This window comes from Dromiciops gliroides, chromosome 5 (assembly GCF_019393635.1).
Source record: "Dromiciops gliroides isolate mDroGli1 chromosome 5, mDroGli1.pri, whole genome shotgun sequence".
Taxonomy (NCBI): domain Eukaryota; kingdom Metazoa; phylum Chordata; class Mammalia; order Microbiotheria; family Microbiotheriidae; genus Dromiciops; species Dromiciops gliroides.
In genome coordinates this window covers 216,618,478-216,906,835 of record NC_057865.1, presented here as the reverse complement: position 1 = coordinate 216,906,835, position 288,358 = coordinate 216,618,478, and the positions used below count along the sequence as shown (strand labels likewise).

The 288,358-nt window shown below is 38.9% G+C and overlaps 2 protein-coding genes across 6 annotated transcripts; both read left to right on the top strand.

The window, feature by feature from the left end:
• The first annotated feature begins 119,688 nt into the window (after positions 1–119,688).
• LIMA1 (LIM domain and actin binding 1) lies at positions 119,689–253,036 on the top strand. Of its 2 annotated transcripts, XM_043966037.1 has the most exons (11): positions 119,689–119,817; positions 165,254–165,397; positions 182,854–182,899; positions 192,208–192,669; positions 224,740–224,824; positions 225,835–225,983; positions 230,474–230,581; positions 235,906–235,963; positions 237,968–238,077; positions 248,823–248,956; positions 250,760–253,036. In XM_043966037.1, exons 2-11 carry the CDS (start codon positions 165,279–165,281, stop codon positions 251,793–251,795), a joined length of 2,307 nt encoding a protein of 768 aa, XP_043821972.1. In that variant the 5' UTR covers positions 119,689–119,817; positions 165,254–165,278; the 3' UTR covers positions 251,796–253,036. The 2 variants fall into 2 exon arrangements, with proteins under 2 accessions (XP_043821972.1, XP_043821973.1); XM_043966038.1 differs by lacking the exon at positions 230,474–230,581.
• Positions 253,037–257,909: 4,873 nt separating this feature from the next.
• CERS5 (ceramide synthase 5) lies at positions 257,910–286,490 on the top strand. Of its 4 annotated transcripts, XR_006353354.1 has the most exons (12): positions 257,910–258,145; positions 278,061–278,166; positions 278,581–278,711; positions 279,306–279,363; positions 280,120–280,170; positions 280,917–281,009; positions 282,345–282,473; positions 282,581–282,687; positions 283,053–283,209; positions 284,350–284,458; positions 284,553–284,702; positions 285,615–285,743. XR_006353354.1 is itself a non-coding variant. In XM_043968788.1 (10 exons), the coding sequence occupies exons 1-10, from the start codon at positions 257,949–257,951 to the stop codon at positions 285,765–285,767; spliced, it is 1,182 nt and encodes a 393-aa protein (XP_043824723.1). In that variant the 5' UTR covers positions 257,910–257,948; the 3' UTR covers positions 285,768–286,490. The 4 variants fall into 4 exon arrangements, 2 of the variants coding, with proteins under 2 accessions (XP_043824723.1, XP_043824724.1); XR_006353353.1 differs by lacking the exon at positions 284,553–284,702 and having other exon boundaries at positions 285,615–285,754; XM_043968788.1 differs by lacking the exons at positions 284,350–284,458; positions 284,553–284,702 and having other exon boundaries at positions 285,615–286,490.
• Positions 286,491–288,358: the final 1,868 nt, after the last annotated feature.

Below are 288,358 nucleotides of genomic sequence, written 5' to 3'. Positions count from 1 at the left end.
TCATTGAAGATATCTGGCAACATCATGGAAAACATCATGCTAAAAAGTGTGGGAGCAAGCACACAGCCCTGCTTCACTCCATTGGTGAATGGGAAAGCATGAGACCATCATCCTTCACTAGAACTCATGAGAACATGCCATCATGAAACTGGCATACAGTACTGATAACTTCTCTGCACAATCAAAATTTTCCATGATCTTCCTCAAGCCTTCACAACCCACAGTATCAAAGGTCTTGATCTGGTCCACAAACATTTTTCTGCTCCTGGCATTTCTCCTGGAGTTGTTGGGCAGCAAACACCATGTCAACTGTTCCTCTGCCTTTTCTTTTTTTTTTTTAGTGAGGCAATTGGGGTTAAGTGACTTGCCCAGGGTCACACAGCTAGTAAGTGTTAAGTGTCTGGGGTCGGATTTGAACTCAGGTACTCCTGACTCCAGGGCTGATGCTCTATCTACTGCGCCACCTAGCTGCCCCTCCTCTGCCTTTTCTTTTTTTTTTAAATTAATAAAGTATTTTATTTTTTTTCCGTTACATGTAAAGATAGTTCTCAACCTCTGTTTATACAAGCTTTACAATTTCAGATTTTTCTCCCTCCCTCCCCTTCCTCCCCACTCCCTCCTCTGCCTTTTCTAAAGCCACACTGGCTCTAGGGCAGATGACCATCTTCCAGGTGAAGGATCAGCTGATTAAGGAGGATTCTGGCAAGGATCTTGCCAGCAATGACTAAGAGAGAGGTGCCCCTGTGATCGTCTAGGGACAGCCTGTTTTCTTTTCCCTTATAGAGAAGGACAATGGAGCCATCCATTGTTGATCTCTTTGGGGAATAGGAGATCCTTGATTTCCTGGGGAATAACTTCCTCTTGCCATATAACCCAGAAAATTTCAGTTAGCTTTTGTATGAACAGTGGACACTCCCACCCCCACCCCCACCTTGCAGATCTCTGCTGGGATGGAATCAGTATGAGGTGCTTTGCCACTTGAGAGGGGTCTGATGGTATTCAGTACCTCTTATTGGAAGTTTGGCTAGAGAGGACAGCTTGAGGCATATGCTCAATGAACGACTTCAGCATTGGTTGATGATAGGCTGTTGAAAACACTATGTAAGTGTTGAGCCTGTACCTCCAGGGTCATGTCCTTCTCACTGATCAGTGTGGCTCCATTTGCACCGAAGACTTGAGATGCACCAGAGGTCTTTGATCCATAAATAGTCTTCAGGGAATCATAGAAGCTCTTTGAATTGTTGCTATCAGCATAAAATTGAGTCTCATCTGCCTTCTTACTGAGCAAAGAATCCTGTGTCTAAGCTTTGCTTGCACTGCACTTTATTTTTTTTTGCGGTGCAATGGGGATTAAGTGACTTGTCCAGGGTCACACAGTTAGCAACCGTCAAGTGTCTGAGGCCGGGTTTGAATTTAGGTCCTCCTGAATCCAGGGCCGGTGCTCTATCCACTGTGCCACCTAGCTGTCCCTCTTGCACTTTACTTTTGATGTAGTTGAATGCTGCCTTCTTGGAAACAGAGGAGCCCTCCTGCTTGACGTTCTCATTTCTAATTTATCAGCTTCTGCACTTCCCCATCTTTTTTTGGGGGGGGGCAGGGCAATGAAGGTTAAGTGACTTGCCCAAGGTCACACAGCTAGTAAATATCAAGTGTCTGAGACCTGCTTTGAACTCAGATCCTCCTGAATCCAGGGTCCGTGCTTTGCACCACCTAGCCGCCCCCCCTCCCCCCGCCCCCATCATTTTCATCAAACCAATCCTGATGCTTGTGAGTGCTCTGGCCCAGATGAGCATATGCAGTGCTGCATACCAAATCTTTGAAAGCTGCCCTTTCCTTTTCTGCTCCACTGTTGCTCCACTGTTGCGTGCAGACTCAGCTTTCCCTCCAGGTCAGCAATGAATTGTCAGCTAGAATGGATAAGCGCTCTAATCTGTTGACATTGAATTTCCTGACAGTCTTCTTGCCTTGGGGCCACCACTTTTGTTCAATGAGACAACACAAAATCCAGTAGACCTGAGAGAGGAATAGCCCTTGTTGCAACTCAGCAGGTACCACATCCAAATAACAGTGCTGAGTGAGACAAGACTAGCAAATGAAGGCCAGCTTACTGAAGTCAGAGCTGAATACACATTTTTCTGGAGTGGCAGCAGTGATGAGGAGTCCTATGAAGCTGAGAGCTTTCACAAGCAGATCTAATCTACTCAGCAAGTTTTTATGGCTCCCAAAAGGGGTGAATGACAAGCTCATGACAATACAATTGCCACTTGCAAGAAAATGCCACTCCACCATCATTGGTGCATATGCTCCCAACATGATGAACCCTGATTAGATGAAAGAAAAATTCTCTAAAGACACATCAATGTGTTAAAAGAGGACAAGCTTGTCATTAACACCAGAGTAGGTACAGACTATCAGACATGGCAGAGAGTCCTTGGGAGGAATAGAGTTAGAAAAAGCAGCAGCAATGGCCACTTACTACTGAAGACTTCTGTGTCTTCATGATCTTCTCATCATCAACACTGTGTTCCACTTACCTAACCGCAAGGAAACATCATGGATGTATCCTCGAAGCAAGCACTGACATATAACAGACTACATCATTGTAAGGAAAAAAGACAGAATGTGAGGGTGATGAAGGTGATGTGTGGCACAGAGTGCTGGACTGATCATAGATTCATCCACTGCAAGGTACACATACAGTCAGTAGACTCTACCAAAAGGGATTGCCTACCATTTACACAAAGACTGTTGGAACCTGTGGAAGGTAAAGGATATATTTTGTCCTATGACCTGACCACCTTGACTCAAAGGGGAAGCCTGGTTAAAGAAGAGTGAGTGGGAAAGTTATCTGTCCTTTGAAGGTCTATTGAGCAAGAGTAGCTTTTCTCTGACTCAATGGCCAATAATTTTGATGTATCCTCCTCCCCCTCTTGAAGCTGTCAAAAGGACCAAGGAACTTCAGTGGCATCCCAAAGCACTATGTTCTTCAGCCCTGAGCCCTACAGAAGTCTCAGGTCTTGTAAATTGGAGAGAAGGGAGTCCTAGTATAACGAGAATCCTCTGATGCCCCCGGGTTTTAGATTGCCTGCCCTTTCCTACCAAAGAGCCTCATTAACTCTGGGCTCATGGTTGTGGATCTAGGCTCAGTCATAAGATAGCCTGATCCTTGAAGAGTCAGATCTGATCTTTTCTTGCCTATCTGGCTCTTTGTATTCCCACCCCCAAAAACCTGAGGAAAATCACCTAAAGCTTGAATTTAGCTCATGCCTGGGTCCTCTGCAAAAAGAAATGAGAGTACTCAGTGTCCAATGTAAATCAAGTATAAAATAGCTATTTATTTCCTCTACTAAAAAAAAAATTGTGGTTGAAAAACACAAAAAAACTAAAAAAGTATGCATTGACAAAGACTTAAACATGACAGTAACCCATAATTTCTATTATATTATAGCAGGAGGTAAATATTTAAAACATTAAAATGTGGGGTACTTAGTGGGACCCTGAAAAAGCATTTCACCTTCACCTCTTCTATGTATTTTCTAAACAACTCCCTCAACATTCATGTCTTCTGACCACCCAGGACAAGGCTTGGATTTACCATCTCTTTATGGTCATCTTTTGTGAGAAGGATACAGTTTCAGAAAGTATTTCCCACAGTGCAGCCAGTACTGACTGAGGGATCTAGGAACCCCCAACCATTTGAATTCATAAATCTTCCTCCCAGGATAGAAACATTCACCTCTATTTGAATTTGTTCAACTATGCTTAGGGGAAAAAATCCAAAGCAAAAGGGGCATCCAGGGGTCTAAGGCCCAGGTTCAGACTTGCCTCAATTCAATCATGTATGCCAGCTGCTGTGTGCAAGCAGTTGCTATTGCTATTATTTTCAAGGAGAGGGAGTAGGGAAAGGAGCCCCTCCCCCACCCTTAGAGGAGGTTTCAAAGAGAGTTCTATGCTACAAATGCTGGAGAGACTGAAAAGGGTGAGAGCTGAAGATGTTTCTCTTTTTAAAGTATACCAATTGGGGCAGCCAGGTGGTGCAGTGGATAGAGCACTGACCCTGGATTCAGGAGGACCTAAGTTCAAATCCGGCCTCAGACCCTTGACACTTAGTAGCTGTGTGACCCTGGGCAAGTCACTTAATTCCAATTGCCTCACCAAAAAAAAAAAAAATAATAATAATAATGATGTATACCAATTGGGAGCTCTCTTGGTTCAGTGGCCATTTCCCTTGATGTAGCTCTCTCCCCCTATTACCATTACTAGAACCAAGCAATTAATGTACCATCTCAAAGCACCAAATCCTTTAGCATTGTATCTCATGTATAGCCCCCTAGAAGTGGCTTGGGGTCCCACAGATTATGGGACTTGGGGAGGGGCACAGTGTCAGTTGATTACCCTCATTACATGAGAATGATGAAATTTCTCTAAACTCAGGTAAGAGTGATAGGTCTGGACCATTAAGTGATACAGGAAAGTCAGAAGGTCTTCACATACTTGCTGAGTGGATCCAAAGCCTGATTAAAATTAAAAGGTTAAAAATGTCTTGCTTGATCTAACAGTTTCTTGGCCCTGGCTCTCTTTGTAAGAATGATCATGTTTTCTTGAGGAATGGAAAATGACAAGAATTGAAGTGGCAGGAGCAGTATAATAGAGGAATGGAGGCTTCAAGCTTCAAAGAAAGTGAGATAAGGGCACTATGAGACCATAAATTGAAGAGAGAACAGACTTGGAGGTAGCCACAAAGCAAGAGAAAAGAAAGAGTGATGGGCAAGGCAATTCCAAACTTAAGTATAAAAGAATAGGCAGTAAAAATCCACAAATACACTATGCAAGGGGGTGCACTCAGACCTGCTGTTCCTTGGTACTGTGAGTCTAATCCTAAATTCCTTCCTAGCCTAGGCAGCACTCAACCCCAAGATGACACTGCATCTCTGAAGGAACTCTTTTTTTTTAAAGTATTTTATTATTTTCCATAAGGATAGTTTTCAACATTTGTTTTCACAGGATTTTTAGTTCTAAATTTTTTCTCCCGCCCTCCCTTCCCTCCCTTCTTCCCAAGACAGAAAGCAGTCTGATATAGGTTGTATATGTACAATCACATTAAACATATTTCTACATTAGTCATGCTGTGAAAGAATCAGGACACAAGGGAAAAACCTCAAAAAAGAAGGGAAAAAACAGTACAAAAGTAGAAACAGTATGGTTCAATCTGCATAATTCACAATTCTTTTTTCTGGATGTTGAGAACATTTTCTATCACGAGTTCTTTAAAACTGTTTTGGATCATTGCACTGCTGAGAAGAGCCAAGTCTATCACCATTGTTCATCATACAATATTGCTGTTACTGTGTACAATGTTCTCCTTGTTCTGCTCCTCTCAGTCAGCATCAGTTCATGTAAGTCCTTCCAGGTTTCTCTGAACTCCTTCGGGAGGAACTCTTTTTTAAAAAAAATTTTTGGTGAGGCAATTGGGGTTAAGTGACTTGCCCAGGGTCACACAGCTAGTGTTAAGTGTCTGAGGCCGAATTTGAATTCAGGTCCTCCTGAATCCAGGGCCAGTGCTCTATCCACTGCGCCACCTAGCTGCCCCTAGAGGAACTCTTACAGGTTCTTGGAGGAGGTAGAACCCACTAGAAAGGAAAATTTTCTTGATTGTTATAGTTCCTTATCAGTGAGGATAGAAAAGGCAGTTTTTTTTCTTAGCAGGAAGGAGGGACTGAAGGGTGATGGGAGACAGCAGCTATGCTAGAAGGGCTGAAGCACAGTAATTTTGGAGCTCCCTGGAGAGAGGAGAGTAGACAGGGCATGCAGGTACACACCAGTGCCAGCAGTCAGCCAATTACAAGTTAAGGGCATAGCATCTATAATCTGAATATAATCATGATCAGTTGGACTCATGTCTGACCCACTGATAACATAAGGAGTGATCTGCTGAAGCAGAATTTTGTTTTTTCACTGCTACTAGAACCTGCTGAATTTATCTTCTGTTTACACTACCCTTGTCCTGCCTCATCTGCCTCAGTAAACTGGTATTTCTTAACCTTAAATCTTGCTAATATTTTCATGATGTGTTTTGACTCCAGATAAAAATAAGCTGATTTTATAGCATTCTGAATGGGTTTACTATGAATGAGTGGACCATGCGCTGGGGAAGGAGAAAAGAAAATTCCCTCTGGGAAACTAGATTGAACCATGACTCTATATTGCCCCCACCTAAGGCATGAAGAGGGGCTTCGCTCCCTGTGGAATTGGGTATAAATATTCCATGCCTTGCTAGGTTGATGCTTACCCAGGAATTGATAATACCTAGATGATACTTAGAAGTACACCCAGTTGGATAGGGGAAAACATGAGCCACAGAGATTATTATTTATTGAGAAGCTGCCAAGATTGAACGTGGTCCATTTGAGCTCATAGCTTTAGTCATGTACCACAGGTTAGATTAAAAACAATGCCGAACTGGCCTATCCTCTTGATATTGACACTCTTTCTTCTCTTCCATGACTCTTCACTCTCATGGTTCTCTTCTTGCTCAACTACCTGCCCTTTTTCTTTCTTCTTCATTCCTTTTTCTGTTTTGTTTTGTTTTAATCTGGTTCTTCTTCCTCCTGACCTGATAAATGTAGGTGTATGAGGAACAAGTACTTTTTTTTTTTCCTGCGGTGGCAGGAATGCTGATCAGCAAGTCATCCCCATCTCCAGTCTTACTAAGGGCTTCCTTAAGGCTTATGAAAACTTCAAGACATTTGCCTTGCTTGAGGACAAGCTACTGAGGACATGACAAGAGTTGAAAGGGTGAAGGAAAAGCAGAACATGTATTTCTGCCCTCGCCCCTCCCCCCAAACCTCAGAAAGACTCACCAGGCATTTCAGACACATGCTGAAGTAGAGGAGAAGTAAAAGGAACTTACTCATCCTGACCCTATCCACATGTTAAAGAAGGGATGAAAATAATTTACTCATCATTGCTGCACCTAGGAGTGAGGACTTTGGCCTTTCTGTAATGGGTAGTAATTGGTACAAAAGTCTTTAACAGTCACCCAAGTAACCCTTTTTTGTGTTGGTAAAGTGTGGAAGAATTGAAAATGTGTTGATTTGTGCACAAGGCTTTGTTGGCTCAGGGTAGTCTCACAAAAGAGTAAATATTAAAAAAGGAGTCACAGTACTACATGACAGTTCCAGAAGATGATAACCTCAGAAGCAGAGCATGTCAAAGGGGAACCATGGGTAGAATACAACAGCTGCAAGGAACAGCCAGTTGCCAGGAGATAGAGCCATGCAAGGAGTTCTAGCCATGACACAAACCTTCCTTTTCTAGGAGCATGAGTTGACCATGAAGTGTTCCTTTCCCTACAAACATGGGAGTCTGTAAGACATTATATCTCTGTAACAGTAATACCCTGGCCCCCATTGGAGGCAGGGTTCTAAAGTCAGGACCCATTTGGTTCAGGTTCAATGTTGGGACAAAATGAGGCACTTCTAAGTCATTTGACATTTAATAAATGAGGTTTAATTTGTCCTTACACAGCAAGAATATGCAACAAGGATACAGTGGCCCTTGGCTTCTTCTGCACACTCCCTCCCCACCTTCATCTGGAAATGCATATGATCAATAGATCATGAGAGTATGGAGGCCTGCATAGTCTTAGGCACCCACCAAATCTGAAAGGACCAGAATCCATCTGGCTGGGACTTTTTTTTTTTAAATTTTTCTCCCTCCCTCCCTCCCTTTCCTCCCCACTCCACAAAATTGCAATCAGGTTATATATGTACAATCCACAAGTGTTCTTTTTATCAATTCTTTCTATAGCAGTGCATAGTATGCTTCCTCATTAGTTCCTTGGGATTGTCCTGGATCATTGTACTGCTGAGAGTAGCTAAGTCATTCACAACTGCTCATTGAACAATACTGCTGTCACTACGCACAATGTCCTCTCAGCTCTGCTCACTTCACCATACCTCGATGTCTTTCAAGGTTTTTCTGGGATCATCCTGTTTGTCATTTCCTGTAGCACAAGTCCATTCCACTACAATCATATAACACAGCTTTTTCCATCATTCCTCAGTTGATGGACATTCCCTTGATTCTCAATTCTTAGCCTCCACCAAGAGTTGCTATAAACATTTTTTGTACAATTTTTCCCCCTTTTCTCTTTTTCATGATTACTATTGCTGTTTCCCTTCCATCCTATTCCCTTCCCCATGATATTTATTCTATTATCCACCTTCTTTCATCCTATCACTCTTCAAAAGGGATTTGCTTCTATCCGTCCCCTCCCCCACTCTGCCCTTCCTTCTTTTGCCCCTCTCTCTTTATCCCCTTCCCCTCCTATTTTCCTGCAGGGTTAGAGAGATGACTCTACCCAATTGAGTGTGTACATTAGTCCCTCCTTGAGTCAATTCTAATGAGATTGAGGTCTTTGAGCCAATTCTGATGAGTGTTAGGCTCATTTACTGCCCAGTTTATATAGATTACTCCACCCAGTTGGGTGTGTCTATTAGTCCCTCCTTGAGACAGCTCTGATGAGTTTAAGATCTTTGAGCCTTTTCTGATGAGTGTAAAATTCATTTATTGCCCTTCTCCCTCCCCCAATGAATTCCCTTCACCCCTCAATTTAACTCTAAAGATGTTATCATCTAGCTAAGTGACACAGTGGACAAATCATCACCCTTGGACCCAGGGGGATCCCAGCCAAAACCTGGCCTCAGACACAAGATAGTTGCCTACTGTATGACCCCAGGTATGTCCCCCAGCTCCAAATTTTTTTTTTTTATGGTTCTCTAGGGTCTTGTATTTGAAAGTCAAATTTGCCATTCAGTTCAGGTCTTTTCATCACAAATATCTGAAAGTCTTCTTTTTCATTAAAGTCCCATTTTTTCCTTTGAAAGAGTTTTGCTGTATAGGTGATTCTTGGTTGTAATCCTATTTCCTTTGCCCTTTGGAATATCATATTCCATGCCCTCTGGTCCTTTAATGTAGAAGCTGCTAGATCTTGTGCTATCCTGACTGGGGCTCCACAGTACTTGAATTCTTTCTTTTTGGCAGCTTGCAATATTTTCTCCTTGACCTGAGAGTTCTGGAATTTGGCTATAATATTCCTAGGAGTTTTCTTTTTGGGATCTCTTTCTGGAGGTGATCAGTGGATTCTTTCAATTTCTATTTTAGCTTCTGCTTCTAGAATTTCAGGGCAATTTTCCCTGAGAATATCTTGGAAGATGGTGTCTAAGCTCTTTCCTTGATCATGGTTTTCAGGTGGACCAATAATTTTCAAATTATCTCTCCTGGACCTATTTTCCAGGTCAGCAGTTTTTCCCAGAAGATATTTCACATTGCCCTCTATTTTTTATTCATTTGGATTTGCTTTATAGTGTCTTGGTTTCTCATAAAGTCACTGGCTTTCATATGTTCAATCCTAATTCTTAGGCAATTATTTTCATCAGAGAGCTTTTGTACCTCCTTTTCCATTTGACTTTTCAAGCTGTTGACTTTTTTCTCATGTCTTTCCTGCATCACCATCATTTCTCTTTCCATTTTTTCCTCTACCTCTCTAACTTTATCTTCAAAGTCCTTTTTGAGCACCTCTATGGCCTGAGACCAATTTGTCCTTTTCTTGGAAGCTTTGGATATAGGGGCTCTGATGTTGACATCTTCCTCTGAGGGTGCCCCTTGGTCTTCCTTGTTACTGAAGAAACTTTCTATAGTCTTCACCTTTCTCTGTTGGCTCATCTTGCCTTTCTTTTACTTGCCTTTTAGCTCCTTAAAGTGGGACACTGTTTCCAGGCTGCATTATCCCAAGCTTAAGATGTCCCAGGTGTTATGATTTAAGAAGAATCAGGTTCTTCCCTTGCCCGGCCTGTTTCCTGGTCCTAGATGACCCCAGACCAACTTGCTAATCAACCAGCTTTGTGTGTTGTGGTTGTTAGCACTGACGAGCCTGTGCCCCTTCCCCACCTGGACCACTTCTACTCAAGCCTACCACCTGGTTCTCAGTAGGGGTGTAAAATCCGAGTTCTGCCTTAGCACCAGCATAGACCCCTGTAGTCTCTCCCCTGACCAGGGCTCAGCCCTCTCATCAGACTGTGAGCTTAGTTCTAGATGACACTGGTGCTTCAGCTGATTCAGAGGCTCTGGGGGTCTCCTTCTCTGGTGAGGACTTCCTGAGACTGGATCTGTGTCAGGGTGACTGTGGGATTGGGCCCGACTCCTGTATCAGCACAGCAGCTCCCTCCTTCTGACCTTCCAAGCCGTTCTTGTTTAGAAGATGATTTCAGCACATTCTTCTGTGAGTTTTGCTGCCTGGCTGGGACTTTTTGTGCCTGTAGATGAAGAATAAGCTACAACAGGGAAGGCAGGGCCAATCAGGTCCCAGGGGTAACTTTGTCCTGGGCCTAAACCATGTTGGCTGGAGGTGGGGAGCCACTGAGAAGTTAGCTATGTTAGGGAAGCTGAGGCTAATCAGGCCCTTGGGGGTGACTTTGTCTTTTAGGTAAATCCTTCCCCAAGTTGGAGGTGGGAGGGAAGATGTTGCAACAGGTAAATGCTGGTCCTCCATTGCCTAAAGGACAGGTCTACACCCTTCTCCCTGGGTCCTCTGGGAGCTTTAGGGGGATTGAGAGTGTCTAGTCTCTCTGTCGTTGGTTCCAGCCCCCACCAATTATGTTCCCCCAATTTTGGGGGTCCCCTGCATCTCAGTTCCATTTAACCACTTGACAGAATATCTACTTCAAAGGTATAGCAAGAGCAAACATAAAAACATTTCACCTACCCCCTAACATCAGAGAAATAAGGGATGATCACCCCTTACATCACTTATTGAGGAGGAGGGAGAAGGGGAAATAGGTTCACAACTTAATTAAGTTACTACATAGCAATAGTCTCTACAAATTCCAAGTCCACAGTCCCCTTGGGTTTGAGTACCAGAATCCTGGCTTCATAGGGCTTTCCTGTTAGGCTTGAAGCAACATCTGGCTTGGATTCCTGCTTCTAAGGTCATAGTGGCCTTAATCCCCCTGTGGTTACAACAGAAAAGGACAAATGAGAACAGACCTAAACCCCAAATTCTCCCATCTTCCTCTCACCCAGTTTAGTTTATGAATGTGAGGAAAGGAGTAATGGTCTCCTCTCAGTAGGACACAAATTCCACATCAGTACTATCTGAATTCTACTCCTCTGGACCTGTTTGAGGACTTAGGTCTTGGTCCCCCTCTCCTTTGGCAGACAGATCATGTGGTTCAAGTAGCCCTGAGCTGGTCTCAACTAGGTCCTCTCCCAGGCTGTGTCTATATAAGGGAGGATTGAACAAATGTCCCTGTGTCACCTCCCTATTAGCTAAGAACTCAGAGAATAATTATGGAAATTAGGGTTAAGAATACTGCGTTCTGGGGGCAGCTAGGTGGCAGAGTAGATAAAGCACTGGCCCTGGATTCAGAAGGACCTGAGTTCAAATTTGGCCTCAGACACTTGACACTTACTAGCAGTGTGACCCTGGGCAAGTCACTTAACCCTCATTGCCCCCCCCCAAAAGAAAACCCCACAAAACCAAAAAAGAACCCTGTATTCCAATTAGTTAGCTTTCTGCACTTAGATTGTAACCTTTAAGTAATCAGCCAATGATGAACAAGAGGAGGGTCCATTTTGTGTTAGGGATTAGGGATGAAAGGGGTCTGTGAGCCCCTATGCTTTGCACTTTCTGGCTATAGCACTTATTTTCAAGTGCCCATTCTCATGAGAATGAAAATAAAAGAGCCTTTGACACTTCTCTGCTGAGTTCCAGAGGATTATTGAGCAGGGGTCATTTTCCTCTCAATGAAGTCAATGCTATGGGTGAACAGGAACTTCAGACCTGCTTTGTTGTCAGAGACTGTATTGGATGGTGGCTTGATTATATTTGCATAATGTTGAATACCCCTAAATACTTCACAGAATCTGGAGGAAGATGTAGGGGATTCTGGAATTAAATTGGGTCCATACTACATGGGAATTCCCTAGGTTCTATATTAATCTCATCTATTACCATCTTTTCATCTATGATATGGATGATTCTCAAATCTATATCTCCAACTATGTCCTCTCTCCTGAGCTATTGGCCCTCATTGAAAACTGCTTGCTAGCCGCCTCTCAGAAATTGGTATCTTCTGGGGCAGCTATGTGGTGCAGTGGATAAAGCACCAGCCCTGGATTCAGGAGGACCTGAGCTTGAATCCGGCCTCAGACACTTGACACTTACTAGCTGTGTGACCCTGGGCAAATCACTTAACCCTCATTGCCCTGCAAAAAAAAAATAAATGATAATTTGGTATCTTCCTCAAATTCAAAATGCATAAAACTTCAAATTCAATATGTATAAAAATGAACTTAATATCTTTACCCCCAAAATTGCTCTTTCTGCTTGCTTTCATATTTCTTTAGATGACTCTCTTATTTTCCCAAATATCTAGACTTAAAACCTAGGAATCACCTTTGACTCTTGTCTCCTTGTCCCCCCAAAACAACCAGGGGCAAAGAAGGGTGAGAATACTAAGTGGAAGGGGGAGAATTAGGAAAGTCTTTGAATAAGTGATGGCACTTTCAACTGAACTTTCATTTTTTTTAACAAACATTTTTATTTAAAGTTTTGAGTTCCAAATTCTGCCCCTCCCTTCCCTCACCTCTCCCTGAGGTAGTAAACAATCAGATATAGGTTATACATGTGTCATTTTGTATAAGAAACTGGAATAAAAGAAAAAAATGAAAGAAAGTAAAAAATATCATGCTTCAATCTGTCTTCAATCAATATCTGAAGGCAGATAGTATGCTTCATCATTAATCCTTTGGGATTATCTTGGATCATTGTATTGCTGAGGATAGCTAAGTCATTCACAATTCTTCACTGAACAATATTGCTGTTAGTGTGCACAATGTTCCCTTGGTTCTGCTCACTTCACTATACATCAGTTCACATAAGTCTTTCCAGGTTTTTCTGAAATCATCCTGCTTGTCATTTCTTATAGCACAATGATATTCTATTACATTTACATACTACAGCTTGTTTTGCCATTCCCCAATTGATGGGCATCCTTTTGATTTCCAATTCTTAACCACCACAAAAAGAGCTACTTTAAATATTTTTGTACAAATGGGTCCGTTTTGGATATAAACCTTCAGCTGAACTTTCAAAGAAGACAGATATCTTTAGAAGTAAAGGCAAAAGAGCACCCATTCCTAATAGAAACACTAGAGAGCTTAGGAATAGGTGGAGCTTTCCTTAAAATAATAAGCAGTATCTACCTAAAACCATCAGCAAACATTACATGTAATGGAGATAAGTTAGAGGCCTTCCCAAAAAGATCAGGGGTGAAACAGGGATGTCCACTATCACCTCTATTATTTAATATTGTACTAGAAATGTTAGCTTTAGCAATCAGAGAAGAAAAAGGAATTAAAGGAATTAGAATAGGCAAGGAGGAAACAAAACTATCACTCTTTGCAGATGATATGATGGTATACTTAAAGAATCCTAGAGAATCAACTCAAAAATTACTTGAAACAATTAACAACTTTAGCAAAGTAGTAGGATATAAAATAAATCCACATAAATCACCAGCATTTCTATACAAAGAGAAATTCCATTTAAAGTAATGTTAGATAATATAAAATATTTGGGAGTCTACTTGCCAAGACAAACCCAGGAACTCTATGAACACAATTACCAAACACTTTTCACACAAATCAAATCAGATCTAAAAAATTGGAAAGATATCAATTGCTCATGGATAGGCAGAGCTAATATAATAAAAATGACAATTTTACCTAAATTAATTTACTTATTCAGTGCCATACCAATCAGACTACCTAAAAATTATTTTATAGAGCTAGAAAAAATAATAACAAAATTCATCTGGAAAAACAAAAAGTCAAGAATATCAAGGGAAATAATGAAAAAAAATGCACAGGAAGGTGGGTTAGCTGTACCAAATCTGGAGCTCTACTATAAAGCGGCAGTCATCAAAACTATCTGGTACTGGCTAAGAAATAGAGTGGAGGATCAATGGAATAGGCTAGGCACAGGAGACGCAGTAGTAAATGACATTAGTAATGTACTGTTTGAACAACCCAAAGACTCCAGCTTCTGGGATAGGAACTCAGTATTTGACAAAAACTGCTGGGAAAACTGGAAGATAGTATGGCAGAAATTAGGCATAGACCAACATCTTACACCTTATACTAAAATAAGGTCAAAATGGGTACATGATTTAGACATAAGAGGTGATACCATAGGTAAATTAGGAGAGGAAGGAAGAGTCTACCTTTCAGATCTTTGGAAAGGAGAACAGTTTATGACCAAACAGGACATAGAGAATATTATGAAATGCAAAATGGATGATTTTGATTACATTAAATTAAAAAGGTTTTGTACAAACAGAAGCAATGCATCCAAAATTAGAAGGGATGCAGAAAGTTGGGAAACAATTTTTATGGCCAGTACTTCTGATAAAGGTCTCATCTCTAAAATATATAGGGAACTAAATCAAATTTATAAGAATTCAAGTCATTCTCCAACTGAGAAATGGTCAAAGGATAGGAACAGGCAGTTTTCTGATGAAGAAACCAAAGCTATCTATTCCCATATGGAAAAATGCTCTAAATCACTATTGATTAGAGAGATGCAAATTAAAACAACTCTGAGGTACCACCTGACACCTATCAGATTGGCTAAAATTACAAAAAAGGAAAATAATAAATGTTGGAGAAGCTGTGGGAAAATTGGAACAGTAATGCATTGTTGGTGGAGCTGTGAACCGATCCAAACATTCTGGAGAGCAATCTGGAATTATGCCCAAAGGGCTATAAAGCTGTGCATACCCTTTGACCCAGCAATACCACTTTTGGGTCTTTATCCCAAAGAGATCATGGAAAAGGGGAAAGGACCACATGTATATGGCTGCTCTTTTTGTGGTGGCAAGGAATTGGAAATTGAGGGGTTGCCCATCAATTGGGGAATGGCTGAACAAGTTGTGGTATATGGATGTAATGGAATCTATTGTGCTGTAAGAAACGATGAGTAGGAGGAATTCAGAGAAACCTGGAAGGACTTGCATGAACTGATGATGAGTGAGATGAGCAGAACCAGAACAACATTGTACACAGTATCATCAACATTGTGTGTTGTTCGACTGTGATGGACTAGATTCTTCTCACCAATGCAATGGTACAGGAGAGTTCCAGGGCACTCATGATGGAAGGGGATGTCCAAATCCAGAAGAAAAAAAAAAGAACTGTGGAGTATGGATGCTGGTTGAACAATACTATTTCTTTTGTTTTGGGGGCTGTTGTTTTTCTATTTTGAGGTTTTTCCTTATTGCTCTGATTTTTCTCTTATAACATGACTAATGCAGAAATATGTTTAATGTTATTATATATATATATATATAAATATAAATATAACCTATATCTGATTACCTGCTGTCTAGGGGAGGGGGGAGGGAGGGAGAAAAATTTGAAATTGGAAATCTTATATAAATAAATGCTGAAAACTATCTTTACATGTAACTGGAAAAAATTAAAATACTTTTATCAGAAAAAAAAGAAATAAAGGCAAAGAGGGAATGCATTTACTGGCAAGGGACAAAGACACAGTGAAGGGAAGCAGCTCACTGGGTAGTTTTGCTGAAAGAGCACATAAAGAGTAGTAACATGAAATAAAACTGTAAAGGTAAATAGCCCTTTTCTACCTTTTTGATCCTCTTTTTTTTTTTTTTTTGGTGGGGCAATGGGGGTTAAATGACTTGCCCAGGGTCACACAGCTAGTAAGTGTCAAGTGTCTGAGGTCGTTTTTTTTTTTAAATTAATAAAGTATTTTATTTCTTTCCCGTTACATATAAAGATAGTTCTCAACTTTTGTTTATACAAGCTTTACAATTTCAGATTTTTCTCGATCCCTCCCCTCCTTTCCCCCTCCCCTAGACAGCAGGTAATCTGATATAGGTTATATATATACATAATAACATTAATCTTATTTCTGCATTAGTCATATTATAAGAGAAAAAATCAGAGCAATGATGAAAAATCTCAAAATAGAAAAAAACAACAGCACCAAAAACAAAAGAAATAGTATGGTTCATTCAGCATCTATACTCCACAGTTCTTTTTTTTTTTTCTTGAATTTGGAGATCCTCTTCTATCATGAGTTCCCTGGAACTCTTCTGTACCATTGCATTGGTGAGAAGAATATAGTCCATCACAGTAGATCAACACTCAATGTTGATGATACTGACTACAATGTTCTTTTGGTTCTGCTCATCTCACTCATCATCAGCCCACGCAAGACCCTCCAGGTTTCTCTGAACTCCTCCTCCTCATCATTTCTTACAGCACAATAGTATTCCATTGTATTCATATACCACAACTTGTCCAGCCATTCCCCAATTGATGGGTATCCCCTCAACTTCCAATTCCTTGCCACCACATAGAGAGGAGGTGTAAATATTTTTGTACATGTGGGTCCCTTTCCCCTTTCCATGATTTCTTTGGGAAAAAGACCCAAAAGTCAAAGGGTCAAAGGATATGTACAGCTTTATCACCCTTTGGGCATAGTTCCAAATTGCTCTCCAGAATGGTTGGATCAGTTCACAGCTCCACCAACAATGCATTAGTGTTCCAATTTTCCCACAGCTTCTCCAACATTTATTATTTTCCTTTTTTGTCATTTTAGCCAATCTGATAGGTGTCAGGTGGTACCTCAGAGTTGTTTTAATTTGCATCTCTCTAATCATTAGAGATTTAGAGCATTTTTTCATATGGCAATAGATAGCTTTGGTTTCTTCATCAGAAAACTGCCTGTTCATATCCTTTGACCATTTCTCAATTGGGGAATGACTTGAATTCTTATAAATTTGATTTAGTTCCCTATATATTTTAGAGATGAGGCCTTTATCAAAAGTACTGGCCATAAAAATTGTTTCCCAGCTTTCTGCCTCCCTTCTAATTTTGGATGCATTGCTTCTGTTTGTACAAAACCTTTTTAATTTAATGTAATCAAAATCATCCATTTTGCATTTTATAATATACTCTATCTCTTGTTTGGTCATAAACTGTTTTCCTTTCCAAAGATCTGATAGGTAGACTATTCCTTTCTCTCCTAATTTACCTATGGTATCACCTCTTATGTCTAAATCATGTATCCATTTTTACCTTATTTTAGTATAAGGTGTAAGATGTTGGTCTATGCCTAATTTCTGCCATATTATCTTCCAGTTTTCCCAGCAGTTTTTGTCAAATACTGAATACCTATCCAAGAAGCTGGAGTCTTTGGGTTTATCAAACACTACATTACTAGTGTCATTTACTACTGCATTTCCTGAGCCTAGCCTATTCCATTCTATTCCACTCTATTTTTTAGCCAGTATCAGATAGTTTTGATGACTGCTGCTTTATAGTAAAGCTCCAGGTTTGGTACCGCTAACCCACCTTCCTGTGAATTTTTTTTCATTATTTCCCTGGATATTCTTGATTTTTTGTTTTTCCAGATGAATTTTGTTATTATTTTTTCTAGCTCTATAAAATAATTTTTAGGTATTCTGATTGCTATGGCACTGAATAAGTAAATTAATTTAGGCAGTATTGTCATTTTTACTATATTAGCTCTGCCTATCCATGAGCAATTGATATCTTTCCAATTATTTAGATCTTATTTGATTTGTGTGAAGAGTGTTTGGTAGTTGTGTTCATAGAGTTCCTGGGTTTGTCTTGGCAAGTAGACTTCCAAGTATTTTATATTATCTAACATTACTTTAAATGGAATTTCTCTTTCTATTTCTTGCTGCTGGACTTTGTTGGTCATGTATAGAAATGCTGATGATTTGTGTGGATTTATTTTATATCCTGCTATTTTGCTAAAGTTGTTAATTGTTTCAAGTAATTTTTGAGTTGATTCTCTAGGATTCTTTAAGTATATCATCATATCATCTGCAAAGAGTGATAGTTTTGTTTTCTCCTTGCCTATTCTAATTCCCTTAATTCCTTTCTCTTCTCTGATTGCTAAAGCTAACATTTCTAGGACAATATTAAATAATAGGGGTGATAATGGACATCCCTGTTTCACCCCTGATCTTATTGGGAAGGCCTCTAATTTATCTCCATTGCATATAATGCTTGCTGATGGCTTTAGGTAGATACTGTTTATTATTCTAAGGAAAGCTCCACCTATTCCTAAACTCTCTAGTGTTTTTATTAGGAATGGGTGTTGTACTTTGTCAAAAGCTTTCTCTGCATCTATGGAGATAATCATATGATTTTGGTTGGTTTTCTTATTGATGTGGTTGATTATGTTAATAGTTTTCCTAATGTTGAACCAGCCCTGCATTCCTGGTATAAATCCCCCCTGGTCATAGTGTATTATCCTGGTGATCACTTGCTGTACTCTCCCTGCTAATATCTTATTTAAGATTTTAGCATCAATATTCATTAGGGAAATTGGTCTATAATTTTCTTTCTCTGTTTTTGCTTTGCCTGGTTTTGGTATCACCACCATATTTGTGTCATAAAACGAATTTGGTAGAACTCCTTCTTCACCTATTTTTCCAAATAATTTGTATAATATTGGAATTAATTGTTCTTTAAATGTTTGGTAAAATTCACCTGTAAACCCATCTGGCCCTGGGGATTTTTTCTTAGGGAGTTCATTAATGGCTTGTTCAATTTCTTTTTCTAATATGGGTTTATTTAAGGATTTTATTTCCTCTTCAGTTAACCTGGGCAGTTTGTATTTTTGTAAATATTCATCCATTTCATTTAGATTGTCAAATTTATTGGCATACAGTTGGGCAAAATAATTCCTAATTATTGATTTAATTTCTACTTCATTGGTGGTAACATCACCCTTTTCATTTTTGATACTGGTAATTTGGTTTTCTTCTTTCTTTTTTTAATCAAATTAACCAATATTTTATCTATTTTATTGGTTTTTTCATAAAACCAGCTCTTAGTTTTATTGATGAATTCTATAGTTTTTTTGCTTTCAATCTTATTAATTTCTCCTTTAATTTTCAGGATCTCTAGTTTAGTATCTAATTGGGGATTTCTAATTTGTTCTCGTTCTAGCTTTTTAAGTTGCATGCCCAATTCATTAATCTCCTCTTTCTCTTTTTTATTCATGTAAGCATTTAGAGCTATAAATTTTCCCCTAAGTACTGCTTTGGCTGTATCCCATAGATTTTGGTATGTTGTCTCATTATTGTCATTCTCTTGGATATAGTTATTGATTGTTTCTATGATTTGTTGTTTGGCCCATTCATTCTTTTTTTTTTTCTTTTTTTCCCCCATTCATTCTTTAGAATGAAATTATTTAATTTCCAATTGATTTTCATTCTACTTTTCCCTGGCTCTTTCTTACATGTAATTTTTATTGCATCATGATCTGAGAAGGATGCATTTACTATTTCTGCCTTTTTTCATTTGACTATGATGTTTTTGTGCCCTAATACATGGTCAATTTTTGAAAATGTGCCATGTACTGTTGAGAAAAAGGTATATTCCTTTCTATTCCCATTCAATTTTCACCAGACATCTATCATGTCTAACTTTTCTACTAATCTATTCACCTCTTTCACTTCTTTCTTATTTATTTTTCTGCTAGATTTATCTAATTCTGAGAGGGGGAGATTCAGATCCCCCACTAGTATAGTATTACTGTCTAATTCCTCTTGTAACTAATTTAACTTCTCCTCTATGAATTTGGATGGTATACCACTTGGCGCATACATATTTAATATTGATATTACTTCATTATCTATAGTACCTTTTAGCAAGATGTAATTTCCTTCCTTATCTCTTTTAATGAGATCTATTTTTGCCTGTACTTTGTCTGAGATAAGGATTGCTACTCCTGCTTTTTTTACTTTAGCTGAAGCTTAATATATTCTGCTCCAGCCTTTTACCTTTACTCTGTGTGTATCTCTCTGCTTCAAATGTGTTTCTTGTAAACAGCATATTGTAGGATTCTGTTTTAATCCACTCTGCAATTCGCTTCCATTTTATAGCAGAGTTCATCCCATTCACATTCACAGTTATTATTGCTGACTGTCTATTCCCCTCCATTCTATTTAGCCCCTTTGTACTTTCTCCCCTTCTTTCACCCTATTCCTCCTCACTGATGTTTTACTTCTTACCCCTGCCTCCCCCAATCTGCCATCCCTTTTTATCACCCCCTCTCTTTTCTTTACCCTTTTCTCCCTTGCTTTTGTCCTCCCTTCTATCAGTCCCCCCCTTTCCCTTCCCCTTTTGCTTCTCTAAAGAATGAGCTAAGTTTCTTTATTCCAATGAACGTATATGTTATTCCCTCTTTGAACCAAATCTAATGAGAGTAGGGTTGAAACAATGTTCACTCCTTTCTTTCCCTCTATTGTAATAGGTTTTTTTTTTAACTCTTCATATTCCACCTCCCCTTTCCTCTCCTCCCCATAGACTCCCTTTTTAACCCCTTAGCTTTCTTCGTATCATCACATCAGAGACAATTTATATTTATACCCTCTGTGTAAAGTCCTTCTCTCTGCCCAAATACATTTACAGTTCTTAAGAGTTATGAGTATCATCTTCCCGTGTAGGGATATAAACAATTTAACCTAATTGAGTAACCTTTTTTTTTTTCCCCCTCTGTTTACCTTTTTAAACTTCTCTTGAGTCTTGTATGTTAAGATCAAATTTTCTATTCAGTTCTGGTCTTTTCACCAGGAAAGATTGAAAGTCCCCAATGTCATTAAATGTCCATCTTTTCCCCTGAAAGAGAATGAACACTTTTGCTGTGTAATAGATTCTTGGCTGCAATCCCAGCTCCTTTGCCTTCCGGAATATCATATTCCAAGCCTTGCAGTCCTTTAATGTTGAAGCTGCCAGGTCCTGAGCAATCCTGGCTGTGGCTCCAGGATATTTAAATTGCTTCTTTCTGGCTGCTTGGAATATTTTCTCTTTCACCTGATAATTCTGGAATTTGGCTACAATATTCCTTGGAGTTTTCCTTTTGGGGTCTCTTTCAGGAGGTGATCGGTGGATTCTTTCAATGATGATTTTATCCTCTGGTTCTATGGTATCAGGGCAGTTCTTGGTTTTTTGTTGTTTTTTTGTTTTTGCAGGGCAATGAGGGTTAAATGACTTGCCCAGGGTCATACAACTAGTTAAGTGTCAAGTGTCTGGCTGGATTTGAACTCAGGTCCTCCTGAATCCAAGGCCAGTGCTTTATCCACTGTGCCATCTAGCTGCCCCTCAAGGGCAGTTCTTAATAATTTCCTGGAATATGGTGTCTAGATTCTTTTTCTGGTCATGGCTTTCAGGCAGTCCAGTGATTCTCTTTTTTTTTTTTTTGGTCTTTTTGCAGGCCAATGAGGGTTAAGTGACTTGCCCAGGGTCACACTGCTAGCAATTGTCAAGTGTCTGAGGTCAGATTTGAACTCAGGTCCTCCTGAATCCAAGGCTGGTGCTTTATCCGCTGCGCCACCTAGCTGCCCCCCCAGTGATTCTCAAATTGTCTCTCCTGGATCTATTTTCCAGATCAATTGTATTTCCAATGAGGTATTTCACATTTTCTTCTATTTTTTCACTCCTTTGATTCTGTTTGACTGATTCCTGTTGTCTCATGGATTCCTTATCTTCCAACTATCCAATTTTAATTTTTAAGGCATTGTTTTCTTCAGTGAGATTATGCACCTTTTTTTCTATTTGGCCAAATTAATTTTTTAAGGCATTATTTTCTTCAATGAGATTATGCACCTTTTTTTCCATTTGGCCAAATGAATTTTTTAAGGAATTGTTTTCTGCAGTCAATCTTTGTGCTTCCTTTTCCAAGCTGCTGATTCTTTTTTCATAGTTTTCTTGTTTTGCTTCCATTTCTCTCCCCATTTTTTCTTCTACCTCTCTCAATTGATTTTTTTTTTTGCGGGGCAATGGAGGTTAAGTGACTTGCCCAGGGTCACATAGCTAGTAAGTGTCAAGTGTCCGAGGCTGGATTTGAACTCAGGTACTCCTGAATCCAAGGCCAGTGCTTTATCCACTGTGCTATCTAGCCACCCCTCTCAATTGATTTTTGAAATCCTTTTTGAGCTCTTCCAGGAAGGCTTTTGTTCTTGAGACCAATTCACCTTCCCTTGGGAGGCTTCACATGTGGGCAATTTGAGGGTATTGTCCTCATCTGAGTTTGTGTTGGCTTCTTCCCTATTGATACAGAAGCTCTCAATGGAGAGGGCTCTTTTTTGCTTCTTACTCATTATTGCAGCTTATTTATTTATTTTTTAAGTTGAGTTGAAGTCTGCTCTGGGGGCACCAGGCTCCCTGTTTTGGGCTTCTTGTGCAGGGGTATAGGTGCTGTGTGACCGGCTTTTTACTCTGAGGCCTTTATAGTGTGTGCAGTTCGCCCCCCTGCACTTCCTGTCTAAGCGCACTGCTTCTGTGTGCCTGGTCATGCCTATCCTGTTTGTGGCCCTACCGCTGGCGACTTGCCCTCTTGGCTGGTGCAGGTAGGTTTTTCCACTGTCCTTCTTGGCCACCAGATTTTTTGAGCCAGGTTCCAGGGGCCTCAGTTGTTTGGCTGTGGCCTGCAGCTCCTGCTGACTTGCCCCGACCCCCTCGGCGCTTGGCTGCTGTCCTGTGCTTGGCCTCCCTTTTGCCCGAGTCAGACCTACCTTTTCCTGAAGTCTTCTAAATTATCTCTGGTTGGAAGACTGTGTCTCTCTGTCTCTCAGAATCCATCCAGAGGCTTGATTTAATGTTCTTTTTGAGGGAACAGAAGGAGAGCTCAGGCAGCTCCGCCCCTCCCTGAGGGTGGTTTTGAACTCAGGTCCTTCTAAATCCAGGGCCGGTGCTCTATCCACTATGCCACCTAGCTGCCCCTCCAGTCCTTTTTCATTTTATCCATCTCCCCCAACTCTGTAATCCAGTGACACAGACCCTGTTTCTCCCATTTCCGGTCTGGGCATTTTCACTGGCTGTCTTGGTTGCCTGGAATTTTCTCTGTTCTCATCTCATCCTCCTAGCTTCCTTTGTTTCTTAGCTAAAGTCCATCTTCTATACTAAGTCTTTCCCATTTCTCCTTAATCTTAGTGCCTTCCCCCTGAGGTTATCTCCAATTTATCCTGCCTAGATCTTACTTGCATGGGGTTGTTTTCTCCCTGATTAGAGTGTGAGCTCTCTGAATGTCTTTGTTTCTCCAGTACTTAGCACAGTGCCTGCCATATAGATGCTTAGCAAATGTTTGTTGACTTGTCTTGGAGCCAGATTGTGGAGGACTTTAAATATCTGTTTGAGTAGTTTGAACTTTATTCTAGTGAAAATAGGAAGCCCCTGAAGATTTCTTCACTCTTCCTCTTACCAGCCCTGCCTATCACCAGGCTGGACTTTGGGAAGGGGAAGGATTTGTTTAAGTTTCCCCTCTTATTCAAATAGGAAAGGAAAGGAGAGGCAAATATCTCAGCATGCACATAACTCAGCTTTAAAGGTTCTTCCTTATCTAGTTAACCTAATTTATATCCCGATTTAACCACCCTATCTAGCCTTATCTCCCACTGCTGCAAGTATCTCTATTCCAGACAAAATGGAAGAAAAAGTTGTTCCTGAAGGCTTTCCTGCATTTGGATGCCTTTGCTCATATAGTTTTCTCTGCCAGAACTGTCCTTTCCTTATAATTCTACCTGTTGAAAGTAGAGTCCTTCAAGGCTCAAATCAAAAGCTATCTTCATGAATCTCCTAGAAAAAAAAAAAGACACCTTCCTTTTCCAGCACTGATTGCACTTTCACTCATTCTCCTGACTCATTGAATGACTCACTCATGGAGATGGGGGCATTGATATACATCTTGTTCTCCATTGCCACTTTCAGCCTCTCCCTCTATCACCATTGTTCAGTAGTCTCTCCTTCTCTGAGGGTCACTCAGTCCCTGTCTATTCTGGCAGCTGTTGTCTTTCAATCTGCGGGACACTCCCCTTCCTTCTTCAATGAGCTCAGTGTCTGGCACTTCACAGTCTCTCTCCTCCACAAATTGTACCCTCATGCCAAGGGATTTCACCCTACGTATTGATGATTCCTCAAATACCATAACCTCACAGTTCCTCAACTTACTTATTTCTCAGCTCCCAGAGGTGCACTAGAGTCAGTTCAAATAGACTCTGTGTGGACATTTATGTACACCAGAAATATGCAAATGCTACAAAATTAGAGTTTGATTTATTTTGTTTATTGTCTAGACTTAAAATGATGGAGAAAATATTAATAAGGCAAATTAGACTTAAAAGTATGTCAAAGGCACACTTTTCCCCCTGGATACTGGTTGTTAAATATTTACCAGCACACTGCTGTCTCCATCAGCTACACAGAAATGGTCATACCTTGGAGACTGCTAAAATTCCCTTGTCATTCCACCTCTCCCTCAGCCTTGAAACCTCACAACCTGCTCTTTTACTACCAAAGATAGTCTGGAACCAACAGAAGCCAGATGAAGAACTAGCGAAGGAGAGTCAGGAAGAATCAGACAGGAAGGACAATTAGGATAGCACATGTCCTGATTAAAGATAAAAGCAAGGTTTTTATTTGGCACAAGGGGATATGGCCAGGAGAAAAGTCTAGAACTTTAACATCCCTGAACCAGACAAAGGACAATGTTTTCAGAGAGGGTAGTTGGGACGACCACCTGAAAATGGAAAGTTCCTTTTTGGGGTGGGGTGGGGAAAGTTTGCATGCTTGTCATATTCCTGAGAGTTGAGGGGGATTTTTTTTTTTAAATGATGGTCCTGACCTTTGGGGTTATCTCTGTCTCCTAGTTCTGGTAGTAGACACTGCTGATTGACGTTCTTGCTGTAGAATTTTATCTCCCCTTACTTCTTTGGCATGACATCTAGTTGATCAATCTAAATTTTGATAATCCCTTGATTCCTCCACATGCCTATCCCATTATCTGGTCCTCTTTTGGTTTTGCTTCTCACAGGAGAAACTTTTGATTTATACTAAGCCCTATGTCAGTGCTTCTCTCACAAAATCAGGACCTGGACCTTTAAATTTTTCCTCAATTTCTTCCAAATTTCTCCTTCATAGACTCAATCTCTGGTTTTCTTCACAAGTCCAACCTCCTTCAAATTGTCTTCACAATTCCTTCTTCCTTATTCAGGCTCTAATCTTTTTTTCTTTCTCTCCTACTTTCTTCTATAAGGGAAAAATCTACAGATTTCCTTCTCCTCACTAGAGCTTTTCAGGCAAAAGCTGAATAGCCAATTGAAGGGGATCTTGTAAGGAGAGATTCTTATTCAGGTAGAAGTATTATTAGAAAAAAAAAGAAATATTATTAGATAGAGCTTCTCAGGTCCATTCCAATTTGGGGATTCTAAGATTTAGTGAAAATTTTCCTTAGTTAAAGGTTGAGAAAAATAGAATTAGGACAAAGGGCTGGAAGTTATAGACATTTCAACTCAACAATAGAATTTTTTTTTAAAGTCACTATCTCTCTTTTTTTTTTTAATTAAATTTTTTTTTTTTGCGGGGCAATGGGGGTTAAGTGACTTGCCCAGGGTCACACTGCTAGTAAGTGTCAAGTGTCTGAGGTCAGATTTGAACTCAGGAACTCCTGAATCCAGGGCCAGTGCTTTATCCACTGCACCACTTAGCTGCCCACACTATCTCTTAGTGGATATGTATGGTTTTTGTAGTTGCATAATATAAAGTGAAAGCCAGGAGAGCAGGAGAACTAATTATACTTTCTTGGATGGCCTCCACCCTCACATAGGCAGTGACCTATGCTTCCCACTCCTTTCTTTCTTGGTATGTCACTGAGGTCAGCTCCACCCCTCAAGGGAAGGAGTTTCCTTAAACTGGATTGGAGGGGCAGCTAGGTGATGCAGTGAATAGAGCACTGTCCCTGAATTCAGGAGGAGCTGAGTTCAAATCCGCCCTCAGACACTTAACACTTACTGTCTGTGTGACCCTGGGCAAGTCACTTGACCCCAATTGCCCCACCAAAAAAACCCGGGGGGGGGGGGAACCAAACAAGCAAAAAACCTAATTGGAAAGAACAAAGAACCTCGAATTGCCTGAAGCAATTGGCTTCCAGTCTACTATGGGCTCAGGCATTTCTAGCTTTCTTTTGGTCCAGATTTACCTGGTCTTTCTTTGCTTTTAGGAAGTTATAAAGTGGAAGTCAGTATACTAATCCACTGTTGGTGGAGTTGTGAAAAGATCCAACCATTCTGGAGAGCAATTTGTAACTATGCCCAAAGGGTTACAGAAATGTACATACCCTTTGATACAGAAATGCTATTTGCTAGGTTTATATCCCAAAGACATCCCAAAATAGAGAAAAAGACCTATGTGAGGGAAAATCAGTCCTCTTCTCAATAATTCTCAGGAACTCAACAGGGATGTGACAAAGGTTCTTTATTTCCTTCTCATGAGAAGGAGGCACCCCAGTGTGCAGCTAGTGGGTGCAAAGAAAAGGGGCTTGTAGGCTATGTTTTATACCCTAGTCCCTAATGCAAATGGACCCTCCCCTTTTTCATCACTGGTCCAGTTACTCAAGGGTTACAATCTACACACAAAAATTAGCTAATCAGAAAGCAGTATTCCCACCCCTCTTCCTCGTATGGGCATAACTCAGGAGTGGACCTTATACTTCCTTATATGGACACAACTCTGGAGCGGACCTTATTGAGACCAGGGCTCCTTGAACCTTGTGATTTTGTTAACCTGAGGGGGAGGAGGGGATCTGAGACCTCTGTCCTACAAATAGGTCAGGAGGAGTATGACTGACTGTTATATCCACATTGAGAGGAGACGACTACCCATTTTCTTACAACGTATTTGTACAAAAATATTTCTAGCAATTCTTTTTGTGGTGGCTAAGAATTGGAAATTAGGGGGCAGCTAGGTGGCACAGTGGATAAAGCGTCAGCCCTGGATTCAGGAGGACCTGAGTTCAAATCTGGTCTCAGACACTTGACCCTTGCTAGCTGTGTGACCCTGGGCAAGTCACTTGACCCTCATTGCCCCGCAAAAAAAAAAAAAAGATTTGGAAATCAAAGGAATGCCCATCAATTGGGGAATGGCTAACCAAACTGTGGTATATGTTGGTGATGGAATATTATTGTGCTATAAGAAATGACAAGCAGGATGACTTCAGAAAGGCCTGGAAAGACATGTATGAACTGATGTATAGTGAAGTGGCAGAACCAAGAGAACATTGTGCACAGAGACAGCAATATTGTTTGATGAACTGTGAATGACTTAACTATTCTTAACAATACAATGATCCAAGACAATCCCAAAGGACTATTGATAAAACATACTATCTACCTCCAAAGAAAGAACTGATATTGATTGAACATAGACTGAAGCATGATATTTTTCTCTTTCATTTTTTTCTTTTATTCAAGTTTTCTTGTACAAAATGACTAACATGGTAATGTTTTACATAATTGCATGTGTATAACCCATAATTGATTGCTTACCACCTCAGGGAAGGGGGAAGGAAGGGAGGGAAGGAGGGATAAAAAATGGAACTCAAAACTTTAAATAAAAATGTTTATTACAAATGTGTATATATATATACACACATATATGCATGTATATCATATGTGTATATGACATATATGTATTGTATATATAGATATATGCCAGTAATGTCTCTTTTTAATATCATTTAGAGCTTCCATGCTGGTAATGTCCCCAACAGTTATAAAGATCTTGTCCTTGGGTACATCACCACCATGACTCATTTGCCTTAGGGCCCTGTGTAGGATAATAAATTCAGAGCTAGAAGATTCCTCAGAGGTCATTCAGTCTAATGCCCTCATTTTACATAGAAGGAAAACCCTGAGAGTTTAAGGAACTTGCCTGAGGTCTGTGTGACCTGGTAAGTGAGAGACAGTAAGTGTGCAGAACCAAATTTAAATTCTACTACAAATCTTGTTTGTTTGTCCTTCATTCTCATAGAGGACCTTGACATCAGGGTGGTGTCATAACTTGCAGTGAATTAGACTTAAGTGAAGGAGGGCTGTGCAAGGGCACCAACGTCACTCACTCCTCCAGAGTCATCGGGGTCCAGTGACAAGATATACATCAGGATGACTGAAGATGACCCCAGATGTTTAAGGCAACTGGGGTTAAGTGATTTGCCCAGGATCAGACAGCTAGTAACTGTCTAAAGTGAGATTTGAACTCAGGTCCTCCCAACTTGAGAGCCAGTGCTCTATTCACTGTGTAACCTAGCTGCTCTTTTGCATGACGGTGTGCACTTAGCACTGTACCTGGCACAAAAGTAGGTGTTTAATAAATGCTTTATCTATCTTTATCTATCTTTCTATCTATTTCTGTATACATCTTTGACAACCTCATCCAAACCACGAGTTAAGCAAAACTAGATCACACAGTGACTATAGATGACTGCATTTTACCCCCAATAAGACAAACACAAATCAATACAGTAAAAACAGCCATAAGGTATTAGAAAAATGTTTATATATATATATATATACACATTTAAAATTATATGTGGTCACCTTATTTCTGTCCCGAGTTTAGGGAAAATTAGCTGGGGTTTCTAATATATTGCTACTTATAAATTAGAAGCTTTTGTTAAGGGTTAAAATTCTAGCTAAACTGTCTAAAATATTTAATGAGTGGTCGCCAATCAATTACAAGCTTTAGCAAGAGTTAGACTTTTAAGCATTTATTAAGGAGAATAAGAATTTGGTAAAGAGAGAGAGAAAGGCCTAGATTCCTATCTATTAAAGGGAGAGCACATTTCTAGCTCCCTTCTCCGCCAGCGTCCTCAGGAAAGAAGCCCGAGACTCCGCGCCAGTCTCTTCCTTCCTCCTCCCACTAGTCCGCGTCACTTCCTGATACCAAAGACAAGACTCCTGGTCTTGCCCTCAAAGACCTTCGCTTCATGGGCAGAACTCTTCTACAGTTAGTATCCAGCAGGTGGCGTTATTCCAATCGTTACAGTCCCCCCTGTTGTTCCTCAAGAAACAAAATGTTTCCTTGACGGAACAGTAAAAAGAATATAATAACTATTGATAACTAATAATATGTGAACAACAATATAGAAAAGGAAGAGAGGAAAGTTTTGTCCAGAGGGGCGATTTTTTTTTGTCCTCATGAACTGACGCTTTGACATTAGTCTTGCAAAGGGAGGGCCTCTGCAGAGAATACATATTACAGATGGTGTATATTATAACAGAAAGAAAAAAAAAACAAAAACAACAAATCAAAACTGTTCATTTAAAGTCTCTGAAAGTCTTTTCTTAGATGTCCTCTAGGTGTAGTCGTGGAATGGAAGTCTTTTCAGGGGTTGATGTGTGGATACTGGTAATCAGCCAGGAAATTTCCTACAAAATTGAGCTTAACACAACTTTAAAATAGCTTTGTCAATAATCAAATCAAACAATGAAAGTTCTCAAAAACATGTCTAAGGGAATTCAGAATCTTAGTTGTTACACATGAAACATATAATAAAACAAAAATTGAAACATTCTTTAAAATTATAATATTACTATAGTCCCCCCCTTATGGAGGGTAATTGAGAAGACAATTGCTGCGATATTAATTATTAAAAATAATTTTTTATCTTTGTTTCATCACTTTTTGCATCATCTGCCTAATTATCCTCATGCCATTATGAGAAATTAAAAAATCTAATATAATTGGTAACAGGTGTCAAGGCCAAATTCAACACTGTATTTATCGTGACACCTGAGATAATTATGGGGGTTACCATAAAAGAACAGAGAAATGATGGGATATGAGCATTCCCACACTTGAGCAGTATGTACTGCCCATACAGTATGCCAGGCTTAAAAGAGGTGGATGGAATATATGTCCATGCCACCGAACATATTGGAAGAAACTGAGTCAGACTTAATCAGATGCATGGGATTGAGATGTCCATGGCATCAGGCATATAGGAGGGAGCATAGAAGCCAGGTGTAGAAGTGAGATGGGTGGGATCAATACTTCCAGCCATCTGTACAATATTGTGGGGAAAAATAAAATAAAATATTAAACCAAGAGAATCCAACCTCAACATTTGTCAAAAGCCGTTCCCTTGGCCATACCTTGACTTCATGCATGTCTCCCCTCATGTGACAGTTCAGTGTCTGCTCTTGCGTGTATTCCTCTTGTGATTGGATGGCATCTTGGCCAACTGGCATCTGATAACTCAGAATAAAGGCAATTAATGTCTTAAATGATAAGTTCCCATAATCCAAGTCTCATATGTATTTAAAAATTGAGGATAATAAATGATTGCAAAAAATGTGAATACATCTTGACTCAGAACACAATATATAATTATGCAACAATTTCAAATAATACCCCTTTTTTAAAAACTTAGTATACAATTACTTTTGTGAAAAATCTGAATATATTTAAATACAAGTTAAAGCATAACAGAATCTCAAAGAACTTTTTTTTTTGAAAAAAGAAAACTTTTACAAATGTTCCCCTCTTTTTTTTTTTTTGAATATGCTTATCAAAAATAATACTTCTAGAATCAATTTACACTTGCCATGGCAAACAATTTGCCAGGGAAATGCTTTAAAGAGTTTGATCAAATAATCAGTTGAGAAAAAAAGCAAAAACAAATAACTCAGAATATGGGAGCACAATACTCCTAGAATTAACATTGTATAATAAAATCAAAACCATCTTGCAATGTTTCAAAATTATATAGACAAATGAATAGAAGAAAATACACATGGAACAATAAAATACAGTGAAATTCAAACTAAGGAAATCTAAATGAATATGAACTTAATATCAATAAGAGTATTATAAAATATAAACTTGATCACATGACTATAAAAAGCTTTTACAAATATTCTCCTTGTTTTAGAAACTAAGTATAAGACACAATCTCAAAAGCATGAAAATCTCTATGAAAAGAAACCCATACCATTAATTTCAAAATGTATATGTAATAGCATAGAAATCCTATGTAACCTCTGAACTGATACTATTAATAATCTGAGTGAATTTAGAACACTTTTGATTCCGATATCTAAAATCCCCAATACTCATATCAATACCTTGCTGCTTACTTCTACATTTCTGTAAAATATATATCCTTCCATGGCAAAAGAAGCAGAGTCTTGAACTATGTTGATGATTGTCATTCTTATTCAACTTAAGTTTTTCTTCTTTAACCCCTCTATATTGTCTGTCAGTCTTTTCACCATACAAATGCTTTATAAGATTACTAATTAAAGACAAAAGCAGGTTAGCAAAATTATGAACAAAACAAGCATATCTGGAATTTAAAGGGTTTTCTAAGGTTGTTTCAGAAGCACAGCCAGGCTGGGGAAGGGCTGAGCCTGAAGCTGCAAATGTAGTTAGAGAAAGTTGAGCATGCGCATCAGATCTCTGGACTTCCCAGGCAGGGGAAGCAATGGGCTTGGCCATAGGAGGAGTAGAGGGTGGGGTCTGGAGAGGAGGGGAGGGACCAGAGCAATTTGAATCAGACTTGATTTTGAACTCAGGCCTGGATTCCTCTTCCCCCACTTTGCCTCCAGGTGCTAGGGGATTAAAAGCTTCTAGAGGGTGGGTCATTGCCTCCAGGCATGCAAAATTAAAGCAACAATTACTGTTAGAACTGGGAAAAGCTGCGGGAATCTCTTCAGGTTTCTCTGAAAAAGCATGGTTGGGAGAGGGAGAGATATTTCCTTGTGTGAGTAAGTTGCTGGCTCTTTTAACAAAAATAAAAAGAAAAATAGAAAATCCACAAAAACAAAGCATTAACATGATCTTATCTCCCATTTGTCTGGTTAAACAGACTAAAATCAAAAATAGGGTAATTAGGGAGTTTAAAAGGTCCATTCGAAAAAATTTAAAGGGAAAACACCTGGCAATTCAGCAGTACTTAAGATTTAGGTTAGGGTAGGGGAAATTTCTTACCCAACCAGAAGATCAGAAGACTGAGGTTTAGCTTTCCTCTTCGTGGTCAGCCATCTGTTAAGGGTTAAAATTCTAGCTAAACTGTCTAAAATATTTAATGAGTGGTCGCCAATCAATTACAAGCTTTAGCAAGAGTTAGACTTTTAAGCATTTATTAAGGAGAATAAGAATTTGGTAAAGAGAGAGAGAAAGGCCTAGATTCCTATCTATTAAAGGGAGAGCACATTTCTAGCTCCCTTCTCCGCCAGCGTCCTCAGGAAAGAAGCCCGAGACTCCGCGCCAGTCTCTTCCTTCCTCCTCCCACTAGTCCGCGTCACTTCCTGATACCAAAGACAAGACTCCTGGTCTTGCCCTCAAAGACCTTCGCTTCATGGGCAGAACTCTTCTACAGTTAGTATCCAGCAGGTGGCGTTATTCCAATCGTTACACTTTAGCACCATTTTTGGGCACTAAGCATTTATTAAAGCATACCAAATATTAGTAGTGAGAGAACACATGGCTCAGAAAGTTAAGAGGGCCTATCTAGCCTAGAGGAGAGATAGAGTTCATCCTGGCTTCCTTCTTTCTCCAAGTCCTTCACCACCATCGTGTCCAAGAGCCCTCCCTCCCTATCTCCCACTCTGAAGGAGAGCTACCTTCTCCTACAGCTCCAAGCTAATTGGCTAGCATCCTTCAAATCTATTGGTTTACTGGACTTGAGGGTGGTCCATGAGCAGAACTTGCTGAGGTAAAAGTTCAGAAAACACACCATCTGAGGGCCAGGCTTTCAGGTAGGTGTGGTTTTAATTAAGTTAACTTTAAGTGAGTTAATCAACAAAGTCAATGCAATCAATCTTAATATTATCCCCTCCATCTCGGCCCTCTGGGTGTCCCAAAACCCATTATTTTCTCATATAGAGATAGAGATAGATATATGTATGTATGTATGTGTATATGTATGTATATATCTTCAACAACACCAACCAAGCCATGAAGCCTAACAAAAATAGTTAAACAAAACTAAATCATATAACTGCTGACTGCACATGTAACATTTCATACCCAAACCTTTCCACCTCTCCCACAAAAGGTATAATAGTTCACATTGTGATGCAAAGGAGCACTAGATTTGGAGTAAAAAAAATTTTTTTTTTGGAGTCAGATTTTAATTTGGTTCTGTCACTGCCATTTACTAGGTCACATAGACCTTAGGTATGTCCCTTAACTTCTCCAGGTTTTCTTGTATGTAAAATGAGGGGGTTAGACTAGGTGGCCTCTGAGGAATCTTCTAGCTTTAAATCTATGATCCTAGACAGAGCCTTAAGGATTGGGAAATGGAATGTATATATATTTATACACACGTATATGTATATATACAACATAAATATACATATGTATGTACACATATATAAATGTGTATATATATATATGCATATATATATATGCATATATATATATATACACACACATATACATAAATAAATGAAATTTATTGCCCCTGCCTTTAGTCAGAGTCTGGGATGTTTTCAAAGTGAATCCTGGATTGCCTCAGTGAGACAACACCTAAAGTCCCCTCTCAATCTAACATTCTGTAGTTCTGTTATCCCTAAGTATTGTGGTAAAAAACAGAAGTTTTAGCTGAATCATTTGAGAGAGATTGTACATGCTACTGAAGCAACTTTTGTGACGACCTTCCGGGACGCCAGCTTAAAACTGAGAGAGGAACGGAAATTTGCTCTCTGGCTTTTCAATTTAGCCGTGGCGGTGCACGCGTTTGGTGTTCAGCTCTGATTCTCGGCCTGGCAGGCAGTTTGGGATTCGGTGAGTTTTATAAAGGAAAATAGACTAAGCTTAGATCTAAGATTATTCATTTGTATTTCTACTTTCCTATTTCCCTAATTGGTATCACCTTTTGTTGTCTAATTCCCAAGCAATAAAAACTAATCCCTTACTGATTAAAGCTCAGAGGCTTCTTTTTCTTAGTGGTCTGGGAGATATTTATGTATATGTATATATATATATATATATATATATATATATATATATATATATATATATATATATATATATATATGAGGTGTAACGATTGGAATAACTCCACCTGCTGGAGACTTACTGTAGAAGAGTTCTGCCCATGAAGTGAAGGTCTTTGAGGGCAAGACCAGGAGTCTTTTCTTTGGCGTCAGGAAGTGACGCGGGCTAGTGGGAGGAGGAAGGAAGAGACTGGCACTTGCTCTGACGCTCTTTCCTGAGGAATCTGGTGGAGAGCAGAGCTAGAAATGTGCTCTCCCTTTAATAGATAGGAATCTAGGCCTTTCTCTCTCTTTACCAAATTCTTATTCTCCTTAATAAATGCTTAAAAGTCTAACTCTTGCTAAAGCTTATAATTTATTGGCGACCACTCATTAGATATTTTAGACAGTTTAGCTAAAATTTTAGCCCTTAACAGAGGGAAAAGTTAAAAGGGGGAGTTTAATGCTCATATATCCAATTTTAAATCTCACAGTATCTAAGTATTCTCTGCCTTCTCTAAAATCCTATTTTGTACTTATTGTCTTGTACCTCTCCTATAGAATTCTCGCTCTTCAGGTATTTTGTTATTTCTGTTTGTCTTAACTTCACAATTACATTGTAAATTCTAAGAGAAGAAAATGTCCTTGGCCCTTTCCCTTGTTGATCTTATCAGCTACTAGGCTTCAGTCATCACCTCTATGAAAATGATTCCCAAATTTATGTGAGATTTTACTCACTTAGAATTCCCAGCTCCCTTCAAAGCTCAGCTCCAACCTCTGTGCCTCAATCACTAATCTTTCCTGATTTGCACCTAGATACTAATACCTGCTGTCCAAAGGCTCTATTATATAACTCTATTTGAAGAACAATTTCCCTGTAGTATCTGAGATGTAAGACAGTATCTGGCACATAGTAAGAACTTAATTAGTGCATATTGATGGAATTAAATATATCTTTGCCTTGAGTATCTCCCAAGACCAGGTGACCTACTGATTTTTTTTTTTTTTTAGTGAGGCAATTGGGGTTAAGTGACTTGCCCAGGGTCACACAGCTAGTAAGTATTAAGTGTCTGAAGTCGGATTTGAACTCAGGTACTCCTGACTCCAGGGCTGGTGCTCTATCCCCTGCGCCATCTAGCTGCCCCTAACCTACTGAATTTTGCACAAATCACACCTGGATACATTGATGGCACCTCAAACTCCACATGTCCAATACTGAAATACTAATTTTCCTCTTATTGTGAGAGGAGCTTGCCACCTGACTCTGGGGGTTAATTCACCCAAAGAATTGGAGGCTCACAGCAAATCTTGTGAAATAGAGAGATTTATTATTAGGAAACAGGAATACGTGGCCAGGAGATAGAGTCATGATGGAGACTGTCTCTCCAAACAGGAGAAGAGTTGATCTTATATACAGTTTATGGACAAGTGAGGAGATTGAAAAATAACTGGGGAGGGAGTGTTTGGGGGCTTGAGTGATGAGCTATCAGTCACACATCCTGCTGACATACAAGGAATCCATATTTCAAACATATGGAACTTGCGCATCATCTTTTTTTCCTTGCAGACTTTGATATGCTTTTCAGTGCTTATATCATAGATGGAACTGTCTCTAAATATCCCAGAGTCTGCATGCCCCTAGTCTATGTACCCTGGCAACATTACATTCCTGAGGTGGGAGACAGAGGTTGTTTTTCACTTCTGAAATCTTTGGTTTCAGTGTCTAAAGTTTAAGGATTTCTTAAGAGTTAGGGTCTTTATGTTTCTTGGGGTCCTGCCTCCCATTGCACCTACTACACTCTCAAAAATTTCCTTCTTCCCTTTCTCATATCTTCTCTATTTCTAGTTATCCTCCCAGCTATGATTCTCAAAATCATCTTGGGCTCTTCTTTCCATTTTATCCTTTATCCAAATCCTGTTGATTCTACCTTCCCAATAGACTTTTCACTCCTTTCTATTCCCACTACAACCAGTTTAATTCAGGCTAGAACCTGTCTTGGTATAGACTATGTCAATAGTCTGCTATGTACTTTTCCTTGCCACCAATCTATCCTCTCTCTAATTACCACTGCCTTAGCAATCTCCCTAATACAGTGCTCTGATCATCTCACTGGTGTGAGTCAGTCAGTCAGTAAACATGTACTAAACACCTTCTATGTGGCAGGCACTGTGCTAAGCTCTGGAGAGAGTCCCTGCTTTCAAGGAGTGTACACTTTATTTTTGGTTTTTTGGTTTTTTGGTGAGGCAATTGGGGTTAAGTGACTTGCCCAGGGTCACACAGCTATTAAGTGTCAAGTGTCTGAGACCGGATTTGAACTCAGGTCCTCCTGAATCCAAGGCTGGTGCTTTATCCACTGCGCCACCTAGCTGCCCCGAAGGAGTGTACACTTTAATAAGGGAGAAAACATGCAAACAACTATGTACAAACAAGCTATGTAGACAGGAAAGCACTGTACAAATGTGAGCTGCTGCTATTATTCAAAATTTCCAGCTGCTCCCCTTCGCCAGCTGAACATAGTATAAACTATTGATCTTGTCATTTAATGTGCTCCGTGATCTAAGGCTAACTTCCAGTTCCAACCTTTCTCAGTAGTTCTTCACCCAGTGCTCTAACCATGCTTGCCACTCCTCTAGTTTTTGTCCCGCCCTCTTCACTTAGTATATTTTTTACCTTGAATGGACTACCCTTCTCCTCATTTCTACCTTTTGAAGTCCCTTCCAGCTTTCAGTGGTGACATCTCTTTTCCTCTTGATGGAGGAAGCAAAAAGGGGTTAACAGATAAACTGAGGCTTGAGTCCTTATGAATAGTACCTAAAAGGTTAACAGAGAAACTTAGGTTTGTGTTCTTACAGTAACCAAGAGGGTTTGTCCCTATCAACCCTTACCATCAACAGAGACTATAACTAGGGACCATTAATAGCCATTAATATTCTTAGATGACAGGACACCTAGAAACCAGATCTTAAGTAAAGAGATATCATAAACACAGAGACCCTCTGGGCTTGACAAGTTTAAGCAAGTCTTTAGAAACATGTGCAGAAAGGACCAAATGTGTCCTTAGGTTTACCTTATGATGTGTAAACCCCAAAAACATACCTCCAAGGAAAAAGGTACCCACCTCGGAGGTTGTCTTAGGACCCTAGGAAGTCCAAATTAGGATAAGACCTCCCATGAACCTCCCACAATGAGGAGATTAAGATAATGAGGAGATAACCTACTTTTTCTCACTATAAATATAACTACTATTCCCCTTATTTGAGACACTTATCTCCTTGGTGCTCTCCCTGTGATCATCACATCCCTTTTTCCTCAAATTTATTTTTTTTATTTTGAATTTAAACACCAAAACTAGAGAACATTTCTTTGTATCAACACAAAAAGAAAACTGCATGTAAAGCTATCTATCTCAGTTTCAAACCACTTTATTTTTTAAATGCATATAATAAATTCCACATGTTCTCCAAACTGCCGTGCTTGTCTGTGCTTCCTTCTGGGTTTCTATTTTCTTCTTCATTTTTAAAAAACATGTTGCAAAAGTCTGTTTTTGGAAGCCATCTGTATTGTAATCTTCTCACTCTATCCCATGGAAAAACTGAAAGAAAGAAAAAAGCCCTTGTAACAAATAACCATAGTCAAGCAAAGTGAATCCATATAATGATCGTATACAAAACGCATGTTTCTTTCCCTACCTTGAGTCCACCAGTGCTTCATCATAGATCCTGTGCAGACATAGTTTGTCATTATATCAATTATAATTTTTTAAGTCTTTTAAGTTTTTCTATATAATGTTGCTTTCCCTATATAATTCTCCTGACTCTGGTCACTTCATACTATACTCTTCCTTCCCCACCCATTCCCCTTTTATCTATTTTTTTTTTTGACTAGGTAAAAGAGGCCTTTTTTTCCCCATTTCTTACCTAACCTTAATCACTGAATGGGTGTTGCCTCAGGCAAACAAAGGCCAACTTAAAAGGCCAAGGTCTCCCACTGCCGGGGTCATCTCCAGGCATCCTGAAGTATATTTTGCCACTGGATACAGATGGCTCTGGAGGATAGAGTGAAGCTGGTGATCTTGCACAGCCCTGCCTCACTTAAATCCAATTCACTGCAAGTCATGACATCACCCGATGTCAAAGTCATCTTCAAGAACAAAGGACAAACAACATAAGTTCATATTACAAGTATTCTCTGCACTCTTCTTCTTCTTCTTTTGACATTTCTTATGGCACAATAATATTCAATTACATTGATAAAAACACTTTTTTTCAGTCATTCTCCAATTATTTAAGAGACGATGTCTTTAAATCTTTAAGAGACAAGGCATCTCCCCCTCCCCAAATCCCCCAAATCCTAGTTCTTTCCTTTTCTTCCCCTTTTAATCCCCTTTCAGAATCAGGAAGTTTATTCTGCTTGAGACTATTCTCTCCCTGATATTATCCTCCCTCTTAATACTCCCTGCATTCCCCACTTATGTTCTTGTTCAGTTTGATGTATTTCTACACCAAACTCTATGTATATATATGCTCAATATGTCTTTAGTCCATTTCAGATAATAATGAAGTTCCTCTAATGCCCACTCTCCCTACCTCTTTTTCTATGATTGTATACGCCTCTTCTTACACACTCCAAGTTTGAGAAATACAAAGTTCCCTCCCTGTCTTCCTCTTTTCTACATTAAAGTATTGCTTTTACTCTCCCTTTTCTTTCTCTTCTCAAACTTTTAGAGCAGACCCAATACACTCCCAAGTTCTCTGTTTTACCTATTTAATTCCCTCAATACCCTTCGAATATGCAGAAGGTTCTATTAAGGCTAAGAAGGGAAACTTTTTTCTCTTTTCCCTGTTAGAATGTTGGCACTACACTTTTCTAATCACTCAAATAAATTTCCCTTTCTAGTGTTTTCTTGACTCTTGTGTTTGCATATCAGTTTCCATTCAATTCTGGTCATTTCATCAGAAATGCTTAAAAGTCCTGGTTCATTAAAAGTATATTTCTCCCCCATAGGATTATACTCAGCTTTTTAAGGTAAGGTATTCTTAGTTGTCAGTCCATAACTTTTGCCTTTTGTAATATTGTATTCTAAGTTCTCCTCTTATTTTAGGTAGAAACTTCCATGTCTTCAGTAATCCTGATTGTGGTTTCTTGGTATTTGAACTAATTTCTTTCTAGATTTTTACAGTATTTTTCCTTTGACCTGAAAACTCTGGATTTTTGTTATGATATTTTTGAATCCTTTGGGAATTTGGAGATCAGTGAATTCTTTTCATTTTCCCCTCTGGGTCTAATAAATCTGGGTAGTTTTCATTTATGGTTTCTTCAAATGTCCTGGCTTTAAAAAATAAATCATGGGCTTTAGGGAGCCTAATGATTCTTAAATTATCTCTTTTTGATTTGTTTTCTAAGCCAGTTTTTTTATTTTAGATGTTTTATATTTTCTTCTAGTTTTTCAATCTTTGGATTTTATTCTAATCCTTCTGTTTCATTGAATCATTGATTTCTGTTTTTCTATTCTAGCTTTCAGAAAGTTTTTTCCTTGGGTAAAGTTTACCATTTTCTCTTCTAATCTATTTATTCTCCTTCTAATTCTTTCCAGAACTTTTGTTTCATTTTGTAACTCTTGCTTCATTTCTTCTAAGTATTTTTGTAGTCCTTATGGAAAATCCATTTTTTTTCCTTGGGTCTCTGCTTATAATTATGACAGACTTACTCTTTCTTTCTAGGCTGGTTTTGGGGGCATTTCTAAATCTGCACTAGTGGTTTATACTGGTCAGGCTCTTGTTTGGTTTACTTATCTCTACCAACTTTAGTTTCTGAATTGAAGCTTTGTGTCAGCTAGGCTCTTCCCTAGGCTGTATTTTTGGATGGGATAGTTGGCCCTTCTTGGTCTCACCCTGGGTCCCCTCAGCTCTCACACTCACCTCCTCCTTCCCTGAATTCTGAATTTTCTCATGTGAGTATGCTTCTTAATATACAATGATAATCCTAATGAATGTGACTGGCTGAATAGTCATTAATTTCATTGTTACTTTTGCACTTTAAAAAACAACTACGTCATATATGTTTTTATTACCCCACCCTACTTCAGTTATCAGTTTCTAAATCTTTCCTTATATGCAGTTGAAAGCAGCTGTCATGTTGATCTGTGTATGCTAAATAGGGAAAGGTAGAGACAGCCAAATGATTTGTATGCCACAGCTCGGCCATGCTTAAAGGAATACATTCTGTAAAACAGTGTTCATGATTGTAGACCACATCCTTAACCTGGTTCAATCACATGGAAAATGCTTGCTCAGTATGATAGAGGGTATAAGAATATGAATAGATTGTCACCAGACACAGTACCACACCAGGGTCAGCAGCTCAATAACATGTCTTATTGATGGTGATCCCATTAATGTCATCTTTTTATACAAAACACATTTGTGATAAAAGCATGCAGGCCATTGAAAGAAAGAAAGAAAGAAAGAAAGAAAGAAAGAAAGAAAGAAAGAAAGAAAGAAAGAAAGAAAGAAAGAAAGAAAGAAAGAAAAAACCCACAGTTCTCTTTATCTATTTCTTGTAAATGAAATATGTTCAACTAAGAGTCATGGGTCTCATCCCACTAAATCTCAGTGATACTTTTAAGTGATACCTTCAAGTTTGCCTCCTATCCTTAGGATCTTTGGTTACTCTTGTTTGTTCCTTAAACTTTGGGCATTTGTGTATAGATGTTTGGGTCTCAGAGTTTTACTACTAATTTCTTTCATGGATTTTGTGCCCTGTGAACAATTGGATGTTTAAAGTATTCTTTTTTCTTCCTTCATTGTAGTTATTCTCTGTGGTATCAAGCTTGGGGAATATACATAGGCCTTCTGTCCTTCCTGAAGCCCTTTTGATTAGATTTACAAGTCATTGAGCAAATACAACCTTATCATTTGTTGTTGTTCAGTCATTTGGGTCCTGTCTGATTCTTTGTGATCCTATTTGGCATTTTCTTGGCAAAAATACTGTAGTGATTTGCCATTTCCTTTTCCAGCTCATTTTACAGATGAGGAAATTGAGGCAAACAGGATTAACTGACTTGCCCAGGGCCACACAGCTAGTAAGTGGATTTGAACTCAGGTCTTTTTGAATCCAGGCCTGGTGCTCTCTTCACTGTACCACCTCACTGCCCCATTAGCGTCTGTTAGGTATACTCTATTTTCTAGCCAGGCATCCATCATCCTTATATTTTAAGTCATGGTCCAGAAATACAAATCCATATTCAAATACCACCTTCTTGGCTAACTGTTCATTTCTTTCTTTTTCTTTTTTTTTTTGTGGGCAATGGGGTTTAAGTGACTTGCCCAGGGTCACACAGCTACTAAGTGTCAAGTGTCTGAGGCCAGATTTGAACTCAGGTACTCCTGAATCCAGGGTCAGTGCTTTATCCACTGCGCCACCTAGCTGCCCCCTAACTGTTCATTTCTCAAATTAATTTTTCTCTTCTGCATGCCTTGCCTTTAATGAAGAGCAGTGAAGAAAAAAACACAACCTGTGCCCATAGAGGCATAAGTTTCTTGCCAAGATTTTCAAAAACCAGTAATTCTTTTTAGGTTCCTTCTGGCAATACCATTTGTGCCTACATGAATCACCAGAAGTGCCTAATTGTCATTCATTTTGATAAGTCCTGAGAGATTTTCTCTCTTGAATACATTATCTAAGAAAATGCAGGACTTCTCTATTGTTCTTATAAAGCTGGTACATCTGGATAGCACCAACCAATGACTACATTGGTTTGTTTCTGTCAAAATTCCTCTGAGCAGACAGATATGATAGCTAGTTGGTAGGCTTTCTTCAACTTCTCTCTCAGCCAGGAGTGTGCTAATTTTGAGTACTTCCATGTTCTCCATCTATTGACATCAAAACATGTCAGTAGCTAGACTTAGAAGTAGTTCTTACCCAAATACCAACAAGCATGGTGGATAGCCTGTCATTATTCCTGGTGGAGTTGCATGTATGAACTAGAAATGCCACATTTTAGGAGCAGCTAGGTGGTATAGTGGATAAAGCACCAGCCTTGGATTCAGGAGGACCTGAGTTCAAATCTGGCCTCCGACATTTGACACTTACTAGTTGTGTGACCCTGGCCAAGTCACTTAACCCCCATAGCCCCACCAAAAAAGAATGCCACATTTTGACTCACCTAAGACTTTTGTTCATGTGTTGGGGCACCTAACATATTCACCAAAGTGCATTAAAATACTAAAGCTGTCCTTGAGGGTGGTAACGTGTTGTTCTTCATTTCTTGGTACCATCCAAAGCTAACATTTCCTCAGGCAACTTATTCTCTAAGTCTCTAACTTGGTCAGAGTAGATCCTGGAATTGAGAAATACTTTACCCACAAAACTTTAGCAACCATGGAAGCTTTATGGTTCCTGGTTGGGTATGTCTGGCATAATTGATGAAATGATCAGTCATCACTAAGGTATGACTTGTGTTTTTACTATTTTTTTTCTAGAGATAAAAAGCCAGTGCAGACAAGTTGCAAATGGTTGTTAGTGCTTGGAGTCTCCAGATGTGCAGCATGATTTAGTCCCATTTTTCTTTGAATATTTGAGCACATCTTACCCTTCTTAGCAGCTGTTTCTTTTATTTTTTAATTTTTTTTTTGTTTTGGGTGGGGCGGGCAATAGGGGTTAAGTGACTTGCCCAGGGTCACACAGCTAGTGTCAAGTGTCACAGGTCAGATTTGAACTCAGGTCCTCCTGAATCCAGGGCCAGTGCTTTATCCACTGTGCCACTTAGCTGCCCCTAGCAGCTGTTTCTTATTTGGTTCTTTCTTGACACCTATATCCAAAGTCATCATATAGTGCTTTCATAGTCAGAGAATGATATGTGCTGGGTAGTACCAATTACTTCCTAGAATCACATTGGGATCAATTAAAGTTCAGCACTCTGTGTTACAGCTTCTACCATTGTCTAAAAAGTAAAATACCTCCTAGATAATGGAATTCGAGACCTGTAATTTTATTTCCTTGTTTCTTGACTTGTATCAGTTGTCTCAATCCTTTGTTAGTCATTTTCTCTACAGACAACTGAGGCAAAGAGGATGGTTTAAGTTCACCTAACCTGCTGGCATGCTGTGTGTTGGAACTCTCAAACTCTCAGCTGCACTTCCTTTTGATGGTTAGACAGCTCCCAAGGTATCACATATAGCTTTCACTCCTTCCTCAGGTATTCCCATAATTTCTGTTTCATGTGGTTTTGAAGCCTCAGTAGCTGAGTCTACATTAGTTTTTTCTTGATGGTACTGCATACTGAATTTATTTTTTTCATTTAAAAAAAAAATTTTTAGTGAGGCAATTGGGGTTAAGTGACTTGCCCAGGGTCACACAACTAGTAAGTGTTAAGTGTCTGAGGCTGGATTTGAGCCCAGGTACTCCTGACTCCAGGGCTGGTGCTCTATCCACTGTGCCACCTAGCTGCCCCGATACTGAATTAATTAAAGGTCAGCTAGTACTGTTCTCCATCTCTGGAAAAAGCATCTTACTTGGCCCTAGTAAAGATATATCATTGGAAGGCTTGGTTAAAGATGGTGTCAATGTGGCAATGTGATGGGACCTATAGGGACTGAAATTTCCCACAACCACTCCTGTAAGATTCTTAAAAATTCACCAGAAATAACAATGTTAAATAAAACAAAAGAAAAGTGGTTATAAGCTTTGTATACAGTCCAGGACTACACAAGAGGAATGCCAGAAATCAATGGAAGCTCTAAGCAGACACAAGGCAGGGGAGAGAGGAGACAGACCTACTATAGGGCCCAGGATGGAGACAGGCCTACTTACTATAGAGCCCAGATGTATCACCCAGGTAGCCCAGGCTGGAGCCAAAGCAGGAGAGAGGTCCAGTCAGCACCTGGCATCTTGAAGGAAAGCTGCTACCAGCCAGTTGGGGTCTATCAGGGCCACAGCAAAGGAAGAAATGAACTCTTGGTTCAGGACTATGTATGAAGGACAAGAAAGGAATGAAGCCAAAGCCTAAGTCAGAACAAACAGGAGGCTGAGCCAGAAGCCAATTATTCCTACAGAGAGTAGGGCTCAATCACAGCTACCACATTCAGAAATCAGAAGCAGCGGCAGCATTCAGACCAAAGAGGACTAAGCCCTACCTCATCCACTAGTACAGGGGGCTCACAGAGTCTGACCCAAGTGCCTGTTTGCAAAAACCTTATAGAATATGTCCTGGGGCTGAAGCCTCCATCTATGTCCCTAGGGGCAGGGAGCATGGACCAGGAGCAAACTTGCAGCTATGTTACTCTGACTCTGATGTAGGGCCACAGATCCTTCTAGCACACAGACCAGGGCTAGGCCCTGCAGCTGTGAAGTGGTTCGGAAGCAGAACAAGGCTGAGCCTGCAGTTCCATCACTCTGAACTAGCAGAGACTTTTAGCACACTAACAGTGATGGAAGCCAATAGTCCTTTGCTAGAGCTTCAGCCAAGGCATGAGCCTGAAGTTGTGCCACTTAGACTAAACCACCATGGGGAGTCCTAAAACTTCAGATGAGGATGGCAGCAATCATATCTTACCCTAGATCAGACTGCTTAGGGCACTGAAGATTAGCTGGTCTGAGCCAGCTAAGGTCACTGAAGAACATAAAACTCAATAACTTAGAGCAAACAGTAGCAGGACCTTAGATAATACAGATAAGCACTAAACAAAGTCCCAACATACAGAAGTGTGCAGAAACCAACCCTAACACAATGTCCTACTGAAGCAAGAACTGCAAGAGGCATTCCAGTGTCCTTTCCCACACACAGAGGAAAATTATGTCATCTCCTCTTTCTAAGGAGCTGAGACAGAAGTACGCCTTCCATCCCATGCTCATATGAAAAGATAATGAAATCCAAGTGGTTTGAGGACACCACAAAGGACAGAAAATTGTCAAGGTAGTCCATGTTTACAGAAAGAAGCACATGATTTACATTGAGCATGTGCAGCAGGAGAAGGCTAATGGTACAACTGTCCATGTATGCATTCATCCCATCAAGGTGGTTATCACAAGGCTAAAACCAGACAAAATCACAAAAAGATCCTCAAATGAAAAGCCAAATATTTCCAACTAGGAAAGGAAACAGGCAAATATAAGGGAGAAACTATTGAGAAAATGCCAGAATAAAAATTACATTACTGTAATTAAATTGCTAGAATGAACAACAACAAAAGAAAAGAAAGCTTGAAAATGAGTAAAAAAAAGGAAAGCAATAAGAAAGAAATATTATGGATCCTCAAGACAAAGCCAAAAGAGATTAACTCTACAGCAAGTATAATTCCTGGAAGATATGAAGCAAGAGTTAAAAAATATTATTGTAAGTAAAATGAGCAATGCAGAAGAAAGAATTAGGGAAAAAAAGATGAGAGTGCTCAAGTAAATAATCAGAAGTAGAATAAGCAGCTTGGTACAGATGGTACAAAACAGACTTCCTGAAGATTATAAGCAACAAAGCAGAAACCAAAGACACATGAGTCAACAAGAAATATGAGAACAAAAATCAAAAGACTGAAAAATAGAAGAAAATATAAAAGATCTCTGATCAAAATCAACTGACCTGGAAAACAGGTCAGGAGAAAAAAAAATCTAAGAATCATCAAATTACCCGAAAAACAACAACCCTCCCCACAAAAGTTTGGAAACCATATTTCAAGAAATCATAAAATAAAATTGCTTGTACATTCAAGAATCAGAAAATAAAGTTAAAATAGAAATCATCTACTGGTCATCTCCTGAAAAAATAAAATGAAAATAATCAGGAGGATCAGAGTCAAAATCCAGACCTTCCAGATTAAAGAAATAATACAATGAGCAATTAGAAAGAAAGAGTTTAAGTGCCAAGGAGCCATTTAGGATCACATAAGACATAGCAGCTATCTCTACAAAGAAGAAAAGAGCTTAGGATGTTGTTTTCTAAAAGGCAAAAGATAAAGGTTTGCAGGGCAGCTAAGTGGCACAGTGGATAAAGCACTGGTCCCGGATTCAGGAGGACCTGAGTTCAAATCCAGCCTCAGACACTTGACACTTACTAGCTATGTGACTCTGGACAAGTCACTTAACCCCAACTGCCTCACCCCCCCCCCCAAATATAAAGGCTTGCAACAGAATAATTCACCCAGAAAAAAAATTGACTATAATCTTACAGTGAGGGAAATGAAATAGAGAATTTCCAAGCATTCTTAGTGAAAAGACCAGTGATTGGGATAAACTCTGAAAAAAAGTAAATACATTGGAAGGGACTATACAAGGATGAAATTTTTACATTCCAATAGAAAGAAAAGAAACAAATGTTCCCTACAAACCTTGATGTGATCAAGAATAATAGAGGGGAGTTAAATAAAACAGAGGAGCTTGGGTTGGTTTTGTTACATAATCTTAAGAAGAAAAAAGAAAAGGAAAGAGGAAAGGAATACACTAAAGAATAAAGAAAAAAGTAGGTGGAACTTACTATCTTACATAATCAGTGTTCATAAATAGACTGTACAAACACAAAGGGAAGAATGGTGGGACTGGGTATCACTTAAACTTCATTTTCATCTGAACCAAGAAAGGTGAGAGAGTGAGAGCAAGAGTTTGATGTAGAAATGTATTCAAGTGCATTTAAATGCAGTGAAATGGGAAGGGAATGGGATGAATAAGGGTGGTAGATTCTGGAAGGGATTGTCAACAGCAAGAGATTTGTCATGCTGTCCACCCCCTTTCTTCCTCTTTTTTCCTTAGTGTATTCCTTTTCCCCTTTTCTTTCTTTCTTTCTTTTTTTTTTTTTTTTTTGGTGAGGCAATGAGGATTAAGTGACTTGCCCAGGGTCACACAGCTAGTAAGTGTCAAGTGTCTGAGGCTGGATTTGAACTCAGGTCCTCCTGAATCCAGGGCCAGTGCTTTATCCACTGCACCACCTAGCTGCCCCTCTTTTTTCCTTTTAAGATCATATTTAGCTCCCTCTATTTCCCTTGATGATATTACCTTTCTTCTCTATTCTTTTAAATTTCCCTTCATGATCTCCCCCACTCCTTTCTCACCACAATCAAAGCAGAAGGAGTCAGAAAGTGAGTGATAGGGGATCATAAAGGGAAAAGACTGAAATTACTAAAGACTTGAAGAAGAAAAAACTCAGTTAACATTTTTGAGCACAAGCAGGATGTAAATGGATTGAATACAGCCACATATTGGAAGAGAATAGCAAAATGGATCAAAGAGCAGAAGCAGCATCTAATAATATGTTGTTTTACCCAACAGACTAGAAATACAAATTAGTTATATCGTTAAAATAAGAAGCTAGACTAAAAAAAAAAAGCAGGGTAACAATCATAATCTCAGACAAGGCAACAGTAAAAATAAATTGGATTAAAAGTGATAAATAGGGGCAGCTAGGTGGCACAGTAGATAAAACACTGGCCCTGGATTCAGGAGGACCTGAGTTCAAATCCAGCCTCAGACACTTGACACTTACTAGCTGTGTGACCCTGGGCAAGTCACTTAACCCTCACTGCCCCCCCCCCAAAAGAAGAAGAATAAAAGTGATAAATAGGGAAACCACATTAGAAGAACCATATACAATGAATTAATATTAATATGTAATATGCATATAGTATGTGTGTGTTTATGTCCGTGTTTACATATATATGACATAGCATCTAAATACTTAAAGGAAAAAATTCAATGATTTAAAGGGGAAAATAGTAAAACAATAACAGTGGAAGACCACAGTGTAACCTTTTCAGACTTAGACAAATCTAACAAAAAGGCAAAACAAGAAGTTAAGGACCTGAATAGAATTTTAGAAAATTTAGAGATGATTGATCTTTATTGATTACTGAAGAGGTATAGAAAAAAGCATATATATTTCTTAGCAGAACATGCCACCTTTACAAAAATTGGCTAAGTATTAGGGAATAAAACCTTACAAACAAATGCAGAGAAACAGAAATGTTAAACATATTTACTGACCACAACACAATCTACATTTTATTCAACAAGGGACATTTGAAGAAATCACTAATGTTAATTGGAGACTAAATAACTTAATATTAAAGAATTTGATGGGTTACAGAATGCAAAAAACAATAGATCTTTTGGTGGAGTTGGACAAGATTTGTGTGTGATCATAGTCAAGAATGGGTGGTACTCTGCATTTTTGGAGGAAATTCTCAGATCAATTAGATCACAGATTACTTTGAATATATCTTCTTTATTAGGTGAAATAAAGACTTATACATAATGCCCATATTGCATCCTCACTGTCTCATAGAAATTCAGGACCCTGTTACTAACATTTGGGGAAACATAGATATGAATATATTTGAAGATTTTCGCAGGGTACAAGTGAGAAGCATGAGCCAAAGAGAGAAATTTTATTTTGAGGTCAACCCTGAAGGATTAAACCTAGTCTTTGTGAGCCTAAGGGGGCCTTAGAGGGGATCTTGGGTCATAAGTGATCATTCTTAGTTTGGCATATAGGGCTCTCTATAATCTGGCTCCAGTGACTACTTTTCCAACATAGTGGAGTGACCTGCTTAAAGTCAGATCTTGGTTCAGATCCCACTTCTTAAACTTACTAACTAGGTGACCTTGGGTAAATCACTCTGACCCTCAGTTTCCTCATTTGTAAAATGAGGGGGTTGGATTAAGTGACCTATAAAAAAAGTCCCTTTTAGTTCTAGATCTGTGATCCTATGATCTAGCCTCATTTCACATTATTCATCACAGACTGTATTCATCTTGTTATCATCTATTTCTGAATTCTTGTGAGCTGTCTGACCCCTGGGGATACTGAGCTACCTTCATTTTTCAATTCAATTTCCATCTCCTACCTAAGAAGTTTTCTCTCATTATCCATATAGTTAGCGCTTCTCACCTTCACAACCCACTGAAATGATTTTGTAAAATTATTTCCTTTTAATTTTTTAAAATTAATATAGAATTAGATTTGAGAGACCTCACGTTTTGGTTCTAGCAAAGTGTGTGCATTTTTAGATTGTAATTGTGGCAATTATACCATTCCTAAAATCTTCAAAGGATATAAGAGCATTATTGATTAAGGATAAAGGATAACAAATTAGACCCAATAGCAACTGGAGTCAGATGTGCTGGTGTCAGCAAATGTCTCACTTGCCTCTCTCTTCTTACAGAGGTTCATTCTGGGTCCCAAGAATAACAAGACTGAGATTCAAAGAGCAACAATCTCCTCTATGCAATTGCTTCTATATTCAAAATGTTGAATGCCAAGTCAGTCTGTGGGCCATTTAGGCAATTCTTTTTTTTTTCTTCAAATTCTTCTCCCCCCCCCATTTATTTAGAATTTTATTTTTCCTCAGTTACATGTAAAAACAATTTTAATGTCCATTTTTAAAACTTTGTGCTCCAAATTATCTTCATCCCACCCAGCCCCACCCCCTTGAAGAACTCAAGCAATTCAATATAAGTTATACACATGTAGTCATGCAAAACATTTTCATAGTAGTCAGATTGTGAAAGAAAACAGATAAAAATAAACTCAAGAAAAATAAACAAAAAAATATATGTCTCAGTCTGCATTTAGACACCATCAGTTCTTTCCCTGGAGATGGATCACATTTTTCATCATAAGTCCTTCAGATTTGTCTTTGATCATTGTATTGCTGAGAATAGCTAAGCCATTCACAGCTGATCATCTTACAATATTACTGTTATTTTGTACACAGTACATTTCACTTTGCATTAGCTCACATAAGTCTTTCCAGGTTTTTCTGAGAGTACCCTGCTCTATATTTCCTGTAGCACTATAGTGTTCCATCATAATCCACAATTTGTTCAGCCATTCCCCAATTAATGGGCATCTCCTCAATTTTGAATTCTTTGCACCAGAAAAGGGCTGCCATACATGTTTTTTGTACATATAGTTTCTTTAAATTTTAGGGTTTTATCTCTTTTTGGATACTGACCTAGTAGTGGTATTACTAGGTCAAAGAGTATGCATGATTTTGTAGCCTTTTGGCCATAGTTCCAAATTGCTCTACAGAATGTTCAGATCAGTTTACAACTATAACCAATAATGCATTAATGTCTCATTTCCCCCATATCACCTACAACATTTGTCATTTTCCTCTGCTGTCCTATTATCCAATCCAATAGGTATAAGGTAGTACCCCAGAATTGTTTTGACTTGCATCTTTCTAATCAATAGGAAGTTAGAACATTTTTTTTCATGTGGCTACAAATAGCTTTGATTATTTCATCTGAAAACTGTTCATACCTTTAATCATTTATCAATTGGGGAATGGCTCATTTAAGCAATTCTTCTTTCTTTCTTTTTTTCTTTTTTTGTGGGGCAGTGAGGGTTAAGTGACTTGCCCAAGGTCACACAGCTAGTAAGTATCAAGTGTCTGAGTCAAGTGTTTGAACTTAGGGCCTTCTGAATCCAGGGCTGGCGCTTTATGCACTGTGCCACCTAGCTGCCCCTCATTTAAGCAATTCTTAAAATAGTTTATTGACTCACTCCTCTTACTTTTTACAATTTTGTTTTTCACATGGTTAATTTTTAACTGCGCTATTACTCTAGGGGCACTTCCTTGTCTTGCTTTTATGTAAAGAACTGGGATATGATGGGCATCTCAGCAGGACCAGGCAAAAACCCACTATACACTACACCCCTTGGTCTAAGCCACTGGTTGGCTTATTGTCAGACCACTACTATAATCTTGTCCCAATTATGGCATCACATCCCCACCTAAAATCATAGGAGATATATTCTTATCTTTAGGAATGCATTCATCTTCTGCAGAATGGATGCCATATTCACAAATATTGCTACCATATCCCCATATTGTCTACAGGATCTGACCATGGGACCACAAAGGTAATTACAATGATGACGATGAATCTATAATTTAGTTTAGATAGCTTATGACTCTTTCCTGAAGTTTGTCTCTCTGATACAAGCTATATCACCCAGATCTCTTGAGATCACCACCCCCTCCTCTGGGAGTCATCCTGGAGAGCAAATAAACTATGTCTAGCACTTTCCAAACCTTTGTTCCCCAGAAATTGATTCAGGCACCAGGTAGTTGGTGCAGTGAACTTAGAATGAAAAACACCTGAGTTTGAATCCTGTCTCAGATCCTTTTTCCCCCTTATTTTTATATTTTATTTTTTAATTACATGTAAAAATATTTTTTAACATTCATTTAAAAATTTTTTTTGAGTTCTAAATTCTCTCCCTTCCCTCACCCCTCAATGAGAAGGCAAGCAATTTGATATAAGTTATATATGCTCAGTCATGATAAACATTTCCATTTTAATCATGTCATAAAATAAAACACAGACCAAAAACAAAAACAAAACAACAATATGAAAAAAATAAAGAAACCAGAAAATTGTATGCTTTGATCTACATTCAGACTCCATCAGTTCTTTCTCTGGAGGTGGATAGCATTTTTCATCATAATTCCTTCAGACTTGTCTTGGATCTTTGTATTGCTGAGAATAGCTAAGTCATTCACATTTGATCATCATACATTACAGTTACTGTGTACAATGTTCTGGTTCTGTTCACTTCACTTTACATCAGCTCATGTAAATCTTTCCAGGTTTTTCTAAAAGCTTCCTGTTCATCATTTCTTATAACACAGTGACATTCATCACTATCATATACCACAATTTTCTCAGCCATCCTCTAATTGATAGGTATACCCCTGTCTTAGATTCACTGGCTCTGTGATGCTGATAAATCTCTTAATCATTTTGTGCCTTGTTTCTTGATCTATAAAATGGGGAAAATAATAGCACCTACTTCACAGGGTTGCTAGGACAATCAAATGATTTAACACACATAAAGCACTTTGCAAGCCTTAAGACATCATAGAAACTATTAATATTATTATATAACCCTTAACACCAAGGAACTTGGCAGAAAAATCAGCCATCTGGTCTATCCCTTGAATAAATAGACAAATAAAGCATTATTAAGCACTTACTATATACTAAGTGCTAAGTCTATGCTAAGTACCGGGAATGCTAAGAGAAAAGGTTGGAGAATTCCTCCTCTCAAGGAGCTCACACTCTAATAGGGGGAAACAACACATATGAGAAAGTTTAACTACAGAAGACTCAAAAGTCCTAAGAGTGAAGCAGAGGGATACATTATGAGACCTAGAGCTACTTAGGTTCCCTGATTCCCATTTACATCCCTTCACTCCCTGGTTATAAAGTAAGAGCTTGTCCCATTTAGTCTAACTATTGTTTTCTTTACCACAGCCATGCCTTGGCAAACCAGCTCTGACTGGGTCTGGATTTTCCCCAACCATTTTTGTGGAAATTAGATATTAGAATTGAGTGGTATTTCTTGTGTGACTTGTGGAGAAATGCTTCCACACTGAGGGTCTGTCCAGTCTGGTTTTCCTAAAAGTAAGACAGCCAGAATGATGAAAGGAGGATTGGTATCTATTGGCATTATCTCTCTAAGGAAAACCTCCATAACCACTTCTTCACTGGAAGTAGGGGAGGGGAGGGGGAGGAGGAAGAAAGAAGGGGAGTACTGTTTTTAATTGCCCAAGAATGCCACCTCCCTTGGACCCAGAACAAGGAAGGGCAAAACCTGGCTCTTGAATAGTCTTAATTGAGATCTGAAGATATAGACATTAGAGAAAGAAAGGAAGAGAGAGAGAGAGAGGAAGGAAGGAAGGAAGGAAGGAAGGAAGGAAGGAAGGAAGGAAGGAAGCAACCTCTTCCTATAAGACAGAGAAGTACTAGGGGTTTAAAGAATCCCAAGATAAAATGGGGCAGCTAGGTGGCATAGTGGATAGAGTGCCAGGCCTGGAGTCAGGAAGGCTCATCCTCATGGCTTCAAATCTGTCCTCCTACACTTACTTAGTTGTGTGATCCTGGGTAAGTTACTTAACCCTTTTTGCCTCAATTTCCTCATGTATAAAAGGAGCTGGAGAAGGAAATGACAAACCACTCCAGTATCTTTGCCAAGAAAACCCCAAATGGGGTCATGAAGAGTCAGACATGTCTGAACAATAACAAATTTGTTTATTGAATTGAATTAAATTTCCATATAGAGAATATGAACAAGTCCATTGGCATCTTGTTGAGGACCACGAATAGCTGATTGAGTTCAGGGACTGAGGTTGTCCCAATATGAATTCTGTGCTTTGGAGAAGCTATTCAGTGCCTCCAAAGGTTGAATTTCAACGATGGGTTCTGCTCCTAAAATAAATTGGCTATATCCTACTATCTTGGGATTGATTATTTTGGAAAAAGTCACTCATTTGCAATGACATAAAAGGGAATTACCTCAACTTCCTAGCTCTTTTCACTTTCTTCCTTTTTCCACCTTTCTTCTGGAGATAGGCTGAGGGGAAAGTGTAGCAGATTAAGGAAGAGAAGGCTCTCCTATTTCCCAGAAACATTGAACATCAACTTTGGAAAGGCTCATGGCAGAGGCAGACCATCCACATGGCCCTAAATGAGAGCTCCTGAACCATGGGCATTCTCAAATCCCAGTGTTCTGGGGGATTTCCTGACAGTTGCTCCTCTAGAAGCCCAAAGTTCAAAAATCTAGTCATTGAGTCTTCTAGCCAGAGAATGGGGAATTTTCCTGAAATTGTCTTTTGAGTTTCCCCAAATTCGAGAAGTTGGAAATCTGGTCTCCTCTCAAGAAAAGGGGAATTTCCTGAATGGTGTGCCTCTTGGAAAGAGAAGGTTGTGTGCTTCCTCTTACTCCACCCTCATGCTGTGCTGGAAGAAGCATCAATAAAGCTTTACTTAAGTGATGCTGGGATATTGAAGAACAGTGGACTCCACAATTATAGAGAATTATTCAGATAGTACAAGTTCAGTGGTTAGGGGGGTTGCCTATCTAGCAGTCCCAAGTGCATTTTCTGGGAAAACTAAGACTTCATGAAAAAAGTGCTCCCTGGAATGTCAAGGTGTTGTTTGTCTAGCAGCCCTAAATGTGCTTCCCTTCTGAGAAGGACTCCAAACACAGGGTGAAACTGAGGCTGGAGAGCTCTAGGATCCTGGAATAAAGAGGACAGAGAAAAATAGAGAAATAGAGACAAAGAGATGGAGAGGAAGAGGAGGAGGAAGAAGAAGGAAAAATAAGAGGAGGAGGAGGAGGAAGAAGAAGAAGAAGAAGAAGAAGAAGAAGAAGAAGAAGAAGAAGAAGAAGAAATAGGAGGAGGGGGAGAAATAAGAAAAAGGAAAAGTTGGAGGAGGAGGAGGAGGAGGAAGGAAGGAAGAGAAGAATCACCAGAAACAGCAGCTTTTGTAGCCTCCTGAGAATTGCATGTTATGGTGAATACTTGTCTAAGAACTGGTGAGTCTATTACCCACATCTGTTTAGACCTAGACAGACAAAATCTATATTCAGATATTTTCTTGGAATTACCTCTCAGTGGGGCCATAACTATTAGCTTGGGGGTCAGCTGCAGTGATCTGGTCAGTGTGGACTTGGACTTTGGGAGGCTCTGGAGGACAATGCACACTTGTTTGTGCAAATGTAGAATTCCCCACTGTAAATTCCCAGTATTGTGGCTGGGGGTTTTGTTTGTTTGTTTGCTTTTTTTTTTGTGGTGGTGGTGGTGGTGGTTGTTTTTATAAGGGGTTTTAAAAAAAAAATGTTTATTGATTTGAATTGCTATTGAGTGGTGTTCCTTATCAAGAAGATAAGACCAAGACAAAAAGGTTCTTTTGCAGACTTCAGTCTGAAACCTTTCCCTAGGGGACCATATCCAATAATAAAAACCACCTTGCCTCAAACACTGTTTACTCAGGATATGACTCAGGATAATTTTATAACCACTTTATTTCTCTGGCAGGAAACTCCACCTCTAAGGAGTGCCAAGGACATCATCATTCTAGTCTCAATACTAAAAAAGTCAAAGCCCAAGGTATAGAATTCAATGACTAACTGTGAAGCTAGAAGACAGAAAGGGCCTGAATTGGTGAGAAATTGAATCACTGCTGATTCAGCATTCAAGATTCTCTAAAGGAAGGGGAAAATCATATCATCATTAGTTGTTTCAAACTCTTTGTGACCCCATTTGGGGTTTTCTTGGTAATGATATCGGATGGTTTTACTATTTCCTTCTCCAGCTCATTTTACAGATGAGGAAACTAAGGCAAACAGGGCTAAGCAACTTACCCAGGATCACACAGTTTTTAAGTGAACTAGATTTGAACTTAAGTATTCCTGACTCCAGGCCCAGTACTGTTTCCCCATTTGCTATTGGGCAGCTAGGTGGCACAGTGGATACATTTTGTGAAAGCAATAGCCATCATAATCATGTGTGTACTTCTATTGACACTGGGGCTGACAGATGAAACTGGATTGAGTGAATTCCCAATTTTTAGTTAGCTTTCTGTCATTTAAGCATGAGATGTTGTACCATCCTCTCTTGGTGTATTTAGTTCTGTGTTTTTTAAAAATGGATTTTACAGGGCAGCTAGGTGGCGCAGTGGATAGAGCACCGGCCCTGGAGTCAGGAGTACCTGAGTTCAAATCCGGCCTCAGACACTTAACACTTACTAGCTATGTGACCCTGGGCAAGTCACTTAACCTCAATTGCCTCACTAAAAAAAAAAAAATGGATTTTACTTCAAGGAAATATTGTAGCTCTTAAAGACGCTTTTCAATGATTCTTGGTATTGTAGCAGCTGCTGGTTAGAGAGAACTCAAGTGTTTCCAAGATCATTCAAGCCCACAGTGAAATAGGATTAGTCCAATTGAAGAGCAAAGAAAGTATGGCTGAAAATAAATTTAAAAACAAAACAAAACAACCCACCAAGAACTGACAGACTATTGCTACAAAGCAGCCTGATTTACCCTCAAAAACAAACAAAAAACAGGCAAAGACCCACTGAGGGATCTGGCAACTGGAAGAGCTGTTTCTGATTTCTCGACCTTCATAACATTTCTCACATCCTCTGCCTTCTCTCCTCTGACACTGCCTCCACTGTGGGGTCATCCCTCATCCTTTCACACCTGCGCTTTTCTCAAGTCTCTCCCCACTTCAATCTATCTTCCACTCAGCAGCTAAAGTGATTTTCTTAAAGTGCAGGTCAATCTATGGTTATCCCCTGCCCCACTCAGTAAACTCTGTGACTCTTTATCATTTCCACGATCATATTTAAAATCCTCTGTTCAAAATTCAAATCCCTCTATTATCTGCCTCACCCCAACCTTTTCCAGTCTTCTCATACGTTATGCCTGCCACATACTCTGTGATCCATGGTCACTGGCCACCTGGCTTTTCCACAGAGAAGATACTCAGTCTCTTGTTTTGGGGCATTTTCACTGGCTGCATCCTATAACTGGAATGTACTCCCTTATTTCTGCCTACTCACATCCTTTAAATTCCAGTTAAAATCCTAACCTTCTAGTATAGGAAGCCTTTCCAGAGCACCCTTCCTTCTGTTGACTATTTCAAATATGTCCTGTATATAGCTTATTTATACAGTTATTTTGCATGTTGTATCCCCATGTGACTATGAGAAGTGACTATCTTTTGCCTTTCTATTCTTATCATAATGTCTAATACACAGTAGGAGTTTAATAAATGTTTATTAACTGACTGGCTGACTTTATCAGGCTCTTAAAGTTGGAAAAACATTGAGACCAGTAAAAAAACAAAACAAAAAACAAACAAACAAAAAACCACTAACCAGTTGTACAAATAAAACATACTAGTCATGGACAAGGTGATACAAAGTCTGGAATAATAAAGATTGGGGGGGAGTTAATTTTTACTTATGAAATTAATTTTTTTCCATTCAAAACAATACCAAAACAACTTCCAGAAGTCCAGGTAAGACTGTAAAATCTGGGCATTTTTATCATACTCTAAACCATTCCCTCCCAAACGTTTTGGGGATATTTTTAATTGCAGTGGTTCTCAACATCTTGCTCTCATTGAGAGAATCATGACTTCTGAGAAAGATATCTATAGATAGGTAGATAGATAGATAGATATAGATAGATAGATATACATAAGCAAATTATATATATATATACATAAGCAAATTAATATATACTGAAGCAAAATTGACCCAGAATTATAGAAATTTCCAAATGAATATGGGATACTAGGGGACAGCTAGGTGGCACAGTGGATAAAGCACCAGCCCTGGATCCAGGAGGACCTGAGTTCAAATCTGGCCTCAGGCACTTGACACTTACTAGCTGTGTGACCCTGGGCAAGTCACTTAACACTTATTGCCCTGCCAGAAAGAAAGAAAGAAAGAAAGAAAGAAAGAAAGAAAGAAAGAAAGAAAGAAAGAAAGAAAGAAAGAAAGAAAGAAAGAAAGAAAGAAAGAAAGAAAGAAAGAAAGAAAGAAAGAAAATCAACATGGGATACTACAATTTAACCTTTCACCATGTCGTACTTCACAAAAGGTTAAGAAATATGTCTAAAAGATGGGAAATAAACATGCTTCTGTGGCCTGGGAATTTACCGGATTTAAACTCCACAGAAAACTTATTCATTGGTATTACACTTAATAACCAATGTGATGTGTGATTTCATGATGATGAATGAACATGTCAAAGTCCTGTGAACTCAATGCTAAATCATATAAAAACAAGTGATTACAGCAAAAGGACAGCCCTGCCTGTGGAAAGTTTTTTTTTTTTTAAGATGTAAAAAAATGGTAAGGTTTATTGTAGGTCAGTAAGCTAATTTTTTCTTTATTCCAGTGAATTTGCTCACTGTTGTATGTAGGTTGGTAGTTGGCCTTTATCCAATTAATTAACTTGTAGTCTGCAACACCAATCTGTCCATTATCTCCCATCTCTAGGGCAGGCTGCTGAGTTCAAATCCTAATTTGGTTACTTACTAGGTGTATGACCCCAAGCAAATCACTTAACCTCTGTTTGCCTCAGTTTCTTCAACTGTAAAATGGAGAATTATATATATATAAATTCATTCATTCATTCATCTACTTGTTTGTTTATTTATTTTAAAGGCACTTAGCACAGTGTCTGGCACATACTAGTCACTATATAAATTCTTTTTCCCTTCCCTTCCCCACTCCCCTCCACAAATCTGTGCAAAAGCTATCTGTCCACAGAATTCCTATCTTCCTTCAAAGCTCAGTTTGAGTGATAACTCCTACAGAAAACCTATCCTGATCCCACCAGCTAGTTGCTAATGCCCTCTGCCCAGAAATGACTGTGTATCTATTTTTCTAGGCACATATCACTACTACTACTACTACTACTACTACTACTACTACTACTACTACTACTACTACTACTACTACTTCTTCTTCTTTTTGGTGAGGCAATCAGGGTTGCCCAGGGTCACACAGCTAGTGTCAAGTATCTGAGGCTGGATTTGAACTCAGGTCTTCCTGAATCCAGAGCCAGTATTCTATCCACTGCTCCACCTAGCTGCCCCATATCACATCTTCTTTATGCTACCACCACTGCCACTGGCATCATCCCTGGCATATTTAGCAGATCCTTAATGAATGCTTATTGAATTGAATCGAATCTGTCCAATCTTGTTCTTAACTGTACCTAGTGATATTGATTATACTGTACATTCATTGGTGCTCTCTTCCTTATTAGGTAAATTTTTTCAGATCAAGGACTGAATAAAATTCTTTGCCTCCAAGCGCTAAAAATCACCTGCTTCCTGATTCCAGTGTGAAGTTTGGGTCATCATATTCTACCTTCCCAAGAATAATTCCCAGTATTGTCATGATGTTATGACTTATCATCAACCTCTGCTTCTAATCATCTTGCTCCAAGCCATATCTGATTAGGAGAAACATTTTTCTCTCCCTCTTGGGGGAGGAGACACGTGACAACAGCTGATGGAATGGTAAGTGGGGAAGTACTTGTTTTCATGACATTGCAAAGAGTGAGAGGTCATGGAAAAACCAGGGCTGAGCTGCCTTGCAAACCAAGACTTGTCCCTGAACAGTTGTAACTTGCACTAACTCCACCTCCCTTTCTTGGCTTGCTCTGTTCCCTTTTCTTCAGAATTATTCTGTCTTCTAGCCTTTGAGGGCTGGCTATGCCCTTTAACTGTCTTATGCAATAATAGAAAAATTAAAGAGCCCAAACTTTGGAACTTTCCTCTTCTGTGCTTCTGCTAGAACCACAATATAGTATAATACTTAGTTATATGCTGGAAAATTTACTAATTCAGTCACTTTTTTTTTGTTTTTATGCCAATATATCCTTCAATATAGCAACGACACTACTATCAACTACATGAGAGTAAGAGCTTGGTCATTTTTAGGTTTTGTATCCTCAGTTATTAGTAGTATATTGCTATTAGTAGTACACAGTCCATCAGGACATTAGAGATCTATGGCTGTCATTTAGTAAGTACAGGGAAACCCTCCATAGATATCACCATCTGTGGCTTATAATCTAAAGAGTTTCCTGAGGCTCAGGTAGGAGTGATTTGCCCAGAGTCACACAGCTAATGAATGTCAGAGACTGGATGTGAATCCAGGTCTTCCTGATGTCAGTTGCAACACCCTGCCACTATTCAGAATATCTGTACTTTTGTTGTTTTTCAGTTCTTTCAGTCATGTTCAACTCTTTGTGATCCTATTTCAGGTTTTCTTGGCAAAGATACTGGAGTGGTTTGCCATTTCCTTCTCTAGGTCATTTTACATATGAGAAACTGAGGCAGAGTTAAGTGACTTCTCTAGGGTCACACAGCGAGTAAGTACCTGAGGCTAGATATGTATTCAGGAAGAGGAATCTTCTTGACTTCAGGCTTGTCACTCTATCCAGTATGCCACTGAGCTGCCCTTCTACATCTGTACCCATAGGTACTTAATAATTAAAGGTTTCTTAAGCTCAATTACAAAAAATTTCTCTCTCTCTCTCTCTTCCCCCCCCCCCAAGGAGCAATAATGTATAAGCCCAACCTAAAAAGGAACACTTGGTTAACAGGGTCAAAGTACTAGAACCAAGAGTCCAGGTTTCTCTTTCCATCATGACCTTTGATTCCTCATGTGACCTCAGAACACACTCATTTCAGTCCAATTCCTATCTTTTTCTGCATCCCTAGTAAACAAGATCATTAAATCATAGCATCTGAGAATTGGAAGCGACTGTAGGGATGTCTTAATCCAACTGCCCATCCCAATGAAGTAATCCTCTACACAATATCCCTGGACAGATGGTCACCCTGCCTCTAAACCTTTCCAAAGAAAGAAAACACCTCTCTTTCAAAATTTTTTGATCGTTTTAATAGCGATTTTATTATTCTGTCCCTCTATACCTTCACATGCACACATACACACACACTCTGAAGATTTTAAAAGATAGAAAACTTGATACAGAGTTACATCATTCAGCAAAATAAATTCCTTTATTAACTATATGTGAAAATACACATCTTTTTCTGCATTTCAAGCTCATCATTGTATCAAGAGTGGAGTGGTATATTTCATCTTTACTCTTTTGAACTTGTGGCTTGGCATTTCAGTGATCAGAATTCTAAAGTCTTTCAAGTTTTCTCTATATTGTTATCATTGTATAAGTTCTAGTTCAACTCACTTTGTTCTGCCTAAATTCCTAGAGGTTTTTCCATTTTCCTCTGAAACTGTGCATTTCATCATTTCTTATGGAATAATGCTATTCCATCACATTTAAATACCATAATTTTTTTAGCCATTTCCCAATAGGAAGACACCATTTTAAGTATCCGATTTTTGGCTACCATGAGAAAAAGCTGCTACAAATAGGTTTTTATACATATAGATCCTTTTCTTCTTTTATTTTTTTGAGGTATAAATATTTAGTGCTATATGTGGGTCAAAGGGCATGTACAGTTTAGTAACTTTCTGGGCTTAGTTCCAGATTGCTTTCCAGAGCTCATTCCTTTTTTAACAGCTCTGTTAAAAAGTTTTGAAAAATGACAAAATTAAGAAATATGTGCTGTATATAAGCCAAAGATGAGTAGATAACCTTCAATGTCTTATACTTAGAAACCAAAAGAAATAAGTTAAGCAGCTTTGTAAAGATAAGCCAAGCATTTTCTTAAGAAGAATTCTACCTTGGGGCAGCTAAGTGGTGCAGTGGATAGAGCACCGGCCCTGGATTCAGGAGTACCTGAGTTCAAATCCGGCCTCAGACACTTAACACTTACTAGCTGTGTGACCCTGGGCAAGTCATTTAACCCCAATCGCCTCACCAAAAAGAAGAAGAAGAAGAAGAAATCTACCTCCACCAAAAAACCCTATACCTAGAAAAAGGCAATCCAATGAACTTTTAGTTGCAAAGAAATGACCTTGGAGAAAGTCTGTAAATCAGAGTTTGGCACTGACTACACTGCCGAATCTTCAGAAACCCCCATGATATCTAAAATCTTGGAGTAAACAGTTGATTTTCCAGATGAAATCCTTTCTCACAGGGCTCTATAAGGGCCAGGGTGTGATCACGGGCCCTCTCTCACTTTTTTGGGCAAACTTCGTGCAAGTTCTCATTTCAACATGCTTCGGCATAACTCAAACAGCACATAAGCCATTTAACAATCCCGGTCCTAGTTTTTGGAGTGCATCCAACCATCCTGGTCCTAGTTTTTCTAGCGTGCCTCATAATTTAATGGCTGGAGAGTGTGAACAACATTTTTGACCATTACATCTTCAAGAACTTTCTGTTCCTTTGTACTTCATTTGTTCCAGAATCAATTCCCAACAATATAGAAAGATCTATCAAATGTTCTTTTTAGGTGACCAGTTGACAACAGGCTTAGGATGAAATTAAGGAGAGTCAAGTCCCAATTCCACCACTAACTAGTTATATGTAACTTTAAACTTCTCCAATCTCCAATTTCCCAGCCTGAAAAATGAAAATAATAACTACGATATCTTGCTGAATTGTTGAGAAGATAAAAGATGATGGATGTAACATCACTTTTTGGGGAAAGTACAAGATTTTCTTTTTAAATTGTATCATATTTCCTAGGAGTTAAAGCTGGAATGAATTTTAGAGATTGTGTAGTCCAAGGGTTCTTGACCTAGGGTCCACAAGGGGAGTGTATAGATTGATTTCCCATGAATTTAGATTTCTTAAATTTTGGTAGCTGTATTTCTTTCTCTCTTTCTTTCTCTCTTTCTTTCTTTCTTTCTTTCTTTCTTTCTTTCTTTCTTTCTTTCTTTCTTTCTTTCTTTTTCTTGGTGAGGCAATTGCGGTTAAGTGACTTGCCCAGGATCACACAGCTAGTAAGTGTCAAGTGTCTGAGGCCGGCTTTGAACTCAGGTCCTCCTGAATCCAGGGCCAGTGCTCTATCCATTGCGCCACCTAGCTGCCCCTTTGGTTTCATGTTGTTTTTTTAGTGAGGCGATTGGGCTTAAGTGACTTGCCTAGGGTCATACAGCTATAAGTGTCAAGTGTCTGAGTCCAGATTTGAACTCAGGTCCTCCTGAATCCAGGGCCAGTGCTCTATCCACTGCACCACATAGCTGCCCCTTTGGTTTCGGTTTTTTTTTGGGGGGGGGGGTTTGGTAGCTGTATTTCAATAGAGCTGGTTTCCTTTGCAATCCTACATATTTCATGCTATTTATAAACTTTATTCCGAGAAAGGAGCCATAGATTTCATCAGACAGCCAGAAGAGCCCATGACATGGAAAAGGTTTAGGAGCTGTGATCTAGTCTGCCCCTATCCTTTTATAGAGGAGTGGACAGAGGTCCAATGAGTTTCAGATACTTGCCATAGTCATATTTGGCATATTTGGTATGTTTTAGTTGCCACTTAGAAGTGGTATATCTAGGATCCGAGTCCATGTCCCCTCACCCTAAGTTTATTGTTGCCTGAATTGTGGTGATAATATTAACTGAATGATACAAGTCTTATTATAATAAGACCCATAGGACTTTCAAATTATCATGTTGTAATAGAATTTTGCCAAAGCGAATCTATTATTAGAAATCACATTCTCAACTGTGTACAAAGGAAACTGAGCTAATGCCTAGTATCTCTATTGCAGGGTTGAGTAACTTTTCTTTTCCTCATTGAGCCATTAAAAAAAAAGCGGGCTGAGGGCCACAGAAGTAAGAAGGTACTTAAAATGCTGGTGCAATTTCTTTTTTTTTTTAATTATAAAAGTATTTTATTATTTTCCAGTTACATGTAGAGATAGTTTTCAACATTTGTTTTTATAAGATTTCTAATTTCAAATTTTTCTCCCTCCATTCCCCCCTCCCCAAGACAGCAGGTAATCCAATATAGGTTATATATACACATATACAATAACATTAAACATATTTCGGCATTAGTCATGTTATAAGAGAAGAGTCAGAGCAAGAGCACCAAAAACAAAAGAAATAGGATGATCTAATCAGCATCCTTATTGCACAGTTCTTTTTTTTCTGGATCTGGAGAGCCTTTTCCATCATGAGTCCTTTGGAACTATCTTGGACCATTGTATTGCTGAGAAGAATCAAGTCTATCACCGTTGATCAACACATAATTTTTAAAAATTTTTTTGTTTTTGTTTTTTTGTGGGGCAGTGAGGGTTAAGTGACTTGCCCAGGGTCACACAGCTAGTAAGTGTCAAGTGTCTGAGGGCGGATTTGAACTCATGTCCTCCTGAATCCAGGGCCGGTGCTTTATCCACTGCACCACCTAGCTGCCCCCAATACATAATGTTGATGATATTGTGTACAATGTTCTTCTGGTTCTGCTCATCTCACTCATCATCAGTTCATGCAAGTCCTTCCAGGTTTCTCTGAACTCCTCCTGCTCATTGTTTCTTACAGCACAATAGAATTCCATTATATTCATATACCACAACTTGTTCAGCCATTCCCCAGTTGATGGGCAGCCCCTCAATTTCCAATTCCTTGCCACCACAAAAAGAGCAGCTATAAATATTTTTGTACATGTGGGTCCTTTTCCCTTTTTTATGATCTCTTTGGGAAAAAGACCCAAAAGTGGTATTGCTGGGTCAAATGGTATGCACAGCTTTATAGCCTTTTGGGCATAGTTCCAAATTGCTCTCCAGAATGGTTGGATCAGTTCACAGCTCCACCAACAATGCATTAGTGTTCCAATTTTCCCACAGCTTCTCCAACATTTATTATTTCCTTTTTTGCCATATTAGCCAATCTGATAGGTGTCAGTTGGTACCTCAGAGTTGTTTTAATTTGCATCTCTCTAATCAATAGTGATTTAGAGCATTTTTTCATATGGCAATAGATAGCTTTGATTTCTTCATCAGAAAACTGCCTGTTCATATCCTTTGACCATTTCTCAGTTGGAGAATGACTTGAATTCTTATAAATTTGATTTAGTTCCCTATATATTTTAGAAATGAGGCCTTTACCAGAAGTACTGGCCATAAAAATTGTTTCCCAGCTTTCTGCCTCCCTTCTAATTTTGGATGCATTGCTTCTGTTTATACAAAACCTTTTTAATTTAATGTAATCAAAATCATCCATTTTGCATTTCATAATATTCTCTATCTCTTATTTGGTCATAAACTGTTCTCCTTTCCAAAGATCTGAAAGGTAAACTATTCCTTTCTCTCCTAATTTACCTATGGTATCACCTTTTATATATAAATCATGCACCCATTTTGACCTTATTTTAGTATGTGTCAAGATAATGGAATGTGATAGATGAGATTTAGCAGATACTCAGGGGCCCTCCTGGAGATTAATTTAAACTGATTGGATTGCATAAGGACTGACTGCTGAATGGATTACTGGCTGACTTCTAGTTAAGCACATTTGGCTGGTACTTAAGGGTACTTAAGAAAGCATAGTTCTCAGAAGCTGAAAAAACTTTGAACTTTGAATTTGAATGACACTAGCCAATCAGCTTGAAGAACCTCCCATTTCTGGGAGGGGAACATGAAGCAGGAAGGAGATGCTGGCCAGGCTGTTTGCTCTCTTCTGGCTGTGAGACATCGGTGTGGTGGCAGGGAACTTCACAGGGGAGTTTAGGATGGCAAAGATCTCAGGCTATAAGGAATCTGTTCTCAATCTTTCTCTTTCTTTTACTATCTTTCAGTAAACCCTTAAAAAATCTAAACTCATTTATCAGTGATTTTAATCAGTTTCCCCCAAAAACTGGGGGGACAGATTAGAACCCACATTTAGAAATTTAAATTACACAAGTATAAGGTGTAAGATGTTGGTCTATGCCTAATTTCTGCCATACTATCTTCCAGTTTTCCCAGCAGTTTTTGTCAAATACTGAGTTCCTATCCCAGAAGCTGGAGTCTTTGGGTTTATCAAACACTACATTACTAGTGTCATTTACTACTATATCTTCTGTGCCTAACCTATTCCACTGATCCTCCACTCTATTTCTTATCCAGTACCAAATAGTTTTGATGACTGCCACTTTATAGTAGAGCTTCAGATTTGGTACAGCTAGCCCACCTTCCTGTGCATTTTTTTTTCATTATTTCCCTTGATATTCTTGGCTGGTGCAATTTCTAAGAATTTCCCCAATTTTAAGGCAAACAACAAACCAAAAACCCCATCAAACTGAAGTTGATCTCTAACAATCTACGTTCTGGAGACTTTTCTTCCATCTCTGAGGATGCTATCTCAATAGAAAATGTGATGTGCTTCTTATTGCAGTGATTACGTCAGGCATGTGTGCAAATATTTTGAGTGTTTCCAAAAATCTTAGCTTAAAACTGCCACAAGATTTTTGGAATACCCTATATTCATTTATCTTAATTGACTAAACAATGTGCTAGTAGATATAAATTTTAGAAAGCCATGATCTTTTCTGGGCATCAATTTCCTCATCTCTAAATTTCTATAATTCATACTGAAATCTTTAACAATTAGCTCTTTGGGGCTGGTCTGAGCTGATTCCAGCACAGCTCTGTAACTTTTCCATCTTTAAGACTCTATTATTAAGTGTTGGAGAAGCTGTGGAAAAATTGGAACACTAATGTATTGTTGGTGGAGCTGTGAACTGATGCAACCATTCTGGAGAGCAATTAGGAACTATTCCCAAAGGGCTATAAAACTGTGCATACTCTTTGACCCAGCAATATCACTATTAGGTCTTTATCCCAAAGAGATCATGGAAAAGGGAAAAGGATCCACATGTACATGGCTGCTCTTTTTGTGGTGGCAAGGAATTGGAAATTGAGGGGCTGCCCATCAATTGGGGAATGGCTGAACAAGTTGTGGTATATGAATGTAATGGAATACTATTGTGCTGTAAGAAACAATGAGCAGGTAGATTTCAGAGAAACCCGGAAGGACTTACACGAACTGAGGCTGAGTGAAGTGAGCAGAACCAGTAGAACATTGTACACAGTAGCAGCAACATTGTGTGATGACAGCTGCAATAGATTTGACTCTTCTCAGCAAGATAATTCCAAAGGACTCATGATGGAAAATGCTCTCCAAATCCAGAAAAAAGAGCTGTGGAATCTAGGTGCAGATTGAACCATACTGTTTCAACTTTTTTTGTTTTTCTTTTTTGAGGTTTTTCCCTTTTTTCTGATTCTTCTTTCACAGCATGACTAAAGAAGAAATATGTTTAATATGATTGTACATATATAACCTATATCAGATTGCTTGCTATCTTGTGGAGGTGGGAGGGAGAAGAGGAAGGGAGGAAAATTTGGAACTAGAAATCTTATAAAGACAAATGTTGAAAACTATCTCTACAGGTAACTAGAAAATAATACTTTTATAATTAAAAAACAAAAAAATTTAAAAGACTATTATTCTGTGAAATAGTTAATCATCAAATCAGAGGCTAGAGGCTCCTCATTTATGCTGCAGTGTATCAAGTGAACAAATTCACTTTTAACATAGTTTTGGAAGATAAAGAGTTTTTAAAATCTATTTATCCCAATTCCTGAATCATTTTTTTTGTTGTTTGTTTTTTTTTTTTTTGCGGGGCAGTGGGGGTTAAGTGACTTGCCCACGGTCACACAGCTAGTAAGTGTCAAGTGTCTGAGGCCGGATTTGAACTCAGGAACTCCTGAATCCAGGGCCGGTGCTTTATCCACTGCGCCACCTAGCCGCCCCCCTGAATCATTTTTAAGTTGTTTTGCTTTAGTGATAAATTGGAATTCTGAGGTGAGGAGACATGATGGGGAAAGATGGCACAAAAGAACAATAGAGAATTTAGCTATACCTCAGCTCTCGTCCTTTCCTTTCACTTCATGCTTGATATATTATATCAAAGGGCTAGGAACAGCGACTAAGTTCAATTGTAGATCTCAAGGAATAGAACTGTAGTCCCCATCTGATTGTTGAATGTTACATTCATTTAGACAGTTGCTGTCTTTTTTTTTTGCTTTACTGTTTTTCTTTGTTACTAGGAAGGCCTTGTTTGGTGTGTGAGATGGGAGTGGGACATGTGTGGAAGGGTTTTGAGGTGAGATTATCAGTATTTAACATTGATATAAAAATATCAATATAGATAAAATAGTTCAATATAGATATAAAGCATCAATAATACTTTTTTCAGATAGAAAGAAAAAAAAGCAGCAGTGGACCCCTTTAAATTTATTTAAAGGGTTTATGCAAAATAGACAAAGTGGCGGTAAACACATGCAAAACGAATACGCCAGTTAGTTACATGTGCCTTTCTGGGCACCAAATTTCTCTGCTGTCTGAATGATCTCTGAAAGACAAACATACATACTAATTTCAGGAATACCAGTCCTTCCTCAAAACATAGGCTAAATTCCGGTGGCCACCATGGTAAGGGTAACAATGTTTTATATTCAGGAGGTCAAAGGAAGCTGAAGCTTGTTCCAAGTGCAACACTCTAAGTCAAGCAAATCCTAGGCACCTTTTGGATGTAGCAGTCATGAGCAAGATAGTAAGGATACTTCGGAAGTCATTCCAGCACTTTCTGTTTTTCCATTCCCCTTCCTCCTCCTTCCATGATAAGAGTTCTTAACTTTGTGTGTGCATGTCATAAACTCCTTTGGCAGTCTGGTAAACCCTATGGTCTCCTTCTTGAAACAATGTTTTCAAATGCCATAAGATAAAATACATAGAATTACAAAGAAAACCAATTATTTTGGGGGCAGCTAGGTGGCACAGTGGATAAAACACCAGCCCTGGATCCAGGAGGACCTGAGTTCGAATCTGGCCTCAGAGACTTGACACACGCTAGCTGTGTGACCCTGGGTAAGTCACTTAACCCTCATTGCCCCACAAAAAAAAGAAAGAAAAAGAAAGAAAACCAATTATGTTGAAAGAGTTATAAAATATGTATTCAAATAAACAAACAAACTGGTTCACAGACTCCAGGTTAAAAACCTCTGATCTAGGAGAAGGGATCCAGTCTGGCTAGATGATATCAGGCAAAGAAATAGCTTGACTATGCATGATTATCCAAGTATTTTTCTTGGTTCCATTCCTAATACCATTCTAAATACCTCTAATTTTATTCCCCATCCCCTTATTTTGAGTGCCTGTCACAGTTCAGACCAGTGTCTCTCTCTTCTTTTTCTACCCACAGCTATTCATCCCCTGGCACCAACCTCTCCTATCTCTCTGTAAAACTTAAAAGGAAATGTCCTGTCAAGTTGGCTAAGTGAGGTATTGTGTATAAGTCCAGTTCTGTTGGATCACCTCAAATTAGCAACAAAAATGTCAAATAAAATAAAAGCATAATAACAAAATAAAGGAAAGGAAAGGAAACCCTCATGGGAAAAATGTCAAAAGGAAATGAACTGAAAGACAATAGAAATGAATTAGAATAAAAAGAGCCCCAATACAGTGGTTCAATTCAAAGAAAGTGAAAAGAAACTAACCAGATTAAAATGACAATTTTAATTTTAAAATGTCTCTACAAGACAATATAAGTATAATCGTTATTTCTGTTCTTCCATCTTGAAGAGGACTAACATGACATCACTCTGTTGGGGTCAAGGTACAGTGTGTCTTACTGGGGCTGATCAGACCAATATGAGCTCAGAAGGCTCTACCACAGTCAGATACAAACAGTCCACATGAACATTTGTTTTTTGTTTTGTTTTTTGTTTTTGTTTTTTGCGGGGCACTTGGGGTTAAGTGACTTGCCCAGGGTCACACAGCTAGTAAGTGTTAAGTGTCTGAGGCCGGATTTGAACTCAGGTACTCCTGAATCCAGAGCCAGTGCTCTATCCACTGCGCCACCTAGCTGCCCCTCCACATGAACATTTGAAGAAGAGATGTCTCTAAATTTGTTTCATTTCACATTTCTTTTAAGCTATTGCAGTTCTGCTTCACTCATAGAGCACAGTGCCTTCTTTGATGAGAGTGTATCATACTGGGTGGTCCTTTGCCAGTGTTTCACATGTAATGCAATTGATTCCAAAGTTCTTCAGAGAGACATTAAGAATGCCCTAGTATCATTTCCATCACCTCCATGTGAATGCTTGCCTTGTGTGAGTTCTCTGTAAAATAGGGTTGTGGTTGTTTTTGTTTTGTGGGACAATGAGGGTTAAGTGACTTGCCCAGGGTCACACAGCTAGTAAGTGTCAAGTGTCTGAGGTCAGATTTGAACTCAGGTCCTCCTGAATCCAGGGCCGGTGCTTTATCCACTGTGCCACCTAGCTGCTCCCTAAATAGGGGCTTTATTTTAGGTAAACATACATTTGACATTTGAACAATGTGGCTAGCCCATCAGAGTTGTATTGTCTGCAATAGAGTTCGAATGCTTGGCAGTTTAGTTTAAGAAAGGACCTCAGTGTCTAGGACCTTATCTTTCCAGGTGATCTTCAGAATCTTCCTAAGACAATTTAAATGGAAGTGATCCCATTTCCTGGCATGGCACTGCTATACCCTCCAGATTTCACAGCACACAACAATGAGGTCAACACAATGGCTTTATAGACTTTCAGTTTGGTAGGCATCAAATACCTATTCTTTCCCACACTTTCCTTTGGAGCTTCCCCAACACTGAGGTAGCTCTGGCAATGTGTGCATCAATCTCATCATCTATGCACATACCTGGAAAGTATACTGACTAAGTTAACTTATCCACAGCATTCAATATTTCTCCATTTGCTTTAACCAGTGATTCCATGTATGGAACGTGTGATGCTAACTGGTGGAGAACATGTGCTTTCTTGGTGCTAATTATTATGCCAATATAGAAATATATCTTATCCATAAGAAAGTAAAAAGGAATGGGAACAATAGAAGGGGGAGGAAGGACTGATCAAAGGGAGGTTACATTGGGGAAGGCAGTAATCAGAAGTTAAACACTTGTGAGGAGGGAAAGGACATGGAGTAAGAGAAAGTGGGAGATAAGCAAGCGAAAAATGGCATGAAGGGAAATACACAGTTATCATAACTATAAATGTGAATGAGATAAACACCCATAAAAAGGAAGCAGATAGCAGAATAAATTTAAAAATCCAGAATCCTACAACATATTGTTTATGACAAATACATTTGAAGCAGAGAGATACACATAGGGTAGTGGTAAGGGGCTGCAGCAGAATCTATTATGATTAAGCAGAAGTAAAGGAAGCAAGGGTAACAATCATAATCTCATACAAAGCAAAAGCAAAAATAGATCTAATTAAGAGAGATAAAGAAGGAAACCAAATCTTGCTGAAAGGTACCATAGATAATGGAGTCATATCAATACTAAACTTATATGCACCAAATAGTATAGTATCTAAATTTTTGAAGGAGAAGTTGAATGAGTTACAGGATGAAATAGATAATAAAACTATACTAGTGGGGGACCTCAACCTCCCCCTCACAGAACTAGATAAATCTGACAAAAAATAAACAAGAAAGAAGTTAAGAAGGTGAATAAAATTCTGGAAAAGAGAGATATGACAGATCTCTGGAGAGAATTGAATAGGAATAGAAAGAAATACACTTTTTTCACAGCAGTATATGGCACCTACACAAAAATTGATCATGTACTAGGACATAAAAACTTCACGACCAAATGCAAAAAAGCAGAAATAGTAAACACATCCCTTTCAGATCATAAGGCAATGGCCAATGAATAAAGAGATTTGAAATTAATTTAAAATTAAATAATCTAATCCTAAAAAACAAGTGGGTCAAAGAACAAATCATAGAAACAATCAATACTTTCATTAAAGAAAATGACAATGAGACAATGTACCAAAATTTATGGGATACAGCCAAGTGGTACTTAGGGGAAAATTTATATCTCTAATTGCTTATATCAATAAAATAGAGAAAAAGCAGATCAATGAATTGAGCATGGAATGAAAGAAAACTAGAGAAAGACAAAATTTAAAATCTCCAATTAAATACCAAATTGGAAATCCTGAATATCAATAAAATAATAAATAATAAAATAACATAATAAAAAATGAAAAATAAAATTGAAAATACGAAAACCATTACACTAATAAATAAAACTAGAATCTGGTTTTAGGAAAAAAAACAATAAAATAGATAAAACCATTGGTTAATTTGATTTCTAAAAAAGGAAAGAAGAAAACCAAATTATTAGTATCAAAAAATAAAAGAGGTGAATTTACCACCAATGAAGAGAAATTAAGAAAATTGTTGTGAGCTATTTTGCCTAATCATATGCCAATAAATTTGGCAATCTAAATGAAATAGATAAATACCTACAAAAACATAAATTATCCAGATTAACAGAAGAAGAAATAAAATACTTAAATAACTAAATCTTAGATAAAGAAATTGAACAAGTCATAAAAAAAAATCCCCAGGAACAGATGGATTCACAACTAAATTCTACCAGACATTTAAGGAACACTGAGGGGGCAGCTAGGTGGCACAGTGCATAAAGCACCAGCTCTGGATTCAGAGGGACCTGAGTTCAAATCCAGCCTCAGACACTTGACACTTATTAGCTTTGTGACCCTGGTCAAGTCGCTTAACTCTCATGGCCCCGCCAAAAAAAACCAAAACAAACAAACAATGAATCCCAATACTATATAAGCCATTAGGGAAAATAGGTGAAGGAATCCTACTAATTTCATTTTACCCAACCAGGAAGAACCAAAACAGAGAAAGAAAATTATAGGCCAATTTCCCTAATGAATATTGATGCAAAATATTTTAAATAAAATACTAGCAAAGATTACAGCAATAGATCACAAGGATCATACACTATGACAAGATGATATTTATACCAGGAATGCAGGGCTGGTTCAATATTAAGAAAACTATCAGCATAATTGATCTTATAACAGAAATCACATGATTATCTGAACAGATGCAAAAAGAAAAAAGCCTTTGACAAGAATAGGAACAAGCAGTTTTCAGATGAAGAAATCAAGGCTATCTATAGTCAGATGAAAAAATGCTCTAAATCACTATTGATCAAAGAAATGCAAATTAAAACAACTCTGAGGTACCACCTCACACCCATCAGAGTGACAAATATAACAAAAAATGAAAATGTTGAGTGTTGGAGGGTATGTAGGGAAACCGGGATGCTAATCTACTGTTGGTAGAGTTGCAAATAGAACCAACCTTTCTGAAGAACAATTTGGAACTATGCCCAAAGGGCTATAAACTTTGCATACCCTTTGATCCAGCAATACCACTCCTAGGTCTATATCCTAAAGATGCAAAAAAAAGGGGAAAGGACCTCTTTGTACCAAAATATTATTAGCAGCTCTTTTTGTGGTGGCTAAGAATCAGAAATCAAAGGAATGCCCATTAATTGGGGAATGGCTAAACAAGCTGTGGTATATGATTGTAATGGGATATTATTGTGCTATAAGAAATGACAAGCAGGATGATGTCAGAAAAACCTGGAAAGACTTACATGAACTGATACCGAGTGAAGTGAACAGAACCAGAACATTGTACATAGCAACAGCAATATTGTTCAATGAACTGTGAATGTTCTTCTGGTTCTGTTCATCTCACTCAGCATCAATTTGTGTAAGTCCTTCCAGGTTTCTCTGAACTCGTCCTGCTCAGTGTTTCTTACAGCACAATAGTATTCCATTACATCCATATACCACAACTTGTTTAGCCATTCCCCAATTGATGTGCATCCCCTCAATTTCCAATTCTTTGCCAGCACAAAAAGAGCAGCTATAATTATTTTGCACATGTGAGTCCTTTTCCCTTTTCATGATCTCTTTGGGATATAGACCTAGTAGTAGTATCACTTTCTTTCTTCCATTTTCCCCCTTTTATTCAAATCTTGTACAAAATGACTAACATGGAAATGTTTTACATAACTGTTACAAGTATAACCTATATCTGATTGTTTACCATTTAAGGGAGGAAAGAGGGAAGGATAGAATTTGGAACTCAAAACTATGAATAAAAATGTTTAAAAATTGGGGAAAAAATTTTAAAGTCTTTAAATTGAAAAAAAAAAGTTGTTATATGAAAATTATCACAAGCAGCAGAAAATTGATCCATACTTTTTTACATCCCAGTCTCAGCGACTACATTGACTGTATAAGCATAGGCGAACAAAAAATCATGCATCACTACCCCCTCCACTTTATTCTTGGCTTGTAGTCTTTTCAAGTTAAATAATTTACCTTTAGTGTAGTAGCTGACCTTGATGCTGTTTTTGTCCTCATTGAAGAACAAATCTGACAACATTGCTGAAAACACCATGGTAAAAAGTATAGGAGCAAGTACATACTCCATTGGTGACTGAGAAAGCAGAGTGTCATCTGTTATCCAGAACCCTAGAAAGTATGCTATCATAAAACTGATATACGATACTGATGAACTTCTCCAAACAACCAAATTTTACCATAATTTTCCACAAGCCTTCATGACTGACAGTATCAAAGGCCTTAGATGGAGAAACATTGTATACAGACCTCTGTTCTGTTCCTGGTATTTCATCACCCATTTCAAAAGACATTACAAATATCATACACATAATGTAAGAACCACTTGAATGATTTAGAATCAAAATGAGAGACCTAGAAGAAAACTTGGCAACTGTATGATTGGAAATTAAATAACGGGGGAAAAAAAATCAACAAGGCAAATATGAGAATTGGCAATGAAGAAAAGATGACAGAAAGTCCTAAGGAAATAATAGATTCCCTGAGAAGAATGGCTTAGATAGAATGAAAAAAAAATGCAATGATGGAAGAACAAAATTTTTAAATATCAGAAGTAGGAGACTTCAGATATCTACAAACTAAAGCAACAAAGTTAGATGGAGGAGCAAAGGAAGACAATATGAGACTTATTGCTTTTCTAGAAAAATAGGGAAAACCACAAAAAATATACCATATTCCAGAAAAACATAAGAGGAAATTGATCAAATATATTATATACAACAGAGTGTGAACTGACAGAATCCACAGGAGGCTAACAGAAAAGAAGCCTAATTTTGCTTACCCAGAAATTTAGTTGTTAAGTTCCAGAGCTTCAGTGTCAAAGACAGACTGGAGGAAGCAATTTATTTTTGAACAACATTGATTTAAATTGCACAAGGCTGCTAAATGAGGACAATAAATGGAGGAAGACCCTGGGATGCAATTTACCAAAAGGAAAGAAATTTGTTCTGCATACCTCAAATTACTTATTTTGTAAACATGAAAATATTCCAATATAATAAAATTTATTGCTACTATTAGGTCAGAAAATGTTGTTTTTTTTGGTTTTTGGGGTTTTTTTCCTTCAGAGAATTCCAGAAAGAATCAGGGGCTTTGTCATATAAATGGACAAAGCAACTAAAACTTAATAAAGTGACCTGGACCTAGAAGCAACTGAGGAATAAATGAATAAATTAATTTTTAAATGCAATAAAGAAGTAATAAACATACTATAGTAGATAAGTATATGAAATTACACCTAATATAAGGGCTGAAAGTACAAAACCTAAGAACTGTGGGGGACCAATTTTTAATTGGGGAGTGTTAGCTAAGCAGCTTGCCGCAATATTGGGGCAAGGAAGGAGACTGGCAGCCTCCCTCAAAACAGAACAGGATTTATTTTAACAAAAACGAGCTTAAAAAAAAAACACAAACAGGATCAGTAGGATCAAGGGAAAGGAAATAAAATGGGGAAAGGGAAATTATACAACCTGAAAAAATACCACCGACCAGGAATCAGCTGAGAATACACCGCACTGCTCTTGTCACCTTCCAGCTTCCAGCTAGAATGCCAGACAAAAAAAACTCCCTTCTCCTAGCACCCCCACACAGTCCCCAGCCAATTGGATGGCTGCTCTGACAGTCACATGACTGCCCTCACTAGGCTTCCAATCACTATAATTTTGCCAGGCCCATGTAGGCGTTGGCGAGTGGTAATGATGTGAGGTGCCAGCACCATGGCAATGGCTACAACCAGTGGGTGGAGCACTGTGCAGTTTGCAGAGCCCCAGGCCAGTGCTTGCTGAGGCATAAAAACCTCAAATAACAATTAATTCTTTACAGAACTTAAAAAAAAGAATCCCTTGAAAGGAAAACAATCAGAGGTACATCATCCAATTGGAGGTGTCTTAACCTTTTTTTTATGTCCTGGACCACTTTGGCAGTCTGGTGGAGCCTATGGGCCCCTTTAGAGAATAATATTTTTAATTAATAAAATAACACATGGGATTACAAAGGAAGCCAATTATATTAAAACAAGATTATCAAAATATTTTTTTTAAAAAACAAATTTATAGACTCCAGGTTAAGAGCCCCCCATCTAGAGGACTAAGGGGGAGGAGAAGGAGAGAAGTAAAATAATGTTTCTTGAAATGAGAGGCCACAAATGACAGTTAATATAACAAAGAGTTGGAGATAGGAGAAGGGAAGCCTTATATTTATCTGGGCAATATTGGTAAGGATTTTTAAAAATAACATTATATTGGTATGTTTAATGCGATTGTACATATATAACCTATATCATATTGCTTTTCTTCTTGAGAAAGAGGGAGGGAAGGGAAGGTGGGAGAAAAATTTGGAACTAAAAATCCTATGAAAACAAATGGTGAAAACTATCCTTACATGTAGCTGGAAAATAATAAAAATACTTTTATTTTTTTTAAAAAGATGATATTGGTAAAGGTAGAATTATATTATTTGTCTTTGGTGTGGGTAAGAGTGGAGTGGTATCAATCAATCAGTTAAAAAGTATTTGTTGGGGGCAGCTAGGTGGCGAAGTGGATAAAGCATGGGCCCTGGATTCAGGAAGGACCCGAGTTCAAAATCCTACCTCAGACACTTACTAGCTATGTGACCCTGGGCAAGTCACTTAACCTTCATTGCCCCACAAAAACAAACAAAAAACAAAACAAAACAAAAAAAGCATTTGTTCTAGGTTAATATCCCAAAGGCATCCAAAAAAGGAGAAAAAGACATATTTGTACAAAAATATTTATAGCAGCTTTTTTATTGGTGGCTAAGAATTGGAAATCAAAGGAATGCCCATCAATTGGGTCTGTGGTATATGATGGTGATGGAATATTATTGTGTTATAAGAAATGACAAGCAGGATGACTTCAGAAAGGCCTGGAAAGACTTATATGAACTGATGTATAATGAAGTGAGCAGAACAGGAGAAGGATGTACACAGTGACAGCAATATTGTTTGATGAAAAACTGTGAATGAACTTAACTATTGTCAGCAATGCAATGATCTAAGACAATCTACCTCCAAAGCAAGAACTGATATTGATTGAACACAGACTGAAGCATGCTATTTTTCAGTTTCTTTCTTTTTTTAAAATTTTGAGTTTTCTTATACAAAATGACTAATATGGGAATGTTTTACATAATTGCACATGCATAATTTAAATCTGATTGCTTACTGCCTTAGGGAGGGAGGGATAGAATTTGGAACTCAAAACTTTAAACAAAAATGTTTATTAAAATTTTTAATTAAATAAAATTTCAAAAGAAAGTAAACAAAAAGAAATTGTTAAGCACTTACTATGTGCCAGACACCTGCTAAACCTGGCAATACAGATACAAGCAAAAAGAAACAGAGTCCCTGCTCTCAAGGAGCTTACATTCTAAGACCACACATAAAAGAAAGCTGAAAAGTAGGGAGAGGAAAAGAGCACCCACATGGGGGAATGGTGGATAAAGTCAGGAGAGGCAGGAGTAGAACCCAAAGTTGAATGAAGACATGACTGGCCAGGTACTTCCTTAAAATGAAGATTTGGGGAGGAATCAACCAATCAAAGGAAAGGGATTGCAGGAGAAGAATAGACTTCCAGGTTGTGATTAACATTGGATTGCTACAATGTGAGATAAGCTTTGTCTGTAGTTGGTGTGGGGAGCACAGCTGGGTGGGAATGTAAGAAACAAGATCAGACTGTTAGAAGCAAAATAGTTAAGGACCTTAGGATGAAAGGTGGAGTGGGGATGGTGGGAGTGGCGGGGGGGGGGGGGGGGCACTGTTAACAATTTATACTGGGGCAAAACCAAACCAAATTTAACAATTTTAACAAGTGAATTTCAAATAGCTTGATTCACGAGTAAAAAGGGACAAAAATGTAGAAGCAGTCAATTGACAAGCATTACTACTATGTGCTAGGACTGTACTAGGCACCAGAGATACAAATACAAAGCCTAAAAACAACATTTTCAGACATAGCCAATGTGTGGATTTGTTTATTACAACTATATTTATTTGTTATAATGGAGGACTTTTATTGTTTTGGGGAGGGAAGAAGAAGAGTTAGGGGGAGGGAAGTGAGGGGGTAGTGATAGTGATATTAAAAAAGGAAGAAAAATAAATGTCAACGAATGTCATTTAAATGTCATTTTAAAATAAACAAGAGAGCTGAAGTAAATTCAGAAGGGAATAAAGACAAGCAGGGAATGAACTACCATATTAAATTCAAAATATAACTTTTTAAAACAAGCTATATGTAATAGAGATTCATGATTTTATATGCAGTCCTCATTTTCTGTCCTGGAAATGTTCATGTTTGTGGAGGGAAATGTTCATGTCAAGTTCATAATAAAAATGGTAAAGAAAAAAAGAAAGGAAAGAGGAAGGGAGGAAGGAAGGAAAGGAAAGGAAGGAAGAAAGGAAGAAGGGAGGGAGGAAGGAAGGAAAGGAAGTTAGGAAGAAAAGGAAGGAAGGAGGGAAGGGAGGAAGGAAGGAGGGAAGGAAGGAAGGAGGGAAGGAAGGAAGGAAGGAGGGAAGGAAGGAAGGAAGGAGGGAAGGAAGGAAGGAAGGAAGGAATCTATGTCTTTAGTCATCCTCCAAATGGTTTTCTCCTGCAAGAGGAAAAAGCACTTAGGATTGACGTGGAATTGGCTCCCAGCTCCATAACTAGGTAGTTAATTAATAATTTTCACAGTACCAAAGAGGTTTGAGGTTTGGGTTTGTTCCACTATATAATGACTCTAAACCCTTGCTCATCGCAACTCTTGTGCGTCATCCATAATTTCATCCAAGAAATCTTCTGAGTGGTTCTTTTCATGTGGCATTGCTTCTTCAATACACAGTGTACCTGAAGGAACTACATGCATATGTAGCCCACCCCAGCCCCTTGAAGGGGATTGAGTCCATTCCTCTGTGCACCCTTTCCATTCTCTTCATTTTTCTGTTGTATGCTCTCCAGTCTTTATGCCCCTTGAATTTGCCTGTAGGAGTAACTTTTAAAGTTTATACCCCAAGATTATAGCTCAGCTGTATGAGCTAGCTATGAATCAGTACTTGTCAAGCTTTGCCAATTTGGTGTCAAAGGGACCTTAAGGCATGAAAGTAATGGAATATTATTATATCACAAGAAATGATAAAAAACAGAATGGCCACCTTGGCACCAAAATATTCATAGTAACACTTTTTGTGGTAGCAAACAGCTGGAAAATATGTATCCGTTGATCAGGGAATGATGAGACAAACTGGGATCTATGAATATGATGGAATATTATTGTGCCACAAGAAATTCAAAGACACATAGAAAGATTTAATGGCTCTTATGAACTGATGCAAAGTGAAAAAGGACACGAGGACAGTATAGGTAAAGACTATAATAATGTAAATGAATTAGCACTAAAAGCCAAACTCAGTGATTATAATGCCCAAATCTTGGACCCAGAGATTGAGTAATAAAACACATCTCCCTCGTTTTGATAGCAAGGTACCAAATGCAGTAGTTGTCTTGGATTAACTTAATAGTTTTTCTTTTTCATGGGACAGTGGTTGTTGAAGGTAGGTTGTGGTTTGTGTGTGTGTGTGTGTGTGAGTGAGAGAGAGAGAGAGAAAGAGAGAGAGAGAGAGTCTGGGAATGACTATGAGGTAAACAAAAAAGACTAATTAAGCATAATAAACCTTATTGAAGCCCCTGTTGTGTAGTCATCATGGGAGCCTAATATAAGTTCATGTCTCAAGGGTGTTTTGTTTTGTTTGGTTTGTTTTGGTTTGTTTTGGTTTGTTTTTGGATGTTCCTTCAGTTGAATAATCCACTCCTTTATAACAAACTTAGAATGCAATACAAATCAACTTATCTAAGGACAAAGCCCATTATAAAAGTATAGACAGCAAATAAATGAGGTATAAATAGAGCAAAGTAGGGATGCTAGTTGGCCAGACAACGAGGAAGCAGGGGAGAAACAGTGGAGAGTGGAATCACTTCTTAAGGGAGCATTGAACTGGATAAGGTTCTTGCTCTTCATGATTGTATTCAGTTTGGGATAGCACCACCTTTCTTTGCCATTAGCCCCTCTCCTTTCTGCCGAGAGAAAAAGTTCCCCAGCTTCCCTTGTCCCACTAAGCTCCCACCTCTCCGATCCTTCAGTTCTGAATTCTAGCTGAGAGCACTACACTTCTTATCATATTCTGCCAATAAGGAGCTACATTTACCTTTAAAAAAAAAAAAAGGAGAGGGATGAATATGAAGAACTCAGAGAAACATGTGAAGCTATGTCTGAATTTATACAAATAGAATAAAGCAGAATCAGGAGTATAATATCATACAATGATTACAATAATGTAAAAGAAAACAACACTAAAATCAGTTAGTCAATAAATATTTATTGTTTCTACTATTAGCCAGGCACTATGCTAAGCAAAAAGAGGCAAAAGACAGTCCCTGCCTTCAAGAATCCCACAATACAGTTGGGGGGTAGGGGGGAGAATAATAAAATACAATTGAACTCAGAATGCATTGACCATTATTGCTTTTTGAATTCAGATGATAAAGCACATGTCCCTCCTTCTCAGTGGATGACCATGGCTGTTAAATGTTGCATACATTAATAGGAATAGTCCTTTTTGGCTTATTTTACTTTATTAGAAGAGAGGATTCTGTGGTGGAGGGATTGGAGTAAGGTGTTAAATTGGGAAATGACTGCTGTGTAAAAACAAAAGACATCAATAGAATTTAGTCTTTATAAATACATATTTAATTTAACACAGTAATTCCTGCCCTGCTTCTCTGTATTCTTTCTTTGCTTCTGTTCTATTTTGTGTCTTTTAAAAATGTTTCAGGGCAGCTAGGTGGTACAGTGGATAGAGCACCAGCCCTAGATGCAGGAGGACCTGAGTTCAAATCCGACCTCAGACACTTAACAATTATTAGCTGTGTGACCCTAGGCAAGTCACTCAACCCCAACTGCCTCACTAAAAAAAAAAAAGTTTCATTTTGAGGGGCAGGTAGGTGGCCCAGTGGATAAAGCACTGGCCTTGGATTCAAGAGGACCTGAGTTCAAATCCAGTCTCAGAAACTTGATGCTTAACTAGCTGTGTGACCCTGGGCAAGTCACTTAGCCCTCATTACCCTGCCAAAAAAAAAAGTTTCATTTCTACTCTTTTCTTTCTTGTTTGCTGTGTGTGTGTGTGTGTGTGTGTGTGTGTGTGTGTGTATGTGTGTGTGAAAGGACAGGTTCATTGCTCTTAGCATAGTGCCTAGCACTTAGTAAGGCATTTAATAAATATTGATGGGGGCAGCTAGGTGGTGCAATGGATAAAACATGTACCCTGGATTCAGGAGGACCTGAATTCAAATTTGACCTCAGACACTTGATACTTACTAGCTGTGTGACCTTGGGCAAGTCACTTAACTTTCAATGCCCAGCAAAAACAAACAAACAAACAAAAATATTGATTCATTCATTGATTTGCTAACACTACTCCCTCAAGTCCCAAAAATCTCCCCTCTTCCTACAACAATAAAATTAAATAGAAGACCTGGCTTATAATAAATAAATGTAGTCAAGCAAAATGAATTGACACATTGGTTGAGTCTGAGAATGTATGACTTATTCTAGTCTAGTCTATGATCTCTCTTCCAAGAGATAGGTAACATGATTCATCTTTATTCTTCTGGAGTCTTGATTGGTCTTTGCATCAATCAGCATTCTTAAGTCTTTCAAAGTTGTTTTCCTTTACAATATTGTAGCTATTGTATAAATTGTTCTCCAGGTTCTACTCACTTTTACTTTATCAGTTCATATAAGTCCTCCTGGGTATGTATGAATCTATCCCTTTTGTCATATTTTGTTCTTGCAGTATCATTTTTTCCCAACTCTTCATGACTCCATTTAGGGTTTTCTTGGCAGAGATACTAGAGTGGTTTGCCATTTCCTTCTCCAGCCCATTTTACAGATGAAGAAACCAAGGCAAATAGGGTTTTAAGTGTCTGAGGTGAGATTTGGACTCAGGAAGAGGAGGCTTCTTGACTCCAGGCTTGGCATTCTATCTACTGTGCCACTTAGCTTCCCTTTGTCATATGTTAGAGGGAAATAATGTTCCATTACCTTCAAATGCCATAATTTGTTTAGCCACTCCCCATATAAAAACAAGCTGGAGTGGGACTGTTACTATGAAATGGAGCAAAGTTGCAAGTGTGAACTGATAACAGTCCATTGACATAATCTCTCCAGTTCCAAGTTAGACAATGCTTGCCAAAAATTGGTAGCAGCAGTAGCCAACTATGAATTAAACATTAGATACCTGTCAGGGAAGACTGAAGTGAATGTAGAAACCCTGCTCTGAAGGCCACATAACACCAAAGCTATGGTGAGTGAGGAAGGAGTGAAAGCTATCAATGACACCCAGGGAACCTTGGCTGTAGAAAAAAAAGGTAGGACAGTGGAAAGTTTGTGACTTCCAGCTGACAACATGCCAGCTGGAACCTCATTTTAATGAACTGACTTTCTTTGTTTCAGTTGTCTGTAGATGACTGTCAATGAGATCAGATTCGATTCAATTTAATTCAATAAGCATCTAAGTGCCTACTAGGTGTCAGGTACTGTGCTAAACACTGGGGATATGAAAAGAGGCAAAAGGCAATCCCTGCCCTCATGGAGCTTATAATCTAATGGGGAAGACAACATGTAAGATAGATAGATAGATAGACAGACTGAGAGGCAGATAGATGATAGACACACACACAAAGCAATCTAGATATAGGAAATAAAGTGATATATAGGAAATAATTAAAAGAAGGAAAACACTGGGATTAAAGAGGCTTTGGGATGCAAAATGAATCATTTTGATCACATTAAATTAAAAAGGTTTTGTATAAATAGAAGCAACACAGCCAAGATTAGAATGAAAGCAGAAAATTGTGAAACAATTTTTATAGCCAGTGTTCCTGATAAAGGCCTCATTTCTAAAATATATAGAGAACTAAATCAAATTTATAAGAACACAAGTCATTTCCCAAATGAGAAATGGTCAAAGGTTATGAACAGGCAGTTTTCAGATGAAGAAATCAAGGCTATCTACTGCCATATGAAAATATGCTCTAAATCACTATTGACTAGAGAAATGCAAATTAAAACAACTCTGAGGTACCTGTCAGATTGACTAATATGACAAAAAAGGAAAATAATAAATGTTGGAGAAGATGTAGAAAAATTGGAACACTAATGCATTGTTGGTGGAGTTGTGAATTGATTCAACCATTCTGGAGAGCAATTTGGAACTATGCCCAAAGAGCTATGGAGCTTTGCATACCCTTTGACCCAGTAGTACCACTACTCTTTGGGATACACTACTAGGTCTGTATCCCAAAGAGATCATAAAAAAGGGAAAAGGACCCACATGTACAAAAATATTTATAGCAGTTCTCTTTGTAGTGGCAAAGAATTGGAAATCAAGGGAATGCCCATCAATTGGGGAATGGCTGAACAAATTGTGGTATATGAATGTAATGGAATACTATTGTGCTGTAAGAAATGATGAGCAGGCAGATTTCAGAGAAACCTAGAAGGACTTGCATGAATTGATGATGAGTGAGATGAGCAGAACCAGGAGAACATTGTACATAGTAACAGCAGCATTGTGTGATGATCAGCTGTGATAGACTTAGCTCTTCTTAGCAATACAATTATCCGAGACAATTCCAAAGAACTCATGATGGAAAATGCTCTCCACATCCAGAAAAAAGAACTGTGGAATTTGAATGCAGATTGAACCATACTATTTCTACTTTTTGTTTGTTTGTTTGTTTTTTGTTTTAGATTTTTTCCCCCTTTGTTCTGATTCTTCTTTCACAACATAACTAATATGGAAATATGTTTAATATGATTGATTGTACATATATAACCTCTATCATATTGCTTTCTATGTTGGAGAAGGAGGAGAGAAGGTAGGGAAGGAGAAAAATTTGAAACTCAAAATCTTATAAAAACAAATGTTATGGGGCAGTGGACAAAGTATGAGCCCTGGATTCAGGAGGACATGAGTTCAAATCCGACCTCAGACACTTGACACTTACTAGCTGTGTGACCCTGGGCAAGTCACTTAACCCTCATGGCCCCACTAAATACTATTAAGATTTTTTTAAAGGGAAAAAAGAGGTATTTGGGGAAGGCTTCTTATTAAAAGTAGGATTTTATTTATTTTTTTAATCACAAAAGTATTTTACTATTTTCCAGTTACATGTAAATAGAGTTTTCAACATTTGTTTTTATAAGATTTTGAGTTACAAATTTTTCTACCTCCCTCCCCCTTCCCCTAGACAGAAAGCAATCTGATATAGGTTATATATGTACAATCACATTAAATGTATTTCTGCATTAGTCATGTTATGAAAGAAGAATCAGAACAAAAGGGAAAAACCTCAAAAAAGAAAACCAAAAAACAGTAGAAACAGTATGGTTCAATCTGCATTCAGATTCCACAATTCTTTTTTTTTTGGAAGTGGAGAGCATTTTCCATCATAAGTCTAAAGGTAGGATTTTAGATGGAACTTAGAGGAAGCCTGGGAGGTCAGTAGTCAAAGTACAGGAGGGAGAGCCAGAGAAAATGACCAGAGCTGAGATGGAATGTCTTGTTTGAGGAACACATGGCTGATAAAGAACTTCTAGAAGTGATGCAAGCCAAGAAGCAAGCGAGTGATGTAAAGGATTCAAGTTCCAGTGCCTTGAAAGCATCTTATTGCTGAGAAAATAGAAAAAAATAAATAACTGTACAATGGAATATTGTACTTATCTGTCCTTAATTCAACATATGGTGCCAGGAAGAAGATTAATGCTACCCAAACCAAAATGCTCTATGGTCATAAAGACTTTACATGATGGCTTTGGACATTTGGGCTGACCCTGGAGCTATTAAAAAAAAACCCCAAAAACCCCAAAACCCTAAAGAAACAGATTTCAGGGGTAGCTAGGTGGTACAGTGGATAAAGCACCAGACCTGGATTCAGGAGGACCTGAGTTCAAATCCAACCTTAGACATGATACTTACTAGCTGTGTGCCCCTGGGCAAGTCATTTAACCCTCATTGCCCCAGAAAAAACAACAACAACAAAAACAAAAACAGATTTCACTGGCCTAAGGTGACTGCAGATGTAATTGAAGAATGTGAGACATGCAAAGAAAAGTACTACCAATTCATGCTGCATATTTGGAGAACATAAGCATTGGCAAACCTTTGAAATTTGCTGGGACTTTCTGTCTCTGGAAGGAGATAGTTAGAACAGAAGGCAAATCTTTGTGGTGATGAACCACTTCCCAAGGTATGCAAAGACATATCCAATCAGGAATCAGAAACTTTTGATGGTTGCTAAAATGTTGTGGGAGACATATTTCTCAGCGGATATAATCTTCCTTGTAGGATCAGTTCAGACAATAGGAAAAGACCTTGAACATATACTTCTCAAAGAGTTGTCAGCTTTGATATCAGGAAATATAGTCTGCCATTCTCAAGGGAACCCAAAACCTGCACTCATGCACTGCTGCAATATATTAGAGACATTGAAATCAAAACCAAAACTCCAAGGCAATCAGCACACGGCATCTCTAATACACACCAGAAATGAAGGTACAGACATCATGCCCTTACCTACTAGTGTTTGAGTGTCGGCCATGCTTACTTGTAGTTAGGCACCTCAGAAGAGGGTAAGATGGCAGATTTTCATAATAAATGTATCTTTTGGGGGCAGCTAGGTGGCACAGTGGATAAAGCACCAGCTCTGGATTCAGGAGGGCCTGAGTTCAAATCCAGCCTCAGACACTTGACATTTACCAGCCATGTGACCCTGGGCAAGTCACTTAACCCCCATTGCCCTGAAAATTAATTAATTAATTAATTTTTTTAAAAATGCATTTCTTAACTAAAAGAAGTTTACCTCCTGGCTACAATTTCAGCTCAGAAGAGCATCAACACTGACAAATGATGATTTGATGCCCATATCTGGTTTTTTGGCCTTCAACAAGAAGATATAATTTTGCTGAGAAGTCTCGGCATTTGTGGGATTACAGACATAAATTGTGGAGAGAGTGGGCAGCTAGTCTTGTTACAGAATATCCCCTGAGGCTAGTGGAGGTCCTGTAAAGGCAATTCACTGCAACCACTTTTTGCCAATAGGTAAATTAGAACAGGTAGAGGAACAGGTAGAGATAGATGGACAACTCCTTCAGTGAATCATAAGCAAAAGAGATTGCCTACTTAAAGTGCAAAGTCTCTCTGAACTAGAGAATGGCACAGAAAGACATTTCAAGTGAAAAAGACTGTTTCATACCCTTTGCTAGGTCTATATCCCAAAGAGATTAGTAAAGGGGAGGGAGGACCATTTGTACAAAAATATTTATAGTAACTCTTTTTGTAATGGCTAAGAATTGAAGATCAAGGAGAAGCCCATCAATTAGGGAATGGCTAAACAAGCTGTGTTTGTTTGGATGTTTTTGGTGGGGAAATGAGGGTTAAGTTACTTGCCCAAGGTCACACAGCTAGTAAGCGTCAAGAGTCTGAGGCTGGATTTGAACCCAGGACCTCCTGAATCCAGGTCAGTGCTTTATCCACTGTGCCACCTAGCTGCATCTGTGGTATATGATTTTGATGGAACATTATTGTGCTATAAGAATGACAAGCAGGATGATTTCAGAAATATTTGGACTTACATGAACTATTAAAAAATGAAGTGAGCAGAACCAGAAGAATGTTGTAAACAGTAACAGCAATATTGTATAATAAAGAACTGTGGATAACTTAGCTATTCTCATCAGTACAATGATCCAAGACAATCCCAAATTGAAAATGCTATCTGCCTCCAGAGAAAGAACTGACTTTTCTTCTTTCCTTCCTTCTTTCCTTCCTTCCTTTCTTCCTTCCTTCTTTCCTTGCTTTCTTTTTCTCTCCCTTCCTTTATTTCTTTCTTTCTCCTCCCTTCCTTCTTTCCTTCCTTTCTTCAAGTCTTCTTGTAAGAAATGACCAATACGGAAATGTTTTATGTGATTGCACATGTATAACCTATATCAGATTGCTGATTGTCTCTGGGAAAAGGGAGGGGAAGGAGGGAAGGAGAGATAAAATCTGGAACTCAAAACTTAAAAAAAAATGTGTTTAATTGTTTTAACATGTAATTACGGAAAGAATATAATTTTTTAATGACTTTTTTGTTTTTGTTTTTGTTTGTTTGTTTTCAGGGCAATGAGGGTTAAGTGACTTGCCCAAGGTCACACAGCTAGTAAGTGTCAAGTGTTTGAGGTTGGATTTGAACTCAGGTCCTCCTGAATCCAGGGCCAGTGCTGTATGCACTGCGCCAACTAGCTGCCCCCCTCATTTCTTTTTTAAAAGCATTCATTTTCTCTATTTGGCATACATTTTCAAAAGAAACTGTTTTCTCTAAAATATCTAATTTTTGTGTGTTTGTGTCTATCCTGGAAGGAACTGGGTGCAGCTGAATGAGGCTATGGTCAATCAAGGACACAGAGAGATGTTCTCTCAAAGAGCAGGGATCCAACAGCTGAGGTTTTCAGATGAACTAAAGAGATTTTATGGATACAGACTATTATGTCTCCCCAAAAGTAGGGGAAAATTCAATAAATCTGGATGATCTTGGGTTTCCTTAGGCACAAAATGAGCAAATAGTGTTCTGGTAGAAGAAGCTTGAAAAGTAGAAACAGGAGAAAGCCAATTTGAAAAAGTACCCTAGCCCAAATTCTCTTCTCCATCGCCTTTCAGCAGGTTTAAAAAGCTCTGTCCTCACCCTCATCTTCCACAAGGGGCCTCCAAGTTACCCAAAAAAAAAAAAGTTATAATTATGGAAAGCCAGAAGGGAGGAACTAGGAAAGAGGGGCTCTGCCCACACAAGGGTGGGGCCATCAAGTGCTTAGGGTTTCTCTGGAGGGAAACTTCTACCCCTAACTGATGTTAGAATTTCCTGAGAAAATGAAAGCAATTAGTCATGAGCTCCATCTCCTCCCTTTCTCTTCATCTCAAAACCCCTTGACATCACCCCTCAGTCTCTTCTCCTTTCCCTCAGTCTCTGATAATGACATGTTCCTATTTCCTGCCAAGACCAATTTCTCAATTTATCTAAGTGATTACCCCATTCAGTGATCTCTCCTCTCCCTAATCTTTAACCTCTCACTCTACTGGTTTCTTCCCTTGATATTTATCTAAGTTTCCCCCATCTTTAAAAAAAAAGTCTTCACTAGACCCTACCAATCCAAAACTATCATCCTATATTTCTCCTCCTTTCTTAGCCAGAATCATAGAGAAGCTGCCTACTCTTGTTACCTCCATTTCATCCCCTCTCACTCCTCATTCCTGTGCGATCTGGCTTCTGGCCTCATCACTCAATACACCTGCACTCTCTAAAGTTACCAATGGTCTCTTAATTATAAAGTCTGATGGTCTTTTCTCAGTCCTCATCCTTCCTCACCTAGCATTTTATACTGTTGACCATGCTCTCTTCCGGGATAGCCTCCCTTCTCTGATCCTAGGTCCTTTTCCCTTCTCTCTCCCTATACTTTCTCTTTTGTTGATCTCACCAACTCCCATTGGTTTCATTGTCACTTCTTTGCAGACCCATGTGTCCAGCCCCAGTCCTTCTCCTGAGTCAGTTCTTCATCACCAGCTGCCTAGTGTCCATTTCAAATTTGATGTCCCAGAGATATTTCAGACTGAACATGCATAGCAACACCCAGTCATTGAAGAAGCAGTCAATTAATAGGCATTTATCAGGTGCCTACTAGGTGCCAGGTACTGTTCCAAGCACTGGGGATACAAAAAAAAAAAAGGCAAAAGACAGTCCCTGCCCTCATGGAGCTTACAAACTAACGGGGAAGATAGCATGAAAATAACTATGGACCAACAAGATATATATAGGATAAATTGGAGATAATCAACAGAGGGAGGGCAGGGAAGACCTGCAAGTTAGATTTTATATGGGATTGTAGCTAGGAGAGGCCCAAGAGGCAGAGATGACGAAAGAAAGTAACGTCTTCCCCCAACAAAAACCCTTCACACTTTCAAACTTCCCCATTTCTGTTGACTTATTCTTCCCATCTCCCAGGTTCATAACTCTATGTTATCCTTAATTCTTCAGTTTCCCTTATACCACACATCCAATTAGTTGCCAAAGCTTGTCATTTCCATCTCTACAACATCTCTTGCATTCATAAACTTAACCTTCTTCATTTGTCTTCCTGCCTCAGATCTCTCATCATCCTTGGTGCAGCTGTCAAAGTAGTTTGACCATGCTACTCCTTTACTCAAAAAAACCCAAGCAGCTCCTTATTGCCTCTGGGGTAACAAATAAACTGCCCTGTTCAATTTTGAAGGTCCTTCCTTGCCTAGCCCCAACCTATGATTCTATCCTCATATGTTAATTTCTTCCTACTCTAAGATCCAGCCAAACTGGCTTTCTCTATCTCCTTCCTCAGGAGCCTTTGCACGGACTATTCCATTCCCTTATCATTACCTCCTAGTGTCACTCCCTTCCTTCAGGAAACAGCTAAAGCACCATCCCATCTTGTATTAATTCTCTTTATATTTATTCTTTATGTGCTTGTAATAGGGATGGAGCACACTCAGAGCACATTAGAACACACATTTCTCAAGAGTAGAGATTCTTTCATTCTTCAGAGCCCAGCACATGCTTGTTGATTGATTTAATATTGTAGTTTGACTAAAACTTTTAAGGTTCTTGGAGTAGAGTGTGAGAACATTTTTTTACAAGTTAGTCAAGGAAGAACTTTTCTTTTTAGCGTTTTAAAAGAAATGTTCTGGGGGCAGCTAGGTGGCACAGTGGATAAAGCACCGGCCCTGGATTCAGGAAGACCTGAGTTCAAATCAGGCCTCAGACACTTGATACTTACTAGCTGTGTGACCCTGGGCAAGTCACTTAACCCCTGTTGCCCCACAAAAAAAAAAAAAGAAAGAAAGAAATGGTCCGGGGCAGCTAGGTGGTGCAGTGATAGAGCACTGGCCCCGGATTCAGGAGGACCTGAGTTCAAATCCAGCCTCAGACACTTGACACTTACTAACTGTGTGACCCTGGGCAAATCACTTAACCCATATTGCCCCGCCAAATTAAAAAAAATGGTCTTGTTTTTAAATTTTCATTTAAATGGGGCAGTTTATTTTATATCAGTTGATTTGTATCAACGATATCATTCTTACATGAACAGATGACAGCTCCCCATCCCACACAGATGCTGTGCAAGAGTTCTGCCAAGAAAATTGATCTGCAAAGTCATTAGTGAGGTCATCCAAATTCTTTGCTTTATCCCTGACTCCCATGATCCATGAAAAGCCAAGTAAGCAGCAAGTAAATAGAGAAAAGAGATCTTGAGAACTGTGTCCTGGAAGGGACAGAAGCTCCTCACCTAACATAAGCCTTTGACTATCTAATGGTTTCCAAAGCCCGAGTTAAACTGACACAGTCCACCACTCCCCCCTTCTTTTCTTCCTGGATGTCCCCTCATTCCCAAAGCTCTTACTAAATTAACCAAGTCTCTCCCTATTTAAAACCCTATCTCATGATTGAGAACTAGCTCACACCTGGAGTCCTGCTCACCAGCTGCTCACCAGCATGGATAAAGGAGGCAGAAGCAGGTAGGTGGGGCAGGGACAAAGAGCAACAAGAAAAACTTTCCATAGTCCCAGGTCATTTTTTTTCTGCCTTTAAAGAGAATTCATGTATGAGTTTTTAAAAGAGAATTCAATTACTAGGTAGCTGGGCTCTAAGAACTAAGAAAAGATTAAAGAACCAAGGGATTTGGGGATTTTTGAGCTAGGAGGAAGTTTAGGTATTGTCCAATCCTATTGTTTCTGTCTAAAGCAATTCTTTGGAGGCCTTAATCCTGATCAAAAATCTTCAACGGTTCTGTAAAGAGAGGAGTGTCTTTTGCATTTTCCTTCTTTTAATTACTTCCTATTTATCCTGTATCTAGCTTGTTTGTACATATGTGTTTGCTTGTGGCCTTCCTGATTAGGTTGTGAGCTCTTTGAGAGCCAGGAGTCTTTTGCCTCTTTTTGTATCCCCAATGCTTAGCACAATATCTGGCACATAATTATCACTTAATAAATGTTTATTGATTGATTAATATAGGCTCAAGGTTAAGGCTCAGGCAATTAGTCCCAGTTTCCCTTTGAACCTTCCCTCCCTTGAACTGTCCATTCCCTTATCTTTATCTGGAGACAAAATTTAGAACAATGTCAAATTACAGTTCCAAGAGATTTTACCTCAAAAAGTGAAAAATCATTAATCCCAGTTTAGGGATAGGTTATTGTTATTTTTCTCATGTTTCAGTAACAGTTAACAATGAGAACAAAAGGACATTTTATTTATCCTTCATTTATAAGCTAAGTAAGTATAACCACATTCTGGAGTTTCACATATAACAGTGAATACATAACCCTTGACTCAAGACCCCAGAAAATTCTGACTACAATAAGTCTCCTGAGTAGTATATCTGAGTGTTTGTATATGTATATCTGTGTGTATGTCTATGTATGTGCTTGCATACACATACAGCACACAATGTGTGTGATTGTACATCTGTATATGTGTATGTATGTGTATTGTCCTAAGTCAAAAGGAAATCTTTGAATCTAAGGTCTATTGTTACTAAGTAGGTTCATTGATGTAACTTCAACACATGTTATTTATTAACAGATATAATTTAATACTTTTCATAAGTGCTAGTCAAAGAATCTCAAATGAAATTCATTCTTTACTATTAGCAAACTTTTAAGTTTTCCCCTTTAGCTGCAAGTGATCCTAGTTTCTTAAACTTCAATACTATGGAGTCTGAGTGCAGATTGAAGCACACTATTTTTATTTTTGTTGTGTTTTTTTCTCTCGTAGTTTTTCCCTTTTGTTCTGATTCTCCTTTCACAACATACCTAACGTGGAAATATGTTTAACATGATTGTGCATATATAACCTATGTTAGATTGCTTGCTGTGTTGGGGAGGGAATGAGGGGAGGGAGGGAGAAAACTTTGGAACTCAAAATCCTTAAAAAATTAATGTTGAGGGGCAGCTAGGTGGCGCAGTGGATAAAGCACTGGCCCTGGATTCAGGAGTTCCTGAGTTCAAATCCGGCCTCAGACACTTGACGCTTACTAGCTGTGTGACCTTGGCCAAGTCACTTAAGCCCCATTGCCCTGCAAAAAAAAAAAACAACAAAAAAACCCCAAACAAACAAAAAATGAATGTTGAAAACTATTTTTACATGTAATTAGAAAAAATAAAACACTACTAAGAAAAAAATGTCAGTGCTTTAGAATTTTAAAACAAGCTGTCAGTAGGGCTGATAAGATCTTATGACCATGCCCAAGTAGAAAGTCCCAAGGAACCTCACAGATAAGGATAACTTTAAGGGGTCTTTACTACCTTTTCTCACAGCAGTAAGTCATTATGATTATTCATTTTAGAACACAATATACCCAATTAAATTTTTAATGGTCTTCAAATATTTTGATCACATTTTTTAACAGCTCAGTTCATAATCTAACAGCATACAGATTAAAAGAGAAGTTACTTTTTTAAACAGCATTTCTGTCACAGTGGTATGTTAATAGTATCAGAATGGTATAAATAACAAATAAACAACTTTTAAAAAGAACAGGAAACTCCCAATGGTAGATGCCAGTTGGCCAGGCAGTGATGAGAAACAGCAGAGATGAAACATCTAAGCAAAAAATAAATTTGTGCAGGCAGATCACTCTTTAAGTGGGTCAGTGAGCCAGAAAAGGCTTCCATCTTTAATGATTATATTTAGTTGGTTGTAGCAATACCCTTCCTTGCCATCAGATCACTGCTGTTTGCTGTCTACCTTGCTCCCCATTTTCTCAGAGAGCAAATGTTCCTGGACTTCCCCTGTCTTTTATGGCTTCCACCTCCCATCATCATCCAGCTCCTCCTTCCATCCAGGAATAATTTCACTTCCCATCACCCCTTTGCTAATGAGGGAGTTTTTGCCTTTATTTGTATCCTCAGTGATTAACACAGTGCCTTACACACAGTAAGCACTTAATAATTACTTCTTAACTTCCTGATGAGGGGCTATGATTTAGAACTAACAGGGGGGGCGGCAGCTAGGTGGCACAGTGGATAAAGCACTGGCCCTGGAGTCAGGAGGACCTGAGTTCAAATCCGGCCTCAGACACTTAACACTAGCTGTGTGACCCTGGGCAAGTCACTTAACCCCCATTGCCTCATATATATTTATATATCTGTTACTGTGTATATTGTTTTCCTGATTCTGCTCACATCATTCTGTATCTGTTCATATACATCTTCCAGGCTTTTCTGAAACCATCCCTTTCTTCCATTTCTTATAGCACAGTAGTATCTATCCCATTCATATACCATAACTTGTTCAGCCATTCCCCAGTTGATGGGCATTCCCTCAGTTTCCAGTTCTTTGTCACCATAAAAAGAGCTGCTATAAAACATTTTGTGTGTATGGATCCTTCTCCTTTTTTTCTAAGCTCCTTAAGGGTATACAGACTTTAGAAAAGATGAACTTCATGTTCATCTAGGTGGCACAGTGGATAGAGTGTCAGGCCTGGAGTCAGGAAGTTCAAATCTGGCCTCAGACACTTGTGTGCCCCTGGGCAAATCACTTAATCTTGTTTGCCTCAGTTTCCTCATTTGTAGAAGGAAATTGCACATCACTCCAGTAGCTTTGCCAAGAAAACTCCAAATGGGGTCATGAAGAATCAGATGCAACTGAAAAATGACTGAACAACAACAAAATCCATTTCACCCCTAAAATCCTCTGACCTTGGATTAGTCAGTGAAGAATAGGGGGGGTCAGAGGGGGATTAAAAAAGATCCTCAGGTAGTGAGAGTGATATAAGTAAAGATCAGTGAGTCTTTATGACTCAGGGCTGGATCCCAGCATCCCTTATTTACTTACTAAAGTACTTACTAAAAATAAAATCCAAATTCTTTAGTCTAACATTCAAGGCTTTTCCTCTGGCTCCAACATACTTTTACAGTTTTAATTATGGACCTACCTCATCTAACACTGAAGTTAATTGGTTCCATAAAAAGGAAAAGATGACTTTATTCCCCCCTAACTTTGTTTCACCTAAAGTTCTCGGTAGGGAGGGGAGAGAGCAGGGGCTAAAGTGAGCTGAGGCAAAAAGGGCATGCATAGGAGGGGAGGAGCACCCGGGCAGGAGAGGATCTTGCAGGGAAGGAGAACGAAGGTAGGTAGGGAAACCTAGACAGGGTTAAATTGTTTGGAGCTTTGGGACTGCTCCTGAAATGGAGGGGGAGGGGTAGCACACTCCCTGTAGTGACAAAGCAGCAGGAGAAGAGGGCCCATCTGGTGTCAGGTGATCAGATTAAGCTGGGAGGGAGGGGGGTATTATTGTTGTGATGTATCAGTGATAGGATTGTGAAACATTACACTGTGTTGGAATTACAATTTGCCTGTTATTTCTCCACATATGAGTTCCTGTCAAACTGAAGACCACTCACTGACTCCCGTGGGCTGCCCAGTGTCTCATAGTAAGTGACAGAGCTAGAACTATTCCATTCAGTCCAGTTTAAAGAGCACTGATGAGAACTTGGGTCTTAGGAGAGCACCAGGAATACAGTCAGGAAGAGCTGAGTTCAAATCCAGCCTTGGACACTTACTAGCTGTGTGACCTTGGGCAAATTACTTAATCCGGTTTGCCTCCATTCTTCATCTGTGAAATGAGCTGGAGAAGGAAATGGCAAACTACTCCAGTATCTTTGCCAAGAAACCCCCAAATAGGATGACAAAGAGTCTGCCGCAAATGAAAACCAACAACAGGGAGAGTGATGCAGACCAAAAAAAAAAAGGCCAAGTAATCTTTAAAACCTGAACCACATTAGGTAAATAGATTCTTTTTTTTTAGGTAAATAGATTCTTAAAGAAGAAAACAAATGAACAAACAATAGTTGGATTACATAATAAATGGACCCGGATAAAGGCACTGGAATTAATGGGCCTTAGCCACTGGCCAATGTATTGGACTGTTTTGCTTGACTGTGCTATTTATTGCAAAGAAGAGCTCTATTTAGGAGGAGCTGGAGGGAGATAGGGAGGATCGTTGGGAAGTGACAATGATATAAATAAAGAAAAGAACATCAATCGACCATTTTAAAAGGGGGGAGGGAGAAGAAATAATCTGGCCACAGGAGCCTCCTGTCCTTCAACCCGATTCCATGAAGAGGTATTTACTATGACTTTTGGAGGTCGCCCAACCCGACAATACCTTTGGATCAGGGCTGGCCACATGATTCTTCAGCAGCTGTTCAAGTTTAGCCTTTACAACAATAGGAATGACATTAATATTTAACTTCATTTGATTAGCAAAGGGAAGGAAAGTCCAGTTGGCTCAGGCTGTTCCGCTGTATCTAGAAGAAAGAGGTGCAAGCCTTTTCCTAATCATAAAAAGCATGACCAACTGAAATCTCTTCCTGGGCTTTTGGATACTAGGCAGGCCAAAGGGCTGATGCAATAGATAAGATCCATTCGGACTTCATGCTTCCCTTTAATTAGAAACTGGAGTATGATAGGGTAGATTTTCCTGACTAAACCCCATGGAGGGATAAGGTTTCAAGTAAGAAAAAAGGACAAAAACAACCTCAAAACGAAAATGTACTTAGGGACTGGTTGAAAATTCAGTAACTTGCCTTTCTGTTTTAGGCTGGTCCTGGTAAACTCGTTAAGGCTTAAGACGGGTGTTGGAGGCCACAAAAAGTATCATCAATTTCAGTCCTGCCCTGACACTTGACTAGGTGTGGGATCAATCATTTAACCTCTTAAATCAGAAATTCCTGGCCTTTTTCTGAGTGTGTCATGGACTCCTTTGGCAGAGTGGCAAATTCTAAGGACTCATTCCCAGAATTATCTTTTCAAATGCATAAAATATAATAAAAAGGATTAAAGAGGAAATCAATTATATTGAAATACAATTTTATATATATATATATATATATATATATATATATATATATATATATATATATATATATATATATATATATATATATATATATTTTAGTTCAGGACTGCAGGTTAAGAACCTCTGTTTTTTTTTTTTTAAACAAAAGCTGTCTCCTCATTTGTGAATTACGGATAATATTATTCCCAGGATTACCTACCTCCCAGGTCATGGTGAGAATCAGATGAGATAATGTGTATTAAGTGTTTTGCAATCTTCAACGTGCACTGTGTACATGTCACCATTATTATTGTACTATTGTTCCAGAGAGTTCAAGGGAGCATAGCTTAACAAAGAGTCATTCACACTGCTTGTAAGCATCCCAGGCACCTCCACAGATATATCAACACATTGACTCACATGTACACCTTCACCCAACCTGAAATGAAAGCGATAGTCTCACAGATCCCTGATGTCCTTAGCAGGTACTCTACCACGGCCAAAATAAGGTGCCTTCTGGGAAAGCTCCATTGGTGAGAAAAAGTCCAAAGCTAGGGGTGTCCCAAGATACTCCCTTCTTTTGCCTCTGGCCACCACTATAGGGTGACCTCATTCTTTACCCTTTATCTGCCTTCATCCCCACCTTATGAATGAGTCATTTCACAAATAGTAATAACAATGTCTGGTACTTGTGTAGCACTCCGGTCTTTTTTTTTTAATTCACTTTTATTTTATTTTTAGTATCAAATTGTTTTCCTCCTTTCTCTCTCCGCCCCCCCCATTAAGAACACAAGGAAAACAAAACCTACCACAAATATATATTGTCGAGTAAACCAAATTCCCGATTTAGCTATGTCTAAGAAAGAAAAGGAAAGAAACTGCTTCAAGTTGCAGTTGAAATTCATCGCCTCTTTATCTGGAGGTGAAAGGCATGTTACAACCTTAGAACTGTGTCCTTTAGAGCTATGGTTGGTCATTTTATTGGTATGGAAATTTCATTTCTTCAGCCAATACAGATTCAACAACTCATTTGTAGTTTGTAGCCTTAGAGATTGCCCCTTCACCATATGTGTTTAGGGAAAGGACTTTCACCCAGATTCCTGACATTATATTCAATTTACCATGCTGCTTCTAGGCACATGCTAAATAACAAATGACTATCTATGCAATGATTGTCTTTGTAATTAAACGTTCACCCATTTTGTATCTCTTGCATTAATGTTGATCTAATTCAAACAGATGAGATAAGGCTTAAGAACAGGGATCTTTCCATGCTTGCACAGTTCTTTGAAAGTTAAGACAAGTCATTCTCTGGAAATGGGGGCTTGGAGTAAGAAGATCTCCACTTAAATCCCAACCCTGACACAAATCCCTTAACATCTGTGTTCCCTACAACTTACTATAATCTTCCAAATCAGAGGGCATCTACATGAAACTAAGGGAAAAGGAGTTCCCTACACTTAGAAAATCACATTCTCCTGAAGTATCAACTCAAAGGATAAAAGAACAGAGAGTAACGTTACATCATAAGCACCAAATTCACTATATATCAGGAGTATGGAGAGGAAGAGTGCTGAGTTCGGGGGTCAGAGGACCTGAATTCAAATCCGTTTACTGTTCCATTTTCTTTGAGTCTCAGTTTCCTCATCTATAAACTTGATGTAGGAGGCAAAAAGGGGTTAATAGAAAAACCTAAGACCCAAGCTCTAATACAGATATTAGCTCTAAAAAGGAGTCAGATGTTAATGGATAACTTATGTTAGGTTCTCATACCCATAGTGATCAACATCCATAACGGACCAGAGCAGGTCAGGTCAAAATAACAATAAAGGAAAAAGACAACCTACAGAAATTCTAATGAAAAATGATTATATTTTGAAACTAGCCATGGGAATCAGAAAGAGACATGCACAGAAAAGGCCAAATTTGTCCCCAGATTCACCTTATAACGTGTAAACACACCTCTACTGAAAAAGGTACCTGCCTCGGGGGTTGGCTTAGGACCCCAGGAACTACAAATTAGGATAAGCCCTCCCCTGAAACACCCCAAGGTGGAGATTATTATAATGAGACTGATAATCAATTTATCCATACTATAAATATAACTGTCTTTCCTTTCCTTATTTGAGAGATACCTTTCCAATATTCTGGTTCTCTCCCTGTGGTCACCCACAGCATTGCAATAAAACTTGGGAAACTCAGTCACTCAGTGACTCACAATCAATTTGACCCCAAATTCTAGCCTACATCAAACTGAGGGGATTGTTCCACATGGTCTAAGAACATGAAGAACTTTATAGCACTACCTTATAAATTGCTTAGGGGAAACTGAAGGAAAAATTTTAGTCTTTAATGATGAGCAGGCTGATTTCAAAGAAACCTGGAAGGACTTGCATGAACTGCTGATGAGTGGCATGAGTAGAACCAGGAGAACACTGTACACAGTATCAACATTATGTGTTGATCAACTGTGATAGACTTGATTCTTCTCAGCAACACAATGGTCCAAGATAGTTCCAAAGGACTCATTATGGAAAATGCTCTCCAAATCCAGAAGAAAAAAAAAAAGAACTGTGGAATCTAGATGCAGATCGAACCATACTATTTCTATTGATTTGTTGTTATTGTTGTTTTTCTTTTTTGAGGCTTTTCCTTTTTGCTCTGAATCTTTTTTCACAGCATGACTAATGCAGAAATATGTTTAATATGATTGTACATATATAACCTATATCAGATTACTTGCTGTCATGGGGAGGGAGAAAAATTTGAAACTGGAAATCTTATAAAAACAAATGTTGAAAACTATCTCTACATGTAACTGGAAAATAATAAAATATTTATATGAAAATTTTTGGTCTTTGTTTAGTTGGGCAGAATTACTGTCCCTGCAAGTAGAGGGGCAGGAGAGGGAGGAAGGAGGTGATAAAGGGTGCTATATCCACCCTCCCCACCCCCCTTCACCTTTCTGGTAATTCAAGATGACAGACACTGATAATAAAGTGTCTTTGAATGAAAAAGTCACTGCTAGTCAGTGAGTAGTTAAAATTACCTGAGCACAAAGAAGGATAGAGAGAGACTGAGGGGTGCTATCAGGTCAGCCTTCCGGCTACAGCAGGGTACTGTTCTTAATTACTTTCCCTAGAGAGCCTTTTACCATCAAGTGACATTTGCTGTAGAAACATCTGAGGTGGGATTGGACACTCTGACCACATGATCCTTAGCGGGCCTAGGGTGCCCACTTCCTGCTGAACTAGTTTCTTATCCTCAAGTGTGACCCTTGCCTCTGCTCCTGCTTGTACCTCAGATGCTCCCCTGAGCTCTGTGCCTCTCTAAGCTTCTCCCTGCTCCAGCACAGAAAAGAAGCACTGAGACATCTCCTAGAGAACTCTGTTGCCAGAAAGCTCACCTTTCACGGAGGATGATTGGATGTGGCACAAAAGGTTTCTAGGCATGGACACTATCTTTATGCCTCGATACTTCAGTATTCTTCCTTGGTTTTAATATATTTTTAAAACTTTCTTTTGTTTCCTGCTGACCAAAAAAAAAAAAGACTTTTCTATGAATTAATTTCATTGCACCAGTTAGAATCTAACCATAGCCCTGAAGGGTTTGGAGGACTGGAGCCTGCGTGTCCAACCAAGTAAGATCCTCAAAGGTCTCAGAAAAGAAATTCGGCCAGCTCTGACTCTAGGATCCCATGACTTATGCCAACAATAAGGAGGAGTACAGGGTGGGGAAGAAAAGCACTTCCTCCTTTTTTTTTAGAATCAGAAGTTGGAAATCTCCTTCCTTGATTTGTGGTATTTATCAGCCAGATTGTTTCTAAAGAACAATAGGATTTACTTTGGTTAGCTCTTAGGGACCTTTTAAAAATAAATTATTTAGCAGGATGGAATTTGGAACCCCCTAAAGACCTCTACATGACAGCACCAGGTTTTCCTTCCTCTCTCATATTTTGAGAGAAGGGAATAATAACCAGTGTGACCGATTCTTGATAAAGCCCCAAGTCCTTTATAATCCTTTAAAACCTACAAGTGTTATCTAAAAACAAACTAAGGACATATTCTTTTAATATGTGGGAAAGAACCTGTTACTTAGAATAGAAGTTCCCTCTTCTTTATTAGAAGTATCAGTAAGATTTTTTTTCTATGTGCGTGCAACTGTAGCTTTCAGAAGATTTTTACTACAGAAAAAGGAAATAATTTTGACTGAAAATTGCCAATATGGACAGTATTAAAAGTTTGAGGGCTACATATATATTTTTTCTTTTCCATGAAAAGAGCTTGGGATATTTTTCTCTTTTGGTTAAGTTTTTCTTCTGTGTAAAAGCCAAACAACAGGAAATATTTAGGTTAGAAAAAAGCAGACTAGTTTCAATAATTAAGCCAATAATTCACTTTATTTGAATCACGTGGAATTATCAGAATGCTTCCTACCTAAGGCCAACCTCTTTGGAAAGCCTTATGGAATTATGTAATTGAGAACCTCCTCATCTTTAACTCTCACCTAGATGCATTCTCTTAATTGGCTTCCCTGCTTCAAGTTTCTTACCACTCCAATCCATCTTACACACTGCTGTTTGTCCCTATTTGAATGTTGTCTCTCCCATTACATTTTCGGCTCCTCAAGGGCAGGGTCTATCTTTTGCCTTTCTTTGGATCCCCAGCACTTAGCACAGTGCCTAGCATACAGTAGGCATTTAATAAATGCTTTTTTACTGTCTTCAAAGCAATTTTCCTTAATTACATATCTGACCATGTGACTCCTCTCCTGAATCAATTCTAGTGATTACTTATTTTCTCTATCCTAAAATAGAAATTCCTTTGTTTAGCTTTTAAAGTCCCACAGGACCTGGTTCTAATCTTTGCACTGGTCCTCCTCCATTTCTGGGATTCACTCCTCTCTTACCTATGCCTCATAGGTTCCTTCTCTTCCTTTAAAAGACACCATCTTCAGGCAGCTAGGTGGCGAAGTGGAAAAAACACCTGCCCTGGAGGACCTGAGTTCAAATCCGACCTCAGACACTTAACACTTACTAGCTGTGTGACCCTGGGCAAGTTACTTAACCCCCATTGCCCCACAAAAAAAGACACCATCTTCTATAGGAACCCTTTTCTGATGATGCAACTGCTAGAGCCCTGCCCCCCCCCCCAAATACCTCAGGGTTAACTACTTTCTATTTATTCTAGCTACTTGTATTTATTCACTTTACATTTTATACTTGTTGTCTCCAACCTTAGAATGTAAGCTCTTCATATACAGGGATCATTTTATTCTTTGTACTTTTATTTTGTGGGTTACTATACAGTTCTGTCACACAGGAGGCACTTGTTTATTTGATTGAACTAACAACACACCATGTTCCCTAGGCAACTTTGTTAGAATGAAAACTACTCAAAAGAGGCTGATCTGCTTCATTTGGAGAGTTTTAGTGGTGGTGGTATTCTTTTTTGTTTTGTTTTGTTTTTGTTCTTTTTTGGGGAAGGATGGGATATAAACCATCCCACTTGGCTTTAGAGCCTTGCATAATGAAAATATTTTTGATTAAATTAAAAATCAGGAGCAAGTATGAAAGGGGTCTATATACTTCATTGAATCAATCAAAGCCACGGTGTGAGAGAATGGGTTATTCCTTAAGCAATTTGCATAAAAGGGAGAAGCTATCTCAGAATCTGGGAAGAGATTCTAAGAGTCTTGATTCAAGGAGTTGGAGCTAGCATGGGACAAAAGGAGGACTGAGCTGTGACAGAAGACATATAAGAGTCATTGGCTTAACAGGTATCACAGAGAAGAGGGATATGGTTGTGGGAAATCCCAAGAAAAGGTCAGCTCCTCTCCCTAACTTCCCCTCCTAATTCATATCTATTCACAGACACTGTAATATAATTCACTGTTTCCCATATGTTCCCATATGTCCCAATTATCTGTGTTTCCAGTAAACTGAATTTTATTTCAACCACAAAGAGGACAGAGGTTAACCAGAGATTAGTATAAATTTAAGATTAGGTGGAGAGCCCAGCCTCTGCTTGGGTGATTATCATTGAACTCAGAACTTTTAATTTAAAATGAACTCCCTAGATCAAAGAGTGGATCCTATGGGCCATTATATTATCCCTAGGCTTAAAACAGGTTAATTATTCTAGTGGGGTTTAGAAATAGGAGCTCTCCTAAAAATAATCAATTGCATTAAAAAATTTAATTTACTGATTCCTTTAATTGTCATCACATTTGTTTCTGAATATATCTTCCCCACCCATAACCCCACATCTAATAATAATGATTGCTAGCATTTATATAGTGCCTTCAGTGTGCCAGGCACTTTACAAACATAATCTCATTTGATCCTTACAACCACCATTATCTCCATTTTACAGTTCAGGAAATTTCAGGCAAACAGAGGTTGTGACACAGCTGGTCACACAGCTAGTGTCTGAGGCTGTATTTGAGTTCAAGTCTTCCTCAGTCTAGGCCAAGTGTTCTATCTACTATGCTAAATTGATGCCTAACATCAAACAAGTATCCCCTGATAACAAAAACAAAACAAAACAAAACAAAAAACTCTGAGTACAAGCATAAGGGTGGATTGAGCACATTGATTATTCCAGCCAGTTATCTTTGATGCCTTTATCAGTTGAGAATATATCTCACTGAAGCAGAGAGAGAGAGAGAGAGAGAGAGAGAGAGAGAGAGAGAGAGAGAGAGAGAGAGAGAGAGAGAACTAGATGTGAACAAGGCCAGACATTAATCAAAAAGCAATTCAACTAGGTGTGACATTAAGATTATACTGTTTGGTTGAAAAATTTAGAGATTTCAAGCTTCTAGTAAAATAGATGCCACCCAAGCTTCTAAGAAAGAATCATTTGGGAATGAAAAGAGCCCAATCCCAGCCTCAGTGACAGTCTGGGTCTCCTTCACAAACACACACACACACACACACACACACACACACACACACATACCACCATCACCCTCATCACCACCACCATCATGACTTCATTACCACCACCATCACCGCCACTACCACCAGAGGAGCCTCATAAACTTTGGGGGACCAGAGAATTTGGATTTTTTCATTGGCATTCCAACAATGTCTACAAGATAGCAACAGCTGACCAGCTGATAGCAATGTCTGCATTGAAAACTGAGGACAAATTGCACAAAATGAGGAAAGGCTGTCAAGACTCTACTAGTAATCCAGCAAAAAAGCCTACACCATAACTAAGGGATAATTTTGAGGACTTTAACACTAGGACTTCTAAGAGCCATGAGTTAACAACCACATTCTCTCTAAGATTGAACCCAAGTACTGGTAGGAATGTATGTCACAAACTTTTCTACTAACTGTTCTTACTATACCACCTTAGTAATAGATCTCACTAAAAACTAATTTAATCTGGCTGACTAATTAATATAAAGTGATTATCATGGGAGGAAAAACACTAGTAGAGACTCATGAAATGAAGCATTAGAAAGACACACCAACTCCTGAGGGATACTCCTACAGACCTGAGGGGAAGTCAGCAACTATTCCACTAGGGACCTAACTTGTCTGTGGAAGTTGGGAAAGTAGTTCCAGAGCATATGCTAGAGGATTTTTAGAAAAATTAACCATACTTTTTGCACCACACTTTTATTTACATTCCTGTGATGATCCAAAATTTGTTTTCCTGTATGTTAACTTGTAACCAATATACAGACATGTCTGGTAACATATACAATATTCCAAATGCATAGTCCTTTGTAATGAAGGATGGGAGAATATTTTCTTAACTCCTCTGAGACAAGCTTCTATATAATATGAGGTTTGGGGTTTCGTTCTTTTTTATTTACATTGTAGTTATTGGGTATAAGATTTTCCTGGTTCTTATTTCACTTTGCATCAGTTCATATAAATTTTTCCATGCTTCTCTGAAATCTTCATTATTGATAACATTCCATTATGTTTCTGTATCACAATTTTTTTTTTTTGGTGAGGCAATTGGGGTTAAGTGATTTGCCCAGGGTCACACAGCTAGTAAGTGTTAAGTGTCTGAGGCCAGATTTGAACTCAGGTCCTCCTGAATCCAGGGCCAGTGCTCTATCCACTGCTCCACCTAGCTGCCCCTTTGTATCACAATTTGTTTAAGCCATTCCCCAATCAATGGGCACCTACTTTCTTTCTTTCTTTCTTTCTTTCTTTCTTTCTTTCTTTCTTTCTTTCTTTCTTTCTTTCTTTCTTTCTTTCTTTCTTTCTTTCTTTCTTTCTTTCTTTTTTGCTACCACAGAAATTAATATAGCTACAAACATCTTAGTATGTCTAGGACCTTTCTTTTTGTCCTTAACTTTCTTAGAGTATATAATTAGCAATGGCATCTCTTGGTCAAAGGGTATGGACATTTTAGTCACTTTTTCCCCTACATAAATCCACATTGCGCTTTTTTTTTGGGGGTGAGGCACTTGGGGTTAAGTGACTTGCCCAGGGTCACACAGCTAGTAAGTACTAGGTGTCTAAGGCCAGATTTGAACTCAGGTACTCCTGACTCCAGGGCCAGTGCTCTATCCACTGTGCCACCTAGCTGCCCCACATTGCTTTTTAAGATAGTAGGTCCAATTTATATCTAGTGGAGGAAGTTTCTACACTGAAGTTCTCCATGGGAATAAAAATTGCAGGTCAGGACAAAGGAAAAGGAGGAGGAGGAAAATTCTAAGAAATATAGAAAGATATATATGAAACTGGACAAGAAAAAGAAAGCAGGACAATAACAATATTTCAATTACAACCATGTAATAAAGACAATTGTAACCACAACAAATTTGAATAGAATATAAACTCTTCTGTCAGAGAATCTTTTTTTTTGCCTCTACAGCACCTACAATGTCCTGCATATAGCAGATTTTTGATAAATGCTATTTGACTTTTGAATGCATATTATATATGTAACACCTCCTTTGAAATACTCCCTAAATTGCATTCCCAAATTTCGCCCCAAAAGGTAGCTGCTATCTTGGGTTCTAGAGGTAATCCTATGGGGCTACAGGCCTAACATTCATGAACCCCTACTAGTATACTTTGTATTTTACAATCAGCTAGGAGACACAATTAACTTTTTTTCCCCTTTTTTTGGGGGGGCAATGAGGGTTAAGTGACTTGCCCAGGGTCACACAGCTAATAAGTGTCAAGTGTCTGAGGCAGGATTTGAACTCAGGTCCTCCTGAATCCAGGACAGGTGCTTTATCCACTATGCCACCTAGCTGTCCCCACAATTACCTCTTTTTTGTTTGTTTGTTTTTGTTTTTTATGGGGCAATGGGGTTAAGTGACTTGCCCAGGGTCACACAGCTAGTAAGTGTCAAGTGTCTGAGGCCGGATTTGAACTCAGGAACTCCTGAATCCAGGGCCGGTGCTTTATCCACTGCGCTACCTAGCTGCCCCTCACAATTACCTCTTAATTAAGGCATTTACTAAGAAGACAAAGTAAAAATAGTAGCCAAAAAATACTTCAATCCCCCCAACTAAATCTGGAGCATGCTTCCTACAAATATGCACAATGCCATAGGCAGAATGAATTAAACTTCGAGTACAATAATAGTGAGGCACATGTATAGAATACATGTATGACAAAAGCAAGTCATAACTCTGAATACTGTGCTGCTCTCCACAGTTCAATTCTTCATCACCAGGGTTGGTTGTCTTTTTAGTCCATAGATGGAACTCTTCTCTTTTTTTCCAAGGATCTTGTCCCTTAAAGCTGTTTGGGGCAAACTGCCTCAGTTTACCCAAATAACTCGAGGAGACCGCCAAGTCAAGCAGAGACAGATTTATTACATTCTTTTGTTGTTGTTGTTGTTCAGATTTATTACATTCTTGCAGGAATGGGCAAACTCAATAACTGAGTTGCAATAACTAATACATCCCTTGAGCTTTTATAGTAATGTTGGTGGGGAGGAAGTCCCCACGCACACTAGGGCGAGCTCACAATCTAACATCCAATCCTGTCTCACCCAGGGTGAGTGTTTAGCTCGTGATCAATGTATGGAGACATGCATATGTGTTCCAGGAACAAGGGGGAAAAGGGGAGGGGGAACAAGGTCAAACCGAAGGAAGAGGGAACGGGGGAGTGACAGTGAGAGGAATCACAGTTCCCACTGACTCCCCCCCTCCTCTCTCCTGGCCCCTATCTCTAAAGATATAATTTTAGAAGGATGACAGGGTTAAAATTTATCTTCAACTATGTTGGGAAATCAAAGAAATAGAATAAAGAATAAAAGAATAATCCATTGTTGGGACCCTAGAGTCAAGGAGTTTCTGCTCTGAGAAAAAGAAACATGTCACTTAACATCTGGTCTCAACTTAATTGCTGCATCCTGTGCCAAGCCCTGTGATCGTCTGCCCTTTCTTCTTGAGTCCCGAGTATTGAATTGGTGGACAAACTCCCCGACCCACTCAACGTTATTATAAAAGCTCAAGGCATGTATTAGTTATTGCGACTCAGTTATTGAGTTTGACCATTCTTGCAAGAATGTAATAAATCTGTCTCTGCTTGACTTGGTGGTCTCCTCGAGTTATTTGGGTAAACTGAGGCAGATTGCCCCAAACAAAGCTATTTTCTTCCTTGAGTGACAGCATTTGTGTAACCACATCCATCTGAATTGTATGTGCTCTCTCAACTGTGACTCAAATTCTCTCAGGACAATACTGTCGGATAGCCGGATGGGTTGTATACTATTTTGCTTCTGGATTCCATGGTCAATGGAAGAAGGAAAAAGAGAGCATCCTCCTCTCCTGCAAAAGTTTTCTCCACAAATCTGCACTCCTTCAACAAAACAATTGAGCTATTTCAAATATTTTTGTTCATCCAGTGAGGCTTTTCCCTTTCAGTCTGTCAGAAAAAAAGTGTTCACATATCATAAAACAATCTGAACCTGGATTTTTTGTAACTACATAAAGGAAGGAAGAAAGGAACCTTCTTCCTTACTTACACACAATAAATAAATAAAGTTAAATAAGATAAGGAAAACAAGAATAATGTGTTGCAACATTAAATGAAATTAAAGTCAATATACCAATAAAGTTAGTGGTTGCCGAAGTTAAAGACACAACATACACTCATCTATAATCTCTTGCTCTTTGTTATTTGGTTGATTTTAGCTTGTCTGGTACTTTATTTTTACCTTTTCTATGCCCTTATTTATATACCTGAGTACTAATATCTTTTAATGGAAATCAAAATAGAATGTATGCCTTAAAACAGTGTTTTCTCTTGGGGCTACACAATAAGATGAATTTTTGTTGTGCAGTTGTTTCAAATTGTATCTGACTCTTTGTGACCCCATTTGAGATTTTCTTGGCAAAGATAATGGAGTGATAGGGGCAACTAGGTGGTGCAGTGGATAAACCACTGGTCTTAGATTCAGCCGTACCTGAGTTCAAGTCCAGCCTCAGACACTTGACACTTACTAGTTGTGTGACCCTGGGCAAGTCACTTAACTCTAACTGCCTCACAAAAAAAAACCAACAACAACAGATAGTGGAATGATTTGCCTTTTCCTTCTCTGATTCATTTTACAGATGAGGAAACTGAGGCGAACAGGGTTAAGTGACTTGCCCAGGGTCACAGTTAGTTTCTGAAGCCAGATTTAAACTCAGGAAAATGAGTCTTCCTGACTTCAGACCTAGCCACTGTGCCATGTAGCTGCCCTAAGATGAATTTATGAAGTCCAACATCATCATTATTTTTTAACCAATTGCATCTTAATGCACCACACTTTTACTCACATTCCTGTAATGATCCAAAATTTATGTTTTCCTGTACTTTAATTTGTATTTCAGTTCATCTCATCCAGTTTAGAGTCAGTTTTTAAGCTTGAAGGGTAAATCTGCAGTAGTCTTTGGATGAAATGGCATGTCCCAGGTCACACAACTATTTAGAAGTAGAATTGGGACAGAAGCCAAAGTCTCCTGATTCATAATCCAGGGTACTTTCTACTATGCCTTAATGTTTTCTCTCTCTACTCTTTGTGCTCATCACACTTTAAATCAGAATCAATATATTTGGTCAAGTTTCTACATGTCTAACATGGAGGTGTCCAAAAACAGGTATAGCAGCCTAGTAATTCTTTAGCTAACCAGTCAGCCTACATTATCTGTGGCCCTCTGTGTTGCCTGGGGGGATACACTCCTTAAGTCTCTGCCCTAATTAAGAGATTGGGAACCCATACCTGCAAGCCACCAAATGAATGTATTTGCAGAACAAACTAATAAAGTACAAACCAAGTACATAAGTACCAAGCATTTACAATACTATGAGATAGAATGGGTAGATTAAGAGAGAAGTTAATACTGTGGTGGGGGGAGCCAATGTGGAAAATTTTATATTAATTTTTTAAAAGGCATCAGAATATGAACTAGAAAGAAATGATTCCAGTGAAGAAACAAGATTCAAAGTTAGAATCAAAAAGGGAAAACAAGTTTCCAGAAAGAAAAGCAAAATTAAAATTAAAATTCAGTCCAAAACTCAGAAAAAAACAAGAAATTTTTTCACTTAGGTTGAGCCTCCCACAGTTAACATATTTCTTACTGAAGTGGATCTCACCTCTCTTCCCTACCCACAAAATAAATAAACATATCATTGATGAGAAACCCCATATATGACACTGATAGACTGAATATGCACTTGGTTAGAAACCCACATGCCATTTTAGCTCAGTAGTGTCAAGAAACCAAATTGGTTTGCATGCTGTCTCTTCTTTAATCCTCCAGAAAGGCAGAATACCCCTTTATTCATTTTCTAGGGAAATAGTACAATATTTGACTTGTCCATCAACTGATGTCTGCTAACATTGACTATTGACTGCCTAGAATAAGGAGACACAAAGGCCAAATATGCCAGGTATATATATTCACTTCAGGGTTTTAGAACAGAGGGTCATTTTGTATCTTTGAAAGGTAAGGCAGACACTGACTAGCTGTGTGACCCTGGACAAGTCACTTAATCCCAATTGCCTCTCCCCCCCCCCAAGAAAAACATTTTTTTTTAAAGTGAGGTAATGAAATATAGTACAATCAAGACAGGAAGGACCTCAGAGAGCCCTAATGAAAAGAATCATCTCTTCTATGAAGATAGCATATTCAAACTACACCTAAATTAGCTTATTCCTATCCCTCCAGCATCTACTTTAACACCAGACTTGGCCCTAAGCAACAGTTTTTAACAGCAACAGATTTCCAAATCATAATTATGGTTGATCTTTTATATAGCAACTATGCTGTGGTGTAGCATACTGGATTTGGGGTCAGAGGCCCCGTCATACCTGAGCTTTGCTACCTGTAGAACCTTGGACTAGTCATTCAATGTCTCTGGGTCTCAGTTTCCTCAGTTTTCTATAAAATGAACTCTAAAATCCCTTCTAACACAAAATCTAGGATCCTTTGTTCTTTAGGTGGATGGGACTATTGACCCTGCGTTTTTCTCTAATACCCTTTCACCAACCCCGTGCCACCATGTAAATAAGAATTCTCTTTCAAAGTAAAGGCATTTTAAGGCTTCCTCAAAAAAAAGGCTTAATACCAAACAGTATCATTAATCATAGAAATTGTAGACACTGTACCAGTAGGGAGTTATTTGGTAATGGATGTGTCTTTGCTGGTACCCCTCCAAACAAACAAAGCAGCAGCTTTGTTTGTTTTTGACTCCAGGTAACCTGATGTCTCCCTTGGAATAAACTGTTCACCTGAAATCTCATAACCATGATGATTGACTCAGTTTTTGATAGTCTTCATCTTTTCAACTTCCTCAATTACCTCTCCCCTCTTATAGCAGGCATGGAGCATGGAGCAATAAACTATTCCCAGAGCCTTCCTTCCTAATGAACTCAGATCAGAACTTCCTGGCAGGAGAAACTTTGCATTTCTCACCAGTGGCTCTGCTTGATTTCAACTCCATAGAACAGGACTTAAACTTTTTCCACTCGCAACCCCTTTTTGCCAGAGAATTTTTTTACATGGGTATATAAAATAGGTATGCATAACGTTTTACTGTTGCCAAAATTTTCATGACCCCCCACATTCAGTTACTCAACCTCATATGGGGTCATGATTCACAGTTTAAGTTTTGCCATAGAACATCATATTCCTTGGTACCAGCCCCCTCCCCATCTCCACCTCCTCTTTTTGGCTTCCTTTTATGTATAGCCTCCTCCCCATTCTATTGCAAACTCCTTCAGGGCAGAAACTGTCTTTTGCCTCTTTTTGTATCCTCAGTGCTTAGCACAGTATTTGACAGATTTATAAAAGGTAATAAATAAATGTTTTTTGAATTGAACTGAATTGTGTGTGAGAAGAAGCACTACATACTGTATGGAAAGCCAGCCTCAGAATCCAGAAGACCTGGGTTCATGGCCCACCTCTGACACATATTGCTGGACAAATCACTTAACCTCAAAGTTCAAGACACCTCTTGAAGACTGTTACAAAACAGGTTGTGATCTATATTGGCAAAGGGAGTTTTCTCTCTGGGCATGTACTCACAGTTCTGGTATAAAAATGCATTTGTGACACCCAAAGCCCTCTCTAATATTTTAAGGCTGAGAAGCCATGAACAACCAGCTATGAAGAAAGATTGAGTTTACAGGCATAGAATCACTGTGGTCATCAAACACTGCTTACAAGAAAGATAATTTGCTATACATTTAATGAGAATTATATGCGCAATTATGACTGTCACATAATAATTATCTATAAAGAGTGAGAAAATTGCATGGGTTACTGTAATTAATGTTAATTTTATTATTAATTACAACTGTAGCCGTTGGCTAGGGTAAGTGGAAGTTTGCAGTTTACCAGAGGTATCTGTTGCAGCTGCATGCTGAGGTCTTACACCATTATCCTCGATAATGTGTACATCCATCACACATGGGGAATATCGAGGATAATGGTGTAAGACCTCAGCATGCAGCTGCAACAGATACCTCTGGTAAACTGCTACAAGTCCCTTTTCACATGCCCCAGGGTTACCATAACTTTTTTCATATTCAGTTCAAATGAAAAGCAGGTCCAGTGCTATGCATTTATAAATGTGTATTTAGGTACATGCATTCTGGAAGATTAGTAATTTTCATAAATACTACCTCTCAGCTGTGCCCTCCCCTTCCAGCCCCCTGTTTTCCTCCTGTTGAGGGAAAAAAAGGCTATTATCCCTTTTGGGGATCCCTTTCTCAATTCTCAAACCTTTTATTAAAAAATTTGGACAGAAATCATTACAAAAAAAACATAGTTTGCTTGCAGCTTTTATATAGCATACACACAGATATACTTTTAAGGAAATAGTCTTTTAATTGCAGACTACAGTGTGGAAAGTTACTAGATTCCCTTTTACCTTCCTCCCCTACCCTCTGCCCATCCCTGGAGTCTTAGGATAATGAAAAGAAAGTCAGATGTGCAAAAATAGGTATAGGCTCAAAAGACCAAGTGCTCAGTAAAGGGACAGAAGGAGCAAAGACAGTGTCTATAAATATATTCATACATGTGGATCTTCATCTCCTTTCTTTAATGTCTTTGGAGTACAAACCTATGGTCTGGGCTGGACCTGACTCAAGCCAATTCCTTGGTAGTTTAGGTTCCATTTTGTATCAAAATGAGACACTTGGAGGTCATTCAACAGCTAACAGAAGTAGATTTACTAAGCCTCTACAGGAAAAGGATATTCATCAAGGATAGGCATTAAGAACTCCTTGAGTTAATTGAGCTGATCTAAGCTCCTATCCACATTCACCAGTCAAGCATCTAAGGGCCCCTCCAGCTCCAGGGCTATTTTGATGATGAAGAAGTGACATCAACAATCTGAGGATTAGTTCCCTGAGCCAACCAAATTTCCAGGAATGTCTCAATACCTTTTAAGGGAGAAGGCATTACGTTATTGTTCCTACCATAGGTTAGTCGTGGCATCATTGGGTCAAAGGTTATATACAGTTTAGTAACATTTTGTACTAAGTTCTAAATTGTTTTCCAGAATGATTGAACCAATTCATAACCTCACCACTAATGTGCCTACAACATAGGCTTCCAACCAGCCTTAGCTGGTCATTAACTGTCACTTACTGTCATCCATGATTTATTTGCTCTTCTTGGGTCACAGTTTTCAGCAGTACCACATGGCTGCTTGTTGAGAAATGAAAATCTACCATTCCTTTGATAGTCCTGCCTGGTCAGGTATCCTCTTTTCTCCGGCAAAATGGAATTCACAGACTCCTGCCAGCTCCCTTGCAAAGAAGCTGTCTCTCCCAAACTATTGAGACCTTGAAGAACTTGAAGGTTAAGAGTGATGGCATTCTCTAGCTTGCCCCCTCAAGTCCTCCAAGTCTCCTTGGTCCATCTCTTGAGTGTGGTCTGTGCCTGAGATGAGGGTTTCAAAGCTAGTAGTTTGTATCTGTATCGTGTTTAACAGCTTGAAGGTCTCACAGGATCCTCTTAACTGTGAATTAAGGAATACAAGAACAAAATACAGAATAGATAAGAAAGCATAGGTTCAGAGAATCACTACCAAAATTATACTGCCAACAAGTAGCAGAGGTGAGACCAGAGCTCTGCTTATTCTGACTCTTGAGTCCAATGCTCTCTTTACCATACCACACTATCTTTCCCTCACCAAAATGCAAATTTTAGGTTTTTCATCTCATAGATAGTCCTGTAGTCTCTCTATCCAGAGAAGCATTCATTTTGTTCAGTTGTTTTCAGTTGTTTCTGACTCTCCATGACTCTATTTGGGGTTTTCTTTCTTTTCTTTCTTTCTTTCTTTTTAGAATAAGATGGTAGTTTATTTAGGGGCAAGGGAAGGGAGGGGAAGGGAAATCATGAAAGAAATCCTTGGACTTCTCATGGGGAGAGAAGTATGGCACAAAGCACGTGGCTTTGAAATACCAATCTCCATTTTTTTTGGGGGGGTGAGGCAATTGGGGTTAAGTGACTCGCCCAGGGTCACACAGCTAGTAATTGTTAAGTGTCTGAGGCCAGATTTGAACTCAGGTACTCCTGACTCCAGGGTCGGTGCTTTATCCACTGTGCCACCTAGCTGCCCCTGGGGTTTTCTTGGCAAAGATACTAGAATGGTTTGCCATTTCCTTCTTCTGTTCATTTTATAGATGGGAAACTGAGGCAAACAGGGTTAAATAACTTGACCAGGGTCACAGAGCTGGCAAGTGTCTGAGACTGGATTTGAGCTCATGAAGAGGAATCTTCCTGATTCCAAACGCAGTGCTCTATCCACTTCATCACCTAGAAGGAGCATGTTATAAAAATGGAAAGAGTCTAGGACTAGGGAAGCTATTGGGTCTAGTGGAAGGAGCACTGGCTTTGATAGGTTCTGATCCCTGTGTGACCTTGGGCAAGTGACAGCCTCCCCAACCTTTAGTTTTCCCAACTGTAACATCAAGCGTTTGGACTGCATGGCCTCAGAGCTTTAATTCCATGATCCCATGATTAGGAGGTTTAGACTTAGGAGTCAGAACACTTAGGGTCTTTTCCAAGGCTCACCAGCTATGTGACCTTGAGCTTCTATGAGTCTCATCTGTGTCTTTAAAATGAGGCCAATAAACCCTATTTTGCCTACCTCACAAGTATGTTCCAATGATCAGATGAGAAGATTCCCTCTCAGCCTAAACAAAAACTACTACACTATTCCATCCACCTCAGTGCCTTCCCTCCCCTGTCCCAAGTTCTGAAATTCCTTCCATTCTGTCCACTGTGCTCCTTAGGAAGTATTCTTTTTTTTTTTTTTTTTGGTGAGGCAATTGGGGTTAAGTGACTTGCCCAGGGTCACATGGCTAGTAAGTGTCAAGTGTCTGAGGTTGGATTTGAACTCAGGTCCTCCTAACTCCAGGGCTGGTGCTCTATTCACTGCGCCACCTAGCTGCCCCCTTAGGAAGTATTCTTTTTTTTTTTTTTTTGCAGGGCAATGGGGGTTAAGTGACTTGCCCAGGGTCACATAGCTAGTAAGTGTCAAGTGTCTGAGGCTGGATTTGAACTCAGGTACTCCTGAATCTAGGGCTGGTGCTCTATCCACTGCACCACCTAGCTGCCCCTCTTAGGAAGTATCCTTAACAAATTTCCTTTCATTTTAGATTTTTTCCTCTTAAATTCATTCTTTCCATCTTCTGACATTCACTGAGATCCAGCTCCTCACATCCCACCCTCCCTTCCATCCCCCAGACAACACTATATCCCTGGCCTTCCTGTTTAGTACTGTATTCACTCACTTTCAGACCCTGGGGTTCACTGGACTAGGAAGAAGAGTAAACAGACTTATTACTTAGAACCAACACTTCCATATCTTCCGTATGCTGCCTTTATTCAGCAACCTCTCCTTTGAGTGTCATATCATCCAGATTCATTACCCTCTATAGGTCCTGGTAGCAATTATCTCCCAGCCTCCAGGGCATTTTCTCTCTTTTCTCAAGGACTTCGGTACATGTCTTAGTCTTTCTCTTCACTCTAACCCCTGCTTGTGTTCCCTCAAATACCCTGGCTTCTCAGATCATCAATGCCTTCAACTCCCATGTCCTTCACCTTCACTTCACCTAAGGCATTATCCATGATCAGGTATATTCTCACCATTCCTTATTCCTTCATCTTGGCAATCATCTCAAGTCCTTCCATCCCCTCCATGTTTTCCCAGGCCAATACTCCTTCCCATCCCCCACATACTTTAAATTTTTTTATATTTTTAATTTTTTCCAATTTCATGTAAAAAAATTTTTAGCATTAATTTTTTGAAAGATTTTGAATTCCAAATTTTTCTCCCTCCCTTTCTCCTCCATACCTCCTCCAAGAAGGCAAGCAATCTGACATACATTATACGTGTACAACAATATATAAAAACATATTTCCACATTAGTCATATTGTGAAAGAAGAAACAGAACAAAAGGAGAAAACCATGAAACATCCCCCCTCATGTGAAAATAGTATGCTTCAATCTGCATTCATATTCCATCAGTTCTTTCTCTGGATAAGGAGAGCATTTTCTGTCATGAGTCCTTTGGAAGGAACTGTCTCGGATCATTGTATTGCTGAGAAGAACTAAGTCAATCATAGTTGATTATCACACAGTGTAACTGTTATTGTGTATGATGTTCTCTTGGTTCTGCTCACTTCAGTCAGCATCAATTCATGGAAGTTTTTCTAGGTTTTCCTGAAATCCACATGCTCATCATTTCTTATAGCACAACAGCTTTCCATTACATTCATATACCCCAACTTGTTCAGCCATTCCCCAGTTGATGGGCATCCCCTCAATTTCCAATTCTTTGCCACTACAAGAAGAGCAGCTATAAATATTTTTGCACATATGGGTTCTTTTCCCTTTTTTATGATCTCTTTGAGGTACAGACTTAATAGTGGCTCAAAGGGTAGGTATAGTTTGATTGCCCTTTGGGCACAGTTCCAAATTGCTCTCCAGAATGGTTGGAAAACTTCACAGCTCCATCAGCAGTGCATTAAGGTCCCAATTTTCCCACATCTTCTTCAATATTTATCACTTTTCTTTTCTGTCATAGGAGTCAATCTGATAGGTGTAAGGTGGTAGATCAGAGTTGTTTTAATTTGCATTTCTCTAATCAGTAATGATTTAGAGCATTTTTTTTCGAATGACTATAGATAGTTTTGATTTCTTCATCTGAAAAATGCCTGTTCATACCCTGTGATCATTTATCAATGGGGGAATGACTTGTATTCTTATAAATTTGACTCAGTTCTCTATATATTTGAGAAATGAAGCCAGGCCATTACTCTTGCTTTCTATTCACTTTCTTCTCTTCCCAGTTTTTACCCTATGGTTAACCAGTGTAACTTTACATAGGCAATACACTCATATTGTTTCCTATGGTAATCTAGGGCTATGTTTCCATATTTCTTTATGAATTCCTAAAATTGTAATAATTCTCTTATTAACAAATTAGCTTGAAAGCCTAATCTTAGGTCATTAAAAGATATTTTATAAACTGACTAAACCTCTTTCCCCATAAGCTCAATTTTCCATGTATCAAAACTTTTAATCTTGACTAGGCTCAAACATTGAAGTTACTGACTACAAAATTTATTAACAATGTAACAAATAATGACCCAAAGACATAGAAAATAATTTACAATGTTTAAGCTTTGAGGAAGATCATAGCTTGATTCACCTCAAACTATCACTGTAAACCAGAGATGACTTCTGAAAATACTGTCCCACCATTCAGTTCATTCCAGATATGAATTCAAGTCTCTTTTCAAGAATTCTCTTCTTCCTCCTCATAACATAAAAGTAAAAGCAATTTTCTCCAGGAAATAAGTTCTCTTCATTTTCTTTCTCTGTCTTCTCCATAAATGCTAATAGTCTTTCCAGAATAGACACGTTATGGAATAGATGGTTAATTTGCTAGCTACTCAATGTTCTGAAGTCTTCTTAAAGATACAGTAAAGGATTTTTAGCATCTGTGGGAAAGGTTATTGAAGCTTTGGTTACACTAGGATTAAATCAAGGTGTGTTTTTTTGTTTGTTTGTTTTAAGGAGATATGTAGGGATGTTTCTAAGCAGAAAGAGAGAAGAGAAAAAAAGGGGATGACAGAAGGGCCAAGCTCAGGAGGAGACAAGACAAGTTGGGGATCAAGGGTACAAAGAGAGGAGCTGGATTTGAAGGAGGGTCACTTCTTTAAAACAAAAGACTTTGTTTTAATCAATCAATATTCACCATCTCATCCTTGCACCCCAGTCTCCTCCCCCTCCACTGAGAACTCAAGAAAAATAAACCCCATTACAAACATGTCTAGTCAATCAAAACAGATTTCTAGATTGGCCAAGTCCAAAAAAAATATTTATCTCATTCTGCATTGTTCACCTCTCTATTACCAGGTGGATAGATTTGCTTCATGATTAGTCCTCTGGAATCCTGGTTGCTCATTATTGCTGATAAGAGTTCAACACAATAGTATTCCATCACATTTGTGTGTGTGTGTGTATTCTTTCTTTGATCATTTCAGATGGGATTTAGGCTAAAGTGTTAGCTACTCCCTCTCACCCCCTCCTCCTTGTTTGTTTAGATGTCTACTTGTGCACCCTGATTATGTAATTTCCCCCAACCTTCCTTTGCCTTCCCCATCCCCATCTGATTGTATTCTCTTCCTCTTTCCATTTTTTCCCTCTTAAGATCATCAAGATATAATAGGATATTCCCATGTTATTGTTCAGTTGTTTCTGACTCTGTTACCCCATTTTGTTTTTAGTTTTTTGTTGTTGTTGTTGTTTTGGTGGTTTGTTTTTTTTAGTCAGATACTGGAGTGCTTTGCCATTTCCTTCCCTACCTCATTTTACAGATGAAGAAACTGAGGCAGACAGGGTTAAGTTACTTACCCAGGGTCACACAGCTGATAAGTATCTGAGGCCAGATTTGAACACAGGAAGAGGTGTTTTCTTGATTCCAGGCTCCAAGCACCGCAACGCCTCATTGCCCTCATACTCACTGACCTTATCTAATAAAACTCCCTCTATGGCCCCTGAGAATGATCACTCATATAAGGTCTCCGTATCTGAATTTAAGAAGTTTATCCTTGTTTAGTTTTTTACTGTTATTCTTTCAGGTTTATCTTTTTATGTTTCTTTTCACTCCTGTGTTTGAACTTCAAAGTTTCTCTGCAGCTCTGGTCTTCTCATCAGGAATGCTAGAAAGTCCTGTATTAAAGCCCCCTCACCTCAACCCCATAGCATTGTACTTGGTTTTCCTGGGTGGGTTATTTTGGGCTGTAAGTCTATATCTTTTGCTTTCTGGAATATCATATTCCAACTTTTCTGCTCCTTTTTAGCAGTGGCTGCTAAATTGTACATGATCCTGAGTGTGGCTCCTTGGTTTTGAATACTTTATGTCTGGTTGCTTGAAGTATTTTTTCTTTGACCTGGAAGTTGTGGATTTGGGCTATAATGTTCCTGGGAGTTTCATTTTGGAATTTCTTTCAGGAGGTGACCAGTGGAGAGAGAACCTCTTGTTCCATGGACTCAAAATGCTTGACTCTTGTATTTTGTACACCTTTCAGGCAATCATACTAACAACGTGGTCTGCCATAGACTATCATTTGGGAAATTCTGCCCATTTCTTTCTCAAACTTTTATCAGACATCCTCCATGCATGTGTAGATTGTCTAATGATTTCATAGACATGGGAAGACAAACATATGGATTGGCAATTACTAATTTTTCTCTATTACTTTTATTGGAGTAATGATGTCTAAAATGTTTTCCAAGCCTTTATTTTGATAGATACATATGTATGTGTATACATGTATGTGTGTGGGTATATATAGACAATATACCTATAGTATATATGTACTCATACTCAGAGTAACTTTTACCTAATAATGAATCATTTCTTTTACATAGACTTCCAGGGAGAAGAAACACTATAGATTAGGTATTTGGAAGATGGAGGAAATAAAGGGGCCCTAATTGTTATGAGTTTTCTTGTTTTTTTTTTTTTAGTGAGGCAATTGGGGTTAAGTGACTTGCCCAGGGTCACACAGCTAGTAAGTGTTAAGTGTCTGAGGTCGGTTTTGAACTCGGATACTCCTGACTTCAGGGCCGGTGCTCTATCCACTGCGCCACCTAGCTGCCCCTATGAGTTCTCTTTTGATCATTATAAACTAAAACAGTTCCTTTTTTTCTCCTTCCCTACAAAAACTTCTTTTCCCACACCTTTAACAAAACTGTGGCAAAAGAGAGCACCCAAGGAAGGAGGACCTGGATAGAAAAGCCCTTCTAACCCCATGTATCAACTGCCATGGCAGAGCTTGGAGCATTAAAAGGAGGGTAGGAAGAGAAAGAAGCAGAATTAAATGAAAGCTGTTGAAAAACTCTAAAACCTGTTCCAGCTCATCTCAAGCCCTGTGCCCTTCTCTCCACCATTATACAGTGAGCTCTTAAAGAGTAGGTGTCCTGTTCTTTATCTCTTTCTTCCCTGGGATCTACCAAACACAGCACAACACACAGAGGGCTCTGTTGGATATGAATGTTCAACAAACAAGCCTAACAGCTGCTTCGAGTAGTTGCTGTGAACCTGTAGTAGGCAATCTGGGAAGTTTCACAAACTCTTTATAGGCCAATGTCCAACTGCACCCAGCATAGGGAGAAGCCAGGGAGTTTATTACAGGCCAAAAAAGACAATGTTCTTTGTTTCTTCCAGGGTTGAGATTACAGAATGTCAGGGACTGGAAGAAGCCTTAAACATAACAGTGTGGTGGAAAGGGCATTGGATGTGGAAGTAAAGGTCCTGGATTCGAATTCCAGGCAGTGAGGTACAGTCAAAAAGCATGATGGTCAGAAGACCCAGGATAGATTTCCACATTACCTATGTGACCTTGGCTAGTCACTTAAACTGTCTAGGCCTCAATTTCTTCATCTGTAAAATTAAGAGGGTTGGATTAGATGGCTTCAAGTTTCTTCTATCTCTCAATCTATCATTCTAACACTGCTCCTTTACCATTTGTATGACTTTGGGCAAGTCTTTTGACCTCTTTGGGAGTGTTTCCTCATCTATAAAGTGTTTGGAGTAGATGTCTCTCTAGAAGATGTCTTCCAACTCCACATTTTGTGCATCAGGTTCAACCCTTTCATTTTCCTTATGATGAAACAGAGCCTCAGGGAGGAGAGGGGAGGGGAGGAGACTTGCCCAAGGTCACTCTGCAAGGTAAGGGAAAAGCTGGGATTCACACCTGTACCCCCAAGCACATCAAACTGCAAATTCTGGTGTTAGAGGCAGCTTGGAGGCATAGTGGATAAAATGCTGGGCTCAAATCTGGCCTCAGACCCTAGTTGTGTGAATGTGGGCAAGTCCTCTGTCATTCCTTCCCACAGCTAGGGATATTTCTATGGCCCGAGGTGGCTTCAGTATACCTCTCAAATATTTTTATAAAATAGAAAACTGTGACTTTGTGTTATGTGTATACACACACACACACACACACACACACACACTTAATTATAGGATGTATGACATAAGAGACAAAGAGCTGACCGCACAATGTGGCCGTGACCTTGGACAAGTCATGTAAGGGACCTCGCAGCGCCCCAGGCAAATATCTTAATTACAAACTACAGAACAATGACTGATCTGCATTGATGGAGGGAGTTTGCAATAAAAAAACCCAAAACCCAAAACCAAACAACGAACTCCCCTCTAAAACTCGCATTGGCAGGGAGAAGGCCCGACGGGAGGAGTGGGCTAGCAGCAGGGTCCCCGGAAAGGCGCGCGTGCCCAAGGCACGGGCACGGACGCAGCCCCGGGCGTGCGCAATCCCGCGCCGGGGAACGTAAGAGGCACCGGGAAAGGCTGTACGTGCTCGCGCCCTCCGGCGATGGGCGGGGCCGGGGGCGCGGCCGGGAGCTAGGCTGGGGCGGGGCTGCCGGCGCCGTAGGTGCGGCCGCCTGGGTTGCTACAGGTGCGTTGCGGGAGCCGGAGCGCGAAGTAGCCGTAGTGGGGTGGACTGTAGCGCGGAGTTTGAGGCAGCTGGTGAGCCCGGTAAGTGCCTGCCCTCTCCGAGCCTTTCTTCTTTTAGTCTGAGGGTCGAAGGCGATTCTTCTGCTGGGGAGGCCTTGGGGTGGGGGAGGTGGGGTGCGAGGCAGGTGCGCCCCTCCTAACTGCGCATGCCCCCCAAGGGGGTAGTGGGGAGAAGTGTCCACTAGATGGGCACGGTATTGCGGGGGGGGTTGGGGTAGGGTGGGGATAAATGGAAAAGCTTTTGGTTGTTTGGGGGAGGGGGTTGTGGCTAGAATGACCCGCTCTCGCCCCCCGTGAATGTCGATTTTCTCCCTCTTACCCAGCTTTAAGGTTTGAGCAGGAAAGTAGAAGCCAACTAGAACTCAAAAACTCTATCCAGGTTGGGAATGAAAGTGAGAAGCCAAATCTCCCCCCCCTCCCCCCTCCAAGTTATCCTTACCTTTCTTGTATACCCACTTATCTTTGATTTCTCTCTCCCACACGCCTTCAAGTCTTTGTAATGGGGAGCCCTTTAGATGTTTGAGACATTCCAGCCAGGAAAAGCATGTGTCTATCTATGTGAATGTGTGTACGTCATATTTATATAGAATTGGACATTTCAGTAGAACCTATTACTTAGGTATCTAGGTGTTAATATAAGGTAACAGTATACCCATGGCTACACCTACTAAAATCAAAGATGAAGACGTTAAGAGTAGACCCCCCTGGCACGCCTCTTTTGTCCTTATTGGTGCTTATGAGTAATTGTGTTTAATTGATACTGTTAATAGAGATGTTAATTTCCCCATTCCTCTATTCTTAACTCTCCCTCCCCGTTTTCCCAATCTAATAAATTTTAGTTTGTCTCACTTTAAAAAATATGCCAAAGGCATAGTGCCTTAGAGAATGCTATTTTTAGGAAAGAAGGACTTTCTTTGTATGGAAAGTATTCCTCATTTCATTCACAGCATAATGTTGAAACCAAAAGAGACACACATGTAACTTCACATCTTTTATTAACCTATGGGTATTGGTATTAGGTAGTTGCTTTGGTGAAGAGAGGTGATATTTTACTTCCTATTCAGACCATATTAATTTTCACCTTGTGAATAAAAATGGATATTTAGTAAATCTGTTTGTCATTTCTATATTTCTTGACTTGTCTTTTCTAAATCTGTCGACAAAATCAGGCTAATTAACCTGTCTCCATCTCCATCCTGCTATTAAGCCTATGAAGAATTAGTAAATGTATAGGCCTGGTCATTTTCATTCTTAATTATGCCCTGGAAGTACGTGTTACCTACTGGTCCCTGAACTATAAGCTATCTCTGGCAAGAGAAATGGATTGGCAACATTAGTAACTGAAAGGTGGCTGGTGCCATCTTGTGAAAAGGAATTGTTGCCTATTGGTTACTTCCATCTATGAATTTTAACTTTGTACATTCAGGTTTTGTTCCTCATTTAGGTTAAAGGTTGAAACCAAATTCCATGTCTTAAAAAGAAAACTTTGGAAGTGAAACTTTTAACTGGAAGCCCCAATGCAATTAAGTTCTTGACTTTGTAGATGATATCTTTCTTTTTTTTTAAATCATAAAAGTATTTTATTATTTTCCAGTTACATGTAAAGATAGTTTTCAACATTTGTTTTCATAAGATTTTTAGTTCCAAATTTTTCTCTCTCCCTCCCTCCCTTCCCTATTATGATATCTTTCTTATTGTGTCTTTATTAAACAAAGTCTCTTCCTAGCTGAATATTCTTGTGCTTGTTGGAGCTACTTTCATAGTTACAGTTTTAGGGATACCACATGTACTATAGATCTTGTAGGAGTAGGAGAATGCCACTTTCAAGGAATAGGGTTTTTTGGGGGTATGAAAAGTATTAATTTCATTCCTTCCTTGTATGAGTGTTGTACAAGAAACACACATGCATCTTACTATCTTGTATTAGTGGATGAATACGTATATTGCTAATAAAGTTTATATAATGAGCATATAGATTTTAATAATGTTGATAATTTTTCCTTTTGTAATTTGAGCTATGGTACTCTAATCACAAGGTGCATCTCTTCTCTCTTCCACTGTCTATTCTAGGAGGAATGTATTCTACATAATTTGTGTGTTTACATTAATGATGCTATTTCTCAAACATTTTTCACATTAAATTCTAATTATTTGGGTTGCCATTTTTTCCTTCCTTGTTTTGTCATCAGTCTGCAATAATGAACATAGATACTCTATGTTCAAAGAAGTACATTAAAGAGAAGGAATACACAAAGATCCAAGAGAAGGATAAGGTGTGTTGAAGTGGAAAGAGTGCTAGATTTGTTGTCTAAGGACCTGGGTTTGAATCCCAGTCTTTTTTTATCTGTAAATTTAAATTGTTGGGCAAGATGACTCTTCAGATCCTTTTCAGCTCAAAATTTATAATCCTTTGGTGAGAACTAGTTAGTAAAATGACCTTCAGGTCACAATTTTAAGATTTTAAAATTTTTTCTTATTTTAAAATTAGTTTTGAACTTGAAAAACATTAGCAAACATGAACATTTTCACATACAGAGTCCTGCCTCTAACACAAGGCTGTGACCTTGGATAAGTCATTTAAATTCCCAGTGCCCCAGGCAAATCTCTTACTTTATAAACTACAGAACAATTACTAACCTGCATTGGTAGGTTAGTAAAAAAAAAAAAAAGTAGCACTAACACTAACAACCCTGCTTGTCATGGTCCCCTTCTGAAATTCCTTCTGCTCTTCTGCATATTTTTAAATGTTTCATTGTTGCTCTTTTATTTCTTCTTTTATATCATTATTATTTCTATATCCACTTCCTTCCTAACTCTCTCTCCCCCAAATAACAAGTGTAATCAAGCAAAAAAAAAAAATTCATACATCAGTTGTGGCTGAAAATGTTATACCTCACTCCTGGCAAGATGTGGGAAGCATAATACAATCATTAGTTTTCTAGAGGTGTAATTGGGCATTGCATTGATCAATATTCCTGTTTTTTGAATTTTTCCTTTGCTATATTATTTTAGTTATTGTATTAAGTTATCCTCTGGTTCTGCTCATTCTGTATCAATTCATGCCAATCTTCCCAGGTTTCTCTGAAACCATCTCCTTCATCTTTTCTTTCAGCACAATAATATCTTGTTACATTTGTATTTGATATTTTGTTCAGGCATTCCCCAGCTGATGTACACCCACTTAATTTCCACTTCTTTGCTACAACCAAAGTGCTGCTGTAAACATTTTTGTACATATGGATTCTTTCCCCTTATCTGTGATGTCTTTTTGTATATATCTATAAGTCATATTGCTGGATCAAAATGAATTTGGAGAATATCATATCAGCTGGATAATCCTCAGCCAACTGAGAAATATTTCATGACATCATACTTAAATGCCTACTACTCTGAGTAGATCATATAAATGGGTTAAAACTATCACCTTTCTTTAATGGAATATGTTCAGCTTTTAGTTTTTCTTAATAAAAACATTATCTTAAAAAACAATGATTTAGGGGGCAGCTAGGTGGCGCAGTGGATAAAGCACTGGCCTTGGATTCAGGAGGACCTGAGTTCAAATCCAGCTTCAGACACTTAACTAGCTGTGTGACCCTGGGCAAGTCACTTAACCCTCATTGCCCTGCAAAAACAAAAAAAACCCCAATGATTTGAACTTATAAATATGTCAGAAGAGCTATACTTTCATTGATGCAGATATACCTTCTACCACACCTTCCATAATTTTTGTGAGTTATAGTGACTAATAAAAATTAATTGCTGAGTGGTCAACCTTCTAGTGATGAATCTCTGGGAAATTAGGAAGATGGAAGACCATAGTCAAAACCTTTCTCTTCAGATTGGTAGGACCTACCAGAGCTTTTCTTCCCCATTGGCATAGCCACTGAAAATCTAGAGTAATCTCCAGAACAATATGAGGCATCAGAGGAAGATTTTGTTTATGATTTGGTACCATGTGAAGCTAAAATACTTAATATTTGGTTGTTTGGTTTTTTTTTTTAAGTGAGGCAATTGGGGTTAAGTGACTTGCCCAGGGTCACACAGCTAGTAAGTGTTAAGTGTCTGAGGCCGGATTTGAACTCAGGTACTCCTGAATCCAGGGCCGGTGTTCTAGCCACTGTGCCACCTAGCTGCCCCAATATTTGGTTGTTTTTAAACTGTATTAAACTTTATAATTGCATATTAAATTTTATTAAACTTTCAGAGTCTAAACTCTTTACTTTGTACCAGCTTTGTGGATACATACTTAACAGCTGTGATCAAATAAATGTGATGATGTGGCTCAATGGCAGGCAAATGGTACTCTTAGTACTGTGACACTGACACAGTTACTCTGTAATTGGACTCTGAGTCCTCAAGACTCAAGCAGGTGATTGTATTGATGCAGATGTCTGTTCCTTTCACCAAAAGGGCAGGGTTTTAACCAACAAAAAATCCATTATTCTGCTTGTTAAATGCTCCCTTTACATTTAAAATCTGTAGACTACCTATTTCTATTCATTATACTTTCTCATAGTTGATATGCGTACCATGGTACCATAACATTTTATTCTTTACTTCTTAAATGATTTGTTTAATCATGCTATAAAATGTAGAAAATCTAGGCTCAAGAAGTGTTGCCTTTTAGAGGAAAGGAGGAGAAATAGAACTTTTCCCTTCCGTTAGCCTTTGTCCCCTCCCACTGACCCCATACTTTTAAGAGCAAGTATGGAACTCTTTATTCCCTTGTTTATTCAGTAACAAATCTAAACTTTAGAAAACTTTCCAACAACTGTAACAAGTCTTTTCTTGTTACATACTCTTGGTTTTAGATTTCCAAAATAACTTTCACTTTTTTCCTCCAAAGTTGAAGAATAATATAATGTAAAAAACACAAGATCATGGCAGTCTAACAGGAATACTTTTTAATCATTGTATATGACAGTTTGACTTGTTTTGGGTTTTTTTTTAGTATCTTGGGAGTATAAAATTTGCACAGTAGTGAAAAGAACACTACAATGAAATTCAGAAAAGCAACATCTGATACCATATACCACAATAAATTTCATATGAATGCATGAACAAAACATGAAAGGTCTCTTTGCTTTAAAAAGAAAATTAGAGGATAATGGAAGGAGGTCTCATGTAATACTGGCTAAGGGAGGAGTTCTTAACTACACAAGGAATAGAAGTGATCATAGAAGAGAAAACAGTTTCAGTTTTATAAAATTGAAAAGCTTTTGTGGTGGTAAAATTGAAGCATTTAGTTGGAGGAAATCTTTATTGCAAACATCGGATAAATGCTGGATATACAAGATTTTCATGGATTTGATATACATCTATAAGAACAAGATCCAATCCTCATTAATTCTAACTATGTCGAGTTTGCTTTTACAAAAGATTTTCAATACAATATAACCAAAATTGTCCATTTTATTTTTTTACCTTCATCTTTTCCTTTATTTTGGAAAGAATTCTCCTGGTCACAATTGTTCAAAAATACTTCCTTCTATTTTCCATTAATTTTAAAAAATAGTGCATGACCTTTTATATTTAGATAGTGTTCATTTGGAGTTTATATATACTGCTTTTTACATAAAGCTGTGCAAATTTTTTAACCCCAAAGTGAGACTCATCAAAGTACATATCAGATTGTCCTGAGAATATATTGCATACACAGTGATTATAAAGTGCATTTGATATTCATAGTCCTAAGTTTCTTACATTGTGTATATTATTCAGTTTTAGGAATAGGTAAAAATGAGCACTGGCCCTTGTGATGTTTAAAATCTAAATGTGTGGTCGCCTTAAATTAGAAGCTTTAGCACCAGTCTTTGGGCATGAAGCATTTATTAAAGCATACTAGGTATTAGAAAAAAGAGAACATGTGGAGTTAAGAAAAGGCCTATCTAACCTAGAGTTCCAGTCTGGTCTGGTTCTTCCTCAAGTCTTCTGCCATGAGCCTGCTTCAACCAGGAACTCCTCTCAAACTGAGTGTGGAAGCTTTTTATAGGTCTGGAGCAGAGGCAGTCCTTACACACTGCTTTAAGCTGATTGGTTCCAAGTCCATTGGTTCACTGGACTTGAAGGTGGTCTTGAGTTGAGTTCAAAGTCCTTAGCTTCTGAGAACAATACCTCCTTAAGGGCTAGCCAGGTGTGGTTACAATCTAGTTAATTTTAAGTAGGCTAATCAGCAGTCAATCACTCTCACTTAATTAAATCAGTTTTGATTAATCTCCAGGTGAGTCTTTGAGTATCTGCCAAATCCCATTATTTTCTCACACCCTAGAGTCAGGAGGACCTGATTCAAATTATTCCTTCCACACTGATTAGCTATGTAACCCTGGGCAAGTCACTTAAATTTGATTGCCTCAAAAAGAAGGATTAAGTAAAAATTATTGTGGAAATCTAAAGTGGTCAGAAGATATGTACAGGCAGTTTTCAAAAGAAGAAATAAATTTATCAACAACTTTTTGGGGTTCAAAATCATTAGTAATAGGAGAAATGCAAATTAAAATAACTCCTAGGTTTTATGTTATATTTATCAGGTTGACAAAAATTTTAAAAAGTAAAAATGGTAAATTGGCAGGACCATGAAGATATACACACTAGTATATCATTGGTAAAAATGTAAATTGGGCCAAATGTTCCAGAAAACAAGTTGGATTTTACCTAAAAAGTCATGAAACTCTTTGCCCTTTGAGTCAGCAATACTAAGCATGTACTGCAAGGGGATAAAATATAGAGGAAAACATCCCATAGATACAAAAATACCTATGGCTGCACCTATTTTTTTTTGTAAATACATTTTATTGCATGTATTGTTTTTACATTACCTATATTTCCCCTGGATTTATCTCTTCCTTTCCTCTCACAGGAGACATTACTTTTTTTTCTTTTTTCTTTTCTATCTTTTTTTGTTGTTGTTGAGAGGCAATGGGGGTTAAGTGACTTGCCCAGGGTCACACAGCTAATAAGTGTTAAGTGTCTGAGGCCTGCTTTGAACTTGGGTCCTCCTGAATCCAGGGCCGGTGCTTTATCCACTTCGTCACCTAGCTGCCCCTAGAAGACATTACTTTTAATTAATTTTTTTTAATTTTAATGAGGCAATTGGGGTTAAGTGACTTGCCCAGGGTCACACAGCTAGTAAGTGTTAAGTGTCTGAGGCCGGATTTGAACTCAGGTACTCCTGACTCCAGGGCCGGAGCTCTATCCACTGCTCCACCTAGCTGCCCCGAAGACATTACTTTTAACAAAGAAAATTTAGCAAAAACTAATTAATAAATTGAAAAAAACCTGATGTTGCAAGCAATCTTCTACATGTGTGGACACTGCCCCCACCTCTGCAGAGGTGTGGAATTGTCTTCACATATTTCTTCTTTGGGGCCAAGTTTGTTCTTTGTCGTCTTGCAACATTCACTTTTGGTTGTTTTGTGGTTGCTCTTTCCATTTATGTGTAGTCCTTTTGTATTTCTTGGTTCTGCTTACTTCACTCTGTATCAGCTATGTAACTCTTTCCATGCTTCTCTCTTCATAATAGTTGATGATTCTTGCAGCACAGTAATATTCCATAGCATTAATGTGCCATAGTTTGTTTAGCCATTCCCCAGCTGATGGGCATTTACTTTCTTTTGTTTTTCTAGTCCTTTGCTACCACAAAAAGTGTTTGTATAAGATTTTGGTGTATATGACATTTTTCTTTCTGTCATTGACCTCCTTGGGGTATATATGCCAAGCAGTAGAATCTCTGGGTCAAAGATAATGAACATTTAATCTACTTTGTGTACATAATTCCAAATTGCTTTTCAGAATGATTGTACTAATTCATAGTTCCACCAGCAAGGCATTAGTGTGCCCGTCTTCTCTTCCAACATTGACTGTTCCCATCTTTTGTCATTTTTGCTAATTTGCTGGGTATAAGGAAACTTCATAGTTGGTTTGATGTGCATTTTCTTATTATTAATGGGGGAATAATCTTTGGTAATGCTTAATAGCTTGCTATTCTTTATTTTTTTTTGAGCACTATGTCTTTTTAACCACCTCCCTATGGAGGAATGGCTGTTGGACAAATATATTTCTGGTGAGGGTGCTTGTATGTATGTATAAGTATGCATATATAGACATATATATATATGTACATCTTGAATAAGTAGTAGTTTTGTGGTAGCAAAGAAGTGAAAACAAAGTGTATGACTATCAGTTGAGGAATGGCTAATGAAATTGTGGTACATAAATATAATGGAAATAGAAATAATGAATACAAAGAATTCAGAGAAGCTTGGGAAGACTCATATATACTCACATAGAGAAGTGAGCAGAACTAGGTGAACAATGAACACAATAATGTAAAAGGAAAAAAACCCTCTTGATTAGTGCAGTGCAGTCATGACTTCCGGAGACTTATGGTGAATCAGCATGGCTCTTCTTGGCAGAGAAGTGGTGAACTGAAGACACAGAATGAGGCATGAGTTTTCACACATGACCAATGTGTTAATTTGTCTTGCTTGATTGTACTTACTTGTGACAAGGGAGGAGGGTTCTATGGGACTAAGGAAAACTGACTGATGTTAAATCACAAAAAGGTGGTGGGGAAAGGCATCCATCATTTTTAAAAAGAACACTTGATTTAGAGTGAGTAGCACTAGGTTCAAATGCTGTTTCTACTAATTATTACTTCTGGGAATTGAGACCTGTTTGTATCTCAGTTTAATTAATTATAAAATGAGGGCATTGGACTAGATGTTCGGGCAAGTCCCATATACCTTGATAATAATAAACAATAACAAATGACCCTGCTCAAATAAGCAGAATTTCTTTGTGAGGCAGTTTCCAATAGATCTCACAGCAGGAAAAAAAATTATGGCATATTTGATTAGTAATATGATGAAGTCTGAGTCCCCTGACTGGAATGATTCCAGGGAGGTATAAATAATGTCTGAGTTGCCATTGGGATTGGGAGGGAGTAATTAAGGGTCAGATTTACTACTGCTGTCAGCAGGACTTATGCCATTTCTGTTACAACTTCTGAGCAGTGCACTTCACTGAAAGAGGGTTACTGAAGTGCACCATATCTGGTAACTATGCATTTTTTGGTGGATGCTACGGGAATGTTTGAGGGAGACAAAGGGAGGATAGATCATAAAGAAGGAAGAAAGCCTGCACTGTGCCTGGCACTGCTAAGTGCTTTACAAATATTATCTCATTTGATCATAAGTAGCTCATCTTAGCTCTGTTTGTACTTTTTTTGGTACTATTTTTAATGAACATGGTCAAAAGAGGCTGGGAAATTAACTCTTTTTATTGTATAAATTATTCTCTTTATTAAGCTCATTTCATTAATCAATTGTAAAAGTCTTCAAAATTGTTAATTTATATGACATTGATGTTATAGTACAATTGTGATTCTATTTCTGTTTATTTTAATCTCTATCCATGTCTTTCCATGCCTCTTTAAAAATCATATATTTTGGGGCAGCTAGGTGGCGAAGTGGATAGAGCACCGGCCCTGAAGTCAGGAGGACCTGAGTTCAAATTTGACCTCAGACACTTAACACTTACTAGCTGTGTGACCCTGGGCAAGTCACTTAACCCCAATTGCCTCACCAAAGGGAAAAAAAAAATCATATACTTCCTTGTTTCTTGTAGCACAATAGGACTACAGCACATTCATATGTAACTTATTTAGCTGTCCCTCAACTGATAGGAATTTCTATAGTTTCTAGTTTGATTCTATGGGTTTTTTGTCTTCACAAAAATAGTAGCAGTGAATATTTTTAAGTAATAAATATTTTTATTTATAGTTTTGAGTTCCAATTTTTATCCCTCCTTCCCTCCTCTCCCCCCTCCCTGAGGTAATAAGCAATTAGATATGGCTTATATGTGTATGATTATGTAAAACATTACTGTATTGCTTGGAAATGAACTCAAGTATTATTTGAATGAGAAAGATGTGGGGGTTTTGTCTCTTTTTTAAGGGTTCTTTCTATATGTCAAAAGGAAGAGTCCTTTTTCCCTTCAAGAAAATATTCATTTAAACTTCTTCATTTACATGTTTTGCTGTGTATTCTTCTAAAAAGACATTTTTTCTTGAAGAAATTATTTTCCCAATTTGTGTGCTAAGTTTTCTCCTAATTAACAAATATTTATCGAGCATTGACTATTCGACAACTTAAACATTTACTAGGGTGGGGATACAAAGATAGAAATAAGGTGGAATTTGCTGTGTTTAAATTGCTGATGATTCAGAGACTTGCAAATTAAAATAATTCTGAGATACCACCTCACACCTATCAGAATGGCTAATAATTACAAAAAAAAAAAAGAAAATATTGGATGTTGGAGGGGATGTGGGAAAACTGAGACACTTATTGCACTGTTGGTAGAGTTGTGAACTGATCTAACCATTCTGGAGAGCAATTTGGAACTATGTCCAAAGGGCTATAAAGCTATGCATACCCTTTGATCCATCAATACACTGCTATATTTATATCCCGAAGATATCTTCCCAAAAGGAAAAATGACACATTCGTACAAAAATATTTATAGAAGCTCTTTTTGTGGTGGCCAAGAATTGGAAATCAAAGGAATGCTCATCGATTGGGGAACGGCTAAATAAGCTGTGGTATATGATGGTAACAGAATATTATTGTGCTATAAGAAATTACAAGCAGGATCATTTCAGAAAGGCCTGAAAAGATTTATATGAACTCATGTATAGTGAAGTGAATGGAACCAGGAAAACATTGTGTATAGAGACAGCAATATTGTTTGATGAAGAACTGTGAAAGACTTAACTATTCTCAACAATACAATGATCCAAGATAATCCTATTGATGAAACATACTATCCACCTCCAAAGAAAGAACTGATATTGATGCTATTTTTCACTTTAATTTTTTCTTTTATTCAAGTCATATACAAAATTACTAATATGGTAATGTTTTACATAGTTGCACATATATAACCTATATCTGATTGCTTACCACCTCAGGAAGGGGGGAGGGATAGAATCTGGAACTGAAAACTTTAAATAAAAAATGTTTATTAAAATATATTGCTGATGATTTAAAAAGGAGAAGCAAGATATTTATGAGTCTATGCAAGAGACATTAAGGTCTAGACTAAGGTGGTGGTAGAAAGATGAGTGTTAAGAGGATGAAACAAAACTTGGCAACTGATTGGGTATGATTGAAGTAGAAGGAGACTCAGGGGTACTTAAATAAAAAGTCAAATACGACATATTATAAAGGAGAAGCCTAGAGAAAGTCATATTTGAGGAGGGGCAACCTTTTTTCTTCCTGAGAGGATCACAAAAAGCTTCATGAAGGAGATGGTATACTTGAATTAGGCTCTGAAGCAAGGGAGAGATTTTAAGAGGCAAGGATGGTAGAGGGCCTGCTAGAGTTATAGAGGATGGTTTGGGCAAAGGCACAGAGACAGAATACAACAAGAAGAGAGCAGAGGCCGGTGAGTAGTCTGGTCTGGTCTGGCTGAAACACAGAGTACTTAAAAGAGAATTTTGCAAGATACAATTTTCTAGGTAGGGGGGAACCAGATTGTGGGTAGCCTTGAATCTTTGGCTAAATTTCTGCTCTTATTCACTTGGCATTGTTGAGCTTCTGAAGGTTTTTGAACAGAGGAATGTATTCAATTACTGGTTTTGTATGGTGAAGAAGAGAGTGAAGAGTAAGGGACTGCAATCTGGAAGGCCAGTTGATGGTTTTAACAGTGTAAGTAGCCCAATGCATTGAAGGATGTAAGTGAAGAATAACATTTGATCTTATTCAAGCAACTAGAATTAATGCATGTGAAACAACAGTGAACAATACCAACAGAATATATCCGTGTTAAATTGTGGGTTGGGAATACTGTGCTATAGGACAGACATCTCAAACCCTACGTTTGAACTGCATCAATACCCCCTTCCACATTCCCCATATTATTCAGACTCTGTAGTCAGATTAATATACAACAGGGTTTTTGCTTGTCTGTTTTGAAAGTAACTAGAGTAACTGAAACTTGAGTAACTAGAGTAACTAGTTTTTCAGTAATCACAGCTTGAAATAAAAAGGATTTTTTAGTTAATCAGAAAACGTAATTACAATTTCCTCCATTTTCTTAGTATTCTACTTAATTCAAATGTTACTGGAACTAGATCCAAATAACCTATTTTCCAATTTTATTTTCTCCAGAATCTGGTTTGAAAAATATTTAGGAAAACTGGATATTTTAAAGATATTTTTGTAGTGCAATTTTTTTTGGTCTAGCATTTAGGAAATAAAACAGTCAACTATGTTTTCTATATTAATTTCAGAACTGGAAAGGGTCATTAGAGGTGATCAAGTCCAATCCTTTCATTTTAAAGATAAGGAAACATTTTTTCATACCTGTCAATCCTTAAAAATATTGCTATATGGTCACAATGCTGGCATTTTAAAAAAGATAGTACTTCTGTGCTGTTGGTCTTTTCTGAGACTGTTAGACAATACTTTTGTTTCATGCCATGTTTGAGCTATCTACGTTTGTCCTCAGTTGGAGCAATTATTGTATATTTGGTATTGGGATTTTTATAGAGAGGACAACTTGACAGGTGTACATTTTCTTTTGTTTAAAGGAAGTGATTAAGTTTATCTAAACTGGCTTTTTATAATGTGCAAACTCTGAAACTAACAAGTGATCTAAAATTTCAGACAGCAGTTGAAGCCAGTCTTTTCCTGGAAATGGTCTGGAGTGAAACTAAGAAGCCTTGGAGAGAACTTAATTATTAATCAGAATAGACCTGTATAGAAAGGTGGCAATATCATTAGGGAAGTAGCTTTCTGCTTTTGAAATTGTAAGAGGAAGAATCCAAGCCAATGATCCTGTCTTTATTCAACAGATACTCATTTCTATAGCCGTGACTGGTGAACTTCATAAATAAATGACAAGTGAGAATTCTAGGTTAGTACTTCAACATTCCTTCAACAAATATTTATTGAGCATTTACTGTGCCCAGAGCATTGTTATCTGACACATTGCTTTGCAGGGCATGGTGCAAAGGTTGAGAACTGGTCCTGCAAAGTTAAGTGTGGTTTGTGTGACTACTCCACTAATTTGTAAATTCTCTGCCTTTCTTTTCTTGGACACCTATATTTTCCCCTGTTATTTATTTTGCCATGTTGTCTCTGTGTTGAAAGATATCTTATTATTTTATTCATTAATGCCTAAAAACTCTATTGAATTGTCCTTGCCCTTACAGTGGATTAGTTAATTATAAACTCTCAGGGAAAACACTAAATCACCATTACCAAATGGAGTTATTTGGGAGTGGAGTGAAGTTAAAATTAATTTCCAAATAACTTGGAATAATAGCCCTGGTGATATTTGTTTTACTATAAAATGGACTAGATTTAGTTAGTTCCTAGGTTGTAAGATGTCTTAGATGGTAATCTTAAATATATAGTACTTTAGTGTTTCACTTGTGTAAATGATGTGAATGATTAACAGTAATGCAAAAACAATTTTTTTAAAGCAGAAAACATTCATAGTAACAAGGGAGTATAGATTGTAATAGAGGTGTGGTTATGTAATTTTCATCTTGAAGTTTTTACAAAGAGGTTAGGTTGCACTTTTGTATTTGTCTTTTATCACCTACAGTTTGTGATAGATTTAGACCTTTTGTTTGATCCAGAGTCCTGTCAACATTTGGGACCAAAAAAATTGAACAGACCTGGTAAATTTGTTGCATTTACTGGAAACTAGGTTGTGTCTGTATTTATTTATGTGTGTGTGTATATATATATGTATATATATATATACACACACACACAGACACCTATACTTCAGGTTTCTAGGAATGTGCCTCTGGATTGATATGGGTTTGGAATTTGCTTGTCTTGAGTCTGGAAGAGCTCTGGATAGCCCGGTCTTAAGTCCTTGCCAATTCTGGGACCTTTTGAGAAGATAAGATACTTCTAGGCCAACTCTAGCTTTTAAGGTTTCTCTTGTTGTAACCAGGAGCTTTTTTTTTTTTTTTGGTGAGGCAATTGGGGTTAAGGGACTTGCCCAGGGTCACACAGCTAGTAAGTGTTAAGTGTCTGAGGCCACATTTGAACTCAGGTCCTCCTGACTTCAGGGCCAGTGCTCTATCCACTGCGCCACCTAGCTGCCCCTAACCAGGAGCTTTTTTTGGAATGTGAAGCCTAACACCTGTACTCATGAGGTTCTAGACCCCTAATTGATTCTGAAATAGTTCACTAGTCAAAGCAGAGATGTCTAGAGTCTGGGCTAACAGTTATAATATGGTTCATCTTTATATAGCACTTCCCAGTTTACCTCACAAAGACTTTATTAGGTAGGCAGTTGCACATATTATTATCCTCATAGGATCATGAGCACTGGAAGGGACCCTTAGTGTTCATGTTATCCAACCCTTTCATTTTAAATATGAGGAAATGGAGGCCTAAAGACAGGAAGTGACTCATCCAAGCCCACATAGTACAGTAAGTAGCAGAACTGGGATTTGAATGTAGGACCACTTATGCCAAATTTGGTGCTCTTTCCACAGCTGTGTAACCTTTTGTTATACACATGAAAATTAAGGATCATAGAATCACCTAATTTCATCATTGGAAGTGATTTCAGTGTTGTCTAGTCCGACCTATACATGAAAAGAATCCCTACTACAAAATACCCAACTAATGAGTCAGCCCACTCCATTTTTGGACATCTCTAATTGTTAAGTTTCTTCTGACATCAAGCCTAAATTGGCCTCCTTATGATTGCTATCCATTGCTCCTGGTTCTGATTTCTGGAACCAAACAAAACAAATATAATCTCTTCTCCAGGCTAAAACATCCTTAGTTTCTTCATCCATTTCTTATATCACATGGATTTATCATCTTGGTTGTTTTCCTCTGAGTACTCTTCAGCTTATCAATGTCCTCCTTTAATCAGAACTGAATACAATATTCCAGATGAGCAGAATAGAGTGGGAATTTCACTGCCCAAGATTGCATTGGTTTTTTTGGCTAATTAATCTTTTTGTTGATTCATTGAGTTTCCAGTTGATTAAAACCACCTGATCTTATTCAGAATTGCTGCTTGACCTTGCTGCCACCATCCTTTATTTGTGAAGTTTTTGTACCCAAGTATAAAATTTTACATTTACTCTAATTGAATTGCATCTTAATTAGATTTAGCCCAATGCTTTAGCATTGTCAGGTCCTTTTGGATCTTGTCATCCAGTACTTTAGCTATACTTCCCAGTTTGGTTTCATCTGCATATTTGATGAGCATAAAATCAACGATTATCCAAGTCATTGAGAAAAAATATTAAATAGCTCTGATTCCTGGGACACACCACTGGATACCTACTGCCACCATGACATTGAAACATTTCTGTTCTGAATTCATCTAGTTGTGTTTCCATTTAATCTCTATTTTTCTATCTTCTGTATGAGCATAGTACAAGAACCTTTATCAAAAGTTCTGCTAAACTCTAAACTATCCATAATATTTACTTGTAAACAAATTTTATAATCCATTCAAAAAAGTAAATTACTTTTAAAAATAATAGTCATGTTTTAATCTTTATTGGCTCTTTGTTTTTATTGTTTTAAAATGTTATTTTTTTATTTCTATGAACTTGACAAACAATATTTCCCCATACAAAAAAAGAGCAGAAAAGGTGCTAAATATAAAACTGAGTTTCTACCTCATACAGTATGGAAATATATATATTTTTAACAACTGGCCTTTTAATTCAACTGAAAATATTAAGAAATCACATTTTATTTAGCCTAAAAAATATCTTCTAGACATAGTGTCCTTAGGAAAATGATGAAAAGATCAAGATCAAAGGCTAAGGACCCAGGAATTAAGAATGGACCACCAATGAGTAACTCCTCTCATTAAGATAATAGAATGAAGACCCTAGACCCAACTTTATCTTGGGTCTCTTCTTTCTACATTTCCTTAAGGAATTAGGGAATTGATCAGAAGGAGGAGGTCCTTTTGATTATTTCAGTTTACTTGTGAATAAATAGGTATAAATAGGTAGCCTTTGAGGGGAGTAGTCAAAGGGGGATAATCATTTTTTCTGGGTGTTCTAGAAAATTTAATTTACTATTGCTTTATTAGATAAAATAGAATGTTAACAGTTCTTTGTAATTTATCATTTTGTGACATTTTCTCTGTTCAATCTTATACATTTTCTAGGGGTAGAGAAATTTCATGGGGCATTGGGAAAGGCGCAGGTTATGTAGTTTGGACATTTTTCTCTTTAATTTATAAGTGCTTGGATTTAGAATAAAGTTGATTTTAAAATATTTTTCGTATTTGAAATTAAATTTTTTAAAAGTTAAACTATCTGCTTTCTTTCCCTACTTCCTCCCTGAGAGGAAAACAACCCCTGCTCAATAGTTTTCTGGAACTTATCAGCAAAGTGTCAAAAGGCTCTTTTATTTCTTTCTCTTGAGAAAGGGTACTCACCTCGAGCAGTGATTCAGAGTAGAATTATGCAGGCTCCTTTTGTCCTATTTCTCTAACACATGTTAAGTCCCTCCCTCATTCACCATTGGCTGGTTACTAGAGAGTTACAATTTAAACGCAGAAAGCTAGAGTTATGCAAGAGAGAGTCAATAGCTTGGAAAAAGAAAATAACACCTTAAAAATACAATTGAACAAATGGAAAAAGAGGTGCAGAAGCTGACTGGGGAAAATAATTCCATAAGAATCAGAATGGGCAGTTGGAAGCTAATGACTCAATGAGACAACAGGATGAAGTAAAGCAGAATCAAAAGAATATAAAAGTAGAAGAAAACAAAATACCTCTTCAGAAAAACAACAGGCTTGGAAAATAGATCCAGGAGGGACGATTTAAGAATAATTGGACTACCAGAGGTCCATGATCCAAAAAAAGAGCCTGGGCAGTATACTTCATGACATTATCAAGAAGTGCCCCAATGTCTTAGAACCAGAGGAAAAAGTTATCCTTTTTGACCAAGGAACTAGAAGTAAAATGATAAGTGAGCAGCAATGCTTTCTCTCATGATAGTCATCACAACTCCTATCCCAGGCAAAGGTCCTGTCCTTTTCTTTGAGCCTCTTTTTTCTCCCCAAATAACTAAATAAGCAAAAAACAAAAATCTGTTGTCCCTTACCAGTCTCATTCTTAGCTTTAGAGTTCCTAATACATTCAACAAAGAGTTACCAAGTACCTATGTGCAAGGTTTATTCAGCTAGTATTTATGTTAAGTACTGGTAGGAAAGTTGTACTAAATTAAACTAGTCCATGACAGGATTAGATTCAGAACCCATCTCTTGACTCTCTCATGTAATTGTAATTTGTGAAGTCTTATAATTCATAACTGCCCCTTTACTAGAGTAGATTTTAAAAAAATACCAGATCTGTGATTTTATTAGTGTGGGTAGTTAGTTCCCTGGAAAATATTTCCTCTCCCAATACAGATAAGTCTTAGAGAATTTGGGCACTTAACCAAGAGGTTAAGTGATTTGGCTAGGATCTTGTATCAGGAGTTTGAACCCAGGTCTCCCTGATACAAAAACCAGTTCTATACACCAGGTAATGCCACCTCTTGATATGCTTTGCTATAGTAGATAAAATGGCACCCCCCCCAGACACATTTATTTATTTATTTATTTGTTTGTTTGTTTGTTTGTTTATTCATTTATTCATTCATTCATTCATTTATTTATTTATTTATTCATTTATTCATTTATTTATTCATTCATTCATTCATTCATTCATTCATTCATTCATTCATTCATTTATTTATTTATGGGCAGGGCAGTGAGGGTTAAGTGACTTGCCCAAGGTCACACAGCTAGTAAGTGTCAAGTGTCTGAGGCTGGGTTTGAATTCAGGTCCTGAATCCAGGGCCAGTGCTTTATCCACTGCGCCACCTAGCTGCCCCCTAAAATGCCAATTTTTAAAAGATTGAAACACACTTTATATATTTTATATATTTTCATCTTGAAGTAAATCAGACTGTGAACAATAAGAATGAAATGAATGTGGCTTTGTTTATCGTGACTTGTCTGCACATTAATATGCAGCTGTGATTTGGGAAACTCTAGGTAAATCTACATGTCAAATAGTTAAACAGAATTTTCTAGCTCACTGTCACACGTTCACTATTGTTCCACAGACACAGCTATTTTCCATAGTTTGCATGTACTGATGTGGGCCATTTATTAAAAATACAATTTTATTGATCTCTTTTGTTTTTTTACATCACCTCCCAGAGAGTCATCTCTTATAACACAGAGATATTAAAACTTGTAGGCAGAGCTTTAAAGCCAGCATTCTCATAGCTCTGGCTCAGTGTTGGGATGAAATGAAGTACTTGTTAAGTCACTGAACATTTAATAAAAGAGGAGATTTACTTTGCTCTAGCACAGCAAGGATACATAGCAAGGTTACTGTGGCACTTACCTTTAGCTTTGGTAGACATGACCTCACCTCTTCATGGAAACATCTGATCAGCACGTCTCTGGGATATGATGACTCACATGGTCTTAGGTGATGATCAAGTCTAAGAGGTCCCAGTTATACTGGCTGGGACCTTTTGTCCTTCAGATCAGGAAGCTCCATTAGGGAACCTGGGGTCAATCAGAAGTCAGGGGAGCTGTGTTAAGAAAACACTGGTTCTGTCGCAACTGCTCTTTGGAATGCTTGTAACATGGGTAATAAACTTGTTTTCATCTTAAAACTTTTTTTCCTGCCCCTTCCATTTTCTTGCATTCAATGAAACCTGACTCCCTGATGACAGCTTCCCTAGTCATTCTTTCCAGCGCTGATTACATTTTTCGCACCCCCAAACTCACTATTAAGGTGAAAGAGTTTGAATACTCCTTGCTCCCTTTTGCCACTACTAGGCTCTCCTAGTTCCATATTCACTCAATCCATATTTACCACCCAATCAAGATTCTAATAGCTGTTATATACTGACCTCCAGAATACTCTCCATCTTTCTTCAACTAATTCAGTTCCTGGCTCACATTGTTTCCTTCCCAACTTCTGCCCTCATACAGGAGGACTTCAATATACATATTGATAGCCCCTGATACCCTAATCTCCTAGTTTCTCAATTTACTCATTTTGTAAGACCTATTCCTCTTTTTCTCACCCAGATTGTCATACCTTGATGTTGCTCTCACCCACAAGTGATTCGCTTCCATGTTCATGAACCAAGAAATTCCTGTTTCTAATCACAATCTGTTGTTATTCCATGTCTCCCTCTGAACCACAAACCCTGTTCTTCATCCTCCCCATTCAGTCCTCAGTTATACCCTCTGCACTTACTCATCTTGACTACTTGATGAAACAGTTCAACTCTACACTGTCCTCTTCTTTCCAGTGCCTTGCCTCATATCCTATTTGTTTGTTTTGGTTTTTTTCTAGTGAGGCAATTGGGGTTAAGTGACTTGCCCAGGGTCACACAGTTAGTAAGTGTTAAGTGTCTGAGGCCGAATTTGAACTCAGTACTCCTGACTTCAGGGCTGGTGCTCTATCCACTGCGCCACCTAGCCACCCCGCCTCATATCCTATTGCAGTCTTGCCATACCAGTTCTCTGTCATGGATTATTCTGCTGCTGAATGAATCTGGAGGAAATAACAAAACCTGAGTCCACTATAAATTTATGTTCCATAATCTCAATGGGGCCCTCACTTTGGCAAAGCAATAGTTTTATACCTCCCTTATCAATTCACTATCCTACTCATCAGAGTGCCTTTTGTACAACTTTTCATCCTTCCTCAAATATACCATGGTGTTCCCCCTTTGTCAAAAGTTCCCTTTTATATCTCCTTATCTCATATCATAACACAATCTCCTCTCACATGAAGAAGTGGCCTTTCTTGCCAAGGCTAGTCATTGTGTTAATTTTTTTTTTAATTTGTAAAATTTTCTTTTTTTTTTTTTTAGTGAGGCAATTGGGGTTAAGTGACTTACCCAGGGTCATACAGCTAGTAAGTGTTAAGCGTCTGAAGCTGGATTTGAACTCAGGTACTCCTGACTCCAGGGCTGGTGCTCTACCCACTGAGCCACCTAGGTGCCCCCATCCTGTTAAGATAATGGATTTAGCAGATACTCAGGGACCCACCTGGAGACTAATTTAAACTGATTGAATTAGATAAGGCGACTGACTGTTGACTGCATACTAGATTGTAAGGACATCTGACTGGTACTTAAGAGTACTTAATGAATTTGAATGACACTAGCCAATCAGCTTGAAGAACCTCCCATTTCTGGGAGGGGAACATGAAGGAAGAAGCAGATGCTGTCGGGACTGTGCTTCCTGTTTGGTTTCGAGAGATCAGTGTGGTGTCAGTTGACTTCAGAAGTGGGAGCTTAGGAAGTTTAGGATTGCCAGGTTATAGGAAATCTGTTCTCAATCTTTTTCTTTCTTTTACTGTCTTTCAATAAACCCTTAAAAAAACCTAAACTAATTTATCAGTGATTTTAGTCAGTTTTCCCCCAAAACTGGGGGGACAGATTAGAACCCACATTTAGAATTTTAAATTACACACCATTCCTCAGTGTTCTTTCCTGGATCTTCATCCAGGTCATATTTGTAGTGCAGGAGAGTTCCAATGAAAAGCAGAGTGACACAGGAATAGTGGTTAACAAACCTTTATTACTATTCACAGAGTTACAAGAGGAGAAGAACAGATGCCAACAGGGGTCAATATTGATGTGGGGCCCCCATTGCTCTCAATTGAAAGCACACTGTGAAGTAGCTTCCAGATGTGGAATCATGCAGTGACCTGGAGCCCCTCAGGTTTCAGACTTATATAGCCTTAGACAGAGCCCAGCTGGCAGCCTAAAAAAGAGTGAGAAATGAGAGGTTCAGGACTTAGGAAACTTAATTCTAACTGCCATACAGCAAGGGGAGGAGAGGTAATGCCCAATATCTGCATTAAATTAGCCTTAGCATACATGCATCTTGGAAAGCTGGGGCCCATGAGTCAAACTAGTTTGTATTGGTTCGTAACCCATGGGTGATTCATTATTATGTCCATCATCAAATATAAAATTCTTTGACAGTCAGAGCCTTTCATAATCTGCCCTTCCCTCCCTTTCCAGTTTTCTTACACTTTATCCTTTCCCCACTATTCTCCTTGAAACAGTGACACTAGCCTTGCAGTTTCTCCCAGAAGACACTCCATCTCCCCTGTCAGTAAATTTTCATTGGCTGTCCCCCATGCCTGAAATTCTCTCCTTCCTTGTGTTTGTCTTCTTGGCCTGTCTTTCTTGAAGTTCCAGGTAAAATCTCACCTGAACCCCTTTCATGCAAGTGGTTTCACTCTGAGGCTGAGGGCACTGTGCTGGAAGCAGTGCTACTCCCAAGGCTTTGGGGTTCAGGATCTTGGGCTTTCTCCTTCAGGATCTGAGGGGAGACATTGTTTAAGGTGTTGGTGGAGGTCTGACTTGCCTGGCACATCCCATTTATCCCTTAGGGTTTCTTGCAGCTAGAGGTAGGCCTTCCCTGTGTGGCCTGATTGGTTAGAAGTTGGAGAGGGTGGCTAGTGCCTTCTCCATGGGAGTTACCACATCAGATGATGGCTGTGAAGGCTGGGATGGAAGCAGGACTGCTACTCCCAGGGATCCTGTGCCTATCTAACTATTGATGGCAGTTGGTCAATAGTCATGGTCGGTGGTAATGAAGAAAGTGGTTCTCTTCCCCACAATTGTTTCCCTCTTCAATGATGGTGGTGGAGTGCTGTACTGGAAGCAAATCTGGTGATTGGGTGGGGGGAAATGCAGTCCTAAGGCTCTTGGGTTCTGGGTCCTGGGTTGTCTCTATCAGGGTCCATCAGAGATACCATCTCATGTCTCTTTTTTGAACTCAACCTTTATCGTTTTAATTCTACATCAATATGTTTCAGTTGTTTTGTTGTCATTCTTTCCGCCTACCTTGGTATAGTCATTGTGTTTATCTTTTTTTTGTTTCTGATTACTTCATTTTGTGATGTTTAAAATCTAATGTGGGTCCTAATCTGCCCCACCCCCCACAGTTTTGGGGGGAAACTGGCTAAAATCACTGATAAATTCAGCAAGAGTTTAGGCTTTTAAGAATTTATTAAAGTGGGGGCAGCTAGGTGGTGCAGTGGATAGGGCACTGGCCCTGTATTCAGGAGGTCCTGAGTTCAAATCTGGCCTCAGACACTTGACATTAGCTGTGTGACCCTAGGCAAGTCACTTAACCCCAATGGCCTCACAAAAAGAAAAAAAAAAGGAATTAAACACAAAGAAAACAAAAAGAATTTTTTTTTTTTAGTGAGGCCATTGGGGTTAAGTGACTTGCCCAGGGCCACACAGCTAGTAAGTGTTAAGTGTCTGAGGCCGGATTTGAATTCAGGTACTCCTGACTCCAGGGCCGGTGCTCCATCCACTGCGCCATCTAGCTGCCCCAAAAAGAATTTATTAAAGTGTATTAGAAGTAAGTGAAGAGAGTCGGTATAGCCAGAGAGAAACCCTTGCTTTTCCTAGCAGTCCATGTGAAGTCTCTCACCATGCCAAAGTCCTAGACTGAAAAGGGGACCCTCCTGTTCTCTGTCTCCGGCCACCAAACCAGTTCCAGATGAAAAGAGGCCAATTCAGCCAGTAAGCCTCACCTTCCTACTTCCTCTCACCTTCCTACTTCCTGTCACCTTCCCCAAAAGGGGAGGTCCTTCAAGCTGATTGGTTGAGGGTTGTCTCCTGCTGACTTCAGTAGTCCACAGCCTCTGAGAACAACACCCCACTCAGGGCCAGCCAGGCATGGTATCAATTTAATCATTCTTAAGTAGGTACTCAGTCAGTTTCTCAGTTTCTCAGTCTCACCCAATTCAAACAATTCTAAATCAATATTCAGGTGGGGCTCCTGGGTGTCTGACAAATCCATTTTTTTTACCACTTCATATAAATCTAATTTCTCTCTATTCATCATCATCATTTCAAATACAGTAGATAATGTTCCATTACATTTATGTATACATCTAGTTTAGCCTTTTCACAATCAATGGGCATCCACTTGAGTTTTTTGCTGCTAAAAAAATGTGTTGCTTTAAATATTTTGGTGTAGATGGGACATTTATTTTGTCATATATCTCCTCAGGGCAAATCCCAGCAATGGAAGCTCTGGGTCACAGGTTTCAGACATTTTAATCTCTTTGTCTCAATAATTCCAAATTGTTTTCCAGAATGGTTGGATCACCTTATAGCAGTGATCATTTCTCCATGATCCTCTTCACTATTGTTTTTTCCGTCTCTTGACAAATTGTGCTGGTATGAGGTGAAAACTCAAAGTTGTTTTGATTTGAATTTCTTCTATTATTAGTGATTTGGAGCCTTTTAAAATAAAATTAGGGTTGCTAGGTGGCACAGTGGATAGAGTGGGCATAGAACCAGGAAGATCAGAGTTCAAATTCAGCCTCAAATACTTACTAGTTTAGTGATCCTAGGCAAGTCACTTAAACATGTTTGCCTCAGTTTCCTCATCTGCAAAATGAAAATAATAATAATATCATCTCAGGGGCTCATGAGGCTCAAATGAAAAATGGAAATAATAAATGTAAAGCATTTATTCCAGTGCCTGGCACATAAATGTTGTCTTTATTTTTATTAGTTATTGAGAATATGTACAATTCTTTTGAGAACTGCTTATTGATATCCTTTGACTACTTAGCTATTGGTGAATGATATTTGGTCATAAATTATTTTTGTTGCCTATCAGATCCCTATCAGCAATATTTGACACAAAGAATTCCCTACCCTCCCCCCCCAATTGATTATGGTTCATTTTTATACGAGGAAAACAATATTGGTGTATGGGATTATAATTAGTATCAACTGATATAAAATTATAATTCAAATGACTTAATAGTTAAGTTCCTTCAATAACCTTCATTAGTTTGTAGCCCTGTGACTGAATTCAAATGAGGCTAATACTTTTCTTCTTTTTACCATTTGACTCTGCTACCTATGGAGCCAAAGGGATTTATTATTAGGGTTTGTAAGAAACACTTCAGTAAAGGTTCAGAGGGAGGTTAGAAGTTCAGAAGACCTAAAAGCCAGAGAGCCAAGGGCACCATGGCCTTTTTCCCAAGAGCTTTTATTTTCTTTTGATAGAGTCAGGTCATTATACATTGATCAAAGCTAATTGGTTAGCATCACTCAATTCCATTGGTTTATATGACCTGAGCGTGGTTTACATTAAAATGAACTCTATACATGACATCTGGGAGAAGAATGTAAAAGACCCTCACTGAAGGTGCTCTATCCCATTGGCCCTCCACTGAGCTAGACAAAAGAATATATCTCCATTTTTGTTGTTGTTGTTGTTGTTCCCTTAGGTTTCAGGATTTTCTGGAGTGTGGGGGGAAAAGGATTTAGAAACTGAACCATGGGTCCCCCAAGAAATCCATTATTAATAATTATTTTCTCACAAGGGGAAAATCTGTTCTAATTGATCAGTCACTTAAACCTAATTTATTATGTACACGTTGGTGAAAAGTAAGAACTAGCAGAAAATAGGATAAATGTGCCAAATTTCTCATTCTAGTCATTTATGTTCATCTCTGGAAGGCAGGAATCTTGGATACACTGCTTTCTCCTTTAATCTCCTCCTCCTTGAATTGGAAATTATTGGAGATTGTTGAAAGTTAGTCATTTAAAAGATGGAAATTAGTCAAAGTTGGGATTGTGGAAAGGAGAGTACACTAATAAACTGAATTGATCAAAGCATTCTGCAAAACAGTTTGGAGTAAGCAAAGAAAGTAACTGAAAGGTTTGGCCAATACCCAGAGTTCCTACTGTTAGGCACATATCCCAAGGAGATCAAAGACACCCCCCCCCCAACCCCCCCCTCTCCCCGCCCCACCAAAGGCAACATACATCAAAATGTTTGATTGTAGCAGTGCTTTTTGTAGTAGCAAAGAACTGGAAACAAAGTAGCTATTGAGGTACATGAATAAACAGCAGCTAGGGTAGCTAGGTGGTGCAGTGCATACAGTTCTGGGCCTAGATTCGTGAAAACTCTGCTTTAGACACCTACTAGCTGTGTGACCCTGGGCAAGTCACTTCACCCTGTTTGCCTCAGTTCCTCATCTATAAAATTTGCTAGAGAAGGATATGACAAATCATTCCAGTATTTTTGTCAAGAAAACCCCAAATGGGATCACAAAGAATTGAATGTGACTGAAACGACTCAACAACAGGTAGCATAATGGATAGAGCCCTGGGCTTTAGACACTATCAGGAAGACCTGAGCTTAAATGAGGTCTCAGACACTTCTAGCTATGTGACCTTGGGCAAGTCCTTTAACCAGTCTGCCTCAGTTTCCTCAACTGTAAAATAGGGACAATAATAGCACCTACCTCCTAGGGTTGTTGTGAGGTTCAAATGAAGTATTTGCAAAGCACAGTGCCTAGTACATAGTAGATGCTTAATAAATCTTTTCTTCCTTCCTTCTGTGAAGTTGCTATCTGTAATTCTAGCTAGACTATCTAAAAATCTAATGAGTGGTAGCCAATAAATTAGAAGCTTTAGCAAGAGTTTAGACTTTTAAGCATTTATTAAGGAGCATAAGAATTTGGTGAGGAGAGAGAAAGAAACCAAGGTTCCTTCATCTATCTCTCTAAGGGAGCCAGCATCTCAGCTCCCCTCCACATGAGGTCCCGGCGAAAGAGAGAGACCCTCGCCCCTTCTTCGTCCTAGAAGCCTCTCTCGAAAATGGAAACAGCCTGTCCACACACACATACAGCTCCAAGCTAATTGGCTGCTAGCTTTGATCAACAGTACCCAGGAGCAAACGTCACTTCCTGATGTCAAGCAACTGACCTTACAAGCCACATGGCTTGTCCTCAGACACCTTCTCCTCATGGTGGAGCTTTCCTACAGTATCTCTCCTTCCTTCTTTCCTTCCCTCCCTCCTTCCTTCCCTCCCCTCCTTCCCTCCTTCCCTCATCAAATCCAAATTCTTCTACCTAGCTTTTGAAGTTTACCCAGCAGTTATTTATTGAGTATTCAGGACATTATGGTAATTTTGGTAAAAGATACAAAAATATAGGACATGAGCCCTAACTTCAAGCAATGTATACTGTAATAGAGTTTATAGTCATATCATAACTCCTTAGTATAAATATCTTCTTCCATTGTAGTGAGGCTAATCTCCTTATTGTCCTTTATACCAGCTATGCTAGTTCCTATTTCCATGCCTTTACTCATGTTAGGTTTCCTTTCCCATCTTAATAGTCTTATTCCTCCCCTTTGCCTGTCCAATTCCTAGCCCTCCCTCAAAATCCAAGTTTGATGAAGCCTTTTTTAATTATTCCCAATCACTTGTTTCTTACTGTATTTGATCTGCTATTATACACTTTAGAAATATACATATGTAGCATTTAGTTGAACTCTTTTGTTACCTCTTTTCAATGTAATTCTCTTTGAAAGTAGAGAACTTGTGATAAGATTTATATTTCACACTGTGCTTTTCATACTGCAATGGAAGTCAAATCAAGACAAATCAACAAGCATTTATTGAGGGCCTGCTATGTGTTTGGCATTATGCTAAGTGCTGAGGACACAAAGAAAGTAAAAAACCAGCCCCTGCCCTCAAGGCATTCACAATTTAATTGGGGAGCCAAATGCAATTAAGATATATGCAGGATAAAATGGAGATAATATCATTAGGCTGACACTAGAGCTGAGACTTGCAGGAAACCAGAAGACAGTTGGAAGAGTGAGAGAATACTAGGCAGAGAGGACAGCCAGTGAAAATTATGAAAATGCACTGCCCTGGAGAGAAGTGTTGTGTGTCAGGAACTGCAAGAAGGCCACTCTCTTTGTATCAGGAACTATGAATAAAGGAATAGAGTATGAAAAGACTGGAAAGGTAGGAAGAGGGGCCAGGTTATAAACTGCTTTAAAAGCTGAATGGAGAATTTTATTTTTGATCCTGGAGGTAAAAGGGCATTACTGATGTTTTTTTCAGTGGGGGGTGGTAATAGTGTTGTGGTCAGATCTGCACTTTAGAAAGGTCACTTTGGTAGGTTAGTGGAAGATAGACTGGATAGGAAGAGACATGAGTCAGGGAGACAAACCAGAAGGCTATTGCACTGTACATGTGCGACAGGATAAATATCTGCACTGAGGTGGTGGCAGTTTCAGAGGAGAGAAGGAGGTATATATAAGAAATGTTACAAAGGTAGAATCAACAGGATTTGACAACAGATTGAATATGAGGGAAGGTGTATGAGAGTGAGGAGAATACACCTAGGGGTTGTGAACCTCAGTGTCTGAGAGGGTAGTGGTACCCTGACAGTATTAGGGAATTTAGGAAGAGAGGAGTGTTTGTGGGGAACAATAACGAGTTTGGTTTTAGACATGTTGAGCTTAAGATGTCTATAACACATCCAATTTGAGATGTTCAATGTATAATTGGAGCCAGGAAACTGAAAGTAAGGAGAAAGGTTAGGACTGGATAAAGAGATCTGAGAATCATTTGCATAGAGATAAGGGAATATATATATGGTGCTCAATAATAGGTTAAAGAGCTAGATCTTAAAAAAAAATTTTCAATTACACATAAAAACAATTTTTAATAATCATTTAAAAATTTGTTTCCAAATCCTCTCCCTCCTTCCCTTCCCTCCTCCTTGAGAAGGCAAGCAATTTAATATAGATTATACATGTGCAGTCATGCAGAACATATTTCCATATTAGCCTTGTTGCAAAAGAAAACAGATAAGACACCCCAAGAAAAATAAAGCTAAAAATAGTATGCTTTCATCAGCATTCAGATGACAGATCTAGATTTAAAAATTTGAAGGCTATGAGTTTAAAAGTCTTCATTCGGGGCAGCTAGGTGGCACAGTGGATAAAGCACCAGCCCTGGATTTAGGAGGACCTGAGTTCAAATCCAACTTCAGACACTTGACACTAGCTGTGTGACCCTGGGCAAGTCACTTAACCCCAGTTGCTTCACCAAAAACAAAAAGTCTTCGATAGAATGAAAAATTCTATTCAACAATTCAACAATAGCATAATCACTTGCCTTCATCTACTTCCACCAACGTTGTTATTCTGCCTGCATTAATTCCTCAGTGTTTTGCATAATTCTACCCCTCTTACTCTCCTCATCCCAAATACAGTTACTAATTCCCCAAAATACAAACCCAGTTTCAACTGCTCACTCCTTCACTTCATCCTTTCCATCTTACTCTCTAAATGATCCTACTCTGGATTCACCAGTCCCTTCCACTGTGTTCTCAGGAATTCCTGCAAACTTGCTTTAATCTTAAAACCTTTTCCTTTCTCACTCCTGTTTTTTCGATACTCACTAAGGCCTGGGTCTTTTCTGATGATACTTCATCCCTGGACACTTTATGGTCTTGTACCTTCATTCATTCACATTAACTCTTTGGTAATGGTGGGGGAGTTGGAATACTCCTTGCTCCCCATTGCCACTTCCAGGTTCTTCCTCTACCACCATCATTCAGCAAGTTCCCCTCCTTTGAGTTTTGTATTATTCAAATTTATTATGCAATCCAGATTCTGATGTCCAATATCTGTTAAACATCCACGATATTTTCTTCTTTAACTCCTGCCCTCATACAAAGGAACTTCAACTTATATATCGATAGTCCCTCAAATACCATAACTTCATGGTTTCTCATTTAATTCCTATAACTTACTCCTGTCCCTCTTAGCTACACACTGATTTGGTCATACCTTTGAACTTGCCATCACCTAAGTGTTATACTTTCAGGTTCATGAACTCAAAACTTATTTTATATGATCATAACTTTTTTTTTTATTCCATCTTTCTGCCTTATGACCTGTAATGATTGGAATGACGCCACCTGCTGGAGACTTACTGTAGAAAAGTTCCGCCATGAAAGGAAGGTCTTTGAGGGCAAGAACATGCGTCTTTTCTTTGGCGTCAGGAAGTGACATTTGCTAGTGGGAGGAAGAAGGAAGAGCTGGGCGCTCTGACTTGCGCTCTTTCCTTTGGACTCTGGTGGAGAGCGGAGCTAGAAATGTGCTCTCCCTTTAATAGATAGGAATCTAGGCCTTTTCTTCTCTTTTTACCAAATTCTTATTCTCCTTAATAAATGCTTAAAAGTCTAACTCTTGCTAAAGCTTATAATTTATTGGCGACCATTCATTAGATATTTTAGACAGACTAGCTAGAATTTTAGCCCTTTAACATTTCCCCAGCTATCACCCGTGTACTGAATAGATTCTCTTTCCTTCCCTAACTTGACTTTTTGTAGTTGGTTCAATTCTACAATATTCCTCTATGCTGTTATTTTTACCTTCCTATCTTGTAACTCATCATACACCTTGCCAAACCCTAGCCTTGGCTTACTCCACCTGTTGCCTTTATTCCTATTCAAGTACTGCTGAATGGAGTCAGAAAAAGTTTCAAAACCTTACTGACTGAGTCCATTACAAATCTATGTTGCATAATTTCTACTGGGCCATTTCTGCATCAATGCAATCATTTTATACCTTCCCAATCTGAATTGATATTTCCATTCACCACAGCTACTATTCCAAACTTTTTCATTCCTTCTTAAATTTCTTTGTCATTGTGTTCCCATCCTTCATTCCCCGAGCTGAGGACCTCCCCTGATATTTCACTGAAAAAAAATTGAGGTCATTTGACAAGACTTCTTTCTTTCCTCCTCATCCTCTCACTTTACTTGGTTATTTTTCCCTACTATCTCCTCCATCCTTGTCTCATTATGAAGTGGCCCTTCTTCTTGACATAACAAACTCCTCTACATGCACAAGCGATCCTATTCCATTCCTTCTTTTCCACTCTCTCTAATCTTCAGTCTTTCCCTCTCTACTGGCTGCTTTTCTCTGTTGCCTACAAAAAATTGCTATGTCTACCCCATCCTTAAAAATCTGTCACTTGATCCTATCATTTCTACTAGTTATTTTCATATCTCTCTTCTTTTCAGTTAAATACTCTGAGAAAGATATTGGCTGCCTCCATTGCCTTTCTTTTCTCTTCTAAACTCTGCAATCTGGCCTCTGACTTTATCATTTGACTGAAATTGCCCTCTCCAAAATCACCAGTGATCTAATTGTCAAATCCAGTGGCCTTTTCTTAAGCTTCATCTTTCCTGATGTCCCTAAAACTTTTAATACTGGATAATCTCTCCTCTATAATTTTTCATGATATTGCTCTCTCCTGCTCTGCTAAGTGTCTGATCATTCCTTCTAATCTCCTTTGGTGACTCTTCCTCCAAATCAGGCTCACTAACTGGGGATGTTCCAACAAACCTATGCGTGAAGGAAAAGCAATCCTCTTCTCAATAATTCTCAGGAACTCAGCAGAGATGTGACAAAGGCTCTTTATTTCCTTCTTGTGAGAAGGAGGCACACTAGTGTGCAGCTAGTGGGTGCAAAGAAAGGGGGCTCGAAGGCCCTGTTTTATACCCTAATCCCTAATGCGAATGGACCCTTCCCCTTTTCATCATTGGTCCGATTACTCAAGGGTTACAATCTACGTGCAAAAACTAGCTAATCGGAATGCAGTATTCCCACCCCTCTTCCTTATATGGACACAACTCTGGAGTAGACCTTATTGAGACTAGGGCTCCTTGAACCATGTGATTTTGTTAGCCTGAGGGGGAGGAGGGGATCTGAGACCTCTGTCCTACAAACAGGTCAGGAGTATGACTGACTGTTATATCCACATTGAGACGAGACAGCCACCCATTTTCTCTCACACTATGTCTTCTGCCCTCTTTTGTTCTCCTACATTGTCATACTTGGGGATCTCATTAACTCCAGTGGGTTCAATTATCATCTCTCTGCAGATTGTTCTCAGATTTATATATCCAGTTCCTATTTATCCTGCATCTAGCTTGTTTTGTATACATGTGTTTGCATGTTGTCTTCTCCATTAGATGGTGAACTTCTTGAAGGCAGGAACTATCTTTTGCTTCTTTTTGTGTCTCTTAGTGCTTAGCATAGTGCCTGACACATAGTAAATGCTTAATAAATGTTTATTGCTTGTTTGGTTGGTTCATGATTGCTCTTACCTCACAAATACAATCGTGGCCAAGACTTGTTTCTAACTTCACAGTATCTCTCATACACGTCCTCTTGTCTCCCAGTCACCACTCCAGTTTAGGTTCTCATCACCTCTTATCTTCTCCTACTTTGGGCCACCCTTCATTCAGCTGCTAAAGTGATCTTTTTAAGATGTAGATCTGACCATATTTCTCCAGTAGTTTCCTGTTTACTTCCAGGATCAAGTATAAAATAATCTGTTTTGTATTTCAAGTAGTTTTTTTAGTTGATGCTTTAGGATTCTCTAAGTATACCATCATATCATTTGCAAAGAGTGATAGTTTTGTTTCTTCCTTGCCTATTCTAATTCCTTCCATTGCTTTTTCTTCTCTTATTGCTGAGGCTAACATTTCTAGTACAATATTGAATAATAGTGGTGATAATGAACATCCTTGTTCTTATTGGGAATGCCTCTAACTTATCCCCATTGCATATAATACTTGCTGATGGTTTAAGATAGATACTGTTTATCATCTTAAGGAAAGCTCCATATATTCCTATGCTCTCTAGTGTTTTTAATAGGAATGGGCGCTGTATTTTGTCAAAAGCTTTCTCTGCATCTATTGAGATAATCATATGATTTTGGTTAGTTTTATTATTGATGTGGTCGATTATGTTGAAAATTTTCCTAATATTGTGTTTATTTAAAGCCCTTTACAACATAGCCCCCTAGTACCTTTCCAGCCTTACACTCTACTCCCCCCTACCTACTCAGTTATCCTCTATATTGGTCTGCTTGCTGTATTTCCAACATGATGCTCCATCATCCTTTTCACTGACCAGCCCCTATGCCTGGAATGCTCTCCCTCCTAACCTCAGCTTCCTGGCTCTTCCTTCATTGCTTAAATCAGATCACATCTGCAGGAGAACTTTACAGGTCTAGTTCTCCCTCCCACCTCAGCCTCCTTCATTGCTGGTGCCCTCCCTCTGGTATTATCTTCCATCTTCTCTGTATGTATCTTGTGTATACATGGTTGTTTTCATTTTGTCAGGGAGTGTTTTTGCCTTCCTTTATCTTTGTAGCACTTACTACAATTAATTGCACATAATGAATGCTTGTTGACTGTGAGCATTTCTTAAGTGCCCACCATATCCTAAGTGCTAGGAATAAAAGAGAAAAATGAATCAGCACCTAATTTGAAAGCAACATGTACATGCCAGGTGTGTGGGACAACTTGTTCAAAATCATGGAGGCCAGGTGATAGAATATTGTGTACTGAAAACAACCAATAGGCTAGTTTGGCTTGAAAGTAGAATGGAGAGGCAGCTAGGTGGCACAGTGGATAAAACACTGGCCCTGGATTCTGGAGGACCTGAGTTCAAATTTGGCTTCAGACACTTGACACTTACTAGCTGTGTGACCCTGGGCAAATCACTTAACCCCAAATGCCTTACTCCCCCCCCCCCAAAGTAGAATGAATGAGTTAGAGCCAGGTTATGAAAGCCTTTAAATGCCAAACAAAAGAATTTACAGTTTATTGTGGAACAAGATTTTTTAAGCTAGAGTCAATCCATGGGGCCCTGAAGTTTCTGTGGATAGACAGGGTGGGGGGGGGCATGAACTTAGAAGGAATAACATATATTTATTTCAATAAAAGTGATTGCCTTCATAATCCTATAGATTTTATTTTATGATTTTAAAAACTTTATTCTGAAAATCAGTCTATGGGCTTCACTAGACTAGAAGTCTCCATGACACAAAAAAAGTTAAGAATTTTTGTTCTAGAAACAATAGGGAGCCAGTAAAATATGATCAGGAGTAAATACTTTAGTGCTATATCCTTATAGTAACTCTATGAATGACATAGAACAAGTGTTTTTATCCCCAGAACAGCTGACTTATTTTCAATTTTGATACACTTGAAAGACAGGAACAGGTCCACAAAGAGAAGAAATAGGACCCAGGTTACATAATACCACATGTTCTAAACCTGCTTCAAACTGAATGCTTTTTTGGGGTGGGGGGGTTGGTGGTGAGGCATTTAGGGTTAAGTGACTTGCCCAGAATCACACAGCTAGTAAATGTCAAGTCTCTGAGCCTGGATCTGAGCCCTCCTGACCCCAGGGCTGGTGTTCTATCCAGTGTGCCACCTGTCTGTGCCCCAAAATGAATGCTTAAAAGAAAAAGAATTTTAAAAATGTAATCTAGTCAAATGTGCATGTTTAAAAGGTCTGTATTTATAATTCAGAAATATATGGACTAATTACTAAGCAATATCAGCAGTTTATGAATGCTGTAGACTCTAAAGCTTCTTGATGTTATCTAACACTGTCTCAAAGAATATGAACTATTTCAAAGGATTATGCTCTGAGGTAAACCAATTCATTTAGAGTATAGTAGCCTAAAGTCTTTGGGGGAATAACTAAGTATCTATGAACAAAGGAAAACTTTCTTGATCATAGTATCCTTATCCTGGACAACTATCTTACAAAAGAATGTTCTTAGACACAAAAAGTTCTAGTCAAGAATGTATACATAAAAAGATAATTTAGTGTAATGAAAAGGCACAAATAGTACATTGGAAAGAGTTCAAGAGTTAGAAGACTGAGATTCAAATCCTGCCTATGGATTCTGGAGGAGTAGCAGGAAGAAGTACAATGAACTGTTCCCCAAAACTCATGCAAACTTTTCTAGTCAATGTACCAGACTAAATCCTGATAAGGAAAGCCAAGAAAAAAATCATTTTTCTAGTCTAAATTGATATAAGGAGACAGAGAGATCTGTGGCATGCACTCTAGTGCTCTGGAACTGGGCCTAAGGACAAGTGACATCCCAGACCTAAACCATGGTACAACCTCATTTAAGGTGTAAGAAAAGGTGCCAAATGACAATTTTTTCAACCACTATTGCGTTCTGGGTTACAGAATCAGGATGAAGTGAAAAGGGAACCTGCATTCAACCATGAGGAATAGTTGTAGGCCCTGGCCTGTGTACTGAGCAGGGAGGAAGTTCAGAAACAAGAAACAGCAGTGTGGCTTGGACAACAGGTTCTCAGATCCAGCTTCTAGCTCAATTTGAAACCTGCAGGGGAATAAGGAAATTAGGAATCCTAGACCAAAGGGAAGCCTACAGTTCTGTCATTTTGAACTAAGAGAGTTTTCTGCCTGGCTGATAGTGACAGAGTCTAGTAGCTGTCTACTGTTGCTCAGACTCAAATCTAAGTAAGGAACTTGCTTAGATAAGGTAAGCAGTAATCAGAATTTGCCCTGGGCCAAACCATTTTGGGAAGAGTAAAAGCTTGTAGGCCTGCAACCTAAACTATCCCTGAAATCCTGGAATAACACAACATTCATTATCTCCAAGTGAGTAGCCTTAAGACCAAACCCAGACCCTCCCTCCAGAAGTTCACAGGACCTGACCCTTACATTAATTGCAAAGTCAGAAAATAGACTGGAAGAATGTGAAAACAGAAAATTAATCTCCGCATAAAAAACTATTATAGTGACTAGAATGTGCCTCAAGACACAATTCCAAAAGAAGAGAATCCCTTGGAAACATCTACAGACAAAGCCTCAAAGAAAAACACAACTTGGTTACAACTAGACTCAACTAGAATTCCTTGAAAAGATGAAGCAAGAGTTTTTAAAAAAAGTTTTAAAATGTTTTTTATAAATGAAATGATAGTATTAGAGGGGAAAATTACAAAAAAAAAAAGCTATGGAAGAAACACTTGAAAAGAAATTGGCACAAGGGATGCAAAACTCTGCCCAAACAATATACTCCCTGACAATTATAATGGACCATTCTAGCCAAAATCCAGAGGTTCTGTGTCGAAGAAATAAAATACTGCAGTCAGAAAGAAAGAATTCAAGTACCAAGGAGCCAGTCAGAATCACATATGATCTGACTGTCAGTCCATCAATAAACATTTACTAAGTACTTTCTTATGTTTCAGGTACCATACTGAGCTCTTCACCATTTAACTTCTGTTTGCAGGCAACAGTTTCCTCATCTGTAAAAAGAGTAGCATCTATCTCACAGGGTTGTTGTGAAGATAAAATGAAAGAATATTTGTAAAAGCACTTAGCACAGTGCCTGACACATAGTAGGCACTATATAAATGACTTATTCCATTTCCTTTTATCACAGGGAAGGAGTGGAGAATTTGGAATAAAATCTTTCAAAAGGCTTACAGCCCAAAATAACTTACACAGCAAAACTGAGTATAATCCTATAAGAGGAAAATGGACCTTTAATGAGAGAGAGAGAGAGAGAGAGAGAGAGAGAGAGAAATTATAAGCATTCCTGATGAAAAAACAAGAGGTAGATAGAAACTTTTATGTACAAACACTGGGATCAAGAGAAACAGAAATGTAAATATGAATGAACAATGATGAAGGACGAAACAAAGATAAATTGCCTGTGTTACAATATGAGAGGATATATGTATCTCCTCAGACCCCTATCATCTTGGATTAGAGTAGTCTAATTAGATAAAAGGTATTGTTCTGGTTCTGGTTCTGTTATGACTTGATCTTTTTTTTTTTTTTTTGCAGGGCAATGGGGGTTAAGTGACTTGCCCAGGGTCACACAGCTAGTAAGTGTCAAGTGTCTGAGGCCGGATTTGAACTCAGGTAGTCCTGAATCCAGGGCCGGTGCTTTATCCACTGCGCCACCTAGCTGCCCCATGACTTGATCTTGATAGCAAAATGGAAAGGAAGGGGAAGAGAAATGTGGGGATTAGAGGGAAAGGAAGGTTAAGGAAAATTCTCAATTCTCTCACAATCAATGTACAAGTAGAAGTCTATACAAACAAGAGGGTTATATGTTGGTTTGGATTTTATAGCATCTGAATTGGTCAAAGGAAGGAAGAATACACACTCAGAACTGGGTATAGAAATACATTTCACACAACAAGGAAATAAGAGGGAAAGAGAAGGGGAAGGTAGATTAAGGAAGGGAACTAATCCTAAACAAAATAAACTTTAAGGATGTACAAAATTATTTATAGCTTTTTTTGAGGTCACAAAGAATTAGAATCTGAGGGAATGCCCATCAATTGGGAGAATGGCTGAACAAGTTATGATATATAAATCTGATGGAATACTATTATGTTCTAAGAAATAATGAAGGGGATGGTTTCAGAGAAACCTATGAAGACTAACATGAACTGATACATAATGAAGTGAACAAAACCAGGAGAAAACTTTATACAATCACAATAATATGGTAAGGACAAACAGCTTTGGAAAAGACTTAGAAACTCTGATCAGTGTAATGACCAACAGTGATTCTAAAGTACTTACAGTGAAATATCTTAACCTTTTCCCTAATAGAGATGAAAGACTCAGAGTGCAGAATCATACACACACATACATGCACACACACACATCTTTTAGTCCCCTTACCAACCTTATAGAGATGTAAAGAAAATAATTTATAAATCTTAAAACTCTGTACCATAAATGTGCAGATTTTTCTCCAGAAAGTACTTACTATTGTAATTATCTATCTTTTGATGTTCCAGGGCCATGTTTGTGATTGTCTTAATATCATTCTATAATCTAGGTGCAGCATTTTAGGGAAAAAAAATTTGAAAAACCTTAGGAAAGCAGCCAACAGGGTGGAGGGTCTGGGCATCACAAGCACTTAATAAATGCTTATTGATTAGTTGATTAGCTCATGTCAATGAGGCTTGGTTAAAGGAATTAGGGATATTTAGCCTGAAGAAGCAAAGACTTTGACATGATAGCTGTACTCAAGTCTTCGAAGAGTTGTCTCATGGAAGAAGGAATAGACTTGTCCTGCTTGTCCTAAGGTCAGAACTAGAAGCAGTAGTTGGGAGTTACTTGTTAAATATAGGATTCATATTAGGAAAAACTTAACAATTAAATGTATTCCAAAATGGAATGATCTGCCTCAGGAGGTTATGGGTTTTGTGAGAGTCAAAATTGGATATATAGAGCCTTAATCTCCTCCTTTAAACTTTCCCTTTTATATATATCTCCCAGGTCAATAAGAAAAGGAGCCGGGGCAGCTAGGTGGCGCAGTGGATAGAGCACTGGCCCTGGAGTCAGGAGGACCTGAGTTCAAATGTGGCCTCAGACACTTAACACTTACCAGCTGTGTGACCCTGGGCAAGTCACTTAACCCCAATTACCTCACTAAAAAAAAAGAAAGAAAAGGAACCTGTGGGCTTTAATCTGTGAGGGATCAGTTTTTATTGCTTGGGAATTAATTAGACAACAAAGGTGAAACCAATTAGGGAAATAAGGAAGGAAAAATACGGATGAATAGTTTTAGATCTAAGCTTAGTGTATTCAATCCCAGAGATTAAGCTGGTTTAAAGGAATTTAGGATTTTCCTTTATAAAACTCACCAAATCTCAAACTACCTGCCAGGCCGTGAACCAGCACACCCAAAGAGCGAACACCAACCATGTGCTTCCCAACTCCTCTCACCAGAGCACCACTACAGCTAAGTCAACTGCCAGAGAGAGTGAACTTCTGTTCCTGCCCTCACTTTTAAATTGGCGCCCCGGAAGTTCCTCGTGTTTTCCTCCCCAAAAGGGGAGGTCCTTCAAAAGCCGCTTCAGTAGCATGTGCAATCTCTCAAATGATTCAGCTAAACCTTCTGATATTAATCTTTACCACAAATAATTTTTACCACATTCCCCACTTTGTTTCATTTGAAAAACGAATGAGTTTGCTCATTGAAACAGTTTTCTCTTACTGGAGACTCTCAAGCAAAAGCTAGATGACTACTTTTTATATGTCTTATAGAGGGTTATATGTTGGTTTGGATTTTATAGCATCTGAAGTCTCTTCCAACTCAGATTTTAGCATAGTATCGTATCAGGCTAAATGTGAGTTGTCATTAATGCATCCTAGTTATATGAGAGGCATTGTTCCATAATGGATATGAAGCTGATCTTAGAGTTGGGAAGACCCAGGTTCAAGTTCCACTTCTGACCCATAGTGGCTACTTCATACTTAATTTCTCTGTATCCCATGAAGATCTCTAAGACATTAAGTGGAAGAACAAATACTAATTTGCATTGGTAGTAGGAGTGTCTTCATTGGGAGTTCCATATGTCCATGAAATCACAGGTCTAACAAAAAAAAAATTAAATGAGCTCTTTTAACTTCCACATCATAGCTTATATTGAGTTTGAAATACTAATAAAACCCCTATGTGTTATTTTTCCCCAAATTGAACATCCTAGCCACAGCTGTCTCTAATAAATCCTGTTTCTGTTCAGTTCATCTTTTAACACAAGTGTAGAACTTGAACTTTAATAGACATAAATATGATCAGGTTCTCTTCAGTTTATAGTTCATGACTGTTGAGATATTCTGGTAACCTACTAATAATTCAATACATTCAATAAAATTCAATTCACCAAAAAAGTTTATATAAGCTTTTCTTCACATCAGTTCTGTCAAGTATGCAATACAAGTGTAATTATCATCTTTTTTTACAGATGAAGAAATCTCAGTTAAGGTTAAATTACCTGCTTGGGATCACATAGTTATTGTCAAAGCCAGGCTTCAAGATCAAATTTCTCCTAACTATGAGCTCAGTGTTCTTTCCATTGAACCATGTTGCTTCTTAATGAAGATTTACTATCTCTCCCCTATACCTATAATCTGAAAATTTGGTAAACATACTATCTGTTACTTCATCTAAGTCTTTCATAAATATGTTAAATTGAACATTTTAAATAGAACATGCCCTAATAAGTATTCTTTGGTTCCAGCTATTCAACTAGTTATTCTTTCTTTTTTCTTTTTTTGGGTGGGGTAATGAGGGTTAAGTGACTTGCCCAGGGTCACACAGCTAGTAAGTGTCAAGTGTCTGAGGCCGGATTTGAACTCAGGTCCTCCTGAATACAGGGCCAGTGCTTTATCCATTGCACCACCTAGCTGCCCTATTCAACTAGTTGTGAACACTATCATCTAGTCCATTTCCAGCCATCTTATCCATGAACATGTCATGAGAGACCTTATTGAGTACTCTGCTCCTTAGGGGACAGCATGAGGAATTGGAGAGAGTGTTGGAATTGGAGTCAGGGAGATAGGTTCATGCCCTATCTCTGATGTATATTAGCTTGTGATCATGGACAAATCACTTAAATCTTTCTAAGCTCCAGTTTTGTCATCTGTAAAGTAGAGATAATAAATACTAATTAATGCTTGTGCTATGTACTCCACAGTTTTTATGAACTTCATATGAGATAACTCCATATAAGAAACCTTACGGTACTATAAAATTAGGAGCTATTATTGAAATTCAGATACAGTATGTCCACTGGATTCCCTTGATCTCTATTAGTAATCCTGTCAAAAAAAAAAAAAGGAAACAATTAATCTAACATGAATTATCCTTAATCCATCCTGACTTTAAGAGATCACTTCCTAAATGTTTGAAAACCATTTCTTGATAAAATTATATTATGAATTATTAAATGAGAAAATTAAACTGACTAGCTCATATTTTGATTTATCAACCTATTAGTCACCTTTTTGGAAAGTGGGACATTTTCCTTTCTCTACTTTCAATATACGTATCACTCCAATTTATTATTCAAGACTTAGCAGTCTGTGTTCATTCAGTACTCTAAGATATGTGCAATGAGTCTAGCATTTAAGCTCATAGAGGGCAGATAGGTGCTCTTTTATCATCTCACTTATCTTGCCTTTCATTTCTTGTTAGCTGGTCCCTCTAACCTTCAGGCTATTTTCTTTGGTCCAGAAAACAACTTCATTACTTTTGCCTTTTCTCCAAGTAAATTAGGGTGGGGTTGAACATCACTCATAGATTTGTTAGCTGAGTTACTATGGGAAAGCTAGTTAACCCATCAGTGCCTCAGTTTCTTCATCTTTCTTTCTTTCTTTTTTTTTTGTGGGGCAGGGGGTGTTAAGTGACTTGCCCAGGGTCACACAGCTAATGTTAAGTGTCTGAGGCTGGATTTGAACTCAGGTACTCCTGAATCCAGGGCCAGTGCTTTATCCACTAGTTTCTTCATCTTTAAAATGAGGTTAATAATTGAATTACTTGCCTTAGGTATAAAGGTATATCATTTAAAATAAATATCCTTAAAAAGTTTTATAAACATGAGTAATTGGTGTTAGTTTTCTTTCATTCTTTCATTCTCTTGCCCTACCACCAATATAACCTTAAAAAAAAGACCAAAACCCTTTAACCTTTAGCATTTATGGCAAGTCTCCACTCATACTGCATATTAGACTACTTGCCATTAATGCTAAAGAATCTCACCAGTCTTCTATTTCTTTCCAGTCACCCAATTCCATCTCTTTTATGTACCCTTTTAACACCTTGAGCTCCTCAATTACCTCCCTGTCCAGATACTCTGGTTTTTTAGACATGGCTCTTTTTTTCTTCCTGGTTGAAATAATTTGTATTTCCGTTACCAGAATTTTGGTTTTAAAAGCTTTCCATATATTTGGCTTATTGGATTGAACGGAGCTGATTTCTCTTCTAGAGTCTCAGAACATGTAATCTACTAAGCCTCATCTGTAAAGTGAAGATAATAAGAGTTGCACTATGTACTTCACAGGTTTGTGACAGTGTAAACTGTTAAATTCTACTGAATGGGAGCTATTATTGGTACAAATTATTGCCCCAGATACTAGAGGCAATAATTAAAGTTTATGTCATAATACTTAGAGTGGGATCCCGTAATAGCAGTTACCTGTTCTTTTAACTTCATTCTCAAAGAGGACCATGACATCAGGGTTATGCCATGACTTGCAGGGAATTGAATTTAAGTGAGCGAGGGCTGTACAAGGTCCCCAACCTCACTCTCTTCTCCAGAGCCCTCTGGGTCCATTGGCAAGATATACATCAGGATGACCGGAGATGATTCTGTATGTTTAAAGCAATTGGAGTTAAGTGACTTGCCTAGGGTCACACAGCTATTAAGTGTCTAAGGTGAGATTTGAACTCAGATCTTTTCAACTTTAGGGTCATTGCCCCACCCACTGCGTTACCTAGCTGCCCCAATAATAATCTTGCACATGTTCTTTTTAGAAAATGCATTGTGCTGACAAGCAGAATTGTAAAAGACTTGATTTTGGTGCTCTGCCACTTACTAGCCAACTGAACTTGGACAAGTCAGTCATTTAATCCCTCTGAGCTTCAGCTTCCTAAAGAGTAAAATAGGAATGATAATACTTGTACTACAAACCTGAAACTCCTTTGTTAGGATCAAATGAGATAATACATATGAAAATGCTTTGAGTATCATTAAGTGCTATATAAATGTAAACTATTAACATCTTAATACTTGTCTCTGTTTAAGACAAAACAAAGCATGCTAGTTCTTACCCAGATCTTTCACAGTGTTAACCACTTAACCATTGCTTTAAGCTACTCTTTTTTTTTTTTTGGATGAGGCAATTGGGGTTAAGTGACTTGCCCAGGGTCACGCAGCTATTAAATTGTCAAGTGTCTGAGGCCGGGTTTGAACTCAGGTCCTCCTGACTCCAGGGGTGGTGCTCTATCTACTGTGCCACCTAGCTGCCCCCTAACCATTGCTTTAAAATAGCAATAAATTTCCATTTTGATAGACAAATGGAATGGCATTTATTTTGTTTTTAATTATATGTTACTTTCAGGATAGCTATAGGACCATAAACTAGAAGGCACCTTCTTCAAAGGTTATCTAACCCAACCCTCTGATTTAGATCATGATTCCAAGGCACAGAAAGGTTAAATAAATTATAGCAAGTGAAAAGGGTGGGATTTGAATCCAAGTCTCCTGACTCTAAATCCAGCTTTGGTTCCACTGTATGATGCTGCTATCCCTGCTAAAAATCCTTGTGTTTTGTTTTTTTTTAAGTGTATGTCAATTTGGCACTTCACACATTTCCTTTTTTATATTGAAGCCCTCTTGACTGATAATCTGTAATCAGGGTGCTTCTTGTGTCCCCTTTTGTAATCACTAGGCCAGTATTCTACTCCACAAAGAAATTCTTTGACACATAATTGACCTAGATGGAAGAACTGACAGATGGAAGAGCTTTACCCACACAAGTTTTGGAAACATAATTATACAACAAGAAAGGTTGATTTTTAAAAAAACCAAATTGTATCTAAATGTTGCTGAAGTCATTCTTATTTTCATTTAACCTAAATAAGGTTAAAGCATATTTAGTAAATGCTGATAAATAATGTTTAATGCAGCTATTAGTTGCAAAATAAATAGGCATGATTATTTAAAACATTTTAGGACACTTTCAGATGGCATCTTAGTTAAGAATTAAGGTCATGGGGCAGCTGGGTGACGCAGTGGATAGAGCACTGGCCCTGGATTCAGGAGGACCTGAGTTCAAATCTGGCCTCAGATACTTGACACTTACTAGCTGTGTGACCCTGGGGAAGTCACTTAACCCCAATTGCCTCACACAAAAAAAGGGAAAAAAAAGAATTAAGGTCATGGGGGCAGCTAGATGGTGCAGTGGATAAAGCACTGGCTGTGGATTCAGGAGTACCTGAGTTCAAATCCAGCCTCAGACACTTGACACTTACTAGCTGTGTAACCCTGGGCAAGTCACTTAACCCTCATTGCCCTGCAAAAATAAACCCAAAACAAAACAAAAACTTGTAACTGAGAAGAAAAAAAATATTTAAGGTCATCCTTTTTGTCCCCTGTGTATCTTTTTCCTGTTTCTTTTATTTCTTTTTTTTAATTGTGAAAGTATTATTTTCCAATTACATGTAGAGATAGTTTTCAACATTTGTTTTTATAAGATTTCTAGTTTCAGATTTTTTCCCCTCCTTCCCCAAGACAGCAAGTAATCTGATATAGGTTACAATAACATTAAACATATTTCTGCATTAGAAGAATCAGAGCAAAAAGGAAGAACCTCAAAAAAGAAAAACGACAGCACCCAAAACAAGAGAAATAGTATGGTTCAATCTGCATCCATATTCCACAGTTATTATTTTTTTTTCTGGATTTGAAGAGCCTTTTCCATCATGAGTCCTTTGGAACTATCTTGAACCGTTGTATTGCTGAGAAGAATCAAGTCTATCACAGCTGATCAATACATAATGTTGATGATACTGTGTACAATGTTCTCCTGGTTCTACTCATGTCACTCATCATCAGTTCATGCAAGTCCTTCCAGGTTTCTCTGAAATCTGCCTGCTCATCGTTTCTTACAGCACAATAGAATTCCATTACATTCATATACCACAACTTGCTCAGCCATTCCCCAATTGATGGGCAGCCCCATAATTTCCAATTCCTTGCCACCATAAAAAAGAGCAACTATGAATATTTTTGTACATGTGGGTCCTTTCCCCTTTTTTATGATCTCTTTGGAAAAAAGACCCAAAAATGGTATTGCTGGGTCAAAGGGTATGCACAGCTTTATAGCACTTTGGGTGTAATTCCAAATTGCTCTCCAGAATTGTTAGATCAGTTCACAGCTCCATTTAAGGTCATTCTTATGGGCTTCCAGTTAAGATGGCTGCCTGAATGGAGGCAAACACCTTAGCTCTCATACACCTCCTCAAGCAAAATACTAAAAATTGCATCAGACCAAATAATAATCAAGAAATCCAATCTAGAACTGCACCAAAATATAGCCAGAAGCAAGAAGACAATAGGAAAAGAGGCCGGCCACAAAAGCCTCCACTAGTACAGGCAAACAGGCCAACCCATCTTTTTCCTCTTAGACTCTACCTGAACCTGTGAGGCCATTCTTTGGGGTTGGACTTTGGGGTGTTTCTACAATAATTCTTTTAAGTGGTCAATATTGTCTTCTATTTGCTCATATCTTCAGCTTTAATTCCTGAATTGGGGATTGGTACATATTCCTTCTCTTTGTAAAGTGGAGTGAGGGGTATGCAAAGAGTATAGGAAAATATGATGGAGTTGTTGTGTAAGTCATGTCTGACCCTTCATCAACCCATTTGGGTCGCTAAAGATACTGGAGTGGTTTGTTATTTCCTTTTCCAGCTCATTTTACAGATGAGGAAACGGAGGTAAACAAGTTGCTCAGAATCACACAGCTAGTGTCTGAGGATGGATTTGAACTCTGTCAGAAGAGTCTTCCTGACTTCAAAGCCTGGCACTCTATCCGCTGTGACACCTACCTGCCCCATATGATGGAGGGAAACACACAATTAACAATCATAACCATGAACACAAATGAGGTGAATTCTTCCACAAAATGAAGGAGGAGTAGCACAGTGGATAAGAAAACAGAATCCATCGGGAACAAAAGGTCAAGAATCTCAAGGGAAGTTATGTGGGAGGAAATGAGAAGAAAAGACCTAGCAGTACCAGCTCTCTATACTATAAAGGAGAAATCATCAAAACTATTTGGTGGGGACAGCTAGGTGGCGCAGTGGATAGAGCACCGGCCCTGGAGTCAGGAAGGAGTACCTGAGTTCAAATCCGACCTCAGACACTTAACACTTACTAGCTGTGTGACCCTGGGCAAGTCACTTAACCCCAATTGCCTCACTAAAAAATAAAAAATAAAAAAACTATTTGGTGCTTGTTTTAAAAAAAAATAGAAAAGTTGATCAAAGATGACTAAAAAAGGAAAATGAAAATCATTGGAGGGGCTTTGGGAAAACAGGCATACTAATGCATTGTTGATGGAGTTGTGAATTAGCCCAGCCATTCTGCAATTTGACTTTTGCTTCTTCATCCATAAAATAAGAGGTTGGACTAGAATGGATTCTCCCATCTCTAAAATTGTGAGCAATTACATTCATGAATACATAGAACTGTCTGGTAGTATCAAAGTGTTTCAATCTTTATTAACATAACATCTAAAATAATTCAGTTTTAGAGAGGAATTATCAGTAGTTGAAGTGACAATAGATTAAGATTCTATCCTACCAAATAATCGCAAAACAAGGGAATTAGTGATTCCAGGAAAAAATATTCCTATAACCAAGGCTAATGTTAACTAACATATGTTGAACCTATGTAGCTGTATTAAAAATAAAGAATTCCTGGGAGCCTTAGTGTGGCAGGGGCAGACAAAAAAGAACCTGAAAGTAGTTCAGCATCTTTCATGCTACATTCCTACCTTGATGACAACTTTTTTGAGATGCTGATTATGGTAACACCACATATAAAGAGAGGAAATACAATCAGTGTCTGCATGAGGGGCTGGTCACAGAATCATAGAAGCATTGAATTTTTGAGCCAGAATTGAATATCTTTTACAGATGCAGAAACAGACTAGAAAGAGGCAAAGTGATTTGTCCAGTGTCAGATGGCCAGTTAGTAGCAGAGCCAAGGTGACTACCACTTGTTCACATTTAGATAGTGCTTTAGGGATCCCAAAGATCCCCCCTGGGATCTTAGTGTTCTTTCGAATATAATGTTCTGCTTCCTTCAAGTCAATTGTTGGTGGTCTTGTTATAGTTTCACTTTCTGTCTTTGATCATCTAATGTTCCTTATTCCAGGGGAATTTCAGCATCTTGAGACAAGATGGACCCGGCTCCATTTACCAGGCGACAATGGACTTCACAGTCTTTGAGGATCACCGCCAAAGAACTTTCTCTTGTCAATAAGAACAAGTCATCTGCTATTGTGGAAATATTCTCCAAGTAAGTATTGATAATCATCCAGAAGTACTTTTTTTAGAGCAAATATTACCACTTGTTAGAGAATAAGGGATGAAGAAACATGCTGTATAAAATGTTAAGATTAAAGTTGCTGAGCCAGGAATTAGTTGACAACTATTTACTAAGTGGTTTCTCAATTTAGATCTTCAAAAAAGTATATCATAGAATTAGAATACATGGTAAGGAATTTATCACTCAGTTACAAAAGTTAAAACTTACATATGAAACAGCTTAAAAACAATTATACAGCAAAGTGTCAACAAATATAAAGTTTACTACAAGTATGTAAAGAGGAGTGGAAGAAATGATAGGTGTAATGGTACAGAGAGATTGGGATTAGCAAATAGTGTATTCAACAGGGAAGGCAGATTGGCTGGAGTGGAAAGTCATTATAAAGGAATATTGAAAGATCAGATTGGAGAGATTAGTACATTGATGATAAAAGGCCATATAGGCCAAGTCTAGATTTTTTTTTTTTTGCAGGGAATGCAGAACACCAGATATATACACCCTCATTTAGCCTTTCCCTCCCTCATTTAGCCTTTCCCTCCCTCTAACCTTCAGCTATTTTCTTTGGTCCAGAAAACAACTTCATTTCTTTTGCCTTTTCTCCAAGTAAGTTAGGGTGGGGTTGAACATCACTTATAGATTTGTTAGCTGAGTTACTATGGGAAAGCTAGTTAACCCATCAGTGCCTCAGTTTCTTCGTCTTTTTTTCTTTTCTTTTTTTTTTTTGTGGGACAGTGAGGGTTAAGTGACTTGCCCAGGGTCACACAGCTAGTGTCAAGTGTCTGAGGCTGGATTTGAACTCAGGTACTCCTGAATCCAAGGCCGGTGCTTTACCCACTGCGCCACCTAGCTGCCCTTAAGTCTAGATTTTTTTAATCCTAGGCAATATGAAGCCACTCTAGACTCTTGATTAAGAAAGTGAATAGAGCTTGTTTGAGAAAGATTATTCTCATAGTCATATGTAGGATGGATCAGAACAGACAGAAACTGAAGATTGCTAGAAGGTGGTTGTCATCCACATGTGAAGTGATTAGAGTAGTGCCTATGAAAATGAGAGGAAGGGGTTAAGCAAGAGAGATTAATGGAAAGAATTGGAAATATTTCTTCAATAATTTGATATAGGAAGTGTTGAAGAGGAGAGCAAAAACTGTGAACCTGGGAAAGTAGTGGTACCATTGATGATCATTAGGAAAGTCAGTTATAAGCATTTATTAAGTGCTTATTGTATACTAGGCATTTTGCTAAATGTTGGGGATACAAAGACAATAGTCCAAGTTCCTGTCTTAAGGTGTTTACATTGTAATGTGTAAAGGAATGGATATTCTTTACAGGTGTGTATGTGTGTATACATTTATACCCACAGACATACATGAATACAATGAATATACATGGTGGTTATACAATCAGGGAAGGCCTCATTTAGAAGGTAGCACTTGAGTTGAGTCTTGAAAGAAACCAGAAATTCTAAGAGGAAGAGGAGGTGATACAGGAATGCATTCCAGATATGAGGGACATCCAATGCAGAGGCATACAAAGTGAAAGGGAGACCATTGTGTATGAGGAATGGGGAATAGGCTAGGGAGGGTAGATCACAGGGTATAGAGAGGGGAAAGCGTATTAGAAGATTGAAAAAGTAGGAAAGAATCAACTTGTGAAAAGCTTTAAATGCTAAACAGAGAAGTTTGTATATTTGATGCCTGAGGAAATAAGGAGCCATTAGAGTTTGTTGAGCTGGGGATGGCAAGGAGTTGCGGAGTGTGAGATGATCAGATCTGCATGTTAGGAAAATTATATGGTAGCTCTTTGGAGGATGGATTGGAGTTGGGAGTGGCTTGAGGCAGGGAGACCACATAGAAAGATATTGCAGTAGTCTTGGGGGAGAGGTGATAAAGGCCTGAACTAGGGTTGTGACTGTGTGAGTAGAGGAAATGTTTATGAGAGACATTGTGATGACAAGATTGGACTAATTTACTCTCCAGGTAAGTAAGAGTGAGAACTTGACAATGACACTGACATTGAGAACCTGGGTGACTGGAATGATGGTATCCAAGATAGTAGCAGAGGAGTTCAGAAGAAGAGCAGGTTTGGGAGGAATAATAGTCTTGCTTTGGACATGTGGATTTTGAGGTGCCTCTGAGAAATCCATTTTGAAGCACATAATTGACAGTGATATAGGACTAGAGTTCAAGAGAGGGATTAGGACTATATAGGTAGACATGAGAGTCATCTATATAGAGGAAGTGTAAGGGTATCTTACTTTTAGGGACCATCTTAATCATGAAGTTTAGGGAGGCCTTAGAGATAATTTTTAAAGCTATGAGATGAACTCACCATTTTATCTCCATTATGGGTTGTGAAAGAGACAACAAATATTTTTTTCTTAACCCTAATTTCCAATTACATGTAAAAACAATTCTTAAAATTCATTTTTTACAAGTTTTAGTTCCAAATTCTCTTCTTCCCTATTCCTTCATTGAGAAGGCAAGCAATTTGATATAGCTTATACACATACAGTCATGCAAAATATATTTCCATGTTAGTCATGTTATAAAGGAAGACACAGGCCAAGAAAACAAACAAGAAAAATAAAGAAAGTTTTTCAAAAGTATGCTTCTATTTGCATGCAGACTCCATCAGTTCTTTCTTTGGAGTTGGATAATATTTTTCATCATAGTCCTTTGGAATTGTCTTGGATCATTGTATTCTGAGAATAGCTAAGTCATTCACAGTTGATCATCATATAGTATTGCTGTTATTGTGCACACTGGACAACAAATATTTCAAACCACACATTCTGAATCTTTGAATCAGGAGGACTTACTAGAGTGTTCATTTATAATTGATGAGGAGTAAAGGAAGAACCTAGAGTGTTAGAAGACAGTAATTATAGGGAAAATGGTAGAAATTATCTAAAGAAACTCTGTATGAATTAGCTATCAGGTTAGATCTGTTACCTAAAGAGTATCAGGGAGGATGGACAAAAGGGTATATTATAGAATATCAGAAGTGGAAGGAATGGATCTCAGAAGGCATTCAGTCCATTCTGTAGTTGAACAAGAATTCCTTTTACAACATCCCTGGCAAGTAGTCTGACCTCAACTTGATGTTACATGTCCAGTGAAGGGGAACCTACCACTACTCTATTCATTTTTAGGTAACTCGGATTATTAATTTTTTTTTTGACTTTGAGTCTCTGTCTCTGCAACTTTTTTACCTCTTGGAGCCTTGACTAAATCTCTTTCAGCATGAGAACCCTTCAAATACTTGAAGAAGGCTATCATTGCTTCCTCTTTTCTCCCAAGGCTTTTCTTTTTCAGGCTAAACATTCCCAATTCTTTCCAGCTGATCTTTATAAATTATGGTCCCTCTTCTTTGGAAAGGCTTCAATTTGTCAGTTGTCTTTCCTACAAATCTTTCAAGAATGTTAGGAGCTATTTGCAGTTGGGGATTAACAGGACAACAATTATACAAAATTAAGTGATTGAAGGGTTTTAAGGTAGTAGCCAGTGAATTATTAAAGAAGTAGATGTGTTCTGGGGTCAATTGGTTCAGACTTGGAATTGGAATAAAATGAGACATTTGTAGGCCACATAACATTTAGCAGAAGGAAGTTTATCTAGCAGTATTCAGCAAAAATACAGCATTCGTTCAGTTGGGCACAGGGTCCCTCATTTGCCATGATAGTATGACCAATCAAAAGGGTGCGTTGATGCCTACAGTAGTGGGAAAAACATCAGATTTCAGGAATGCCGATTCTTTGTTCATTGGACTTTTATGATTTGTGATCTTAGTGATCCAAGACATCCAAGAAGTTATGTAAACAGTTTAAGCTGTATTCCTCTGGCCCAACTAAATCTCTAGAGTGATTTTATTGCCTTTTTCAGGGAAAAAACTAGCGTGGGTCACAGGGACCCCCCCCCCCCCAGTCTTCTTAGAGCATGGCTGACAATTTTTAGCTTTGCAGCAGGTTCCTAATGCCATGAGTTCCAACCAGATTAGTTGTGGATATTGCTCCTACCACTCCCTCAGTGGCAAGGTCCAGAAGGATTTCATGGGGTTTTTCTACCACTTAAATGGCCTGAGAATGCTTAATCACAAGTATTGGACAACAGTTATCTCTAAGATTTAAGAAGTTCCCAGAAATCTCAAGTTCCATCCTCTCCTTTGAAAAGACTGCTTTCTGGATCTTAAGAGATCTGATCTGTGTGGGGGGTTATGGCAGAGGCAGGTTCTAGTGAATCTCCTGACAGAAGAGTGGCTGTGATGAGTAGGAGCAGAGCCAAGAACATCAGGACCACAACGCAGAGGATGATATTTCCGTCCGTGCTGATTTTCATCCTAGATCAGGATCATCGGTAGTGAGGTAATAACTCTTTTGTGTGCAGCATATCCCAGGGTTAGGACTGAGTTAGGACTGAGTTAGTGCTGAGGTTCAGTGTTCCCCAGGCTACTAGCTGGAAACTCCCCTACCCTGGGTGCCCCGCTGGGGGGTGATGCTCACTAAATCTTTGTCCCTTTCAAGACCCCTCCTGAGTCCCTGTGGCCCTTATTTAGGGGCTAGGTAAACCTTCTCCCTCACCTTACCCAGAGACTTGTGATTGACACCTAGTAGGCTAAGGAATTTCTTTTCATTCAGGCAAATTCACATTCCCTATAATTATGCAGACACAATTTAACTAGGTTATTTGAAAATAAAGCTCTGGGGCAGCTAGGTGGCTCAGTGGATGGAGCACAAGCCCTGGAGTCAGGAGTATCTGAGTTCAAATCTGGCCGCAGACATTTGACACTTACTAGCTGTGTGACCCTTGGCAAGTCACTTAACCTCAATTGCCTCACAAAAAAAAAAATAAATAAAGCTCTTCCCCCAAATTCCACCCTTTGGCACCATACGGCACCCTCTGAGTAGGACAGGGGTCTGGAGACCTGGATGTAATCCATAGTGGGGATGGAATAGGGAATTGCCAGAGAGGATCGCCCAGAATTAAGTTTGTCTTCATTGGCCAAGTCTTCCTAGCAGCAAGAGCCAAGAAGCTTCTCTGTTGGAGACCGCTCTGGCTTCTTAATCATGGACATGGCTTCTGAAAGCTGGGACACCCAACCTGGGTGGATCTTTCATGCCTACTAACAACGTGGATTTCCCAAGGCTCTGTCCTGGGCCTTCTCCTCTCCCTCTCTTCTATTTCACTTGGTGATCTCATCAGCTTTCATGGGTTCACTTATCATCTCAGATGTTTCCCAGATCTCTTTATCCAGCCCAAACTTCTCTCCAGACTCATATCTTCAACTGTCTTTTGGACAAAACAGAAATCACCAAAATGGGTGGTTTGTAGGCCATACTTTCAGTCAGCAGCATCAGGACACATTAGCCCTGGTGGTACCTTCTTCTCCCTTTTTACATTCTTAAACATCCAGTGGGCTAATCCCACTTGATCACTGATGGGGTTTATTCCCTGTCAAATTGAGAAGACTTGCTGTCTGTAGGTAGAACTTCAGTGATCATACAATGTCAGACTCTTCTATCAAACCATCCTTTCATCCAGAGTGCCTTTTCTTTTGCATTGGCTTTGTACCACTTCAGCCATGAAGCAATTTTGAACTAATCCTGCTAGCTACACCAAATGTTCAGAGCCCAGACTGAGATGAGTCTCTTGGTTTAGTCTTGAGACAGAAATGAAATGAGACACTTATGGATGATAATCTTTAACAATGGAAAGTTTATTTAAGAATTTCATTGAAAGGATATTCAGCAATATTATTCTTTTTCCCTAAGGCACCTCCATTTCATCAAGTATATATCTATTTTAAGCAGGTAACAAAAGATTTACTAAACTTTGGCAGGAGAAGGATATTCACTAAAGATATGTTTGAGGATACCTCTAGGTGATTCAGTTGATTCCCTTTCCCTCCTCCCAATGAGAAGGCAAGGAAAAAAAAACCTATTACAAATAGATATAGTCATGCAAAACAAATGTCCACATTTGCCATGTCAAAGCTATTTTCTGATGATTAAAAAAAAGATAAACTGCTTTTCCTAGTTGAAGAAGAGAAAAAAAGTAAATCCAAAAGTATTTGCCAGGGCAGGGATTGCACAGGATAAAGTTGTGAATTGCTTCATAGGCATCTGTGCTTTTGGAACCACTAGGGAAAAACCTTTACAACTGACTTTACTTCTGTTAGTATGCAAATAAACCTTTTACAGAACAGCATTCATCATTGACATAGAAAAAAGACAAAACAAATACTTATTTGATGACAATTACTAATGTATACAACCAAAAATCTTTTGAGTATAAGTCTAGATCAAAGGATGCTTCCTTTGAAATTGTTGAGCTTATCTCTAAATAGTTTATATTATCTCTAGTATGCTCATTCCATTTGTGCAAACAATTTGCAAGTTTAATTTATGTAGTGAGTAATATATAAAATATTGGTTTTTCCTAGGGCAGTTATTTTTGTACTTAGATGCACTATTTTCCATTCCGGAGCCTTCCTCAATCTTCTAGTTGAGTGCTCCAGTCTGACCTCTCTTGAATAGAGGGGAATCCTCCAACCTCATAACTCAGCTAACTCACAGAAGCCTAATTCTGCTTTTATCCACTCTGGGAATCAGGCCTGAGGCTGTGATTTATCAGGCTATGACTTAAGGAGTCTGGTTCTAGGCTTCACTTTCCCAGGAACTCAGTCTAAACCTCACCCAAATAATAGTGAATTTGATCTTATTCCTATGGTATTTAATGCTGTTCAGCTGAATTTCTTTCAGTCTTCACAAGTTTTGTCGAAATGCTTATGACCATTTCATGTCTAAACACAGAATGAGTTCACATATACCAAACAGTCACCAACCATCAGTATAGGAAAAAGGCTAAACATAACATATACCATTTGGGTTAAATTTGTCCCTTACAAGGCAGTTGAAAACTTGGGACAGAAATGAATGAGACTCATGAGCTCCAAGTTATTAATTGAGGCTACCAGTCTAAGGCTTGAGAGGCCTTAGACTTAGAAAAAAGGTAAGGAAAAAGTCCCTGTCCCCAGATACCAGGGCTTGGGCTAGTTTCCCTTGCTTTCAGAGTATGTTCATTCATTTTCCTGGAATTTCTAACCTGGGACAGGTCTACAGGTCTGTTGCTCAGACCCAAAACTGGGTCAGGAATTTGTTGAGCTCAGACCAGAAGAGGAGTGATCAGACTTTCCCTTGGATCACATCACTTTGGGAGCACTGAAAACTTGCAGGTCTCCAACCTGAGCTGCTCTATAGATCCTAGAAAAACACAGCTCTTAGTAGCACCCCCATCCCAACCCACCTACACTCAAGAAACCAGCAGCAGAAGGACCCAAAAAGAAAAAAGCATAACCCACATATTTCTTGCAGAAGTGCAGAGCTCAGCCCTAGCAGATAGCCTAAAGTCAAGAAGTAGGCTGGAAGAATGAACAAACAAAAGAATACCACCACAAAAACACTATTACAGTGATAAGAATATCCAGGATAGTGGGGCAACTAGGTGGCACAGTGGATAAAGCACCGGCCCTGGATTCAGGAGTACCTGAGTTCAAATCTGGCCTCAGACACTTGACACTTACTAGCTGTGTGACCCTGGGCAAGTCACTTAACCCCCACTGCCCCGCAAAAAAAAAAAAAAGAATATCCAGGATACAAACCCTGAAGAGAATGGTTCCAAAATATCTATAGGGAGAGCCTCAAAGAAGAACAGTTTCAGTCTAGGTCTAGACAGTTCCTGCAAGAGATGAATAGTTCTGTTTTGTTTGGGGTTTTGTTTTGTTTTGTTTTTATTTTTGTGGGGCAATGAGGGTTAAGTAACTTGCCCAGGGTCACACAGCTAATAAGTGTCAAGCATTTGAGACCACATTTGAACTCAGGTCCTCCTGAATCCAGGACTGGTGCTTTATCCACTGCACCATCTAGCTGCCTCAAGAGATGAATAGTTTTATTTTTTTTTAATTTTTTTTTTACACATAAGGTATTTTATTTTTTCTGTTACATGTAAAGATAGTTCTCAACTTTTGTTTATACAAGCTTTACAATTTCAGATTTTTCTCCCTCCCTCCCCTCCCTCCCCACTCCCCTAGACAGCAGGTAATCTGATATAGGTTATATCTATATATCTATATACACACACATATATATATATATATATATATATACATATATATCTCCATAATAACATTAATCCTATTTCTGCATTAATCCTGTTATAAGAGAAAAAATCAGGGCAGTAATGCAAAACCTCAAAATAGAAAAAAAAACAAAACAACAGCACCCAAAACAAAAGAAATAGTATGGTTCAATCATTTTTCTTGGATTTGGAGATCCTCTTCTATCATGATTTCCCTGGAACTCTTCTGTGCCATTGCATTGGTGAGAAGAATATAGTCCATCACAGTAGATCAACACTCAATGTTGATGATACTGTGTACAATGTTCTTCTGGTTCTGCTCATCTCACTCATCATCAGCCCACGCAAGACCCTCCAGGTTTCTCTGAACTCCTCCTGCTCATCATTTCTTACAGCACAATAGTATTCCATTGTAGTCATATACCACAACTTGTCCAGCCATTCCCCAATTGATGGGCACCCCCTCAACTTGCAATTCCTTGCTACCACGTAAAGAGCAGCTATAAATATTTTTGTACATGTGGGTCCCTTTCCCCTATCCATGATTTCTTTGGGAAAAAGACCTAAAAGTGGTATTGCTGGGTCAAAGGGTATGCATAGCTTTATCGCCCTTTGGGCATAATTCCAAATTGCTCTCCAGAATGGTTGGATCAGTTCACAGCTCCACCAACAATGAATTGAGATGAATAGTTTTTAAAAGATTTTTAAATATCAAATGAGAGCACTAAAGCAGAAAATGGGAACTATGGAAGAAAGATATGAAAAAAAAATGAACAGCTTAGAACAAGAGGTATAAAACCTTACACAAGGGGGAAAAAAACTCTGAAAATTAGAATTGGTCAAATAGATGCTAATGACTCCGTGAGAAAACAAGAAATTTTACAACAAAGTCAAAAAACTTAAAAAAAGAAGAAGAAGAAGAAGAAAATGATGCCATGGACATATTTCATGGTAAAAATAATTGACCTGGAAAACAGATTGAAGGGAGAGGTAATTTAACAGTCATTGGGCTACATGAAAGCTATGACCAAAAAATTCCTAGTTATCATATTTCAAGAAATTATAAAAGAAAACTGCAGATCTCTAGGAAGAACTGACTGCTCTCTTTCTGAAAATAATCCCAAAATGAAAACTCTCAGGAACATTATAACCAAAATCTAGAATTTTGAGGTCAAATAAAAAAATACTGTAAGTGGCCAAACAGAATTCAAATCAATGAGGAGACACAGTCAAAATCACCCACAATTTAGCAGCTACCACATAGAATACAATATTACAGAAGTTGAAAGATTTTTCAAATACACACACACATCATATACACTCATAGCCAAGAATAACTTGCTCAGCAAAACCGAATTTAATCCTACAGGGGAAATTGGATTTTTTTATTTTTTTATTTTTAGTGAGGCAATTGGGGTTAAGTGACTTGCCCAGGGTCGCACAGCTAGTAAGTGTTAAGTGTCTGAGGCCGGATTTGAACTCAGGTACTCCTGACTCCAGGGCCGGTGCTCTATCCACTGTGCCACCTAGCTGCCCTGGAAATTGGATTTTTAATGAAATAGAGGGCTTCAAAGCATTCTTGATGAAAAGATGAGAGCTCAGTAGAAAATTTGAAATGCAAACACAAGAGTGAAGAGAAGAACAGAAAGGTAAACATGAGTGAGCAATCATAAGGGACTAAACAAAGATAAACCGATTACATTCTAATATGGGGAGATCATATATGTATCCCTTCAGATCTCTATCATTATCAGTGATCATAGAGGGAGAGAGACTGCTTAGACAGATGACCTGGGAGTAGTTTGATTATGTTTTGGTGATCTTAAAAGAATAATGGGATGGGAGGGATTGGGGGAAGGAAAAAAATTGGGGTTTTTTTTTGTTTCTTTTTGTTTGTTTTTGGTTTTGGTGGGGAAAATGAGGGTTAAGTGACTTGTCCAGGGTCACTCAGCTAGTAAATGTCAAGTATCTGAGGCTAGATTTGAACTCAGGTCCTCCTGAATCCAGGGCCAGTGCTTTATTCACTTTTTCCCCCGAGGGAAAAGAATTGGGAAAATCTTCTCAAATGTTAGGGGTTCAAAAGTGGAAGTCTACAAAAAAAAAGGAAAAAGGTGGCAAGTGGGTAACACTTGATCTTTACTATCATTTGAATTGGTCAAAGGAGGGAAGAATATACACACATATACATATGCACACACAGAGTTGGGTACAGAAATACATTTCACTCAGCAGGGAAACTGGAGGGAAAGGGGGAAAAGAAAAGGGTAGAATAAGAGGGAAGGTAGATTAAGGGAGGAATTAGTATTATTCAAACAATCTCTTAAAGAAGGCGTGGGAAACAAAGAGTAGAAAAAAGATAAGAGAATAGGGCAGAAGGCAATATACCCTTAGCAGTCATAACTAATTTTGAATGAGAGAAACTCACCACAAAACAGATAATAAAAGAATTTATTAGAAAGCAGAATGCATCAATGTTGTTTACAAGAAACTCACTTGAAACAGAAAGATACACACAGAATGAAAATAAAAGGTTGGAGCAGAATTTATTATGTTTTAGCTGAAATAAAAAGGACAGGGGCAGCAATCATTTTTTTCCAGACAAAACAATAGCAAAAATAGACCTAGTTAAAAGAGATAAACATGAAAATTACATTTTGTTCAAAGGTACCACAATGAATTAATATCATCACTAAACATAAATGCACCAAATAGCATAACTTCTAAATGCTTAAAGAAGAAGTTAAATGTTACTGGGAGAAATAAATAGTAAAATTATAATAGTAGGGGATCCCAATTTATCCCCTCTCAGTCCTAGATAAATCTAACCATTAAAATAAACTAAAGGACCTCAATAGAATGTTAGAAAATTTAGATATGATAGACATCTGGAAAATATTGAATGGGAATAGAAAGAAGTACACCTGTTTTTATGTGTTATACCTTCACAAAAACTGACCCTATATTAAGGCCTAAAATCCTCACAAATAAATGCAGAAAAACTGGAATATTTAATTCATCTTTTAAAATTAATTAAATTAAGAACAATTCCAATACTACATAAACTGGAAAAAAATAGTATAAGAAAGGATCCTACCAAATTCCTTTTAAGATACAAAATATGGTCTTGATAGCTATACCAGGGAAAATCAAAATAGAGAAAGAAAACCATAAACCAATAGTAAGGAGACTAAATAACAACATATCACAAAGATTATATATTATGACAAGGTTAGATTTATATAAAAATGCAGGGTTAGTTCAATATTAGAAAAACTATGAACACAAGTGACCATATTAATTGCAAGAGCAACAAAAATCATGTGATTTTTTCATCTGCATCAATAGATGCAGAAATAACTTTTGACAAGATACAATATGTATTCCTGCTAAAAATACTAGAAAGCACAAGAATGATTCTTTCCTTAACATGATAAGCTGTACCTATTGTGATGTTTAAAATCTAAATTGTGGTCGCCTTAAATTAGAAGCTTTAGCACTAGTCCTTGGGCATTAAACATTTATTAAAGCATACAGATATTCCCATGGAGTTCAGAAAGTTAAGAAAAAAGCCTATTTAGCCTAGAGTTCCAGCCTGGTCTGGTTCTTCCTCAAGTCCTCTGCCACAAGCCTGCTTCAATCATGAACTCTCTCCAGCAAACTGATTGTGGAAGCTTTTTATAGGTCTGGAACAGAGGCAGTCCTTACACACTGCTTCAAGCTGATTGGTTGGCATCATCCAAATCCATTGGTTCTGAAGGTGTTCTCAAAGTGTGATTACAATCCCATTAACTCGAAGTAGGCTAATCAGCAGTTAATCACTCTCACTTGATTCAATCAGTCTAGATTAATCTCCAGGTGGGTCTTTGAGTATCTGCTAAATCTCATTATTTCATCACACTATCTAAAATGAAGAACCAGCATCATCTGTAATAATAAGCCAGAAGCCTTTCTGGTAAGATCAGATGTAAAACAATGTCCATTATCACCATTACTATTTAATATTTAGAACTAGAAATGCTAACTAGTAATAAGACAAGAAAAAGAAATTAAGGGAGTTAAGTATAGGAAAAATAGGAAACAGAACTATTACTTTTGGGAGATGATATGATATGATAGTTTATTTAGAGAACCCTAGAGAATCAACCGAAAAACTAACTGAAACGATAAACAACTTCAGCAGAGTGCTGGTATAAAATAAACTCCCATCAGTCATCGGTATTTTCGTACATTACCAACAAAACCTAACAGGAAGAAGATAGAAAGTGAAATTACATTTTAAATAATTACAGAAATTATAAAACACTTGAGAGTCCATATGTCAAGGCACAGGAACTGTATGAACACAATTACAAAATACTCTTTACACAAATAAAAACAAACCAGTAATTGAAGAAATACAAATTGCTCATGGGTAAGCTAAGCCAATATAATAAAAAGGACAGCACTTCCTAAATTAATTTATTCAGTTCTCTACCAATTAAACTACGAAAGGATTACATTATAGAACCAGAAAAAAAGTAACAAAATTCATCTGGAAGAACAAAAGATCAAGACTCTCAAGGGAATTAAGAAAGTGGTAAGGAAGGGGTCTTAATATCAGATATCAAACTATACTACAAGTCATTAATAAGAAATAATTCAGTACTAGTTAAGAAGTAGGTTGATTGTTGAAACAGATTGATAAAACCAAAGATACTAGCTGGCAAGAATTCTACTCAACAAAAACTATTGGAAAAACTGGAATGCAGTGTGGTGCAAACTAGGTAGAGACCAAAAACTCACACTGTGAGCCAAGACAAGCTCCAAATTGGGTATATGGTTAGATATAAAGGGTGACATAATAAACAAATTAGAGAAGCAATCAATGGATGGGGAAGAATTTGTGATCAAATAAGAAATAGAAGATCAGGGGCAGCTAGGTGGCGCAGTGGATAAAGCACCAGCCCTGGATTCAGGAGTACCTGAGTTCAAATCCAGCCTCAGACACTTGACACTTACTAGCTGTGTGACCGTGGGCAAGTCACTTAACCCCCATTGCCCCACAAAAAATAAAAAAACAAACAAAGAAAAAAAGAAATAGAAGATAATAGAAGGTAAAATGTACTACAGGTAAAATTTGAAAATTTTTGTGGAAACAAAGAGAAGCAGATGGGAGGAGAGGGAATCTTTGCAGCAAGTTTTTTTCTGATAAGATATATAAGAAACTGATTCAAGTTTATAAGAATTCTTATAAGAATAAGATATCTTGTGATAAGATTCTCCAGTCGATACATGGTCTACGGGTATGAATAGGTAGTTTTCAGAGGAAGAAATCCAAGCTATCAATAGAAAAATGCTCTTAATTGCTAATAATCATAAAGATGCTAATAATAAGATTCTGAAGCTCCACTTCACACCTATTATATTGACAAAGTTGACCCCCCAAAATAAAATAACAAATGCTGGAATTAGGTGGAGCTCTTAGTCTAAGCTATTCTGGAAAACATTTTGGAACTGTGTCCCAACAGCTACTAAACCTTTTGACCTGTGATACCACTACTAGGCCTAGCCCACAAAGAGATCAAAAAAAGAGGAAAAGGACCCATATATACAAAAATATTTACAGTAACTCTTTTTATGGTAGCAAAGAATTGGAAACTGAGGAGGTGCCCATCAACTGAAGAATGAACAGGTTCTGGTATATATGTGATACTCTTGTGCTTTAAGAAATAATGAAGAAGATGATTTCAGAGAAACATGGGAATAAATTGATACAGAGTGAAGTGAGCAGAATCCGGAGAATAATTTATACAATTACAGCAATATTGTAAGGACAAAGAACTTTGAAAGACTTTAAAACTGATCAATACAATGACCAACCGCAATTCCATAGGACTCAAGATGAAATGAACTATTTGCCTCTTGATACAGAGATAATGAAGACTCAGAATGGAGATTAAGACATTGTGAGATAGGGAGTGGGAGTGTCGAGGGGGACAGGACACAGAGCCAATTCAGAAATTGGTTTTGCTTGACACTACATAGTAGTCTCGGTGTTTCTTGCTTTCTCAAGGGAGGTAGGGTTGAGGGTGGGAGGAAGTGGGCAGAAAATGCAGATGTGAAAATAAAGTTTAATTTTAAAAAAGATCCTTGGCGTGGCAGAGGCCTGGAACCTCAATCAATCAATAAACATTAAGTGCCTACTATGTATTGAGTACTTTGCTAAGCACAAAAAAGAAAGATAGCCCCTAGCCTCAAGGAGCATACAGTCTAATAGTGGGAGAGGTGTTAGGAAAGACACTGGATGCTGGGAACATAGTGGAGAAGTCCCAAGATAATGCACCCAGGTGAGAAAACTTTCAGTGTGTCCAGAGGGTTCTGATCTAGGGCAAAGTCTGATCACTAGTCTCCTACTCCCAAGCTTAGCAAGTTAGCTTAGCAAACCCCCAGTTTGAGTCTGGGTGACAGAACTTCAGGCTTGTCCCTAACTAGATAGACTGCTGCTTGTCATCTAGCAAGAAGGTACTATTGATTCAGAACAACAGAATGCAGGCTTCTCCTTGGTTTGAGCTCCCTGTGCTTGCCACTCAGCTGCAGGCCTCACAATGGGCTGGGGATGAATCTGATAGTCAGAGGCATGAAGGTGCTGCTCATTTCTGTCCTTCTTGCAAGCACACAGCCGAATCTCTCTCTTGTCCTGGTATGCAGTTAGCCTCAGGTTGAAGTTGTGGCAACAAGTCAGCAAATTACTTTCCCCCTAGGTTTAAGCCTCCTCTTCCTCCAATTGTATCCTATTCCTGTTCCCGGCAGAGAAGGCAAATGTTGGGTAAAATCCAGTGGGGGGGGGGGGCAGTTTAGCAAGGTGTGAGCAGTGATAGGACAAAGGTACAAGGGATTTTTAAGGAGAGGATAGAGTTGAGCTGGTTTATTAGGAGATCAAAACTGGGGAGAAAAGAGAGTCTAGCTAGAGCAAAGGTGATGGTCTAGGAAAATATGGAGGGCTAGAGGGATTGGAAATCTTGGTGAGAACAAACGGTGGATTTAGGAGGAGTAAGAAAGATGAGATAAAAGATTATGAAAAAAGCAGTTTTGGGGGGGGCAGCTAGGTGGTGCAGTGGATAAAGCACCAGCCCTGGATTCAGAAGGACCTGAGTTCAAATCCAGCCTCAGACACTTGACGCTTACTAGCTGTGTGACCCTGGACAAGTCACTTAAACCTCATTGCCCTGCAAAAACAAAAAATAAAAAAGCAGCTAGGTGATGCTTCAGTTTTCTCAATTGTAAAATAGTAATAGCACCTACATCTATCTCATGGTTGTTGTGAGGATCAAATGAGATAATATTTTTTAAAGTGTGTAGTTCAAAGTTGTGGTATAAGACTGTGATGGAGCACTATTGTGCTATAAGAAATGATGAGGGAGTGGTTTCAGAAAAAACATGCCAAGACCTATATGAATTGAGGCAGAATAAAGTGAGAAGAACTGGGAGATGATTGTGCACAGTTAAGAGCAATGTTGTAATGATGATTAACTGTGAAAGACTTAGTTACTCTGGTCCAAGACAATTCCAAAAGGACTTATGATGAAAAAATAGTATTCACCTCTAGAGAGAGAACTGATGGACTCTAAATGCAAACTGAAGTATAATTTTCTCACTTTATTTTTCTTGCTTTTTTTGAAATGTGGCTAATATGAAAATAGATTTTGCATGATTTTACACATATAATTGATATCATATTGCTTGCCTTCTCAGTGGATGTGGAAGGGAGAAAGGGAGAGAATTTAGAACTCAAAAATTTTAAAGAATGCTAAAAATAAATTTAAAATGAGAATGTTTTTAAAAAGTGCTTATTCAGTACCTGGCACCTAGTAGGTACTTGGTAAAAAAAATTTCAGAAAGATTATGAAAGGATATCCATTAATAAGAACTCTGAAATTCCTTTATCCTTTCATAATCTGAATTCTAAATTCTCTCACTTTCTCCCTTCCACATCCACTGAGAAGGCAAGCAATATGATATCAATTATATGTGTGAAATCATGCAAAATCTATTTCCATATTAGCCATATTTCAAAAAAAGAGTCTGGAAGTAGTATTCCAACTCCCCCTCCAGGACAAATTTTTTGGGGTGTGGGGTATGAGAGACAATGCAACCTATATCAGAAAGGAAGGCAAGGGATGTGATATCATTTGGGGCGGGGTAGATGTGGGAGGACAGCTCTCAGCAAATGTCAAGAGAAAGAAAGAAGGAACGTGAGAAAAACTAGTCCAAAATGAAGGTAAATTTGTTCATTATAAGTGATCATTCTTGAGGGCACAAGTAGAAAAGGTGGATTGATTTGGTTGAAGTGGATAGAGATAAGAGTAGGCAGTTGGAATGGGGGAGGAATTTTTGCTCTTTGGTAGTCAGGGATTCAATATCACAGAGAATGAGAGAGAGGGTGGGAGTTTCCTACCCCTTGAGGAATAAATTCATGGAGAATATCATTGGTGGGAGGAACTCTGCTATTCAAGGCATTTGAGTAGGATCTTCAAGGGACCTCTACCTGGTGCATAGGCCTACTGGTCCATCCAGAGACAGAAACCTAAGCAGATCCTGGCTGTTAGTCTGATCCCTAGGCACCTCTGCTGCCTAAGCAGCTATATAACCATTGAACAGTTCACAGGAATGGTTTGTGAACTTCACTCATCTTAGACACTTAAAATTTGTTTAGCACTGACTGGTTTCTGGGTTTAGGAACTAACCATAGTAGGACTGGTGGATTTTTGTATAATGGGGAGTGTGGCTCTAAGGGATTCATATCCTCTCAGTCTTCTGTTCTGTAGCAGTATTGGAGGTTCACATTTTATCTTCAATTTCCTTGAAGTGGACCCCAAAAACCCCAACTGGCCCTGGAATTCTAGTTTCTTGTTAACTTTTAAACTAAGGGTAATCCAGGTTCAGGCTTTACATACTTAGCTCAGTCTGGACCAGACTGTATCAGCCTTAGAGCTGATCTATTTTGGTGTCAGATACTTCATAACTTTCACCCTGAGATGAAGTTATCACAGTCACTGGGAGTGTATTTGAAATATATCCTAACTGACTTTCTTAGAGACCAGAAGAATGGAGTTAGAAAGCCAGGTGGCAGAGTTTGAGGATCTGGTGGGTTTAGGTCCCACCTTTTATGTTTCCTGTACCTGTGACCCTTCCTGGAACTCAGGTAACTAATTTGTTAAATGAGAGATTGGATTGGATAACTTTTGACATCTCTTCTAGGTTGTGACCTATGAAACAGTTATTGATCCTATGATATCTGATTTTTTTCTTCTGAAGGTACCAGAAAGCAGCTGAAGAAGCAAATACAGATAAGAAGAAAAATGTAAGTATTCAAAAAATTACCATGTCACACATAATAACGTGAAAAGAGCCTGTGTCACTAAGCTTCAGCCGATCACTGTGGGGTTCTTTAGCTCCTTGTCAGCTAAGCCTAGCAGTCGTGCCAAATGTTTAGATTTGTTAGCTGCTTACTCAGATTCAGTGAATATTAACGTCTCCAGTGAAGTCTTGCTTTTGAACCACTTTCTTTTTTGGGTTCCTTGAAAGATGGAGAAGTCAAATGATGTGCCTGAACTTAACAAGATGACTTACTAGTTGTGCTCCAATTAGAAGTCAAGGTTTTTCTGTTCTTGTCATTTTTTCCTTTAACCTCACAATGTAAATATTCCCTTCCATGCTTTTAACTTGTTAGCATCTTTGCAGCTGCTTTGATTCTTTACTTAATTCTTGAAATCATCATTTCCCAAACTTTTTTTGTTATAACTACTTAGAAGTTTGAAATATATTGGGAGAACCCATAAATGCTACTTGTAGGTGGGATGGAAAAAAGGGCTTGAATTTGAAGTATCTATGGGATATGTATCAATGAAACCAGCAAAATATAGGAAAAAACTCTATTTTATGCTGAATTATTACCTTGTGATAAACTGTTGGCATATGCTGTTAAATATATTTAATTAAATTATTAATAATTAGAGGAGGAAAATATCACTAATACTGAAGTTTTTTCTCAAAGTGCTCAGTGGTCATTTAGTACGGGGCTTCTTAAACTTTTCCCCCTCATAACCCCTTTTCACCCAAGAAATTTTTACGCAACCCCAGGTATATAGGTATATAAAATAAGTATACTTTTACTGTTGCCAAATTTTTTGTGACCCCCACATTGGGTCATGACCCACAGTTTAAGAAGCTTTGATCTAGTACAACTTATACCTGAACAAGAATCTCCTCTATAAACAAAATCTTTATTTATATTAGCAGCTAGGTGGCATAGTAGATAGTCGATCCTGGAGTTGGCAAGACCTAAGTTCACATCTTTCCTCAGACACTAGTTTTGTGTCTTTGAATCAAACAGAAGTTAACAGTTTCCTCAACTGTAAAATGCAAAAAAATAAAATAACAGCACTTGCCTCCCAGGGTTGTTGTGAGGATCAAATGAGATAACAATTATAAAGCTCTTAGCATAGTCCCTGGCACATAGTAAGTGCTATATAAATGTTAACTATTATTATTTAGAACACTATTAAGGAAATGCTGCTTTAAAACAAAATTTCTTTTTCTTTTTTTGGGGGGGTGGGGCAGTGAGGGTTAAGTGACTTGCCCAGGGTCACACAGCTAGTAAGTGCCAAGTGCCTGAGGTCAGATTTGAACTCAGGTCCTCCTGAATCCAGGACTGGTGCTTTATCCACTGCGCCACCTAGCTGTCCCCTAAAACAAAATTTCTTAACCCCTAATCGAGTTAGCTGGTTGAAGATTCATAAAATGCAAGAATCCCTGGGTACCTCTAAAAGGTTTATTGGCCTTAAGTAAAGGAATGATATGCTAGGAAGAGAAGCTGGGCTGGTCACATGATAAGAATGAGGGATGACAGGGGAACAAGCAGAGGGCTCTGCTGGTGCACTCAAGATGCAGGAGAAAGCAAGGAAGGCCTCAAGCACAGGGTGCAGAGACCCTCTGGCGCTTTGGGGAGGACAGGAGTCACACAGGAGGGGTGGATATGAGTGGATTTCAGTCTCTAGCACCTCTGGTCAGGGTGAATGTGCTGCAGCTATTTTCCTTGGGTTCTTTGGCATAGGAGTTCATTTAGCTGAATTCTCTTTAAAATTTATGTTTCTACTTTGACTTGTATGAAAATAAGACTGGGGATGAGAGCTGACACACTAGATAACAGTCAGGATGTAAAAGGGTCTCAACAGGCTGGAAGATGAGACTCAGTAAGGATAAATGGCAAGTCTTTTACCTGAGGACAAAGAGTTAGCTGCACAAGTATGTATGTGTAGGGCAGGTGTGGTATTCTGAGAAGGTTCTGGAGGTTTTGGTGGACTCACTGTGGGTCAGCAGTGTGTTTTGGCAATCAGAAAAGCTCATGCAGTCTGCTGCTCCATGTAGAGGTACATAGCTTCCAGGAATGAGAGGGGAAGGGTTGATAGTCCAGCTGTACTTGACCCTTGTGGGCACCATGGTTTAAGAAGGACATCAATAAGCTGGAGAGCATGCAGAGGAAGACAACCAGGATGGTGAAGGGCCTCAAGGGAGTGTCACATGAGGACTGCACTCGTTTATCCTGGAGAACAGACTCAGAGTGGGTTGCTCCCAGGGGGCAGCACTAGGAGCAATGGGCAAAAATTGCAGGGAGGCCAGTTTAGGCTTCACGCTAGGAAAAGCATCCAAAAGTACCATAGATTGTCTCAAGATGGTAGCTCTTCCTTCAGGCAGAAGCTGGATGATGGCTTAGGGCACAGCTGACAGTAGGAGAGGTTCTTTCTGTATGTGGATTGGACTAGATGGCGGTTGGGGCCCCTCCAGCTTCTGTGATTCCTAGAATCATTGCTATAGAGCTGGAAGAGAAATGAGAGGCCGTTGAACCCAACTGCTCCATTACAGGCAAGGAAACTGAAGCACAGAGAAGCTCACTAACTTGCTTATAGTCACAGAGGTATTAGGCAGTGGAGCTGGGGTTTAAACCCAGGATGTCTGACCCCAAACCCAGTATTCTTTTGGATATGAAGTCTGTAAATAATGGTTTAACTGAGGGAACTCTGCAATATTGAATTCTGTGATGAATGAACATTCACATTAGGGTTAGGTTCATAGTCAGGAAAGGTTAAGGTGGAAAAGAGGATCACTGTCTCATGTCATATTTGTAAAAGATAATAGAACTGTACTCAGGAAACACATTAAGTAATTGTGAAGCGCTGTGCTAGGGATACAGCTTCTGCATCTGTGGAGTTTAAGGAAAGGAATATAATATGTGCAGAAGTAATCCAGACGATCATCCAAACAGAAATGAGCTTAATACGTCATGACATCAATCAGTAAACATTTATGAAGGACCTACTATGTTCCAGGCACTGTGCTAAGTGCTGGGGAAACAAGAAAGGTAAAAGACAGTCCCTGCTCTTGATAAGCTCACAATCTAATGGAGGAGACAACGTGGAAATAATTATATACAGATAAACTACATACAGTCTGTCTTTATGGAGCCATGCTGTCTCTTACAACTTTTCTTTCCCTAAATGCTAATGAACCATTCCTTTAATAATGCATCCTAGACTTTTGCTAAGAAAACCAGGAGGTGGACACATCTTGATTTGAGAAAGAGAAAAAGGGAGAAACAGCAGGACAAACACTGAGACTTGGCCAGATTCTTAAAACCAGAGGCTGGCAAGCTTGACTTGGGTTCCTGATGAAATTTTAGAATATATTCTTTTTATTTTAATTTTTATTTATTTGGGGGGGGGGATGAGGGTTAAATGACTTGCCCAGGGTCACACAGCTAGTAAGTGTCAAGTGTCTGAAGTTGGATTTGAACTTGGGTCCTCCTGAATCCAGGGCTGGTGCTTTATCCACTGCACCACCTAGTTGCCCCTATAATATATTCTTTTTTGTTGTTTTTTGCAGGGCAATGGGGGTTAAGTGACTTGCCCAGGGTCACACAGCTAGTAAGTGTCAAGTGTCTGAGGCTGGATTTGAACTCAGGTACTCCTGAATCCAGGGCCTGTGCTTTATCCACTGTGCCACCTAGCTGCCCCCTAGAATATATTCTTATTTTTTATTTTTATTTTTGTTTTTATTTTTTGCAGAGCAGTGAGGGTTAAGTGACTTGCCCAGGGTCACACAGCTATTAAATGTAAAGTGTCTGAGGTCAGATTCGAACTCAGGTCCTCCTGAATCCAAGGCTGGTGCTTTATCCACTATGCCAGCTAGCTGCCCCCTTAGAATATATTCTTAAAGAGATGATTGGTGAGAATTAAGAAAGGGAAGTGATTACTCAAGTCAGCACAACTTCATCAAGAACAGGAAGTGTGTAACAAATTTTATTGCCCTTTCTGATTTGTTTTTCTTCCTAAAATTACTATTCTGGAAGATCATCAAGGGAATTCTGTAGATGTGTTATACCTGGATTTAAATAAGCCTTTTAACAAAATTTCTTGCATTATCCTTATAAACAAGATAGAGGTATGTGGCCTAATATTGAGAGAAGGATGACCAGAGTGGTGAGGTGCCTATGTATAATTTTATAGGTGGCAGAGTGCATAGAGTATAGGACTTGGAGTAAGAAAGACCTGAATTCAAATGTGACCCCAGATACTAGGTGTAACCCTGGACAAATCACTTAATCTCTATTTATGTTTCCTTATATCTAAAATGAAGATAAATAATAGCACCTACCTCCCAGGGTTGTTGTAAGGACAAAATGAGACAGTATTTGCTCACCCCCAATTGCAAGTATTAAAATGTTATGGGGGGGCAGCTAGATGGCGCAGTGGATACAGCACTAGCCCTGGATTCAGGAGTACCTGAGTTCAAATCTGGCCTCAGCCACTTAACACTTACTAGCTATGTGACCCTGGGCAAGTCACTTAACCCCAATTGCCTCACTAAAAAAAAAAAAGTTATGTAAATGATTATGCTAATGATTATTATTACAAAGAACAATTTAAGAAACTAGGGTCTTTTAGCTTGGAGAAGAGGAGACTTAGGAAAGACATGATCATGGCCTCCAAAGTAATTAAAAGGCTATCCTGGGAGAAAGGAATTAGGCTTGTTTTGCCCTACCCCAGAAGGCAGAACCAGGGGCAGTGGTTTGAAGTTGTAGATTTAGATTTCAGCCCGAGATTTGTAAGAATGTGCTAATAGACCTGTTCAAAAGTATAATGGGCTGCTTGATGAGATCATTGGTTTTCAGGTACTAGAAGTTTGCCAAGCAGAAGTTGAATAACTTCTGAGGAATGTTTTGGGGGGTATTCCTATACAGATTTGTTTAATTTGGACAAGGTTGCCTGAAGTCCCTTCCAAGACTCTGTGACTAGAAAATAGACCAATTAAGTGAATTCAAAATTGGTTGAACAGTCAGACTTAAAAAAAGAGCCGTTAGTCACTTGAGGTCAACTTGTGAGGGAGATTGTCCTCTATGCTGGTAATGTTCTTCCTCTTCACTTAGATCTCTTGAAATCCCTAGGTCCCCCTTCAAGGCAATACTACTGAAATTGCTTTGCATTTATAGTACTTATCTGCATACGTGTTGTATACTCACTCCCTGCAGAAAGTAAGTTCTTTGACAGCAAAGATTGCTTCCTTTTTTTGTTTTTCTGATTTTATCAGTGCCTCACAAATATAATAGATGATAATGGCCAACATTTATATAGCATTTACTTTGATTCTCATAAGCATCCTTGGAGGTAGGTGCTATATCCCCATTTTGGAAATGAGATTCAGTGACTTGCCTGGGGTCACACAGCTAGGAAGTGTTTGAGGTTGGATTTGAGCTCAGGTCTTCCTTATGCCAGACCTGATAGTTTCTCCACTTGGCCACCACCTTTCAAGGTGCTTAATAAATCCTCTTTGAATTAAGGAGAGTGCCCCCAAGGAACCTTCCTTGCCTTTGTGCTATTCAACCTCCTTTCTAGTAACTTGACTGAATCAAAAATCAATAAATATTTATTGAAGGCCCACTATTTATGTGTAAGATACATTTTAGAGATGAGAAAACAGATAAGTAGAGATTAAGTGATTTGTCCAGGATTACAGCTAGTATCTGGGGTCAGATTTGAACTCAGGTCTTTCTTACTCCATCATGATCAAATTTGCAGGTGAAATGAAGCTGACAGACAGCTGATACACTGGGTGACTAAAAGTCCTCCAAAAACCCTCAGTAGGCTGGAATGATGGGCGAAATCTATATGATGGAATTTAGTAGGAATAAATGTCAAGTCTTTCATGAGGGTTCAAAGAAACAACTATACAAATATCAAACAGGAGAGTTGGGGCTGGAAAGATCTGGAGATTTTAGTAGATTACAAGCTCAATACAAATCAATAGTGGGTATATGGCAGACAAAAAACACATTCTTAACATGGATTAAGAAAGACATAGTGTCCAGAATGATTGTTCTGCTTTATTCTTTACAGTCATGGTTAGACTACATCTGAGGTATTTGAGGGTTGTTTTTTTGGGGGGGGGGCGGGGCAATGAGGGTTAAGTGACTTGCCCAGGGTCACACAGCTAGTAAGCTAGGGACACAGCCTCAAGTGTCTGAGGCTGGATTTGAACTCAGGTCCTCCTGAATCCAGGGCCAGTGCTCTATCCACTGTACCACCTAGCTGCCCTGGGTTGTGGGTTTTTGGGGTTTTTTTTTAATTTTAGGAAGGTTGTAGATAAGCTGGAACAAATCCAGTGGAAGGTAGCCAGGTTCTGAGGACTGGAAACTATGCCATAGTTTGAAGAAACCAGGTACATTTTGCTTTAAAGAAGAGAGGGCTTAATGGGATAGCTTTCTTCCAGTTTTGTGAATGACTTATGTGGAAGAAGAATTACACTTGTTCTGCTTGACCTCTGAAAGCAGAGCTAGGAGCAATGGGTATAATTTACAGAGAAGCAGGTTTTTGGCTTGATTTAAAGAAAACCTTGGAAGGAAGGAAGGAAGGAAGGAAGGAAGGAAGGAAGGAAGGAAGGAAGGAAGGAAGGAAGGAAGGAAGGAAGGAAGGAAGGAAGGAAGGAAGGAAGGAAGGAAGGAAGGAAGGAAGGAAGGAAGGAAGGAAGGAAGGAAGGAAGGAAGGAAGGAAGGAAGGAAGGAAGGAAGGAAGGAAGGAAGGAAGGAAGGAAGGAAGGAAGGAAGGAAGGAAGGAAGGAAGGAAGGAAGGAAGGAAGGAAGGAAGGAAGGAAGGAAGGAAGGAAGGAAGGAAGGAAGGAAGGAAGGAAGGAAGGAAGGAAGGAAGGAAGGAAGGAAGGAAGGAAGGAAGGAAGGAAGGAAGGAAGGAAGGAAGGAAGGAAGGAAGGAAGGAAGGAAGGAAGGAAGGAAGGAAGGAAGGAAGGAAGGAAGGAAGGAAGGAAGGAAGGAAGGAAGGAAGGAAGGAAGGAAGGAAGGAAGGAAGGAAGGAAGGAAGGAAGGAAGGAAGGAAGGAAGGAAGGAAGGAAGGAAGGAAGGAAGGAAGGAAGGAAGGAAGGAAGGAAGGAAGGAAGGAAGGAAGGAAGGAAGGAAGGAAGGAAGGAAGGAAGGAAGGAAGGAAGGAAGGAAGGAAGGAAGGAAGGAAGGAAGGAAGGAAGGAAGGAAGGAAGGAAGGAAGGAAGGAAGGAAGGAAGGAAGGAAGGAAGGAAGGAAGGAAGGAAGGAAGGAAGGAAGGAAGGAAGGAAGGAAGGAAGGAAGGAAGGAAGGCTTTCCTAATAGAACAATGGAACGTATAGATGGCCTCAGGAGGTAGTGGGTTTTCCTTCACTGGTGGTCTTTGATCAGAGGCCAGATCAAAAATAGTATTCTACTTGTTCAAGAATGTTAAGACATTCCTGTTTCATTACAGGTTATATTAGATGATCTCTCAGATTTCCTCCAATTCTGAGATTCCATGATACATGATACAATGTGATAGGGGCAAAGGAAAGATCCAGATCAAGTACTCTAGAAAAAATTTTGGAAGAAGAATTGACTTTCAGCTGAGGGCATTAGGGAAGTCTTCATCAAGAAAATAGCTCCTGAGCTGGTCCTTGAAGAAAGAGAGAGGTTTCTACAGATTGGTATAAAGAAGTAAGTTAGGAGCAGCTAGATGGCGCAGTGGATAGAGCACCGGCCCTGGAGTCAGGAGTACCTGAGTTCAAATCCGGCCTCAGACACTTAACACTTACTAGCTATGTGACCCTGGGCAAGTCATTTAACCCCAATTGCCTCACTTTAAAAAAAAAAAAAAGAAGTAAGTTAGAGGCATGGAAGATAGCTTATGTGGATGTAAAGAGGGGAAAGAGTATAGGATGAAATAGGGGAATAGCTTAGTGGTCAAGTTTGTTTGGAAGGTAAGGTGATTTAGTAGCATAAATGAAATAAGAATTAAAAAGCTTGGTTGAAGCCGGGGTTGTGAAGGCTAATAATAGTAGCAACAGCAATAATAATACTAGTTAGTGCAACAGCAGTTGACATTCTTGTAAGAGCAATAGGTTTAAGATGTGCAAAATGTTTTACACATATCATTGTAGGCTAAGAAGTTTGTGTTTTTTCTATAGACAGCAGGGAGCCACTGAAAGTTTTTGGTCAGCATAATGACTTGTCAGACCTGTACATTAAGCAGCTTATGTTCACAGCTCTGCAAAAGTTGAATTGAAGAAGGGAGTGGCCCCAGACTGGGAGACCAGTTAAAAGGCTCTTAATATTGTCCAGGGGAGAAGTGACGAGGATGTCAGCTAGAGTGTAACAGTATCATAGAAGATGAATGGGAGCAGGAGTGAGAGAACATAGAGATAGAATAACAACAAGAACATCATAGTTTTGCACAGGGCTTTAAGGTTTGCAAATTCTCTTATGTGATCCTCACAACAACCCTGTGAGACGAAGGTGCAACAGCACCTGAGACTTTGGACTCAACTCTTAATTGGATGGGGAGGTGGCACTGAGGGAGAAGAAGAATCAAAGATCAGCCTGGGTGACTGATGGTGTCAGGCAGGATCAGAGGAGAGGGGACTTCAGTTTGGGGCATGTTGAGCTTTAAGTGGTCTTGGCAGGTTATGGTAGAGTTATTGAGCAAGCCTTAGAGATGTAGGACTAGTGCCCAGGGAAAAGCTAGGGAAATAGATCTGGGCATTTTCTTCATAAAAGGGACAAGTGAATCCTGAAAACAGATGAGTTAAACAAGGGGGAGAGATTAGAAAAATTATAATCTATGCAAACATAAAAATTGTTTCTAAGATGTTTTAGCTCATTAATACTATCTGGAATGAGTTGTGTGCTTTCAGCTGCCCTCTATCCCTGTTCCGTAAAAACCTTACATTAAACTCTTACTAATTAAAAAAAAAGCATAAAGCTTCTAGCATTTGGATATTGTTCCTTTTCCTCTTAATTTTTAGAGTGAAAACCTCTGTCTCCAAGTTAACTACCATTAGATCTGGATTTTTCTTTCTTCCCATTTTGTCCTTATAAGTCCCTCCTGTTTTATCACTTCCTGCTTCAGTCTCTGACTTTCTTTCTCTTCCCCCCTCCCACCCCTGGGGTGTAGCCTTTCTCCATGTGGCACAGTTGTAACTGTTCACAGCTGTCTGAGACAGCAGTGAACAAGGAGCAGCGCAGAGTTTTAACTTTCATTTTACAGAAGATATGTTTGATGCATCAACAGACAGGTTGTAGCTAACAATAATTTCCCTTTCTTCTAGAACACTGAGAACTTCCCCCAGCATTTTAGAAAGGGGACGCTGAGTGTGTTAAAGAAGAAGTGGGAGAATCCAGAGCTGGGAACAGAGCCTCAGACAGAAACTCTACGGAACAGCAGTGCTGAGGTGAGACTGAAGGGCGACCATCTCGGTGTTCCAGTGGAAAACAACACTTCTTCAGTAGCTGGAATTACTCAAGCAGAAGGGATTGTTACCAGATCTAGACTTCAGTCCCCTTCAGAAGTCCTTCTCCAGGCTCAGTATCCCCACAATCACAGTGAAGAGTTTAAAGTCCGTTCACTAGACACTGGCAAAATGGAAAACTGTCTGAGAGAATCCAAGCAAGAAACAGGAAAACCTGAAGCCAATGAGAACCCAGATGCTACAGGCAAAATAGAGAAATATAACGTCCCACTCAACAGACTTAAGATGATGTTTGAGAAGGGAGATTCAGCTCAGACAAAGGTAAGATTGGGGCAGATTACAAATTTAAACAAGTCATCTACTTTTCTATTGCATCGAGAAAATCAATAGGTTAAATATATAAGGGCTATTAAAATCGATATCTTTTTTTGCTTCAAAGGTAGCAAATTAATTGTGAGTTTCGGTTTCAACTTAATTTCACAATTGGCATAATCTGAATTTTTTTCTTAAAAACAGAGTAAATTCAGTCTGACTTTCAGGCTAATCCACAGAAATGGGATAAGGTGTGGAATAAGCTGAAAATTACGTCTTGTGCTTTTCCTTTTTAAGTTTTCTTTCTGTGCCTTTGTCATTTTAATCCTTAATTGTGAAATCATGGTTAAGATTCTATCAACTTTGACACAGCTACAGATGAAGTGCTATGCTAAAGTTTCAGCATTATGACTGAGTGTTGGTTGTCTCTTTCCCAGCTGAATCCCTTCTTTTAAACTTCCTCCTTTGTGCTCTCAACAAATGTTTTCTATCAGCTAAAATCCTTTCCCAGGGAAAAAAAAAATAAGTGAAGATGGTAAGCCTAGCCTTTGCCTTCACTAGTTTTGACTTGCAAATACATAGGGCTTGCATTTTCCTACAACTGCTAATGAAATTTGATCCCGCATGTGGACTGCAGACTAGGTCCCTAGAGGGAATTAACTAGAAAATGAGTTGCATATGCCAGTGACTTATAACAGAGTCTAGGGGCCTCAGAATTGGTAGATTTTTCCAGTTTTCTCATAGTTTCCTACATATTTGGATGGCTCACTGGAGTGGTTTGTTACAACATTCATTATGATTAAATAAACAGATTTGATGGTGAGTAAGCTCTTACTTACTCTACATACCATCCAGATAGGAAGGTTGATTGTATGAAGTTAGATATTTAGCCTGAGTATCTATTTACAAATTGTTTTTGTGAGGAAGTCCTTTTGCTACTTGAGTTAAAAAATGAGTGGAATCCTTTTTTTAAGGCTTGGAGATCTCTTAGAACTTTGAAAAAACAGTGTTCCTCAGGTCCCTTGAAAAATTATTAAGTTAGACTTGAGGAATATTTGTGAGGAAGAAGGAAGATTTTTAAAAGAAAACGGTGCTCAAATTTCGAAGGTCACATTAGTTTTCTCTATGTGAATAAAAATTGGCTTTCTTTTTACCTTAGTGTTGAAGCCAGTTGTCATTAATGTTGCCATGCAACAATTTTGATTTTTTTTTAAATAAAATGAAGCATGTATTGCAAAAGGCCTTTTTTCTTACTTAAATTCTGTCCCACCCAGTTTCATATTTTTAGGCCTGCCAAATCCCCTTTTCTTCACAGGCTTTATCAAGAGAAAAAGGAATTTTAAATGGAAGGAGAAAAATCTCAGAAATCTAAAAAGAGGGTAAAGGGCTTTGTTGAAACTCAAAGCACCATTGTAAGTTGCCACCTCACAGACCCTATTAGGGGCAGAAGAGCTGATGTCATGCCGCCACATACAATGCAGATACAGTGAGGAAGGCCCGGATACATGTTGAAACTGATCTAAGGTAGAAAATAACTGGGATAGTAATACAAAGTGCTAACACATGCAAGGATCTAAAGAGAAGCATTGGTTTTTTTTTTTTCTTCTTTGCATTTTCCCCCTGAAGTTGTTGACCAGGAGATGGTGGGCCAGAACAAGCCTGTCTGTGGTCAGGTTGGAGTAGAGCTCTGACATACATTTAATAAGAGCCTACCCAGAAGGCAGATGGTGTTGGATAACCTGGTGGTATCGAAGTGTTTGAGAAGTGTCCACATTTGGCTGCAACCTTTTTGTACCTTTTCCATTCACAGCTTTAAAGAGTCGTAACTGCACTTGGAGCACCGGCCCTGAAGTCAGGACTACCTGAGTTCAAATCCGGCCTCAGACACTTAACTAGCTGTGTGACCCTGGGCAAATCACTTAACCCCAATTGCCTCACTAAAAAAAAAAAAAAAAAGAACTGCACTTGTCCTTATTGAGGTTTACAGCTGTTTAAATAATTACAATTTTCTGTGTTGGGAAATCATTCTGGGCTGCTCTAAACAGTTGACTAGATTCTGCAGTGGACTAGAGATAAATTAAACTGGACCAAAGAACTGTATGTTGTGTCTGGATATCTATATGTAGTTATTACTAGCATTGATTCAGCTTTGGCCTAGTTAAGGCTTTAAACAGGAAGTTTTTCCTGGGCATGTGAGAAAGCCTCAGAAATGTAGTATAATATTTGTGGGATAACAGGACTCTTTTAGAATGTAGATTCTACTTTATACATGCTAGGAAGATGCGATGAAAGCTGTCATTCACTCTTCAGTGAAAATTAGTGAACCTAAAGAATGCTAAGTACTGGGGAAGCTAGGTGGCGAAGTGGATAGAGCACCAGCCTTGGGGTCAGAAGGACCTGAGTTCAAATCTGACCTCAGACACTTGACACTTACTAGCTGTGTGACCTTGGGCAAGACACTTAACCCTAATTGCCTCACCAAAAAAAAAAATGCTAAGTACAAATCACAGGAATGTAACTCCTTGGTTGCTCCTCAGAGAATGTTAGCCAATCTTGGTTATCCTTGGTTTGGGGACAGCAAGAATATGGATAATGGAAATACATCGATAATTCAAATTCTACCATTGTTTTATCAGAGTGCTAAATGGTCTAGTCTTACATACCCTCTAGTGGAGGTGTTATTAAATTTTGTATTGAATATAAAACAAAGAAGATAAGATCCCTTAATAGGGGCAGTTCCTTTTTAGTTAAATTTAACTTTTATGATCACAGTTAAACCCAGTACCTCAATCAGTCATCTTGGTCAACTTGTCAAGCAAATGTTAAAAATGACTGTATGTGTAGTAAACTGATCAAAGCAACCTATAGTCATTACTAGAAAATACTGCAAATGACATGTTCTGTTGACAGTGCTGGTGAGGTCCTCTTTTACAAATGATAGATACAGAAAATATATATATAACCTTTAGGATTCTTTCCACCCCTAGGAGTCTGTATTATATATGTGTGTGTATATATACACATACAGACACATATATATGCATATATGTGTATATATAAATATGTATATATACATATATACCCACAGAAAAAGTAAAATCAAGATTCCTCTTAACTTCAATAACCATTTCATTCTTTTTGTTTGTTTGTTTCTGGTGAGGCAATTGGGGTTAAGTGACTTGCCCAGGGTCACACAGCTAGTAAGTGTTAAGTGCCTGGGGCCAGATTTGAACTCAGGTTCTCCTGAATCCAGGGCTGGTGCTGTATCCACTGCGCCATCTAGCTGCCCCCAACCATTTCATTCTTATCCAACTTGTAGGCTAAATTTACTGACTTATTATCTTACACTTCTTTAAACATATGATATTAAAAAACTGTTGGGGCAGCTAGGTGGCACAGTGGATAGAGCACTGGCCTTGGAGTCAGGAGTACCTGAGTTCAAATCTGGCCTCAGACACTTAACACTTACTAGCTGTGTGACCCTAGGCAAGTCACTTAACCCCATTTGCCTCAGTAAAAAAACAAACAAACAAACAAACAAACAAACAAAACCTGTTGAACAGAAACCCCAATTTGTGACTGGGTTTTAATTTTTATATCACTTACAGTTTTTAATGTTTGTTTTTTTCATAGTATTGTGTTCAAGACTTTCTTTAAATGTTTTGCTTTTTTATCTGTTAAGTTTTGAGTCTTTCACTAAATACTGGCTCATCTGTCTTCAGGGATTGAAGACTGGTTAAGAGGGTAAGAGGAAGGTAGATGGCTCAGTGGATAGAGTGCTAAGGCTAGAATCAGGTATACCTGAGTTCAAATTTGGCCTCAGACACTGTTGTGTGACCCTGGTCGGGCAAGTCACTGGAGAAGGAAATGGCAAACTACTCCAATGTCTTTGTCAAGAAAACCCTGTGAACATTATGGTCCATGCATGAGGTCATAAAGACTTGGATACAACTGAACAAGAAGAAGATTGATGGCTAGAAAATGCTTAGGAAATGTTTATTATCAATGTGTTGGGCACTGTGCTAAGCACTGGAAAAGACAGTGCCTGTGCTTAAGGGGCTCACAGCCCAATGGAGGAGAAAACATGCATACAGCATGTACAAATAAACTACATACAAGAAAAATAAAGAATATTCAACAGAAGGAAGGCATTAGAATTATGAGGGATTGGGATAGGCTTCCTGTAGAAGGCAAGATTTATAGCTGGGATTTAAAGGAGGCCAGGAGGTAGAGATGAAGAGGGAGAATATTCCAGGCATGGGGGACAGCCAGGGAAAATACCCAGAGTCAGGACATGTTTGAGGAACAGCAAGGAGGCCTGTGTCACTGGACTGAAGAGTGCATGATTGGAGGTGGGGGTGTAAGGTTACTGGAAAGGTTGGGGGGATGCAGGGAGAAAGGGTGCATGTTATGAAAGATGAAATAGAGGATTTTAAATCTGATCTTGTGGGTGATAGAGAGCCATAGGAATTTGAGTACGGGGTGTGGTGGCATGGTAAGTCTTGTGCTTAAGAAAGATCACAGATGAATAGATGATGGACTTGAATGGGTAAAGACTTGTGTCAGGTAGACCAACCAGTAGTCCAGTATAGGCATAAGGTGATCAGGGCCTGCTCCAAGGTGGTGTCAGTATCAGAGGAAAGAAGGGATGTGTCCAAGAGATATTATGAAGGTAAAATCAATGGGTATGGGCAATAAAGTAGATAGAGAAGGTGAAAAAGAGTGAAGAATTGAGAGTGACATCTATGCCCTCAACAGTAATAGACAAGTTTGGAAGGGGGAAGAATTTGGTGTGAAAGAAATGAGTTCAGTTTTGTAGAGTTTAAGATGTCTACGAGAGATCCAGCATGAGGTGGCTAGTAGGCCGTTGGAGATGTGAGCCTGGGGGTTAGCAGAGAGGTTAGGGCTGGATAAGTCAATATGAGAATCATCAGTATAGAAATCATAATTTGATCCATTGGAACTGATGAGATCACCAAGCAAAATCTTACAGGAGAACAGAAGAGAGCCTAGCACAGAGCCTTGGGAGATACCCACAGTTAGCAGACACGACCTTGATGAAGGTCCAGCAAAGGAGTCTGAGAAGGAGTAGTCAGATGGATAGGAGAACCACTAGAGTGGTGTCATGAAAACTAAAGAGAAGAGAATGTCAAAGAAAATGATCTATAGTATCAAAGATGGAAGAGAGGTCAAGAAAGATGAAGACTGAGAAGGGGCCATTAGAAGATCATCAGTCGGGGGCAGCTAGGTGGCGCAGTGGATAAAGCACCAGTCCTGGATTCAGGAGTTCCTGAGTTCAAATCCGGCCTCAGGCACTTGATACTTACTAGCTGTGTGACCCTGGGCAAGTCACAATCCCCATTGCCCCACAAAAAAAAAAGATCATCAGTCACTTCAGAGAGAGCAATTTCAATTGAATGTTGAGGTCAGGAGCCAGACTTAAGAGAATTAAGAAGAGAGTTAGTGGGGCGGAGCCAAGATGGTGGAGGAAAGACATTAAACAGAGGGCTCCTGATACAATCACCCCCAAAATAGCAATAAAAGAACCCTTGGGGCCGAAAAACACACAAAAATTTAGGCTGAGAGTTTTCTACAGCTATAGATTTCAGGGGGCCGTGCTGGGCTGCAAATAACTGTGCAATCTGGCCGACACACAAGACACCTGCTGGAGGAATTTGCCCCAGTGCCTCTGAATCGGCTGCAGCACCGGCGTCTTCTGGAACCAAGCTCATGATCAGGCTGAACGGCTGGCCCGAGGGGTAAGTGCAGGGGTACCAGTGGACTGGGGGGAAGGATTCGACTGTCCCACCCCAGCGGGGAACCAGGAAGAAATCCTGAGCAGCAGAGACCCAGGTCAGGGAAGGAAAGCAGGCAGGCTCATCAGAAGCTGAGAACCACACCACAGAAAGCTTTGCTGGTTGGTGGCTTATTAAGTAGGCCTGAGGTTATCTCTGGATCTGAGAACAGGCCAGGTGAAATTAAAACTTGCCCTCCCTCAAACCAAAACACCTGGGACCCTCTGAAGCTGGGAACAGGAGTGGAGCCAGAAGCAGTGTCAGTGTCGTCCCCTGCCCCCACCCCCACCAGTGGTGAGTTTAAAATCAAATAAAAGCAAGGCCAGGCAGGCTGAGAAAGAAGCCCAGCCATCCCCCGGACCATGCTGTAGCTCAAACAGTGTGTCCTGGAAGCAGCGCCACACTTTAAGGAGGAGTTAAAAGCCAAGAAATAGTAAGCCAGGATGAACAGACAGAGAAAGCAGACCATCGAAAACTTCTTTGGGGATAAGGTAGACCACAATACAACCCCAGAAGAAGAAGATAATAACAGGGTCAAAGCTCCAACATCCAAAGCCTCCAAGAAAAATATGAACTGGTCTCAGGCCATGGAAGCTCTCAAAAGGGACTTTGAAGAGAACGTAGGAGAAATAGAAAGAAGATGTAGAGAAAAGGAGGAAAGAATGGAAAGGGAAATGAGAGTGATGCAGGAGAGTCATGAGAAAAAAGTCAACAGTTTGAAAAGCCAAATGGAAAAGGAGATTAAAAAACTGTCTGATGAAAATAATTGCCTAAGAATTAGGATTGAACAAATGGAAGCTAGTGACCTTATGAGAAGCCAAGACACAGTAAAGCAAATCCAACTGAATGAGAAAATAGAGGGCAATGTGAAATATCTCCTTGGGAAAACAGCTGACCTGGAAAATAAATCTAGGAGAGATAATTTGAAAATCATTGGACTACCTGAAAATCATGACCAAAACAAAAGCTTAGACACCATCCTCCAAGAGATTGTGAGGGAAAATTGCCCTGATATTCTAGAAGCAGAAGCTAAAATAGAAATTGAAAGAATCCACCGATCACATCCTGAAAGAGATCCCAAAAGGAAAACCTCCAGGAATATTATAGCCAAATTCCAGAACTCCCAGGTGAAGGAGAAAATACTGCAAGCATCTAGAAAAAATGGAATTCAAATACTGTGGAGCTCCAATAAGGATAAAGCAAGACCTAGCAGCTTCTACATTAAAGGACCGAAGGGCATGGAATATGATATTCCAGAGGGCAAAGGAACTGGGACTACAGCCAAAAATCACATACCCAGCAAAACTGAGTATAATCTTTCAAAGGCAAAAATGAGATTTCAATGAGAAAGAGGTCTTTCAAGCATTTGTGATGAAAAGACCTGAACTGAATAGAAAATTCGACTTTCAAATACAAGACCCTGGAGAAGCATAAAAAGATAAACAGGAAAAAGACATCATGAGGGATAGATATTAAAAGATCAAACCGTTTACATTCCTACATGGGAAGATAATACTTCAAAATCATAAGAACTATCTCAGTAAGAAAGTCACAGAAGACACAGGTCTGAACTGAATATGAAGGGATGATATCTGTAAAGCATTTATGTTTTGGTTTTTGTGGGGCAGACAGGGTGGGGTGTCTTATGTCTGGGGCTGGGTTTGGGCTTGGGACCTCCTGGGTCCAGGGCTGGTGCTTTGTGTCCACTATGCCAACTAACTAATCCATGATGACATCATTAAAATAGGGTTGAGGTGTAGGAAGAATAAACTGGGAGAGGGAGAAGGGGAGAGATGGTTTGGAGAGAAGTAGTTCACATGAAGGAAACAATAAAAAAGCTTATGGAGGAGAGTAGAAGAGAGGGAAGGAGTTGGGGAGTGAGTGAACCTTAATATCATCAGAATTGGCTCAAAGAAGGACTAACATACATACTCACGTAGGTATAGTAATATATTTTTGCCCTGAGGGAGGGGAGGGAGAAAGGTGGGGGGGGGAAAGGGAAGGAGGAAAAGGCAGATTGGGGGAGAGAGCAGTAAAAAGCAAAACACTTTCAAGGAAGATGAAGATGTTCTGCATTACTGCACCAGTATGACATATTGAATTGCTTGATCTCATAGGGAGGGTTGAGGAGGGAAGGAGGAAGAAAAATTTAGAACACAGAATTAGCTCAGGGACCCTGATCTCATTGGAATGGGCTCACGGAGGGAATAAATTTCATACCCAATTGGGAGGAGTAATCTATTTAACCCTGCAGGAAAGTAGGAGGGGAAGAGGATAAGGAAGGAAGGGTGAAAAAAGGGAGTGCAGAGCGAGGGAGAGGATAGTCAGAAGTAAAACACTTTTGAGGAGGAATAGGTAAAAAGAAGATAGAGTAAATGTCATGGGAAGGGAGTGGGATGGAGGGAAATAGTTATGATGATTGATTATAATGGCAAAATGTATGGTACCTACTTTGCTGGGCTTTTATGAAGAAAATTCTCTGTCAAGCTTAAGGTACTATATACAGGTTATAATGAACAGGATGCTATCAGAAAAACCTGGAAAGACCTACATGAACTGAAGCAGAGTGAAATGTACGGTATACAAAATAACAGCAATAGTGGGGGATGATCTGCTGGGAAGCATGTGATTATTTTCAGCAAGGCAATGATCCAATATAACCCTGAAGGACTTATGAAGATTGCAGCCCATCTGCAGAGAAAGAACTGATAGTATCTGAAAACAGATGGAAACACATTAAAAATTTTTTTTTCTTTTCCTCTTTGACAATTCCTTAATCTGAAGTTTTGGGTTTTTTTTACTGTTTTCTCTCACAACTAGCTAATATGGGAATTTTTCCATGACTGCTCACGTATAAGTTATTTTGAATTGCTTGAGTTCTTGTGGGTGGGGGGTGGGAATGGAAGGGGGAAGAGAAATTGGAACACAAAGTTTTTAAAAAATTGATGTTAAAATTTTGTTTTTACATATATTTTAGAAAATAAAATTCTATTCAAGAAAAAAAAAGAATAAAGTTAGAGGAGAGGAAGTAGACAGCCCTATTGTAGATAGCCTTCTCTCACAAAAGAAGAAAGATATTGAAAGATAGTGGAAACAGAAGGGTCAAGTGAAAGTTTTTTGGCTTTAGGGGAGATGTGGGCATGTTTGTAGGCAATAGGGAAGCAGCCAAGAGACAGGGAAAGATCAAAGATAAGTGAGAATATAGGGATGATAAAAAAACAATCTGCTGAAGAAGACAGGATGGAATGGAATCACTTGTGCATGCCAAGGGGTCAGCTTTGGGAAGAAGTGCTACCTTTTCATGTGAGACAAGGGTTAAAGGAGGAGACAGTGGCAGAAGTGATATCTGAGTGATATGAAGTGAGAAAGAGGAGAGAAGAGGGAACTCTCAGAAAATTGTCTCAAATTTTTTCAGTAAAATATGAGGCAAACTTCTCAGCTCTGAGGGTTGGGGGGAGGGGAAGCAATGGGAGATTTGAGGAGGGATGAAAAGGTTTGGAAGAGGCACAGAGAGGGAGAGGGAAACAGAGGACCATTTAATTTTTGTCTGCGACTCCAAGGCTAACCACAGTACTTTGCACATGGTTGGGCTTAATTCTGTTGGTTGATTGATAAAAAAATTAATCAAACATGAATGAGGAACAAAATAATTTGAGGATAAAACTGTAATAGAGATAATAACATGCATTTTAGTGTAAAATATTGGCAATATATATTATTTTGACATAATAGACACTTTGCATCTGACACCCAGACAAATCCCAATTCCAAGTACATTGCTTGGAAAGATGAGTTTATCAGTTAACAGAAAGGTAAGGGTGGCGCAGTGGATAGAGCACCGGCCCTGGAGTAAGGAGGACCTGAGTTCAAATCCGGCCTCAGATACAACACTTATTAGCTGTGTGACCCTGGGCAAGTCACTTAACCCCAATTGCCTCACCTAAAACAAACAAACAAAAACCCAAAAAGGTAAGGTGTGTCTTGTAAACTTTACAGTATAGTACTGCCACTGACTTCTATTTGACCCGAATTTTGTTGTCTCTCCACTTTGATTTCATTTACTTTATTGTGATATTTGTGTATTAACTCTGCTATCTTGATTCTGCATTTCTTCAAACAAATATTTCTGTTTCTCTGACTACTTCCTATTCATTCTTTGCTGAGCAGTAATATTTATTACATTCACATATCATTTTGTTCAGTTATACCAAGCTTTAGGCTGCTAATTTATTTCCAGCTTTTTGATATTACAATTGTGCTCCTATTATAAGCATTGTTGAGCATATAGATCTTTTCTTACTGTCACCTACCTCCATGTGATATAGTCCCAGTAGTACAATCTCTGAGTCAAAGGGTGTGAACACTTACTAGTTTTTCTTGCATAGTTCCAAATGATTTTTAGAACAGCAGAATCAATTCAAAATTCTTCCAGTCACCAGTCAGCCTATTTATTTTCCCCCTAGCCCTATCCAACAATGAATTTCCCCATTTTTTAGCATCTTTATTAACATAAAGAAAGTGAGGTGATAACCTTAGAATTGTTTTAGCTTTTTTTTCTGGTTATAATATTTCTTGATTGTTGTATTATCAAAAAGTTATGTTATTCTGATGCTTTTTCTGATATTTAATTTACATTTTTTGGATTTTCTTATTTCTTGGATCTGATTATTTACCTTTTTCTGACATTTTAAAACTGTTCCTGGGGGCGGCTAGGTGGCATAGGGGGTGGCTAGGTGGTGCAGTGGATAAGCACCGGCCCTGGATTCAGGAGGACCTGAGTTCAAATCTGGCTTCAGACACTTGACAATTACTAGCTGTGTGACCCTGGGCAAGTCACTTAACCCCCATTGCCCTGCCAAAAAAAAAAAAAAAACTGTTCCTATTCTATGACCATTTCATGTAACGTTTGAACAAAGTAAAACTAAAATTAAAAAATGAAAAGTATTTACTTTGTGGTCCTTCCATACTATTTCTGATTCTTTTGTTTTATCACCTTTGTCTTTTCTTTAAGTATAGTTGTAGTCATTGTACATGTTGTTCTTTCCCAGTTTTTTTTTGTTGATGCATTTTATTTTCATAAATCAGATACATTCTAACAAATATACACTTCTTCACCCCACCTATAGTCCCTAAAGTGGTAATAGGTAAAACCACCTAAGAGAGTCATCCCAACTAATAATTATATTTCCTGTGTGACAGAGACACATGTCAATATTATTGATTGAATTTGATCCAAGAATCTGTTTTAATGTCTTTATTTACATAGTTTCAGACATTAGATATTGTTCTTTGGACTCTGCTTTTTCAAATCAGCTTTATTTCTTGTATTTTCATTTTTTTCTGAATTATTCCTATTTATTGCCATTCCTTATAATATAAGAATGTTCCATTATATTCACATATTAAAATCTGTTTAGCCATTCCCCTAATATTGAGCATACAATTTGTTTCCATATTTTTTCTATTACAAATAAAGCTACTGGGCAGCTAGATGGCGCAGTGGATAGAGCACCGGCCCTGGAGTCAGGAGTACCTGAGTTCAAATCCGGCCTCAGACACTTAACACTTACTAGCTGTGTGACCCTGGGCAAGTCACTTAACCCCAACTGCCTCGCTAAAACAAAACAAAACAAAAAAACAAATAAAGCTACTAACATAGTAAAGTGGATAAAGAATGGAACCTGGAACCTGGAGTCAAGGGTCAGACATTTGCCAGCAGTGTGACCTTGGCAAGTCACGTCTTCCTCAGACTCAGTTTCCTCATCTGTAAATTTAAAATAATAATGCCTGGAACATACCATATAGGATGAGGATTTTAAAGCTTCAATGAACAGTTTTTTAAAAAAGACTATCAGTGTTTTATTTTGTCAGTAAGTCAACAAGCATTTATTAAGCACTTATTGTCAGGCACTGTATTGTACTACTATAACTGCTAAAGATACAAAGAAAAGCAAAAATGCTTTTGTATTGTTGAACTGCTTTTTTTTCTTTGGTATTTGTTACAATATTGCTCATTAGAGTATACTCTTTTTTTTTTTTACATATAAGGTATTTTATTTTTTCCGTTACATGTAAAAATAGTTCTCAACTTTTGTTTATACAAGCTTTACAATTTCAGATTTTTCTCCCTCCCTTCCCTCCCTCCCCCCTCCCCAAGACAGCAGGTAATCTGATATAGGTTATATCTATATATCTATATAGATATATCTATACACACATATGTATATATACATATAATAACATTAATCCTATTTCTTCATTAGTCCTGTTATAAGAGAAAAAATCAGAGCAATGATGAAAAACCTCAAAACAGAAAAAAAACCCAACAGCACCAAAAACATAAGAAATAAGTATGGTTCATTCAGCATCTATACTCCACAGTTTTGTTTTTTTTTCTTGGATTTGGAGATCCTCTTCTATCATGAGTTCCCTGGAACTCTTCTGTACCATTGCACTGGTGAGAAGAATATAGTCCATCACAGTAGATCAACACTCAATGTTGATGATACTGTGTACAATGTTCTTCTGGTTCTGCTCATCTCACTCATCATCAGCCCACGCAAGACCCTCCAGGTTTCTCTGAACTCCTCCTGCTCATCATTTCTTACAGCACAATAGTATTCCATTGTAGTCATATACCACAACTTGTCCAGCCATTCCCCAATTGATGGGCACCCCCTCAACTTGCAATTCCTTGCTACCACGTAAAGAGCAGCTATAAATATTTTTGTACATGTGGGTCCCTTTCCCCTTTCCATGATTTCTTTGGGAAAAAGACCTAAAAGTGGTATTGCTGGGTCAAAGGGTATGCACAGCTTTATCGCCCTTTGGGCATAATTCCAAATTGCTCTCCAGAATGGTTGGATCAGTTCACAGCTCCACCAACAATGAATTAGTGTTCCAATTTTCCCACAGCTTATCCAACATTTATTATTTTCCTTTTTTGTCATTTTAGCCAATCTGATAGGTGTCAGGTGGTACCTCAGAGTTGTTTTAATTTGCATCTCTCTAATCAATAGTGATTTAGAGCATTTTTCCATATGGGAATAGATAGCTTTGGTTTCTTCATCAGAAAACTGCCTGTTCCTATCCTTTGACCATTTCTCAATTGGGGAATGACTTGAATTCTTATAAATTTGATTTAGTTCCCTGTATATTTTAGAGATGAGGCCTTTATCAGAAGTACTGGCCTCAAAATTGTTTCCCAGTTTTCTGCCTCCCTTCTAATTTTGGATGCATTGCTTCTGTTTGTACAAAAATTTTTTAATTTAATATAATCAAAATCATCCATTTTGCATTTTATAATATACTCTATCTCTTGTTTGTTCATAAACTGTTTTCCTTTCCAAAGATCTGATAGGTAGACTATTCCTTTCTCTCCTAATTTACCTATGGTATCACCTCTTATGTCTAAATCATGTATCCATTTTGACCTTATTTTAGTATAAGGTGTAAGATGTTGGTCTATGCCTAATTTCTGCCATATTATCTTCTAGTTTTCCCAACAGTTTTTGTCAAATACTGAATTCCTATCCCAGAAACTGGAGTCTTTGGGTTTATCAAACACTACATTACTAGTGTCATTTACTACTGCATTTCCTGAGCCTAGCCTATTCCATTGATCTACCACTCTATTTTTTAGCCAGTACCAGATAGTTTTGATGACTGCCGCTTTATAGTAAAGCTCCAAGTTTGGTACTGCTAACCCACCTTCCTGTGAATTTTTTTTTCATTATTTCCCTGGATATTCTTGATTTTTTTTTCCAGATGAATTTTGTTATTTTTTTTTTGCTCTATAAAATAATTTTTAGGTAGTCTGATTGGTATGGCACTGAATAAGTAAATTAATTTAGGCAGTATTGTCATTTTTACTATATTAGCTCTGCCTATCCATGAGCAATTGATATCTTTCCAATTATTTAGATCTTATTTGATTTGTGTGAAGAGTGTTTGGTAGTTGTGTTCATAGAGTTCCTGGGTTTGTCTTGGCAAGTAGACTCCCAAGTATTTTATATTCTCTACCATTACTTTAAATGGAATTTCTCTTTCTATCTCTTGCTGCTGGACTTTGTTGGTCATGTATAGAAATGCTTATGATTTATGTGGATTTATTTTATATCCTGCTACTTTGCTAAAGTTGTTCATTGTTTCAAGTAATTTTTGAGTTGATTCTCTAGGATTCTTTAAATATACCATCACATCATCTGCAAAGAGTGATAGTTTTGTTTCCTCCTTGCCTATTCTAATTCCCTTAATTCCTTTCTCTTCTCTGATTGCTAAAGCTAACATTTCTAGGACAATATTAAATAATAGGGGTGATAATGGACATCCCTGTTTCACCCCATATCTTATTGGGAAGGCCTCTAATTTATCTCCATTGCATATAATGCTTGCTGATGGCTTTAGGTAGATACTGTTTATTATTCTAAGGAAAGCTCCACCTATTCCTAAACTCTCTAGTGTTTTTATTAGGAATGGGTGTTGTACTTTGTCAAAAGCTTTCTCTGCATCTATTGAGATAATCATATGATTTTGGTTGGTTTTATTGATGTGGTTGATTATGTTAATAGTTTTCCTAATGTTGAACCAGCCCTGCATTCCTGGTATAAATCCCCCCTGGTCATAGTGTATTATCCTGGTGATCACTTGCTGTAATCTCCCTGCTAATATCTTATTTAAGATTTTAGCATCAATATTCATTAGGGAAATGGGTCTATAATTTTCTTTCTCTGTTTTTGCTTTGCCTGGTTTTGGTATCACCACCATATTTGTGTCATAAAACGAATTTGGTAGAACTCCTTCTTCACCTATTTTTCCAAATAATTTGTATAATATTGGAATTAATTGTTCTTTAAATGTTTGGTAAAATTCACCCGTAAACCCATCTGGCCCTGGGGTTTTTTTCTTAGGGAGTTCATTAATGGCTTGTTCAATTTCTTTTTCTAATATGGGTTTATTTAATGATTTTATTTCTTCTTCAGTTAACCTGGGCAGTTTGTATTTTTGTAAATATTCATCCATTTCATTTAGATTTTCAAATTTATTGGCATACAGTTGGGCAAAATAATTCCTAATTATTGATTTAATTTCCACTTCATTGGTGCTAACATCACACTTTTCATTTTTGATACTGGTAATTTGGTTTTCTTCTTTCTTTTTTTTAATCAAATTAACCAATATTTTATCTATTTTATTGGTTTTTTCATAAAACCAGCTCTTAGTTTTATTGATTAATTCTATAGTTTTTTTGCTTTCAGTCTTATTAATTTCTCCTTTAATTTTCAGGATCTCTAATTTAATGTCTAATTGGGGATTTCTAATTTGTTCTTTTTCTAGCTTTTTAAGTTGCATGCCCAATTCATTAATCTCCTCTTTCTCTTTTTTATTCATGTAAGCATTTAGAGCTATAAATTTTCCCCTAAGCACTGCTTTGGCTGCATCCCATAGATTTTGGTGTGTTGTCTCATTATTGTCATTCTCTTAGATATAGTTATTGATTGTTTCTGTGATTTGTTGTTTGGCCCATTCATTCTTTATAATGAAATTATTTAGTTTCCAATTGATTTTCATTCTATTTTTCCCTGGCTCTTTCTTACATGTAATTTTTATTGCGTCATGATCTGAAAAGGATGCATTTACTATTTCTGCCTTTCTACATTTGACTATGATGTTTTTGTGCCCTAATACATGGTCAATTTTTGAAAATGTGCCATGTACTGCTGAGAAAAAGGTATATTCCTTTCTATCCCCATTCAATTTTCTCCAGACATCCATCATGTCTAACTTTTCTAGTAATCTGTTCACCTCTTTCACTTCTTTCTTATTTATTTTTCAGCTAGATTTATCTAATTCTGAGAGGGGGAGATTCAGATCCCCCACTAGTATAGTATTATTGTCTAATTCCTAAGAACTGGGATGCTATACCACTTGGCGCATATATATTTAATATCGATATTACTTCATTATCTATAGTACCTTTAAGCAAGATGTAATTTCCTGCCTTATCTCTTTTAATGAGATCTATTTTTGCCTGCACTTTGTCTGAGATAAGGATTGCTACCCCTGCTTTTTTTTACTTTAGCTGAGGCATAATATATTTTGCTCCAGCCTTTTACCTTTACTCTGTGTGTATCTCTCTGCTTCAAATGTGTTTCTTGTAAACAGCATATTGTAGGATTCTGGTTTTTAATCCACTCTGCAATTCGCTTCCATTTTATAGCAGAGTTCATCCCATTCACATTCACAGTTATTATTACTGTCTATTCCCCTCCATTCTATTTACCCCCTTTGTACTTTCCCCCCCTTCTTTCACCCTATTCCTCCTCACAGACGTTTTACTTCTTACCCCTGCCTCCCCCAATCTGCCCTCCCTTTTAATCACCCCCCTCTCTTTTCTTTACCCTTTTCTCCGTTGCTTTTGTCCTCCCTTCTATCAGTCCCCCCCCTTTTCCTTCCCCTTTTGCTTCCCTAAAGAATGAGTTAAGTTTCTTTATCCCAATGATCGTATATGTTATTCCCTCTTTGAATCAAATCTAATGAGAATAGTGTTGAAACAATGTTCCCCCCTCCTTTCTTTCCCTCTATTGTAATAGGTTTTTTTTTCACCTCTTCATATGATATAATTCATCCCATTCCACCTCCCCTTTCCTCTCCTCCCCATAGACTCCCTTTTTAACCCCTTAATTCTTTTTTGTATCATCACATCAAAGACAATTTATATTTATACCCTCTATGTAAAGTCCTTCTCTCTACCCAAATACATTTACAGTTCTTAAGAGTTATGAGTATTATCTTCCTGTGTAGGGATATAAACAGTTTAACGTAATAGGATAACCTTTTTTTTTCCCCCTCTGTTTACCTTTTTAAACTTCTCTTGAGTCTTGTATGTTGAGATCGAATTTTCTATTCAGTTCTGGTCTTTTCACCAGGAAAGATTAAAGTCCCCAATGTCATTAAATGTCCATCTTTTCCCCTGAAAGAAAATGAACATCTTTGCTGGGTAATAGATTCTTGGCTGCAATCCCAGCTCCTTTGCCTTCCGGAATATCATATTCCAAGCCTTGCGGTCCTTTAATGTTGAAGCTGCCAGGTTCTGAGCAATCCTGACTGTGGCTCCATGATATTTAAATTGCTTCTTTCTGGCTGCTTGGAGTATTTTCTCCTTCACCTGATAATTCTGGAATTTGGCTACAATATACCTTGGAGTTTTCCTTTTGGGGTCTCTTTCAGGAGGTGATTGGTGGATTCTTTCAATGATGATTTTATCCTCTGATTCTATGATATCAGGGCAGTTCTTAATAATTTCCTGGAATATGGTGTCTAGATTCTTTTTCTGGTCATGGCTTTCAGGCAGTCCAATGATTCTCAAATTGTCTCTCCTGGATCTGTTTTCCAGATCAGTTGTCTTTCCAATGAGGTATTTCACATTTTCTTCCATTTTTTCATTCTTTTGATTCTGCTTGACTGATTCCCGGTGTCTCATGGATTCCTTATCTTCCAACTGTCCCATTTTAATTTTTAAGGCATTGTTTTCTTCGATGAGATTATGCACCTTTTTTTCCATTTGGCCAGATGAATTTTTTAAGGTATTGTTTTCTTCAGTGAGATTATGCACCTTTTTTTCCATTTGGCCAAGTGAATTTTTTAAGGCAGTCTTTTCTTCAATGAGATTATGCACCTTTTTTTCCATTTGGCCAAATGAATTTTTTAAGGCTTTGTTTTCTTCAGTGAAATTATGTGCTTCCTTTTCCAAGCTGCTGATTCTTTTTTCATAGTTTTCTTGTTTTGCTTTCATTTCTCTCCCCATTTTTTCTTCTACCTCTCTTAATTGATTTTTAAAATCCTTTTTGAGCTCTTCTAGGAAGGCTTTTTGTTGTCGAGACCAATTCAGCTTCCCTGGTGAGGCTTCAGATGTAGGCAATTTGAGGCTATTGTCCTCATCTGAGTTTGTGTTGGCTTCTTCCCTATTGATACAGAAGCTTTCAATGGAGAGGGCTCTTTTTTGCTTCTTACTCATTATTGCAGCTTATTTATTTATTTTTTAAGTTGAGGTCTGCTCTGGGGGCACCAGGGTCCCTGTTTTGGGCTTCTTGTGCAGGGGTATAGGTGCTGTGTGACCCGCTTTTTACTTTGAGGCCTTTATGGCATGTGGAGATCCCCTGCCCTGCACTTCCTGTCTGATTGTGCTTGGCCAGCCAGGAGCCCAATCTTGGCATCTGATCCCACCTGCCCCGTTCGTGGCCCTCCTGGCTGGTGCAGGTAGGTTTTTCTACTGTCCTTCTTGGCCACCAGATTTTTGAACCAGGTTCCAGGGGCCTCAGTTGTTTAGCTGTGGCCCGCAGCTCCTGCTGACTTGCCCCGACCCCCTCGGCGTTGGGTTGCTGCCCTGCGCTGGGCCTCTCTTTTGCCCGAGTCAGACTGACCTTTTCCTGAAGTCTTCTAAATTATCTCTGGTTGGAGGACTGTGTCTCTCTGTCTCTTTGCAGGTTCTGTAGTTTCAGAATCCATCCAGAGGCTTGATTTAATGTTCTTTTTGAGGGAACAGAAGGAGAGCTCAGGCAGCTTGCTGCTTCCTCTCCGCCATCTTGGCTCCGCCCCTTAGAGTATACTCTTGTTGGAATATTTGGAAATAAATATGATGTTATATAAAACAAGAGGTATCAAAATAAGAAAATTTTGTTACCGTTATAGTAAGGACAAAAAAAATAGTACTCTTAGTAGAATTTTGGTATATATGACTCTTTTCTTGCTAGTAGTAACCACTTTAGGGGTATAAACGGAGACATTGGATTGCTGGGTCAAACAATGTAAGTAGTTGTGAGTTTTATGTGTATACCCTTTTTGCTTAGGATCAGTTCATACAAAGTGATATTCTACATTATTTTATTTTTATTATCTCTTACAGTTCCATAACATTCCACTCTGTTAGTATATTATGATTTGTTCAGCCATCAGAGTAGCTTTGGACACCATGGATATTTGGTGCTGAAGATAGAAAACAAAAACAAAAAGAATTTACATTCTACTTTCTTTTTCAGTTCAATTAATGCACATTTTAATTAAGCACTTGTGATGTGTAAGGCATTGTGTAATGTGCTGGGGATTCAAACACAGGTATAAAATCATCTGTATCTTCTAGGAACTTACATTATCCTGGGGCAATGGGAGTTGAGCTCAACATGTACACAGATAAGAAGAGTACAAGGAAAACTGGGGTAGGAGAGAACACTAACACCTGGGAAGATCCCTTCCTTGAAGAGGCATCCCTTGGTTAGAGCTGAGGATTCTTAAGGGGCTGAAATGAGGAGGAGGAGGGGAGAGGAGTGAATAAAGGCAAAAACTAGGGAATTGAGTTCAAGAATTTGGCTAAAATGTAGAGTTCAAGAGGGGAACATTATGAATTTTATAGATAGCTCTATTTTTCATTTTCATGTTTTCTTTAGGATAAAGTCCTAGAAGCAGAATTACTCAAAGTTAATGATCAATTTTGTGACTTGGTGTATGCTGCCATATTTCTTTCCAAAACTTTGCCCTAGTAAACATTAAGAGTTTCCTTTCTGTTCTTGTTTTTCCCTTTCACAAATCTGTTGAACACCAATCTTTCCAATTTGGGACTATGCCCAAAAAACCATTAAACTGTATATAACTTTTGACTCCTAGTTCTATACCTCAAAGAGCTCAAAGAAAGAGATGGATCCGTATGAACAAAAATATTTATCACAGTTTTTTTTATGGCAGCAAACAATTGGAAATGGGGTGCCTATCAGTTGGGGAATGGCTAAACAAGTTATAGTATATGAATGTGATGAAATACTATTGTGCTGTAAGAAATGATGAAGGGGACAGTTTCAGAGAAACCAAGGAAGATGTGTATGATCTGATGCAAAGTGAAGTGAGCAGAATCAGGAGAAAATTTATATGCTAACAATATTATAAAGACAATTTTGAAAGACTTAAGAACTCTGATCAATACAATGACCAGCTCCAAATCCAGAAGATTCATGATAAAACATGCTATCCACCCCCAGAGAGAGAGAGAGCTGATAGACTGAGAGTCAGGAATTTATTTTTGTGATGATCCATATTTGTAATGGGTTTTGTTTTTCTTGCCTTCTCAATGAGTGGGAAGAGAATTCAGAACTGAAAATAAAATGAACTTATTTTTTCAAAAAACTTTTCATTGCTCTACCTTTATGATTCTGGCTTCCATCACTTCAAATATGAAGTGGTATTTTGCACCCCAGAGTTGTTTGAATTGACTTTGTCTTATAGGAGTAAATTTTCCATAACAATATATACTGTTTTCTTAAATATAAATAACCCATTCTCAGTGATTCTATATTTTTTTAAATATGCCAAGATAGAACTAGAATGAATCAAATTTATGTCATCTACAAATTTTATAAGCATTTCTCTTAGATAAAAATGTTGAGAGGGACAAGATCTCTGGAATGTACAGCTCTCTGGCATTCCACTTCAGCTCTTTCTCCAAGTTGACTTACATTGCCAAACATTTGTTTGAAATGGAGCCAAATCAGGGAAGAATGACAGGCTGGTGGTCTGAACAAGGGAATACAGCTGAAAGTTATCCTAGGCATAGGTATCCAAGAACACTTGTCTGAAGGCAGACACTAATTTTGAAGATCAGTTCTTCAAGGGAGGATGCAGGTATCATTTTGTTTTTGTTTTGTTTTTTGGGGTTTTTTTTGCAGGGCAAGGGGGTTAAGTGACTTGCCCAGGGTCACACAGCTAGTAAGTGTCAAGTGTCTGAGGCCGGATTTGAACTCAGGTACTCCTGAATCCAGGGCCAGTGCTCTATCCACTGCACCACCTAGCTGCCCCCGATGCAGGTATCATTTTAAAAGATCAAAAACAAATCCAGGATCTGCAGTGGTAATAGTAGCAATTTATTGGAGGTATAGGAAAGTTTCTGAAAGATTTAGAATTAGAGTTTGATTTAGAATTTATGAGGAAACTGGTGTTCAAACTCAGGAGATGCAGTTCCATTAAAGTATCTGGGAAGTGAGGCAGGAACCCATTTATTAAAGAACCTGTGGACAAAGAAGAAGGAGCTTTATTACAAAAGACTGAATAAAAGAATTTAGAAGTTGAAGAGACATAGGAACTATTTCATTTTAACAATGGCAAAATTGAGAGCCAGAGAATTGAAGTGATTAGTAAGTAGCAGTGAGCAGAGTTCTGATCCATATGGGGTACAAGGCAGATACAGCTCAATCACAAGAGAAGAAAGAAGTTAGTTCTTGGTAAAATGAGCTTTCAGGGTCAAAGGAAGATTAATACCAAGCATGATGAAATTGAACTGTTGAACCATGCATAGTACCTTCTATAGTCTATAGATGGAATCGATCTCCATATGGGAGATAGGGTGGGAGTAAAAGGGGGTAAAAATGGCTTCAGTTGTAAAGGTTAAGAGTACCCAGAGGGAAAGAGGTAATCAACCCATTAAGGTGTAGTTTGTTCAATTACATGTGCAACCACATAATAACCCTACATTTCACCATGTTGTCCACAATCATGTAATGAAAGACTTTTAAAAATGTTTTGTTGAAATCAAGATAATAATTATAATAGCAAAACTAACATCAACTAGCATTTATATAGCATTTTAAGGTTTAAAAAGTGCTATACATTTTGTCTCATTTGATTTTTCACAATAACTCTGTGAGGTATCCTTATTTTATAGAAAAGGAAACTGAGGCTCACAGAGGTTAAGTGATTTTCCTAAGGTCACAAAGCTAGTAAGCACCTGAGCCAGAATTGTTTATGGTATTCATCTAATTTATCTATTCATCTTCTTTTAAAAAAGGAATTAAATTAGTTTGGCATGATTTGTTCTTCATGTCTTTAAGGGTCTTGTCTTCCCATCTCCCCTACCTTCTTCTCTTAATGGATTATTAATATTTTAGATTCTTTCAAGTACCTAAGGGATGAATTGTGGAGATAATGGATAGAGTTGAGATGTGGTTATGAGAACAGCTATATTTCGTTCTGTTTTGTGCTGATTTGAATAATAATATTGAGGTAGTTATCACTGACACTAGTAAATTACAACCCATAGAACTATTCCTGGTTGGACTCCCAGGATCTGGGCAGTAACCTGAATATAAACTTCCCTTGCTGGATTTGGAATTCAAATCCTAGAAGCTGTGGACTGTGGTCTGGAAGGACTCATTAGGGAATGTATAAAGAATTTTGTCTTTAAAGGAAAAAAAACATTATGGAAGGGAAAGTCTCTCTTTCCCTGTAACTTATAGTACCAGGTATAAAATGAGTAGCATAAAACTGACCTCCTCTTTCCAGTTGAAGTAGTATCTGAAGGCTTTAGAAGAGGGAAGTCAATAACACAGAAAGTGAAAACAGAACTAGAGATATAACGCCAGGAGCTCCATAAACAGCACGTTCTTTCAGCACTGCATGCTCACCTTCTACAAAAGGTGAACATTTGAAATTTTGCCTCTCATGTGAAGGTCAAGGTTCTTTTTCTGTTACAGGAAAAGCAAATGGAATAACTTTTCACATCCTGAAAAATTCTGATTTTTCACAGTGATCATTTTTCAGTATAGCCCTTGGATTAAACCTTTGGAATTTCCTTCATTTTGCTGACCAGCAAATCAGAAATGTATTGGAAGAAAGGAAACTGTATGTGGTTGTACAGTGTCCTGCCAAACTTACCCTCTTCCCTCTGCTGTGATTGCCATTCCCAGGGAGACACAGGGTTTAATTTCCAAAGAACAGTTCTGACTCCCAGTCCAATTCCAAGTTCCTCTCTGAGCATGGCTGCTGTTTGTACAGTTGAGCTGAAGATGAGGTGGCAGAATTAGAGTTGCTGCAAGTGATTTTGTGTTTTAAATCATTTTGGTTACTGACATGGTTAGGAAAATTGGGTAAAATATGCATACAAATGAATACATTTTCTACTATTGAGGAAACTTTCTGTTCTCTTATCACTGGAAGATTAATTTTATTCTTAAGTTTTTTCTCTAAGATTTCTGAAATGGTGTTTCTGCTCTTGATAGCCAAGGCACACCAGTTTAGAAGACAAGCTAGTTTGTAAAACATTATTGTTTCACCATTTCTTGGAGAAATTTAAACACAAATGCAATGTAATTGCCACCATGAAGAAGGCAAAAGAGTCCAGAAACCTCGGGCCAGAAAACACTTAAATTCTTTGGTAATCAAAAAGACACAGCAGCCAAGGATAAATACAAATTTAGAATACATGTTCATTCGCAAAACATGACAAAGAAGGAAGACTGAAAAGGCTGTATTACCTCCCAGAACATCAAAATAACTGTTGAAAAAAATGAACCTACAGAAAACTAGATCTGAATTTTCCCTAAGCAAGATCATCCTAAAAATGTTTGCAGATATAATTGGAAAGAGACATTTGAAATGAAATAACTCTGCTGACATTATTATTATTATTATTATTATTATTATTATTATTATTATTATTATTTTAGTGAACATTTCTTAAAGCTCTAAAGCTGGAATATGGAAATATGTTTTGCCTGACATCACATGTATAATCAATATCAAATTGCTTGCCTTCTCAGGGAGTGGGGAGGGGCCAGAGGGAGAGAATTCAGAACTCAAATTTTTTGTTGTTGTTATTTAAAAAGAATGTTAAAAAATTTTTACATGTAATTGGGAAATATTTAATGAAATAAATTTTTTTTAAAGATCTGAAGCTAAGAGGAACCTCAGGCCATCTAGTCCAATGGCCTCATTATACAGATAAAGAAATTGAATCCCAGGGAGGTTGTTAAGTGACTTGTCCAAGGTCACAGAGTTAGCAAACATCATAGGCAGGATTTGGATCCCAATCTTCTGATTCCTGAGCCATTGTTATTTTAATGTGATTGGTTACTGAATTGGCTTCTCTAATTACAAATTGCCTCCTTAACTTTATAGCACAAAGCTTTCTATAAGGTATAATGTAGTAATTAGAATCATTACATTTAGGCTCTTTCACCTTAGTACTCAGTGTATAGTGGACAATAGTAATTAAGAAGATGGAATCAAAAGGAACAGTTTTATTGACCCAATAGTTTTGTAAGAAATCCATCCTGGAAATGATAAAATTTAAAGGTTCTCTGTAATTAAATTTTAAATGTATCAAATAGAGGAAAATTCTAAATGAATGGAAGACCATAGTCTCAAAAAATATTTAATAAGAAAACATAAACAGCTACTGACATAGATAAGTATTTGCTTGTCTCTATAAAACTCTCCGAAAGCAATTCTTGCACACATTAAGGACATATATCCTTAAAAACATATGAGAAGGGGCAGCTAGGTGGTGCAGTGGATAGAGCACCGGCCCTGGATTCAGGAGTACCTGAGTTCCAATCCGGCCTCAGACACTTAACACTTACTAGCTGTGTGACTGTGGTCAAGTCACTTAACCCCAATTGCCTCACACACACAAAAAAACCACAAAACAAAAAAACAAACAAAAAAACATATGAGAAGGGGCAGCTAGGTGGCGCAGGGATAGAGCACTGACCCTGGATTCAGGAGTACCTGAGTTCCAATCCGGCCTCAGACACTTAACACTTACTAGCTGTGTGACCGTGGTCAAGTCACTTAACCCCAATTGCCTCACTAAAAAAAAAAAAAACCACACACATATGAGAAAAGAACAGGCAAACTTTTGCAAATGATTTAAGTTTTTTAAATTTAGTGGTATCTTTGTATCACATTCATTTCTGGATATAACTGTTCTTCTACTTGATAACTAACAAAGAATTTTAAAAGATAGAGAAAAAAGGAAGTTTGGCAAAAACTGACATAAATATCAGCAATATTTGATAGTGTGTACAATATTCCATAGCCATAGTCTCTACTTTTATATGTAAAGGAGGGAGGTACATTTTGTCAGTTCTTCTCAAGGGCCAAGTGTCTTAGTCATAATTGCAGAACATTAAATTTATTTTTTTAGATATTTTCATTTGCATTATTGTAGTAATTGAGTATATTGTTTTCATGGTTCTGCTTTATTCCATATCAGCCCAAATAAATTTTCTCATGCCTCTCTAAATTCTTCATATTTACATTTTTTATGGCACAGTTGTATTCATATATCAAATTTTGTTTAGCCATTACCTAGATGATAGGCTAATATGAACATCCCTATGAAAAAATGTTCCATATCACTACTAATATGAAAAATGCAAATTAAACCAATCTTGAGGTTCTACCAAACACCTGTCAAATTGGCAAAGATAACGAAAAAAGGAAAATAGCTTTTGTTGAAAGTGATGTAGAAGCACAAGCAGTTGGTCAGTAAACATTGCTATATGTCAAGCACTATCCTGAGTATTAAAGATATAAAGAAAAGTAAAAACAGTGCTTATCTTGAAGGACTCCCCAGTCTAATATGGTAGACAATATGCAAACAATTACAAGATACATGTGGAATAAATTGTAGATAATCACAGAGGAAAGGCTCTGACCAGAAATGGCTTCTTGCAGATAGCAAAAATTTGAAGGAAGCTAATGATGAGGGAGAGAGTTCCAGGCATAGGAGACAGCCTATGACCAAACAAAAGAAGAGACAAAAGATAGACTCTCATAGGAGACAAAATAGATAATTTTTATTAATAAAATTAAAAAAAGGTTTTGCACAAACAAAACATGTATCCAAAATTAGAAGTAATAATATGGAGAAAATATCTTTGCAGCAGGTTTCGTGGATAAAAGTCTCATTTCTCAAATATATTGAGAACTGTGCCAAATTTATAAGAATAATAATCATTCCCCAATTGATAGGTAGTCGAGGGAAATGACAAAGTTTTCAGAGGAGGAAATCAAAGGTATCAATAGTTATGTGAAAAAATGCTCTAAATCACTAATAATTAGAGGAATGCACATTAAAACAACTCTGCAGTACCACCCATCAAATTGACTAAGATAACAGAAAAAGAAAATGACAAATACTGGAGGGAATGTGGGAAAATAGGTACTCTAATATACTGTTAGTGGAATTGTAAACTAGTCCAACCATTTTGGAGAACAATTTGGAATCATACCCCCAAAGCTATAAAACTCTGTACTCTTTGACCCAGCAATATCACTACCAGGTCTATACCCCTGAAGAGATCAAAGAAAAAGGAAAGGACTCATATGTACTAAAATAGTTTTGCAGTACTTTTTATGATAGGAAATAATTGTGAGGTGATACCCATCAATTGGAGAATGGCTGAACAAGTTAGTTATAAGAATGTCATGGAAAAAATACTATTGTGCTGTAAGAAATGATCAAGGGGATGGTTTCAGAAAAATTTGGGAAGATGGATATGAACTGATGCAAAGTGGATTGAGCAGAACCAGGAAAAAATTTACACAGCAACAGCAATACTGTAAAAAATTACTGTGAAAACTTAGTAACTCTGATCAGTGCAATGATCTAACATAATTCCCAATTTCATGATGAAAACACAATTCCAGAAGATGGTTGACAAAAGTGTGCTTTCTACCATTTCAATGCAGCAGTAATAGAACTCAGGGTACAGAAGGAGGCATATGTTTTCAGATGTATGGATTTATTTTTTGTGGTTGCTTCTTTGTTACAAGGGAGACCTTTTTATTTTTTTTTAAACAGAGAACTGTTGGAGAGATGGGGATTAGGAAGGGGGTCGGGGAGAAAGGAAAGCCAGGCTTGCGACACTCAGATCAGTGACCACAAGAGTAGTAAACACACCTCTCTTTAGATCATACTACCTTGGAAGAACTGAAAACTTACAGACCCTATAGAACTAACTTTGAAAGGAGCTGCACGAAAAACCTGAAGCTTGTAACAGTGCACTCTGTACCCTGGGAACAGATACCCCACCCCAACTTTAACATAAAGTTAAAAGTCAAGAAACAGGCAAGGAAAATGACTGTACACCAACAAAAGAACCTGACCATAAAAAGTTACCATGGTAACAGAGAAAATCAAAACACAAACTCAAACAAAAACAACAGAGTCAGAAACTGGTACATCCAAAGCCTCAAAGGAAAAATGTGAATTGGTGGCTTTAGCCCCTCACCCCCGCAAAAAAGAAATCCTAGAGGTAGAAGACAAATTGGGAAAAAGAATAACAGTGATTAATCATGAAAAAAACATTTGGTAAATTTGTAGCTTGGTAAAGGAGGCATAAAAAATACTAAAGAAGATTAACACCTTAAAAACAGAATAAGCCAAATAAATGGTAAATGGGGCATACAGATACACATGAGAAGAATTCCTTTAAAAGTAGAATTGGCCTAATGAAAATGAAGGTACAAAAGCTCACTGAAGAAAATAATTCCTTAAAAATTAAAATTGGGTAAGTGGAAGTTAATGACTCCAAGAGACATCAAGAAACAATATGAAAAATAGAAGAAAACATAAACTATCTCATTGGAAAAACAAGTGACCTAAAAAATAAATCAGAGGGATAATTTAAGAATTTTAGGACTAGGGGCAGCTAAGTGGCTCAGTGGATAGAGCACCAACCCCGGATTCAAATCCAGCCTCAGACACTTAACACTTACTAGCTGTGTGACCCTGGGCAAGTCACTTAACTCCAATTGCCTCACCTACCCCACCCCCCCAAAAAAAAAGGAAAAGAAAAAGAAAGAAAGAAAAATTATAGGACTATTTGAAAGCCATGATCAAAAAAAGAGTCTAGATTTCATCTTTCAAGAAATTCTCAAGGAAGACTACCTTGATATTATAGAATCAGAGGGTAAAATAGAAATGGAAAGAATCTATCAATCACCTTTTGAAAGCGATCCCCCCCCCCAAAAAAAGAGAGATCCCAAAATGAGAGTTCCCAGGAATATTATAGCCAAATTGCAGAGCATCACCCAAGTCAAGGAGGAAATATTTCAAGCAGTCAGAAAGAAACAATTCAAATATCATGGAGTTACAGAGGGCTTAGAATATATTTCAGATGGCAAAGGAGTTAGGGTTACAACCAAGAATCACCCACCCAGCAAAACTGAGTATAATCCTTCAGGGTGAAAATGGATAGTAAATATTTTTTCTTCTTTTTTTTTTTCTTAATAGTATTTTATTTTTTATCAATTGCATGTAAAGATAGTTTTCAACATTCATTTTTGTAAGATTTTGAGTTCCAAATTTTTCTCCCTGCCTCCCTTCCCTCTCCCCGCCCCAAGACTGCAAGCAATCTGATATAGGTTATATATGTATAATTATGTTAAACATATTTCCATATAGTAACATTGTAAAAGAAGAATCAGAACAAAAGGGAAAACCACAAAAAAACAACAAATAAAGTGAAAATATTATGCTTCAATCTGTATTCAAACTCCATATTTCTTTTTCTGGATGGTGGAGAGCATTTTCTATCATGAATCTTTTGGAAGCGTCTTGGATCATTTTATTGTTGAGAAGAACTAAATCTATTATAGCCGACCGTCACACAATGTAGCTGTTACTGTGTATAATGTTCTCCTCACTTCACTTAACATCAGTTTATGCAAGTCTTTCCAGGTTTTTCTGAAATCAGTCTGCTCCTCATTTCTTACAGCACAATAATATTCCATTACATTTATATATCACAATTTGTTCAGCCATTCCCCAATTGATGGGCAGCCCCTCAATTTCCAATTCTTTGCCACCACAAAATAGAGAACATTCAAGCATTCCTGATGAAAAGACGAGGGCTAAATAGAAAATTTGACTTTCAAATAAAAGAGAAGCATAAAAACTTAAACAGGAAAGAGAAATAAGGGATCCAATACGGTTAAACTGTTTATATTCCTACATGGAAAGATGATATTTGTAACTTCAAAGAACTTTATCATTATTTGAGCAGTTAGGAGTATATATAGACAGAGGATATTGGTGTGAGTTGACTATGATAGGATGATACTTTAAAAAAATTAAGGAGTGTGAAAGAAGAATGCCATGATTTAATATCAATACCAAATATATACACACACACACACACACACACACACACACCAAATATTATTGCATCTAAATACTTAAAGGAAAAGTTAAATATTACAGGGTAGAAATAGACAGTAAAGCTATAATAGCAAGTGACCTCAATTTATCCCTCTCATACCTAGATAAATCTAACCAAAAAATATAAAAGTGAAAGACCTGAATAGAATTTTAAGAAAGTTAGAGGACATCTGGAGATTACTAAATGGAAATAGAAAGAAGTATTCATTTTCTCAGATGTGATTGGTACCTTTACAAAAATTAATTGTCTTTTTTTTTTTTTGGCGGGGCAATGGGGGTTAAGTGACTTGCCCAGGGTCACACAGCTAGTAAGTATCAAGTGTCTGAGGCCGGATTTGAACTCAGGTACTCCTGAATCCAGGGCCGACGCTTTATCCACTGCGCCATCTAGCTTCCCCTTAATTGTCTTTTTGGGCATAACAACATCAATAGTTAAGTGAATCTTTTCTGAACCATAACACTAAAAATTATGTTCAATAAAGGGCTGCCAAGAAATTATTTAAAATTCATTGGAGATTACCTTAATCCTAAAGAATGGGTAGATCAAAGAACAAATCATAGAATCAGTAAATTCATGAAAGATAATGACAACAATAAGATACTATGTTAAAATTTTGGCCATATATCCAAACATATATATTTTTATGTAACTAAACGTTTTCATTGATAAGAGATCAATAAACTTGGCATGCAACTAAAAAAACTAGAAAACCACAAATTAAAAACCCTAATTAAACAGCTAAATAGAAGTCTTAAAGATCAAAAAGTAGATTAATAAAATTGAAAGCCAAAAGACCTATTGAATAAATAAAACAATGAGCCATTTGGGTTTTTTGGGGAGGATGGGGTGGGGGCGGGAATCAACCATTAGCTACCTAACTCAGAACTGGATAGGAAAAAAATCAGGCTGGATTCACTTACAAAATTGCACAGTATTTTCAATGGTCCCAAATGATTTGCTACTATAAAAGACTGTCTTTTCAATTCTCATAATGTTGTGAATGAGAGAATACCATAATCTTAGAAGAATCAGAATTACAGATAACCTGAAGTTATCTGTGAAGTTATCTTGTGCTAAGTACTGGTGATAGAAAGAATAAGTGATAAAAAAATTTTTCATGAAATTTATATTGTAATGGCATAAATAAGATTTGCAAATAAATACATTAAGGGGAAAAGCAATAATGTTAAAGGGCACCAGAAACAGCCTCCTGCAGAAGATAGTGCTTGACCAGTGTCAAAAAGAAAGCCAGGATAAGTATAAAAGAATATTTTAAAAATTTCTTTATTTTTTGTTTTAAATTTATAATACCATAGCATCATATACAGTATATATAAGAAATGAATTTACATTATGTGGCGAAAATAAAATCTTGTAAATGGCAAAAAAATTTTTAAAATTTTCAAAAAGTTATTAAAACATCAGACCCCTTTATGACTTTTGACCCACCCTGTACAAGGGAAGTAGAAATGACAAGATTTGGCAACTATTCAAGCATATGGAGTGAGTGAGATTCAGGAGTTGAAGATAACACTCAGGTTGTGAACCTGAGTAACTAGAAGGATGATGGTGCCTTCAAGTAGTAAAAGGGAAGTATGGGAGAGGTAAGAATTTTGGGGGAAAGATAATGAGTTGTTTTTTACTGAGCTTGAGATGTTGAATTTGACATGTCTTAGGGATAACCAATTGGTCGTACCTAAGAGGCAGTTGTTGCTATAGGACAGGAGATCAAGAGAAAGAATAGAACAGGATATTTAGAGCTGGAAGTCATCTCCCTTACTAATAACAAAATGAAATAACAGATGCATCAAAATGTTTTCCCCATTATCTCAAGACGGAATAATTTCTTGTGTGTGTGTGTGTGTGTGTGTGTGTGTGTGTGTGTGTATTGTTTTGTTTTGTTTGCAGGGCAATGGGGGTTAAGTGACTTGCCCAGGGTCACACAGCAAGTTAAGTGTCAAGTGTCCGAGGCCGGATTTGAACTCAGGTCCTCCTGAATCCAAGGCCAGTGCTTTATCCACTGCGCCACCTAGCTGCCCCAGAATAATTTCTTAAAAATGAATGGTTTCAGGGGGCAGCTAGGTGGCGCAGTGGATAAAGCACTGGCCTTGGATTCAGGAGGACCTGAGTTCAAATCCGGCCTCGGACACTTGACACTTAACTTGCTGTGTGACCCTGGGCAAGTCACTTAACCCTCATTGCCAGCCCCCCCGCCCCCCAAAAAAAGAATGGTTTCAGTTTCTTAAATCTTGCTTGAGTTATCTGAGATAAAGGTTTTAAATTTTTTTGTTGTTGGTTTTAAATTGTTATTAATAGCTAGCAACAGGTAGAGAGATGGGGATGGACGACAGTAAAAGGAAACTACTAGTATAGGATGCTGTATACATTATCAAATGTTCTTATCCATTAATTTTCCTTTTCTTTGTTACAAAGAAGATGTGGGTAAGGGCAGCTAGGTGGTGCAGTGGATAAAGCACTAGCCCTAGATTCAGAAGGACCTAAGTTCAAAACCAGCCTCAAACACTTGACACTTACTACCTGTGTGACCCTGGGCAAGTCACTTAACCCTCATTTCCTCAAAAAAAGCAAAAACAAAAAACAAAGAAGATGGGGGATGCAAGGGAGGTCTCCAAAAATATTTTTTAAAAATAAAAGGCACCGCGGGGCAGCTAGATGGTGCAGTGGTTAAAGCACCGGCCCTGGATTCAGGAGTACCTGAGTTCAAATCCAGCCTCAGACACTTGACACTTACTAGCTGTGTGACCCTGGGCAAGTCACTTAACCCCCATTGTCTGCAAAATACAAAAAAAAAAAAAACCCAAAACAAAAACAAACAAACAAAAAAAGACACCAATAAAACTTTTCCCCCTGATTTAAAAAAAAAAAGGAATGAAAGAACTACTGTAACTTCCAGGGATCATTGGGGACTTATTAGTTTATTTTGAAAGCTGTATGCTCAGGATATCTGTGGCTTGAAGCTTCTAATGGATACTGGTTAGCTTTTTGTTTGTTTGTTTTTTGGCGGGGCAATGAGGGTTAAGTGGCTCTCCCAGGATCACACAGATAGTGTCAAGTGTTTGAGGCCAAATTTGAACTCAGGTCCTCCTGAATCCAGGGCCGGTGCTCTATCCACTGCGCCATCTAGCTGCCCCTTCAGTATCACATTTAACCCTTGCTAGGTTTCTAGACCAAACACAAGGAACTTGACTAGCGGCACCTGTACTTCTCTGAACATTACATCAACCATTCTTCACCTATTCTGCAAAACTTATTGGTGCATTTTATTTTATAAATAGATTCTTTGGGACCAAAGCAGAAATGCAGGTGGAAGAAGGATCTCTGAAAATTGCCTTTCTCTGGAAGACTTGGAACCTGGCCCTGGTAAGAAGACAATACCATGTGTGTATGAGTTATTCGGGAAGTTCTAAGTAGGAGTAAGACATTCAGGACTTTGGTTAGCACTGTTGGGAAAATGGTAGGAAAAGAAGTAGTTGACCCTTATATTTATATAGTTTGCAAAGTGCTTTACATATATTATCTCATTTGAAAAGTCTGACCTGAAGATTTGAGATGGCAGGGACATACACCATTATATGAAAATGCTGCCTTTGTTTATATTTAATATTTTTCTCCACAGATGACTTATCTGTATTTTCAAACTTTCCATTTAAAAATTTTTCTCTCTTAATTACCCTATTCTTTATTACAATGTGTGCCAAAAGTCTAACCTGTGAATGCTACATGGCAATGTTGGGCTAGCCCCCAAGAACTTGATCACCAAAAGAGTGACCAGTTTTCAGTCTTGCACCTCCCTAGCAGTTTGATGTGAATTGTATTTTATGTACTATACCTTTCAGAATATCAAAGGTAAGCATTATTTTTTAAAATTTTGCTAAAATTTAGTACAATATTTAAAATATTATGTACTTAGTATAATTTGAGTCCTTTGTGGGGTAAGGCATCACCAAAGAAATATTTAGTTCTTGACCAATATAAGACATAATAGGGAAGGGCAAAACTTATATCAAAAACTTGCTTTAATTAAGGGGGTGAATGGGATATTTTGTGAGTCATAAGTATCTTCCTGGGCAGCTAGGTGGCTCAGTGGATAAAGTACCAGCCCTGGATTCAGGAGGACCTGAGTTCAAATGCGGCCTCAGACAATTGACACTTACTAGCTGTGTGACCCTGGGCAAGTCACTTAACCCTCATTGCCCTACCAAAAAAAACCCCCAAAAAACAAAAACCAAAATAATAAGTATCTTCCTGCTTCCTTTCTTTGTAGAGAAAATTGATCATTACATTACATCTCAGAATTTAGAACCTTGAATTTACCACTAAAATGTGTATTATTTTGCCTTGTAAAAAAGGATACTATTTGCCTTTTCCAGGTCAGTTGTCTTCTTCTACATTTAGTTCAGAGAAAAGTGAGAGTAAAAAAAGTCTAGAGATCCCTCGCCTTTCTGAAACATCAATAAAAGACAGGATGGCCAAATACCAGGCAGCTGTGTCCAAGCAAGGCAATTCCACAAATTATATGGTATGTATCTTACATTATTTATCTTTTTAGCCATTTAACATTCAACAAATATTTATTGAGTTCTGGAGCCAGGAAAATCCTTAAACAAACAAAAAATGTTTGTTGTACTTTTGGGGAACCAATTTGAAAGAAATCATCACCTCAGAAAAACAGGTACTTCAATTTTGCCTTAGCCACAACTTTACAGTTGTATGTTTTATCTCATGTATCCATTTTGCTGTAGACATTAAAGGAACCCCTTTGCTGGGTTCCTGCCTTAAAGTCATTTCTTTTTCTGCCTCAAGCCCCGGCTTCCTATTTTGTGTCTAAAATCTCCTTCTTGAAATTACCCTTAGTCCATATCATTTATTGTGACCCTGACTCAGAACTTTCCTAGGTTCTGCATCTAGTATCTTCTTTGAATGTTTTCCTGAGTATTTGGTTGAGTTATCTCATTTGACATTTTCTTAGGTCCCTTGTGACTCATGGTAATTTTATATAAGGGATGGGAAAAGATGGATAATAAAGTAGAAAATTAAAAAAAATAAAGTAGGAAATGTTTTTAAGAAAAGGTGGAATACATATTTCATGTAATAACTATACACAACTATGTTTTGTTTTAAAATACTTTATTGATATAATTTCTCTTTACATTACCTACATTTCCCACTCTATCCTTCCATTTATCCCTCCTAGACAGCCAATTCTTATAACTGAGGGAATTGTGAGAATTGTGTGAACCAAATTAACTCCATCTGCTGACTTGATTCTGGATCTAGCTCATTTCTCTTTCTATTCATAATGGGTCTAGTCTAATTTCTGTCTTGTCAGAAAACTTTATTCAGTTATAGGGATGGTGAGAAAACTTTATTATTGCATTGTTTGAACCTAGCCTTGAATGGCTGGGAAGCTGGACCACCTCTCCCTGTTGCTTAAAGACTCTTACCTAAAGACTTACCTAAGGACCAGAAACCCAGTCATATCTGAAGATTAATAGAAGGAGTTTTCTAACAATTGTAGGCTAGGTTCAAACAATGCAATAATAAAGTTTTCTCACCATCCCTATAACTGAATAAAGTTCTCTCTTTATTCTTTAAAAAAAAAATTATATGGATGACTCTCTTGGAGGAGGAGCAACATTGGAGGATTTAGACTATATTTGAAAAAAGATAATTTTATTTTTTTAATTCTTTGTTATAAGGGATGGCTTTCTAGGAGGGGGAAGAAGGCAGGACATTTAGAAGAAATTTTGGCAATAAACATATTTAAAAGCAAAAATGAATCAATCAAGAAACATTTGTTAAGCACCTACAATGTGCCAGGTACTGTGCCTAGGCACTGAAGATACAAAAGGACGCAAATGACAGTCCCTGCCCTCAAGGAGCTTACAATCCAATGGAAGAGATAATATACAAACAAGTAATATACAAGATAAATGGAAGATAACTAACAAAGTGAAGGGGCAGCTAGGTGGCACAGTGGATAAAGCACTGGCCTTGGATTCAGGAGTACCTGAGTTCAAATCCGGCCTCAGACACTTGATATTTACTAGCTGTGTGACCCTGGGCAAGTCACTTAACCTCCATTGCCCTGCCAAAAAACCAAAACAAAACAAAACAAAAAACCAAAGTGAAGATACTGGAATTAAGAGGGGTTGGGAAATGTTTTCTGTAGAAGGTGGGGTTTTGGTTGGGATTTAAAGGAAGCCTAGGAGGTCAGTAGTCAGAGCAGAGGAGGGAGAACATTCCAGGCATGGAGGACAGCAGCCAAGAGGTGGAGGATCTTGTTTGTGGAACAGGATCAAAAAGCATGTGTCAGGGAGTAAGGTACCAGAAGACTGGAAAAGTAGGGGTTTGAATGCCAAAGAGAGCATTTTGTATTTGCTCCTGGAGGCAATAGGACGCCAATGGAGTTTATAGAAAGGGGGGTGGGGTTCACATGATTGGACCCGCACTTTAGGAAAAGCATTTTGATGGCTGAAGAGAGAATGGTTGTGGTGGAGAAAGACTTGAAGCAGACTATTTCAGTAATCAAGGCACGAGATGATATGGGCCTATAGGTGCAGTGTCAGAGGAGAGGAGGTGTATTCAATATGGTCCAACATGGGGAATCCAACATGACTCCTCAGAGCCTAGGAGTGTGGTGTTGCCCTCTACACTAATAAGGAAGACAGGAGGAAGGAAGGATTTAGGGGGAAAGATGAGTTTTCTTTTATTACCTACTATGTACCAGTAACTGTGCTAGATGCTAGCAATATAAGTACAAAGAATGAAACATTCCCTCCTCTCAGTCTAATGCGGGGGAGACAAGGAGTACATATAAGAATATATATAGCATAAATTATAAAATTAATAAATATGAACATGGACAAATTAAGTTTGGGAGGAAGGGAACTATCAGTTGGGGGGATCAGAAAGGCAGAAGATGCTTCAGCTGTGCATTAAAGCAGGGCTTCTTAAACTTTTTCCACTTGCGACCCCTTTTCACCCAAGAAATTTTTACAGGACCCTGGGTACATAAGTATATAAAATAGGCATAAATAACCTTTTACTGTTGCCAAATTTTTCATGACCCCCATATTCAGTTATGGACCCACAGTTTAAGAAGCTAGGCCTTAAAGGAAGAAAGGGATTCATGACTTGAAACAATCATGTCACAAAAATCCAGAGATGAGAGAATATCTAGAAGGATACTCAAGAGGTTACTCAGAAGGATTTCAAAGTTATTTTTTATCACAGTAATCTCCAAACTTTTTTCATATCACACCCCATCACTAAAAAGCTTTTAATGAAGCCTACTCCAAATCCGTTTATTTACAATTTTTATTTTTATAAATATACACATACATGTCTATATATGTATGCTATGGACATGTGTCTATATCACATATCTGTAGGGATTGAATTTTACATATAAATTCTATATATAATAATAGGAATTGAAATAAATGTAATTGTACACACATATAATTATGTTCATGGTGGAACTTGCACAAAATATAGACATTTTAAAAGAATGAGCTAAAGTTGAAATAATATTTGGTCCTAGAGTGAAAAGATTCAGTGAAATTTGCTGAGTAAAGGAGTAGCATGATCAGACCTGTAAAGACCTGCTTATCATTTTGGCATCTGTGTGAAAGGTAGATTGGAATGAGGAAAAACTTAAGGCAGGGAGTCCAGTTAGGAGGCTATTGCAATAGTCCAGAGGAGAAATGATGAGGACCTGAAGAGTAGGGTGGTGGCAGTTTTGAGTGGAGATAAGAGGATGAATATGAGAAATACTGCAGAGATAGAATCAACAAGACTTGGCAACTGATTGCATATATGGGATGAGCGAGTGTGAGGAATCGGGGATAACACCAAGGTTTACTAGGAGGATGGTGATATCTTTGCCAGAAGTTCAGAAGAAGGATTGGTGTTTTGGGAAAAGATATATAATGAAATTTTAATGCTAATTACAACTCATCAGTGCCTATTCATCCTGTGTTACTCATTCTGTCCCATCAAAAATTAAAAGGCATTGGGGCTCTTATTCACCATCCAATGTCCTAGAAAACAGACCCCACCGTGGATAATCCCGGGAACAAGAGAATGTAACTTAGGATCACTGAGAATGACTAGGTTTTGATTGCACAGCTGCTGATTTGGGTGGCTGGATTAGGTTTTGACAACCCTAACACTCAGAGCAGAAGAAAAGAGGCTGGGAACTTATAGAGACATGGGAGACCAGCAGGTAAACAGGGAAGAAGAGTATTGGGTTATACTGGATGAAGGGAAGAAGGGGAGGTTACTTGGGAGACAGAACTCCATGGCTATTACAGGAGGGTGAGATTAGCCCTGTCTCTAATTGGTTATCCCTTAGGGTCATGTCAAGGCCTAATAATATATGGGTCTCCTACTTGGGGACCCCACTGTTCTTTCAAGTTGGACTGTTTTGTGGGAACACTAGGGAGTTACTTTGTGGGACCTGATGTAAATTTCTTATTTAAAACATCTGGGGGAAAAAGTTTGTTTTACAGTATCAGTAAACATTATCTTAGTGATTAAAATATACACATCAACCCTGTCTTTCTTTCCAGGCCAGTCATTTATGTGTATGGTTAGTAGTACTTTTATTGATTGTTGGCATTTGGCATCTCCCTTTCCTTGCTCCTGAATGGTCTTTTCTGACAAAATTCACAAGCTTCACATTGCCTCAAGCTCTGCTGCCAAGAGTGTGAATCACAAGACCTTTGTGTGTCTGTGCTGATGTGTCTGTGTTTGAGTGAGCATTCTCTTTAGACCATTTTACAAACTCCTAATTCTGAGGTATTTCCACAAAGCTGCTTTTGTCATTTCACTAATCTGTGGGTTTTACTTGTGAGAGTCAGGGGGCTGGGTGTGACTTGAAGCTGCTTGAAGGGTTTTTTGCTTTTGTTTTTTAACATCACGAGTTTCTTTAGGGAGTGTGGCTTGAAGGAAAAGGAACATTAAGAATATTTTTTAGATACTTAAGTTATTTTTCTTTTATAGAATGAGCTAAGAAATACTGGTAATGAAATTAAAACCTATAAATTGGAGCAAAAAGAGAATGTTCCCCCAGGTCCTGAAGACTGTATCTCCCATCAAGAAGGAGAGAAGGTAGGTGGAATTGTCTGATGTTCAGTTGCCAAGGAAGCATGTGTTCTAGATTAGACACTTAGAAAATAGCTCAAACACGGTTTCTGTATAGTGTCTGGGAATTTGGTTGCAGCTGCCTGTACAAATCATCATTTTTTTCAAGTTACATAACTTCAATTGGTGATAACTGAAGTTTGGTAGTAAATTATCCTAAAATGAGCATTCAGTGAACACTCTTGTTAGCTGAAGGTTCAAGAAAAAAAAATCTGCTAGTTACTTTCAAAGATCTTAAGTCTTAATAGAAAATTGATAGTTTATTGGTGTCTTTAAATTGTTCATCTCTTAAATGTGTTGAGTTCCTACTGTTTTCTCTAAATTAATGACTTTGTTCTACCATTAGTTATATTTAACTTCACAGATTATTTTCTCTACTATGCAATACTTGTTTCTATTGTTCTGGTCTTCTGAATACTCAGCATGACAAATGTGAAATGAGATGAAGAAAGAGCTTTTAAACATATTACAGTAGTTGGTTGGGCTTATGAGCAAATCATCACAGAATTAACTCCCTTGACAGCATTCTTTCCTGACCTGACTAGAATGTGGAGATTCTGAAAATTCGTGTTCAAGTTAGAGGGAGCTTTGGGGATCATCTAGTCTGATCTCCCTCCTTTATAGAAGAAACTGAAACTCAAGAGAGAGGAAGGAACCACACACTTCAGTTGACCCTATGACCAATTTTATACTTCCATCTTGCTTCCATACTTAATAAATGCTCTAACGCTGAGCTGAACTACATCAGAAAATTTTAACTCTGATGTATTATAACAAAACATTAGCATAGTTGTTTCATAAAGTAAGGGAGTAGGAATAGATGAGGAGCTAGAGGATGAAGATAATACAAATTGTCTAAGCTTATGCTGCAGTTTTGTAAACAATTAGCAGCCTCAGAACTTTTTTCATTCTTCTTTTTTTTGGCCATCTGCCCCAAATGCTATTTACAACCACATAAGCCATGTTTGAACTATAAATTATTACAAAAAGATGCTGATATTGGAATAAAAGATGAAACAGAGTGTTTCATTTTTTACTTCTTCCTTTCTCCTGAGTGTACCTACATCTATTTAAACAAAATCTTCTAGCTTGACTTTTCCTGCAGCAGAGTCATAGACTGGGTTATGTACTATGATATCAGGAACTGGTATTAAGGTTTTGTCAAGGGACAAGCTAACACTGTAAGGTGGGTATAGCTATTGATTAGCAAAAATCAAAGCATTGCCTAATATGTTTGCAAACTCCTGCTGGAGAATGAACAGCTACAGTAGGAAATCCTGCTGTAGTCTGCAAAGCAATTTAGTATGTTGCATACATTTGTTCGTAGCACCTGATGAGTGAATCATGTACGTAAATTACACTCCCAGGTGAGGTCCCTGGAGGTTGAGTCTCTTACACAGGTTCAAAGTTTTCTGTGAACTGGCCAGTCCTAAGAGCTAGTTTGTGAGCGCCACATGATACAACTATTTCAGTGTAAAAGCATTTAGTAACATAGTAGGAAGACTTACAACAAAAGCATCCCCCCTCTGAACTTAGGCAGCATTCTCCTACAAACATACATACCTTCAGTGGGAAGAATGATCAAATAGAGAAATTGTGAGTATTTCCACATAAGACATGGGGACCATTACACAAAAGCAAATGAACACCTTTGCTATTTCAGGGCCACTTATGTCCTCTGGTAATTTCTCTGTGTTGCCCCTTGTTCATCTTGGCTGAGCAAATTTTTCAACAGGGCTCACTGGGCCTACTCTCTTGCTCTGTCAATTGGCCATAGATAGCTTCCATCACCTTCAGCTTCTTAACTAGGACACTGTGGTGTTCTTTCACAAAGAATTAACAACTCTAGGACCAACAGAAATTCTTCCTGTTCAGCTCCCTCAGAGTCGACTCTGAAGACTACAATCTCCCAAGCAACAGATCCCAACTCCAGGCACCAGGTTCATCCCCTCTCCTCCCCTCCTCTCCATGTCCTTTTCCTTACCCTCCTCCTTACCCTTCTCCTCCCCTCTTCCTTACTTCTCTTCTCCTTTTCTCTCCTTCCTATCTCTTTGTCTCTCTCTGCCTTTCTCTCCATAGCAGGTTGGGGTTCAGGGGTTCAGGAATCAATGTTTTTTAATTCCTCTCAGGCTAAATTCGAGTACATGTTTCCGACATCCATTTACTTGTACTGCAGGATGCCATTGCCACAGGGTATAAAAGAATTGCCTCAAGGCAGTGAAGGCCCAATTAAGCTTATGTGACTAAATTTGTATGGACCCACAGTCACCATGATTTTGTGGCTTTCTCCAGCTGCATTCAGCAGCATGTGAATAGGAATGAAGGCAGACAGTGGGAATGATCTAAGCTTATTTTGGCAAGGCATGATCAGGAGGTGATAGAACAAGAGAGCAAAGGATTTGAGCATAAAGAATAATGTAGAGTTGAACTGAATGAATAAGGGGTGAAGATAGGGAAGGAAAGAGAGTGAAGCTGGTGCAAGGGTGATAGCCTGGGGAGGAACTGAGGGGCGGAGGGAGTAGAGATCATTGTGAGGACAAAAAACAAGTTTATGGGTTGTAAGGTATTTGGAAAGATGGAATAATAAAAGGTTATGATCAAATAAAGGAATTTCTGAGTTTATGAATATGGAAGTACAGTTATTCCTTCCACATCACAAGGATTAGGGGCATAGCAACCCCATGATCTGGAAAATCCATGCAAAGGTTTTTGGCCCTCCCTTCATACTAGAAAAGAAGTCTGAATGTTTTCTTTGATAGGGTGTTTACCGCACCTTATTGCAAAATTTGGGCTAAGTTTTTGATCACAGGCCCTGTGTCATCTGCTGGCCTTTGCATGTTGTCTGGGACTTCTGCAGACTTCCCCCAAATTCCCATTTAATTTCTTATGCCAGCCCATGATATATCAAAACCACAGTGGGGAAAGGATAACTGTAAACACTTGTGGGTAATGGCAAGATTAAAGGCATGACCATGTGTATACCTAAGCTAGAGTGGAGGACTAGGTCATGAAGGTTGAGGATAGATGGATTGAAGAAGTGGACAATTAGAGCATTGTGTAAGGGAACATCAGTGTGTATAATGAAGTGCTTTAGTATGGGGGCCAGAATTAGAGAGGAGGAAAAAAAGCAAGCCAGACACTGAACTCACTCAATACTTAACGGAGAATATCCTAGGGCTTGATAGATAGTAGCCACCAGGATCTGGAATGGGTGATAAAATTGAGTAGCCTAATCTCAAAGGAGGTGGGGTGTTGAGTGATGACAGTAGAGGAAGAATCTGGAAGTGATAATGGGGAGAAATGAGTATTCCAACTACTTTGCCAGAACCACTGATACCAGTTCTGGGAAGGGTGGCCAAGGATTTGGTATCATCGAGAGAGATCCAGGTCTCAGTGATGGAGGGAGGGAGAAAGAAAAAGGTTTAAGATGAAGGAAAGTTGTAAAATTGTGAAACAGACATTCTAGAGAACATAGAGAAAGAGCTGTGTAGATCTAGATTGAGATATATTAAGGAAGGAAAGAAGAGTTGAAGCAAATAGGAATAAGGCAATGAGCATTTGGGGGTGAGGAACAAGGTTTGTGCTTCAGTTTCTAGGCTATCATGCAAAACATAACCTTTGGATCGGTAAGGATCTTGGGCAAGCTGTACGGACTTATGCTTACTCTATTAGTAAGCAGTCTAGAACTGTTCAAGAATAAAATGCAACTAAATTAACATGTATGAGACTTATCTCTGAAGTCACGTGGTGCCCCTTTAACTAAGGACTTCTCTGTTTAGCTCCAGGGGCATTGCTAGATACTAGCATCTGTACCACTCATATCAACTTCCATACTTCTAATGGACAAAGTTAGTACCTCACCATGCCATACCCTACCATAGTCATGTAAAAGTTGTCTCATACCAACTGGTCTGCCTTAAAAAAAGCTGACTGGTTAGAGTCTGAAAATTTCTTTTTCAGTACTAAATTTTCTTCAGCAGATATCTACCAGGACACCCTCCAAGATGGAGATTCTGAATGAGAGTCAGCATGCAGTGCTATAGGGGCACCTCAGAAGATGATTAAGATACCATCACTAATGATAGGGGAGGAAAGAGTAATCTCCTTCCTCCTATATTCATCTTACAATCAAGTCCTCAAAAGTTGAGCACTTCCTTCAAAGCTAACTGTCTATCTGCAGGGTGTATTCAGCTTGCTTTTTATAAGCGGCTAGGTAGTTCAGTGTATATGCTGAGCCTGAAGTCAGGAAGACCTGAGTTCAAATACAGCCTCAGACACTAGTTCTGTGACCCTGGATAAGTCACTTAACCTCTGTTTACCTTAGTTTACTCAACTAGAAAATGGGGATGACAGTAATAGCACCTACCTTCCCAGATTGTTTTGTGAGATCAAATGAGATCATCTTTGTTAAGAGGTTAGTACAATGGCTGGCACAAACAGGTGCTTAATAAATGCTTGCTCTATTCTTTTAAAGGCCAAAGGGGCATGGGTGATCCTCATCTAGCCAATCATTGGAAGTTGTCTGTGTTCCTTCAGTCGTTTTCTTCCAATGACCAAAGGCTTATAATCTAATCAGGATGTTTAGGAAACCTTCCAAATTTGACCACATGATGCCCTGTTCTTAGTTTGACAGCCTCCTGCCTGGGATTTCAGTCCTTTATGAATGGAAAAGCATGATTTGGGGAGTTGGCATACTTAGCACTTAACATAGGTCAAAGGCTAAGTTTGTTAAGGGTTGAAGGATGGTTTTGTTTTGTTGTTTAGAGTAGATAACGTCTGAGAAGCAGAAGTACTTGTTTTTAAATAAGAAATCAAACTAGTCATCTCAGTTAAAAGCTGCAAAATTATTTGCTAGAATAAACTAGTAAAAACGTTGAAGGAATAAAGTAAACTTGTTCCTTCCATAGCAACAATTGTCTCTTAAGAATGCTTTTAATTATAGTTGAGGAATCAGGAATATTTTTGATGTTGGATAATTTTATGCACATTTTTGGAGAAACCTGTTCATTCACTCCATCCCATTAATAGAGTTGTGGCATAGGGACTCTTTTGCAGAGGGAGATGATGTACACTTCTGGCAGCTGAATGCAAGCTGTTTCTAACTTCCTTGTGTAATTGAAATGCACATTAATAGCCTCATAAAATATATTTTGCTGCCTCTTATTTAAATGCTCAGCTGTTCTGTTGCCTGTTCCTTCCCTCAGGCAGTCAGTGACTTACTGGAGTCAGCAGGTTTTAATAGCGATTCCCTCTTTATTTTTAATGTGATTCATAATTTTCTTTTGTTGTAGATTCCAGCAACTGAAAACAGCCTGACATTCCATTCTGCCATTACTGAAGATGGCTCCTGTAAGCATTCACTCTCAGATCTTGCAGTTTGGAGGGTGAGGTATTCGATTTGTGGGCCATACTTGATCCAGGATCATCCGTATTACTTGTTGACTTTCAGGAAGTAGCAGCTGGTCGCTTGCTTACGACCAGCAATTAGTTCATCAAATAACAGAATTGTAGGGAGTAATGCCTGGAAAATACCTCATGCTTAACCCATGGGTAGGGAACAGTTGTTCAAATTTAGCTTGACTTAAATGATGAAAGAAATGTTTTTAGTGCTATTATCATGAAAATCTCCCTTTTTTGGTGCCAAATATTTTGATGATTAAGGATAACCTGATTACAAATTATTTTTCTGTTTAAAAATTTTCCAAGAAACACTATTCTATATGGAAATGATACGTTTATAGTTTTTAAGTAATCTTATAAATAATCTTTTCCTTACTTATCTAAATGCCTTCTCTCACCTCCAAATCAAGTTTAAGGTTTTGGGTATTTTTGTTGTTGCTGTAGTGATGTTTTAATTAATCCTATTCTGATTTTTGTGTATGTATTCCAATCCCTGTTTGGAGTCATTCTGAGGCTAAAGACTCCAAGAATGAAAACCTTATGGTTTGACTTACTGTTTCTACCTTATCTCTTGATTCTGAGTTTTCCAAGGTATAAAATATTTCAATTGCCCAGTTATATCAATACAGTGGACACAGAATATTCCATAAGGGATAGAGGGAATCATAAAAGATAAGAAACAGTTTTGATTAGATAAAATTTAAAAGATTTTGCACAAACAAAAACAAATATAGCTAAAATTAGAAGGAAAAAAATCAACTGGCCAGAAAAAAGGCTTTGCAGCAAGTTACTCTGATAAAGATTTCATTTATAAGATATATAAGGAATCTGTTAAAATTCATAAGAATAATAGCCATTTCCCCAATTGATAAATGGTCAAAGGATATGAATAGGCAGTTTTCAAAAGAAGAAATGCAACAGCTCTATGAAAAAGTGCTCCAAATCACTAGTAATTAGAGAAATTAAAATTAAAGCAACTCTGAGGCTCTACCTCACACCTATCAGACTGGCAAAGATGATGAAAAAAGGGGAAATGGCAAATGTTAAAGGGGCTTCAGGGAAAAAGGCACATTAAATGCATTGTTAGTGGAGCTGTGAATTGTTTTAGACATTCTGGAAAACAAGGTGGAACTCTACTGCAAAATACTAAACTGTTCATACCCTTTGACCTAGCAATAGCAGTACTAGGCCTATGTCTCCTCCCCAACTCTTCCCCCCCCCTTTTTGAGGGTGCAAAGATCATCAATCATTGCAAGAATGGTTGTAGAAATTATGGCATATGAATGTAAGGGAATACTATTGTGCTATAAGAAATAATGAAAGGAACTGTTTCAGAGAAACCTAGGAAAACTCATAAATGGACAGAGAGTGAAGTGATCAGAACATATATAACAACAGCATTGTTAAAAGAAAAAATAAACTCTGAAAGTTCAAGAATTCTAAGCTATGCAATTGGAAGGAAAAGAAGATGAATTTTTGTTGAAAAAAAATTTTTTTAAATGAAAGGGATGGTTTCAATGAAGCTTGGAAAGCTGTATATGAACTGATGCAGAATACAGGAAGCAGAACTAGGAGAACAATTTATACAATTGCAAAAACTCTATGACTTTGAAAGTCTTAACCTTGATCAGTAGAATGACTTGCTACCATCACAGATGACTGATGATGAAGCATGCTACCCACCTCTCGGCAGAGAAGTAGTAGATTCCAGGTGCAGTGAAACATATATTTTTGGACATGGCCAATGTGGGAATTTGTTTTGCTTGATTATGCACATTTGTTATAAGTATTTTTTCTTTTTTTTTCCAATTAGGAAGGGGGACAGATGGGAGGGAGAGAAAATAAATGTTTGTTAGTAGTTGAAAAAATGAAGATAAAATAAAGTTTATTTTAAAAACTCAGTGAGGAATAAAATAAAAACATTTTATTTCCTGTCCTCAATAATTGGACTAGGTAACTCCCAGAGTGAAAGTGAACTCCAGAAGCCTGTACATCTCAAGCAGCAAAGTCCTGACTCCAGAGCTGCTACCTATACAGAAAGTTCTCCACCTAAAGCAACAAAGGTATAGTAACCATTTATTTCTAAGGTATTGTAGCAATTAATTAGTAAAGCCACTTACTACTTAACTGTAATCTCCAGTGTTGGTTTATTTTTCCTCATGATGATAATAGCTCACATTTATACAGTGTTTTGAAGTGAATCCAAATTCTAAATAAGAATACTTTTAATTACTCAACTTTCCCAGAAAATCTTGTATCTTCTGCCTAGGTGATAGTGCTGAGAGCTGGAAGTATGTCATAAGTCTAATTGATACCAAAAAGTCACAAAATCTTAAGAAAGCCAAAGTTGCTTTGTTTTTTAGAAAATAACAAAGGCTACAAATTTGTGGTAAGTTGTGATTGTTTATGTAGGGTTTCTGATTCTCTTGTTTTAAGACAATCCTCAATCTCTAGTGATCCTTAGCTTCCAAGGTCTATTTTTGATCTGTAGAAGATTCAAAATTTGAAGTTAAATCACTTTCCCACTTAATAGGTCTCAAATATAACACCACACCTAAATATTATATGTTGGAGAAGGGAACTAGTGGAGTGTCTGGTTCAGCAGTAGTTATTATTTTATTCAACATAGTCATCGATTGCCTGTGATGGGCAAGGCCCTGCCAAATATGAAGTTGTCTAAGAGCACAATCTCATCTTTTTTAGGAGCTTGTAATCTCAAGTCTTGTAGGTACCAAGCAGACACAAACACTGTACTGTCTAGCAGCATGTTTGATGAGCTAGGCCATCGCCTCCAGAATCAAACATAAAATCTTCTGGCCTTTAAAGCGCTTCCCAGTCTGGCTCCTTCCTTCCCTGTCTTACACTTTACTCTGTGATGCAGCTATACTAGCCTCCTTGCTTCTCCTGAAGCAAGACACACTATTTCACTCACTGTCAGTAAAAATGAAGCAGCTGGGGCAGCTAGGTGGCACAGTGGATAAAGCACCGGCTCTGGATTCAGGAGGACCTGAGTTCAAATCCAGCCTCAGACACTTGACACTTACTAGCTGTGTGACCCTGGGCAAGTCACTTAACCCCTATTGCCCTGCAAAAAAAAAAAAAAAATGAAGCCGCTGCCCTGTGCCAGGCACTGTGCCCAACATATGTAAAAGTGCCTTCTCTCAGGGAGCTCATGGTGTCACAGGGAAGATGACATGCAAACAGCTACATACAGATGCAGACAACTACGTACAATCAAGCTATAGACAGAATAGATTGGAAATGATCAACAGAGGTTACTAGAATTAAGGAAAATTGAGAAATTCTTCTTGTAGAAGGAAGCCAGGAAAACCAGGAGGAGAAGACGGAAGAGCATTCTAGGCAGCAGAGCCCCTCTTTGTCTCAGATCAAATCCTGCTTCTCCAAGAGGCCTTCCCACATTCTGCCCTCTGGGCAGTCTCTGGCCTCCAGGAGCTTTCATTTTAATAAGAGGAGGGACATGTCAAAGGGAGTGGTAGGGACAGCTAGGTGGGGCAGTGGATAAAGCACTGACCCTGGATTCAGGAGGACCTGAGTTCAAATCTGGCCTCAGACACTTGACATTTACTAGCTGTGTGACCCTGGGCAAGTCACTTAACCCTCATTGCCCCACAAAAAAAAGGGGTGGTGGTAGCCAAGAAGGGGTTAGTTTGGTTCAGTTTGGAGAGTTACAGGGATGATGAGTGGAATGTTACAGAAGTAGATTGATTCTCTTTCCAGAAGCAATTGATAGTATGGATTGAATTCAAATCCCTGAACCCAGAGTAAAGGGAGGTGTGGTCCCTAGAGGAAGGACCTGCACAGGGTAGGCACCTGAGTGAAGAACAACCAATGGACAAGGAGACAGCAGGGAGAAGAAAGTGAAACATATGTGGAGCTGGCTCAGCCTGAAAAGGAACCACAGAAGACTACAAAAAGCTCTCAGGTCTGGGTGCCAGGTTGTCTGGGAAGAAGATGGCTGAGGAATGAAAAGCACTAGAAGGCCCAAGTTCAAGAACCCATGCCTGAAGGAATATTATATTGAAAGTCAGGAACCCTGGGTTCTGGTCCCTGCTCAGATGCTAAATCTGAGCCTCTGTTTCCTTCTTTGCCAAATATGAGAGTTGAATAAGGTGGTCTTTAAGGTTCTTTCTAGCTCTAACAGCCTGTGGGTTTATCAGATTTGGCCTTCCTTTGACTTCAACTCAGCTGAGCCAGTGAACATTTATTAAGTACCTACTATGTGCCAGGCATCATCCTAAGCCCTAGGAGCAGGAGCTAAATGAGCCTTCCTCTGTAAGCTTGAGCATTTTACTTCTTCCTGAGGTCTCAGTTTCTTCCATAAAATGGAATTGGACTAGATGATCCCCAAGGTCCCTTCCAGTTCAAGGGTGGATTTGCTTCAAGCCTTCCTTCAATGCCCCCTCCTCACAAGGGGAGACCTTTTTGTTCTAGGGCAGGAGTCCTTAATATTTTTTGTGTCATGGACCCTTTTAGCAGTAGGCTTAAGAAACCACCAACCCCTTTTCAACATAATGGGTTTTTGTTGTTGTTGTTGTGTTTTTGCAGGGCAATGAGAGTTAAGTGACTTGCCCAGGGTCACACAGCTAGTAAATGTCAAGTGTCTGAGGCCAGATTTGAACTCGGGTCCTCCTGAATCCAGGGCCAGTGCTCTATCCACTGCACCACCTAGCTGCCCCCAACATAATGTTTTAAAATAATTAAATAAAATGCTAAATTTAAGTCAGAGGTTAGAAAAATATCAAAGATTTTTTTTTCTCATCAAAGTTCATGAAATCTATCCATGGATACCTTGGGGGTTCATGGAACCTCAGATTAAGAATAGTGGTGTCCAGCTCAAATAGAAATGGATCCCTAAAGCCATGTTGGCTTAGAAAACCACAAATTAGCATTGCCTGTGTTGTATTGTATTTTTATTTATTTTGTTAAACATTTCCCAATTACATTTTAATCTAGTTGTGGAAGTTTTGATACCTCTGCTCTGGAGTTTACCATCCTCCTCAATAATCAGGCTTCTTGGGTGCTAAATGGGAAGAAACAACTGACCTTTATTCCAAGTTATCAAAAGTAATTAGTTAAAATAGGAAACTACATTGTTTTCTGCAAAGAGGTGATGGCCCCAGTTGTTGCTTCATGAGGTCCCAAGGACTATGTCTCCTCCCATCACATCACCACTCTTCCACCAGGATTTGGTTAGTGATGCCCTAGCTACAAAAAATTCTGGCAGTAACAATAGCTCTCCCTAAGATGTACTTGAAGTACTGTTGGATTAGGGAGGGAAGTGCCTCAGAATGAACTCCAGGTCTTTTAGTACTGATCCAGACTGGAGACTTCTCTCTACTTCTCCAGCATTCCTAAAGCTGGTCAGATGAAATACATTTAGCTAGGGCCTTCACCTTGTTTTGGAACTTTTTTATAATACCACAGAAAAGGGATAGGTTATGTCTGCTGCCCTTCACCAAGACACATTAGTTCTTGATTTATGGGTCTTTTCTCAAGCTTGGGGTTCTATATTGACTAGCTTGAAGCAGCCCAGCTGTCTGTGCTTTCAGTTCAAAGTCTAAAGCCTCCTAATATAAATAGGCCATAATCTGGGATGTGGTTCCTTTTTAAAGCTGCTAGTGCTACATAGCACTATTAACATTTACTGCTTGCTTTAGGAACCATTACCGATTTTTTCATCACAGTTCCTGTAAGAACAAGTTCCCTTGTAATCATAATACAGTTAAGAATACTGGTTCTATTGGAGATGTTTGGTGAAGACCCTTTGGATCACTTTTTGATCATTCTTTGTCTATGGAATTTCATGTAATTAAAATGAAAGTTATTTTTCAAGAAAAATTTTTCTGTTATCCCAAAGTCATTCCTTGATGGTTTGCTACTGCACTTAGGATCTGTATATTGAGGGCTTAGCATACAGTATTTAAGAAAAAATTAAATATATTTTTTCCTCTTAAGAATTTGGAAGCATTTGTCATAACATTCTACGACTCAATAGATCATTTATTTAAAGAGATTGCTAATCATGTAAAGGTCACAGGCTCATTCTCCTTTTCCATGACCATACAATGCACTCTTTCTCCAGTTAATATTTTTGAAAATGTGTAACAGTGATCACGAGGAGAACAGGAAGAGTGTATAGAGATAGATCCATATCAGTCTATCATTACTACTGGAAAAACATCCCAATCACATTTGTTGTCATTCATGTGTATGACATGATTTATGAACATTGGTTATGTGCTTATTACCTCACTTAATTCTGGCGTATTCTTAATGTTTTGGAATAGTGGAACACAAAGAGATTAATATAGTTTCCCTAAAGCCAAACAGAAGGATTATGACAAAGTAAGATTAGGCATGGTATGGTGAAAAGAGCACTGACTCTGCAGTCAGAGGAGTGGGGTTCAAATTCCATCTCTGATATCATCTGTGTGACCTTCAACTAATCATGGACTTTTTCTCAGCTCCAGTTTCCTTATCTGCAAAAAGAGTAGACTGAACTAAAGGGCCTCTGAGATTTCTGAGTCAGCTACTGGTACAGTGGATAGAATGCTGGACCAGGAGCCAGGAAGACCTGAGTTCAAATCTAACCTCAGAGATTTATTAGCTGTGTGACCTTGGGCAAGCCATTTAAGTTTGTCATTTAAGTTTGCCTCAGTTTCCTCAATTGTAAAGTGAGGATAACAATAGTACGGATCTCCCAAGGTGGTTGTGAGGATCAAATGAGATAATAATTTGGCACTTAGTAGTTACTATGTAAATGCTCATTCCTTTTGTCTTTCCTCCTTCCCTCTTCCTTTTTTTTTCCCAGGCAATGGGGGTTAAGTGACTTGCCCAGGGTCACACAGCTAGTAAGTGTCAAGGGTCTGAGGCCGGATTTGAACTCAGGTACTCCTGAATCCAGGGCCACTTTAACCACTGAGCCATCTAGCTGCCCCCCACCCACTTTTAAAAATTTTTATTATTTTTTTTTTAAAGAGGGACTTTTTTTTCTTTTTTTTGGTGGGAGCAATGAGGGTTAAGTGACTTGCCCAGGGTCACACAGCTAGTAAGTGTCAAGTGTCTAAGGCCGGATTTGAACTCATGTCCTCCTGAATCCAGAACAGGTGCTTTATCCACTGTGCCACCTAGCTGCCCCCTCCCCCTTCCTTTTGTAGATCTATGATCCTATGGTCTTTTCTCTTCCTACAAACACACATTTTATTTTGGAATTTTTATGTCTCCAGGCTGTATAGAGTATTCATCAAGTGGATAAGGGAGCGATTATCGAAAGTGGCTAACTGGGCCACAGACAAACAACTGGAAGCAGCAGCAGCAACCCTGTATGCTGACTGGACATTGACCCATATGGTACATACACAAATCAGTACACCCAGCTCTATCTGAAAGTACTGGGAACTCTTAAAGAGAAAACCCTTCTATAAACTCCAGATAATACTGTACCCTAATTGCCACAAACTTAGGCAGTAATTAAATAGGAGTTCCTCAGTTAACTGTGCTATCTGCCTGTGGAGAGTTCGTATGTGTTAGATATTCAGTGGTAAAAGGATTTGGTGATAGGAAGAAATGACTTTTCACTCCTGTGAGTGAAATAGGCATCATTAAAAAGTTGTTCTAGTTAGATGTGGGAGATATCAATAAGGTACTGCCTGTGTGGGTACATTCTCATAAAAACTGCATCTCTTTAAATCTCTTTAATCTTTTAAACTCTGAGTGATTTGAATGAGAATAAAGCTAGTTAAGAGGCATTAATTTTAAAACAAGGAAAAAATATTATTCCTGGATGAGTCCCTCCCTCCATGTATATAGTACAGTTGTAAGCAAAGGGCTCCCAGTGCACCAGATGCTGTGTATTCATTGAAGGTTGTTACTATTTGTCTCTTCCAGCTTCTGTTTCCTGCTCCTGGTACCTAATTTCTGTTCCTGCCTTCTGCTTTCCTCCTAATGTGAACTCAACTTGCAACTTTCTCTCAGGTTCTCCTTTCTATTAATTGTCCTTTAACCTCTGCTTATAGGAGTATTTTCTATATGTGTGTATTTGTAAAGAAAAGTATTGCTGCAGCTCTATTCCCATAAACCATACTAACATTTCCTCCTCTCTATGTATGTAATCATTTCCTCCTACTCCAGCTTCACTGGTGTTATTACCTGTGATATTACACTTGAATTATATTCAGGATATTGGTTGTTGCCCAAGAATACTGGGATTTACAAATTCAATAACTGAAAAGGGTGGTTTACGTTTACATTGAATTCAGTTGGAGTTTTGTTCTACAGTATGCATATTATGATTTGGATGAAGCTCTTCAGTAGTCTTGGTCCTACCATGCATTCAGAATTTATTTATAATCATGGCTGCTGAATACCAAGACTCAGATCTAGTTAGGATGAAAAAAAAAATTCACCCCCCTATTGATATTAACATGATTAATTCCCACAGTGTAAAATAAAGAAAATTTTAAATAATAGAAGAATTTGGATACTCTTGTGGAATTGAAAAAAGCATAGACAGTATTCCCCTTTTTTTGTTTGTTGTTGTGTTTCTTAGAAGATTTCTCTCTCTATTACAACCCCTTTTTATGAAAATTGCTTCCCAGATGAAGTGGGCTATTTTTAGCATCCTTATTATTCATCACTTATATCCAATTTAGATGTTTACTACTAATTATTAGGTTACCTCTTTATTATATTATTTTATTATTTATTTGTTATTTTACCTCTTCCCTTTTTAATCCTTTATTCACTTTCTGCCCTTCATTTTCTTTTAGTTGACATAGTCCTTTCTCCATTCCTTCCTGTTGTAATAGTAATTTGATAACTGTGAGCACTGGTGTATAGGTTCTAAGTGCAATTTTTATCAACATTATTTCCTGCCCACCAGGCCAGTTTATTCTTAGCTTAGCCTATTTGTTCAAGTCAGTATAAGGATAAGGATTATTTGCTGACTTACTTAATGTTGTTTTCTACCAAGATCTCCTGCTAGTAGTCATCTTGGTAACAGTTATGTTGCTTTGATATTAGTCTGAAGTTGTCCCAGCCAGATCTTTCTACTTCTCCCACTTAAAGAAGTGTTTGCTGTTAGGGGTATTAGGTACTCTATCCTCTTTTGGTTCCTATATGGCCATTTCCCATCATAGAAACGAGGTTCACATAAGAACTTTGATACCCAATATTTTCTATTCTCAAAAAGCAGGAAATAGCAAGTTAACTCATCCTTGAATATATGAAAAACCATGTACACTTTACATAACATGTTGTACAAAAAGATAATTGTTTTCTGCCCTTTCAAGTATTTTAATGAGTTGGTGAATTTTCTATTAGGTAAATTCCTCCCCCCCCCCCAAAAAAAAAATTTAAAATTTTGGTACTTTCAGAAATCTTCTAGCAGGTTATGGCCACATGGGCCTCTGGGAAAGTCTAAAGCTAGTGCATCACTTGATTTTGGGGGTTCTGAGCTGTAATACAAAGGTAATCAGCTTCCAAACTAAGCCTGTACAAATATGGTGAGCCTCCAGTGGTATAGGACCATAAGGCTGCCTATAAGGAGAGTCTGAGCCACTACAAGGTGGAAAAACTGAGCAGAGTAAAGTTTCTGTGCAGAATAGCAGTGGGGTCAGGCCATGAGTGGCTGCTGCAGTTCCACCCTGAGTAAGAGACAGAGACAAGTCTCAAAAAAATTTTTTTAATAAGTTAAAAGAACCTTATAGAACTTAGAGTTCTTTTTGGCTTATGCCTGTTTCCGGACCAAAATGTCCAGATAAAGGAATTCTTGTCAGTTTTACTTTGTTGCGTCTGTACTGTGAGATATTTGAGTGGTTGGTTCTTTTTAGTTTTGTTGCCAATTTGGCTGAATAGTTCTTGCCCAGACAATTATAAACCAAATAGAATAAAAAATACTTTATGAAAGTGTCTTCTCCTGATTCCCAAAGTTAAGTGGTATTTTTGGCCTTGAAATGGATGCTCCAGACTCTGTTCTTGTTCCTTCCTTGTACTTGACATTTGAGGCAAATGTATTCTTTTGTCTGTCGTCAGTGAATCTATAAATATTTATTAAACACTTACTATGTGCCAAGCACTGTGCTAAGTTCTGCTGATACAAAAAGAAATAAAAGACCGTCTTTGCCTTCAAGGAACTTACAATCTAATGGGGGAGACAACATGCAAACAAATACATACAAAGCGAGTTTTATACAAGACAAGTAGGAACTAATTTTCAATGGGAAGGTACTAGAATTAAGAGAGGTGAGATGTGCACAAGGCTAGAGAACTGCACGGCAAAAGCGGATAGTGGGTTGGTCTTTTAGTCTAGAAGACATGGTTTCAAGGCCTGCCTCTGCTTACTTGAAGTGTAATCATGGAAAAGTCATAACTTCTCAGTGTCCCCAGTAAACATTGTAGGATTACAAGTTACAGATGAGTGGCTGATCTTCATCAGTGTAGGGGCTTTCTATACTGAGAATCCCTTATAACATCACAGCTCCACAAAAGAAAAAAACAAAACAGTGATGCATGCGCGCGCGCGCACGCGCACACACGCACACACACACACACACACACACACACACACACACACACACACACACACACACACGGTGAGGGATGGCTTCCTGTAGAAGGTGGAATTGTAGTTGGGACTTAGAGGAATCCAAGGTGGTCAGTAGTCAGCAGAGGAGGAAAGCCTTCCAGGCATGAGGGACAACCACAAAAAATGCCTGGAACCAGGAAATGGAGTGTTTTGTTTGTGGAACAGCTAGAAGGACCGTGTCACTTGATCTAAGAGTATAAGGTATAAGAACACTGGAAAGGTAGGAGGAGGTGGGGTTATGAAGGGCTTTGGGTGTCAAACAGAACAGTTTGTATTTGCTCCTGAGGCAATAGGGAGCCACTGTAGTATATTGAGAAGGGAGATGATGTGAGCAGACCTTCACTTTAGGAAAATCACTTAGGTGGCTGAATGGAGGGTGGACTGGTGGGGGAAAGGCCCACCAGTGGCCTAAGGTGATGAGAGTCTGCGACAGAGTGGCGGCAGTGTCAGAAGATAGAGGGGCACATATGCAAGAGATGGTCCAAGCTGACAATAATAGCTTCTGTTTGGATGTCTATTTCAAGACGTCTGAAAAGACATTTGGAGATTTGAGATTGGAAGTCAGCAGAGAGCTTGGGGCAAGAAAGATAGATTTGAGAATCCTCAGCATAGAGACAGTAATGAAATCCATGAGAGCTGATAAGAATCACTAAGCGAAATTGTACAGAGGGAGAGAAGAGGGCCCTGGACAGAACCCTGAGGGACATCTCCTATTTTAGGGAGTAATCTGGAGGAGGGGCCAGCAAAAGGAGCCTTCAGATAGATAGGAGAATCAGGAATCCCAAAAACCTAGAGAAAAGATAGTGTCCATTAGGAGGGAGTGATCCGAAGTATCAGGGGCTGCAGAGAATTCAAGGAGATTGAGGATTGATTAAAAGGTCATTGGATTTACCAATTAGGAGATCGATAGTAACTCTAGAGATAGCAGTTTCATTGGAATGATAAGGTTGGAAGTCAGATTGTAAGGGATTAAGAAGAGATTGAGGGGCAGCTAGATGGAGCAGTGGATAGAGCACCGGCACTGGAGTCAGGAGTACCTGAGTTCAAATCCGGCCTCAGACCCTTGACACTTACTAGCTGTGTGACCCTGGGCAAGTCACTTAGCCCCAATTGCCTCACTTAAAAAAGAAGAAGAAGAAGAGATTGAGAAGGAGGAGAGGAGAGAAGGAAAAAAGAGGGGGAAAAGTTATGTAATAACTATATATTTACAAGGAATAGAAAGTTATACATAATAGATTTTCAGTTTCATGTACAACAATCTACTATGTTATGGAAATACTTGTTTTATTCTTAAATTCAAAATAAATGAAATTTTTAAAAACAGAGATTGAGAAGAGAACAAGTAAGTCACTTATTGTAGACTGTCTTTTTGAGGACTTTAGCTACAAAAGGTAGAAGAGAAATAGAACAATAGTTAGCAGAGATGTAAGGATTAAGTGAGGGGAGACTTGGGCATATTTGTAAGGAAACAGCAAATGAGCCAGTAGAAAGGGAGAGACTGAATGTAAGTGAAAGAATGGGGAAGACAGGGGGATTACTTCAATATGTGAAGAGGTAAAAAAAAAAAACCCAATATGTGAAGGAGTGAGCCTTAGTATGGAGTAAGGCCACTGCATCATGTTGAAACAGAGAGAGGAGAGTGTGGCAGAAAGTACCTTAGTGATAGGCGATGAAGAAGGATTTCAGGATTTTCAAGTGGTCTCAATTTTTTCTGCAAAATATGAAACAAGGTTTTCATCTGAGATATTGAGGAGAAGGAGAAGACATGGGAGATTTGAGGAGGGATGAAAAGGTTTGGAAGAACCACTGTGGAGAGTAGGATAGTGATAGTGAGTTGATAAGGGAAGCATAGTAGTATTGCCTACTATTGTTGACATGTTCTCCTAAATTCTCATCTTCCTTACACCCCACCCACGACATTCTTTGTGCATTTTTTGATAGTGGCTTATCCCCTCTTGGATTTCCACACCACTTTACCTGTGCTCAGCAGCTGCTACAACTCAGAAATAGCAAGGCTATTTGAAAGAGAAAGATAGGAGAGGCTCTTGCTATTATAGAGTTAGATAATAATAGGCCTAAAAAGGGTTAAAGTCATCTACCAATGAGTGTTGTGGTTTGGGGCTTCATATCAGCAGAATGCCAACAAAGTATTTACTAATCTCTGCTTAAACTAACTTCATTAATTCTTTCCCTGTTACTTAGAAATTCCAGCTACCTGCAAAAGAGCAGTGTGTTGAATGTCAGAAAACAGTGTACCCAATGGAGCGCCTCTTGGCCAATCAGCAGGTGTTTCATGTCAGCTGTTTCCGCTGCTTCTATTGCAACAACAAACTCAGGTAAGCCAGATAAAAGCAAGTCATCCCCCGCTCCCAATTTTGGTTTTCACTAGATGTTTTTTTTTTTAATGGCTGTGATTTCATTGTGTGAAAGCACCTTGAAAAAGTAAAACGCACAATACAGATGTATGGAGATAATATTAACATTTAATAATGACAGTGGAATTTGAACCTTTTGTATGTGATAACTATAATTTAGGACCGAAACTAATTTGTATTATGGTAAGTCCTAAGCCACCTAATGGCATAGCATAAAATTAAACTGAACATAAAATTAAACTTAAAAAGGAACTGGAAAGGATTTCAAGATTCAGTCCATATAATTTGAATACTTGCTTAATATAATTTTAATATTTGGTTAAAAAATGGGGAAGGTTAAAAAAAATTTTTTTAATTGGAAAGGTGTACATTAAATCAAAATAGTCATGTAAGCCTTCTCTTTTAAATGGTATCCCTCATTTTTTTCTCTCATTTTTTCCCCCTTCATTCCTATATTATGAAGATATCAAGGAAATTCTAAGGAACAAGAATCTATCACATTTTTTACAAACCCATTTCAGTGTTAATTACCTTTATTATATGGAACTTTTTGGTCTTACTTAAGTCTTTCCTGATAAAATTAATAATTTTCTTATAGATGGGGCTGTAAACATTAGTCATTCATTAACTTTTCCTTTTCCAAAGCAAATAACTTTACAATCATTTCTAAAATATACCTCTTTATAAGTCATTAATTATTATAATTCTTTTTCTGTGAAATCGCTACAGTTTCTTTTATGTTCCCTTTACAATGTAATGTTCCCAAATAGACACCAATAATGGGAGGGGGGTCCTCAATAATACTGACTATAACAAAGAACTGCTTTCTTGCTCTTGATTGCCATATTGCTATTGACCAGTTTCAGGTCAATCAGTCAATATAGTTAATACTATTCAGTAAGTTCATATTTTGGATAGAACATTTTATTAGTAGTTGTGGAAAGGTACAAAAGAAATAAAATTATGTGATGTATTGCTTTCAAGGTGCTAATAATACAGAATGTCCCAAAAGTCTTAGTGTTTTCTCTGCTGAGTCAGAGTGTTCATGTGTGCTGAGATGAAGCCCCAAAACACAACACATGGTGTTACTAAGACATTTAGGATACCCTATACAAATAGGAGACTAGAAGAAACAAACTGGAGGTGAAATTAAGAAAGTATCTGACAAATGCATGCATAATTGTAGATTATAAGTGTTTAGGAAATATTGGGTGAACAAGTAATAGGCAGAAATAATTAGGGGAGGGGCAGCTAGGTGGCGCAGTGGTTAAAGCACTGGCCCTGGATTCAGGAGGACCTGAGTTCAAATTCAGCCTCAGACACTTGGCACTTACTAGCTGTGTGATCCTGGGCAAGTCACTTAACCCTCATTGCCCCACAAACATCAAAACAAAATAATTGGGGGAGACTTCCTGAAAAGTAATAGTTTGAAAAATAGATGTTTTGAAAGAAAGGAATATGTAGACTAACAAGCATATTTCACATTCAGTGATGACAAAGGTTACAAATTACAAGGGTTCAGAGGTAAGAGAGAACAAATTGTATGCAGCATACAGAAAACACATTCAAGTATCCACGCTAGAGTCCAAGGTGACTGAATTAGCCTTTAGACAAGCTTTTCAAAGTATGACCTTTGACTATGTCAACATTTCCTCATCCAATTCATTTTGAAAATCTTGAAATGTTATAGAAGGCTAGGTTGTGGGCTTCTGTGTAATTGTGTTTACATTATACTAACTGTGTGCTGCTTGTAATTGCTAACAGTCTAGGAACATATGCATCCTTACATGGGAGAATCTATTGCAAGCCTCACTTCAATCAGCTCTTTAAATCTAAAGGCAACTATGACGAAGGCTTTGGACATAAACCACACAAGGATCTATGGGCAAGCAGAAATGAAACTGAAGAGTCTCTGGAGAGACCAGCCCAGCTTATAAATTCAACTGAGAGTCCCCAGAACCCAGGAGTTGAGGATGCTCCCATTGCTAAGGTGGGCGTGTTGACTGCTAGTATGGAAGCCAAAGCCACCTCTCAGCCAGAAAAGGAAGACAAACCAGCTGAAACAAAGAAACTGAGGATTGCTTGGCCACCTCCAACAGAACTCGGTAGTTCAGGAAGTATTTTGGAAGAAGGGATCAAAATGTTGAAGCCCAAATGGCCTCCTGAGGATGAGATCAGCAAGCCAGATAGTCTTGAAGATGTGGACCTGGATTTGAAAAAGCTAAGAAGATCATCTTCACTGAAAGAAAGAAGTCGCCCATTCACAGTAGCAGCATCATTTCGAGCTACATCTGTCAAAAGCCCCAAAGCCCTGTCTCCGCCTGTTAGGAGAGACTGGAGCATGCAAGAACAGAATGAGAAATTTGAAGGGAGAACAGTAACAGAGCGAAAACAAACAAAGAAAGGCAAAGTCAAGGAGAATGGGAATGTGGAGAAAGCCGACTGGAAGAACAAAGAACCGATAGAAGAGAGGAGAAGGAAGAGCAGGGAGAGTCCTGGTATTGAGGGAAAGGATGATAATTTTGAAGAGAATGGTCAAGTATTAGGTGCAGATACATGTGAAGATGTCAACACAGAACATCAGTCCTCACTAAAACCAGAGTCCCCAAATTTTTCCAACTACCAGGGTCACAAATCCATCAAGGAATTTGTGACTTCTCAGAATCGGAAATCTCAGGATGTGGGATTCTGGGAAGAAGAAATAGAAGAGCTATCAGTGGAAGAGCAGATAAAGAGGAATCGCTATTATGATGATGATGAAGAAGATGATGATGAAGATGAAAAACAAATTGGCATTTAACTAGAAAATTTGCAAAGGTGCTGGGCCTTATCTTGGTGATAGTGTTAGTAAGCAGCTGCCATCCTTAAAATTGATGCTTTTCCTGCAAATCAACAGATACCTTAGAACTATAATTTATATGGAAGTAAAATTTTGTGTGAAAATGCAGTGGATGGCATTTCTGGCTTACACAGTGCCTCTTCTTAAATTATTAGCTTAGGCAGGGTTATCCTGCTTCAGATAAACCCCATATTGCTACCCAAATGAAAATAAATGCAAGAGATCTTGTACTTAAATCCTTTGATTTTAGGCAAAGATGATACATGCATTAAGTGCTTTGAAGGTGAAGTCTTGTACATTCAAGGACAACAATTAAAATAAATGATTCCCTTTGGGATTTTCTTGTGTTCCCAAGAAACAGGGTTACAGCCAGATTTTATTGACACACTATTAGTACTCCAAACACTACCATGGACTAGGGAAACCGGTTCAGAAGGGACTTAGAGGCCTAACAATTATGACTGAATGCACTTTAGTATAAAGGGCACAAATAGTATATTTTCTAATGAAAACAAATGTAATTGCTTATTATTCATCCAAGTGATCAAATTTTTAGTTTCTTTAAAAATAAATTCATTTTCTTTTTTAAATCATTAAAAAAATAGTATTGTTTTGCATCCTCCAACCCACATTCTGTAATGAAATTGTTAGGGTGTAACACCATCGATCTTTGTGGAGTTTCTTTTGAGGAGATTGACATTCATCCTTAGGCAGCAGTGATGGAGGGTCTAGCTGTCACCCAAATAAAATACAGCATTTGCCAAGGAGTTTGACATCTTTGCAAGAAACTGTTCAGTGTCCTTTCTCTGTAGTATTCATGTTTGCTGTAATTTACTTAATGTGACAACATTCTTGAGACTCTTTAAAAACCTGAACCTCTGTTCACCAGAGACTTCATTTTTAATACCTAATTAGCTCTGAAATGTATCAATTATGTTAAAGACAATATTTCCAGTGTAAAGCTAGACCAACTGTTGGTCTTTTCCTTGGAACTTATTTCTAGTGTTAAGATTTCTGAACACTTCAAATGTGATTACATTTATTTTACATAATTTATATTCCATCTTGGGGTGGGGGAGGTTTTAAACTGTAGGCTCTTTTGTACTGTATCTTTAGAAATTTAGCTCTGATTATATTTTTTAGAGATGTAAAGTATTCTGCTTTCTTACCAGTATCGCTCATAATAAAACATTTTTATCCAATAAAGCTTTCCATTTACATTTAAAACTTTTCTGATTGTCTTTTTTTTCTTTCTCCTACATTGTTGCGATCTCCTAAATCATTATTTTTTCTACAGTTTGTCAAAGAAGAGGCAAAAACAGAAATATTGAGCTACCATAGTGATATGGTATCTTCCAGCCAGTAGGTGGTAGTAATGGGCTGTTATCAGGAGTATATATCGTTTGGTTCTTTTATATCTAGCCAACATCCATTGTCCTCCTTGTTACCACACTTTTAAAACGGGTTTTTTGGTCTTGGGTTTATAGATGTTACTTAAGTCATCCGTTATATGTTGTATCCTTTGTGATGCCTGGTTGCTGTTTGCAAAGGCCTTGGAAATAAGTACATGTCATAGCTTGGAAACAAAACATAAATACTCTTAAGTCCCCAGCCTGCAGCTCAGGAGACTGAGCTCAGCAGAATTGTATTCCTAATTTTCCCGCAGTAGGGACTGAAGCTATTTATAAATCTCAGAAGGCCTTGTTTAAGTGCATTCAACCTAACTACCCTAGCATTATCCATGACCTACTATGTAGTGTAACTTGAAGAAAAATTGAAAGTGAGAATTGCATTTACATGCATGAAGCATTTCATTATACTAGAACCTGGGGTCATCAACAGGCATCTAGTCCAACTTCCCTGATTCATGAATCTATAAAAACCCGGGTATTTGATCTTGTACCCTCTGTTTAAAACATCTCCAGGGAAGGGGAACTTGCATTTCATTATCCCATTTGAAGTAGTATGCAAAGTTCTTCATAAGCCTTAAAGCTCTAAATAAATGTTAGGTATTACACACAAAAGGCAGTCCATTCCATTTTTGAAATGGACTTGTTAGGAATGTCTTATATCGAACTGGACTGTGACTCATAACTTCTACTCATTAATCTTATTTCCTCTTCCTGAAACCAAGCAGAATCAATCTATTCATTCCCTCATTCCAAAGGAACCTCTATATTGGGCAATTCTGAACTGATATTAGTCAAAGGAAAGCCCTGCTTTTTTTCCTCCAAAAGGTAGCTAGCACTTGGGCTCTTCACTCTTCTCTCTTTCTCTCCCTCCCTCCCTCTCTCTCCCCCCCCTTCCTCCCTCTCCTACATGTGCACACAAGTGCACACACATACAATTATATACAGAAAAGACAGAAGAATAAGTTGAACATGTCACATGGTCAAGGCGGATGGTGTGCTATATGAGCCCGTAAAGGCAGTCTTGCAGCTGTTGTGTGAAGGAGCAGGGACAGTTGAAGCAGATGGCTGTTGGTGGCTGAGATGCTGAGGAAGAGAGGACAGTGGCTATTTTCATCACGAGTGGGCCCAACCTAGCTCAAGCACCATGTTGGCCTCAGCACCAGTTTGGCACTTGGTAATTCCTTCTAGTGGGCAGCTAGATGGTACAATGGAGAGAGTACCAGGAACACCCATCTTCCTGAGTTCAAATCTGGCCTCATACACTTAGTAGCAGTGTGACCCTGGGCAAGTCACTTAACCCTGTTTGCCCCAGTTTCCTCATTTACAAAATGAGGTGGCAAGAAAGGAAATGGCAAACCACTCCTGTATTTGCCAAGAAAACCCCAAGTGGGGTCATGAAGAGTCAGACAACAGCAGTTCCTGCTAGTATCCAATTTGGTGGTTGCTGAATGGCTTTTTAGAATTTGTGACCATCCCCTGACTATCATTGACTTGGTGCTTGAAATGAAGCTGAAATATTAAAGCTAATATTTGCAAAGGACAGATTCAGCTGGAGGCATACTATGCCTTTTCATTGGCTTGTCCCTCTTGCCTACAGTGTTTTCCCTCAGCTCTGCCTCCTGGTCTCTCTGGCTTCCCACAAGACTCAGCTCTGGCCTCAGCCCCTGCACGAGGTCTGGAGCCAGTGCCATGCCTCTGAGATTACCTCCCTTTTATACTCTATATAGTCTGTTTTTACTGAGTAGTTTGCACTGTCTCCACTGGAATGTGAACTCCTTTAGGCCAGAGAATGAAGTTGTTGCCTTTCTTTGTATCCTTAGTGCTTAGCATCTATTAAGTACCTGGCACACAGTAAGCACACAATAAATACTTGAAGACAGCCTGGGTATGTACACAGAAGAAATGACCACTTTATCCAATGGAAAGCCTGACAACTCCAAATGTACTTAATAGGGGGAAAAACCTGAACAGATAATATTGCAATCTCCTCCCAAACCTGGCAAATGATAATCAATCTTGAATGTCAGGTGTTTCAGTCTTGTGATCTTAGCCTTTATATTGATGAACCAGGCGAGCCTCCAACTCATGACTCTGATGTCTGCCCTGCTGCTGACATCTTCCTGGTCAAATTACTTCCTCTTGTTCAAAAGGAAGGTAATGTCAACATCTCTGATCATTTATAGAAAGCAATGTTTCTCCCAAGAACTAAAATGTGTTCTCTTTGAGATGGAGGTGGAGAGTGTTAAAGTAACTTTAGGTCGGCCGGATTGTGTGTCTTCTGATGCCAGAGAGGTGATGTGGTGGAGTGGAAAGACCCCTGCAATGACTGAGTCAGCAGCCCTGAATTTGGATCCCAGCTCTGTCACTTAGCTGTGTGACTAGGAACAGATTGCTTGGCTACCCTGAGCCACAGCTTCCTTATGATTAAAATAGGCATGAAACTTTCACTATATAGGCTTTGTTTTGAAGAAAGCACATAAATGCAAAGCACTATATAAATGATCCATTATTACATGCAAAGTTAACATATTCTTTGAGGCTCAGACAATTTACTACCCGACAAGATAAGATTTGCTCCTTTATTTGAATTGTGTTTAGGATACAGAGTATTTTCCGCCTTGCTTCTCTAGGAGGAAAAGCAGCCTTAGCTAAAACTCCTTTGGATAAAATAACCATTTTCAGCTTTGCTTTGGTCCAGTTCTGTTGTGCTGAACCCTTCTCTGGGACACTCAACGCTGGGCGTGTCCATGCTTTAGTTAGTTATAAAGTTACCTTATCTCTCCTTTCATAAGGGATACAGATTTAGTTCTTTCAATCTACTTTCAGATCAATCTAGTCAGCTTCTTGTGGTAATTAACCTTGTAAGTGGCTATTGCTAGGTGTTGCCAGGGCATAAGGCACTCCAGGGCCCAGAGTTCTCAACCTTTGTTCAGTGACAGTTTGGGAGCTTAGCCAGTTACAGGTGTTACTTCCCTCTCCTCCCCCTTCTCATTTAACTTTTAAAACTCCAAACTGAAGCATATGTGTTGCAGTTATAGATCCAATGTCATTTTAAACATCACCTGTTGATTTATTTTTACTCCTTTAGGCTACTCTGCTTTTCTCAATTCACTCTGATTTCAGTCAAAAAACATTTATGAATCCTCTGGTTAATAGGCATTAGAGATAAAAATTCAAAAGTGCTTTGAAACCTTGGTGTCATCCTTGACACCTCACTATGAATTCCCCCACATATCCAATCAGTTACCAAATCTTACATCTCTACCTTTACATCTCAAGTCTGCTCCTCTCCACTCACAGCCACTACCCTAGTTCAGCTCTTCATTACCTCCCCCCTTGTACTATTTGCAATCGAATTCTTTGTGGCCTCCCAGCCTGTAGCCTTTCCCCATTCCAATTCGTCTTCCACACAATCGCCTAAGGGACTTTCCTGAAGGTAGGTCTGATTACTTATCACTCCCCATCCGGTAAACTCTCACGACTCTCTGTTGCTCCTAGGAGCAAATATAAACTCTTCTGTTGTACATATTTAAATCTCCTGAACCTGCCTCTCCATAGCTTTCCGATAGTCTGACACATTAATACTTAATGTGTAATTAATGTGTAATATGTCTCTCTCCTTGAACACGGATCAGGTCATGCTGGCCCATCGGTGAATTTCTCGTTTTTAGGCCTCAGAGCTGGCTGTCCCTTCCCCTGCCCCTAACCCTATGCTTGAAATGCACTCCATCCTCGCCGCGGAGTCTCGGAATGCTTGCTTTCCTCCTGATTCCCAGGTTCAACTTTCTATCCACCCCAACGAGGGGAAACAGCTAAGAGTTAAGAGTCGAAGATTGGGTCTTGGGAGGGAGGGCAAAACCAGCGCAAAGTGGGAGGGGGGGAACCAGTCGGAAGATAAACTGTTTCATTCCTTCAGTTTCCTGGGGGGCGGGGGTCGCTCCCGAAAGCCCTAGTGGCAGGAGGAATGATTCTCCAGAGCCGGCACGAATAAGCAGCGGGTCGGGAAGAGAGAAGGCAAAACCCCAGGTATTAGGGGTTTAATAGACTACGGCCCGGAGGGACCGCTCTGAAGGGAGGGGCCCTAGAGAGGGGCGGGGCCAAGTCCCGGAGGTAAAAAGGAGAAATGTAGGGCCTGGAGGAACAAGCCCTTCGTAACCTAAGGAAAAGAAAGGCGTGGTTGCAAGGAGGGGGTGGGGTCCAGTCTAGGCTGTGCTGGGACGGGGTGAGAAAAAGAAGAGAGAGCAAGATAAAGAGAGGAGAGATGGAGAGGTGGGGTACAGAGAGAGGAAGGAAGAGACGGATTGGGGGAAGGAGACAGGGGGAGACAGCCTAGAGGCGAGAGAGGCGTGGCTTCAGGGAGGCGGGTGTGGCGGGCAGGTCTTTGGGAACGGGGAGGCGTGGCATTGAGGAAGACCCCGAAGGGGGTGTGGCCAGGCCTCGGGACTGGAGGGAAAACCCGCGAGGGGGCGGGGCCGGAGCCGTTTGAGCTCCCGCGAGCTCCGAGGAAGGCACGGCGGGCTGAGTGGGCCGAGCCGGGCCGGGGAGGGGCGTGACTGGGGGGCATGGCTCAGAGGAACGCCCGGCCCATGGGGCGGGCTGGGGCCGGAAGGGGGCGGCACCCTGGCCGGGCCCCGCCCGGCGGCCGCCTCCCCGCTAGTTCGGTTGGCTCTGGCGGCGGCTGCTGCCGCGGGGCGGGGGAAAGATGGCGACAGCGGCGGTGGCGGGGGCCCTTGGCCTGCTATGGGACTGGCTATGGAGCGAGCGCTTCTGGCTGCCGCATAACGTGAGCTGGGCCGACCTGGAGAGGCCCGGCGTCGGCAACTTCCCGCGGGCCCGCCACGTCCTCTCCGCGTTCCCGCTGGCAGCCGGCATCTTCTCCGTGCGCCTACTCTTCGAGCGGTGAGAGGCGGCGCCCGCCGGGGACGGAAGGGGAGGGGGCCGCCCAGCGGGAGGGTCGGGGGCACGGGGGCCGGAGGCCGAGCGGGACCACTCCTGGGGCCCCGAGGGAGCAGAGCGCGGGCCGGCCGCCGGGACAGGGGCCGGGGCCGGCAGGCAGGAAGCAGCGGGCGCGGGCTGCCCGAGAGATGCCTGCGGAAGCAGCTCGCCTGCCAGGCGGGCGGGCGGAAAACCTAGGGGCTCATAGGCCTCGAGGCGCCCGCACGTGGCTCTCTGGGGAGGCTGGTTCAGGAGGAGCGGCCCCTGCGCTGCTGAGGAGCCTGAAGACTCCGGGGGAACCTGCTCTGCTGTTATGGGGCCCGGGGCCGCTCCAGCATCCGCAGGGAAGGGCCCCAAGCCCCAGAGCGGTCTGACAGCGCGAGGAGCGGGAGGATGGGGAGTGCGGGGAGGGGCCGGGCCGGGGCGGAGGTGAGGGTGGGGGCAGGGGCCGAGGTGGGTGGGTCCCTCGAGGTCCGGCTCCTCGACGTTCAGGTGAACTTGGAGTCTGCTGACCAGTGCGTAGCCGGCTCACACCTCGTCGCTTCCTTCGGGATCCCCTCATCCTGCGTTTCTGTGGGTTGGGGCTGGTGGGTGTGGAGGGCAGTGCGCCCCAAGTGCTGCAGTGTTCTAAGGCCTGCAAACATCTGCTTAGGATGGTAGGCAAGAGATATAGCCAAATGAGGCCCAGGGTCCATTCATTACACGTCATCATCGATTCCAGCCCGGGGGTACTTATTGTTCCCTTTTATCTTCGTCAGATATTTGCTGCACTTAGGGATGCAGAGATCTCTCCTCTGGGAAGGGGAAATGGATGTATCTGGTAGGAGAAACTCCTACCCAGTTGCTTTCTGAAGACTTCGATGTTTGCTTGAATTGCTGAATAAATGTCTTTCCTATCATGGGATGTTCATTGGTAATGGTATTTGTCACCAGGGTGAGCCTTTGTGAAGTGCTATGCCAGCTCATTTAGAAATACTAAGATGTATAAAACATGTTCCCTTCCCTCAAAGAGTTTATGTTTGAGTAGAGAAAATTGCAAGAGATTGAGTACCTATCCCAGTGCATCAGTGAAGTTGCTTTTAATGAAAACAAGTGAAAAAAGGAAGCCTGAAGATCTAATGTCTTCTCCTAGACCCCCTGAAGGTAGTTTTGCTGTTCGCTTTAAATTTAAACACCCTTAGTTGCAGTAGGTACTATTGACCTAGACTCCACTACTATCCCTAGAGGAGAAAAAACTCTGAAGCCTATAAAAGGATAACTGAAACCAAAGGAAAGGGAGAATCCAGATGTGCAGATTGAAAGAGGGTTGTGCTTCAAGTCCAGTGCTCTTGGTATACAAAGCTGGAAAAAGTATGCTCCAGATGGGATGATTATGTTGGGGGGAGATTTCTTGGTGTCACTGGTGAGAAGTTCTTGATTATAAACAACCTATGTGTTTGTCTTCCTCTATTAGAAAGTAAGATCTTGGATGGCTAGGTGGTGTAGGGGGTAGAGCACCCCCCCCCAAGTCAGGAGCACCCTAGTTCAAATTCAGCCTCATACACTTACTAGCTTTGTGACCCTGGGTAAGCCACTTAACCCCATTGCCTTGAAAGAAGAAAAAAAAAGAGCCCCTTGACAGCAAAGACTCACTTGCTGTTTATATCCTCAGCACAGTGCTTTGCCCATAGTAAGCACTTACTAAATGCTTTTTAATTGATTCATAAAAATTACTCTTATAATTCTATATCCATCTGAATTTACAAGATTCTACATCAGCAGTGTCCAACTCATAGAAAGGGGACCATTAAGCTATACATAAGGATCCCTATGAGCTGCATATTGACTTTGAAAACCACATATTAATATTATGTTATGTTGTATTTTTTTGTGTCCCAATGATATTTTAATCTTGTTCTGGTGTGTTTTGACACCTCTGTTCTAGATGACTAGATACTGCATCTTATCTGAACCACTTGAACCAAGATTCTTTACATTTGGCTAAAGAATTCGTTCTGGGCATTTCTATGGGGCTGTGGGCACTGAGCTGCTCATTATGAAATGAGTAAATTTAACAATGTTCTGTTTTTTGTTTTGTTTTGTTTTTAGTGAGGCAATTGGGGTTAAGTGACCTGCCCAGGGTCACACAGCCAGCAAGTGTCAAGTGTCTGAGGCCGGATTTGAACTCAGGTCCTCCTGACTCCAGGGCCGGTGCTCTAGCCACTGCGCCACCTAGCTGCCCCAATGTTCAGGGTTTTTGTTGTTGTTTTTTTAGTGAGGCAATTGGGGTTAAGTGACCTGCCCAGGGTCACACAGCCAGCAAGTGTTAAGTGTCTGAGGCCGGATTTGAACTCAGGTACTCCTGACTCCAGGGCCAGTGCTTTATCCACTGCACCACCTAGCCGCCCCTAATGTTCAGGTTTTTTAAGAAATGAAATACTAGGCTGAAGGATACTCACCAGCTGGATACTCCCTGGCCAGTGAGAATTTGGACTCTTGACCTTGTTGGGTGCTGGGACTCTCAGGCCCAATGAAAGCCCTGCTCTACAAATTATAGGCCTGCACACTTGGATTACTAAGTCTCTTGATGGCCTCCTTTCCCATGAAGAAATGTTAGAAACTACTTTGTCATGGGGGATGCGGGGAAGCACTAGAGGGAAGAAGAGCCTGTCCTTTTTCCTTCTGTCCCCTTGAGAAAAAAAACAAGCTCATCAGTTTAACACTTCATTTCCAGGCAGCTGCACATTCAAATGTTACCTAATTCCAATTCTGTTATTGACTTGCTGCATAGCTTACATTTTGTGACAGAGCATGATGCCTTTTGCCTAGCAGGCATTCACATTTTTGTTTGAATGAATGGAGAGGGCATGGGCTTTTACCCTTGTCTCTGGTGCCCTGGGTAGTAACACTGAAGCTAGGATGTGGGATCTGATTCAGAGGGGCAAAATCCTTCTTTTGTAATCTGGGGTGTTAAACTTCCTGGTGACATTTTTACATGAGACCATTTTCTTTCTAGTTTTCTTCTTTCTTTCAGTTCCACCCTTGTGATAATAGTTCATGTTTAAATAGTACTTTACAATTTAGGAAGGGTTCTCACAAGGCTTAATAAGTTAGTTAATATAAGTAAGAATATTCCCATTTTACAGATAAGAAAACCAAGACAAGACTCAGAGGTTTGTCTGAGGTTACACCAGCAAATAAAAGGCCGAATCAGGGTACTTGGACAAAAGACCATTTTCTAGAGGAAATTTAGAGAAGGGAAAACAATTGTCAGTCTTTCTTTGATTTCTCTTTCCTTTTTGGCATTTTTATTGACCTGTGTGTGACCTGACTCAGGTCTGAGTTCAATCTTAGAGGTGGAGTTGGTTCAGCCTCAGTTTCCCTGCTGTCATCTAGAGTTGATTTGGTGTTAGGTAGGAGTTGAAGACTCGATGCTGCCATGAGACATCCTTTATTACTGTGACTGCAATGGAACAGAGAGGGCCTTTGTGATACTGGAGGGAAATTGCTTTGTGAATGGCACTTGAGATGATGTTGCAATGATCACTGTTCATTCTTCCTGTTCCTACTCTGTTGTCCCAAAGCAGTCTCCCTGGGAAGCCTAAGGAGAGTCCTCCATCAATACTCTCCTCAGGAACCCACCCCAGCCAGCTGACTGGCTGTCATGAAACTTTGCAGCAGGGATGGTGACTCAGACTCTTTTCTGCTGCATGTTTTTCAGATCTTTCTTTTCTTTTTCTCCTTGGCCTTGCTGACTACTGTAATCTAGTTTTCCTTGTTTCCACTCTGTTCTCCCCTACTTCAGTGAAGGAATTTACTTTCCTTTTCCTGACAAGCCTGATGTCTTTTTCCTTCCCAAAAATATGGCATCTCCCAAGCTTCATGCAGTACAGCTGGATCCTCTCCCTTAGTAGGTCACCCAAACCGAGAAGAGATGCTAGGGAGTGTCTGTTGATAAGCAGGGCCAGAAGCCTACTTGCATTGCTGAAGTTGTTCTCTTGGGCTGGCAGTTTTTGAGTTGTAAATTACATAACTAAATCAGGTTTGCTTATCCAGCTGAGCAAGATTGGAGGAGACTGCCATATGCACAGCTTTTATCTGGAAGGCCCAGCTCATTAATTGACTCCAAATAGTTAAAAAACATATTCTTCAGCCCTTCCAAGAGAACTTTTTCTCAGCTTTTCTGTGCAGTGGGTATAAAGACTTTGCAGATGGTCTGCATGATGTCATGCAGGAGGTTAGGTTTCAGCCTCACTCCCTAGAGACAATGCATTCAATCAGTGAGAGAAAGCAGAGGCAAGAAGTGTATCAAGTGCAATTGCTCAGCTACTTCCTGTTGCAGAAAGACAGGGTTTCTTCACCCTATTATGAGCTGTTGGTTTAGTGGTAAGATTAAAAAAGACATTCAGTAAATTTTTTTCTTCTTTTTAAAATTACATACTTGGCAATTAATAAACACAAACATCCCAGCATACAAAGAACAACAAAAAGAGGATTGTGTCAGTCCTGTGCACTTTCTGTCATTGTCTTTTTTAATTATGAACTTAATCATAAACAAATGCAAATAACAGGATTGCATATGAAAATGTGAACTTTTGTTACTTAAAGCTTGTTTTTTAAAGTGCTTATTAAATTTAACAAAAGTGACAAAATTGCCTCATTTGTTTTTGCCCCTTTCTGAACTTTTTATTATTTTTAAATTTTTCATTGATGTGCCTTAAAAATGTTGTTGTACCTCTGACATGTCCACTAACTCACTGTTCTCTCTCCTCCCAAATAGAAGCCCTCTTTTATAAGAGATAACAAAACAAATCAACACATTGACTATCTGAAAGTGAATAAGAAGCAAACTTCACCAGTTTTCTAAAGTCATCACTGGTCACTGCTTTGATTGGAGTTCTAATGTCTTTGATAGTTTTTTCCTTGATGTTCTTGTGGTTATTGTGTAAATTATCTTAGTAGTGCTTATTGCACTGTGCATCAGTTCAAACTATGAGTCTACTCACATTCTTCTGAATTCCTTATTTTTGTGATTCCTCATAGAAAAGTAATGTTTTATTACATTCATATGTCATAATTCATTTAGCTGTTGCCTAATCAGTGGGCATCCACTTTACTTCCAGGTCTTTGCTACCATAAAACATGGTGCTATAAAGTTTTATACATAAATGTCCTTTCCCTTGGTCTTTGACTTTTGGGAGACCTAGTAGTAGTATTGCTGGATCAATATATATAGTTTTGAGGGGCAGCTAGGTGGCGCAGTGGATAGAGCACCAGCCCTGGAGTCAGGAGTACCTGGGTTCAAATCAGGCCTCAGTCACTTGACACTTACTAGCTATGTGACCCTGGGCAAGTCACTTAACCCAAATTGCCTCACTATATATATATATATATATATATATATATATATGGGTTTTTTTTAGTATAGTTGCACATTGTTTTTCAGAAATGACTGAAATTCATGGCTTATAAGAGTTTATAATCCCTCCTTCTCTGTTCCTTCAGTAATATTATATGTCTCTCTTCTCATTAAATTACAATAAAAATTAATATTTATATAATGCTTTAAAATTACAAAGCACTTTGATCACAATATCTATGGGAAGTGGTTAGTGCAAGAATTGACTCTGTTTTACAGATGAAGAAACTAAGGGTTATGTTGCCAGAAATCTGGTATCCAATCAACATTTTTCCTGATTGCAGTTTTATATTGCCCTTTATTATAAACTTTGTTGTTGTTCAGGTTTTTTTGTTCTGACTCTTCATGACCCTATTTGGGGTTTTTTTGTTTTGTTTTGTTTTTGGCAAAGATACTGTACTGGTTTGCCATTTCCTTCTCCAGCTCATTTTATAGGTGAGGAAACTGAGGCAAAGAGGGTAAGTGACTTGCCCAGGATCACACAGCTAGTGTCTCGGGTCAGATTTGAGAGAAGGAAAATGACTCAAGGCCTAGAACTCTATAGCCATCGTGCTACCTAGTTGCATTATAAACTTAATATTCTATGATAAAGGCAAAAAGGAGATTGTGTTTTTAAGGTTTTTTTTAAATTTAGCAAAGTAATAACAAAATTTCTTTGTGTGCTTGTGCCACCTTCTGAACTTTTTTGTGTGTTTGTTTGGTTTGACTTAACTCCCTCCCCCAGCCTTTGTTTGAAATAATTTCAACACATTGGCCATGTTGGAAAATGTGAATCTGATCCTGAACCTATCCTGTTTGCTTTCTACTATCTTGTGTGGTTCCTTGGCGTATGTCTTGGGGCTGCAAACAGATCATTGAGAGTAGGGGCTGTAGCCCTATGACCCAGCACAGTTATATACAAATATTAATTAAGAATTGAATACCTATCCTCTTTTTTTTTTTTAAGTTTTACCCACGTGAGGGATTTTGAGTCAGTTGCTTTCCAAGGAATTCACTGATTTCACCTCAGGTATTCATTCACTGCTGCAAATAAATTCTAGTTTATTACAAGGAAATAATCTAGGTACATTAGCTGGGAAAGGGCTATCTGAGTGTTCCCAACCTTGGGGAAAGAGGGAGGCCCAGACACCAGAAGCAGGGACAAAGCAGGACTTATGGATCATTATAATGGTTGTGGCATAATGAATAGAATTCACAACTAGAAGTCTAGAACCCTATTAGTCCTAGCCCTGGCTTGTTTACTGACCCTACTACCTGTGTTACTGTGGGCAAGCCACCTCTGAATTTTATCTCATTTTCCTCAGCTACAAAATCACTGGGCTGTGTTGTGACTCCAACTCTAGTTTTCTGTTATACCTCACTGCCTTCAAGAAGTTTCTTCTTTTTGAGAGGACAGGAGAAAAGTCTTCTTTTTTCGTCCTTATCCCATCTCCTCTCTTCCTTGCCTAGGGCAAAGCTTCTTAAACTGTGGGTCAAGACCCCATATGGGGTCATGTAACTGAATGTGGGCATCATGAAAAATTTGGCAAAAGGTTATCTATGGTGCAGCTAGGTGGTGCAGTAGATAAAGCACTGACCCTGGAGTCAGGAGGACCTGGGTTCAAATCTGGCCTCAGACACTTGACTTACTAGCTGTGTAGCCCTGGGCAAGTCACTTAACCCTCATTGACCCACAAAATAAATAAATAAATAAACAACAATGAAAAAATGTAATTTTTAAAAAGCTATATAGGGGCAGCTAGGTGGCACGGTGGATAGAGCACGGCCCTGGATTCAGGAGGACCTGAGTTCAAATTCGTCCTCAGACACTTGACACTTACTAGCTGTGTGGCCCTGGGCAAGTCACTTAACCCCCACTGCCCTGCAAAAAAAAAAAAATAGGTTATGTATACCTATTTTATATACCTTTTATATAAAATTTCTTGGCAAAAAGAGGTTGCGAGTGGAAAAAGTTTAAGAAGCCCTGCTTAGAGTCTAGGGGCTAGAGTGGACACACTAGGATCTTCAGGGATAAGTAAGTATATACAAAAAGGTGAGACTCAGGGCCTTCCTCTATTCTGTCAGGGTACTGAATTTCATCAGGCAAAAAATACTCAGCTCCCCATTCTGAAGGATATTCAGTCGTAGGACCAAACTGCTCTCCAGGAGTGCAGAAGTGGGGTGCGATTTGCCTTGCCCTTTGTTCTTTTTTTTTTTTTTTTTTTTGGTGAGGCAATTGGGGTTAAGTGACTTGCCCAGGGTCACACAGCTAGTAAGTGCCAAGTGTCTGAGGCCAGATTTGAACTCAGGTCCTCCTGAATCCAGGGCCGGTACTCTATCCACTGGGCCACCTAGCTGCCCCTTGCCCTTTGTTCTTAATCCACAGTCACTGTTTTTGGAGTACTGAATGGAGAGCCTGGGGAACACAGAAGAAATATGAGAATATGTCATTTTGGGAAAAACAACTTTAGGGGTATTCCATTGCTTACAGAAGAAAACAAACTCTCAGTCTAGTATTTAAATCTCATGAATCTGACAAGTTACCATATACCTTTCCAACTCATTTCATATTATTCCCACTCATGCATTCTATAGTTCATCCAAGATAGATTCCTATTTTTCGGTTTTGTCCAGCCCTTTCCTTCTCTGTATTCCCACAAGCCACCCTCCATGTTGAGAATGCACTTCTTCCATGTTTCTGCCCATTAAACTCCTACTCTTCTCTCAAGGCCTACCTTAGAAGAATACTTTCCCATTAGCCTCACCCGGACCCCCACTCCCAGCCCCAGCCACTTCCTTACAGTACTGTTGATGGCTTTTCTTTTCTTGGCACATGGAATTTATGTGATGATGTACACAAGCTGTAACCTCACCTTAATTCATTAGATTGTAAGTTTCTTAAAGATAGGAGCTGGTTTTCATTTTTGACTCTGAATACCTTGTGGGGTCCCTTGAATGTAGTCAGGACTTTATGAACTTAACAGTTTAAGTGGGGAAGAGAAAACAGTTATATAAGAGGTCAGAGGTGGAAGGGTCCTTAGAAATTATAGACCCAAATCTATAATTTGGGTCTTTTCATTTTATTGATGAGGAAAAGGCCTGCAGTGGTGAAGCAGCTTGCCCGATTTTGGTCTGTACACCGAAGGCCCAACGCTACTTTCCACCTTACTCACATGCTTTAATTTTTGCAGGGATTTTCTGATTAATTTGATTTTACACAATGCTAGAACAAAAATAACAAACGTTTTTCACATGTGTCCTCTGTCTGGACCATACTAGTTAGTGCTCTATGTTCAGTTACACAAAATGATATTTTAAAAATTGTATCTTTTTGGGGCAGCTAGGTGGCGCAGTGGATAAAGCATTGGCTTTGGATTCAGGAGGACCTGAGTTCAAATACAGCCTCAGATACTTTACACTTACTAGCTGTGTGACCCTGGGCAAGTCACTTAACCCCAATTGCATCACTAAAAAATAAAATTAAAAAAAAAATTGTATCTTTTCTACCTCACACCAGTTTGGCTTAATAATAGTAACAATTGGAATTTACATTTATACTTTTTTCCCAAAATCAAATTTGCCCTTGGCTGGTGTTTCTTACATTTCATTTCTCCCTATGAAATCTGGCACAGTGCAGTCTATTGTGATCTCCAAGCAGCCAGCATGTTTTGAGGAAGGTCTAATTATCTCTATACAAGTAAAACATCAGAGATACTCACTGAGAGACATTGAGGTCCTTGAAGTCCACTCTGAACAGTTCACATTTCTGTCAGATTGAGATTCCCTAGAAGAGTAATTCATCCCCAAAGAAGCTCTCTATGCTTAGCTCATCAGAATGAAAAGACATTTTAATAGTCCTTGAATTTGCCACTGAGGTATGGTAACCAGAGGCTAGTCAGTACTCTGTGTGTCTGCTGTGGAAAGCCAGTAGTCGGCTAGCTACTTGTGCAGTGGTACACTATTGAAGTAGTCTTTCCACCCCTCAGCCTCTTTCTCATGTCACATGAGGGCTTCAGGGTTACCCTGGTCCACCTTGACCCCGTGCCTTCTTTCAAGCAATATTATTTGTATGTTCAGGATCTATATCCTAAAGGATGAATAGGTGTTCTGCTTCTTGCTGTACCTTTTTTAATAACCACTTTGTCACAGCTAGCTAGTGGCAGAGCTAGAATTTGAACCCTGGTCTTTCTTCACTTTAAACCAAATGTTCTTTTCACTGAGTCATTAGGGTATAATAGTAAGAGGGCTGGACTTTGGAATCTACATCTGCAGGAGATATCTGGGTTTGAATCTTGATTCTGACATTTAATAGCTCTGACACAAGACAGTTTACAACTTCACTTAACCTGTTTGCTTTTGTGTAAAAGCACAGAAGAATTATCAGTGTAGGTCTGGAACAGCCCAACCCTCTCCTTTTATAGATGAGGAATACAAAGATGATAATAAAGTGGGGGTCATAATACTTGTAGTACTTAGGTACTACACCTTAAAGCATTATAGAAATGTCAGGTGATATTGTTACACCACTTTACTGTGGAGTTTGGGTGCAGTACACTGAAGCACAATGATATACAGAATATTTTATCAACACATAAAGTAATATCTTAAAATCAATAACTCATTTAACCTGTGAATATTACCTTAAGCAAAATGGGCCATTTAGTTCTTTAGGAAGAACATTGTAAATGGGCTTTCCCCTCTTCCTGTGATGTAGAGGCATGTGCCTTCCTACCTTTGGAAACCATAAGATCACAGAAGTAAAAGTCATCTAGTCTCAACTCCTTGATTTTACATATGAGAAAACTGAGGTCTAATAAAGTTAAGTAACTTGCCTAAGTCACTTAGTGGCAGATACTGTCAGTGATGGTATTTGTGGTGGTTCTCTCTCTCTATTTTCTATTTTCCCTGTTTCATCCTGCCTCCACTCACTGAGGTCATACTGGTGCTAAGAAAAGAACAGTCAATAAGACTAGATGCAAATGTAGATAAAGGGGACTGCATCAAGTTTCTAATTTTTATCTTTACCCTACCACCCATGCACCATACCATGTTCTGGTTCTGGAGGGGATCTTTCAGGTCAGGAAAAGGTCAATACTGGCTTTAACTAGTCCTGAGAAGTTGCTGCAGGACCTTTTCTCTGGTGTGACCCTCTAGAGACTGATCTTATCTTCAGATGCTGCTTAAGGGAGATTCTTGTTTTTGTTGTTTTGTTATTTTTTGAGAGGCAATTGGGGTTAAGTGACTTGCTCAGGGTCACACAGCTAGTAAGTGTCAAGTGTCTGAGGCTGGATTTGAACTCAGGTCCTCCTGAATCCAGGGCGGGTGATTTATCCACTGTGCCACCTAGCCGCCCCAAGGGAGATTCTTATATCATTTTTTTCTTTTTTCTTTCTTTTTTTTAAAGGGAGCAAGTAGGAACTAGTTCTGTACTTTAATTGATTAAGGGATTGGTATCAATCAGTTCCACCAGGGGTTAAGTGATTTGCCCAGAATCACATGTTGTTGTTTAGTAGTTTTCAGTCAGGTAGCTAGGTGGCACAGTGGCCCTGGAGTGAGGAGGACCTGAGTTCAAATCTCACCTCAGACACTTACTAGCTGTGTGACCTTGGGCAAGTCACTTAACCTCAATTGCCTTAAACATCCGGGGCCATCTCTAGTTGACCTGATGTCTATCTTGCCAGAGCCTGACAGCTCTGGAGGAAAGAGTGAAGTTGGTGACCTCGAACAGCCTTCCCTCACTTAAATCCATTTCACTGCAAGTAATGACATCACCCTAATGTCATGGTCCTCCTGGAGGATGAAGAACAAACAACAATAGTCATGTGCAGCTCTTCGGAACCCCATTTGGGGTTTTCTTGGCAGAGATACTAGAGTAGTTTGCCATTTCCTGCTCCAGCTCCTTTGACAAATGAAGTAAAGTGCCCAAGGTCACACAGCTAGTGAGTGTCTGTGGCCAGATTTGAACTGAGGAAGATGAGGCTTTGTAATTCCAGACCCAGAACCATAGTCACCAGGCCACCTAGCTGCCTTCACAGTCACATGGCCTGTAGGACCTTCTGGTTCTCTATTCATCCTATTAGGAGTCATAGGGAATTTGAAATGAAGAAATATTTATTAGGCACTTTAACACTTTCTAACAGTCAAGGCTGCTTAAATGTGGAATGAGCTGTCTGGAAAAGAAGTGAGTTCCCTGACACTAAAAGTATTCAAACAATGGGTGGATGCACACTGTTGGATATTGTAGAAGGATTCTGTGGCAGTATTGTATAATGGAAAATGCGGTGAATTTTTAGCTTCAGAACCCTAGGTTCAAATCCCTGTTCATGAATTAACCTTGGGCAAAACAGTTTACCTTTCTGAGACCTTAAAGGTTCCTTCCACTTCTAGCATTTTGTGAGTCTGAGTCTTGCTTGCCTCCACCACTTGACTATCTGTGAGACTTTGGGCACATCATTTCAACTCTAAGCCTACTCAAAGGAAGATGACCCTGCTTAGCTCAGCCTTGTGAGACTCAAACTAGATTCATAAGTGGCAGTTCTTTGCAGCTATGACATAAATATAAGCTGTTATTATCAAGAGGGAATTGGATTAGATGATGCCAAAGCCTCCTTCTAACTGGAAGATATATGTCAGTAATTCAAACCAATAAGCTGTAAACGTTTTTGATCATGCACCCATCCCATGCAAAAAACATGTTTGAGCATACCACCAATACATGCATATTTATAAATTATATCTATGTATTACTGTATGAATGTACTACCTACATTATAAAACTATACAAAATACAAATATAAATGAGAAAAAGATTAAATAAAGTATATTTTTTAAAGTATTGATTTTTTTTTTAAACCATGGATGCAATTTATTCATCATCAGGAGCTCCAGGGGACCCTTTCTGCCACTAAGAGATTGGAACACAGGCTAAGTGATTTGCCCAGGGTCACCTGGTCAGTATGTCCCAGAGGCAGAACTGAAATTCTGCTCTTTCTGCCTCCTAGGCCCATTCTCTATAGGGACCAAAACTTTTTTGACTTTGACTAAGAAGTGAGAGTAGTATGATTGAATGGAGTTATTTGTTTTTTAAATCTTGGCGTAATGCTTTGTGATAGAGTAACTGGAAGGTCTGCTTTCAAGTTCATCTTATTTTGATTTTTGGTTTTAATGGCCATCATACCTGGAAAAGATACCTTGCACAGACACATAGATCCAAACAGAGGAAATACATTGTTGGCAGCATTTACTAAAGTAGTGATGCTCATTTTCACTCTTATCCAGCAATTCTGCAAGGTTTTTGTTGAAATTTGGCAAGTAAGTTTTCCTCTTCCCTAACATGTTTTTGCTTTTTCTTTATATCCCCAACACTTAGCATAGTGCCCAGTACATAATTTATAATAAATGCTTGACCTTGCAAATTAATTAGAAGGTATTGAATTTTTAATTTTCCCAAATGGATTCAAAAAAATTTGTCATTTGAAATATTTTTAATCAGGTTAGAAAATTCTGTTTCTTTATTTGTTTTGTTTTGTTTTTTTGCTTTTTTTTTTGCAGGGCAATGAGGGTTAAGTGACTTGCCCAGGGTCACACAGCTAGTTAAGTGTCAAGTGTCTGAGGCTGGATTTGAACTCAGGTCCTCCTGAATCCAAGGCTACTGCTTTATCTACTGCGCCGCCTAGCTGCCCCCTGTTTCTGAATTTTTTAATCACACCAATTTGAGAGTTTTTATTGGGGAGGACACCTCATTTTTTGGCAATAAAAGATAAGTTTTTAAATGACTGCTTATCATGATAGCTTCATACTCTCAGCTAATATCTTCAGGTTTACAACAATATATGCTGAGGGCAAGGTTCATTGTTAATGATAGTGAATGTAAATTCGTATTTTGGATAAGCTTGATAATTTTGCATTTTTTTATTTATCTGACTAAATTCTCATTGCTTTTACTTTGTGATATAGGTGATTTAGAGCTCATGATAGTTGAACTGTCAGCACTGCCCTTCTTGTTTACTTGTGCTCACAAACCAGGATTTCTTTGTAAGAATATTTTTTTAAGCTACTCTCCACTTTGGTTTAGTTAGAACTAGATAACTGGGTAAACTACAATACATCTGAATACATTGACATGGAAAAAAAAGGGTGACGGAGCCACTGTCAATCCTCTATTAAACATTGTGAAACTACTACTTTGCAAATACCTCAAGTAGCTTATGTGATATATGATCACCAGACTCAAATATTAAGTTGGAGTGCCCATGTACATTAAATAGTAAAAAAACTTAATTTTTTAAAAGATAAAAATAAATGTAAGAGAAGTTCTTATAATTTCTTCCTGTATCCCAATGCATCATGCCCCATTTGGGAGCTAAGGACCACAGATATAGAACAAGAGGGACTTTAGAGGTCATCTGGTTCAGCCTCATTTCACAGGTGAGGAAACTGAGACCCTGAGAGGGAAGTGACTGGCCCAAACTCAAATAGGTAGAAGCAGAATTTGAACTCAGGTCCACTGTACCATACTGCTTCTTGAACCAACATATCTGAAACAAGAATCCCTTCAACAAAATACACAAATGATCGTGAATGATCACAACTTTGCCTGAAGATTTCTAAGTATGAAACAGAATTCCTTTTTTAGTAGCTGTAATTGTTGGAAAGTTTTTCCTTACACTAGTCCTACATCTCTCATTTTCTGTTTATTGGGCCTTGCCATTGTCTGTCTGTCTTTGGATGCCAAACAGAACATGGTAGGCCTCAAATACACCTACCCTAGTACTTCTGTGTCTACTCTTCTCCAAGTTAAAAATCTTTAGTTCATCTAGCCAAACCTCATACAGCATAACTTCAAAGCTCTTCCCCATTGTGATCCCCTCAAGTTCTTTCTAAAATATATTGCTCAGAAGTGAACAAAATATTTTAGGCATGGTTTCACTAAAGCATAGTAGATTCCACTAAAATATTGATTTCAACTACCCTAAACTAGTGAGAAAAGATTTTTCCTTTTAAGAATAACAAGGACTTTAAATTCAACATATATTCATTAAGCAATTACAATGTACAAGACTAGATTTTAGGCTTTTCAGACTAAAAAGACAGGTCCTCCAGCCTCTTCATCCTAAATCCATAAAATGTGAACGCTGAAAGGAACCTAGGAAAGAAGAAACATAACCTCATTAAAGATATCTTAGAGAACTCTCCATAGGATTCTAGAGTTAGAACTAGAAGGCACCTTAAACATAATTTAGGTCCAATTACAGCTTCTCAAAGTGGAATTGACTGCTTCCTAATTAGATATCTTCAATTAAAGTTGTGATCATTTGTGTACATTGTTGAAGGGATTCCTGTTTCAGATATGTTGGTTCAAGAAGCAGTATGGTCCAGTAGACCCGAGTTCACATAAAGAAACAAACTGACTTGCTCAAGGTTCACAAAGATTGTTATTAACAAAATGAGTAGAAGCTCAACTTTGTGGCTCCCAGTTTAGCTTTCTACCCTACCAGATCACACCCCTTACCCTGCCCTTGTTCAGCAGTCCTTATCAGGCTAGTCTTCTCTGTAGCTCTTGGCTGTTTAGTCCTAACTGAAGGAAAAGATGTAGGCCTGTGCTAAAAGCTTCTTCTTGACTTTAATTGAATTGGTCTCAGATTCAGTGTGTTTGCCTTTGTACAGGGTCAAGATAGCTTAGAGTTGGAAGGTGTGTCAGGGACCACCTCCACTTCCTGTACCTCCTAAAGCAGGCCAGACCATTTGGGGATAATTTTAGTTAGTAGAAACGTTTTTCTTTATATTGAGCCAGAAATCTTCCTCCCTATAACTTCTACTCATTGCCCTTAGTACTGCTGTAGTGTGGTGGCTTTGTCTACCCTCTGTTGTCTTCTCTTTTCCAGATTAAATAAATATCTCTGATCCAGTTCCTGTATGGTGTGGTGTTTAGACCCCGCAACACTTGGTCATCTTCCTGAGATACATTCCAGTTTTCTATTGTATTTCCTAAAATGTGCTACCTAGAACTAGATACAGGATTCCAGATATCTTCTGACTACAAGGGAATAGTGGGAATACTACTGCTTTAATTCAGGATACTATGTTTCTGTTAAAGCAGAGCTTACAAGAAACCTTCAAACCTTTTTCATGCCTCACAATTCTAATACTTGTGCAGTTGATTTTTGGAATCCAAATAAAGGACTTTATATTGTATTCTATTCAAATAATTTCTGTGGCCCTTTATGATCTTTGTAGCTACTTACTGATTGTGCCATCCATTGTGTTAACCATCCCTCTTAATTCTGTGTTATCTACAAGTTTTATAAACATGTCATCCAGGTCACTGAGAGAAATATTGAACAGTATAGGGCCAAGGATAGTGCTAGGGCACACAACTTCAGGTTTGACAGAGATCCATTAGTTATTACCCCTTGACTTTCAGCCTTTCAACCAGCTGTGAATCTGTTTAACTGTACCAGAGATGCTTATTTTTTTTTAATCTTATTTACCAGGATATCATGAGAGACTATCAAATGCCTTGGTGAAATCCATGTATGTTGCTTCTTTAGAATGGTGCCTGGCAGGTGAAGAATTTTGCCAATAATTAAAGGCAAGTTTGTACTCCCATAGTCTACATGAAAATAATTTTTGGTAGGGCAGCCTAGTAAATATAGTTTTCTCTCCCATCAGGACTTTACATTTATTGGGAAGGTGTGTGTGTGTGGTGTGTATCATACAAACATACATGCAAGGAAGGTAGTAGGAACCAGAAAAAATGTTGGAAAGGTACATGTCCCACAAAGTGAATAGATCACTTAATTATGGTGTCATAAGCTCTTTGAGCAGAAATGAATCTCAGAAGTAATTTCAGGATTACAAAATTTGAGTTGGAAGGGACCTCAGCAACCATCTAATCTAGTCCAACCCACAGACAAAAAGACTCCACTATAAAAATCCAACAGGTGTTCAGCTTCTGCATGAAGACTTCCTAGGGGAACTCACTTCTGCCCAGGGTAGCCCATTCCACTAATTATTTGTTCTAACATCAAGCTTAAACTGTCCTCTTTGCATCTTTCACCTAGTTTTAAGCTCTGGGGCCAAACAGAACAAGTCTGGTCCCTTCCCACATGATAGCTCTTCAGAGACAGCTATTATATTGTCCCTCTTCCACTCCCCAGATTTCTCTTCTGTAGGTTAAATATGCCTAGTTAGTTCTTTCAACTTGTCCTGATGTGACCTGGACTCAAAGCCCTTCAACATTTTATTTTTGGATACTCTCCAGTTTAGTAATGTCCTCCTTTCTTTTTCTTTCTTTCTTTTTATTTTTTTTTTGGGGGGGGGGAGGAAGGGCAATAAGGGTTAAGTGACTTGCCCAGGGTCACACAGCTAGTTAGTGTAATGTGTCTGAGGCTAGATTTGAACTCAGGTCCTCCTGAATCCAGGGCCAGTGCTTTATCTACCACACCACCTAGCTGCCCTAGTAATGTCCTTCTTAAATCATGGTGCCCCAAACAGAACACGACACTAATTGTGGTTTCATGAGGGCAGAATACAGTGGAACAATCACCTCTCTATTCCCCATCTCCCTCTTAAATGCCTTTCAAGATCACATTAGCTTTTGTGGCTACCACATATCGCACTATTGACTGGAATTGAGATTACATTCTATTAAAATCCTCCAGATGCTCTTCAGAATACCCATTTTCTATCTGTGCCTCTCTCATCTTATTGTGAAATTGATTTTTTGTACCCCAAATGCAAGATTTTACATTGATCCCTATAAAATTTCATTTTAGTAGATTTAGTCTTTCTTTTTTTTTTTTTTAGTGAGGCAATTTGGGGTTAGGTGACTTGCCCAGGGTAAGTGTTAAGTGAAGCCGCGTTTGAACACTGGTCCTCCTGACTCCAGGGCCGGTACTCTATCCACTGCGCCACCTAGCTGCCCCTAGATTTAGTCTTTCAAGAGCCTAACACGGGGGCAGCTAGGTGGCGCAGTGGATAAAGTACTGGCCTTGGGTTCAGGAGGACCTGAGTTCAAATCCAGCCTCAGACACTTGACACTTGCTGGCTGTGTGACCCTGGGCAAGTCACTTAACCCCCATTGCCCTGCAAAAAAAACCCAAGAGCCTAACACATTGTCATCTAGTGTTTTAGTTATCCCTCTCTTTGTATCATTTGCAAATTTAATGTATATGCCATCTATGACTTCATATCAATGATATGATATGTTAATGATATGTTAAGCAGCAAATAGCAATTACAGATCCCTGGGGTAACTGTACTGAGACCTCTAGCTATATTGGCATTGAACCTGTTAAGGCTAAAATTCTAGCTATTCTGTCTAAAATATCTAATGAGTGGTCGCCAATAAATTATGAACTTTAGCAAGAGTTAGGCTTTTAAGCATTTATTAAGGAGAATAAGAATTTGGTAAAGAGAGAGAGAAAGGCCTACATTCATCTATCTATTAAAGGGAGAGCGCATTTCTAGCTCCCTTTTCCACCGGAGTCCTCAGGAAAAGAGCCTGAGTCAGAGCACCAGGCTCGCCCTTCTTCCTCCCACTAGCAAACATCACTTCCTGATGCCAAAGAAAAGATGCATGGTCTTGCCCTCAGAGACCTTCACCTCATGACGGAGCTTTTCTACAGTAAGTTCTCCAACAGGTGTCGTCATTCCAATCTTTACAAACCTTAACAATGAGTCTGGGGGGCAGCTAGGTGGCACAGTGGATAGAGCACCGGCCCTGGATTCAGGAGGACCTGGGTTCAAATCTGGCCTCAGACACTTGATACTTATTAGCTATGTGACCCTGGGCAAGTCACTTAACCCCAATTGCCTCACTAAAAATTAAAAAAAAAAAAAGTTAAGCAGGTAGTAACATCTTTTTTTTTTTTAAGTGAGGCAATTGGGGTTAAGTGACTTGCCCAGGGTCACACAACTAGTAAGTGTTAAGTGTCTGAGGCCAGATTTGAACCCAGGTCCTCCTGACTCCAGGGCCGGTGCTCTATCCACTGTGCCACCTAGCTGCCCCACCCTGCTTAACTTTTAACAGAGAAGAGAGCTCAGTAGTATGTCTGGATAATTGAAGTTCCCACATCATTGCCAGACTTGTGATCTATTTCTTAAATTACTCATTTAAATTTTCTCTTTCTGACCAAGTAGTCTGAAGTATAATAGCCCAATGACAAAATTATTTCTGTTTTTCCCTCCTTGGACCATCACCTAAATTTTTTCTCTCTTTCATGCTTCCCACTTCTGGTTCCTGGATTTCCTCACTTGAGTAAACCTTCTTAACATACTTCCTCCTTCTTCCTTTACCTATCTTTTTTTCCCCCTATGTTTAACATGATTGTAATGTATAACTTATTTGCTTGCTGGCTTTGGGAAGGTGGGGGGGGAGGGAGGGAGAAAAATTTGGAACTCAAAATCTTACAAAAATGAATGTTGAAAACTATCTTTACATGTAATTGGAAAAAATAAAATATTTAAAAAACATTTCCATATTAGTACAAGAAAACTGAAAAGAAAAAAAAATGGAAGAATGAAAGTGGCAGATAGTGTGCTTCATTAGTCCTTAGGGATTGTCATGGATCATTGTATTGCTGAGAATAGCTAAGTCATTCACAGTTCTTCATTGAATAATATTGCTGTTACTGTGTACAACTTTATCTTGGTTCTGTTCACTTCACTATGCATCAGTTCATGAAAGTCTTTCCAGGTTTTTCTGAAATCTTCCTGCTTGTCATTTCTTATAGCACAATAACATTTCATTACAATCATATACCAATATCTTGTTTCTTTTGAGTAAGATACACTTGTCCAAAATCATAATCTAGTCATGAGTTTCAGCTTAACCAAGTCTCTGGGATACCTATGAGTTATATTTGCCCTTTTGCGGTAGGACTTAGTGTTTTCTGTTCAGTCTTCTACCTGAAGCATGAATCTCCTTTATAATGTTATCCTTGACAGATAGTCATCCAACCTCTACTTGAAGGCTCATAATGATGGCGAAATTTCTACCTCTAGACATTGTATTTCATTTTTAAATGGTTCTGGTTCTAGAAAACACTTTCTTATGTTACTATAGAATCAGATTCCCTGATTGTTCCTTAGAGTTATTCTAATTCTTCCATCTGGGACCAAGCAGAATTAGTCTCATCCTTCTAGATCATAGCCTTTCAACCAGTTCATTTATAACCTCATTATCTCATTGTCACGGTTGTCCTTCTCTGGCTGTGCACTGATTTGTCATTGTCCCTCCTAAAGTTAGTACTCAGAATTGAACACACTGCTCCAGATGGATTCTGACCAGGGCAGTGTACAGTAGTATTACAACTCCTTTTGGATGGAGGTAATAATCATAAAATTAGGAGCAGATTCTGAAATGAAATCCAAACATTTTGTCTCTCAGCATATTACTAGCCCCTGCCCATCACATTTTCTTCCGATCAAGTTCTTTCCTTGCTGAAACAAATTGTAATTATATTTAGAATTGGCCTTTGGCTTGCTTGCTTACTGCAGGTTTATTGCTAAACCATGTGCAATTCATCTTGGCATCCAGGAGAGTGTTCCCCACCAGGCACAGCCCAACGCCATCCTCGAGAAGGTGTACACTTCCATCACAAAGGTGAGTTGGTAGAAAAGGGAAAAGACAGCTCTTGGGAGGCAGTTTCTTCAAGGGGGGAGAGCAGGATGAGATGACGTCTATCTGGTTCTTATTCTGAGAGGTCTACAGAAGATCCTGCAAGGGGATCCGGGCTTCCAGATATAGAACAGTTCAGGATAGCAGAAGCATTTTAGCCAGTTCCTGGCTTAATTTCTTTGAGCCAGTGCCTGTTACAGCTTATCCTGAAAAGGGGGAGGGTAAGTATACATGGCTCAATCAACTCCTTCTGATGGGATAGTATAAAAAAGCAAAAAAGATCCTTAGTTGTATGGGATGGGGGATCCCTTCTTCAACCACAGTGATTAGAGGGTAAGGCCATTGGGGTTTGGAAGGGGTGAGTAAGGAAGTGTTCTGAGTATGGCCTTCTGTCTGCAGTGTCCTGATGGGAAAAGGCTAGAGGGCCTCTCAAAGCAGCTGGATTGGGACGTCCGAAAAATCCAAGGCTGGTTCCGCCATCGGAGGAACCAAGACAAGCCGCCAACACTTACTAAATTCTGTGAGAGCATGTAGGTGTGCAGGCTTGGGGGCGGTGAGGGGGTGGGGCGGACTAAGTTGATAACAGGACACCTGTGGCTAGGTGCAAGTTACCACATCAGAGCTAGCATAGAATCCCTGGGTGTTATCTCTAAGTACCTGGGAAAGTGGAGGACTATGGAGACTTGTCATCCTTGATCTCTTAGCCTACCTGAGTACTAATTAAGCTATATGTAGTTCTAGCCTGTTCTAGGTAGGAGGAGATCCCAAGGTTATGTGAATTGTCATCTTGGAAGGAAGCCAGTTCATAAGCATTATCCCTGTTTCCACTCTTCCCTACCCACATCCTCCCACCTATAGAGTTTGTTCAGGAGAACAGACAGAAAAGTAAATGATACCTAGTGAAACAGATATCATAAGCAGAGGCCAGTGGATAACAATAATGTTTATTGATATAGCAAAGTGTCCCTAGCCTAAATTCTTGTTCTAGGCTTTTATCAGTAGCCTGACCCTGGCCTGCCTAGACAAGATACCATTCTGACTTTCCACTCCCTCCCTACCCCAAATTTCCCAGATATTTTGTGTTATATGAGCTTGTGTCTAATCTCTACTCTCTCCCTACACAGGTGGAGGTTCACTTTTTATTTATGTATATTCTGCTATGGGATCCGGTTTCTCTGGTCGGTGAGTCTGACCTGGCCGCTTGATGTGCTCTGCTAGCTAGGGTACCAGGGGTCAGGGTTGAGAGCCCTAGAATACTGCCTCTTTCTAGTGTTGTTTTTGTTGTTGTTGTTGTTTTTTCCTTATAATGGACCCAGCCCAGGCTTAAATGCTATGCAGATTGTCTTTTTCCCAAGAAAGCTGCCCTGAGGGGTCTAACTTAGTGAAATTCTGAACCTTTTTTGGGTCACAGATCTCTCTGGTGATCTGGTGAAATTTAGGGATCCCATCTCAGAATCATGTTGGGGTTTTTTTTTTCATGTTGTTTTTTAAATAAAATCCTTCATTTCAGTCAGAGGTTGTTAGGAACTCTTGCTTTAAAGTGTTCCATGAAAGGACAGCTTTTGCCTTTTAACCTTTGACTTTTTGCATAGTATTTCTGCCCATTGAGTCTAATGGAGACTTTTCCCTCCTGCTATTTCCCATATCCAGGTGTTGTTTTATGGGTAGACCCAGTTCCACCGGCCTTGACTTTCCCTCGGGTTATCCCAAACATGTTCTCCATGGGTGGAATGGCACTTTATTATCTCAGTGAATAAATTCAGACACCTGCTGAACCTCTTGTGAACCTTGGAATCTGGCACATGACTCATCTTTCCTCCTATCTCACTTCCTTTCACATCTCCCATGTCATACAGAAAGAGTGGGAATGTTAGATTAAGATCTGCAAAACAAGCTGGATTCCTGAAGACTGACCAAAGTTCTCTATTCTCCCCTTAGTCACCCTGGTTCTGGGACACCCGACAATGCTGGCACAACTACCCCTATCAGGTAAGAACTCCGACTTCCAAGAGAAGCCCTAAAACCTCAGGCACCTCAGGCCAAGGAGTTCAAACCGTGAGGCCAATGGCACATTTCCTTTTGATTCATTAAAAACCTGGAAGCCAGGCCCATTGGATGATGTAGCATGGTATGTTCACAGTGACGTCTGCCCTCTTTTGTCCATGGTTGTGACCTCTTGGATGATGAGTGTGACCAATATTAATTTGGTGTAGAAAAAGAGGGGAGCTGTGAGAAGAGTGGAGAAAGGAGCTTACTTAGGAATACCCTAGATTGTGCATGGTATTCTGAGCACATAGTTTTACCATTGCTTTGCCCCAGTATGAGCATCACCCTCTTTTAGCAATCAAAGAGGAGAATTGAAGCAGGTGAAAGGCAAAGTTAGTCTGAGCACCCAAAAGTTGGTCTGAGCACCCAAAAGGTTGTTTGTTGTCTATGCCAAATCTAGGGCAAGGGCCTTGGGAAGGGGGGTCATGTGGGGTGGGTTGTTTTGTGTTTTTTGTGTTTTTTTGGTGGGGCAGTGAGGGTTAAGTGACTTGCCCAGGGTCACTCAGCTAGTAAGTGTCAGTGTCAGTGTCAGTGTCAAGTGCCGGATTTGAACTCAGGTACTCCTGAATTCAGGGCCGGTGCTTTATCCACTGTTTGCTGTTTTTTTGTTTTTAAAGGAAAGGTCAGTTAAAGAGACAGAACAACTTTGATTAGTTGATGTTCTAACTAGTTCTCCTTACCTTTTCTAGCCTCTCACATCTGGCCTTTACTACTACTATATCATGGAACTGGCCTTTTATTGGTCTCTTATGTTTTCTCAATTTATAGACATTAAGCGAAAGGTAAGAACATTGCCCCCCAGCAAGCTCTTATCTTTTTCTCTGCGCTCCTCTCTGGCAAATACCTTCACTGCTCATTGATGGACCCTTCCCTGGCCAGGATCTCATAGGATTAGGTAGTAGGTTTAATGGGACTGTCATTTTTGGAAAAGACTATTGTATAACCTTCGGAGACAAATATTTATGGGTGCACTCAGTTCTGTTTTAGACATTGGGGACAGACAGTGCTAGATAATCTGATCTAAAAGACTAGGACCTGGCAGAATTTAAATGAAAGAACAAAGAGATATGGTACGGATTCCTGAATCCTAGTATATGGATATAAGTCCTACCTGCAATTGGTGATCACTATTCTGTGCATCCTCTTCCCTACACTTTGGTTTCACTAAGAATCACAAATTGTTAGAACCATTTATAATCTTAGAGATCATCCAGTTCAAACCCCAAATTTTTTCTAGATGAGAAAACTGGTCTAGAGAAAACCCTAAAGTAAGAGATGTTAGAAATGAAAGTTATAGATCATCTAGTGAAAGCTCATTTTATAGATAAGGAAACTGATTTTTCCATAGTCACCCAGTGAATTAATGGCACGGCCTAGAACAACCCAGTTCTGACTCCCAAATCCAAAACACCTTTTCACTGCATTAAAGTGACTGGTTGTGAAACTTTGAGCTAGTTGGTGGCAGAGATGGAACAAAGGACTGAAACACTCGCCAGAAGAGAAGAACCAGATTTAATTAATGTTCTTTGTGTCTTCCTAGTATAGTGGATTTGTGGTTCTGCTAACTTGGAGCCAGACTCTTGAGCATCCTTTTCTGGGGGAAAAAAAATCAGGGTTAGCCCTCATGGGATTAGGTTGAGACAATAATCAGAAGTAGACACTTGATGTTTGCTTCAGTTATCCTCCACCAAGCAAGCATCATTGATCCGAATTCATCTCCCTTCTCCCTTATTGGTCTGTTATGGCTGTATGTTCCCCAAATGTGGGAAATGCTTGGCAACTGGATCCAAAGGTAGTCTGACAGGAGGAAGTAATGGCTTCCAGACTGGATGGCAGCTGAGAAATGAGTAACCCATAACCACATGCTCTCAGTACCATGGGCATCAAAAATGAAATGTCTCTCTTTTAGGTCATGCTAACAGATTTTTTGGTCTGAGCATTAGGGTAGGTAGCACCTTGCCACGGCCCAATATAAGCAGAAGGGAACCTTTTCAGGGAGGGGATGGTCATGGAAGAGAATTATACGGAACAGGGAATTGGCTAGTTCCTCTTAAGGCCTTGGTCGAGGGCATCCCATCCTACCCCTGGACCTTGCCTTACCCACCATACCTTCCTAGGATTTCCTGATCATGTTTGTGCATCACCTGGCCACCATTGGGCTCATCACCTTCTCCTACATCAACAACATGGTGCGGGTGGGAACGCTGGTCATGTGTCTACATGACTCCTCCGACTTCCTGCTTGAGGTGAGACCCCAGTCTCCTCCCTCTTTATATTTCCTTTTCCATTTCCCACTAATCCTGATAGAAGACCTGCTTCTCTCTTCCATTTACTTTTTTTTCTTCCTCCTCAGGCAGCCAAATTGGCCAACTATGCCAAGTATCAGCGGCTTTGTGATACATTGTTTGTGGTGTTCAGTGTCATTTTTGTGATCACTCGACTTGGCATCTATCCATTCTGGTAAGTGCCTGGGCAGTTAGTATTCCTAACATGGGCAGTGGTGTCCTGTTGGCAGCTTAAGGGATAGAATTTGGGAACCCTACTCCTAAGAAACTCCTATCCCCTGCAGAATCCAAGTGCGTGTATATATTATTTTAGGACTTCAGTTGCCTTAAGCACTATGCTTAGAGTTAGGGGCCCAGACCAAGTCCCCAGCTCATTTGCTGCTGCTGACCGTCCTTACTTTTAGACAACAGAAATATCCCTTTGGGAAGCAATGTCACAAAGTAGAAAGAATGAAAAAAAAAAAAGACAAGTCCCAATTCCCAAGGTTTTCAGTTTTGTTACCACCTCCCATAATCTGACTCCTGGCTTCTCCTCTTTAGGGTCCTGAACACAACCTTGTTTGAGAGTTGGGAGATCATCGGACCTTATTCCTCTTGGTGGCTCTTCAATGGCCTTCTCCTGGTCCTACAGGTTCTACACATTGTCTGGTCCTACCTGATTGCTCAAATTGCTTGCAAGGCCCTGGTTCGAGGAAAGGTGAGGGCCAAGGTTGATTCCCCCACTTCAGGTCTGGCTGGGAAGATTAGGGCTACTTAGTTGTTTTTTGGTTTTGTTTTTTTGCAGGACAATGAGGGTTAAGTAACTTGCCCAGGGTCACACAGCTAGTAAGTGTCAAGTGTCTGAGGCTGGATTTGAACTCAGGTCCTCCTGAATCTAGGACTGGTGCTTTATCCACTGTGCCACCTCACTGCCCCCAGATTAGGGCTACTTAAAAGAGATATCCCCTCTTCTCCCTGTTTTTCCATGGTACTTAGTGAACTTTTTCTGCAAATGAGGGTGGAAGTCTGTGGCTTCTCACTTTCTCCATTTCCTATTAACTCCAAATACTTTACCCTCCTTCCTCAAAAGTGGCCAAGAACAAAGATCCATTCTTTGTGTACACTGAAAAATGAGGTTCTCCAGGTTTTCTTGAGATGGCCTTTTGTTCCCTCCCCTCCTTTTCAGAATGAATAAATTTAGATGTTCTTGATGCCCCAGGGTGACTGACTACAGTCAGTGACTACAGCTTTGAAATAATCCAGGAATATAACTGGTTTGAGAGGCACTTTCTTCCATCTTAGGAAAAAGTCCTGTGGCCTTTATGAGAGAGGGCTGGCAGAGAAAGCTCAACAGCTGCCTCCTGCTTGAATGCATTAAAGCAGAAAAGAAGGGACCTTTTTAAAAGGTTCCAGTTAACTGAATTAATTCTTTAAGTTCTGAAGTAGTCAGAAAGTGTCCCAGACCGAGCATTTCAATTTCCTGATGCATATCATCATCAAGGGGCGGTAAGTTCTGCTAGAGGAAGGAACCATTTCTTTTTCTTCTTTTTTTTTTTGGCGGGGCAGTGAGGGTTAAGTGACTTGCCCAGGGTCACACAGCTAGTAAGTCTCAAGTGGCTGAGGCTAGATTTGAACTCAGGTCCTCCTGAATCCAGGACTGGTGCTTTATCCACTGTGCCACCTAGCTGCCCAGGAACCATTTCTAGACCTTGAGAATGCAGTGGTTCAGCCATGTCTATAGTCTCTTCTGTTAATGTCCCTCATGGCTGCTAGTAGTTGTAGAACCTGCTTAGTGTCTATCCATCTTGCTACAGCTGTCCAACACCTTTCTTCTCTCTGGCTTCTCTCTCCTGACCAGGTGACCTAGCCAGGAAGGATTAGACCCCGACTCTATATTCTCAACTCTTTTCTCACCTCCTTCCTTTTCTCTGTGCCAAGTGGGAGCTGGACAGTTTCATCTCTTGCATGTAAGTGCTCTGCTGCTGCTGCTGCTGTTCAGTAGATCATGTTTCTTTATGTGTGTATTTTCCTCTTCCCTTTATCCTTCTCTTGTCTTCTAAGGACTTGTCCTCACTCCTGACTTTGTGGAGCGATTGGGAAAGGGGCCACTGCTGAATAGAACTGAAGCTATTGTGCTCCTTCCCTGAACCTGACTGAAAGAAGTTGGACAGTTGTTTCTGGGAGGCAGAGCCTTCCTATACCCACTGTGGGGTCAGTCTGCCCCCTGGTGGAGATTTCCTGACAAAAAACAGCTGTTAGGTTTGGACATCCAAGCCAGATTGAAAATGTTCTGTAGGTCACAAGACTTTATGAGATCAGCCCAATCCCTAGTTTATGCCTTGAGATTCAGTGTTATCATTTATAATCAGAGCTCATATTTATATAGCATTCAAGAGAAATAGTGTAAATATCCCCTTTACAGATGAAGAAACTGAGAGGTCAAAGGTTGCCCAAGGCTTACAGTAAGTGAAACTGAAATTCCAGGCTAGTAAATGGAAGATTCAGGAGGTGATTTAGGTTGCAGTAATCCTGAATCAATTTTTCGTATATCCTGAGACAGCCCAAGGGCTGGTGAGGGGAGGCTAGTTATAACAGGCCAGGAAAAGCCAGAGCTCCTGGAAATTGCCTGGCCCGGAGTCAGCGCTTGGGGAACTTAAACCCCATAGTTTGTGAGTGTCCACAAGTACTTGGCATTCAGGGATGAGGGGAGGGGTTAGTCAAGGTCATCGGCTGCTTCCTGTTACTACTGAGGAAACGCATGTTTTTGAAGCAGTTAGGCTTCTTACCCTTAGAGTTTAGGAAAATAAAGGGAAGACTGGATTTTCCTCAAGACTTTCCCAAGTCCTAATGTATGAGAATGTAGCTGTTCTCTGGGTAGAGATGCTGAGACAGATCAAAGTTGGACCTGAGGGAGTCACTATTTCAAGCCTAAGCTGCCTTGATGCCTTGGAAAGCCTATTGCATGCCAAAATCTGAGGTGATGAGGGAATTCCATTTTGCAGCATACCCAAAGCCAAGAATTGAGAGTGTAGATTAAGACACCAGAGACTGCCTGGCAGGGAGCCTGCTTTTAGTTGCAGCACGCTATTCTCATTATTCTTCCTTTGGCCCCTGCCTACCTAGGTATCAAAGGATGACCGAAGTGACGTGGAAAGCAGCTCAGAAGAGGAAGATGTGCCCACAGGCAACAAGAAGTGTCCCTATGATGGCAGTTCCAGCAATGGTGCCAACCAAGTCAATGGCCACATGAGAAACAATTGCTGGGCAGAAGAATAGAGTAGGCTGATATGGTGACTCCAGGACACATGAACTTTCAGGGTCACTTTAACCCTACTCCCTTAGCCCCACCCTTGGGTGGCTACTCGGACCCACCAGGCACTGAGGAGAAAAAAAGAAGCAAACATTTTCACTTTTTAAAAAAACTCTGCCGTTTTGTATTTAATAACTTTCTTGTCAGTAATGTTATTTGCCCTGTGTGTGTGTGTGTGCGTTTCCATGTGCGCGTGTGTTTGTGTATATATACATGTGTGATTTGATGGGTTGGGGCACATTTCTGGACTGGACTTCCTGAGCTATGCCTTGCCCCTTCACCCCCTACTTCAAGTTCTGGCTGCATTTCTGGATCACGTTGACTTGGCCCTGGATCATCATTCCCACCTTCATTGTTGCTTATGGCTCTGGCCCCTTGGACTCTCTGAATAGAGCAGCCAAGCTCAGCCTGTTTTTCTGCACTGGGGCCAGGAGGCAGCATATGGTGACAGTAACATTGGGACAGAAGAATTCCAGATGGATGGCCATGGTTTGCCGTGGCCCTTACCTGGACTCTCTATCTACCAACCTCACTCTTTCCCCCTTCCCCCGGCAGCAAGAGCTGCTGATATCCTGCTCATTACTCAGTGGTACTTGGGGGTGGGCTGATGTTGGGGGAGGGCAGCAGCTACTTGGGGAGCTGTTACCATTTTATACCATTGTTTACTCTCTTCTGTGATTAAAAGTGCTTCAGCCCTCCTCTACTGTCCTAACTATTCAAGTGACTTTTCCTACCTCACTGGATCCACAATCGGAATTGAAGGTCTAGCTCTCCACAGAACATTCAGGGAAAGTACATCTGAGTTATAGCTAAGAGTTGCTTGGTAAAAGAAAAATATGTCTGTCATTCCCCCTAAACTTATACATGAGACCACCATGTAACATTTTAAGAGTGAAGCGGCTGAATCATTCTGACCAGATGATTTCCTCTTAGGGTCACACTTATATCTGAAAAAAAGTCCGTATAATACATAGCCTGAGCATTTGTTACATGGGGCAAGTCACATAACCACAGAATCACAGACTTTCATTTTTAAAAAAATTAATAAACAAATTAAAGGGCCAGGGCTGTGTAAGTAGTTTAAGATCAGATGCAGAGCATTGGCTGGAACCAAAGACTTCTGATTCCAAATCCATTGTTCTACTACACCACACTAGGTTGTAGAATTTCTGTCGACTCGTAGTTTTCTTATCTGTAAAGTGAGAAATTTGGAATAAATTATTTCCAAAGTTCCCCTCTATCTCAAAAACTACAAGGTCTAAGGGGCCAATGGGAGAAACACCTCCCAGGCGATCAGATCTTGAAGCTCTCCCAAGAACATTGTCCTGCCATTCAGTCTCCCAGAGTTACTATGCCAATTGATGAGGGATTGGGGAAACTAATAGATTATACACACACACATACACACACACTGTCCATTCTTGGACCCTTTCTTTTTTGTGTTTTTTGTTTGTTTTTTTGTGGGGCAATGAGAGTTAAGTGACTTGCCCAGGATCACACAGCTAGTGTCAAGTGTCTGAGGCTAGATTTTAACTCAGGTCCTCCTGAATCCAGGGCTGGTGCTTTATCCACTGCACCCCCTCTTGGACCCTTTCTTACAGACGTTTTTAACTTGATACAACCTATAAAAGCTTGCAGACCGACATAGGATTCCACCTTCATGCAACAATGAGACATCAGAGAGCCTTGTTTAAGGACCAACCTGGCTAAATTCAGAGATATGCTATCAGGTTTGCTGCAGGTTGATGGATTTTATGGCTACAACTTATGAGTACCATCTGCTGATCTATAAGAGTGGATGTGACCAGCCTCAGTCAAAATAACCACATTGATCATAACTTTAAGAATGTGTTATCCATAGGCACCAATCTAACCAAAGTTTTCCTAAGATTTGGATCTAAATTTCAAGAACCAAGTTACTGGTATATATGCCACCAGGTCATTCTAGCTGACACTGATGTGGATTAAAATTAGAATGGCTAATGTATCTCCTCCCCTTATTTCTACAAAACGTACTTTGTCAAGGTGACTGAAGAAAAGTCCTGAAACCTTGGACACAGGAGAATATTTTCTAGCAGCTAGGTTTCTATATCTAAATGTGCTTCCTGAACCTGCCACTTCCCAAATAGTTCATCGGGGTGAATATGTATAATCAAGATGTCTTCAAAGACAGAAAAGATTGGTTCAGCTGGTTTTAGGATGTGAAGAATCACAAAGGCCCACATTGGTAACAAGTCCAAAGTTGACTTGCACCTAGCTCACACAGAACTATGCTGTAGCATGCATAGTGGTCAAATGGATAAGACTTCTAAAGTTAGTCTCACATGAATGCACAACTGTGAGTATTTTGCAATTCAGTCTTAGGAACCTGGGGACCACTGAATCTGTCACCAACAAACAGCTCTCCCGATCTTTTACCACACCACCTCCCCCAAAGGCTAAAGTCTGTTTAGAAGTGTTAGGAGGGCCTCTCAGAAAACTAATGGCGAAAAGGGAATGGGAGACAAAAAAGCACCTAGCCTCTTATGGTTGGGACATGAGCTATTAGTCAATCCCT

What these genes read in the sequence shown, in the direction of transcription:
- LIMA1 (XM_043966037.1), top strand. Translation starts at nt 165,279, where the DNA reads ATGGACCCGGCTCCATTTACCAGGCGACAATGGACTTCACAGTCTTTG. An exon ending in CATTACTGAAGATGGCTCCT is followed by an intron (nt 235,964 to 237,967) that starts GTAAGCATTCAC and finishes TAATTGGACTAG; the next exon opens with GTAACTCCCAGAGTGAAAGT. An exon ending in CTCCACCTAAAGCAACAAAG is followed by an intron (nt 238,078 to 248,822) that starts GTATAGTAACCA and finishes CCTGTTACTTAG; the next exon opens with AAATTCCAGCTACCTGCAAA.
- CERS5 (XM_043968788.1), top strand. Translation starts at nt 257,949, where the DNA reads ATGGCGACAGCGGCGGTGGCGGGGGCCCTTGGCCTGCTATGGGACTGG. An exon ending in GTGCGCCTACTCTTCGAGCG is followed by an intron (nt 258,146 to 278,060) that starts GTGAGAGGCGGC and finishes TGCTTACTGCAG; the next exon opens with GTTTATTGCTAAACCATGTG. An exon ending in CCTCCGACTTCCTGCTTGAG is followed by an intron (nt 282,474 to 282,580) that starts GTGAGACCCCAG and finishes CTTCCTCCTCAG; the next exon opens with GCAGCCAAATTGGCCAACTA.